General features: G+C 50.3%; 4 protein-coding genes and 1 long non-coding RNA gene across 19 annotated transcripts in view; 2 read left to right on the top strand and 3 right to left on the bottom strand.

Moving 5' to 3' along the window:
* The window catches only part of LOC130598154 (uncharacterized), a 6,145-nt gene extending 3,952 nt beyond the window's left edge, over window positions 1-2,193 (top strand). Inside the window, exon 3 of the long non-coding RNA XR_008971950.1 lies at window positions 1,938-2,193. This is a non-coding gene — a long non-coding RNA (uncharacterized LOC130598154). The remainder of the gene's footprint in view (window positions 1-1,937) is intronic.
* A 69,101-nt stretch (window positions 2,194-71,294) lies between these two features.
* CUNH1orf159 (chromosome unknown C1orf159 homolog) lies at window positions 71,295-89,475 on the bottom strand. Of its 3 annotated transcripts, XM_057407234.1 has the most exons (10): window positions 89,337-89,475; window positions 87,725-87,841; window positions 83,306-83,396; window positions 81,843-81,918; window positions 79,807-79,911; window positions 78,885-78,950; window positions 77,435-77,569; window positions 75,330-75,355; window positions 74,986-75,016; window positions 71,295-73,984 (listed from the first exon to the last, which is right to left on the bottom strand). In XM_057407234.1, exons 3-10 carry the CDS (start codon window positions 83,375-83,377, stop codon window positions 73,887-73,889), a joined length of 609 nt encoding a protein of 202 aa, XP_057263217.1. In that variant the 5' UTR covers window positions 83,378-83,396; window positions 87,725-87,841; window positions 89,337-89,475; the 3' UTR covers window positions 71,295-73,886. The 3 variants fall into 3 exon arrangements, with proteins under 3 accessions (XP_057263217.1, XP_057263215.1, XP_057263216.1); XM_057407232.1 differs by lacking the exons at window positions 87,725-87,841; window positions 89,337-89,475 and adding an exon at window positions 83,549-83,955; XM_057407233.1 differs by lacking the exons at window positions 75,330-75,355; window positions 87,725-87,841; window positions 89,337-89,475 and adding an exon at window positions 83,549-83,960.
* Window positions 89,476-92,629: 3,154 nt separating this feature from the next.
* Window positions 92,630-114,038, top strand: RNF223 (ring finger protein 223). Of its 8 annotated transcripts, none has more exons than XM_057407225.1 (3): window positions 109,843-110,105; window positions 112,620-112,751; window positions 113,096-114,038. In XM_057407225.1, the coding sequence occupies exons 2-3, from the start codon at window positions 112,700-112,702 to the stop codon at window positions 113,941-113,943; spliced, it is 900 nt and encodes a 299-aa protein (XP_057263208.1). In that variant the 5' UTR covers window positions 109,843-110,105; window positions 112,620-112,699; the 3' UTR covers window positions 113,944-114,038. The 8 variants fall into 8 exon arrangements, with proteins under 8 accessions (XP_057263213.1, XP_057263209.1, XP_057263208.1 ...); XM_057407231.1 differs by having other exon boundaries at window positions 109,843-110,340; window positions 113,252-114,038; XM_057407223.1 differs by having other exon boundaries at window positions 109,843-110,340.
* Window positions 114,039-115,931: 1,893 nt separating this feature from the next.
* LOC130598111 (tyrosine-protein phosphatase non-receptor type 11-like) lies at window positions 115,932-156,388 on the bottom strand. Its single transcript, XM_057407222.1, has 16 exons — window positions 156,277-156,388; window positions 133,349-133,471; window positions 126,820-127,014; window positions 123,911-124,103; window positions 123,702-123,821; window positions 123,314-123,427; window positions 122,989-123,085; window positions 122,386-122,465; window positions 121,801-121,956; window positions 120,759-120,890; window positions 120,420-120,574; window positions 120,145-120,212; window positions 119,152-119,303; window positions 118,850-118,950; window positions 117,682-117,800; window positions 115,932-117,331 (listed from the first exon to the last, which is right to left on the bottom strand). Exons 1-15 carry the CDS (start codon window positions 156,288-156,290, stop codon window positions 117,716-117,718), a joined length of 1,785 nt encoding a protein of 594 aa, XP_057263205.1. The 5' UTR covers window positions 156,291-156,388; the 3' UTR covers window positions 115,932-117,331; window positions 117,682-117,715.
* Window positions 156,389-159,846: 3,458 nt separating this feature from the next.
* On the bottom strand, window positions 159,847-265,629 carry AGRN (agrin). Of its 6 annotated transcripts, XM_057407216.1 has the most exons (38): window positions 265,128-265,629; window positions 258,065-258,326; window positions 225,450-225,470; window positions 214,527-214,574; window positions 200,434-200,649; window positions 198,677-198,901; window positions 195,544-195,768; window positions 195,237-195,443; window positions 189,434-189,655; window positions 187,746-187,940; window positions 185,557-185,757; window positions 184,028-184,173; window positions 183,758-183,863; window positions 183,354-183,467; window positions 181,110-181,274; window positions 180,621-180,764; window positions 180,172-180,296; window positions 179,750-179,855; window positions 179,235-179,618; window positions 178,952-179,086; window positions 177,590-177,717; window positions 175,833-175,947; window positions 175,566-175,685; window positions 175,039-175,395; window positions 173,550-173,742; window positions 172,720-172,935; window positions 172,127-172,356; window positions 171,285-171,419; window positions 171,047-171,143; window positions 170,488-170,652; window positions 170,080-170,191; window positions 169,192-169,203; window positions 168,110-168,226; window positions 167,611-167,800; window positions 167,152-167,239; window positions 163,873-164,097; window positions 163,182-163,285; window positions 159,847-162,732 (listed from the first exon to the last, which is right to left on the bottom strand). In XM_057407216.1, the coding sequence occupies exons 1-38, from the start codon at window positions 265,323-265,325 to the stop codon at window positions 162,575-162,577; spliced, it is 6,207 nt and encodes a 2,068-aa protein (XP_057263199.1). In that variant the 5' UTR covers window positions 265,326-265,629; the 3' UTR covers window positions 159,847-162,574. The 6 variants fall into 6 exon arrangements, with proteins under 6 accessions (XP_057263199.1, XP_057263200.1, XP_057263202.1 ...); XM_057407217.1 differs by lacking the exon at window positions 169,192-169,203; XM_057407219.1 differs by lacking the exon at window positions 181,110-181,274.
* Window positions 265,630-286,443: the final 20,814 nt, after the last annotated feature.

Below are 286,443 nucleotides of genomic sequence, written 5' to 3'. Positions count from 1 at the left end.
GTTGTGCCTGTGCCTAGAAGCCATCTGGTATTAGGGACTCTATTGGGAGTTTCTGAAGCCTTTTGAGTGTTGCTGAAGATACAAGTAGCTGGAAGGTTCCTACTTCCCTTGCCCTTGTGATAAGTCCTTTATCAACAGAGCAAGATGTAATTGTGCCGGGAGGAAACAGATTGCTTCAGTCTGCACCTTGTCTGAGCCCAGGCGGTTCCAACAGCAGTACAGCTTTCTGTTTGCTGCTCAGCTCAGATAACCTGCCCACGGTGTCCCCTTGTCAATCAGAGGAACAGTGGGGTTGATCGAGTCAGGTGTTCTTGCTTTCCCACTGCTTTCTTCAGAGGGGGATTTGGCTTAGGGTCTCTCCCCCTTTGTGCAGGTGGGTCTGACTTCCCTAGTTCAAGGATCATAAGAGCGTGATGAAGTCAAAAGTCTCCTTGGCTTAGTCCAGACTACAGATCAGGAGGACAAGTAACATTATATATATATAAATATAACCATATATTTATACATATAGTTATATATGTATCTTGGTAGGCTGAGAGAATTGGGGCTGTTCAGCCTGGAGAAGAGAAGGCTGCCTGGAGACCTCATAGCAGCCTTCCAGTATCTGAAGGGGGCCTATAGGGGTGCTGGGGAGGGACTCTTCATTAGGGACCATAGTGACAGGACAAGGGGGAATGGGTTCAAACTTAAACAGGGAAAGTTTAGATTGGATCTAAGGAGGAAATTCTTTCCTGTTAGGGGGGTGAGGCACTGGAATGGGTTGCCCAGGGAGGTTGTGAATGCTCCATCCCTGGCAGTGTTCAAGACCAGGTTGGATGAAGCCTTGGGTGCCATGGTTTAGTGTGAGCTGTCCCTGCCCATGGCAGGGGGGTTGGAACTGAATGATCTTAAGGTCCTTTCCAACCTGAACTATTCTGTGATTCTATTTATATATACACACATGCCCTCTTATGATCTGTAGTCTTCACAAATACATACATTTGTGAAGGAGCTGTAAGGGACAGTTTGCTTGTGTTCGGTGAGACACATTAGCTCCTGGCTTGTGTCAGCACCATATTATCTGGATAAAGGGGTTTCTCATTGAGGAATTGTCCCCTTTGTTTGGAAATCAAGGCTATTTCAGTGTATAACTTGCTGAAACATTGCTGGGGTGGCTTCAGTCTCATGTGGCTGGGCAGGACTTGGTGAGTGAGGTGAGGAGAAGGCAATGTTTCATCTGCATTGCCTCGAACCCCCGTCCAGCTTCACAGAGCTGTGAGCCCTTTAGCTGGTCACAAATTAGAGGCACACAACTGTATCAGTGCCAGATTGCACCCAAAGCAGTTGAGAACACTCTAAGGAGCCAGCTTGTATCTCATACAGAGCTCTCCTGAGAAGCAGTTACTGCTCTTGGGCAGGAATTATTTGACTGCATTCAAGCATTGGGGAAGGAGTTCTCCTGGATTAAATGCACAGAAATCTGTATTGCTTTGAAAGAAATTCAACTCAGAGCTGGGTTAAGAGCCATAGTTTATTGAATATACAACTAAAATGCCTAAAATGAATAACAGGAGCTCTAAGGCAGTGAAACAGCACATTAAATACCATGTAAGATATAAAAATGTATCTCTACAATATTCAAAGAAACCAGTCTTTATGGATGTGTTTATCCACGGGGGGGGGTTCTAGTGATAAAGGAGGCAGTGACATTAATCAGAACAATTAGAGCAAGCTCCTGGTACCAGGATCTGTGAGCACAGACTTAGGGACCAGAGTCACATCTTCATCCCTGTGCCTTCTCTGAGGGTGTTCTGTGCATACCTACCCTTCAGAACCGACATTACCAATGGACCCAAGAGCACATTGTGGTGAGAGAGGGGGAGTTCTTGTTTTCCCTTCATTTCAAGGTAATTAGGAAAGGGGAGTGCTGCTGAAAGGGTCAAATTTGTTTCATTTAGGAAACACCATAACTCAAACCCAGCCTTGAACGTCATCCTGAGCATCTTTATGAAGACAGGGATAGAAACAGGGAGGCTTCCAGTAAGAGACTGCAGCTTCTGTGAAATCCAGAGGGTAAGTGTTGGACCAAGAAAGGCTTATGGAGGAAAGAAAGCCAAGGAATCCAACAGCTGAAGTTCAGGGATAGCACAGGTAAAAGTATGAATTGTAGAGCACTAATACCTTGGTGAGGCACTGCCGTGGACCAGAAGAGGTAACAGGCTTCCATAAGGTGACTGTGCTATGCAAAGGAATGCCATTTGTACCCTGCAGAGTGAGACTTGCCAGCGTGAGTCACTTTAACCAGGGCATTCACAGCATCTTCATCCTCTGAGCAGGGCCATTTCCTAACAGGGAAATTCCTGGCAGTTCAGTGAGACTCCGTGGAGGGAACTTTGCTGTCTCCATTCTCATGCCTTGAGGCACAGGGTGCTCAGCAGTTGAGGTCAGGGATACATTCTGTGGTGCTACTCCCTCTCATTGCTCTTACACTGCACAAGCAGGGGTGCTGTACTAAGGAATCAATTGGCATAGGCTGTTGCTGCTTCTCCATAGGGGTAGGATAAAAGCTGATAGCCAGGTGGGGGGAATCAGAGCACCTTTCTTATTGTGCAGTTTGACTAATCACATCTCACATAGAAGATCTGCTGAAGTGAGGGCTTTGCAAACCCTTGTATTTTATAAGGTACCTTTAGAAGTACTTTTCTGTCAGTGTGAGAATAAAGCAGACTTTATTTACAGGGTGCAATGAGCTATTGCTGAGTTTTGCTCATTTAGTGCATCATTTCCAAACAGAAGCAGCTATTTAAACTGAGAGCTGAGGTGGCTGTGCCTGCACCCATCACATTTCAGGCCAGTCTGACAATAGATCCAAAGATTGCTCAGAAAACATATCTTGACCTACTCTCTTGACTTTCTTCATGTCTCTTTCTACCTCTGCAGGCGTTACAATCCATGCTTGGGTGTGAACAAGACAGTGCAGTTGAGTAAGCCTTCAGCATAAGCTGAAACTCCAGTGGGAAGGCCCAGACATCAGGCTTCATCCATTCTTGGGACCGAGGCGAGCTTTCCTCTCCATCTCTGGGTCAAGACGAAGCTTTTTGCCGATGCGATTGACGGCATTACCAGACAGTATTAGACACAGATAGCTAGATCTAACTTTGCCTGGTAAGACAGCAATCAGCAGGCACTCACTCTGGCTAAAGGAAAACACCATTAAATCCAGGACTAGAAAGATAGGGCAGGGAAAGGCTGAGGGCCTTTCCCTTAGACAAAGCGATAACCAGTAAATGTTTAACTTGCTTGCTTATGAAGCGGTACCATTATAAAACACAACCAGTTCCAGTTCACTGCTATAGGAGTCGAAAAGAATTGTAGAGAACTTACCGACAGCTCTGGCCACTGCATCCATCTGGCTGTGAAATTGCTCACCATGCCCGTGCCTGGAGCAGCTCCAGCAGCAGCAGCACAGCAGGACTGTGGATGCACATGGGTGTCAGCTGAACAACCTACCCTCACCCATGGTCAAACTCCCCTCAGTGAGACAACTGCTTTAGAATGAATCTGATGCAGCCCAGGCCTCAGGCAGCAATGAAACCATCCCAAGAATCCTGCCTGTGGAATTGCTCTCTTGTGAAACCAATTGAAGGGAGATGAAAATCAGCAGGAGAAGGGGAGGGAAAGATATGGAGGCAGAAGGGGGTTTTTCTGGGTTGCCCCTGGCTCTCATGACTGTCTCTGTCTGAGGCAGGATTGAAGGGACACTTTCCTAAGCATACATCACCACGGGGGCGGGCAGAGGGATTTCCCTGGTCTCTGTGTCTTTGGTTTTAAGGCCACATTCCTGTCCCTGCCCTGGATGCCCCATTAGAGCTGTTTGTTGGTTATACATTTATTTACTCAGCTCCATCCGAGGTTAGGACCCACACTTCGTGCTAAGCAGAGCCAGGAGGTAGGTGTGCGCTCCAATCCATCTTACTGCGAGGCTTGTTAAAAGCCAATCTGCAGAGTCACTCAAATTTCACACCATTTCCTCAATCCCCTGAGAGCCAGTTACTCATTAACACAGAGGCTAATCACCAGAGAGCCTCCTCTGCTGCTTCCTTCTCTCGCCCTGGGAATCACAACCTGCAAGGGCAAGCACAAAACCGAGCTTGTAGCAGTGAGTCAGCCCATGGAGTTAAAGCAAGCACAGTCAGCGCCTTTCAAGCTGTCCACATTGTAGTGGCAGCAGGGTGAAGTTATACACGAATCAGTTCGCTTTTCCCACTCTTCCTGTATTACCTGGTAGTTTTGGGAAGGAAACACCCAGCTTGCTGCAAGGAATTGGGAAAAAAGGGAGAGAGTTCCAGTGGCAAAGGCAGAGAATGCAGAATTTGCTTGGGTACCACTGTGTTTCTATCCCAGTTCTGTTTTGGAGCAAGGAAGGGGATTAACACTCCATTGAGGATGAGGAAGACACAAATCAATACTTGGAATATATTTAAAGAGGAGTTTGTGGTCAGAGTGCATGTGTAACATTGCCTTGTATCTCTCAGAGGAAGGAGCTGAAAACCAATGGGGACAAGACTGAAGCATCAGTACAAGGGCTGTGCCCCATCCCAAGAGTCTTTCAGAAGTGCAGGTAGTATGGAAGCTCCTTGTGTAAGGCTGAATTTCAGCTTGTAAAGTGAACTGCTAATGACTTCTGACACGAATTTGCATCCTCTGCAGGTTGTCTGCAAAGTAAAGAAGTACTGACCTGGATTAATCTGTCAAGGACTAGGGAGGACCTGCAGGGTAAGCAAAAGCTGCCGCTGAACATGTCTGTGTAGATCAGGCAGGAGGCATGAATATGGCACTAGAGGAAGGCAAGACTTTAGTCCCCACATTTGGCCTGCAAATACCTGCTTAGTTTTAGCTATTGAGTGATCCCAGGATCTGCTTGCAGAACAGATCTTCAACACGGCAATGTTAACATTTGCAATGCTTTTTTACTGAAGCAGATGGAGCTGGACTTTCTGGCTCAAACGCAATGTTCTAGGTCACTAAGATAATACTCTTACAGTAAGGAAAGGTCTCCTCAAGCACTTGTTCCTATGGCATGCCAGGAAACTTGTTTAAATCAGACCTCTAGGTCATCTGAGTGTACTTAATCCTTAAGCAGGCCCAGCTTCTCATCCAGACCTCATCCATTCTCACGCTCAGTGCAGTGGTGTACTTCTACCTGAGTTGCTACACAGGCAACTGCAGCAGCTCTTGTTCTCTGCTTGGTAAGCAGAGCAGGGTCAGCACTCAGTTGTTCCTTGCCTGGGTTAAATTCCTTTGTTTCTTAATGGAATGATGGGAGTGATTAACCCACCTGTTCCACTGCCTATGATGGGGTGGGTTACACGGTTGGAAGTTCATAGGCTGTTCAACCATGGAGGTGTAATTGAAGTGTAATTGGGAAGAGTGACCTTTGCAACCAGCATCTTGCCCTAACCACCTTTCACAGCCAGGCATGGCAAGTAAATCCTGCAGCCTCCTGGGCAAGGGCTGTGCCATGTGGCTGCATCACAGCTCTAACCACTGCGAGGGGAGAAGAAAGCGTGCCTGTGCCTCAGAAGATACACCCTTTGTATGGTAGGCATGGCCTGTGTCACCTCCTTCACAGCAACATCAAGGCTCAGCATCCACCAGAGTGGTTTCCAGCAATGTATTCACTACATCTAAAAATACCTGTTAACGTGATAGCCATCATCCTTACCCTCTTGTCCAAGTGTTCCACTTTGGCCTACATTGTGGTACAATGTCTTTGAGTGAGAGCTCCTCCTGATGCATGGTGGTGTTTGGTTCACCCTTTAAACATCGTTACCAGACAGTGTTAGAGTAGATCCAGAAAATCCAGCACTGTCTAGTAAGATGCCCACAGAGGACCACAGTCTGTCCAGCAGCTGGAGAAATGAAGCAGTTATTAATGAGTCCATATTCTTCAGGCTGTCAGTGTTCCATAATAACTAATAGAAATGGGTTGAGGGGGATTGCCTTATACCCTGGGGTGGGGAAATAGGTGGTGGGCAGAAGGAAGACACTTAAAGGACAGGTTCAAAATCATGGTGCATTTCTACAAAGGTAGTAGAAAAAGTTGGTTTAATAAAGATCTAAAATGGAAACAAAAGGTTAAGTTCTCTTTCAACAGGATTTAACACCAGTAAGACTGCTTGGGGTTTGTTTCTTGGCTTCCTCCCTCCCTCCTCCCTTTTGACTCACAACCATGCTAATTCAGGTCTTATTAGTCACTTGAAAAGACATACTGAAGCTGGTCAATAAGGAAAACAGTACTGAGGAGGGCACAGAAAAGGGACAGAGGTGGCCTAGCATTAAACACAGCTGCTTTTGCAACAAATCCTTTATTGTATTGGCTTCAGTTGCAGGGATGCAGACAAATTTGAGTCTTAAATAGAAGTGACAGTGGCAGGAGACTTTGGTGTAGTTATTAGTAATGTAATTAAGCACAGTGAATGCTAATGATAACGATGATAAGCTATCTGTCTGCTTTGGTTTGTGCTTTTCAGAAGAAGGGGAAGTTTGCTGGAGCACCTCATGCAACAGAAGGTAGAAATCATAGCGCAGGCTGCCCACCCTGGAGCGGTTCCCTTGGTAAGAGCTCTGTCTGTTCTAAGTGGGGCTGTTGTTAACTCCAAGGACTGGGGGTTACTGACCTGCTGCATCACCCAGGAAGGAGGCAGCAGCATTTCCTTGGTCTTCCTTCACCCCTTAGTGTGAGTCTTATCTCTCGGGGTAGCAATGGCCTCTCAATTCGTAACAGCTTAAGAGAGCTCTGATCTGAGCTATACCGTGTAGGTAATGCTATACTGCATGTAATATTTAGCATAGCCATAAGGTACTCACAGGCTTTGTGGCTCCAGCACAGCAGATATACAACCTCTCTATCAAAGTAAATGACAAAGGAGTACATTTCATCCACGCTCCACCCCAGTGAATCATTCAGCTGATGCTTCAGAAGAGGGCTCAAGGAAACAACCGACCTTCTCAGTGCAAGTAATTAAAACCCCAGCACCCCATAGATCAGTAAGAGAGCCCAGGGCAAGGGGGGTGACAGGAGAGGATGCTGGTGCCTTTTGCTGCTTCACACCTGCCAGGTACACTGAACCACCTGCCCCTTAAGCTGTGTCAGATAAAACCAGCAATAATCCCCTTTCTCAGTGAGAGCTGTTATAAATCATTCTTTACAGGACCTTTTACATCCGATAACTGGGAAGTACAACTTCCTGTGTTGTTTTAATTCACTGTAAAGAACAAAAAGCCTCCCTAAGCCATATAAAACAGCATTCTCCCCTCCACTAAGTCCCTTTAGACTGGGCTAGTTCTTTCAAGGTCACTTTAAGTAGTACCATTGATGCAGGGCAAGAAATCTCATAGAATAAGAACAAAGCCCATCATAGCTTAAAATGCATCATTAGGCCACTAAAGTAATGAACACAATCCAGGGGAATGGGAGTTAAGTCTCACTCAGGAAGTGACAAATGGATGTAAAAGTGTATCTGTATAACAATAAAGGTGTATGCATTACACGACAGTTCAAAGATCTAATCTGAATGGTTTTGCTGTGAGCATATTGCACTAGAGAGCTCCAGAGGAGCTGCTGTGAAAGGGATAGAGTGAGTTACAGCAGCAAAGCTGAAAGAGCAAACCCCATGTTTGATTCTGGCAGCCAGGTTCCTGAGTTCTCTTTAGCTGACAAAGAACATCTTGAGTTGGAGAGACAACGACGACGAAGGAAACCCGAGCGTTACATTTCAAGACCTGTTTGCTCTCGCTCTCTGCAAAGCCACCATGGTTTGAAAGGAAGGAAAAAGAACGTGTTTGGAGCAGGGTGCCTGCATTCAGCTCACCCCTACAAAGCGTTCTCATCTGAACACACCCTATCACTGCAGCACCAAACCTGTGCCACGTTCTGCAGTTGTCTATTTACAGGCTCACTCTAACAGTAGAATGAGGCCAACGTTTCCTTCTGGTTGGCTTTTACCCTTTATTCTAGAGCCCAAAGCATTTCACATTCCATTTACTTATGCTTGGGGGGACGTTTGCCTGGTTTCTCTCTTGGCCACTGACCTGCTTCCAAACTCGCTGTTGAGCTTTTCCACGTTGTACACGAAACACCATCATCATCATTACCAGGCAGTATTAGAAACACTGAAAACATCCAATGCTGCCCAGTAAGATGGTAATGGCATCTCAGGGTCATGGGCTACAAACAGCAGAGATACCACAAGCTAGAAAGCCTGACTGTGTGGAGTAGGAAAGAAAAGAAGGGGTAGGGGGAGAATCCCACCTGTAGTTTGTGACCGCAGTGATTGCCAAATGCTCTTCATTAGGGAGAGGTGGAAACAAGGATGTCCTCTAGAGTTACCCCAAAATACTTGTACAGGTCAGGTATTCCTGCCTCTTACCACCAGCCTCCCCCTCCCCATAAACCTTCAGAGCTGTCACTTACCCAGGAGTGGTGTTATTCGTATTGCTACCTAGTGAATCACAGGTGTGAACTGGTAAATGCTATTTGAGGCATGGGCAATTACAGCCAACCTTCTGCCCTAGCTGCTGCTGCAGGTTAAAGTGTGGGGAAGTGCAAAACCCAGGAAGTCCTAGGTTTGTGGACTCGGGGAGATAGCTCTTACCTTTCTTCCAGTACCTCCAACCATTTAAGCTTTATCTATATTTTATTAGGCAATTCATATTTGCTGATTCCTTCAGTCATCTTTCAATCAGATTTTTGTTTGGGGCGGCCAGAGATCTTGCTGAGCATGGTTATTACAAAGAAACCATGAATATTCCAATGCTAAGAGCGTTTGAAGCCTCTTAATGTTCACAAGAGTTTTGCATGTGTTTTATATTGACTCATATGCATTAACAAGTACACCTGGTCCTCTAAACAACTGCATGGATTACTACAATTCACTCACTCTGCATTGGCATTTCATACCCTTGGAAAAGACAAGACCTGACAAACATTCCTTCCAGTGCATTCTGAATCTCTGTTTGCAGACACTGCTGAGAGCTAAACCTTCCTCAGCCCCGTGGCTCCAGGATGGTGTTTGTCATTTGCTCCCTCCACCCATCTCCTCCTTTACCTGCCCAGTTCCTGAACCAAACCCAGTTTAATTAGTGATAGGGTACAACAAGAAAGTGCTTCCAACTCGGCAAACACTGAGGGATGCAAAGGGTGCAGCGAAAAGGAAGAGAAGAGCAGTTTTTGTTTGGTTCCAGATAACTCCAGGTCAGAAAGGGCTGAATTCCTGAGGAAAAGGAACTCACTCCTGGTTTAATTTGCTAAAGCAACAAGACTGAAAATCCCCTTCCTGCTTGCATTGGTGGCTTCAGAACTGCACTAAGGAGAAGGCATTCCCAAATGCTCATCAGCACAAGAGCCGTTGGACCAGCAGGTCTGCACTCAGTGTGAAGATGGTTAAAAACAAGGTGAAAAAGAGCTAGAACAAACTGTGGTGCAATGAGAAGTAAATCATTGTTGCAAATAGAACCCCATCCCAGGTTAGGATACCTGCATCGGTCCCATTGTTAGGTACATTAGCGGGTAGTTCACATGGGTTACTGTACTACACATCACTACACTACTACATTACACACCTCCTCAAGAGTCACTTAAGAGAATCCCATTCTGAAGGGAGGAAGTTCTGTTATCTATCCCTTCCATGAGGCTACCCCAGACACCTTCCTAAGTCTTGTAATGCATACAGTGGCATTTGAATGCAAATCCATGCTTGAGTTGCCCGCTCCATCTGCAAAGAGCCAAGTAAACCACTGCAAAAAGAGATCCTGGAGGTGAGCTGCTGTTGGCAAATGTGGGGTTTGCTTCTGTAACAGCTGAACCTCCTCAATCCCACTGAGGCAGCCAGCAAACAGCCATGCTCCACTTGACTGTTCCAACAGAAAGCGTCTCTCCTACATCAATAACATGGAATGAAGTCAGTCAACAAGAAGGAGCATTAAACAATAGCTCTTTGTCTAAAGCACCCTGCATGTTAGATGTGATAGCTGCAGCTGAAACAAAAGGAGGTAGAACAGAGGCTTTCCAAACAATAACCCCCCAGACTGTGTTTAACTGTTCTGATGCAGAGCAACCGGATCTGTTCCCATTTAATATGGGTAATAATAAGTTGCTGGAATGACCACAGCTTACACAAATCCCAGGATGCTCAGTTATAATTAGGGCAAACATACTCAGTTGCACATGACCTGGGGAATACCAGCCAGCTGACTACAACAGCATAGAGAATAAGCTAAGATTCTGGCTAATTTACCCCTTTTTGCCTGCTCTGGTGTCTTGCAAGGGTGGGATTTATAAGCTTGTTAATTTGCTGCTGTATTGATAGAATAGTGAAGCAGAAAGAGCCAAACCTTCCTTATTGTGTGGCTTTAAGTTCGAGTTCAAAAGGGTTTATGGCATTTTTCCCCCTTCCTTTCCTGGCTGTTGTGGCTCTTTGCAAACGGAAATACATATATATAGGAAATACACATATATATATATATATATATGAAATATATATATACACACAGGTGTTTTTTAAGTAAGGCAGGTGCATTAGAATTAGATGTTTGCACAGTTGTATTAGAACCATATCATGCAAAATCTCACTTAATAACCAGAGTTTAGTAGCTGCTATAACAGGACATTCTCTGCTAGGGTCCCTTTGGTACTGACACATCAGTTTTAACTGGCACAAACAATGTCTTTCAGTCCTTGAGGAATGACTCCTTCCTGTTTGGCTACTGGAGGCCAAACAGCTGCATTTTCATTAAATCCTTTGGGAATGGAGCTGGGAACACTTCTGAAGGGGCCTGGATTGTCAGACCTCAGTCTCCTACCAAACCAACCTAGACCCTGGGAAGCAAACTCCATTCCACAGTGCGGAATCACAGGCCTAGAGGAAGGCTTTCAGTGGGGATTCTGGTCTCCTGCCTCTTGGGAGAATTTCCTGGTCCTGTGAAGATAGTTTGGGGGTTCAGAACAGGCATCACTTGGAACCCTCACTGTCCCTTTCACTCTCAAGTGACAAAAAGGCTTTTTGAAGCTCCTTGGCTTGAACATTGACCCAAGAGCTGCCAAACCCAGAGTTACTCCAGCCTGACAAGCAAAGGATGCTGCTCCATGTAAGCCACGTCAGAAACCCATTCATGACCCTTAATCCATTGAATATGTGCTAAAATACAACATATCCCATCACTCTAGAGTGAGCCTGGGCTCATAGAGTTGAGTTTAGCAATCCAGTTCTGTCCTCAGCTACAACGTGCACTTCCCTTTGGTGCAGGTAGAAGCTGCTCTGTGGATACAGTTTGCCAGTGCTCCCTACAGTTGACATCTCAAAGCTTGCCACAAGGCAATCACCACTGAATTTCCAATCTATGGTTCCAAAGGGAGCCAACCCAACAGGAACAGTCGGCAGGATCCTGCTCTTTTCCAATGGTGCAGGAATATTTCAGCCTGATGCAAAGTATTTTCACCTGTGGCCCAGCTGAAGGTGAAACCTGCTTTTATCAGCATGAAACCCCCACTGTCCTAGCAATATAAGGACTATAAGAACTATAAGCTAACAAATCACTGCTCTGAGGCATTCAGCATCAATCCTGCCCCTCCTGGGTCATTCCCGAAGCCAGTTTCCCTGGATGCGTGCTCAAGCCAAACAACCAACTACAGCAATGCCACAAGGTAATGCTTAAAGGGTAGAAAACCCAAATCTAGACAAGAGATTCAATAGGATGCCTCTTTGTGTCCAGAATGCACCAAAGAGAGCACTATTAAACCATCTCTCATAATCCCTCCTGCTCGCCAGAGGTGAACGCCTAACATAGAGAGGTATTGCAAGAGGAAAGGGTTGGGTCTTTCTGCAGGAGGTGTGGGCATAGGGGAAAGTCAAGGAGATGGGGAAGGTTTGAGACCCTTTTCCTTTAAGATCTCTTTCACCCTCCTGACTTTGACACATTTCTTGATAGAGAAAAGCCTTTGAGGTCAAATTAGCACAAAACTGAGCTCTGCCTCTCCCTGGAAGTGCCCTTCCTTCTCCTGGTGCTGCTTTTATTCCACAGGGCAAGGTGAGTACATTTGATGGGGTCACTGCATGGAAACCACAAGGCACATACAGGGGGCAATGGCCATTTCTCATGAGTACAACACGAGTCAATCACAGTCTGTCAGTGACCCCAGCCCCGTGTTGAGGCAGTGCTACCTGGACAGGAACACAGCTGTGCCCCTGAATTTAAAGCTCCTTCATTCCTCACCTTGCCTTTTGCAACTGCAAACAAAAGGCTACCAATGCATCTGCTCTGAAAGAACTGAAACGGGATCAATCACTTCCCTGCACACATGCCAAAAGAGGGGGGGGGGAAAAGAACCAGTCTGGATTCAATTCACTGTGGGAAGGGGAAGAGCCTCAGTCTATTATTCAAGTTCCTGTTTTCCTTAGAGGAATGGGAAAGAAAGGTGGTTTTAATTCAAATCCTTGTCTTAATGCACCATCTCCTCTGCCCAGACGCTGCAGACGGCCGTGAACATGAGGATGGCCCCCTAACAGCGGGCATACAGCACAAACCAGAGCGCTTCACACGCAACGAGTGCGTGAAGAGCTTTGGGCAGCTACCTTCAGGCTCCACTTGCCCCAGCCAGCGCCAGTACCAATGCAGGTCAGTGCAGAGCAGGGCTGTCTGCCAAGAGCAGGACCTGACTCACAGAGTACTGCTGTGAAAAGACAATACTGTAACGTTACGCAACCGGCAGTTAGAGCAGAGCTGCCAAGTCACCCAATGCCTCCTCCATAGCTGCCCTTGGTGGAAGTGGGAGCACTCAAACGATTCCTGTGCATCAAAGCTGCCCCAGGCTGGGCTCCTCAAAGCCCTTCCATTGACTCTGTTCTTTGCCGTGTCCTCCAGATCTGGTCCCAGTGAAAATATGGACTCTGCTGGTGTTCCCTGTATCGACAGGTTAGCACAGCAGAGGTCAAGCTCTGCTTCCAAAGGAGTTAGAACCACATATGGATCAGGTTGTTCAAGGCCAGGTGTCACACAGGGGCTTGGAGCAAGCTGCTCTAGTGGAAGGGGTTGGAACTGGATGAGCTTTAAGGGCCTTCCCAACCCAAACCAGTTTGGGACGCTATGAACTGCACCCGTCCTACACTGACTTCCCATCAGAGCTTCAACAGTCACTTCTTAAGGCCTAGTCCTGTATTGACTTCCATAAGAGCTAAATACATGGAAATTAAGGCAATCAGAGGAACATGCACCTGGAGTTAAAAACCAACCCCAAAACCAGCCCCAGCCTCTGCACTGGTTTCATTTCTAAGCTGGGAAACAGTGCCATGCCACAATAATCACCAACTGAATGCAGTTCTGAACAATCACTGTGCCTGGTTGTTGTGTTAATCATTATTGACCCTGACAATGGCTGCTGACTTTCCTTTTCAACCTTGGTATCACTCGTGGCCTGTCCATCATCCTTGGGCAATGCAAACCATGGCTTTGTGGGAAAACAGAGAAAAAATAACATTATAACAGCCTAAAACCTGGGAAATAGTTCCCAAAAAAGCCCAACTCCTTCATAGGGCTCTTCCTGGAACTCCTTTAGAGCTAATCCATTAAAGTAATACCCATCTGCTTGCTGCGCCTCACTGCTGTCGATAGGAGAGCACAGCACAAGAGAAAGGGCTTTTGTGGCATCTTCTGCACAGTGCTGTACCTATTTCACTTGTTTCCCCATTAGTATAATAGGACAGACATTATATAGATAATGTATATAAAATATACATAAAAGAAGTTGCAGAAGTGAATTATACATAATAAACTTAAGGAAAACTTGCACTACCTACAAAAATAGAGCAATTTTGTGCTGATATCAGCAGGCAAAAGGCAACATGAAGCCTTGATCCGTACTAAGACGTTATACATCTACACAGAAGAGTTTATATAGCTCTTACCATTGCAAAGCTGAGACCTGAAAACTGAGACTCCTCAAAATGGAGAAGCTGCTTCTTTAAAGGTTTAATAGCAACTAACACGAGTCAGGAAAATGATCTTACTAAAAGCAGCTTAAATGGTTAATGTGTGATGCTGTAGGTGAGAAACACGGCTTGAGCTTCACCTGAACCCATGCAACTGCTCCCAGGGTGGAAGGGACTTTAATGGTTCCTTTTTGTGACTACAGGAGCTGCCAAGCCTTTGACAAACTGAGGCACGTTGAGTAACCAGGAAGGTTACCCTGAGCCACAGCCAAACTGCAACCAACACCAGAGCCACCTGCAAGCCAAGGCCACGCTGGAGACAACAAACCCTAAAGCACAGACACCCCCCCCAGAGGCACAGCACTTACACAGGTGAGTTATGGGTCCTATCAACCAGCCCAGCCTGTGTGGGGACAAAGTCAAATGGAAGCACTCGCTGCTGATGCACGTATTTCACAGCTGGATCCTCATTTCACACCCAAAGGTAATGCCAGAGCTCTGGCTTTTCTAGTGCTAAATCCCACAGGTTTGATTCTGTCTCGTTCAGCAAATACAGATGCTTATGTCCCATTGCACTAATACACAATTTCAGCTCATTTATTAAGTCTGCTTTGAGTGTGACTTATTCAATACCTAACAAGCACATGAATTATTAGTATTTAACCCCCCCAGAATCAAGTGCAGACCGTCCAGCTTGTTGCTTATGATACCATCACCAGTGCTATACGCAATTCATGCCCACCAGAGGCCTGAGAATCAGAATTCCTGGTTCCATAGAAGATGCCACTTGCTGTTAGAACACTCCATACGAGTGAGGTGCTAGCACGTAAGTGAAGCAATTAAATGCTTTTAAGTTACTTTGGCAGAAACAGGACAAGTCTAAGTTATATACCATAAAAAATCCAATCTCCAAGCTGATAGCATATAGCTGATAGATTGAGGAATAAATCCTTCCTTTCACCTCCTTTCTCTCTGCTTCCCAAGGCAGCATTTTACAGGTAGGCCAACAAACAGGGGGAAAACACACTTCAGTCATCTACAGAATCATTCCCAAGTCGTAAGCCAGGAAGAGAAGGAATGAAAAGGACAGGAGGAGGAGGGAGACATGGAAGAAGGTGGCGTTGATCTTACCGTTGTGAAACATCAAGGCACACAATGCAAAGTAAAACACCACAGTGCAAAGAATCGCCCCCCCCCCCAAGCCACCAGAACCCCCCCAAAAGCCCCGTCTCACCTCCCCAGCCCTCACTAATGCGCTTGGCTCGGGCTGGTCGGTACCCATGAAATACAAAACCAGCCCAATGGTCGCCCAGGTTACCGACTTCATTTAGTTAATCATCACCATTAGTCCCAGTGCTCAGGCCTTGGGGAAAAAGGGAAAGAGTGACTGAAGAGGGGTGGAAAACAAGGAACTGAAGTGAACCCCACCCCCATTAGCTTTGCACCTTTCTTCCTCCTCCCCTCTTCTACTTCCTTACGTGCCTCCCCCATTCCCTTCTCAAGTACAAAGTTCCAGCAGCCTTAAAACAATGGGGTATCAATTATCCTGCAAGTGGGAACACCGGGATGCCCGTTTGCATCCAGGTAGCTGCAGGGCTGAAGGAGAATGCAGCTCCAGTGAGGGGGGGGAAATAACTTGTTAGTTAACCTGCAGGGCTGAGCCTTAATCAATAGTCAATGGTGATGAAAAGAACAAAGCACGTGAAACTCAAGCCTTTATATCTTGGAGCTCCATCAGCTATAGCTGGAGTTTGAAAGGCCAGGCAGGCTGATCTGAAAGCTTCAAAGCATCAATGCACACACTAAGGTCTGTTCCAGAGCTCAGCTGCTTACTGATCCTGGTTACTTCTGCCACAGCCTGGGATTAGACAAAAGTAGGACCCTAAAACTGACTTCCCAGACTCTAAGGACTGAGCCATTTAAAGAGAACCTCATGTAAGTGAAAGGTGCATCCCAAGTGTAAAAGGGGATTTCCTGGGGCCACTTTCCCCTGGCCAAAATAGGGCGAGAACATCGTCATTAACTTGGTTTGCAAACGAGATGTTTTCACAAGGGGACAGCTGATGGCAGGTATCTGCTATGTCCAGTCTGCACCTTGGTGTTCCAAATCCCATTAGGTGCCTTTATAGTAGGAAAAGAAAGTTATCCCTTGAGCTTCCTCCATGATTTTTAGAGCAAGGACACAGGAAACCCCATTTCCTACACATTTAAACCATCCCAGAATAGGGGAAGCCTCAGAGGACTTTTAAAGCTTTATGAATATCCCATTAAAGCACTTTTCAAACACTGACACAAACTGCTGTGCATTTTAATGTGCCCTTTCACTGATGTAGAGCCGATTAAACTGAAAGCTGTGTTTCAGGGAGGATTTCCCTCATCTTTCTGGCATAAAGTTCTTATATAGCAAAATACAGCAGGAAAACCGTGTCACCGGGTCAGGGGCCTCACACTCCTGAGCTCATTCACGGACAGTGTTAAACTCAGCCCAGCGCTGCCCAGTACAACGAGCAGAAAGAGTAACTCAGCCCCTGATCCTTTCGGAAGACCCACCAGCATCGCTGCATCGGTGCATTTAGCATCCCACACTGGGCACCCCCCTGAGCTCAGGGACTTCTGTAAGACACCAGGTTTTCAAGCCCTGATTCTTATCTCCCCTGCAATGTATGAAACCAGCCAAGGCTGTGTCCATGACTACTACTGCGAGTAAGTTAACTCCTGCGAGGAATGCCTGGGCCTTCATGGCTGTGCAGAAAGGGAAGAGCTTAGCTTCCAAACCCCTGCATTCACAGGATCTCTCCTACACTCCTCTATTCTCCAATTCTATAACACTCTATGAACAAGCCCAAATGCTCGTTCACTAGTAACTGATGATGATGATAATCCAACAGTTACATGCATGAGTTTGGAGAGGGATTTAGACACGCGCAAAGCAAACCCTTGTCATGTAACGCCTCCAGCTCTGGGTAGCACTTCACTCCAGCCACCCGCATCTGCAAGCTGCAACGCAAGTTCAAGTGAAGAAGGGCCATCAAAACCAATCCAAAAGCCCATTCCTGGATTTGCAAAGGCAAAACTCAACGTTTAGTCGTGCCAACGCAAGCTTTTAGTTGGCCTGAGTGTTGCGTTTGCTCGCAGGTAGGACAGCACGCTACTATTGATGTGAATGCTGTTCTATGAGGCTGAAACAAGCATAGGTTAGAGAGGAGTCTGGAATAAAGCAAAACCATGTTTAAATCATAGTATTTTTCAATGAGAAGCTAAATCTGCCGGATTTCAATACTTGCAATTAGAAGAAGAAAGGAACAACGCAGAATTCACCCCACTGAAGTGAAATCAACCACCAGTATTCAAGCATTCCTAACAAACCCCTTCAGTAAAGGGCTATAAACCGCCCCCTTGAACCGAAGCGAACCAAGGAGCGTTTCGATGTCAGAAGCTGGATGCTCTGCACGGATTTTAGCCCAAAGCTGGAATTCTTTGGAGCTTTGTGCCCCGCAGAACCTTCCAGAAGGGAGTTTTACTGAAGGGGTGGAGGGAAGCAGTGAGCAAACACTTTCTGCTGCCTCCCTCAGTGTCTACAAAGCCCAGTGCCTCTTCCTGCATCGGGAATTAGCCAAGCAGGCTGCCTGCTTACAAAACACCTCATCCAACACGATCCCCCCCAACGCTATCGCCTCCCGACCAAACTAGAACAGGCAAGATGGGGCTCTTTAGGTGCCTCGATCTCCCCGCTTGAGAAAGCAGCACAGGGACGGCCTCCAACCCGCCCCTAAACTTCACACTTCAAATACGAAGCAAACCACTTTGTTTTGTCTTCTCTCTGTCTCTTTGGTGCCCAGCTAGCCCAGTGCAAGTAGAGGCTGGTCCCAGCTGGCAAAGGGAAGCTCCCGAACGAGAGCAAACGAACCCCAGAGTGAGGAGAAGCTTTAATTATGCTCACTTTGTCATGCACAAAAGAAAGCCTCGGGTAAGAAAGGAATAAACAAAACGAACCCAAAATGGCTCCTCGGTGCCCTGAGCGGAAACCGAGGGCTGAAACAGAGCAAGAGCTTCCCCTGCGACCGCTCCGCTTGACCAAGTGTGGTCTGCACCGTTCCAGATCTGTTCCCTTCACTTGCAGCAGGGAATTCATTGGGGCCCCAAAGTGATAGAAAAACTAAACCTGGAGGATTTGGTGCTTGCAGCTGCGGGGCAGTGAGTTAAAATGGCAGTTCATTTAAAAACTAACTGGGGAATGGCAATCATTACACAGACATCCAAGGAGCCCAGGGCATGCTCGCATTGAGAAATGCGACTGTTAGTGCTGAAGCTGGAGCCTCGCTGAAACACAAGGATTCTCTTCACAAGGAGCCCTCTTCAGTGTCCCCCCCATTTCGTTTTAGTCACATTCAAGCCTTTCCAAGGAGGTCTCTTTCTCCCAGCTCCCCATGACATCCCGGTGAAACCAGCTTTCCCCCACTGGCTCCCTCCTATTCAACCTCTTGGTTCTGCTTTTACCTGCCCTGACTGGTTTGGCTAGTTGTAAAAGGAACGTTTGAATTCATGCACCCAGCTCCCCTCCCCCCTAACTCTGAGCAGACAAAACCTGATACGTACAACAAAACCCTCTTTAATCTACCTGGGGAAAGGAGGAGGAAGGGGAAAAGGGGACAGAGTCCTATAGAAAGTTAAAGTTGAGAGGAGAATATCGATGAGCAAGATACAAAAGGCATTAAAGAAGTCATTCCTCAGGCTCGTTTTAAACCTGGACACTCTGGCTTACCAGGACCATGACCACACACACACGCAAAGCAACTTCAGTGCAGGGAGCACAACCACCTTCTCCCAAACCAAGACAGCTTCAAAGCGGGTAACAAAAAGGATCGGCAGGTGAGCGCGCACAAGAAGAGTTTTCCCTCTTCCGATCTTCCCGTGTCCTGGAAAAGACGAGCTTGGAGCGAAAGAGCTCTTCGTGGTCAACAAAGGCAGGCAAAAATAGAAGTGGACCTGGAAAAAAAGCAACACGTGCCTGAGATGCGTTAGAGCCCGAAACAAAGAGCTTCAGCCCAAACAGGGAAAAGCAAAGGAGGAAAAGGCGCGTGGTTTTCCCTTCGCAGCCCCAGAGCGCTGTGGCTTGTTGAAGCTGGAATTGAGAAGAGACGGCGGGTGTCTGGGGCTCGTCTTACATGTAGTCCTTCACCCCTCCCTGCGCAGGTGCATTCCTTCCACCCAACCAATCTCCTTCCCTCTAGCTATTAACAGGTGTGTCCTCGGGATTTGGGAGCGGCCGGGGCGAAACCGGCTCCGGCGCAACAAAGGTGGAATTCCTGTTGGATTCAGGTTTGATGTTAGGATTCAACAGTGTAGATATACACTTAAGGTGCGCTGAAGAGTAGAGGCTATGGGCAACCAAGAGTTGATGGTGAAGGGGTGTTCTTCTCTTGCCTTCAAGTCGACCTCCAGGCACTCTTCCATTGCAAAGCACTTCCCATATGCCATCGGGAATGCCGTGCGGCCAAGGTGGTGTTTTTAACCCAACTGATTGTTCAGCCAAGCAGAATGTGGTTCCTGTTGAAACAGAGATTCGGTTATTAATGGGAACTCTTCCAGCCCATCTGACCCGCAACAGGGACATTGATGGGTTGACGATGGCTTTTCCAAAGAAAAATGATAGGATGAGGGGTGATGGGGTCAAAGTGAAACAGGAGGATTTAGGTTAGATATAAGGAAGCTCTTTACTGATGGAACAGGCTGCCCCATCCCTGGCACTGTTCAAGGCCAGCTTGGGCACAGGGGCTTGAAGCAAGCTGCTCTAGTGGAAGGTGTCCCTGTTCATGGCAGGGGGTTGGAAATGGATGAGCTTTGAGCTCCCTTCCAACCAGTCCATGATTCTATGCAATATACAGGGACAATGTAAGGCACAAAGAGAGGCAAGGACCTGCTGAAGGACATCCACACCGTTTTGCTGGTAAATTCACACAAAAACTTAGCAGCAGATTGAATCCCATCCCCATGCAGTGATGACACAGAAAATGTCTCAGAAAGCCGTAAAATCTCCAACCAGAACTCAAGTCTCCCAATACACAGGCTAATAAAAGCAGAGGCTTACAAAGGTCCATTCACAGGCACCAGGACTGAGATCTCAATGATTACAGACCACTTCAGCCCAGATCTTTGTGCTATTTACTCCTGGATTAATCTAGGAGGTAGAAACTCTTCCTTCCTACACAGAATGCTTCTTGGATGTTGGCAGGTGGGATGTCTTCAGTGAGATAACCTACTCTGAAGGGATGTGGAAGAGGGGTTCAGGCAGAACTGATGCTCAGCTCTAAGTGTGCTTAGTAACAGTGTTTAGAATAAACGAAAGCAGGATTAAGGCTGTGGGATTCCAAATCCCGTTTTCATCCCTTTGCAAGGAAGTTTTCCAAACATTCTCCTCAGTGCCCTGAAAAAGAAAAACAAGGAAAATGTTTCCTCCTTGTTGTGGAGGAAAAACACTCACATTTCCCATGGAAGATGCAGCTAATGAAACAACAAATGATCACGTTCGTTAGCCCAGCTGGCAGAAGGAGTCCCCCGAGACCCAACATCCTCAGAGCTAACTCAAGAGAGACCTTGGAAACCTTTAGTTGCAAACCTGGTTTCTCTGCAAGGAGGTCACAGAGTTTGCAGTCTGAGTTTACTGTCACTTGTGCCGGGGTCAGAAACACCCAGGTTTTCAATACACGATTTACAGAGCAAGAGCATTGAGCAGCAGCATTTAATGGGATTCCTATAGCACAGCAGAGGACTAAGCTGTGCAATACCTACTGGTGCCTTTAATGATCTGCTCAGCCGAGTTCCTTTTACAATGCAGCAATAGCAAAGAGCTTTTTCTGCCATTTGCAGAGGTGAGATTCCTTAATCATAATTCCTTAATCATAAATGCTCTTCATGCACCAAGATTTGAGATTTCATTCACATACTGCACTGATGGATTTATGCTCCGAGTGTGGGTTCTGCACTTGATAAAGCTCCCTGAAGTACAGCACAAAAAACATGGTGTATTTTGCACCTTTGAAAAGATGGATGTGTGACTTATTGCACTGAAACGTTCATTTTTGGGGTTATCAAATCAGTTCAGCTCTATCTGGCCCATCAACACTCACCAGCAAGCCAAATCCCTACGTTAATAATCCCTCCTGAGGTTAATGCAGGGAGTTCAAGTGAACAGGAATCTTTCCCAAATGGCAGTTAAGCAAAACCTGCAGGAATTTACTGGAGGAATACAAATATACAACAGGTTGGGGTTAAGAAGATGAGTATTGTTGTCCTGGGATGCTCAGTGAGTGGTACCCAGCGGTGTAGCTAATTCCACTTTCACAATACAATAATGTGGGGACAGACATAGAATATAGAAGTGTTAAAAACTGGGATAATCAACTGTGAACAATGGAGGAATAAAACGAAGACCCAACCAGGTGCAGTTCACGTGTAACTACACCGCAGGATGTCACTGACACCAAAAGGTTGGTAGCAAACAAACGATCAAAAGGAAGCCCTGGATGTGCCCCTGGCTTTGGAGTGGATACAGGAAGAAAGGTTGCAAACTTTGTGACACAGTTCAAATGCAGTGTTTCTTTGCAGTGTTTCTTTGCTGACAAACAGGAGATGTTTGTCAGCAGCTCATTTCACAGCCATTCCTCAACAAACTCCTGTTGAGCAGATCTTCAAACCAGGCTACAAAGCACATTGGCTTTCTGATCCAGCATTACATCTCATTGCTCCTGGAGCAGCTCTGCATTAAGGGGTCACATCAGTGCAGACCCATAAAGGTGGTTATTTCTTTCATCTGAGGGCGATAGCCATTAGTACCACTTCCTGCATCCCCTCAGTCTCTATCATCTCCTTACCTGTACTCAGCAACCCATTGCACAATCCTTACAGTTAAAGGCATGAGATTAAATGTGTGGAATCCTCAGCCCTCATCTCTGTGTGGCAACCCCCTTGCACTCCACAGAGCTCCTTAACCCAGCCCTGAGACAACCACAGAGCACATGGAGAATGACTAAATCCAGTGCACATGGGTGAGTCCACCCAATGGGTGGCTGATATGTGAAACCCAACTGTGTTTGTGAGAGCAAAGTTCAGTACAAGGCACCACCTGCCAGGTCAGGAAGAGGAGTCATAGCAGGAGTAACCTTCCATGTCTTAACAAGTTAAGCAAGCAAAAGGAGGAGGGGAGAAGCATATTGCTCTCTGCAGCCTTTGGAGAGGTACAATAACCCGGAGGGGTGGCTCGCGTTGCAATCACACAGCTCAAACATGTTTAGCCAGTGTTAGTGTGTAAGGTCACAAGTCCATTCCACTGTTTCCTTGCTGCTCTGAAGGTGACACGAGCGGTGAGCAGGTAAGAGAGCCTCATCTGTGCTTATGTGAACACAAAAGAAAGTTTTACAACCGAGCCTTACCTTCTCTTCCCTCCCCTCTCTGCAGGCATCCAAACCTAACCCCAGACATCCCATCTTCCAGGCTGCCGTTGTGTTTCCATAGGGCACAAGCTGGTGAACAAGGGAAAGGTAAGATTACACACACATACACACGAAACCCACACAGAAACATGACATTGAAGAGCCCCAGGAGAGGCCATTGGTGTCCCATTAATCTGTGCACAGCATCCGTGAAGGGGCCTGGTTTGCAGTGTGTGTATCTGCGTTAACAGCTGGAAGAACAGTTTCTGTTCCAATCACAGCAAACAGAGGGGAAAGGAGCCTCATGACAGTGGATGCTAAGTCCAGTTTCTGAATGAAACACAGCTCAGGGTCAGGCAGTGACACTGAGCCCCAAGTGATGCTTGTGTGCCCTTTCTGCTCACCTTTTAAATGGTCTTGGGCACATAAAAGTTGAGAATGCAACTTAAAAGACCTTCCTGGAGACCACTGCTTGCAGAGATGCTGAGAACAGCCCTTGCTGATCAATGAGAGCACCACATTCCCTCTTTCCCATCACCAGAGTTTCTATCCCATATCTGAACTGAAGCCTATACTGTGGTCATCAGTGATTCCCAACCAACCCCATCTTCCTCAGGGGTAAAACTAAAGGGTGCCACTGAGCTCCTAAGCAATGCCCAGGAGGTTTCTACCCTTTCCTGCTGGCTGAGTTGCCTGCCCCTCCTTGCTGCCTGTTGCAGAGGGCAGCAGTTCGGCATCTGGGTTTGCTGAACTCCCTTCTGCCTGCTCCCCATTTGGACACAGCTGAGTGAACAGAAAGAGGGAAAAGGAAGAGGGTTCGGGGGTATGGAACAAAGTCTTTCATCTTCAGAGCAGCGAGGCTTCAGATCTAAAGAACTGGGACTCTCACTGCCTTTAAATGGGGGGTTGTAGCTGCCAACTGCCAAGCTGCAGGTACAGATTAGCTTTCATCCAGCCCTGTGTGGTTGGGGCCATTGCTTTTCTGGCCCTTTGTCTCCTCTCGGATCAGTTCAGTGGAAGCAGGTGTTTTCCTACCCTGCTAATCTCCAGGACATTCAGGCAGGTCCAGCAACGGCTCCTGTGTCCCAGACAGGTAAATGGAGCCAGGCACTTGGCTGCTGTTAAACACAGCAGCCCTGTTAAATGCTTCTACATGCCGTTGATTTCATGCTGTTTCCCTCTTCACAGTTCATCCTTACACAGCCCTTTGTTCTTAACATGAGCATTTCCCAAATGAAGTGATGTGTGAGCTGCTTTGGGAAGCTCTCATAGTTAATCCACGGATCACAGCCAGACAATACCAAAGAAGGCCATGGCGGAACCACTATCTTCTTGCGGTATTCCTAGCCCTAGAGAGCAGCGCTCAGGTATCACACTGCTTCCCCAAATGTGACTGTGCTTGTCTCAGCAGCAGGGATCTGCAGATGCCACCAGCCCCCTAAAAACCCTAAAGGTTTCCCAGACAGACCCCACACAAAGCTCTGCTCTAATCACAACAGCAAACACAGTGGGACACAAGCACTGGCTTTCAAAGCTGTGCAGGCATAGGTAGTGTGCAGCACTGACTCATGCTGGGTGTCGGACTGTAAGGTGTTTTGGTGGCTGATGTGAACCAGTTCCTTGTGCTCAGAGTTGTTAGAACAGGAGTTTAGCATAGCTGATAGTGAAGAGTAGTTGGGCTGGTACAGACCATGGCCTGGTCAAGTTACCCACAGAACTAGAGCAGCCACAAGGCTCTGGTGGATATACCACAGTACCACAGTCTAACTAAAGGCAGCAGCTGAGAATACCACATTATTTTACTGGAATGGACTTTTCCAAACACTACGGCACACATTGAACTGAGATGAGCTCTTAGGCAGAAGTTCTTCCCTGTGAGGGTGCTGAGGTAGGGGATTGGAACTGGATGAGCCTTAAGGTCCTTCCCAACCCAATCTATGATTCTATGGCTTACACGCTGTTTGCCTATCATGCCTTTCAAGAACTAGCAGCAGTGATGCTTTCCCAGCTTCCAAGGAACCTCGGATCATTAATCCAGTTTTCTTCCTGCCCACAAACTCTATCTCTATTAGAACAAACAGTATTCCCTTTCCCCTCAGACCTGCTTAACATGCAATCAGGAACCTCTTGGGCAACAGATCAGCACTGACAACATCTCTGCCTACACAGAGCTGGTTTCAATTCTAACCCACACTGGCAGCAGTCACCTATGGAGCAGATCCTCCCTACTGGCATCGCGTGACAGAGCTAACACAGCCCTGACTTCACCGTCACCCTGTGCCAGGAGTGAGCATGAAAGGGAGAGTCAGCACTCTTTAGTGCTGCTTTCCAACTGGCTGTGCACTGCTCTGAATCACCAGCACACAGCACAACCTCGCCGGGCCGAGCTGCTTCCTTCCCCTCCCATCACACTGCAGTGCGTGTTGTAACACCTTTAATGTCCCTCCTTCTCCCAGTCCTGCACTGAGGAAGCTGATGCATCCACTGGGGGGGGGGAATGACCTCGCTGCAAGATGTCTGGATCCACAGCACGATTCAATGTCTGCTTTGTGAGGTCCTCTCTGAAACTACACATCCAAGAGAGGAAATGGTTAAGGATACAGCTGGCTGCAGCCCAGTTGTAACGTTACTATATTAAGTAAATAAAGCTAACATTAAATTCAGGTCAGGAACTATTTGTTCAGGGTCAGGTGACTCCAGCTCAGCTAATCAGCCAGACACACCTTGCCTTTTGAACAGTCTCCCACGTTAGAGCTGCACTTCAAAACAGGTTTGCTGCAGATCCAGGCAGTGAATTACAGCACAAACACCCACAAACCCGAGAACAATGGGGGCAATTTTCGCTCCTAAAAGCAGGCGAACCCCAGGTTACGGTGAGAGCAGGGACACACCAACCCCAGGGAGCAGGATCTGGTGCAGAGTCGAGTGCGAGTCCCAGGATACATCATAAAAGCACCATAAACCAGGCAGAATGTACCATAAAGGAGCCAATGTTTAGATTAGTGGCAAAAGGAACCCTCCCATCTGAAAGCTCACTCGCCTCAGGTGGCGTTTGCTACGTTACTGCACTCAGACCTGTTCACACTGGGGATGAGCAGGTATTTGATCACCGGCTTCAGGACAGCATGCTTAGGCTCACTGAGTTCATAGAACCATAGAATGCTTGCAAAGGACCTGAAGTCATTACCCAGCTTTGGTACAACTTCCACTGGCCACTTCCTTCCCAGGGAATTCACTTCAAGGCTGTGAGCCACGGCATTGCTCAATCCTTTACGGCACTTTGGAATCCTTCCTGTGAAGTTCAAAGCCCTGCTGAGCCTTCCTCTCCTACATCCCCAGGACCACAAACAGCATCCTGCTCATCCCAGCTTGGAGCAGGGCTGTTCTAAGTGTGCATGAAGTATCCAGGCAGGAAATGGCTTTGATACTTGTATCGCATTGTTTCCTTAGGGATTGTACCGTGGAGCTTTTAAAGCCCTTATAGGAAGAGATGCCATTTGGAGAAACAGAGGCTTGGCTTCAGCCTTTCTCTCCCATCCTCATTTCCACTGACAGTATATCCTAGCCCGCTGTGTAGCACTGACATGCCAACTACCTCCAATCCTTGTGGATAAGCAAACGTTCTCTGTGCAGCTGAACCTTGACTCACACCCACAACACGGACAGCTGCATTTCTTGGTGTATTTCCTACCTGTAACTCTTAAGAGGAGGAAGAAACAACATCTTTCCTCCTTGAGAATCTATTCAAAGCTTTTGGTCTTTGTTGCCAGGTGACAGAGACGTTGGTTGCACCCCATCTTACAAACAGTGGCCATTACATGATGGGAATACACCTTGGTTCTCCTCTTGCAAAAGGGCTAAACACTGTCACTGGTACATTCAAAGCTTTGATCCTACAATGATGAGGCAAAAACCCCAAAGAAATAGCCTTAATTCTGGCTTAAAGCATGAAACCCATCAACTCCGACACATAAATCCATGCTGAGCAAACAGGAGATTGTCTTCCTGGTTGTTTCCTGGTATCTTTTTTCCCAAGTCTGATACAACAGACTTGTTTAAAGCAACAGATTCCTATGGAACAAACCCAGATGTGACACTGATTAACCTCATGCTTTGAACAGCGAGCATCAGCTGCATTTAGCACCGAGTGCTGAGAAACCCTTCAGAACTGGCAAAAACTGTATCTTCCTTGCCTTATTGCATGGGCAGTGCTGTTGCTTTGTTGTGTCCAAGTTATTTCCCTGGGTTGGGCTGAATACACACACAGAGTGTTTGATTTCCCAGTCTCAGGTGAAGAAAGGTGCCTTCATGCTGAGGTATTTCATGTGCTGGTGTCTGTTGGGGGCAGACTCTCCCCTTAGTTAGATTTGAAGAAGCCCTTTGGTCTACAACAGTAATGAGTGGCCTCATTTAAGCTTCCTGTTTGTGGTTGAGCCAAGCTGGAACTGTCCTAGCACCAAGGGCAATGAGTAGATCTTATGGTTTCTGTCCTTGTTTTAGGGCTGGTCCAGAAACCACAATGCTCACCTGCTTTATGGCTCAGACCCAGCATTCCCCAAGACCTTGTCAGTGTATAGAAGATCCACATCCACCTTCTGCACAAGTGCATGGACAAAAAGCCATGGAATAGCCATTGCTTCCAGGCGGAAAGCGATGCACAGAACCTGGCCTATGAAAGAGTCCTCATCACAGAAATGGGATAGTATGTAACAGAAGGGTATATAAAAACCAATTGACTAGTAACACACATAGGAACCAAAGAGAGTCTGTTAAAATTAGATTATGGGATGTGCTTTTCCAATCTCTAAGCATTACTCTGTGAGTATGCAGCACAGAGACAGTTTCTGTTAAGGGTCAGTCATGGGTTACTGTAATCCAGGGTAGCGTTTTGCTCTAAGAAACACACATCTGTTAGAGCTGGCAGCTCTGTGGTATGGAATAGACCGTTCACAGTGTTTGGTCACCTCCTTGTGTGCTCAAAGACTCGGAATTCAGTCGGAATTACTCAAAGGACCCACACAACTTCAGCCCAAAGATGCCAAGTACCTTTGCTATTCCTGTGACACAGGCAGCGGGTTTGAGTTGTGAACACTGAGGAACATCAAACCCAGGTGCTGTTTTGTAACAAGACTTCATGTAAGTTGTCAAGAGTCTGAGTTCGGATCTGAACCTGTCTTTAATGTAGAAACAAAGACTGTGGAAGCCCTATTCCTTCCATAGCAATCCACCTTCCCTTTTGCTTGTGTCCCTTCAGGCTCCTGCAACACTAAACAGGGGCAGTGTCTTTTGTACATGTACCTGAGGGGATGGTGCTCCTGTTCAGCTCCATGAAATGAGGTGTTGTCCGTGTCCCTTCCTGTATTTGAATGTAGGAGTCAGGGTGTGCCAGAGCCACCTGCCCAAAAACAAATGTCAGGAATTACTCATTCAAATCACAAGAGGTGAGGATGTGGGTGATGGCAAACAGGCGATGGCAAAGGAGATGCCAGGCCTGCACAAAGACAGTCACGTTAACCACCTCATGTAGTACCAAATACATGCAAAGGAGAAGACATCAGCATTACCTCATGGCAGCAAATGCTGCACCCCATTAGGTGGCAAAGCTTTGGCCTCTGGGGTTATCTGGGGGGGGGGGGGGGGGCAGTGATAGCAAAGCAGCTATCAGATCCCTGTAGGAGAGAAGGCCCATAGAGCAGGATGCTGACCCTTGGGATGCTGTGTGCAGTCATCCATTCACACTGTGAATCAGTGTGTGGGGTTCTCAGGGAACACTGCAGTGTCTCAGCTTTGCTGCCCTCATAGGCAGGTCTATCCCAGCAGCACCACTCGGGAACGCTGTCCCCAGCACAGACATGCCTCCACAGCAGGAAATCCCTTCTCTGACACAAACCCTGAGCAGAGATGTGCTGCATCGGGGCCGCTGTCAGCTACAAATCATCCCCCTTTGTAGACGTGGTTTGCACAGAGGAGATCATTTCCACAGGGATTGTTCCAGCTCCAACCAGCTGTCCAGCTATTAAATTGAAACCACCTTTTATCTCTGATACTCACATCTGTTTACCTGCTCCTACCCGTGTTGCTGGCAGCTGCATCTGTTTTCTATCTCTAGGAGGCCTGGGTAAGCGAAATCAATTCTGTAATGCTGCAAGACAGTCCCTGCCTGTGAGATGCATCCCCCCTAGGCAGGCAGGGACATGATAGATGTCAAGTAGCCAAGCACATTTCAGTGCCTGCGAGCACTTATCTTGTTTCCAGCGGCAGATGTGAGCTCTTTCAAAGGCTGGTGCCAAGGCCTGAGTAACTGGAAGATTATGTGAGCAAACACAAAAGGAAGGTGGACGTGATGGGGTTTCCTCCCTGTGATACAAATACACTGGTTTCCCCAGACAAGCTCATAGACAGAGAGGGTGAGCAGAAGGGGCTGGAGGATGACATGGTGTTTTGTAGGGGGTTGGAAGGACGAGGTGGCAGCAAGGAGTAGAAAGACCAAACTCACAGCTATAAACGTGCTACACAGCGAGAACAGGATGGCAATGATCATGACCATCTCCTCCTGCTTCCTCCCCAGGTGAAGTGTGGATGAATCCTGTGAAATGAGAGCAGCACTGCAGCTCCATCAGATCTTCCGGACAGGCAACAAGCCAGTGAGTTAAATGACATTTCAAAACCACATCAACTTTGCATGGATAATTCAAATGAGGAGAGTGAGCACTGCTTCACTGGCTGCATGTATTTGAATGCCAAATGGTACAACAGTGAAAACACAACAGACTGACTCGACTGAGCAGATCCTAGGACACTGTAGAGGAAAAATACCACAGATTGTCACCAAAAACTCAGCAGCAGGACACTGCTGCACAGTGACCCTTCCACAGGGCCTTACTTGAGTGTTGAATGGTAAAATTAGGTTAGGAAGAAAAGCTTTTTGGTTAGGAAGAAAAGCACTTCAGGATGGTTTTCCTTCCTGCTTCAAGGTGGGGAATCACAGAACCACAGATTCATAGAGTCATAGAATGGTTTGGGTTGGAAAGGACCTTAAGGCTCAGCCAGTTCCAAACCCCTGCCACAGGCAGGGACACCTTCCACTAGAGCAGGTTGCTCAAAGCCCCATCCAGCCTGGCCTGAATACTATTCCTTATGGAACATACACTTCTACCTCCGCTGGGCTGTCATCCCTTCATTTCTTTGGTTATTTGAACCATTTATAACTTCATTTAACCAGGCAGCAGTGGGGTGCAAGGATTGCTTGGGTCTTCCTGGAAAGCAACTCCAGTGTCCTGGTTATCTTCCTGAAAGAATAATCTGGATTGGAAAAACCAGACCCTTTGTACAAGGAAGTGGCTCTGTGACATTTCAGTCTGTGTACTGCTGGAGCAAAAGGGTCTATTAAAGTAGGAGTAAACGAAAAGGGTTATTTTTAGGTTAATCAGAGCATCAGAGCATCAAAAGATGCATTAAAAGAAGCATCATTAGATGGGAAATGGCACAGCAGCTTTATAAATCCCAAAGATCAACCTGACCCAAAGGCTTGAGCAAAAGCTCACTCTACTTCTTGTCATTACATGGATTTACCATTCTAGAAACCTGGAACATAGCTTAGGTATGTGTATGTATATGTATATGTATATAAATACAAGGAATTGCTTAGACCTGGGTTTGGTTCTAGACTCTTACTGTACTGTGTTGGGAACTGCTGTGAAAGCCACAGTGATCATTTGTCTGCCACATGGAAGGAGCATCTTCAGGGAGATGCTGTGGGTACACTTTCTTAGCACTGGGGCTCTCCAGGGTGTCCAAGTACCACATTTCCCAACACCCCTCACCCCCAAGCAGTAGCTGTGGAGACAGAGAACTGCATCTAAAGCTTCCAAAGACGCAGCTGAAGAACAAACCCTTAAGGAAGTTCTCAGTAGCCCTAATTTAAACCCAACCCCATGAGTCTGCCCAGCCAGAGACTGAACAAAACTAAAACACAGCAAGTTCGTGCTCAACGTCTGCAGTGAACTTTAAGGCTTGAGATGAAAAGTGCCACAGCGCACTGTCGTCTCACACCGAGCTGCATTTGACAGCACCATCAGGGAAAGGAGCAGGGGAAAAAGAAAAGGAGGGGAAAAAAGGCTTTTTACAAAGAAAAAAGGAGGCAAACTGTGCCTTCCTGACAGCTGGCCTCATCAGCGGCATTAAGGACAGACAGGAGGCAGGTATTATTCAAGAGACAGCAGTGGCAGCGCTAGCAGGAGATCAGAAAGTCAGCACAGGAAATGTGTCTTTGAAAAACCTCCTAATTACGGTGCTCCTCTCCCAGCCTGTCCTTGCTGCACTGTAATTACATGAACAAAGCTGAAAGGCCTGTTCTCAAGACAGAAGTTGTGATACAGACACACGAGAGCAAATCCAGAGTGTGTTTACAGCCGGGGGAAGCGATGCTAAGAGAAGAGACAGACAAAACCAGGCAGAAGAAGAAGGATGCTGTGACACCCTTTCTCCATGGTGGCCACTTTTGCTTTATTAGACATTTTCTATGTCTAATATAGACATAGCTTCTTTTTCCCTTCTAAAACAGAGGGGCAGGGGCATGAAAAGAATACGAGCCACACCATCACTGTATAAGCACATCTGGTGCAACAGAAGCCTAATACACCGAGGTGAATGCATTTAGTTAAGCCTATCTTTTATTACCTGTAATTAATTCCAGTGGCTGCCTGGATTCTGACAGGTTTCAGTCTTGGGACAAAGGGAAACTACTTCACTAAGAACTATTTTGCTCTGTTATGTGATCGGGACCTTCGTTAGGGCTGCTGAGCGTCAGCACTGGGTGGCATGGACCATCTTTGGTGCTCCTCCAATACCAGCATTTTCCTTCCATAACATTTGAACTACAAGTACAAGCAGCGTTAATCCAGCTTTGAAAGTGGAAGAGAGCTGCTGACAAAAAAAGCCCTGAGCAATGACAGATGTCTTCCCACATGCTGAGCGCTCAGCAGAAGCCCACTTGTATACAAGGAAGATAAAACCAGATTTGGTGCTAACCTCACCAAGAGTTTCACTGAATCCTCTTTCCACAGCAGAGTTATCTTCCCATAGAAGACTCTGCTTCTGTTGCTTCTCCAAGAGCCAGAGTTGTTTTCCAGTGGATTCTTGTGTACCTGCAGGAGGCATGTGCATCCCACACTGTTAGGGAAGATACCCACCAGCCAGGACACTTGGCCTCAATAGACAGGCACCTGCCATGTAAGTCATGAGCCTAAAAGCCTATAATGGATGTGAAATACTACTACAGGACTTAAAGACCACAAGAATAAAGTATGGAGCAGCTTAGTGTTATACAAATCATTCACAGCATTCCTCTTCCGCACTGTATCAGAACCTGGAGGGTTCTGCACAAGCGCTGCCATCTCAGGGCCCCATCTGGACGTCACCCTTCACATCTGTAAGACATCACATACACGAGACTTGACTGGGGCAGCTACCAAACATGCCATTTTCAATCTGCCCCACGGTTTCCATTCTATAAGGCTTACAAAGGGTCAACCCAGATCTCTGCATCTTGCCGGTCTCAAAGGCTGCATCCAGCCCCAGTCCCCGTTTCCCACTCCTAGCAACGGTGCTTCTGTGCCTGACTTCACCTGCAGTAATTGGTCTCTGAAGGACAAGAAATGGCAGTCACTGTGCTGGGCTGCAAGGTGTGGGAATGGAGGAAATTAACACCAAGGCTTTTTTCCATCCCAGTGAATAATGTGATTACTGGGGAGGGAGAGGAGGAGGGGAGAAGGGCTGAGCCTTACATCAGCTCTGAGATGGGGTTTTAGCTTGGGGTTTTTAGCTCCTTTTAAAGCAAACAGATGGAGGGGCCTTTCAATTGACAGCCTGTACCACACAAGCATATATCACAGCAGCTTTTGCCAGTAAAGGAGTTAATTAATGTGTTACCTAAGCCATCAACACTCTTGTGTAGAAAAACCCCACTACCTCTATAGGGGAAAAGGAAGCAGCAGTGTAACCCCAAGCGATGGCAGCATGTTGAAACAGGGCACTCTGGGCAGTAGCCACACAGTTCAAGCCAATGGCAGAACTGAACTAGCCAGCTATAACACATCCTTTTCTCAGCTATCAAATCATTCCCACTTCCACATCACTGTGGTTTGAGGCTCACCAACTGAGGTGTAAACAACCTTCCATATGCTGCTGCTTACTCCAGACTAGGTGATGCCTACACAGAGGCATCTTTCGTTAGGAGAGCTGCTTGAGAAGACAGGGTCATCAATGTAGCATCTTATTTTCTTGACAGCATGCTACAGCAAGCATCCAACTGCATGGGATCGCTTACAGTACCCTTATCAAGCCTTCAGCATTCAGTACAAGCTAGACCTGTTGTCTTAACTTCTCTTTAGTATCCTGATGCCAGCATTTAGGGTAGTGCAGAGGGCATTTCCATCCTGTAGTTTTTCCTCTAAGACCAACCAAAGCCAACATTAAGATAGCGAGCACTGACTGAAACCTCTCCATCATGGAGTTATGTGGGAGATGCTTCACAGGGACCAAGCTGGAACACAGGGATGCAAAGCCCAATAAACACAAGTGTTTAGATTACTGCTTCCTGAAGGGAAAACAGGGGAAGGGATTCATTTCATGGGCATTCTCTTTCTTGTGAACCACTCACCAAAACTGCTCCCAAACACTCACGGTCCAGTCCTGCCCTTGCTTGCAACGGGGCTTGATTCAAGACCTTTTCTGTTCCTTTCACACATTACACCCAAACCACTGCCAGTGAGCAAACACGTGCAAACATCAGGCTTTGCTTGGAGCTGGTATTGCATAGCCTGGGGGCTTTTACTCCGTGCTTAGAGTTCAGCCCATGCAAGTATCAATTAAACTATTGCAGCACTCTCACTATTCAGGTGCCTTTTTATGTGTACGTGATCTGCTCACAAACGGGAGTGTTTCAGGTTAATGGTGTTGGTCATTTCTTATAAGCATTATTCCATTTCCCAGAACCCAAGTGTGTCTTTGGAGCACATTTTCCCTTCTGCTTTCATTAGATTGGAGCAGGCACATAAGCAAGGATAACAATTGGCTCCAAACCTCATCACTGGTAATGCTGCAACGGTTCTGAAACTCTAGAAATCCTCTAGCCAGGAGAAGAGGGATGGAGAGTAGCACCCATTGCTTTCAGTGCCAGGATAAGATACAGAGCTTGTTTTCATCTGATTCCTCATTAACTTGCCAAGTTACTAAAGCAGATGGTATGAGCAAATTCCACAGTACTATGCTTATAGCAAACCTTGTAAGCATCTGGTCTTGGGCAGGGGGGGAGGATCGAACCCAGGAAAACCTGGGAAAAGACCAAACAATAAAAAATATAAGGGAGAAAAGCCATAAACAACGAATTTAGGAGGGAAGGAGCTTTGTGTCCAGATTACGTTGATTAAAACAACATGGGTAAAGCCAGTATTTAGTGGCTGTAACTTCTAAAACTGCTTCATTTGGTTTGATGAAGCCAACGGTTTCGGGCCAACAGACTCAGGGCCAGTTCAGGCCGGTTTCTGAACAATAAATCTCATCTGATGCTGCATATAAAAATACATTCTACTCTTCATTAATCTGATGAGTCCAACCTTTAAGTTCTTAAAACATCACTCGAGTTTAGTTGAGATGAAGAAGGGTTGCCTTAAAAGTGCTATTTGTCCTGCTGGGAATGGGATTAACGCCTCAGTGCTTTCAAGGAGTTCTTGTGTACTGTGGTGGGATGCCTTAGCAGCTACTGAAACATTCACCTCTCTCATTGCCATGGGTAGAACTTGAACCGTTTCATCCTTCCTCCCATTTTACAGATGGGGATGTGGAGGTGCAGATGAAAGCAGCTTCCCTGAAGTGACTCCTTCAGACAAAAGGCCAGATGCTCTTGCCCTTAAACACTGTAATTTAAGTGTCAGAGACAAGATTTTAGCTTTTGAGTTGAGATTTACCCTATACAAATCCAGACAGACTCTGCTCAAGTACAGTGTGAGTCCAAGGGAGGTGTGAGGGGGGAAAAGCATCCCTTTTCCTTGCCCTTGCCCAGTCAGGATTGTGTTGAGAGTCCACACTGTGCTAATAGTATAAGGAGAGTATATTGCCACTGAACCTGCTGGGAATGCTGATGCTTTGGTGTGATCCAACACAGCTGGTTGGACTCAATGATCTTTTCCAACCTGAATGATTCTATGATTCTGGATTTGGGAGGTTGAGATCAGGAGAAAGTACTGTCCTTAACTCTGAATTTCCTGGTTTACTTTCCAACTCTGAACAAAGCAATCTCTATCTAAAAGGTGCCTCCCTTATGAAAACCCAGCTAGTTAGAACATGTATTTCTCTCTCTTGGCACCTTCTGAGATAGCCCCTATGGAAAGGGCACCATAGCACTCTTCCCAGCAAAGCAGCCACTGAGTCACCCTTCCCACCAGAGCAGTTAGTAGAAAAGGGTGTTGGCCAGCCAGGAAGCTCCCTGGATGAGTCACTATCAAATACAACCATACCTAGATAACCTTGGCATGGCCTCGCTCAGCTTGGTTCATTAGACAAGACAAGCTCCATGCTGCTACTCCTCCCATTGTGCTGCTTTTTGAGAGCTATCTCCTAGTAGCAGGAACTATTGAGCTAAATGAGTGCAGAGACTCTAAAAGTCAAGAGACATTGAGCTGTATTTAAGGAGTGGAGGATTGTTACAATGAAAGTAACTGCAATAAAAAGGATGAAGAGCAGGAGGAGAAGCAAATCTGTGCTGGACAAAATTGGATCCTGGCAGGTTTTGTTGTCAGTGGCATCAAGAAAGGTCTGCTAGGGATGGCTCTTACAGTTCCAGCTGGGGCAGTGGAAGAGGTGACCTCCCAGGGTCCTCCCATCCCTTCCATCATTCATTCCATGGCTTTCTGATCACTTCCCTGTTGCTTTGTAGTAGCTTTATTGCAGCAGTGGACTTAACCCTTTCAAGCAAAGACTGTCACTTGTTGGGCACATTTTAGCTGTTGTATTTTGCTATGTTAGCTAATGGCAATGTATAAATGAGTAATTATGCTGATGATGAATGAATTTGCCAAGAGCAATCACCAAGCCATCTTGCTATTTACCACCCTAGGCTTCTTTGCTGTGAAGCCCCCCAGTCACGGTTTGACACCGCTGTCTCAATGACAAGGTATCTTACACCAATTTAATTCCTTCAGAAAAGTGAAAATTAACTTTTTCTACCCATTTATGCTCCATTTTGTTTTCATGCTGCTGAAAGGGCTAAAACCTGTGATTTATATCAGATAGAAGAGTTCTGATGGGTTCAAAACCTCCTCCTTCTAATGACGAGAACAAAGTAAAGCTTGGAAGTGACAGATGAGCTCATCTACGGGTTGGAGCTGCAGGAGACTCTTTTATTCTATTAATCATTTAGAACACGACTGTTAATGCCTCACCAGGGCTGAAGTCAGATCTGTATTTTAATGGATCAAATATTCAAACTCAAATAGCCAAAACACCCGGGGTCAGCAGCTTCAGTGAAGGCTGATGTCTCTGTCTGTGGCCCCAGGTCTATTCAGCTGACGTCTGCCCATAGGTGATGCTGTTTCTTTCACTCTGGAGAAGCAGCAAAGGAGATGAATGTTTGTTAAAAGCAAAGGCAGATTGGGGCTCTCAGCTGCCCATGGCTTCTGTAAGAGGAGGCAACAGGAAACAAGAAGAGCTCTTCAGATGGAAGGCACAGAGCCAAAGGGAAATGGCTGGAACTGGAGAATGGGCTTTCTACCCTGGGTGCTCCCAGGCAAGGGGAGTTGATGGGAAGTTTCCAGTTTTAGGAAGGCCTGGCCTCCTCCTAAAGGAGTTATTATTATTCCTCTTGGAGTATTCCATGTCCTGACAGCTCTGGGGCTGTTGCTGCCAGTGTAACTCTCCACGGCTTTGCAGAATTGGAGTAGACAAGTAGAGTGAGGGTCCCTCTGCTACCTCTCACAGCCCATGGCAGGCTGTTGTCTGCTTTGCCTGTGATAGGGGACACAGCCCAAGCATTAAGAAGGTGGTTGTGACCGAGTTCACTTGTGCAGCTGCCTGAACCCCTTACAAAAAGCCCTTTACCAAACCTCAGGTAATACAGATAAGCAGTTAAACAGCTTTCCCCAAGAGGAGCTGTGTGCTGAGCCCAACCCAGGCAGTGACTGGAGAGAAGCACAGTGATTTCAGGCTGCTCACACAGCACAGAAGTTGTTGTCAGCAAGTCACACCACATAAAGAGCTCTTGGGCAAAGCAATCATTTGATGCTGTGGGTTTTGGGGAAGTGTTTGAGGCCAGAGGCTGACTTGGGTTGTTGGAGGCCACAGGCTTCAAGCAGAGGAGACAAGCCCATTCAGTTAGCCTGAAATGAGAGCTTAGGGGACAGTATTTCTCCATGTACCCAAAGATGTGAGTCCTTCCTAAACAAGGAAGTTTGCAGGTGGTGTGTGGAAGAGACTGAAGGCAGAGAAAGAGATGTGAAATTACTGCCTGCATTAACATTCATGTATTTTAACTGTGGATTTTGGGACCCTAAAAAAAGTCTCAATTACTGAATTTAGCCCATCATGTTGAAATATGCATCTTGGAACTCCTAGATTCTTGTTCCCCAGCATCCGTGATTTCAGTAGGTGCTGGGAAGCTACATACCTTAGAGGATGCCAGCCCTAAGGCATGAAATCATTATGGCATGTGGTTAGGAACTGAAGTCGCCTTCAAATCAAGGGATGTAAACTCTGAAATGCCTTCAAATCTGGCATATAGGCTTTGATCAGTTCTACAAATAGAACTCCCTGAATCACTTGGACACTTGGAAATCAGACTGAACCTGACCGTGATTGACGGCGATGTTTCCAACTTGCTGATTCAAACAGCTCCTCTCGATGAGAAAAAAACCCATTTCTGCTTGCAGAAAAAGAGGAGGAAAGGGCCATAAACCAAATTAACACTGGGCCTCTGGGCACTGGCTCAAAATACTTCATTCCTTTGAGATGAGGTACCTTCGGGGAAACAGAAGCAGCGAAACAAATGACAAATGGAAGGCAAGGGATGCAAATGAGGAAACAAGAAGAATGCTGTGAAAAAAGAAAAGTTAGACAGCACTCGAGGACTGGATTTATATCTGGAAAATATCCCCCCAAAAGCAGCCTACAGGGGGTTTGAGCGTGAAGAGTTCTGGAAGCATCTCCTTACAAAGACTGACTAATAAATACACTTCTGCAGTAATGCGTTTAGCTACTGCGAGTCTCCTGTGGTTGGTTATGTCATCTCTTACTGCCTCTATGCCTCATTAACTTGCTGCTTATCTCTGCAAGCCTTTCTGTGCCCCTAATGCCAAGCAGTGTGTGCTCCCATAATACTCACTGGGCTGAGCGTGATGTGCCAGGCACGGCTGTGTAACACCCTCCATAGAGGAGTCCCACAGGCCTGAACCCTTCCACCAGCAGCTTCTCTAATTGGTGACCCTGTTGTTATGGACTGGAGCAGAAGATGCTGGGATGGTTTGGATGCTGCAGCACAAACGTGCAAAGGAAGGGTCAACCCAAAGCTGAGAGTGTAAATACGGAACAGACAAAAGCAAACCTGCGTGGCTGAGGGAGCCCTCCCTGTTTGCCACCTACAAACACATTGATTCACTGCTGTGCTTTCAGTCAAAGGTTCATGTCTGCTGTAAACCAGCACTGCTCTCTCGTGTCAGCAGAGCTTCACTGTGGTGCAGCGCTCTGCTCAGTAGATAAGATGGTTCCTAAGCACTTCTTGAAGGGGACTATAGGGATGGTGGGGAGGGACTCTTCATTAGGGACTGGAGTGACAGGACAAGGGGGAACGGGTTCAAACTGAAACAGGGGAAGTTTAGATTGGATCTAAGGAGGAAATTCTTTCCTGTGAGGGTGGTGAGGCACTGGAATGGGTTGCCCAGGGAGGTTGTGAATGCTCCATCCCTGGCAGTGTTCAAGGCCAGGTTGGACAGAGCCTTGGGTGAGATGGTTTAGTGTGAGGTGTCCCTGGCCATGGCAGGGGGTTGGAACTGGATGATCTTAAGGTCCTTTCCAACCCAAACCATTCTGTCATTCTATGATTCTATGAATGCATGGCGCAGCAAAGGATCTGTTTTTAAACGCTTCTCTCTGTAGCACACCTGATAAGTACCAATCCCATCACAAGACAGTTTGTTCAAGAGCTTCCAAAAGCAACTCTGCTGCTGTGACCATCCCTTAACACCCACTCCCAGCTTGGGCAGGGAAGCTGACCCTAAGGGTCCACACATGTCCGGCACCCCCCAACAAGCAGGACTTAGCACATCAGTTCTGCATCCTTGTGGAGAACTGTGCAGCCCTTCCAAAGGACAAGGTCTTTTCCTAGTTCTGAGAGGGGAAGTCTGTAAAGGCAGAGGCTGCCTCTTCACCTTACGTGAATGGTGCAAAATCAGAGGCTTGGTTTCTTTCTGAAGTGGAAGATAAGGAACTGTTGCAACAGGTCACAACTCAGTGGTCGTTCCCCTGCTCTGGAAGGACTGAAAACAACACCAGGACCTGGCTGGAATTTCAGTGAGGAACAGGAACAAGTGTTTCTATCTCAAACAATGCAAGATTTCACTCGACCTTATTGATTTTTAAGGGGGTACGTGGAGGAACAAGGAAAGGGAAAGACAGGTAAGAGGAAGAAATAAGCATGAGCCACAGCTGATACAAGATTGAGCTGCAGAACTCAAGAGGGTTCTTTTAGTCTGGTTTCTTTGGAGGTATTAGAAAGAGAAGCCTTGAAGATTTGTTCCATTACATTCAGACTGTCTTCCAGAGAATATTTTAGTATCAGAACAAATATTGCTGTGCTTATGCCTTCATTTGCAAATGAAATCAGAGCTACCGTAAGCTGTAGAAGGAAGGGAGGAAGCTGTGATTCAAGGCTACACTATTCAAATCAGGTTTTGATTATGAAATGCTGGTCACTGAGCTTAGATCAGTTCTGATGGGAGCTGTTGATATTCTGCTGCCATTTCTCCCCCGTAATGTCTTTGTTTCAGAGGCACCTGCAGGATATTACCGTTGAGTTATGCAAAGCATACCCTTATTTCCAACGTTAATTGTCAGAGCCACTGATTTCTTCAATGACTTCTCAAAGCATGATTAGAGAAAGATATTCATGTGTGGGATTTACATCTTTTCATTCAAAGTAAATCTAATCTCTTTGCCCCTGTTTGTTTAGAGACAGACACAATGTACCAGGAGTTAAATACTGTAGAACTTGGAAGCTGTGGCTGTATTATACCCCCTGGAGACATTTAACTTTGCATTTATGCCCCTGCTACTGAGGGTTTTTGGTTCCCTTTCACTGCAACCACCTGAAGAACAGCCTCTGTTTGCTCTTAGTGATATAGGGTCCAATAGGTGAAGAAGCTAATTCCACCTCAGAGACCGACACTTCAGTGCTTCAACCATCTGGTTGAACACAACATTGCGACTAAAACTGGTCCAAAGATACCAAGTGCTTTATTCAGTTACACAATAAATGTTTCTGAGCATTCCAGGTGCTCTTTATTCAGTTCTAGCAGCAATTCCTTCCAAAACAATTACATACATAAAGGAGCCAAGGGTTAAGTATCCCAGCTGGGCTGATGAAGAGGTGATCGGTAGGGTGATAGGGATTTTAGGGATCTAATTGTTTGAGGGGGTTTATTTTGGATATCCTTCTATATTTTGGATGGACGGATATCCATCTATATTTTGGACATTCTTCAAGTGAAGCAGAAGTGAAATTCACTGAATATGGAGATGATACGTTCTATAAATTTATTAGCAATAGGCAGATCCCAGTCTTTAAATCACTTTTAAATCCTCTCCCCAAAAGACCTGGTGGCTTCCTGATCCAAATATCTGGATCTACATTCAAGTCCTAAGTCCTGACTACAGGTCACAGGTTCAGCTGCCCCTTCCTCACACACCAAAACAGTTTCCGATACCCCATTTCAGTCTTTAAAAGCCTATCATGGTTTGAACGTGGCAGAAATAATCACTCCATGCTCGCTTCTCCTGGGTCCTGGCCCAAATTCCATGGGCATCCTGCTGTTGATGGATTCCAACGGCCTGACACAAGGGTGTTACATGACCAAGAATAACCAAACATCTGGCTCCAAGCTAAGAGTGCACATGGGAAAGTAAACCCAAGTAATCCAGGTGCTGTTAACCCCACCACTATGATAAACTGCAGTGAAAAGGCTGTTTTAATAACCAAAGCAACCAAGATAAGAAAGCTTCAACTCCCATCTAATCCTTTAGTGTCATAGGCAGGAGAGTGCCTGGACCGCAGCACCCTGAAAGGATTGAGAAGCAGTTCCATTCTGCTTTGTGATCTCTCTTTACAGCAGCTCAGGAGTTAAGTGTAGTGGAGGCGCCTGCACCTTTTATTTGCCTTGGATTTGTACCAAGTTTGAGTCATCACATTCAAACAGGAGAGAAAAAAAAGAGAAGGGAAAAGCAGCAAAACCCACCCTCAGCTTCTTATTCGGAAAAGGGCATTCCCATTCCTGGACACTTCTAAGTTCCTCCCAGGAAAGAAGCCTTTCTGAATTAAGGTGGTGCATGCCCGTCCCCTCCTCTGAAGGAAAACCAAGCTCTGTTCAGAGCCCTAAATAATCACAATTTAGGTGTACTGGTGTCTAAATAATAGGCCTTCTACATGCATTGTGTCGTATCTGCCTCTACAGAAAGACTTAGCTCCATTAAACTCAAACTGTAGGTGGGACTAAGGGCTTTTATAGTTGCAGACTGCCAAAGGAATGTAAGGAATGCAGGGTGTAAACAGATTAGATCTTTCCCCCCTCATAGAAAGAGCTCGATTTTTTTCCCTTTCCTCTGAAGCTTTGGACGTTCAGATGAAACACTGAAGCATGCACGTTACTCAAGTGCACCTTGTCCTCAGTACAGGATTCAAAGCCAGCAATTCACAGGTTTTTCCTGTTTCATTAGGGGTTGTACAGGAACTTCACCAGGCTTTGGAACCTGATCCACTGGCAGTTTGGGTTGAACTGGAAAAAAACCACTACTGACCTACAGCACATTAACCCCTCGCTTTGCTATTTTACCCTACAATTAGCAATGATATCCACTGGTCCCGTCTTGACTTACTGGATTTACTATCCTAATGGTACAGGGTTTGCTGTACTGAATATATAACAAGGGCAGGCTTGCATCCAGAGTCAGCCTGGATGGTTCTAGGATGATTCTTTCTCAATAGAAGCTGGATCAGCTGACTTCTTGCCTCAGATATATGAACTATTTCACCCATGATTTAAATAAATCCTTATGGAAGCTAATGCACTAGCAGAAAAGGATAGATGAATCACTAAAGAATGATTTACCCATCCTCTATTTCCCATCTGGACTGGACTCCTCCCATTGCTTGACTGGAGGTTCACATTCAAATGTCCCACTGCCTTCTCCAAATCAGTACTGCCAAAGGTTTGGCCCTTCATATGTGATATGTGGGATTTGCTTTCTCATTTCTGTACTGCAATTCTAAACCCACGTTCACATGTGGAGGCAGCCAGCCTTTTGCCAGGAGGGCTATGTCAGCCAAGGAGAGACCAAGGACTATCAGATAATAAACATGTGCTAAGATCTATACCTCGGATTGAGAGATGCACTGAAGTTCAGCAGGAGGAAACAGAACTTCTTTAGACTGGGAGCACAGTCCTTCCACAGAGCTCAGTTAAGCCACAAAGGAAGGCAACAGATATATTTAATGCAAGAACCAAGGCAGACACCTGTATCTGCAGGTGAGGGTTAAGGGCAGCAGAGGTAATGCTAATCACAATGGAGATGCACTGGGCAAACCTGTAGCTAGATGGAAAACTGGAAGTTAAATTTCTTAGCTAATTGGTGCAAACATCCTTTGTACAAACAAAAAGAGCTGAAATAGGTGGACCGTGAGTGACTAAATCCAATCTGATTAGCTCATCCAAAAGCTTAACCCACTAAGAAAGATCATTAGCACATATATTCAAAGCAAAGCAATTGCCTGGAAAAATCAAATATGTTCCTAATGAGTTCGAGTATGAACAGAAATGCAGGGAATTGTAACAGGAGTAAAATCAAAGGTTCCATCTGAGCAACCTCATTACCATGATTCTGCACTGCATTCCTGTTGCTCTTCTGCACATCCAACAGCACCTGACATTAAGTAGTGAATAAGTATTAATTAACATGCCATCCTCATCAGGGCAAGGTGGTTAAACCTATGCTGTCTTCAGAGCTAATCTTGAAAAGAAAGCTCACAATTGCCTGAAACTCTAAATGAGAAAGATTTCAAGTGTGTACCCTGACAGTAAAGACTGGAAAAAGATAAGGAATAGGGTGAAACCTTCCTTCATTTTCCTTCTTTCTGCGCACAACTGAGGATAAAGTTTAAGTCCACTGAAATATCATTTAACTGGGAGGGACTGAGTCTTCTGTTCTCGTTCCAGGAAGTCTCTCAGCTAAGGATTCCTGAAAGCCTGCATAAACTTCCCTCATGTCCTTGTTTGTACATCCTGCCCACACCTTCATAACAGTTACGCACCATCTCGATTCAACATGAGCACCCCGCTGAAGAGCTAACACGGTTTAGGGCTCCTCAGCATCACTTGCTTTAAGTGAGAATCAGGGTAGAAATTCCTATCAGCACTGCAAACAAGCACCATGAAATCAGCCTCAAAAGTAAACCCCATCCTCTGTCAGATGCTCCATTCTCCCCCATCCTCTTCTCCAGGGAGCAATCCAGTGGAGAGCTCTATAGGGGAAGCTTCTGTGAGCTTGTTGAGCTTTGTTGCTTTCCTGGGAGCTTTGCAGGACATACTTTATCCTGCTACTAAGCTCAGCAAACATTTAGCACCTTCAGAAGCTTAAAGGGCCCATTTCTCAACGGCCAAAGCCTCTTTTGCTTTGGATTAATTGCTTTGGGGTTAAAATCTATAGGGAATTGAAGTTGGAATACTGGGGAGCAAGAGAACAAGATGTTTGAAAATGCCCGTGATCTCTGGAGCCAGTTCTCACACTTCTCAAGCCTTTTTAACCACTTGGCAGAGAGCTTTAGAAGCTGATCAAAGAAAAGAATACCACCTTCCAGATCAGTCTTTCCCCAAGGCCTGTAGAACTTCTCCCCATGGATGGATTAACTGGGAATAAGAAGAAATGGAAAATCCTTATTTTTTTTTTCCCTGTTTCAGCCCTAAAAATAAAGATCTACATCCCCTGCCCAGAGATTGGAGCCTGACTGCTCTGCATGCTGATGAGAACAGGCATGTCAGAGAGAACCCCCACCTCCATCAAGGGCTGCAGGGAATCAGCCAAGTGCTTCAACCAACTTGTTTTCCTGACTTTCTGTTCCTCGCTAACGTGCAGAACATGGTTCAAAGCAGACTCACAGGCAAAGCAATTATTTGGGGGCTATTCAACACCCCTGTAACAAACCTATGGTGTATTTTCATTGGTGAGGTTTCAGTCCTTCTAGCAAAGGCTGCATTAAAAGCAATCCCAAAGGCAGAAGATGTGAAAGGATTAATTATATGATGCAATCTTTGTCTGACTCCTCCTACTAGGTCCAAATCTAGAAACAGGCACTAAGGCAGGGAAAAGATACCCTTAGAACGTTTGTTTGCCCAGTTACATGAATGCAAATACTAAGGTTCATGTGAGTCATTGCAATCCATATAAAAGGCTAATCACACCAGGATAATGCAAGAGCAACCTGAATCCTGTGCCCCAGACTGAAAGTGTGGATCTATACAAGCAGGAAGAAGAAACCAAGGGAGTTAATGGTATGAATCACCAGAGATTCAGATCAGTGGTTACCACAGGCAACCCCTTCTCCTAAAGCAGGCCCAGATTTACACGGTTCACATGAAACAAAGCATCCCCCAATCTACTGAACTGCAGTGGCTCAGTGTAATGAACTATTCTGTTAATACAGCACCACACTCAGGCTGCTTGGATCAATAGATATAAACCAGGGAACTTTAAACCTTTAATGCCATTAAGGCTTCCTGGAAAAATGAAGTTGTGCCCAAATGGCCCATGCAAGGTGTTAATTCCAGAAACCTCTGTGCACACTTAGCTTCACAGCACCCTGTTTGTGAAATAGAACACACAGTATACGTGTTACTTGAATACTGCTGTGTTCCAGCTCTTAGACTGATGGGAAGCCTCCACAAAAGCCCTGCATTTGTGCCTTAATAGGACACCTTTTACCATTGTTGTTTGCAATGCTCCTCATCTGTGAAGAATGGAGCATCCTGGAATCTCCTAAGAGGCTGCTGAGAGCCTGAACAAACAGTTAACACGTATGTAACATATAAATAGTCACACGAGTAGTTCTGATACCATGACATACCCCCAAATAACACGCTGGCAGATAGGTGCTCACAGATAGGGAAGGATGTGGCTTCTATTTGTAATTACAAACTCCATCCTATTATATCTAACTACATCTAAGAAGCAAAAATGTCCTTGTACCTCATTCTTCTTTAGATTACTTGAGCTTGTAAAACCAAAGACCATTTTGGTTTTAATAGGTGCAGATTAGTGTTATTTTTCAATGCTGTTGCAATACTTACTGAAATAGGCATTTCTGAGTTGATAAAACAGCGTTTCATAGTGGAACTTTCACAGCTTCTCTCAAAGCCACTTTCATTTTGATTTCTAGTTACTTTGTTTTATGATTAGATTAATCTTATGGCAAGTTTCCCATTGTTATCTCTCGCAACATGTTGTCTTTCTCCCTTTTCATAGAGCATCTGTCTCTCATGTGTTCTGTGGAAGAGACCCACATCAGCTTAAAACACCACAAATGCTCTTCCCAGCTGTGATTCGTGTGTTCTGAAGCCTTGTTTCTTCCTGCTGGGAAATGCTTCCCAAAAGAAGGGATTAAAATATGATCCAGACATAAGAGGGAATGCACAGAGCTGTTTTGCCTGGGAAAGGTTTTGATGTGTAGCTGTAAGAAGTAATTGAAAGCAGAAGATCTATCAAATACACACATTTACATTGGAATTGAGAGTTCTCAGGTTTCTAAACCTCTAGGACTTGGGCCAAAGAACCACTCAGCTGAGTGCACACCACGTAACTACATTGATTTGCATTGGCCACTACAGTGATTTGCAAATACTCAACCTGCTTTAGGTGCAAAGAGGCAACCCTTGGCATAACAACAAATTAAAAGCTCTACAGCTGAATTTTAATAACATTTGATATTTATATAGCTTTATAGGTTGGAAACATTCACAGAAACACGCAAGTCAGCCATAAGGAAGGAGAAGTCCTGCACACCCTATGTAGGCTAATGTCTGGTTTCACACCAGGGCTGCTGACTCAGGGGAGCCATCCATGTCCCAGGGATTGGCTGGCCATGGGAAACCTGAACTACACCAGTGAGTTATCAACCAGGGTGGAGAAAGGTTTGGCAGACAGCAGGTTAGGGTTTTAAGGCAATTTCCTCACATAGTGCCTTTAACCCCTGAAGGACAGCCTGTTTTTATATCCTGCCACCACAGCATGAGAAAGACTAGATAATATGTTTAACGGGACATCAGATCTCTCTCGTTGCATCTTGGCTGGCCAACAATAGCTGGTAGTGGTTGTACCAGAGGTCATTTCTGACCTGTGGATTGTACTTCAGCTGAGGATCAGAAGAACCTGTCCTTGACATCAAGAGATGGGAAAAGATACGTCCCTGTGTCCCCATGCCCCTAAACCAAGTTGCTCAGCAAGGTCAGAAAGCTCCTGAGTGTGATTATATATTATATATGACTTTATATATAAGATTATATGTAGTATATATATACATTATTGTAGATGATTATATAATATATTTTTATCTATATAAAGTCATATATAATCATATATCTCATACACACATACATATGCATACACATATATAGTGAAGTTTTATCCCTGCAACCAGATCTAGCCCCAGACATTGAAACAAAGACTCCCAGCCTCACGGTGCAGAGGGAATCACTGATGCTGTTTTATTACCACCCCGGTTCAACTGGAGGCCACAGCACTAAAAAGCAAGGTCATGACACCCGAGGGCAGGTTGTGGCACAGCCTGCTAGAAACAGCGTGGAGACACCCAGAAGCAGAGGAGTGTATAGGGAAGAGAGAAGGGAAATTAAGGAAGTCTTGTCATTCCAGTGCAGCACTTGTGTGTGGTCTCATTGTCAAAATGAATACATGTGATTATTAGCAATAAGGAAACACTTCCTTAAAAGTCCTGGCTCCTTTTACACTGATTTTCCTCCATAGCATCCATACCCTGCTCCTGCTGTGGAACAACAGGAACACATTGGGCACAGTTTCCCTGCTAAGAAAAGGCACCACAATAAGAACAGTGCTTATCACTGTCTAATAAAGCCCAGACCCCCTTTTACAGGGATGAACAGATTCCCAAAAGGAGGGGAGAGACATTTGTGATGATTTCCTACTGGAATAAGTGGCAGCTATTCCCACAGTGCTCTCAGGGGCCAAAACCTTAGGGCTTCATTTGGTTTTAAGCTGCCCTGAACGCTTGGCACCACAGTGGTGGGGGCTGCAAATGGTTCTTTGCCATGATTGCATCTCCAGCCCAAACCCACATTTGTCTCCTGCGTTCTGCTCTAGTATTAACCTGAATTTGCAAGTTACAATATTCAGTTTTGCTGGCATTTCAGTACCTTCTTTTAAGAGAAAAAAATACACAATTTCCCTTCCCAGGGATACTAAGCTTTTATAGACATATAAAGTACCCTATAAACCAAGCAAACAGAACTCAGTTAGTAGTGCCTACTTAATTTCATGCAGCAAGCTGGAAATACTCCTACAGCTTAACCTTTGCATGCATTTTACATCTGCTGAAGAGCTGCACCTTTCTACCCAGCCACAGTTGTTATTTAGCTCTCCACTCAGAAAGCACACAGATTTGTATCAGGCCTCCTTGGGTAAATGATTCCCTGTGTATCTACTTCTACAAACCCAACACAGTGATGTAAATCTGCCTTTGCTCCTAACACATGCACAGTAAATCTCAGATCCCTCTGAATAGGAAACGGCTTTTCCAGGCTGATGGATGATTGCAATAAGCCAACAATGAGAGTTCACATCCCCAGGTACACAGCTGAGAGATGGGTACAAACAGATTACAACAGATCCCTGTGCTTAAAACAAGAATAATTAGAAAGTGGATTGTCTTTTTCTTCCAATGGTGATTTCCCTCCTGCTCCTCAAACAAGTGTATCAGTGGCTATACCAGAAGTAACTCACAGGTAACTCTTTCAATGTACAGGTCAGCCGCAAGAATCAACTTGCTGCTGCTCGCTGCCTCTAGGAGTAACCTCACATCAGAGAGCTGTTATCATTCAGCCTGATTTGAGCGTCTCAAAATCGAGCCATTTTTCCCCTTTTGTTCCTAACCCACTCTCAAAACTGCATCCAAACACTGCAGAGCACAATTACAACTGCCCCTCAAGAACATTCTGCGCTTAGAGAAGGCAAAGTCGAGCCACTTACTTGTTCTCTCCAGTCGCTCCTGTCACTTAAACGTGCAGAAAAAGCCAGCAGCAAAACAACGACGAGGAGCTTCATTTGGCCTTGTTTGCATTAAAAAAGGTCAAATATCAACTTTACGTTCACGCAATACCTTATTCAGCAAAGGGAAAACAAAGCGGAAGATGAACACCCCGCTGGAATCTCGGAACCGTAGATTTATTCCACCAAGTGCTTTACAGTGTCTGTTATCTCAGCCTTGGCTAAGCAAGAGAATGCTGGTGAAAATCTTTGCCTGGTACAGTACAGAGCCTCTGCTTCACAGGCCAGGAATTCTACATTGAATAATTTTTAACTTCAGCTCGGGGAGGAAAAACAGGGGCTCAGACACTCTCGCTGCTTGATTAGGGCTTCTCTATGTATCTCATGGAAGGAGACCTCCTAAGTGGGGAAAGGGGGGGAACACAAGCAGGATCCCTTTCCAGCTGCTGCCCTGGGGTGGAGGGCACAAGGGGAAGAGGTTGAAGATGATGAACGTTCTTGGGGAAATGAAGAGATAAGCACATAGCTGAGAGACTGCATCTTTCAGGAGCTGTGATTCCCTGCTTCTTTTTCTTCAATACAAATGATTTTACTGGGGTTAATGCAACCTAATCCACGCAGAACTGCTAAAACAACAGCAGCCAGCAATTCTAATCAACTATGCTGTTATTTGTATTGTGTTACCTCTGTAGAGGACCAGCTGACATCCAGGCCCCACTGTGCTAAAGCACGCTACCAACACAAACTACCTTAAGTCACCAAATTAACATGCACAAAACTCTAGGACAAGAAACAAAGGAAGAAGCCACCTCACAAGTTATATATCAAACGAGTGGGAGAGCTGGGAATGGACCCCATCTCCTGAAGTGTATCCAGACATTTAAAAGAGCAGATTTTCAATGGCTGATGTTCAACTAACTTTGTGTAATGTGAATTATTCAGGGACCCTTCCACCTGGCAACATGAGAGTTATAGCATCATTCAGACAGCACCAGGGAGCCACCGAATCCAAGGGCCATGCTCATTCCACTACTACATGATGTTTCCAAGTGATGTTTTCCTGCTTCCAGGGTGATGAAGTCCTTAGCAAACAATCACAACTTAATGAGTGCCCACACAGAATGCTTCATTCAAGGCTTGAAGAATCCGTTTCACCATCTCTATTTTTCACTTCATTTTACCATCCTTCTGGTAAGAAATGTCCATTCTCACAGCAAAGCCCAGTACAGAAACTGCTTCCTTTCCTGCATGCAGACACATGAAACCACAAACCTGGCAATGCCAACTGAGCCCCGCTGCAAACATCACTCTCCTTTCATACAGCGCTGTGTTATTATTGTGCATGTCATTGTTATACCCAGGTCTGATCGCCTTTCTTCCATCACAGCAGCTGCCCTTTTCCACCCTGAAAGCTGTGGAGTCAGTAATAGAGTTGCTGAGCACCTGCACAATTAAAGCTTCATTAAAACAGGCACTTCAAATTGCTGTCTCTGTTGATTACATGTTGTTAGACCAGAAAAATCAGTTGAGTAAAGCCTCTGCCTTGGTCAGGAGGAAGCAAACAAAATGCCCTGTTTTCTTCCCATCTCGTTTGCTATAGAGAACACACAGGACACGTCTAATTTGGTCGGGTGAAGTGTCTGTCCTCATTAGAGAGCTGGAAATATAACACAGCCACATGCATTTTAGAGAAGAGGGAAACATGCTCTTAAACTGTCAATGCTCTTAACTCAAAGGCACGTTTCTGTGCGCCTATTGTCACCCACAGCATGTATTACACAACACTGTTAAGCAAACACCTGCGTGGATGTCTAAACAGGTATGCATGCAGTTATCACACAGACTGATGGGTTTCATTGTTTAACTGCACCAAAAGCAGAACAGCAAGAACCTGGGACCTTCCAAGTGGATGGTGCAGTGGCTCTGGAAAGGGAATGGTTAGCAATACGTGGATATTGTGTCCAGCTCTGGGGCAACAAGAGGGATGTGGAGCTGTTGAAGCGAGTCCAGAGGAGGGCACAGAGATGCTGCGAGGGCTGGAGCAGCTCTGCTCTGGAGCCAGGCTGAGAGAGCTGGGCTGGGGCAGCCTGGAGAAGAGAAGGCTCCTGAAGGGGAGACCTGAGAGCAGCTCCAGTGCCTGAAGGGGCTGCAGGAAACCTGGAGAGGGGCTTGGGACAAGGGATGTAGGGACAGGCCAAGGGAGATTTACAATGTGCTCTAGTGGAAGATGTCCCTGCCCATGGCAGGGGGTTGGCACTGGATGAGCTTTAAGGTCCTTTCAACCCAAACCGTTCTATTTTAAAGGTTATTTTGGATGAGTATTGAAATGTGACTTCAAAGGCACTCTCACATGCAAGAACAGGCGAATGCTGAGAGCCAGGCTCAGTGAAAAGAGCCGAGCTTCACTGTTTAAACCCGAACGCAATCAGCTTCCCCACGTTCAACTTCCTGATCCCCATTAAAATTGGCATCCACGGAAAAGAAAGACCTGCTGGGGAAGGGCTGAAGGATCCGGCCTGCTTTGCAGGTAGACAAACAGCAGCATGAATAACAACGTCCGCTAGCTGAAAGCGTTGAAACAAAACCCCTGCAAAACATCCGTGACTGACGCTGCTCTCTGTAAACCCTATCACACCCAAGCCTGGACCCAGGAACACGCACGACAGGCGTTCCTCCAACAGATGCTGCCCATAGCAATGGGAAACCATCACTAAGCAACATCCATCAGAGTGAGTTCAAAGTCACAGCTCGCTTCCCCACCCACACAGCCGATGAAGGACAAGCACCTTGTGTTTCTTTTATGGATACAGAAGGCATGGAGGTATTTAAACTCATGCTTGTAAGATTAATCACAGGAATTTAACTTTTCCAACATACACATCCCACAGCAGGGCTGCTCTGTGCAGACAGGAAATCTTCACTCTGGAAAACCCAGCTAAATAACACTTGCAAAAGTCCTTTTCCACCTCTCTGTGGTGGAGTACAGGGCACAGACAGATGGGCTTGGCCTCCAAGGATTCTCAGCCAATTTGTTTGGCACTAAGACTTAAAGCTGCTCAAGGTTAATGTGTGAAACCAATTGGTCCAGCACAGATTACCTTTGCCTGTAGGTTCCTCATGTTGAGCACAGTTCACATCACCACTAGGTTTGTATGGCTTGCACCAGGCAGGCTTTTTTATTACATCCACCTTCTCAGTTACTCCCTTCATCTTAAATGCATTCATGTGCCAACAGAGCAGAACAGAAGCACCTAATGCAATCAGCAGCTCAGGTCTTCTGCAGACTGAAGCACAGGCAGCCTACCTGTATACAGCAAAGGCAGTCCAGTAATTTTCATGTATTCCTGAGAGGGGAAATAGAAAAAGTCCCAATTTTCCTAATTTTAGATTAAATTAGTGATCAAAATTAACATTAACCTGACACAATTCCGTAACGGATTGATGTGGAAGACAACAGGCAACATCCCCCTTTTTCCAATGCATGCAAAAGCCTCCCATCTACCTCAAAGAAAATCCTTTCCCAGCAATCCCCACGTCACAAGAAAACCTCAGCCCTGTATTTGTACAACATTATCCCTTCCAAAGCAAACAGACACCATCAGACTGCATCAGGCGTTTCATATTGAGATGCATCAATAAAATGTGATTTATAGCAATGTCACAGGAACATTTTGTACTTATCAAGCTCCAGATAAGATAGGAAGCATTGAGAAAGGCTCATTAAAGCACAGTCTGGCAGGGAGCACATTAACGAACTTGCTTTTCAAAGCTTATTAGCAAAGAGGCAACCGGTATAAAGAAACAGCTTGCAGGAGTAGGTGTGCGTTGAGAGGGGAGGATTAACCTGCTGCTGATGACTGTATGAAAAGTTTGGTTACAACACAACTCCTGTGTTCAAAGTGTCCACTCCTTTTATGATCCTGAAATAGTCAAAAGCTCCTGTGAGGATGAAGAGCTCACCATGCTCCTCCCATCCGTAGCTATTTCTAGTTCAAAGTTGCAACAGAGCATTTCAGTTTTCTCTTACAGGAGTGCCCTTAAGTAGTACTTATACGTTTTGGGAGCAGAGAAACAGCAGCAAAGTTAACTGCCTGTGTTTAGTCTCCTGTAACCTTCAGAAGAGGCAGCAGTCAGACCAAATCACCACCTAAAAAGGTGGGTGAAGAACTGGCTAATACTTGGAGCTACCACTATTGGGACTGAATGATGCTGAGAGTGGTGTGTCAGAGAAGGGATTCCTTTGGCTGCAGTTCAGGTGGGGTCCTTTGTTTGTTATTGCAACAATAGTTGATGCTGCAAGCCAAAAACTGACCTCTTTGGAAAAAAACCAAGCTTTCAGAAGCAGAAAGGCTTTGCTGGAAAGGGAAGTGCTCCCTGGGCAGGAGCAGGGCACTACGCCTTGCATTCTAACACCCCCAAGTGGCCACACCAACAGGATCTGGATCCATGGATTTCCACTCCCCAAGCACTGGAGAGGGCAGAGATTGTGCTGCGACTGCAAGTGAAAACTAAAGGGGGGAGGAAAGGAGGGAGGATATAGACTTTTCACAGTAGGAAGCCCAAGTGTTTCAGGTAGAGCGGCGATAGCAATTGTGAATGATGGGAGAGGTCTTGATAAGAGAAACCCAAGATTTGTACACTATAGAACAAAGAAGAATTAACTCTTTGGAAAGATACATCCAATGCATGTCTGTCCACTCCAGCAAATTGGTGACCTCCTTTTGTAGCCATTTTAATTGATATATTGCTATGTCTTTTCCCTCTTCAGCTGCATATACTGCTTTCAAGGCTGATAATTTCATGTGCATTACAACTTAGATTCCTTCACCTCCTCAAAGACACATCAGAAATGCTGCTGCCATTGAGGTATGCCACACACACACATAAACTAAGCGTAGTTTGTACGTTACAACATGTAGTTGTGAAGCCTGTAGCTTTACAATCAAAGCATTGCAAAGTGACACCACCACGTTCAGCCAGGTTCTACCTAGAGCTATATAATGAATCACTGTGAACATTCAGTGAAGTTAAATACAGCTCCAGCAGTCCGTTGCTTTAGGTCAGCTTACCCCAGAAGCAGCCTGCTATTCCACATGCATTAAAGTATTAGCAATTAACTGCTATAAGTTTCCCAGGACTGAGGAGGGAGAAGTGAGGAAGGGCTAAGAACAGCTCCCAGCTCCCATGAACTGCCTTGGGAGACCCAATTAGAACAGAACAAACCAAACCCATGCTCTGAATCCTGCAAGGTCCGTTCCTTTTCAGCTGGGGTGCTTTATTTCTCACAGAATCAATGGGTATTGCTGTAGACATCTCTTTAACCACAGAGTTACTGACAGCTATACATATAAATACCTGTCCAGTGTGAAGAATAGCCAAAGAGGGAACCTATGGCTTAAAAACATATTTAATCTCTTCCTGCCCAAGGATAAATGGCTCATCTACTACTTAGGGTATTTAGGGAAACCAGGAGAGCAGCAAGATTGCATACTATCCCAGAGCTCACTAATCAACTACCAGCTAATCAAGTCATAAAACACAGCCTGCGGAAATAACTTGCATATTCACACATCCTTCTACCACATTCTATTTTTGCATCCCCTCTCAAGGCTCATTAATACCCAGTGACATACAAATACCTTTAAAATAGATAACATCCCCCAAGAAGAGAACAGTGTAAGTAAGGTAATGTGTTTTCTGCTCTCTATGATGCTATTACAGCAGAGGAAACCCTAAACTGTATTTTCAGACTTACTTGATCGTGTCAGTCAACTTGCCAAGTCTAAAAAGGGCTTGATATAAAGAGAATATTAACTGTTTTGGGACATGCAGTCTCATACACCACAGAGGAAACAATGACCTAGAGCATCCCACTCCACCTACCCTGCAGCATGCAAACCTTCAGCATCTGAGCCCCCTGTTACACCAGCAGAATGCAGAGTTAAATCTTGAGGCTTGGGATATTCACTTATAAGCTGCTTCACTTTCATCCCTCTGTCCTCTGACTTCTGCCCCTTCAGCCTTCCCCCTCTATTCATGAACCACCCTTATCATTGCCTTCCTATTTTGGAGCATGCATTAAGATAAGGCAAACAGATAAGTGACCTCTCCCACATAGATTTACTCACATAATCTGATCATTTACTCCAATTAGAGCACTAAATGCTTCAGTCTCTCCATCTTGTTCAACCCAATTTGTAAAGTAAATATTTGCCTGGTGGTAGCTCCTATTGCCAAGGGCCCTGGGATGGTACACAAAAGGCATCACTTAAACAGATCATTCTTCATCTTGCTTTAATTTGAAGGTGGCCTGCAAGTCTAAAAGCATTACAGAAGTCACCACAAGAGAAATTAAAGCATGGGAGCAGTTTACCAAAGAACATTGGGGATTCCCCCATTTGAAATCTTTGGAATCAAGGCTGGGTGGCTTCCAGGAAGAACTAATGCAAGTAGAAGGTTAAGTGGGTATCACTAGTTCAGGGTTAGGGCTTGTTGTTTAAAAGAACCAGACTAGCTGACCATTATGTTCTCCTCTGATTTAGACTCTCCAGCAGCGAGAATTGCTGACAGGAGGAAGAGGTTGAACGAGTAAGATGACGGGTCTTAATGAAACTGGGTTTTGTCCTGGTTTTGGTGGGAACTTGGTAAGATAAGATACATGCAAAAAGTATGAACACAGAAACAGGCCTTCAAATGATCCTAGCCATAAACATCCTTGAGCTTTAAGTGATTTGGAGCAGAACCTCTGAACAAACAAAAGACCATCTCTGACAAGATGTGCTGGTGTTATGCTGCCTGTATTTAGCTTGCCCACCCACCTGCAAGTGTCCTTAACACCGAGCCAAAAGGAAGAGAGCTGGGCTTGACATCTGACTTCTCCCCTCTGGTTTTCATATCTGTTTGCACATCTGTTCTCTAAGGCAAAGCACAGACAATAACACTTATTGATTTGCCATCATTGACTTCCTGCTTCTCATACTGGCAACACATGCTTTTTTGAGCATGTTATATCATGTAATATACAGAAGTAGAGGGAACCAGAAAAGCAACGCATGAGGATTCTCACTCCACACAAAGCTGAACTCAATCATGCGAGTTTAAACAAATGCTGCTTTCCAAAAGCAGTCAGTTTGTGTGAAAGACATTAAGACAGCAAACAAATAATGTAACTAAAAGAGCAGAGACTCTTCTTTCCTTTTAAGTGAGGCAGGCTGAGTAGATAAGAAAGCTAAGAGAGTAGGCTTCGTTCTTCTTACACGCTGACTTACACAGTGTGGGAGTTGTGGATTTTCAAAAGCCAGATCTGACACCACAAAGGAGCTGAGGATATTGTGGGGTTAACTTCTGAAGCACCTCACAAACATGCTTTAGACAGCAGCCACTTGGGATAGAGGTAAAAAACACCCTCCTGCGACAGCAAAGACCCCTGTTCAACCGAAGTGTTTAGGGAAAAGAAAGCAACTCCAGACAAAACAGGTTTTGAAGAGGTTTTCAAGTCCATTTTGTGCGTGCTTGCAATTGGGAGGAATAGTTACGAATGAGAAGTGATTAGCAAACATCCATTTCCATTAAGTGTAAAGGCAAAAGGCACACCAAAACAACCATCCAAACTCTGCTGCTTTATATTCTGTTATTTGAGTTAGATAATCATTTGCCCAAACTCAATCTCAGCTCTTCAAATTAGCATATGGTAGGGAAACAGGAGTGAAAAGCAAAATGCTTATGCCCAGCTTTATATGCAGAGGAAGCTTTGTCTGCTCAGAGCAGAGAGCCTGCAAAATGTAAACACAGTAATTAAAGCACTCATACTAATTGCAGGCAGTTAATTGTACTGTATGCTGCCTAAGTGAACCACTCTCCGAGCTACAAGCCCTGTGCTATAACAGCCTCCCAACAGACTGCTGGAGGTTACTTGGGAAGAGGTGTTAATCCCCTCACCTGATCATTAGCTTGACTTTTAGGGATCCCCTCCTTCCACATCAGCTTTTCATTATCATTCAACTCTAACTGCTATCCTCTTCAGCACGAGGATTACTTCCAGAGTGAAAGAACAGGGTCCATGGGGTTAAGGAAACAGATGTGAAATGGGATTTGCAGAAGCATGTTTTGCAGCATCTAAACGAATGGTGCTGTATTTTTCCCTTTTCTGAGCAGTTTTATACATTACATTGCACTAAAATGAAAAATACTTTATGAGAAAGTCCCCCAGCTACTTAAGGCTAGAACTCCATTCCTTCCAAAATCAGTTCTGATACTTCCTGAAAGTGGAAACACAATTCAAAGGACTAACATTGCTGTTTAATAAGAAGATAACAAAGGCTTCCCTGTGCCCGAAGTGCTGGCATTCTATCATAAATGTAACCTACCAGCCCCAGAACTGCCATGGAAACAGAGCATCGGACAGATGGCATCTGCTGCCCTAGAGATGGTCTTCCCAGAGGCAGGAAAATGGGGTGGGGTGGGGGGAAGAAAACAATTTAAAATATCACATTGACTGTGAAAAGACATTTGGTTTCACTATCCTTAAGTCTGAAGGCATGGAGGTGCCGACCCTGTTCCAGTGCAGCCACTGGAATCTCCTCAGTCATCATCTCAGGCACAGTCTGCTCATGGCCTGAGCATCCTCTCATGCCTCAAAGGAGATTTCCCAGCTGTGGCAGGGAAAAACCATAGCTGCAAGAGCTGCTGCTTGGGCACAGACCCAACAAGATGCCTTCCCCAAGCTTTTATCCTTAGGCTGCTACCTGAAGTGTGTTCTGTGTTACTGAATCCTCCAAGTAGCAAATAACCACACTTTCTAACCCATTGCCAAGACTCCATCCTGACAACTGTGGACCAGGTCTGTAGGTCAAAGACTTTCTTATCTGTTTTGCCTTTCAAGATGCAGCTGCATTCTCTCTCTAAGGAAGATGAATTAGCTGCTAAATTCAGGACAAGAGCAGCTCCACAACAGATCTGTCTGTCTTGCTGCAAGGCAGACCAATGAATATCTGCTTCCTGCTCCGCATAAATGCACATACAGTAAAGGGGTGTCCTTACTCTTCCATCTTCACTTAATCCCTCAATCCCCTCTGTGTTCATCAATGCTAAAAAGCGAAGTAGCAGCAGGGACACTCAGGCTCTTAAAATGGGTTTTACCATGCACTATTAAACAGCGATATTAAACATTTACTCCCTTATAAAAGTGTAATTGCCACAACCCCTGTATACAGAGAATCAATTTTAAGGGCAGCAGTACCAAGGAAGAGCTACAGTATGCAGATGACTGAGTTTATGTGTTTTCCTTCACAGTAATCAACTCCTGAATAGCTAGTGCTTGGCTTTGAAAGTCTCAAAGCCTTCCCCTGCCTGAAGCAATCACTTCAGGGCACTCCTTCCATTTCTGTGACAGTTTTTGATGTCCTGGGATCTCAGCATGTAGAACTGGAGTGCTCAATTCCTATTTACACACACAAACTGAATCCTAAACCCTTAGTGGAGGAATTCTGCTTCATTTTGGTGTGGAGCAGGTAGCAGCCATCTATGAAAGCTAAGCAGTGAGCAGCTCTGTGGTTGTAGGCATTTGGGACTGGCAATGCTGACACTATCCTGTATTTGAGGGCATGGGATCCCTTCAGATGGAACATTCATGCTTCAGATTGCCCAGACTGTTCCAATGACCACATCTCCATTAACAAAGTGCTATTTCCATCATCCCATCTCACATATCCCTCTGCAGCAGAGCACTGTCAGGACAACACAGGCTTCATGATGCTCAGACCCAAATCTACTCGCCTTTTGCTTAGAAAAATCCTGTTTTCCACAGAAAAGCACATTCAGGAAAGATACTTTCATCCAAAAGCACTTTTTTTCAGTTTAGACCTGATGCTTTTCACATCACATCTATTGATTTGCTTACATCCCTGTTCTCTGCTGACTAAAAATGCAGTTCAACTCTTCAGTAACTTATATTTACTGTGTTTAAACAACCATCAGTCCTGGTAGGGCTGATATTCACATCATAGAATGGTTTGGGTTGGAAAGGACCTTAAAATCATTCAGTTCCAACCCCCTTGCCATGGGCAGGGACACCTCCCACTAAACCACGCCACCCAAGGCTCTGTCCAACGTGGCCTTGAACACTGCCAGGGATGGAGCATTCACAACTCCCTTGGGCAGCCCATTCCAGTGCCTCAGCACCCTTACAGTAAAGAACTTCCTCCTTATATCCAACCTGAACTTGCCCTGTTTCAGTTTGAACATCACAGAAGACCAACTCATAAACTAAACCCCACATTCACCCAGGGTATGCTTGGTTATCACTGTTACCAACTCCACTTTAAGAGCTCTACCAAGATCTAGAAGCCTTCAAACCAACAGTATTGTTGAGAATTAAAATTTCCCTTAAAAATCAACCCTGGAGATAATGAAGGTGCCATCAGAGAGCAGTTCAGACAGTTTGGCATTAGATAAAGCACTCTCCCTGCTGAATCTGAAGTGAGAATGTGGATAATTCATGAAATTACACACTCGGTTCATCTTAATCACTGTTCAGCTCTGAGTCTCCTGAAGGGATATTTACCTGTAGAGCCAGATTAGCTCTCGCTGTGTTATCTGAGGGCAGCATATGCTTTGAATTAGATTTCCAAATATTATCTCCCCACTTGTTCTCTTTGTTATATTTTTCCAGCTGAGAACGTCTCATGAAGTAGAAGATTTTCTTTATGTATAGGTAGCAAACTAAAATTAAATGCAATGTTAGAGTTTTCCCTTCCCTCATTCAACAGAAAGCCTTTCTCTTATCATCAGGACAGATAATAAGATTCCATTCAGCACTCTCTCTTAATCAGAAATACATTTTCTTACTGAAATTGCTTTGTAGAAGGAGGAAATAATCTGTAATGAAAAATAAAGTAACCCCCATTATTTTCCATCTATGGAATACATAATTATTCACAACCAAGCCAATTAAAATGTCAGGTAATGCTGCTGAGCTGATCCTTGAGCTGTTCTAAAAATGTAATCTGGAGATTGGATTCCTTCTGGTGGTTAATACTTTGTGTCTTGCCATCTCACTGCTCTGATGTGCTACAAGGTGTAAGGAATCAGCTCGGGAGTGGTACCCAGCACATTCCAGAGGCAAAGATGGGATTTGCTTTGCTTAACGGCTCCTGCACTGGCCAGACTCCATCAGCTTCGTCTGCTTTGGCCTTCAGGGAGCAAAGAGGCTGTGGGATTTGGGGATGAATACATCAGGCTGGGGTGTGCTCACTTAGCACAGAGAGCTATGGAACGGCTCGGCCTTCATCCTGCAGATGTGGCGATTATGCCATGTGCCACAAGGTGTCATTCACACACCACTTACTACCCCAGGAAGCTGCTGCAGAATGAGACGTCTCCTCAGAGCATGTCAAAGCTTTGACAAGGAGCAGTGCATCAAGGAAAAGAGGTCCGGAACATGACGCACAGGATCTGTCTTACTCAGTGGTGATGAAAGGTACTCCAGCGCTTTCTGAACTAAGTCTGGCACAAAAACCTTTACAACCATCAGGAGTACTCTGAGCTTTGTCAAACCCCCATCAAAACCCTCTCAAAACAAGACTGGAAGACTTCAGTCTAACTGACCAGCTCCTAATGGTTGAAAAGGATAAAAACAACCTGTAGAAACATAGAAATCTGAGCTTTCAGAAACAGCTTGTGCATATACAACAACTGTTATAAGGTAAATAAACACAAATAAGCATTCAAGGGAAGGGCTATACTGCATTGCTTCCTTCCAGGTAGTCTATGCTGAGAAGATTTGATTTGTTCCCCCAAAGTATGTAGCAGGGTATGTTCATACTGCACAGCTTGCACTAATGGATGAAAACTGGTGGGCCTGCCTGTCAAACACCTCTGATAGCTGGCCTGTGCCAATTACAAGGCAGCTCTGCACCCCCAGGAGTGTACCAAGGAGATACTTTGGGCAATGACACAGGCAGGAAGCTCAGGGAATGGAGCAAAACTCTTACAACTTCATGCATGAATAGCCCTTAAGGCCCCTCGCCTGGTTTTGTCCAGAGCCTCTATCAACTGGGGCAGCATTCCTTTATTGCCTTTGTTCCTTCTGCACAATTGCTTCCTCTTGCATCCTCCTCTCTGCCTTAGTGCTCTTCCAGCCCTCTTTAGGAACACTAGACACCAACTCCACCAGGTAGCAGAGGGCATTAAACTCTGCTTAGAGACTGCCTTCTTCCCCTGGAGACAAAAGGAGCCTCACGTAAGTGGCACTCACTCTGTTCAGCTGCCTGGGGTTTGCGAGCAGGCACTGCCCAAGGGATGTTTAGAGCACGGAGCCTTTGACAAGCCTCTATTTGAGCATGTAGCACAATGCCAGCTTTGTCCAAGGGAACAGGCTTGCCTTTCTTCCTGCGTATAAATATGACCACAGGACTCTGCACCTCCCAGGAAAGGCAGAGGCCTCCAACACAGAACCAGAAAGAAGCCCTGTTAAATGCTGGCACAACAATGGGGAAGGGGTGGAGCGACAGCCATGCGAACATCAAATAGAGAGCAACCTCTCCTCTACAACACGCCCCACCTCCTGCTGCACGGATGCAAGATGCACGGGCTATGGGAGGAAACGCTGCCTCCCAAGTGGAAGTGACACTCCTGAGCCTCCCTAACTCCCTAGAGGAGAGCAGGAGTGAGCCCTGAGGTCTGAGTGCTCAGCAAGGTGCTTCAGCACACAGTCCCCCTTCTGCTGAATAGACACTGGGGTCTAAGCCAGAGTGGATAAAGGGGGTCCTGCTGTGGAAAAGTGGGAATTAGCTCTGTTGAAGGGTACCAGGAGCCTAAGGAACAAACACAATGCGTGAAGCCCTCAATCCCTGACACGCTGCTTGCATGCAGCATGACCTGGACACATCCACAGAAACACAGGCTCGTACTACAATACACATTAGAGACAGAATTGGTATCAGCTACAGCTTTTACTTCAGAGGAAAGAGACACCAAAGATCTATATACATAAATACTAAGAGGTGTAAACTACAATCACTACGCTCAGCTTCTTGCACACATCACTCAGCATCACAGCCCTCTTTATAGCTTTCATGTAACATGAACAGAATGAAAGATCCTTCAGTTACAGCAAACACCATTGGAACTAGAAGCTTATCAGAACCTTGCTCCTTGGGTGGGCATGAACAAGTGAACACACACTCCCTCTGTCCACCCACCCACCCTTTTAGGCGTATTATTCTTCCAGCCCAAGAACTGCAGATCTGGCTGGAACATGACTGTGCTGCAACAGGCCAGGTCCTGTTTCCATGCCAGTCATAACCAGCCTCTTGTTTACTTGCGTAGGTCAGGGGCTATAAAGAAAGCACTTATCTCTTCAAGCCATCATTGGTTGGTAGAGAAAACTCATTGAAGAACTGACGTAGTTACACAGTGCTTAACAGGTAAACAAGAGCAAGTATCTCCAGCCATCTCTGCGCTGGGATTGAGCTGTAAAACTTGTTTTCAGACCGATTTAGCTCTTTTAACAAGAGGAGCATTCTTAGAAACAAGTCATGAGTGAGAGCATCTGTGAGCAGGGCTAGCATTTGCTTTGAGCTATATCTAGTTAGAGATTATGACACCAGAGTCTTACCTCCAGAAGGGACAGAAACTTCCCTACCACAAGCGTTTAGTTCAGCTTCTTCAATCTGCTCCTGCATGAGGACTCTTGAAACTAAGTTTTGTTTCGGAGAGGTAAAAGTCTTATTCACCTCCTTGACTTCAGAAGGTGTATTTTTAGCAAGGCACAGCTATCACAGGGAATGGAAGGCATAAGGGGGATCTTGTAGCTGGCATGAATCATGACTTTCATAAATCAAACTTGAAACAACTTGACATTTGCTCCAAGACGGGTTTGAAGGAAAAGGAAGCCTCCAGGATCAAGTTTTTAAATAGAATCTAACTTTTGGGACATGCAGCTCAAGCGACAGTCACCATCAGGTACCTGATACTTCAGCAGATAGAACACTGTATAGAAAGGAATGGCAGAAGACTTGTTCCTCACTGTTTAACTGCAATAATCAGCAAGAAAAGTCAGTGATTTACTCGTGAAATTCCTTAGGGGAGAGTGAGAGCTTTCCAAAGGTCATGGTCCTGGATTTTGCATGACCCTGCAATAAAGAGCAGTGTGGTGTGCTGTAAACCAGCACATCAGTAATACATACCTTGTCTTCAGACAATATTTACTGGGATACTGGTAAAAGCAGGAATAATCAGACAGGCCTCACAGATAGTGCCTGAGGCAGTGGGAACTGCATTGTACAAGAAAGAGGTAGGGCAGCAATGCACAGAGGATTAAAGAGGCCCTTGTCAGCAGCCAAGCTGACAAGCCAGCATCCTTCTTGGTATACCTGGTCTTTGGGGTGTGTATGGTCACAAACATACAATGTGGTGACAGAGCAGAGGTTCTGTGTAATACATAAAGCTGGCAAAGACATGCAGGAAGGCAAAGACAACAAGGTGCTGGTGCAGAACAGGGCTTTAGGCTCCCACAGATAAAGCCCACCTAAGACTGCACATTTTCAGAGAGACCCTGCTATCAGTATTATCAGGGCTGCAAGGCCATAGATTCAGCACTGAAATGATCTTTCCTCCAATGCATATACTTCAGGAAGATGCATGCGGGAGTCCCAGGTTGTAGCTGGACAATGAACAGAATCCAATTTCACCATTGGGTCTTTGGAATCTGATGTGTGTCATACATTCTGCCTATCATTCTCCAGATCTCTTGCCCATTTTTCAGATTCACCATAGAAACACCCATTCTCCCAAGAGGAATCTCTACAGCAGTCCTCCATAGAGTAATAAGCTACTACAGCTTGTGACCTGGCTCCCTGTGGAGCACCATCTTAACTACTGCTTTCTCTCCCACTCCCCTGACTTCTGTGCTTGGCCCAGCACTGGATTTAGCAAGCTTGATTCACCAGTACTTCAGCATTCCTTTGCAGTTAAAACAGGACGCAGATACGTCAAGGAGGGCATGGACACAGGCTCACAGACAGAGCTATTGTGAGATGACACTCTTGGGCATATGAGAAACTCTTCCCATTTACTCCTCAGTTTTCAAGTGGTGCTTAAGTGCTGTATTCCCTAACAACAGAGAGCTAGAAAGTCCGGATAGCATGTCACACACTTCTGCAGAGCCTGAGCACTTCCCAGCCCTTCAATGTGCTCTCCACCAAGCCTGAAAATAACGCTGCCTTTCTGTTCTCAAGTAACTTAGAATCATAGAATCGTTAGGGTTGGAAAGGACCTTAAGATCATCTAGTCCAACCCCCCTGCTGTGGGCAGGGACACACAACTTGTTCAAGGTCAGTGAGGAAAGCCAAAAGGAAAGACTCTTGCATTGCAGTCACAGAGCTATCCCTCTGCTGACCTTGAATCTGTGCAGAAAAGCAATATGCTCTCATTCAGTCTGGATATTGTTCTGAGCATAACACTGAAACACTGCAGAAGGGATGAATTTCCAGCCCTCACCTGAAGGCAGGAATTGCAACACAAATAATACTTTCAAAACAATATTCATATCAACAGGCATGGAAATGCTCTCCAAATTCATCAGTTCATGAAAGCTGCTGCAAACCTGCATCAATGCTGTGTATGCCAAGTACAGAAAGCCTGACGTAGTCCTCTATTTCCATGTTTCCTGCCCAGCCTAAATCCCTTGCTCCATGCTCCATGCTCCAATGGGCTATTAAAATGATAAACCTACCCCAAATAAGAAGTATTGAGAGCAGATTTAAGCTGATGCCCCTTGAGAGATAACAATTAAAACGTCTCACATTATGAAAGCAGAACGACAATAGTACACTTAGGACACTGGAGTAATTCCAATTGGAATTTCTTTGGGATTTAACTATTTTTTTTTTAAACTTCTTTTAATTTGGCTTTTTGAAACTGATTTTTAAATAAAAAGGAGGGAAAAAAACAACCCCAAAGCTTTTCAGCAGGGAAACAGTCCGTGGTTCAGAGCACCCCTCATCTATCATGCAATTAACTTAGTGAGGATCTTTGCCATTCTCCTTGGAAATTGATGAGAAAGTAATTAACAATGGATGCTCACTTAGAGCTGCTCCAGGCTGCCACAATGACTGACAGCCTGTGAAGAATGGAAGTGATTCTGTGCACTTATGAGCAGAGCCTCCTGCTTTGTAGCACAAAAACTTGTGCCTTCTAGGCAATAAAATCCATCCCCCTTGGTAGCCTGCCTGATCTTTGCCCATGGCTGAGCCCACTGAGAATGGAGCCAGCAAGTTATTCATAGTCCTTGTTTCCAGTGTGCGAATCTGGACCCTGTCTGAGATCCTCAGACTCGATATCTGCAGAGGCATCAAACATTAACACTGCACTGGCCCAGGTTTGGGCTGGAAATCCAAACCACCCAGTACTATCAGTGATTTACTCACTGCTCCTTTCTACGCCATATTCACAGCTCTTTGCAAGGCAAGGACTGTGAACAGCACCTTCATCACTAACTGCAGAGTTAGGCAAGGTAAAGATGTCAACAGTGTCAACTAAGTGCCCAAGACAAAAGAGGACATAACACAGCCTTCAAGTGACACAGCAGGATAGCACTGCCTGGCTATGGGCTAAATCCAGCACACACAAATCAGGTGTCTGGGATTTCATTATTGCTTCTTTTGTAATTAGCATTAACTACTTTAACTAACCACCTCCCCTTCACCTAACTTGAAGAGCTAGAATATTGCTATCCAAAGGATTGACAGTACAACTCCTGGTACTAGAGTTCAGCTATTTTCTGCTTCACCAAAGTGAGATTGGGCAGTGAAAATCAAAAGTAAGCTCTCCTGCTTCACCAGTCGTATACTTGCAACAGGAAGGACTTCTCCATTAAGTCTTCTAACTCTTTTACACCATGTTTTCACTTCAAGATTAAGAATGATAAAGCTAGGCAAAGAATTCCACCATTACATTCTGCGAGTCAGATTTCTACCAGGAGCATAAAAGCCATCATCAGCACTGGGCTGACTGAACTTCCCAGGGAGTTGCTTAAGAAAACATCAGCTTCTTTGATTTTTATATAACCTGTCTTCTTATGTAAAGCATAAAGGAAGTCTAACTGCAAACCAGCAACTCCAAAAGAGTCAGGATTGCCAAAGTAAATACAACAGAAAAGGGTTTGCAGTCAGCAAGACGTGCTTTCCTGGGATTGGGAAAGAGCCATGAGCTGGTTTGCTCAGGAGTAACTGTGCTCCATAAAGCCAGGCCCACGCAAAGCCACCACCCAACAGGAGACAGGCTCAGACCCAAAGGAAAGTCCCAATGAAGCGGAGCATTTGAAGAGTGACATCACCCAGCAGTAACCTCCTGATGCCACCCACCAGGAACACGTTAGGAGCATTCACCAATTGTGTTTCCTCTGCTCTCTCCCCACACTTCCTCACCCTATAAAATGCAATTGTGGCCACAAGAGATTGCAGAGTTAAACGCAAGAAAATGGGGGTTAATTGTGCTGCTGTTTCTTTTAGCAACATGGGTGGGGAAGAAGGACAGCACTCAACCTAAATCCATTTCTGCCTGGGTGGATTTAGGACCAGGTTTATTACAGCAAACTAAAACCAGTGGGCAGCCGTGCTTTACTTCAGTGGGATGAGCAGTACAAACACCTACAGGGAAAGTGAAGCATGCCACAAACTGCTGCCCACCACGCCTGGGGCTCTTAAGGCTGCACAGCCACCCTCAGTTCTGGGAAGAACCAAAGGAAGGCTGCAGGCAGCTCAGCCCAAGGGAATGCACCAGCTGGATCCACATGCCTAAGCCAACGTCACAGATAGAGGCACATAGGTGCTTCCATAGCCCCTGGCAAGTCACCACAATCTCTGCTGGTGTTCTTTGTAGCCTCCCAAGATATCTCCCACTACTCCCCAGCTCTGCAGGTGACTCAGCACCCTCAGACCCACAAGAACAAGGAACCAAGAACCCAGAACAGTTTTACCTGACCTCCTCCATGCTCTGCAAACCAAGTTGTGCTGCCCGAGGAGCTCTCACAGTAACTGGCTACACCTTGAGGGATCTCCCCCCTTCTAAAAGCCACTAATGGGCCCAGCTGGGATCAAACTCACAGCACCAACCTCCAGCAATCAGGCTGCAGGCACCAAAGCAAGCAACAAGCTCCTTCAGATTGAAGTCCCTCACATCCTCAGGACCTACATTTTTACCCATATTGTGGAAACCTTCACGCAGGACACTCCAAACTCTTCAAGTCTCAGATTAGCCTGTGCAAACTCGATAGAAGAGCCAGAGCTATTGTTCTGGTTCATCTTGCTTGGGGATCCAAAAGAGAATGAGCAACCAAACCAAAATCCAGCCCCAAAAAACTGTGCCTTATGCCCTCTCCAAACCCTCAACTACAAGATTGAGAAGTTTGGTGAAGTTAGTGTCATGTAAATCATACCGGTAACCACCTACAGAAAGATCCGTGCTTGGTTGGTGACCCCAGCCACTGGATTTCAGCAACACAAACCACACCAAGAAGTGTGTGCAAGAGCACAGTCAGGATATGAGGTTTAAGCTCACACCAAATTGCTGCGTGTAACACCATATTCCATGTTGATAATTGTCTGTATCACTCCTGCAATAGAAATGTAACTCTCTGGCCTGATTAAAATCTCATCCTCCCCTGCTTTAACTGGCTCTTTAGTTAAGATACACACCATAAATTCTCATCAAATGAGCATCCAGTTCAAGTAATACTTAATCTTCAGTGGTGCTTGTTGCATTTTGTCAGGTATTTGACCACTAGAATTGCAGGTTCAACCTATTCCTTCGAGATGAGGTTTTACCTTATCCAGTTGATGGCACACATACAGAAATTGATTATTTATATCAAGTATTCCATAACTGAGAGCTGTTCCTGAGATTTCCTCTGGTTCATTTATCAGCACAAGCAGCAGAGAAAGCTAAGTCATGTGGATGCTAAAGGCTCAGTGAGAGAGAAGAGTGCTCTAGAGTGTGCTTCTCAGCTGCTTGGATTCAAAGCACAATATTAAACTAATCATACCTGTGGCCTTTTTGACTTCTACTGAATGTGAAAAGGGTTCCCAATGGTTTAATTTCATAGGTCTGTGCAGTATTATGATATGGAAACTCAGGATTAAATCTGCCAGAGGATTAAAGCTGCCAGAGGGGAGACTGAGATGAGCTCTTAGGCAGAAGCTCTTCCCTGTGAGGGTGCTGAGGTGCTGGCACAGGGTGCCCAAAGAAGCTGTGGCTGCCCCATCCCTGGCAGTGTTCAAGGCCAGGTTGGACACAGCTTGGAGCAAGCTGCTCTAGTAGAAGGGGTCCCTGCCCATGGGAGGGGGGTGGAGCTGGATGAGCTTTAAGGTCCCTTCCAACACAAACCACTCTGGGATTCTATGAAGACACAGAGCTCACATTAGTTCAAATCCTGTTGACTTATAACCAGCAAAGCTACTGAAGGACTGCTTGCACCTAACTAGGTAAACTTGCCCTTATCATGCTAGAAATGATTCTGTGGGGTCCCCAAAACTTGAAGAATCATCTGTCTCATCCATCATTTCTGCACTGCCAAGACTGATTTGTGGTTTGCTGCTAATTTTAAAGGTCATGGTCCAGCCAACACCATTGAAATATGACTGAGCCGTTCTAATACACCAGATAATGGTGTATGCTCATTTTTGACACAGAAAGGGGTCGTGGTGATGGGGGATGCAAATCCCACCCTCATTCTTGGATGCAGCAGACATGATGCAGTTCTGCTTGAAGGCAGCAGCAATATGAACTGAATTACCAAGTGTCCCAGTTCTGAGGGCCTGGGACATGGGCAGTTATGTGTTAGGAGGAGAACAGCCAAACTCATTTCACAGCAGTCAGACTGCAGAAACCTGCAGTCAGTAATGATCTGGCCTTGATGTGAATTGGCAGCAGATGCTGATGAAAAGCATTTTCCCCTGTTTGGAACATATCTGATTGCAAGTGCCCTCAGTCAAGTAAGGTCCTGAACTACTTACAGCTCATTTATCCACACATTACAAACCAGCAGTTCATTATGTGGTATATAAAGTGGCATTGCAAACAAGATGCCTCCCTACAGTTAACTTATTCCTAAATCATTATCCTTGGCACAATTATTGCTACAAACATTTCTGTAGCTGATTTAAGCTCTGCCAAAAATAGTTGGAGCAGCATTTAAAATTAGCTTCATTTTGTGTGTATACATCTATATATATTTAAAATGAACTCTTCTTGCAGGTCTCCCTTTTCCTTACCCCCATTGAAAGGCTCAGATTTCATTATGTAAGTCTAGGAATTCTTCATATCCTAAGGAGCACATACATGGTGGTGCCACCTCCTGTCCTTTGTATGTTGTATCTTGGGAGCCTGCACTGTGAACACAATGGAGATAACAGAGAAAAAGTAGGAGAATGAGGTTTTAAGATTGTAGGAAAATGTTGTGCTCTAGGAAAGAACAGTTACACATTGATTTTTATATATACAAGGAGAATAAACAGCCATTGGAATAATCTCCCCAGGGAAGTGGTGAACTTCCCAGTGTTGGACACTGTTAAGTCTGGGCTGGACAGGGTGCTGGGCATCTCGTCTAGATCATACTTTGCTAGAAAGGTTGGATCAGATGATCCTTGAGGTCCCTTCCCACATGGGATTCTATGATTTAAAGGGGAATAACAGCCATCAGAAAACCACTGGAGTTTTTGAGGCACTGACATGAAGTTATAGCAATGAGATGAGCTGCTGGACTGTTCTGCAGCACTAGGGAACAGCCTGAGTGCTTTAGGAAGCGGAGTGCTCTGCTCCAAATGACTGCATTCCTATGGGGATGGGATTGTGAAGCCGAAAAGAACATTACCATTTGATGGAGGTAAAACTGCAGCAAAACAGATGACTTGTTTATAAACAACACTCATTACAATACCACTATGACACGTCTAAAACCTAACCCCTTCCCTATTAGCCCCGTTACAGCAGCTGTAATGGTAAAGACCGAATCATTCGGAGCAAATACCTCAGAGCTGCACCACCTCTTATTGAAGCTATCATTTTAAAGCACTTTTACCACTTTACTGAGGGACATAAATCATCAGGCTCTGAAACAGGAAGTGCAATTATGTGAATACTGTTGCTTCCAATCAGTTAGCAATGAAACTGTGTCAAGGCTATTAAAATGATAAACACTATCCTGGTTCATTTTTTGCCTTCTCACCAGGGAGCATTAAAAATACATGACAAAAATGCAAAGCAGCCTTCAGACACTTCAACAAACCTCACAGCGTTGGTGGCAAGAGCCCCACAAGCACGCTTTAGATCCTGACTGCACCTTCAGTGCACTGTTTCAAACTTAAAATGAACTTGAATTCATTCTGAGGGCAAGCAGGTCCAACTTTGCTTTGTTTATGTGCTCAATCAAAGTTACTATCTCACCGTCATAGGCACCAGCTCGGCGCAGCACCACTACCTCTCCCTGCTAAACTCAGCTATTCCAGCAGACAGCACTTCCTGCAGTCACACCACTGAACCTCTCCACCCAGTTATCTGCAGATCTCAAGTAAATGAGAGCCTCAAGCTTTTGTATCCACTTACGTATTCTTTCCTACTCTTCCATTCTCCTTGTCCATGCAACTTAGATCGCATCCTGTGTAACTGTAGAAGGACAAGAGGAAAAACCTTAGTGTTCCCTTCTCCCCAGTTAGCACCTAAGTTGTACCCCAGCTTCTCTTTCCACTCCCCTCCAATTTCTTCTATAGTTTAACAGCTTTCAGCCTTCAAACCTTACTGTCAGCATGTTAAGACTTGTGCCTGGAATCCCAGGTGTATTTCCAAGCAGTGCTCCCAAGAAGCTTTTGATGGAGGGAAGAGGAAAAACAAAATGTACAAAGAGACAACTTCAGAGCGCAGTTTCTGTGAATTTTGATTAATTCCAAGGGGAAGGCGGGTTGAACCTAAGTCATGATGTTTGCACAAACCTCTATCAGTTAATCTAGCAAGCTTCATGCAGCAAAATACTTCAGTGTCTGTGTGCAGTATCATTTCTGTTTCATTCCTTATGCATATGACACCAGCCTTCTGGAGGGCGTATCACTGGGTAAGAGATTATAGTGAAACACAAGGTTTTAGACTTAGCATTTTAAATACTGGTTGTCACAGTCTCCCATTTACAATGCACTAGCCTTCAGATGTGTCATATGGGTAAGGGAGACAGCTCCTCTCAGGTGTTCAAAACACATTGTCAAATCATCCCCTGTTGTACATCCACTTCCAGCTTCCCCCAGCTCACCCCCTGCTGACTGCACCTCCTGAATTGGGTTGGGTGACTAACAGCAAGGACACTCAGTACTCCCTCTTCCCAACGGCTGTTACATTTTGGTGTACATGGCGGTCAGAGTCCATTTAACTCACAAATCCACTTTCAAGCCTTCCTGTCCCAGTGGGATAATTTTCCAGGTTGGTTTCTCTTTGTCTGTGACAGCATCACCTTGGCTTTGACAACAAAGTTTATTAGACTTGCCACAGTGCATGCACAGGGGGCATTAAAGCATTTGGTTCATCTTTCCTCATCAGCATACTTCACCCAGTGCAGCATCTCTCTCATACATAAGGCTACTTCAGTTAGTTTGTGAGGGAAAAAGAGCACTGCCAAATTTAACTACTAGTATTGCAGACCATATGGCTCAGTATCCCAGTTTCCTCTGGCTCAGCTCTTGTTATTATGGATTGTTTTGGCAACTGGAGTTAAGAACACAAGATAGGTTTGTAAGAGAAATCCAACAAGAGAACCAAATTCCCAGGGAGGGATGGGAAAGGGAAAAAAGAACACACTTTAAATTAAGCAGAGATCAGATGGGGGAAGATAGCCAAACCCCTAAACGCAAGACCATAATCTTCACTTCAACTGATACGAAATTGGCCTGATTATCTCAATTTCTGGTATATTTGGCACTGTTTAACAGCCTCCTCTTTGAAAGCTTTCCTGCTACTCCTGCTGCCTTCTTCAAATGAGATTTAAGTAAACACTCTCTACTATAAAAACTGTCATTTACGAAAGCTATATTCTCTGCTAATGAGTTACTTTCGTGCCACTACACTAAGGCCATTACGGGTGGCTTTTGCCATCCGGTTATAAGGTGTAAAGAATGATCCTGCAGAAGAACAGCCTGGCTCTCCCTCCTCTACAGCAGGACTGGGCAAGATCACACATGAGACCTTTGTCTTTCTCCCTTTAGTTCTGGAGAAGGTAACATACCACATGAGCTGAAACAATGATCTACTTCGGGTGCTCATTTTGCTCCTGTCATTCTGTGTGCTTGAGAAGGAAACACATGAAAGACCTCCAGAGTCCTTAAAATAAAAAAGGTCAAATATGTTTATTTTGGCACAATTTAAAAATATACAAATACATTAAATATCAGGGGTCATTAAAGCCAATTTCTTAAAATATATAGGTAGGGATTATTATTTAGGAGGGAGATGGAAACCAAACCACCACATTATATATCTGACAGTGCAAACGGATGAGAAACTGTTTAGAGCAGGAGTCTACTGTGTCAGACAACAACAAAAGCTGAACAGTTCCTGAAACACAAGAAAAATAGTAGAAATGTTCCATTTAAAAGAGTCTGTTGGCTGGGAAAAGAGCATGGAAGGGGAAGAGAGATGTTATCATTGAAACTTGGCTGCACAGGAGTTCGAGCATTAAACTCAGTTACAATATGCACTTGAGGATAAGAGTTCAGACAGTACAATGACATGAATAATCCTTCAATAATTTATGTGTAGAAAGAATACATTAGCAACTAAGCAATACAAGAATGCACTATCATTGACACACTGGCAAGCAGAAAGTCCCTGCTTTCAAAGGTGTAGTTTCTTGGTATTATTTGCATAGTTACTCCTTTTTCCTTAGTGGTTAAGGAAATACTCAGCAACTAAGTTCAGGAAAAACCTATGACCTCCAGACATCATTTCTACCTGTGGAAAATGGCAGCAGCACAGAGATAAAAAGACATCAAAATGACAGAAACAAAACTGCCACTTCCTGAACTTGGAAGATAGGAACTAGAAAGCACATTTCAGACTGAAAGGGCCTCAAAATGGAATTGTCTGCTGCCTTGGTTTTGTCAAGTAGAATAAAAAATGTACTTATCATTGTGAAAGACAATCTTAAGTTTCTTCATACAGCAATTCAGGCTTTGTTTTTGGCACGGGGGCCTCTTCATGGTTTGTTCTTTATTGCAACTCTTTGCCCTAGCTTGTTCGGATGCTACAAGAGAGCTCATTACCTTGTGAGGGGAGAGATAAAAGTCAGTACAATCACACTGAACCTTACATAAACCCAGGTGTCTTCAATAAGATAAATATATCTCCTCCCATTCCAGTTCTCATCTTTTAGCCACTGAGAAAAGGGAATCTGGATCACAAGGTTTGGACTCTCCATATGGATGTCATGTCAGCTCAAGACAGTTCCGTTCACATTTTCCTGAAAACAAGAACTGACTGTTCCACTTTATGTTCATGCCAATGGGTGCTGATGAAGAGCTTCCAAGCGATTTATTTTAGGAGCACAGCCCCACAAGGGAGTGCCAGCTAAACCAAAACGGGCAACAGCAACACAGGTAGGTGGGAATGCACAAGCTGCATAGTTAGAATTTCACATATGGTGACAGTGACACTCGGACTGATATAGCAAGCTCAGGTTTTTCACTCATTTCCCCTGTCACCCACTCCTATACCCATTCCAGTGTGCCCGTTGCACTGATACAGGTGTCCATGTGGCAGCAGAGTCAACCACATCAGGAAAAGTTGGTCAAAGATAGTCTAACCAAAAAATACTACTTTAATTTCCTGCTGAGGTGACTCCTCAGCCACACCACTGGCATAAGATGGGCAAGGACAAGCATGAAAGTAGGAGCTATTTAGCTGGCACTTCCAACAAGGAAATACTTGTTGAACTCTGTCTTAAGGTGCTGGCCTGCACATCAGGCATGTTAGTGAAGGGCTTGACCAAAGAAACCCCTTATTGCATTGGGAGAAATTCACCTGACCTCTCCAGATCATCTCAACACTCACTGACATGTCTAAAGGATGCACAGCTTCTCTGCAGGAATTTGGGTTTCCCTTCAAGTGCTGTGTTAAGGGAAGGAAGCTAGCAAAGACAGTCTTGGCAGCACACACATACCAGCCTATCAGTTACAAAGCCATAGCAAATGGCTTTTTATCCAAGGAGTGAGCTGAAGTCAGATGGAAAAGCTTCCCAACAAATTCCCACATTTGGGATTGGACCCATACTGACCACGGCCTTCAAAAGCACCAAGAACAAGAGTATCTGGACAGTGTGTCTATATTCACAGTTAAAAACCAGGGTCAGCTATGTCAAAGGCTGAAGAGAATGCTTCAGGAGGCATCAGTTTTTGCTTCAAAAGGATACTGAACGTGAAGTGTTGTTATAGTGTCCTAGAACATTATAGCAGTGGCACTTAGTGTCAGCACGTACAAGTGGGTCCTTCAAACAAGTCCTCATCCTTGAGTGATCCCAGTATTTTCTGTTGGCCAGCAGCATCGAGACATTCAGCTCTGGGGACACAGAACACACCACAACACAGGAAGAAGAACTTGCCAAAACTGAAAGTGTAACAAAGAAAGGCAGATTCTTTATAAAGGTTTCAAACACAGCATCTGTAGGAGACAAATGGAACCACAGAGCTGGGATAGTGCATTTCAAGATCACCAAAGCACTGAACTGGATGTAGCCTGTCATCAGTGTCTTTGCATTAGTTCATTTCTCTGTTAACATTTGGCACAATCCCTTTTGACACAGTAATTTGGCTTCCATTTAGGTCAGCTGCTTGCGATGTTTTCCTGGCACTTCAGTGGATTCAGAAAGAGCTTCTTTCACACTGTGTACACTTATCAAGTCCTCAGTCAAGAAGGAAGGCTAAACATTGCTGACCCTGGTTTCGGAAGAAGAGATCATAGCAGCAGATGCAGATGTCACTAGTGACCGCTCCCGTCTGACATATCGCGGCTTCCGAACTGAAAGGGTGGGCACAGAAAGATCATTAGCACCTGTATTGTCATGCTTTTATCATCCATTCATACCACCACAAGGAAACCAACACTTCCTGAGTGACCAAAGTCACTCTGGATCTTATAAACCCCAAACACCACATACTAAAACCAAACCGCAAAACCCCTACATAGAGCTGATGTGGTAAAAGGCCACAAATACACTTGTTAAGCAAGCTTCTAATGGACTAATAAATCAGGTGCTCATTTCAAACTGGCATCTCTGTTATTTAGAATCATAGAATGGTTAGGGTTGGAAAGGACCTTAAAATCACCTAGTTCCAACCCCCTGCTACGGGCAGGGACACCTCACACTAGACCATGTCGCCCAAGGCTCTGTCCAGCCTGGCCTCAAACACTGCCAAGGATGGAGCATTTACAACTTCTTTGGGCAACCTGTGCCAGGGCCTCAGCACCTTCAGAGTAAAGAACTTCTTCCTTATATCTAACCTGAACTTCCCTGTTTCAGTTTGAACCCATCACCCCTTGTCCTATCACTACATCACTACACCAGCATCCTTGTAGCCCCCTTCAGATACTGGAAACTGCTCTGAGATGACCACACAGCTTCTCTTCTCCAGGGTTTACAGTACATGCAGCTTTCCATTTGCAGCCCTAACAAAAACCTCCACAACTGTACTTTCTTCTTAATTGTAGCACCTTGATTAAAAAAGGCCTATGCACACATGAGAAGCAAGACCAGGAATGTAGCTGAACTCGGAAGGCCATTATTACTTAATATCTTAGAAGACTGGGTCAGTCTCACCTTTAAGTCACCACAAGTTCTGTCACTGTCTGGAAAGTTCAAGCACAGAGACAACGTATTTTACTGTATGGCCCTGGCCAAATAAATCCACTTTCCTAGTCACTCTAAATCTGTACCATTTTCTATCATTTTTTTGCCTGCTTTTCAATATGAGATGAGTGAAAAGGAAGCCAACAACATGCTCTAGAGAACAGTTCCTCACCTGAAGAAGATGGGGGAGGTATCATGGATGCCTGCATAACAGAAGAATGAGCATGTCAGACAAAGCAACTTTTGTCTTCACAGTCTTTCATTACAAAATACAGGAACATTTTAGGGTTCCAGTACTATTTACTGTGTAAATCACTGGAGAAAGTAGCTCAACAGAGTCTGTATGGTCAGTATTTATCTTTCACTTTTTTCCCAGTTTGGACAAAGAACCCCAAAACAGCTTTTATTTTTATTTCTGATTAAGTAGCTCCCTGATGAACTGTCAGAACATGAAGTTATGATGTACTTGATGTTTTATGCTTGCTTGCTCCTATTGGAAGGGCAGAATTTACTTACTGTTTCACTAGGCTGGAGAACAGATGCTAAAAGAGAGAAAGAGAGAGACTAACCATCATTAATCTAGAAGGCTAGAACTGGTAGTGTTCTAAACATACATGCATGCAACAGAGCAGTTCCATTGTTAAAATAATAGTTTTGCAACAAAGACTATCAAACCAGAGCAGAACATTCAGAAAGCCCATTAGTAGAATAGACTTTCTGTAGGAGTCCTTTCAGGATTAGAGATAAAGGATTGCAAAGTTCTCCATGTATGACTTATTGTGCTTGCAAAGAAGGTAGCCACAGCAATAGCTTTTTAATATGAAGCTTCTTCAGTAGGAAAAACAGCACTTGGAGCCAACTGCCAGGCAGTACAAATAGAAAACAACTGAGCAGTGAAAGATCCAATCCTTTTATACAAGAGGTTGCCCACTTTATTTGCCATGTGACAATCATCCTCTAGACAGCATGAAAGCTAACATGATAACAGGCAGAGAAATGTTTCTAGTGCTTTTCCTTCAGAGGACATCAATGCTTTAGCCTGCTGGACCAGAGTGCACTATCAGTACAAAATGCAGCTGTCAGACCAGTACCACTGAAGCCTCAGAAATCTGGTGTCCTGCCAGCTTCAAAATGTCATAGTACAACAGCTCCTGGCCCACTTAAAAACTGCAGGAGAATCTTGTACTAACCGTATTTACCTGAAGACACATGCCAAAGCAACCTAGGGTTGTCAATATGGCAGTTGTGATTAGGATACTAGCAGTTCCTATGGCACTACTGATCAATATAGACCTTCGGTAGCTACTTTGACATGAAACATCACACTCCTCACAGAGACTGGGAATGTGATGATCCATGAAGTTACTATGACTGGATACAACACTCTTAGCCAAACAATTGAATGATACTGCTCTACCCACACCCTTTTCTCTTTTTAAGCTTATTTCTATTATGACAGTCTAGCTTCAACTTGGTCCTGTAAGCTGTGAAAGAAGATAACAGAAGGTGTATTTATTTAGCAGACCTAACCAGTAAACAGCTTGCTTTCAACAGAAGGAGCTCTAACACAGCAAATGCTGTGCCAGAGGTTGTCATGGGAATCATTCAAAGGGAATACAAAACTGTATAGAAAGGGTGAGACAGAGTCATAGATCAAACTCAGTTTCACACAAAATACTGGGCAGAATGGAGACAGCACATCCCACTGTTTGCTCACCATCTCCTAGAAACTGCAGACCAGCAAAACGTGGATGCACAGAACAACTTCAAACTGAAGCATCTGAACAGGCCAGATGTCTACATAGAGCCTTAGTGCCCTATAGCTAAGCACATCCCAGGTGTTCTTTCCCTAGCTTTTCTGCAGTCACTTTGGCATGAAGTCAGCTCACTGCGTTTTAGTTACATGGCTTCATTGCTCAGAAGAGGGATGGCAGAAATCAAGAATAAATTTCATTATAAAAAGAAAAGCTAAGGGGTGTTTGCTTTAAAAATAATGAGGCAGTTGACTCTTCCAAGCCCCAGTAGCTCCTGCATCTAGAGGGCAAACACAGGTGAATGAGGAGTGCAATAATGAGGAACCTCACATTCCATTCCCTTTCTCCTGCTAACACATCCATGGTAAGTACACTGCCCTTTAGCATTACAATTCCCTTCTCTCCAAACCAAGAAAAACAACTGTTTTTTGTAAAGCTTTATAGATATCTGGCATTTTGTGTACTGAAATAAACAAATAGGATTAAGTTCCATAAGAATGCCCTCTGTGCAAAAAGCACTCATGGATTCCTTTCCTCCCTTTCTGAAATCAGGTATCAGTGACAACTAATGTCAAGTACTGTACTCTGGCAAACCTTTGAAAGCCATAGCTGGATTAGTGAGAGATATTGTGTGATATGCACCCAAGCACAGCAAGAAGAGACATCCTAAACACTGCTGTGAAAACATGATACCATAAACACATAGCAGGGGGAAAAAAGTCATTAGTTTGCATTGCTTTGGATGATCAAGAGACAGCAGTAGGTACAGTAGAACACTGCCAGGAAGAAACTGAAAAGGTTTTCAATTCAGAAACTAAGCAAAAGCCAAAACTGGAGAGATTAAATAGACAATTAGAGGTATTTTACCTTTATTTCTTCTGTAGAAAACATTAGGAAGTTTATTGGCACGTTTGAGGTAGAAGAAAGAAGCAACAGAGAGAATCAGGAATACACTGATGAAAAATGTCCCTAAGATGAGAGAGGCTGCCACTTCTGGGCCCCCTGTACAGAGACAAAATATTTAAAGAGAGAGAGAAAGAGAAAACAGACCATTATTCACTAGAAATCTCTTCTAATAGAAGGGTTAAAGATATAAAACAAGTTCCTGATATTCACAGGAGGGGAAATGAAAAATTGGTGGTGTGCTGTTTTTTAATATACAGACAGACCTCAGTGAAACCCTTGCAAAGACCTTTTAATACTCATTTCATTCGATGAACAACTTCCTAGTGCAACCTGCCTAATGTCAGGAAAGCCTCAGTCCCTACTTTTCTGAAGATACCCACAAATTGTTAATCCATCCTTCTGTTTCTTTGATATAACTTTTGCAACCAGTGCTGGGAGGCACTCAACATTAATACTGTTCTTCTTAATGAAGTCTCCTAAAGACAGGACCTGTCAACAGTCAATATACCACTGGTACAATACACCCAATATTATGTTTTCCACAAGTGACTGATACAGAAACCATCCCCATGAGGCAAACACTGGCAAAAGGTGCCCTCCTTCACCTCTATTCTGCTTTCCCTGCTTCAAAAAATGCCCTGTATATTTATTCTGCTTCTTTATTTATTTATGATCCCAAAGAGCAAGCATTTTAAGAAACAAAAGTTGTTTATGATCTTGTCACAGGCAAACTGGGACAACAGATCTGACAAGCTCTGCTTGAGAAGTCTTCATTCTGAAGAGCACTAGATACTTCCAGTCAAGTATAGACTCATGCCAGGACGAATGTTAGAAAGGCATCAGCAGCATCCAAGTCTGAAGCTAAAACAATCGTGATTTAGCTTTCCTTTTTAAGAACACTGACCTAAATCATATCATTTGGCATCTTATCTCTTGCAATGCTGCTACCTAAATAGTCTCAGTTTGTATTATTCTTACCAGTGTCAAACAAGCATTTTTAGGAGATGAATTAACAGAAATGAGTGGTCAGCAGTGATAAAATCAGCCTATAGGAAGGCTAACCAAGATGTAACACTTGGGTAACATATTGCCTCACCCCCCAAACCAAAGCTCTTGCAGCATAAGGTTCAAAACTCAAAGTGATTTATGAAACCCCACAAGAACACTGGGACAAGATGAAAGAACCATTCAGTAATATACAGTTACCTCAAAATTCAGCTCTAAGACTTACAAAAGATTCTGTTCAGAACAAGCCAGAAACAGGAAAAATGGCTTTTACATTTAGAATGAAGCCTATGCTATAGAAAAAAAAACCATTTTACAACTTGTTTCAAATGCAATGTCATGAAGGGGCTGGTATGCAGTGAATAATCCCAAAGCCTGCTCTCAGTAGCTGTTTGCATTTACTCACCTATGTTCTGGATGAAAGGAGTCACGGTGCTTATATTCATTTGGAAATTCATTCCTCTGATCCCAACTGGAATCAAAGAGAAGTTTTCTTTCAGTAAAATCTGACAAACGCTACAGGTTTGTTGGAAATCTCAATAAAAGGCTATTATATTTCTGAGTAATTATTTGATATTGTGTAAGAATCCTGATTTCTCCCATGAAAAAAAAAAAACATACTTTACAGTATTGTTGAGAATTTCAAAAGAAAGAAGCAAACAAACATCATAAAATATCCAAAAAGAAAAGAATTCACTTGCGCATTTCCCACTTAGAAACTTAGATGAAGTTTCTTATCTCTTCCATCAGAAACATTTACAAGGAAGTGAATGGTTCTCACCTCAAAGAACACATACAAAATGAATCCAACTTTCTTAACAGAGATTTTTCAAACAGCTCTAGTACAATCTGAGCTGGTTTGTGCTCTGGAAAAGTCTCCAACAGCAACTGCCTTTTTCTTACAGCAGAGATTAAAGCAGCCACAAAATTCATGTTCACTTTATGTCTGGCACAGGTCATACCCTGCAAGTTGAATCATTTTGATGTTTTTACTTTTTAATGTTGCATTTGGCTTCACAGATTAGGTACTTTTAATACATAGCAAGAGTTGGATTTGTTTTCCCCCTTCTAAACTCTTGGACTGTTTCCATTCTGCACAGTTCCTGCAAATCAAATTTCAAAGTTTCCATAGGTTTTGTTACGTGTTCGAAAGCTCACAGATAAATCAGGACTTTGGGAAAGGTTGAAGTGTTACAAGGGAGAAGGGAAAAAGTTAATCTGAATCATTTGATGCCTTCTTGAACACTCTTTGCAGGACCGCACATGCAAGGAGAGATCGCAGTACCAAAATCCCCCCCTTCAAAAGAAAGGGATGGTAAATGACTCACTATTTCTGCATTCAGTCAGATTGTAAACAGATGAAACAGGAAGGGTTTCATTTTTGCATTTAATGCAGCTGCTACTACCATCCTCATTCCATTGTCTGTAACAACCTGCATAAGAATAAGATGTACAGAGGTGTGAAACAACAAAAGCCATCCTCGAGATCTTTCCTAGTCTTCAGAAAGAGGTAGAGGCAACAAACTCCTTCTGTCTGTCGACCAGTTACAAACATCTCCTGCTTCCTATCATGTTCTACAAGTTAAAAGGTTTCATTCCAAAGTGTTTGTTCCATGACAGGTAGACTCTTTCAAGGGCCTAAAAGGAGGAAGAGTTACAAGCAAACAACTCCCAGAGGGCAATTTCAACATAGCTCCATTCACTGCCTCACATGTTTTAGTTTGAAGAAGTGTCTCACAACCTGTAACTACCCTCAACAGTAAAAAAAAGCAGCAGAATTTTACATTTTCAGAGGTCATCCACTGTCAAAACAAAATTTAATGCCATTTTAATATATTGTATCGAAAATGGAAGTAGGCAGGGACAAAGACGCTAAGAATCAGTGTTGTTGGAGGAAGAAAGATGCTGAGGGACCTGTTGTCAATCACTTGAAGCTATAACCACAAATACTGCCACAATGCAGTCTTTTCCCCATGCCTCAGTCCTCTCAAGTATTATACTATTTGTTTCACTTTAAGGAGAAGCCAAACCCGTTCAAACTATTCCGTGACAGATGGCGAGTGGTTTCTATCAGTCACCCTCTCATGCAGGCTGGAACCTGATTAAACTTTCATCTTGGCCTATGTCTTCAATGTTCAGATCTCTCAATTTATGTTTAAATGCACATATTGCTCTGTCTTTGTTAAGACAAAGTAAAAAAGTTAGGCACATCTTCAATAACAACTTCATCTAATACAATAAAGCTGTGGTGGTTTCACTTGAGGTTTAGACTTGAGACATGAAGATTAGAAGGATATTCCTACTAGATCATATTACAGTCTTCATTTAAAGGGAGAAAAACTTCCTGTGCTGGCTAAAATCCAGTTCTATAGAGCCTTGAGCCAAACTGGTATCAATTATTCCATAAAGCAAACCATTAGTAAGGTGCTGATTTGAAAACAGCTCTGCTGCTACGTTTTCCTTAGAGAGAAGCAGCACATTTGATGCTCACAGTAATAAATCATGTCTGATATTTAATCTAAACACGAACAGATCCAATGTAAAGGAAAGACTTTCTATAGTCATAGGAAGGAAGGATCAAAGCACTCAGCTGACACCAAACGTATTGGTAGATTATCAGTTTACAATAAGATTCAAGAGAACACAATCCCATAACCTGGAGACAGTTGACTACACCATATCTAAGATAATTTAGAAGCAGAAATGAATGCCTTAAATGAAGCAACAGGTAGAGAAGCTAACAAACCAGTGAACATAGGCTTAAAATGCTTTAACAACCACCACAAGGAAATGACTGAACCCAGAAGTGGACCTCAATTTTAAAGCCACTAATTCTTCACTCACTTTTACTCTGTCATTTAAAAGAAAATGGCATTAAAAAAAGAGCCCACCCTTCTGCTACTGCTGGAGAGTGTCAAAAGAAGTTTTCCACTTCATTTAGAAGAAAAACATCTCTACATGTAAGGCTCAAGGAGGAGTGAGGCATTCTGTGCTAACAAAGCAATATTGGAATAATTCTTAATGCTCCCTTCAATAGGCATTACAGCATTTTCTGCTTTTATGCTCATTATAGGAGCTTTTAGGGCTTTTAAGCATTTGCAATAGCTCTTACCACAATCCAACTGCACACTAAATAAAAAAAGATAGAGAATAACCTTATTAATAGTTGTCTATTCTCCTTACATGCAAGGACAACATTTGTGAGTCATAAAGGGCTTCACCTTGTGTATACAAAGGAAGCAAGAATTCAATAGGTACATGCACTAATGATTTTTGTTTTCACTCCCTGGTTAACCAGGTGCTGCATTTTGGTGTTAAATGTCAAAACCCATGTGGAATTTTATTAAGCAATGCCACACCATACCTGGACTGCACTGGTTGGATACTGGACAGGAACTGTTGGAATCCAACATATCCACACAGCATTCCGTTTCTGAAACCTAATGAAGGAAATTACATTTCACACAGTTCTTCAGTCGACTAAAATGCTTCAACAACACCAGTCTACAGAGAAATAAGCTGTAACTGCAGGTAAAACTTGCTGTAACTCTCTTGCTGCAGTAAGAGAGAACAAGCTAGGTATACCATCAACCTGATTTTGACCTGGCTGCTGCTACCCAAACACTTTGAGAACAAATGCACACTCTGCCATTGACACTGGACAAAGCCTCCAAGAACTGCTTTACTTGCTAAATCTTCAGTGAAACACAGTTCAGCACCACACAAATATCCTGAGAGATTTGCTCAGAAATAATATTGCAAAAATCAGTGGAAAACCCTAGTTTTCACTAAATTTCCCATGTTGCAAGTGACAATAACCTCTACATTCAGCAAAGCAATCCAGCAGAACTATAAAAGCTTCTTCCTTCCACATTTAATAGCAAAGAATAACTTCATGTATCCTGAAGGCACGTAGCTTATTTTTATAAAAGCCAGTTTCAAAGCTATTTACAAATTACAACAAGCTGTGATATAAGCTTAGAGGTAAACAGTTGTAAGAAACTCCATGATAGATATTAGAACCATCCTGGGTAGACTTGGGCACAGCCACTCTCTGAATCTCTACAAGCAAAATAAAACACAAAACCCCAAAGCCTTTTAAAGTTGTGCAGGTGCATTCCCCTAAAGAATACAGCAAGTCAAATCAGTCTTTAAAAGGGTGAAGTATTCTTGGTGGAAAGTAACAAGACCTTATCTATATTTACCCATAGAAGTAACTTAAATATACCTAACAGGTAACAGCCGGTGCTACCCTGCTTATCAGCAAAAGCCATCGAATCCAGGAGTGACAAAGATCAAAGCTAGCAGGGGAAATGTCTGGGACTGTCAAAACTGAAATTAGGAGGCTACAGTAAAGAGCCAAAAGATCTATAGATAACGTGCTTAAGACCAGTTTCTTACGGGGTTTTGTTGTTCAAACTCTCCTGCAAGGAGAACTTTATACTCTGTGACTTGAAGCAGTGTTTGCTTCAGAGCTTTTCAGCCATTAAAAAAGTTAACTTTTGGGTAATCCAGGTTTGGGGCTGTTTGTAGTTAAACTGCCAAGCAGCTTGAAAAGTGGGATTTTTTGGATCATGCTTTTTTCCACACAGTGTGAGGTGTTGTCAGTTGCATCCCTGCTTGCCTACACAAGCACATGATGAGGAAAAACTCAATGCTGTAATAGGCAATCAGCCATCACAGCAAATTGACCCATTGCCAAAGTTGCAGTTAATGACTGCTAGCAGTATAGATCATTTCTGTTAAATTAGAAAGCCTTCTATAAGCTGCAATGTCAGAGGAAAATAATCTGCTTTATAGCACAGCAAAAAACCATGAAGTACCTACCAAACTTTCAGTAGATTTGCTGGCAACTTCGGCTACAAGTCTAGTTAAGAGAAGCACATATGGCACCTCCATGCCCAGGAAAGATACAGATCTAAATAAGAAAAGGGAAAGAAATCAGAATGTTTTATTAATGACAGAGAAGTTATGCTTGCCTTTTGTTAAGGAACTTTTGCTAACACATTTATTTGAATGCAGAGGCCTTTAAGCTAAATCTGCTGGAGGGGGCGTGGGGGAATGACTTACCTTAGGTTCAAGATACAAATTTGAAGCATTCAGAGTTTTCCCTCCAGCTGCAGAGGGGCAGGCTTCTGGCTATGCAGACTGTGGTTGCTAAGGAACAAGGAGCCTTATCAGTCTGCTCCAAACTGGGCCATGCAGAGACTACTCCACACCCAGGCTCTAAAAATCAATGTGATTGCAACAGAACGGTTACCGCCTGGCACCGCTGCTGATAAGCCTCCCCACAGCTACAGGCTCCTCTCTGCAGCAGTCAACTGTGATGGATTTGGAGCAGGACAGAGAGCACCCACCACTTTGGAAAGGCAGTACTGCAATCATTTTTGTCCATGACAGCACAGTCATGAAGCATTAATGAAGTCTGTTAATAAGGAGGATTTCTCAAGAGCCCAAGAACAGCCCTCCTCAATGTGGAACAGAACATCACAGCCAGCCTTGCTCTTTTCCCCTTCCACTTTCGCTGTGTAACTCCACACATCACCTAAAGGAAGTCCACATCTTTAATTAAATTGTTTGGATAAACTAAAAAGCAATATTGTTCAGACACTCCCTATGTCAGTATTATAATATCTGCCTATTCTCTAGTCAATGTAATGCTGGAAGCCACATCCAGTTCTCAGAACTACTGTACCTGCAGCCTGGTAGCTTTAGGGAAACATAGTCTTTCATATGATAGATAAAACATAGGGATAGACAAGACTCTCTAACCAGAGCTTAACAAGAGGAAAGCATCTGAAAGAAAGGAGGGGAAAACTCCTTTAGTGACTCATTTCACAAACTGAGATTTGTGACTATTTTTGGTAGCTAAGAATCCAGTGGAGGGGTTTTAAATGACGGCAAAAGACGTACCATGACCCTTGGCAACTTGCTTTTCTGAGGAAGACAATCATTGAGCATTTCCTATGATTAATTTCCTTTCATTTTTTTAAGTCATAGCCTGTTGCCCCACCTTCAAAACAAGCTTGATGGGAAAACTTCATATCATCGTCCACCATCAGCTGAAAGCTCTAATATCGACTGAGATCCTGGAAGCCAAACTCCAGCCTTAGTGCTACAACTAATTTTGACAGTGAGGATTGGAGCAGGGGAGGGAAGGTTTGCACTGTTGTGACACCTTCTGATCTAGACGTAACAATGGATGTTGAGTCTGTCAGCAACCATGATTTCATCAGTTCACATTTACATACCCTAATGACACCTATAGTAAAATGAAAAGCAGGCAATCAATGTAAGTGCACTGTGTGCAGTGTTACCTGATGAAGGTTCAGACAGCACCTGATCAGCCATGCTGTTGGAAAGGTAGATTATAGGAACCAAGGAGTGTAAGTAGCAAGGAGCCTTTGTACACACAGATTGACCAGAGTGAGATATTAAGAACTAGACAGCTTCAGGAATGGCACTACCACCACATCCTGGGTGAAAATTAAGATGGGTAATGGCAGTTTATACAACTGCTGGAAAGTGATGGCACTGCCAAAACCAGCAGGGAATGTTTAGCTTTGGGAACCTTATACATATGGAAAGATACATTTGTAATCTACAGCTAAGCTTACACATTGCTGACTAAAAAGCTTTGATGTAATTTTTCAACAGTACCTGAGGTGACAAGATACCTCAAAAGCAAACACCTCCTTTAACAGAAGAGTGAAATCATCTCAGAAGATAAAAGGAGAGGACCTTTCTAGAATGCAGCTCCTACACCCAAAAGCAGAGGACACCCAGCTGAGAGCTTTGATGGTAACCATTTCTTCTTGAGCACATTTGAACACAACAGAAACTACTTACAACTCAGTAAATGATTGCTGAAGCAGGCATTGCACTTATCTAGTTCGCCAGAGAGCTTTCCACTTGTGTCTAAGTGTACTTATATAAATGCTATGAATAATTCTGGTTTAGATTACATTGGGTATAAATTAATTTACACATTTAACCTCTTAAAAACAGGGGTTTTCTTTTCATGCTTTTCTTGTGAAGTACAAGTTGAATAGCACGACTGTAAGATTCTTCAAGGCAGTCCAGGGGAGTCTAATGTTAAATGGATGTATTTTAAACAAATACACAGAGTTTGCCTTATTACCTATCAGTTTTCTACAATCTATCTTCAGAAATGAGATACTGCTGCTTGGCTGAGAAAGAGTTCCTCTGGTGAAAACAGAGTTGGTAAAGACATTTGCTGATACATTCTTCATTGTTTTGGATGCTAGGCAGGGATTTTTGTCAATACCTGATTATTATAATAGCTGTAAATACTCAGAAAAGGCAGAAGAAAAAGGGATTTGTTTAAACAAGTATATTCTTGTTATGTAGAAAAAGACTTATTTGCAGGAACAACTCATACTAAACAAGAAAACATTTGTAAAACTAACCCCTTCTAAGTGCCTGAACCTCCTCTTTGTGAATGCAAATAGCTGTATAGCAAAAGCTCAATAATGGTTTTATTTCCATCCCTGAAATAAATCAAGATACTAATCAACAGTACTGCTGCATTTATGGGCAGATACTTGTTCACAGCCACTAGTGATTCTAACAAACTAGAACATGTGCCCTGCAGCTGTTCCAAGTAGAAATAGGACACAAGATCTATCTGCCCTCGATTCATCAGCCAATATTTTTTATTTCAGTGAGAGAGAGACAGTATCTAAGCTTACATGTATAAATATCTCTCTCTATATATAAGCTTATGTATATAAACACACACATATATATATGCGTATGTGGTTGTTTGGTTGCTTTTCTATTTGAACCAATTTTAATCACAGGAAAATGAAAGCAGAGATGAACAAACTGCTTTAAAGCTTCCAAACATAGGAGATGTATGTCATATTTCCTCAATTTACATTTTACTCCAGGTCCCAAAGCCACTTCTTCACATCCTGCTGGATTTGCTCTCTGCCAGTAAAAATTAGAAGCCTATTAACATAATATATAATATTAATATGTAATAATATATAAATAGCACTGGCCTGTATGAGACAGAAATTCAAGCTCTTTTTTTAGGCTAATACCCATGAAAGATATCAGACAAACTTAGGCATCCATATTGTTTTTATATGTAACCATCTGGAAAACATACATAGTGTTCCTAAAGTCTGGTTGTGCCACACCTCAGCAAGGTTGAAAAGAGCTTGTAAGTTGTAAGTCAGAGCCTAAATCAAGTGCAGAACTTCCAAGACAGCAACCTTAAGTAGGGATTTGTACTGTTAATGAGCCTCCCTAAACCCATGGAATTAACACAACCCATTTTACTGCTTTTCAGCCCCAAGTCAATCATAGATGTTCTACCGATGATATTTTAGGCCGTAATTTTAACTTCAGAAAGGAAAAAGCCCTAAAGCCTCCAAGACATTCAGTATACACCAATACTAAGTATGCCTCTGAATGAGGTAGCTGAAGCTTTAGTTTTTACATTAACTATGTGAATGTGATCAGGATCAGACACAGCAAAACCCACACAAATTGTTTTGCACACCCACGGCAGAACAATGTATGACCCCTAGAATATGTTTCATGTTTGGCAGCATTTTCTCTTTGGATTCTGGCAAAAAAAAGATAAAGGCATGCACAAACGGGAGCCCAGATTAGAAAGCATTTATGCTCGAGATGCCAACACAGTTTTGGGAACACTGACTTTGTAATTAAAACGAGTATTTCACACCAGAGTTCCACATTTGAAACAAATTTCAAATCACTGTCAACTTGGAGCTCAAGTGCCACCACACACAAGCTAAACAGATCAAGATTCACTAAGGGAATTCTTCCTCTCATTGCTTTTAAAAGGAACTCAATTCATGAACGCTAAGCGCTAGAAGGCATTTTCCTCCCACTCCTGGAAGCAAGTGATCTTTAATTCATCTTTCTACCTACATTTTCCATACTAGAGCTGTGTGTCTATTATTCCTGTTGTATCATCAGTGTCTTTCTTGCTTAAAGTGCTGCTGGAGGACTGCTTGAGTAAAGTAATTTTTTCAGGTAGGTGGAAAAGGAAACACTACCTAAATTTCAGGTGGTTTTATAATTCACTCAACAGACCAAAGAATGAAACTCTATCACACTCATTCCACTGCCAAAGGCTCCTTAATTCTGATGTGACCTTGAATTAGTCACGATGAAACAGCAACACCAGGAAAGTCAAAATGCAGCCTCACAAGCAACAGACTTGTAAAGGCCTGAACTCTCACTCACCAGCTCCTTCAGAGGCATGCACCAGAACACTGCATCTTCCCCGGATAACACCCAACACTTGCGGTATGCGGTTTGCTGCTAATTTCTCATTGACGCTGCAAGTGTTTCACAATAAACCTGCAAGGAAGAAGAACAGATAAGGTTGTGCTTAGAACAATCTTTTATAAATTAGAGCTGAAGAAGGACTTGTTTTTCCAGCTTTCTTAGCATGCACCCATGCAAAGAAAGACTATCCCTCCCCTTACATCAAAACAACTGGGTAACAGGCCAGCAACCAGCAATTAAAACCACACGCACCTTCTGTTTCAGACAATGAAGATATCTACTTTAAGCTGGGGCTTTGCTTCAAAAGCAGTTATATGCTTAGAGCAAACACCAATTAACACCAACAACAAATTCCTTGTTGTTCTGTCAACAATAAATCTGGCAGTAAGGCATTCTGCTGTTACAACAGTAGTGGCAGCCTCTAAAAACCGAGAGCAGAACTGAATACAAGTGCAATCTGGTTGCCAATAGCATAACTATACGCTACAGGGAAAGATGCCTTGGAAGCTGAAGAGATGCATGGCCTGAATAGTGCAATAAAACTCTGTGTTATAGAAGTACATATTTGCTCGTGTATCCAGAAAAATAAAAAGCCAAAACCTCACAACCCTAAAAACCCTCCGATTGACAAAAAACTGGCAAACTGAGTTAGTTTATTAGGAAAAAAGTATCTAATGTTTTATTGGACCAAAAGTTTTATTTAAAAAGTTTTATTATTTATTATAAAGTTTTATTATCTCCTGTGGAGTCAGGCTGAGAGAGCTGGGCTGGTTCAGCCTGGAGATGAGAAGGCTCCTGAAGGGGAGTCCTTAGAGCAGCTCCAGTGCCTAAAGGGGCTACAGGAAACCTGGAGAGGGGCTTTGGACATAGGATATAGGGACAGGTCAAGGGCAATGGCTTCAACCTGCCCGAGGGGAGACTGAGATGAGCTCTTAGGCAGAAGCTCTTCCCTGTGAGGGTGCTGAGGCGCTGGCACAGGGTGCCCAGAGAAGCTGTGGCTGCCCCATCCCTGGCAGTGTTGAAGGCCAGGTTGGACACAGGGGCTTGGAGCAAGCTGCTCCAGTGGAAGGGGTCCCTGCCCATGGCAGGGGTTGGAACTGGGTGAGCTTTAGGGTCCCTTCCAACCCAAACCAGTCTGGGGTTCTATGATACAGAGAGGGTTCGCCACCTCGAGAACGCCGCCCCTCAAGGTGAATCCCATCACGAACAAGCGCCCTTCGTACAGCGGGGCAAGACGGCGGACCGAGGGGCGACTCTTCGCCAGCCTCACCCCTCACAGCAAACCCCCACCGCCGCTCCCTCAGCCCGCCCGGCCCGCAGAGGGGCTCGGGGGCTCTCCCTCCGCCTGCTCCGCTGGGCCCATACCCTTCACCCGCCCCTTGGGACGCCGCTCGGGGGCCGGCCCCAACACCCTCCCCGCACCGCCGCCCCCGCCCCCCGAACAATGGGGCAACGCCCGGGGACCGGACAACACCCGGGGGCTCGCAGCCCTCCTTCCCCGCCGCCGAACCGCGACCGCTGCCGCCACCAGAGAGTCCCCGTCCGCCCGGCCCCGCCGCTCCCTCACCTGAGGAAACAACCTCCGGCAGCACCGGCGGCAGGCTCCCGTTCGTACCCCCCGCCCTCAGGCGGTGCCCTGCCCGCTGCTTCCCACGGTGACCTGGGAGTTGTAGTTCGCTCCTGCCGGACCACAGCCCGTGTTCGCTGGATGGACCGGCGGCTCGGAACTACAAGTCCCAGCAGCCCCAGCGCCACGCCCTACCTGCGCCCCCCTCCGAGCAGGTGAGTGCCCTCCCTGAGCCCTGCCCCGACGAGCGCCGCCAGCCTGCGCGCGAGGGATGCTGGGAAGGGGAGTCCTGCGTCCTCCAGCGGGTGCGGGGATTGGCGGATTCTGCACTACGACTCCCAGCGTGCCTAGCGCGACGGCCGCCATTTTAGGCGTTGCTTGGCAACGCGGACGCGCAGGGAGGGCCTGTCCATCCCTCTCTCGACAAGCGGCGATATTGCGATCAAAGGATTAAATACTTCATTAAAGAATTAAACACTTCATTAAAGAAGTGTCAGGATAGGGGACACGGGGCTACAGGACGTGTGGACTCCTTCCAAGCCTTTGCACATTACACAAGTCCCTCGGTACCGCCTGACGGCAGCCTCCATCGCATCTCACCCCAATGAGCAACTGAAACGCAGTAAAGGGCAGGATCTTGTGGCAAAGCCAAGACTGAAACAGGAGGCATGGTAAAAACAAGTCACCTTCACACCACAGAAGTTTCCTAGCTCTTGAAAAGGAGAACTGGGATTTGTTCCATTAAAATACAGTAAAATACCAAGATTATAGACAATGCCCAGCATCATTTGGGTGAAGATATCGATCCTATTAAATGCTTTTTAGGTGGGAGTGAATAAATTCTTTGACAATTGCTCTCTCCTGGAGCATATTTTCTCCAAGAAAAACTGAGTGTAATAAGGATAAAAATATTGACCAAGAAACCCCAAATTCAGCTTTGCTGAATATTTATAACTCTACAGATAAAAACTAAATGCAGCTTTCCAAGAATTCCTAATCTGGATACCTCAGAGCAAGTGCGATTTAACCCTTTCAAAGTAGGCGCAATGCTTCCAAGCAGAACCTAGGATCCCAAAGAAAGACTGAAGAAACCAGGAGGAGTTGGAAGGCACCAGTCCTAGAGCTGCTCCCAAAGTGTGGAATGATTCAGTTCGTTTTGCTGAAGAGCTGAAAGTGGATGGTTCAATGTGCTGCTTTCTGCTCCCTGGGTGCAGCACCCAGCGATAGACTCACAGAATGGTTTGGGTTGGAAAGCACCTTAAGATCACCCAGTTCCAACCCCTCTGCCATGGGCAGGGACACCTCACACTAAACCATCTCACCCCAAGGCTTTGTCCAACCTGGCCTTGAACACTGCCAGGGATGGAGCATTCACAACCTCCCTGGGCAACCCATTCCAGTGCCTCAGCACCCTCACAGGAAAGAATTTCCTCCTTAGATCCAATCTAAACTTCCCCTGTTTCAGTTTGAACCCATTACCCCTTGTCCCATCACTACAGTCCCTAATGAAGAGTCCCTCCCCAGCATCCCTATAGGCCCCCTTCAGATACTGCAAGGCTGCTATGAGGTCTCCACACAGCCTTCTCTTCTCCAGGCTGAACAGCCCCAACTTCCTCAGCCTGTCTTCATATGGGAGGTGCTCCAGGCCCTTGATCATCCTCGTGGCCTCGCTCCAAGAGTTCCATGTCCTTTTTATGCTGAGGATACCAGAACTGCACACAATGCTCCAGGTGAGGCCTCACGAGAGAAATACACCGAGTGCAGCTGCTGATGAACACATAGAGTTACTATAAAGTGCTGAAACTGCAAGTGAATTGTCATCAGTGGTTTCATTTGTGGTTACGCTGAACTTAGAGATGCATCATCTGCACATTAGCAGAACAGTTAAATCAGTTCATAAATACCTCTGGATCTGGGTATTGACTGCATGTAAAACCACATGGAGTTATACTATAACGAGGTGTTTTGACTATAAAGCAATACTTCCCCACATCAAATTCATCCTTACCAAAGACTGAGCCTTCTGTTCGGTAGCTTACTTCATAGCCAGGAAGAACACTTCTCCCCCCTTCTTTTCATAGCTGTGTATTGGGGATCTTGTTCTGCAGCTTGGTAAGTTTGTGTGAGCCCTTCCTGCTACCAGCATTCCACTAAATAGGACACTTGGCTCAATGCAGAGTGTGACAGGCTGGGAATCTTCTTGCCTCCCAGATTCGATGCATGCAAGAGGCTGTGATTTCAATCCTATGAATAGTTTAGTCGTTGACACCCAAAGTTATTACATTTCTCCATAATCATGCTGTAAAGCTCTTATCTTTCTCTGCAGCATGCCTGTGCAGGACTAGATGTGCTGCTTTCAAGTGTATAGATGGAGGAAGGAAAGGTAGAAACTGTGAGGCTTGAATTTAGAGCCAAATGTCTTAATTTACAAGGCAGAAAACAGTTCTGCACATGGACAAGCATAGATAGGGGCTTTGTTGGTTGTTTTACCCCATAATTCAGAGGACAGTACTTCTATGGCATAAAATGGCTGGAAAAGAGTTGTAGATGCTGGCAAAACAAATTATGATGCTAAATATCTGTCTTTCTGGTCCCACAGCTATTGCCACTGCAGCACAAAAACCGCAGTCCCTCAAAACTAGGTTGCCGCTCCCAAGCACATATTCAAACCAGAACAAAAGAATAAATCAACAGGACATATGGTCCAAGCAACTTTTTGCAGTGACCTTTCCAATCTGAGGGTGGGGGAAAACGGGATATGAAAAGTTGCATTGGAAGCAAAAGTGCAAGCTACTATCATGATTAACCACAGCTATATAGATAGGTTAATAATATGTATATCACAGGGTTTATTAATCGATATAGGTTAGGTTTTATCAATCTATTAGGTTTTATTTATATATTATGGGATTTATTAATCCTTTTCAAAATGTGTCTACTCTACCTCAATAGTGCTTTCAAAATACTTCTTACTGCACTGAAGTTTTCCATCCAGCTCTGTTTAAGGCTTTTCTCACACAACAACATGTCCAGACATCTCTTCAGAGTGATGCTGGCAGATGTAACTCTGCAGTGGTTTTAACTGCTGCACGTTGTTTGGAGTGCTTGGCAGGAAAGGTGTCAAAATTAACATTCCTTTAGGAGGCTGGGAATTACAAATTGCCTCAAAATAAACAGCTTTTATTGTAGGTTACTTGACAGAAAGATCTCATCTATCAACTCTATTGTCAAGCTGTGAGACAGGAGCAAAAATACTCTTAGATCACATTATCTGTTTTCTCTGAAGGGTATTTCCAGTATGTCTGTGCAAATGGAGATGGTAATGCTGGGAAGAAACCACACTGCTTCTGCTGTGTTGAGGAGGTTCTTCATCCTGCAAGTGTAAGTCAAGCCTTGCTTTTGCTGTGGTTATATTAGGTTTCTGTACTCAGGCTCCTGACTCACCTCTTTCTGCACACAGAGGCCACTAAAGCGTTCTGGCATTGTAACTTCCTGACTTGTGGCTTTTAGCAATTGGTTGAGGCAGTTACCAGGATTTCCCCTTAGAGACAAAGCAAAAGCACTCTCACTTTGCATGTTACAGAGCAGCTCTGAAACAAAGCAGGAAGCACAGGGCACAGTTACAGAGGTGATGCTTTTCTTTGGAGAGATTTGTTCTGTGCAACAGCTGCTGTTTCAGGAAGATGCTCTGTGAAGTTGCTAAAGGCACCCTAGCAGGTAACCAGATTCCTTTCATCCACAGCACAGCCAACAGCCAACTGCTTTCTGATACTGCCATCTGAAAGGATGCTCTGATAGTTTTGACAGAGGGGAGACCGAGCTGAGCTCTTAGGCAGGAGCTCTTCCCTGTGAGGGTGCTGAGGCACTGGCACAGGGTGCCCAGAGAAGCTGTGGCTGCCCCATCCCTGGCAGTGTTCAAGGCCAGGTTGGACACAGGGGCTTGGAACAAGCTGCTCTGGTGAAAGGTGCCCCTACCTGTGGAGAACTGGATGAGCTTTAAGGGCCCTTCCAGTCCAAACCAGCCTGGGATTCTATGATTTGAGGAATGGGAATACAGGTTTTTGTAGAAAGCTGGATGCCTCTGAGCGAAGAAATAAGAATTTCTTTGACCAGTGACATTTTTCAGTGAATACCATCTCCTTAAGGAAAAACCTTGGAATATTGCCTCATGTGGAGCATAACACCATCTGCACCAATGCTGACAAGTTGTCCTAGATCTGACCTACTATGCTTCTAGTAAATTAAAGTATTAGTTCTTATATGTCCTCATTCCCATTCAAACTGCTCCAAGTGAGCCATGTTCTTTAATCCTTTACTCTGGAATTCTATCTATTAGGCTGCTTGCCCTGACAGTGCCTTCAAATGGCATCAACTCAAATACATCCAGGGTTTCTCTTCACTACACAAGCACTGATTTCATCCTGACAGTTTCAAAGGCCTGCTTTGGATCAGAGCAGGAAAGCTTAAGCCTGTTTCAAATCAGCTTTAACTGGTAAAAACCTATTAGTAGATTTGCATTAATATTAAGGAAAAGCTCAAAATCTTTGTTTTTAAGAAGAATAGAAAAGGTATTTGTAAAACCTGCAATAGGACTCAAATAATGCATACAGATGGCAGATGATGCTGTCCTTCACATACATTTGCTCATCCCATGGTGTTCCTGGAGGACTACCTGGGTGACACACAGTGAGGCGGTCAAGCAGAAAGTTATTGCTCTTGAGCAGATCTGACCTACATAACACAAGTAAAAACATTGGTTGCCTTGTCAAGAGAAGGCAACTGCTGGTACTGACATGATTTTATGGTCTGCTAATCCAGTGGCAATGTTTCTGTTAACCAGGGAAGCATCTTGATGTAATCCTGACATGCAGAGCAGCCCTTCAGGAGAACTGCATTTCCAGTGTGACTGGGCAGATTGGGGCAGTTTAACAGTTGTCATTCTGAGACTGCTTAACTGTTTGTTGAGAAGCATGCAGAGGATTCTCTGACTTCTCATTGTATTATGTGGGAATTCAAGACCTTGAGGAACACCTTTCAGTCAAGCCAAAGGATATTTCAAATTAAACTAAAACACATGGGTCTATCTACTGCTTGTAGGATGTTCCTATCAAGCAGAAGCCTTTAGCTTGAGATCTCCTGCTCCCTGTACACCCTTTACATCTTTCCTTTGCTAACTTCTTAAGGGAGTAGGCAACTCCAACCCAATTTTCATGGACAGTTTGAAACTTAATATAGTGCCACCAAAGTAACTTACTCTACTGTTATCATTAAGCTGGGATTCTTAATACTACCAAGATGAATATGCACCTCACTTGACTTACCAGCTATGTTTTCCCTTTTTTCCCCTTAAGGCAAAGAAAATGAAATCACAGCTGCTTTTTAATGGTAAATCCTGGAAGTTTGAAAGTAGAAGAGAAATGAAGAGCAGGCACAGACTTGATGCACACAGGGGATATTTCCACACTTCAAAAAGCAAAGAACAGATGCACATAATCTCTGTCTGGGTTACAGTGGGATACGAGATAAACAATTCACAGGCTACGTGGAGTCTGATAATGAACAAAAGGCACTCAAAAAACAACCAGAAGTTATTCTTATACCCCAGGTTGCTTTAATTGACAACAGAAGAAATAAAGTCCTTTTCCCCAAGCTGGAATTACGCTGTATTACTTTCCTACCTCTTAATTTCACAGGGCAAACTTAGAAGTACCTTTCCATTGAAACTATTTTCTGAGGCTGTGTTTAAGGTGTACCAGCTGAAATGCAAGTTTTATACTGAGAAAGAACTAAACTAGAAAGAACTAAAGATAAAAGAGGAGAACAAAAAGCAGTTCAAGAAATTACAATCACATTTTAATGAGAATATTGCATCAAATCTGATCTTGTTCCTGCTTAACCCCTCCCAAAATCTTAAAAACCTCCAAAACAAGTTTAAATATTGTCCCTGTTGATGGTAAACCTTCTTTCTGTTCAAAATATGGAAACCAATGCTCTGTGTTTAGTGTAAAAGCATTGCCACGCTCTCAGTGGTAACCTATTGCTCTGCTGTGGTTTTACTGTCACCAGTGTAAAGCAAGGAGTTGCAAGTGCACTGCTTATCATGCAGCTAAATGGCTTTGCCTGTGTAATCACACTACTCTTATTGTACTGTACAAGAATAGAAGCTTGGAAACCTCTGCTTTTGTGCAGTGCTTTCAAACCTTCTCTTATTTTCTAGTCTCTAATGGAGGTGTAGAGTCCTTTGTGAAGGACTTCCTCTACAGGAGAAAATACCTTTGTTTTTCTTAGCTAAATACTGATACATAAATCCCTTAGAAGTAATCTACACATTCTCAGATATCTGCAAGCCACAGATTAGGTACCACAGGCACAAGTTTATTCTGCAAGGGACTGTCATTATTATGGATTGCTTTTTTTGTGTGGTTTATTTCCCCCCCTCTATTTAATCAGTTGCTGTTTTGCATGTATATAAGGAGGAGCAACTTCCCCAATTCTAGAGCTTTCCTACCGCTTTGCAGCACATACGTATTTAAACTTGGCATTTCTCAGTCAACCATCATTTGCCTCGGGTATTTTGCCATTAGGCAACGGTTGCAGGTTGACGACAGAGTTGTGGCATGCAAATAAAAACCTTTTAGGCTTCATGTGGAAGTTAGGCATGCCAGGAATTGCTCAGCACCTTGATCTTGCCTCTGCCCTATAGCTGCACATGCTAATAAGACCCAAGAGCTTCTGTTTCACATTTTTCACTGCTATTCCATGCCTCGTCCCTCATTCTGAGCGCAACTATCATGCTGTAATGTACTGCTCAGTGTATATGACCTTGGCAACAAGAGCCAGGCTGCATGTTGTTACCTTGTGATCTGGATCATTCATTCCTGCAACCAAATGTCATTTGTTAGCTTTGATCTGCATTTGTGATAGACCCTTGCCATGTAGTCGTAGGAATTTTATGTAAAGCTTTCTCCCATATTGTAATACAATGATCCCATGTGCTTTTTGACCGTATCTTGACATCCTGACACTCTATAAGTGACAAGGGTAAAATGCAGCTTTAAAAGCATAAAACCCCCTTAATAGTTGAAGGTCAAAACGTAACAGGTAACCACTATTGTATTTCCTTTGGTAAGAAACAGTAATTTCTGCTTAGAAATTTAAGACCATAAATATTACCTAGTTTAATCAGTCTAAACACCTATGAGTAACCAAATGACCATCACCCAAGCATATTGTCCCATCCAAAATAGTATATGGATGAAAGTATCGAAAAGAATTACCCAGGTACAGAACTAGCCTATAGAACCAAGCAATTTGTATAGATTAATCTAATACTGATTGAAAAGTCTGTAGGTTTCACTGTATTTAAACAGATTTCCTTCCTCCACCAACTATATGGTGATGTGTAACATGAGGAGAATCTAGGTTTCCATATAAACTCTTTCTATTTGGGCATGGAAAAGACAGCAACTTACGATGTCTGTTACCTACTTTCCTCACACTAGAAGTTATACTCTGCAAATTGCATGACTGTTACTGTATATTTGGGGTTTATCCCCCGCCCCCCCTTTAGGTGTTAATTCTTTGTTAGGAAACAAAACACCATCTTCACATGCAAATATTTGTAAAGCACGCAAGCGTAGGATGTGGGAAACCATAAATATTCATCATTCTTAATGGAACGTTTAGTTCTGCATGTTTAGTCGCAGGTAAATTTATCAAATATGATAATTATATGAATTACAGCTACTAAGGTTTAAGTCTTTCCATGCCTTTGCAAACATCAGCTATACCTCTCACATGGGCTGAAGGGGAGGGTAGGAAATCTCTCTCGAGGCCCTTGCTGTGAGCACAAAGATTATATATATAAGCTTTATAAACACATGCGAAAGTGCATTAAAGTTTTAATGCTGCCAGTAATATATAGCTTTGCTTATGATCCCATTGAAGATTTTCAGTGATATATGGACTTCCATTTAAGTTTTATTAAGGAGTAAATTGCGTTCTGCACGGGGAGGATTTCTCATTTGGCTTGATAAGCACCAAAACTGATGGCAGTGAACGTGGATTTTAGCAGTCTGAAGAAATCAGTGTATTACATAGGTGTCCCAGAATGGAATACATGCCAGCATGTATCCTGTGCTGTAAAATTAACTGGCTTGAGCAGTATCTAGCAGATGCAAGGCAGATAGCAGTGGGTTATACTAAGGTGTGGGCATAATGTTCTCAAGCAATCAGGAATACTTCTACTGCATTTCAAAAGTATAATCATGTAATTTGTGCAGCTCCTGGAGGCTTTCTGGGCTTGGGGGGTTTGTTTTTTCCTTGGTGACTGATTTACTAGGGAACTGCTCCATGAAATAGTGCTGCTTTAAAAGATAAACTGTGGTGGTCTTCAGACAGAAGACCTGCATTTACAATTCACCAGCCATTCTCAGTGAGACATTATGGATGAGCTTTTGGAGCAGACCCTGTAGAAATCTAGGGAAATGACTCATTCCATGGCCATTCCTAAAGGCTGGATTCACTGTGCATTCACAACATGGTAACTTGTGTTTAAATTTAAAGCATCCAAAAGTATTGTTAAATATGATCAGTGCAGGGACCCCTTCCACTGGAGCAGCTTGCTCCAAGCCCCTGTGTCCAACCTGGCCTTGAACACTGCCAGGGATGGGGCAGCCACAGCTTCTCTGGGCACCCTGTGCCAGCGCCTCAGCACCCTCACAGGGAAGAGCTTCTGCCTAAGAGCTCATCTCAGTCTCCCCTTTTCCAGTGAAGGCTATGGTCACATATACAGAATCAACTCATCTTTCCTTCTGCACTCTCAAAGAAAGGAGTTTCGGGCATCCCAGGCACATGCAAGCAATTCCGAGAGCAGCACGACTTCAAAAGCTGAGGAAAACCTGCTCTACTCCCCTGAAGAACTTCTTTATCTGGGCTGATGTGAACTCCCCGCCTGTTGCATTGTCCCAACTCAATGCATTCCTCCTTTATCAGCACCTCTTTCACTTCGGCTCTGTTCACAGAAGCCTCAATTGCTGAGGCACAGAAATACAGCACTCAACAAGTTTCCCAGAGCGAACACAAGGAGCACTAGAGCAGCTCGGAGAGAACAAGCTTGGCTTCAGGGCCCTTAGAGAACAGCCAAGCACAGAATAAATCAAGCCATAGCAAAACCTCCCTTCCTCAGTCCACAGCATTCAAGAGATGGATTGTTTCTGATCAAATTTACAGCATGGGAAGCAACGAGGAAACAGATTTACGCAACAGGATTTCCTGCCGGGAGGCTTCTGTCACAGCCACTGAGACCGGGCAATTTGATGCTTCTCCTCCTTAGGGGAGCACAGAGTAAGAGGTTGCTGCCATTTATTAAGCTGTCCCTGGAGGGGGGTTACCTTTTCCGTTCCTGAGCAAGCTGTTGATGCTTTGTAAATACCTTTCTCATCGCCAGGAAATTCACAGCATACTTCAAAAGGCACGCCCGGAGCTGCACAAGGAGGAAGGAGTCTTGGCACCTTTGTGATTGCTTTTATGAAAAGTAAGTAATTCCCTTAGTTTCTGAGAGCAGCAGCACACAAAGCCCGGCCTCAGATCTATATCTACAGAGTTCTCCACTAAAAATCAGGGCAATTTTCTTTCAGCTGTTCTCACAGCTGAAAGCATAACAGTTTGGCTAGAAAAAGCTATTACCTTGCCCTACAAATCCTCCCTTTTACATTCGCAGACTGCCACAAATACAGCTTTAAGCTGTTGTCTTGAATAATAGGAGAAATCCATCGCTAGCTTGAAAACCTATATTTTGATTTTAATCAGTTCAGCTTATGGCAAGAGAGGCTTATAGAAAATCACCTCTTCACTCGGTTTCGCTACTCAATACACTTACTAGAAAGGAAATCCCCTTTGAAGAGCCAATCATGCCAACCTTGTGTTATCTTCCATAAGGCTTTGCAGTGACACAGCTTCCATAAACCACAACTCACCCCCAGTTCCACCCTGCAGGGACATCAAACTGGACATCAAAACTGCAATTGCAACTCACTTTCTTCAAGCTCATCTTCCAGCACCTCATTAGCACCATCCTGTCTTCAGCCCAGAAACACGAAGGAAAGAAGACAAAACCCTTCCTACCCTTGAGCTTTCCTATTTATACTCCAGCCCTCCCAAATCAACACCTACTCAATGGGCACACCTGCAGCTTGCTGATCAGACCTCTGATCTGAAACCCTTTTAACTCTGTGCTTGCCTTATATTAAGTGAAAGACAAAATGATTTCTCTCTTTTCCTCCCTTTTATTCAACAGCTCTGAAATCTCTCATTCCACAGCTCCACTTTTCTGGCTCCAGAATCAACATGCCATCACCACTTGCAGCAGTATTTAGATACTACTTTGTTCACAGTAAATCCAAGTAAATAAGTAAGATAAACAGAAAAATATGTTCTATGGGTATCTATGTGGATACAGATCCTACGAGGAAATGTAAATAACTAGGACTAGATTTTCCAGGGAAAACCAGACATAAGGATATGGCAAATTGCTATAATGCAGTAAAAAGTTCAGGAATTCATCTGCCAACTCATGTGTTCAACCTGTCAGAGGATGAAGGAAGCCAGGTTGGACACAGGGGCTTGGAACAAGCTGCTCTAGTGGAAGGTGTCCCTGCCCATGGCAGGGGGGTGGAACTGGATGAGCTTTAAGGTCCCTTCAACCCAAACCACTCTGGAATTCCATGATTCTATGAAACCAAATGGTCGCCCTAGTGTAAATTATAACATTTTTGTCTCAAGAAATGGGGTGGGATGAGCAATGGAGAAACCATGTTCTAATCATGGCTCTCACAAGCTCCTCTTTGCCCAAGGTCACAGCTCCACAGGGGCTGCACAGGGTCTGGTGGGCTCTGGCACATTGAGGAGGTTCTGCAAGCTGCTTCTTCCCATCCTGGTGCACCAGTGCAGCCCTCATGATCCTCACAGATCCCTGAACCAGTCTGCTCCTCCTTTCCCACCATGTTATTCCTTCCCCATCACCTGGGGGCACAGGAGAGGTGAGGCAGCTCACGTTCATCCAGGTCTGGAAAGCCAGGAGGTAATTGTGCATCCCTGCAGACACAGGACGTGAGCAGAGGAACCAGCAATTTTCCAGACACCCACTCATGGCTTTAAAATCCACACTGTGCGATAGTGGAACATGGCACTTGTGATCTCCTGCTTGCTGGAGGCTACCATGCTCCAAACAGTATCTTCAGGGCAGTAGAAGTTCAAACTGCCTCAGCACAAGTTCAACAGCTTCCTGTGGGTCTTATAGCTCGCCATCATCACAAACATAAAGACTACCTCACTGTCTCTTGGTTACTAATATAAGAGTAAGTAGGATGTTCCCTAGTTTAAAGAAAAGCCATGGAGATGACCTATCTCTAAATGCTTCACCTGTCTTTTCTGCAGTGACTCTAAGTGGTGCAGCATCATCTATCCCCCTGCTCAGGCAACAAGATCTTATTTTTATGACATTGCAGTTGGTTTCCAGGACTATAATTCTGCCATCAACTCAACGTTGTGATTGCAGTACGTTTGGAACAGGAAAGCGGTAGGTATTGTTGGGTGAGGAAGGCAGCCATATGTCATTCAAACTATCTCAGGAGCATTTAAAGTTGAGTGATGCATGAAATAAAAAGTATATGTATAAAAATGTTACAACATATTTTGCTGTAGAAATCTTGGTTACAGGAAAGAGCAAAAAAAGCAAGAAAGGGGAAGAGAAATCTTCCTTATGGTTGAGAAACTGAAGCCCCAACATTCTCACTTCCCTTTGGAGATGCCAGACCTGCCAGTATTAATCTGTCCTTCTTGAAAGGGAGTGCGATGAGGTTGGTAGTGATAATCATTGATGTATCAGTTTGCATTTGGGTATTGATTTGAAATGGTCAGTTTATGCTAAATTACAGCTAAAAGATGCCATTGAATATTATCCCAGTCATTTGCAGATCAGGGAAGAAAAAGAACAGCAAGTGGTGCTAGTGCTGGGTTAGTTTTTGTGTCTCCTTTTCTGTGTGGTGCATGATGGCCTGCGCAGTGCTAACAGAGCAGTGGTTAACCTGGCCAGTATGTCCATTACTGGACCAGTACAGGAGCCATGAACCAGCCCTGTTTGCAGTGGAGCCACACTTTCAAGAGCTGTTTTACATCAGGACAAAGACACGTTTCTTATGCCACAGGTCTGAAGAAATCCAGATCCAGTGGATTTCAGGGCACCTCACAAATCTGCTGTATTTGGTTTCTTCTCCATTTTGTCACCATTGTCACAACTCACTGCCACTTCCCTTGGCTTTTTCCTCATCTCTGTCTCCCTGATGTCAGTTTTGATCAAAGACCCTTTTATAACACAGAGCCCTGTCCCCTCTTGCCACCTGCATCATTTATTTCCCTAGTGACAACTGCGTAAAGACTAACTTCAGGTCAGGAAGCACAGGAGGTGGAAAAGAAAGGCTCGCAGGAGACCAAGGGCAGCTTGATGCTCTTCAACCAGAATCACTTCATATCATGAATATTGATCATGAGCAAGAACGGCAAGAAGGATTAGAGCAACTTAATTATTTATTCCATGTTGATTGTCCAAACATTTAAGATTGCACTTAGGCAAAGCAAATTGGGACGCAATTAGTTTAGCTGTTTCTATCACACCCATTGCTAAAACACTGGCTGTGTGCATTAGGTACATTAAAAATACATCAGAGTCCCTCCCGAGGAGCTCTCCTTTTGTTTCATGTTCTGATCAGTGAGAACTATTTACTGGAGGACTAACCAATTCCAAGTGTTGACCTTCCAAGGGGATGTCACCTGGGTAATGCTGGGAGAAGGTCCAGACAGTGGGATGGGAAGCTTGGAACATTAATTGTGGGTTTAGCTTATCCCTGGCTTAACTTCAATCAGCCTATCTGCTCTGATATTTCCCTTTCACACAAGGTCCACAGCTAAACAGGAGAGCTTAAATATCATCACTGATGTATTACACAGAGATGAAGTGGTGGTAGGAAGAATCTCTAGTTCATGTAGTATCTCAAGGCATGTACATCCCTATGACATCCTGGAAAACTGAATTCAGAATCAAGTCTTGGGGGGGGGTTGCTACCTCAGATCCACCATCTAGGTCTTACTCTTTCATTCTGCTTACTAGAGGGAGGATTTCTATGGAGAATATGCAGCAATTGCATTTCAGCTTTAAGATTTCATTCACTGAGTTTATTACTCAGAGTGAGTGACAGGGCATGGCTCTGGGTTCGTGAGAGCCAAAGCTCTGTTCCTGGACGCTGCTGAGCATCGTCATTCTGCACTGAACTCACTGTAAGTTGTTATTTAACACAGGATTAGGCTTGAAGGAAGTGAGTGTGGAAAAACCACAACCATTTGCGTTTTGTGTGTAAACTGGAGTTAGGATCCGGATTAACAGGTGGAAAATGTGAACACAAATACCAGGATGTTCCTCAGCCCTCTTCCAAGTTCCTCCTTCTGCTCTGCTGGGACAGACAGCCCATGTCTGTCCAGTAATTGCACTGCAATATCATTGTTACTCTAGAACTGAAAGGTGCCAATGCTCTGTGTGGTGTAAAGCGCTGAGCAAAGGCTACGGAGCACAAAACTGAGAGCATGCGGTGTGGAAAGACTGTGTCAGGATGATGTAACTGGAAGGAGAGCAGCATTTATCTGTGCAACTGTGTGCATGCATGTGTGCATGTGCAGAGAGAAGGCGAGGGACTTGCCACGGGAGACACCAAGGTAGCTCAAGTCTTCTTACTCCTCTGACCCCTGGATCCTCAGCAATCCCCATTGGGGAGCTCAAGAATAGCCCAGTGTAAAACCCACTTGTATCCACTGAGGAGCTGGTGAGTTTTCCCCTTGTTTTGTTCTCTCTAGTCACACACTTAGGAAATACCAGCTTCTGTGACTCTACCAGTCCCCAGAGTGAACAGAAGTGACTTGGAGCCTGGGGCAAGAGCTGCAAAGGGCTCTAGTGGCCTACTTTGCTAAAATAGCATGATAAATATGTATATGGGAAATAGAAATGTATTAAAAGGACATCACTCATGATTGCTCTTTCCCTTTGAATCATTAACTGGAATGATGTCTCTTGCTGGAACGCCGAGCAGGAGAGTGTCTCTCCAGCTCAGATCCAGATGTCAGCGTTTGGGGACAGAACCAGACGCACGGATGAAGTTATAAATTAAGCTTTTATGAAGGCACAAAGAACATCCTTATGTTCTTTTTATATCCCCATATAAGGGTAATGGTGATAAATTATCTGAGGCACTAGAAGGACGTTTTACCCTTGTGCCAACACTGGCTGCTTTTCACTTTGCCTTATCTCACTGGAACTCAGTTTCCATCTCTGCATCTACTATTGTATTTGCACGTTCATATGAGGATATGCTTTCCATTCTTGCCTCACCACATTCTTTAGGATTGAAGTATAAATCGCTCTCTTCAGTATAGACCACTCACTAAGATATCTTTCTTACTGTACTTCTAGCCAGGCTCACATCTGGGATATTATCCTATATGCCTTAAGGAGCTGAATGATTAACTGTGTATACTAATAACACAAACTAATGTCCAGCTGCAGCTATAATTACAAGAACTGAACCTATTATGGCCGTAACTGAAGTGTCACACTTGAGAAAGCATTCGAGCACTGCGTGGAGGAGAGCAGCTCTATCAATACTTCAGAAACTCAAGGAATGCAAAGCAAATATAGACACCATATATAAAAGAGGGATGGAAAGTGATCAGGGTTTTAAAAAGACAAGCTATGATGGCATGTCCTAATGGACGGCACATCCATTATTTCTATATTGAGTAGGTAGAGGGTAAAGAAGGAACAGTTTCTCTCTGGGGCCTTAAAGAAAGAGAGGAAAGAAAGGAAAAGGATAAGAAACACTTGATCGCTGCACAGTTTTAGGACTATGATATGGCTCAGGGATAATTAAGCTTCCAGAATGGGAAAGGGAAGGAGACAGTAGGTGGAGTCCTGTGCTTGCTCAGTGCAGGAGAAACACAGTGCCACTAAGCCCAAAGTGTGCTGGTGTCCTTCCTGCAGCTGGGACTTAAGAGGTTCCCATGTCCACCACTCCGCTTGCGTTGCTGAGCTTTATGGAGATGTGTCTTTACTGGTTTCCCAGTCCCACAGCCCAGATTTCATAGGGGCCATGGGATTCCATCTGTGGGCGTAAGAGAAGGAAGACCGTTCATCCTTGGGGATGGGGAGAACGCGATGAACGCGACAGAGAAGTAGAGAGCTCATGGTCACGCTTGTCCTTCGGGATCACTGAGGTGTGTCAGTCATCTGATCCTTCTCAAGCTGGTGGAGAACTTGGCCAGGAGAGGGCGGGTGGTGGCTTGTTGCATAAGGAAGAGTCTCGGCAGAGGAGATGCAAGATGTGACATCACAGGCTGTTTCCCCAGCTCATCATGTCACCACGGCAGGCCGGGAAGTGAGTAACACTGCCGGAACATGACCTGCGTGGGGCAGTCATGACAGCAATGAGCAATGTGCTGGGGAGAGCTTCTTAGCACTGCCCTTTGCCTTGCTGCTGTTGCCATCTCCTCTAGCCCTGCTGATAGTCTTCCCCATCAGCAACGTGCTATGACTGCAGCTGCCTCTGGAAAACGTCTTCTAGTGCTGGCAGCAAGCTACCTGTGATCCATGGGGAGAACATCCCGTTTGTGTTTCAGGAGAGCAATTACTTTGGTTCCCATGCACTTTGCATGGAACTACATCTCAATTCCGGCTGCACTTGAGCCACCCACAGCATCAAAAGGAGCTGGTGCTGCAGCTCTAATGCCCCTTCGACCAAGCCCATCCCTTTTACAGGCCCCATTGTGGGCATCATCTTGAAGAACTGCCATACTCATAGAATGCTTCCAATGATTTTCTGGTGGGATTTACTCTTCCTTTGAGCTGCTGTTTATGAGTGTTGGTCTCAAACTTTCCTTGCAAGCCACTATAGAAGCACCATAAACATCTGGAAAGCCAACAGTCTCTTAGGCATGGTTTCATGGATCACCAGCGATTTCTAGACCACAGCTCAGCCATTGGTATGAGTCATTCCATCAGAAATAAAGGGCTAGAAAAAGAAACCTGACCTTATGTTGAGGGAATGGATGCTATTCCTGCTATTTGAGAAGCTAGCCGCGAGTGCCTGAATCACACAGCCTCAAGCCACTGAAGAGTAATAGTCACATGAGTGATGGAGTATCAGGAAAATTGCTATGTTGCTGCTGTACTTTGTAATGATTATCTAATCATGGTGCTTTCCTGGTGACTACAGGAAACAAAGAACAGCACCAAGTTAGGTGCCAGGTGGATCTAGTGTTTGAATAAGATTAAACTGCAGAGGCAGATGGTTCCAGAAGTTGGGTTTGGCCTGGTTGGTAAAGACGGGCATCACTTAGAGGATGGGAGATACCTGAGGGCCACAATCTGTGGCTCTATTTAACAGGAACAGTTTTATCTGCACCTATATCAAACTACCTTAGTAGACATTTATGAGCAGTGCACAACCCTGATGGTGTTTCCCACTCCACCTCCTATTTAAAGACTTACTCCACTGCTACAGCAAGGCACTCTGCTGTGCGAAGGGGCACAACTTGTCCCATCACTGCTGCTTGCACAGAGGTCACAGCAGCATTTCTCAATGCTATCTGGCCTTCCCATGCCCCACACAACTTCCCTGGCTGTAAAATGAGATAACGTCCTCAATCAACATAGTTACTGGAAGGCGCAGCTCTCTGTGTCTGGGAAGTGTCTCGAACTTGTCTGCTAGAAACAGTTAGAGAAGGATAAAACATAATTATACCAAAATTACGCCACGGTGAGCTCCCATCTGCCTTATCTGGTGACTCACCAGGCTCTTTCCTGACAGAGCAGAATACATGCATTGGAATTTCAATAGCCAGGTCTAGCCGTAGGTGCAAACTACTGCAAGGCTAATAAGGCTTCACATCCAGCACCCGGTTAGGCAGCTAGCTGCACGTGAAGCCCAGCCAAACAAAAGAGCTCCATGAGTTAGCATGGGAAACATCACTTAATAACCCTGTTTATCACCCCAGAGCATTAATCGTGTAGAGCATCAGGCCTTCTGACTCTCAGGAGCACCGTGGGATCCCAAAGCGATGCTAAGGTTGAGGCCAGAGGATTTTTTGACAGGAAAACTCAGGCAGTGCTTGGATCTCACCACTAATCCTGCATCTGATTAACAGATGATAACAGTGGAAGGTGGCAAGCTCAGCTACTGAGCTGCACCCATGTCAGAAGTCACAGGAGCTGGGGATTTCTTAGTGCATGTGTATTTCAGCTGGGAGCGTGGATGTGAGGGCTAACAGACAACGTAGTCTGAGCAGTATCCTCCTGCTGTAAGCATTTAACCCTACAGACACTTCTGTTCCGTGTTGCACAAGGGTGTTTGCTTTAGACAGGCTTGTTCTCACCCAGTCAAAACCAGCACATCAGTCCTAAGCAATACCCTTATCTTTTTCTTTTGAAAATGCAGCTCCAAGGACCAAGTAGATGTGTCTTTTATAGGCAAGAATAACACTAAAATAGGTTGGAGCTTTGTCCTACAAAGGCTGAGTCCAAAGCAGTGTGACCCTTGACACTTTCATGCTTCTATAGCAACTGCTCCCTTGGGTTTCTCCCAGCACAAAAGCCCTTCCAGGCTTTATACATGGCCTCAGGATGTGTCCCAACAAATCAGAGCTGCAAACAACACCCAAAACATGGTCAAAAAGGTAAGCACTCCCAGATGTGCTAAACAGTACATAGGAATGAGAAACTAGCTAGCCTTGGATGGAGAAAGGGATCAGAGGAAGCTTGATGCTCATTGCTTGGTGTTCTTTCTTTCCACCCACCTTTATTTGGTGACTTTATCTACTGAGATGAAGTACACAGAGAGTGAAAAGGGTTATGCACTTGGGCAGTGGTGGAGGTAAACACAAGCAAAGGAACAGCCTGAAGCTTTAATCAGCAGTCTGTTTGTATTACCCTGCAATATACGTTGCTTCTTGTTACACTCGAAGTTGGTAGTTGCTGTTAGGAAATGATCTTGTTCACTATAAACCTTCCTAAATGCCCCCTGAAAAGAATACATACCCTTGAGGAGACCACATCACTTCTGCAGCAGTCCTGGATGAGATGGCAGTGGTTGCTGAGAGTGGTGAAACAAGGAGAGGGGATGGTGGGAAGGGTTTGACAGTTAAAAGTCAAGGTTTCAATCACAGTTATTCACTGCAGGTGGGATCCTCCATCGGATCTCTGGCTGGAGCCACTGTAACCAGCCCTAAATATTCCAGTTTCCCATTTAAATACACCATCCAGACAAAGACTATGTCCAAAAAGGAAGGTTTATGATTATTTTTTTTTAATTTTCTTTATCAAATTCTTTTTTCTATTTGGGAAATAAGCCACAAAACCCCAGGGAAATGGTTTTGCTCCAGGTCACGGTGCTTATACCAGAGATCTGCATCTCCTACATCTCATCCCAGTGTTCCAGTCACATCCTCTTGGCTCCTGCATGGCTTAGCAAGAATGAATTTAAACAAGTGTTTTCAGCCTGCTGTTTGCATACCCCTGTGCCTGTACCCAGAGAATACCTTTGAGAAGCACCTGAGATGTGTAATGCAAGGAAATTAATGAACTGTTTCTACTTAGTACCACTGTCCCTTTAAGTACAAACAGGAAGGTATGTGCTCCCACAACTGATGGCTCCCAATCCTCTGGATCCACCCAGGACCAGCTGCAGCTCCGACCATGCTCAGTCTATTCTTCCGAGCAGAAGATAAAAATAACAGCAAGCCTCCCACTCACTTTTGGAAGCCAAACCCTCCTCGTCATCCCAGTACGGAGCTGGTCTCGGCACGCTCGGTGCCTTGCACACCCACTGTGTCCTTGCAAAGGGAGGAATGTGCGGGTATGTGTGGGGCGGCCCAGTTTGCCCCAGGCTCTCACCTTCGGGGTTGGACTCAACCCATTCCATGGTGAAGCTGATGGGAAACCCCTCTCTGAAATGCTGAAATAGCAGTGGTCTGCTGACAGCTCCGGTCTTGTCAGTGGGTAAAGGGCTTAAAATGTGCCTATGTCTGTCTTTAGAGCATGACCATAAAGTGAATCACTGTTCTTCACTACCAGGGCAGAGGATCTCAGCTAGACCCAAAACGAGGATTTTTGTTCCTCACTGTGTTACCCAATGTAACGTAGAATCATAGGATAGTCAGGGTTGGAAAAGACCTTAAGATCATCCAGTTCCAACCCCCCCTTGCCATGGATCATAGATTAGCTTGGGCTGGAAAGGACCTTCAAAGGTCATTTAGTCCAACCCCCTGATATGTTACTGAAATGCTGCTAATTTTGAGCTCAGTTTACCCAAGTGCTTATGCAGGTGACTAAGTGAGCAAGCCTTCTAAAACCGATTTACATCCATTCATCAGACATCCTGCTCTGTCAGCTCTAGGCAGTGTTTGCTTCCCAGCCTCACTCATCCTTCAACAGCAACATAAATAGATTGGGAGTACACCGTGCTGGCATTGGGTGCTCCGTCTGGTGTGTGGGTTGTTATTCCTATGCTGTATGTGCACTCTGATGAGGGAACTGTACCGTTGGGATGCAGATCTGGGAAAGTTTGGATTTAACTGGAATTCTCCATTGAGGTGTTTGTCTTCTAGAGTCACCCATGGAGCTCAGTGTGGAGGAGCAATGCTTTAGATCGGGTCCTTCGAGCTGTGGATGGGTCATGGAACTTCACTTTTAACCTTAAAAGTGATTTAAAACTCTGGTGATTTCAACACCCTTAAAAACCTCCTTCTGGCTTTCAGCTCACTAGAACTGAACAGTGGCACCTGAAGCAGAGGAATGGGGGAGCCAAAGTGCCACTAAAGTCCATGGGATTTAGACACTGCTTTGTCCAAAGTCATATTTGCAAATATATGAACTAGGCTAAATTCTGATTGTTCATTATTTCCCCCTCAACACACACACTCTTGTTTCCTTATCTGCACTTGAGTGTGAATCTGTTGGTTCTTTTTCTTGGCTCATGGACTGATGTCCTTTGAACTGCAAAAGATTTACAGGTCAAATAATATTTCTCTATGTCAGTTACTACCAAAAGCTGGAAAGAACGACATTCCTTCCCCTCCATACACCCTATAGGAGCTTGAAGCAGTGTAGACTGTTTCAGCCTCCTGGCTTTCAGATTTATACTGGATTTTATACTGCTCTAGTGGAAGGTGTCCCTGCCTGTGGTAGGGGGTTGGAACTGGATGAGCTTTAAGGTCCCTTCTAACACAAACCATTCTGATCCTATGATTCTGCTGCAACAATATCGTCCTCCTCAACCAAGGACAAGGAATTTGAGTGTCAGAGTCCTGTTAATCTAAGGCACTGTCAGACAGTTTGTCCCTGATGAAGAAACAAGAGAACAACCGTCGCTGCTTTTAGGTGGTCCTGAAACTTGCAGCCCTGTGAAAACGCCTGCCCAAACCAGACCAGATTACAAAGAGCGATTAAGCAACCTCAAAGCTGGTTGAGGAATTGCAAGGATTTGAAAGCAAAAGGCCTTCCCCAACCGGAGAAGATGAAGAAGTAAACATTTCCCACATCTCTTCCTCGCAAGCACTGCCCCTTATCAGGAGCATTCCAGCCTGCCCTGTTTGTCACAGGAACCGGCCGGAGCGGGAGCACGCTCGCAGCCGGTGGAGTGATTCAGTGGTGATGGGGAAAGGCAGGTGGAGCAGGTAAGTCACCTCTGGACAGGAAGGTATAAAAGATACCTGAATTACAGCGGCAGGGCCACTTGTACACAGACCTACCGTGCTGGAAACAAGTCAGGAAGCAACCAGGGAGCTGGGAAACCGGAAAGCAACTTATAACACAAGACACTAAGCCTATCCTCTGGAGAGAAGACTCTTCAGGGGTAGAAATCAAGAGCCTGGAACATGCTTTTCTCCTCCTAAGCAGCACTTTGAACAGGTATTTATAGACTTTAATCTATACACCTCTTAACTCGCTGTGCAGTCGGTGGTTCTGAGTTATAAGATACCATTAGAGAATCATATTACATGGCCACTACCGTAACTGCGTGTTCTCCTCTGTCGGGCTTTATGGGGTGGAAAGAAGTTTCCTAGAAGTTGTGGGGAAGTAAAAAGGAATCATAGAAGTTCATAGAATCATTTAAGAATCACACTTAGTTTTAAATCTGGGTTTATGGCTCTCACCTGGATGGTTTAGTTATTTACTGATGTTCCCAAGGGTTTTGGAAAGCCCAGGGAAAAGCTGGGAAAGCGAGGGGAATAGGTGCAGGGCTAAGGCATTGCAGTGTGAGCAGGGAGGTCTGAGCAACTGAAGATACTATTCTGTATGTAAAAAAATACATAAATAACATGATTTTGTAGTGCAAAAAACCCCAAACCAACAGGAAAACAACCAACCCCCCAAATCCTACCTAATTCTATTGAGATTCCACACTGGATGTCTTCAGTGGTTTAGTTCCTAATAGTAAACACATAATAATGTGGATTTCCCATCCCTGGCAGTGCTCAAGGCTGGTTTGGATGGGGCTTGGAGCAACCTGCTCTAGTGGAAAGGGGTTGGAAGTAAAGGAGCTTTAAGGTCCTTTTCCTACCCAAACCGGTCTGTGCTTGGGTCCCTCCAGCTTTAGCGAGCCTTGGCCCTATACTCTTCATATCTTCCCATTTTAAGTCTCCCTGCATCATCTCTGATCAAAGAGCCCCATGGCACCAAGATAGTGGCAAAATTAAGTCGACTCTAAATTGATTAGACCTAAAAAGCATCTACAGTGTCACGATCACCTTTAACAGGAGGAAACTGTGAACAAAAGCCGGTCTCTTCATTTCAAAGCAAATACTGTGAGTAAACTTCCTCAAGCTTTACTGTCACGATAAGGCTGTTGCTACAGCTGTCAGATTACAAGCCAGTAAACCCCCCAACAGAGCAGCTTTATCAGATAGGCTATGAAATGACAGTTTCATAAGCAAAGGCTCCGTCTGAGGTTACCTTCTGCCACTGGTGGTGCTGCTTATTTTGCACAAGCACTCCAAGCCGAGGCACTGCAAAGGGCTGGGTGTAGGGGATGGAGTTCTGCAAACCGGAAGATTTAGTGGGGGAAAAAACCACCCACAAAACTCAGGGGTTTCCCTTATTTCTGTGCCAACTGGATTTGGAATTCATCAGCATCTGCCAGATAGTGCTAAAACATGCACAGTGATCTTTAGTCAGAGAGAAACTGCATTAAAGAAACATTACCACACGCTAAAGGGTGCATCTGTGAGTGGGAATTTAACTGGAGGCTTCCTAAGAATGGCTGCATTTAGAATAAGAGAAGAAGGAAGGTTCTTAAAGGTGGTTTCAGCTCTGGCAGTGCGAGCTGTGATGGGAGAATACTTCATTCCTAAATAATGGAGACTATTTTTGGGCAATATAAGGAATACCCAGTCTTTCTGATACCTTAAATTAGCCTTTAATGCAGGGATGTGGAGTCTCTAGCCCATACTGGTGAGCCACTGCCAGATAATGGAGCCCTATAATTACAGCAGCCATCGGAACCTTCTTGGCTTGTCATGGCTTAAATCTCCCAACAGGAAGAATCAAGCACAGCCAGTTCAGTGATGCAGCCTACAGGAATGTTCCCCAGGCGCACAGCATCGGGCTGGGAGTTTCCTCCAGCCAAACACTGATCAGGCAGCAGTGCTCAATAGCAGAGAAGTGGCGTATGCGAGCCCCAGAATGCCTGCAGAGCTGCATGTCTAGTTTAGGATGACTTGAACTGCTGTTATCAGCTACCCAGGGCCTCCTGCTTGCGTGCCATGACAGCGCAGAGTGCACCTGGCAGCTCTCAAGGGCTGTGCTGGCACTGCCCAGGGGCTGAGCGCAGGGGAGAGCTGTGCTTCCTGAGGGGAACCCGAGCAACAAGGAAATAGTGGAGAATTCCCCTTATTCCCGCACCAGGGCCATTGCTTTTCTTGCTGCGTCACGGTGACAAGTATCGATGCTCTTTGCGCTGCTTGTGGCCGAGGATGCACTAAACTGTGTCCTCCCTTCCCTTGGGTTCTCCTGTGAGATGAGGGAGCTCAGTCCCGCTCTGGATCCACAAAGCCAAGCAGCATCACAGTGGTGCCTCACCTCCTAGGACCATGCTCCAAGGCACAACCTCTATGAGCACACCAGAGAGAAGAGGCTCGCCCCCCCCGCCTCTCTACCTCCACAACTGAATAGTGTTATCTGTCTCTTAGGCTTTGCCCATGCTGCCACCATAATATCTGAGTGCCTCCCAGCCTAATAGGCTGCCATAACGAGGTCCCTACTTGACCTCATGGAGTCTTCTGCTCTCCTCCCTGCGCAGGTATCGGGGAGCACCAGCCGGGGTAGGTGCTGCTTGTGTTTTTATCTGCCCAGAGGGAGGCATGGATGGGGAAAGACTGCGCCCATCTCTCTTGTGCCATGGTGGTGCTGGTGGAGAGGCTTTGGCTGGATGGTGGAGCTCTGCTGGTTGCTTGCTTCTGTGCAGGATGTGTGACTTCACCTTCGGTATCAGCTTCGACCAGGCTACCTGTGTCGTTCTCACCTCTAGAAGGGATCTATTCCAGGCTCAGGATGCATTGGAAGTCACAAACTTGCTCTTGGTTTCTTTTAAGGGGTTAAACGCAGGTGCGGTGATGGGTGTCTTCCCACTGGTTAAAATGGAGGCTGTGGTTTTCTTCTCTCCTAGAGTCTCCCAGGGCTCTCTTTATTTCCCCGGGCACCATCATGTCCTGCTTCACACACCTATGGCATTCCACCACGGCGGAGTCTCCCACCAGCCCGGTCCCTGCCTCTCCAACTGAAATCCCCATCCCCATCAGCCCCATTGTTGTCACCTCCCCAGGAGATGGCAAGAGGAAGGCGAGATCCCCAACTGACAAACCTGGCTCTCCGAACCCAGCCTCTCCAAAGCCAGCCTCTCCTGTCGAGTGTTCCATTTGCTTCAACACCTACGACAACACCTTCAAGACACCCAAACTGCTCCAATGCTCCCATGTTTTCTGCCTGGAATGCGTGGCCCGTCTGAGCACGGGGCTGCCCCCGAACCAACCAGAGGACCAGCTCCCCTGCCCCTTCTGCAGGCAGTTGACCAGCATCCCTCTGGAAGGTGCCCCAGCATTGGAAACCAGTAAGGAGCTCCTTGCCACGCTGCCTCCCGAGCTCCAGCAGGAGAAGGTGCTGTGGATGGAAGGGACCAAGCTGTGCTGCCGTCAGTCATCCGACGACCCCGAGGATCCAGACTCCTGTATCTCCATCGATGTTGCCATGAGCAAGCCAGAAAGCTCAGAGGCCCCCCCGACAGGGTTAGCTGGGAGGCTGTCCCGCTGTGACATGTGTGATGACTGGAAGCGCATAGTCCTCCTCTCTGCCTTGATCATCATCCTCTTCTGCATCATTCTGTGGCCAGTCCAGTGTGCCCTGAAGACAGGGAACCTCCGGTGCTTCACAAGGACTGTTGCCATGAGCAGACCCGAGTATCTTCCCCCTAAACACACCACGGCAGCCACACCAGTGACACAACTCCCTTTCCAGTAGCAGCAAAGCAGCTCCTCGCTCCCATCTAGCAGCACATCGTGGAGGTGGGAACAGGGCCGCTGCTCCAGCAGCATTCCATGGTCCTGGAAGACCTCATGGCCCACTCCCCACGCTCCTAGCTTGAACGCATGCATTCACCTTCAGGAGCTCTACTGAAGTACATCCCTGCCAAGCTGTCTCCAGCCCAGGAATGCCCCAAGGAGCTGCTGCAGCATCCTGCTGCCAAAATCCCCACGGAAAACAGAGCTCTGAAGGCTTCTGGAACTCTTTGCCCTGTGTGCCATCCTGACTGGGTACCAGCTGCCAGTGGGTGCAATTCCTCTAACTCCCTCAGGGAATAAAGGGCTATTTCTGCAGACTGAAGGATCTACATGATTATTCCTAAGAGGAGCTGGGATTGGGAGGGTAAAGACATGTCAAAGGCATAGAAACAGATGAAAATCACCTTCATGCCACACGCTTGGAACGTTCCCCTTGCGTTATTCCATGTTGGAGGTGTAAATGCTGCCTCCTGCTGACCAAACATGGATGTGCCACCGGTACCCATCACCTCGGTTGTGTTACCACCCCGGTGAGCTTGGGAACGGAACAGAGAGCCCATTCTACTCGCTTTTCCCTTAAGAAGATGCTTAAAAATCCCTCATTCCTACCTGGAAAGGAACTCTGAACATAAGGGGGGAAGTTTTTAGGCACTATACATGGCAGTTAATTCATCAGCAAACTTCATTCATGCTTCTCACAGGCAAACTGCTGCCAAAATGACAGCAGCTTTACCCTCCTAATCATCAAATGTGTCAGTATTAAGACACAGGCCAGTTGCTTACACTCTATTTGTATTTAATGCAGTGATCTGACAGTGATTAAAGTCTTCATGATGAAGGCAACTTCCAATTACGTGTTTTCTATTCCAGCACATGGATGTAAGACAGTATTGTATGCAAGTACCATACATGTATGTATTAAATTATGTTTTATACAATGCAATGTGTCCATTTGTGGCAATTACTCCACATTTCCCTTCTCACTTGCAGTTGGAGATGGGCACGTAGTAGTCCTGAGTCCAGCAGCATTCCCAGATCATGGAGCTACACAGCATGCCTGTGCCAGTGTTGTACAACCCAGCTTTACCCTATAAATTCACACTTACCATCCCCATGGTGTTATCCCAGGTTCCACATCCCTCTGGGCTTACCTGATGCGACCTAGAAGAGGAGAAGCTCAAAGACTGCTCATGTTCTGCTTCCTCCCAGCTGGGGGAAGGATGCTTCCAGTCTCCCTTCCCTGGAAACCTAATTTGGAGCAGAAAAGGCTGAAGCAGCTCAAGTCTGTTGCTATGCAAACCCTCTGTGGGACGCTGGATCTGCACCACCTTTCTTGTTCAGCTCCAGGCTGGTTTGATCTGTGTCTGCAGGAACCACTCCAGGCACCGTCACAGCGTCTGCCAAAGGCATTATTAGCCTTGACAGGGATTCTCACTTTGATCCTGCTGTCCATTGCCACTGGAAGGATGCTTCCCAGCACCAATTTATGCATGTTCTTGGCTCAAGGCTTAAGGCAGAGAAGGCACTTCCAGTTTCCCCAGGTGCATTTGATACCAAACCCAGCCAACAGACACTAAGCTGAAATGCTTTGTCACTGCATCTTTGTACCATTCAACTCCCAGGCAGGGGAGAGGGAAATAACACCTCCAGCCTCCTCAAATCTATTGCTGTGATGGTGAATGGGCCAGAGAGATGTTCTCACAGTACAATGTTCCTAGTACTTTGTCACGGCATCCTTATGGATGCCCCCTTGCACTTCCCCTTCTCCCCATGTACTTGGAAACCAAGGTTGAAGGTTTAGCTCACAGGCAGCTGGAATCTGCCACTCGTGCACAGTCCAAAGGAGGAGTCAACAGCTGTGAAGTGAAAACAGGGCCCTCAACAGTAGCAGAATGCCCCGCTGCCCACACCAACCATCAGTCAAATCCCAGAGAAGAAAAAAGCCTCGAGAATATTCAACATTTATTCAAAGTGCAATAAGAAGAAACAGTTCTCCTGTCCCTGTGACAAGGGAGCAGAAAGACCAGCCAGGAAACACAGCCAAGGTACGTCATTGTGCTTTGCTTCAACACTTGGAGCCGGCACTCCAGGCACTAAACACCCCAACCATGCAGCAAGTCCACCCAGCTCCAGACCGGGAGGACATCAACACCAGCCCCATGCAAGCTCTGGAGGTTCAGGCCCCAGCACTCAGCCCCAAAGCTCCCCACAGGGTCGGACACCGATGAATCCTGCGGGAAGGGGTTCTTTGGCAGGACTATTTGCTGGCCTTTAGGGCTGGAACAGCAGGAAGCACTGGCAGTCGCAAGTCAAGGCTTATCAGCAAGAGCTGGAATACTCCACTCGGTAACACACTCATCTTCATGGCACTGGTCAAGTCACAAACACTCCTACAACACCCCTACTCAGCAGACACAACGCTTGCCTTGTCATATAGCTGAAGGAGGGGGGGGAAGAGGTCATGCAGCAAGGTAACGCAGAGCTGCATCAAGCTTAGAGGGGTCCAGCTCAACAGGTTCAGCTCAGATTAGCACCCTAGGCTGTTACTCCCTAGGGGTGGCTAACAGCACAGCCCGCAGCCAAAGCTGCTTCAGCACCCTTCAGCCAGGTGGGGTTTCACATTCAGACCCCCCTAAGGATGGGGATGCTCACCTCTGCCTCTCAGCTCTGCCATAAAACCCAGGGGCAGAGCAGTTTGTGGGCTCTCAGGCACACACACACGTGCAACTGCTGTGCTAGGACAGCAGCAGGGACTGCCCGGTGTGCTTTGGCAGGGTTGCATAGACATCTACAAGTGGTACAGCCAAAGGGAAGTGTGAGAAGGAGAATCCACAGAGGTGCAAATACCCAGGTCTATGCAGTGCTCTCTGTTTCTCTCCCTTTCTCACAGGCAGCAAAGTTACCCCAGGATTTAGTCTAAGAACACTTCTAAGCTTAGAAATGATTGACCTAATGAAAACATTACAGTGTACTAACGGTTTACTAATGCCCTAAGTGGGCAACCCTGGGGAGGCTCCGAAGCAAACAGCCCTTTCCATTCCTTCGAACAATCTGTGTGTAAAACCCAAGGATCTTAAATTAAAACCCAAGTAATTAAAACTGAGCCTTGATGCCTAATGAATGTCCAGAGGCACTTCCATATAAACCTCAGCCTCCCGCTCCAGGGGAGAACGGGACAAGGTCCTTCTCATGAGTGAGTCAAGTCAAGGCATGTTTGTAGGTGCAGACTCTGCTTGCTTCTTTACTCGGCTTCTTGCTTCCTCGCTGAACCCAAGGTGCTCGGGAAGGCAAAAGAAACCATCTGATGTTGCAGGACTTGGAAAGGGTGGACGTAACCGCTGTAAAACCTGCGCTCCAAAGGAAGGGAGAAGGCTGGGATGGGCTGCAAGTGGGAGAAGAGCGCAGGGACAGGCGACGGAGCCAGGTCTCTCCTGCTAGCACCCTCCTGTTCTGCATGGCCTGACATAACAGCCCAGCAGCAGCTCTCCCCCCTCACTGGTGATGTCAATGTGCTTCCCTGCTGAGATCTCATTACCCCATTCCCCCTGTTCTCCCACCTGGCCACAGCCACATCTTTAGGCTCCATCCAGCTCCGTCCCAGCTCAGCCGCCTTGCTCCGTGCAGGCAGAGCCACGGGGAGCTGCACGATGTGAACAGGCCGTGGTGACACTGGGTTAAGCAGGGCAAGCATTCCCACCTGTACAGCCTCCACGCAGCTCCGGCCGGCTCCTCTATCGCCCCGTGTTGCTCATCCCTGAAACCTTCGGGCTTTTGATGTTCAGGTTCTCATAGACGGAAGCTGACTCATCATCAACCCTGTCAAGAAACAAAGCCTTAACATCAAGAGCCTCCCTGCTCCGAGGCAGGTAAGGGCCCAGCCAAGCTCCCTTTGGCCCTCCCCAACCTTGTGGATAGGATGACATCAAGCCTCCTGCTGTTTTCAATCTCTGTTTTCCTCTCCCTCCAGCTGGGACCCCCCCTTAGGTTCAAATACAGCCTGGGGATGGAGCTTTGCACCTTCCTCTGCATCAGCCTTTTGTGGATGCAGTTTCTGTTGGATCAGTGGATACAGACCCTGGTATTTCCTACTCTTACTTTCTCTACATATCCAGCTTGTCTGGATCTAAGGGAAGGAGAGGGCTGCTTTAAAGGCCAGATCCAAGTGCCTCTAAAGGAGGTTTGATGCCCAAAGCTGGACACATAGGACAGAATACGTGACATCTCTTTTGTCGTCTTCTCAGATGGATCTTTCATTCTGCATGAGCTCAGCAACAGCTTTGCTGCCTCCACTTTAACACCCACCCCTGCTCCTTTCAAAACCAACCCTGCAACTCAAAGTGCCCAAGAGCTCTGATTTTATATAGCTGACACATGTCCCTGCCCACTCTCCTTCATCTTATGACCCCTCTCCATCACTTACTGCTGTCCCATCACTTGGGGCAAGAGGAAAACACATAATCTGGGGTATTTTCTCTCTGCTTATATAAGGAACTCATGCTACTTAGCACATGGGTGCGAACCACCTCCCTCTGCTCTCATCTTCCTTCACATTCTGCTGTAAGAGATGCTCAGTGGCAGTAGCACAGCTTTCAGCTCATTCTCCAGAGCCAAGGATATGGGGCTCTGCTCACTAAAGGCTTGGACCCGTTTCCTCCTCTCCTTTCCCAAAGCATAGCACACAAGGAAGATGCTACCACCACTGTGCTGGGATCATCTGGTTGGTTTAAACCATTCCCATAGGATGCCAGCAAGTGGTTAAGTGTCAGGTATGGGAGAGACAGGCTGGCAAAGGATAAAACACTTCACTCAAGCTGTTCTTTCCACTGATCAAGTTCTTATCCTCGGCAGAGAGACGTTCAGCTTACACAGTGTGGGTCCGTGGGGAAGGGGGCTGTCCCTTGCCTCTGCCCTTGTCCATGGGAGAGTAGCCAATATTCAAGTAGTCCCGCTCTTTCCTTTTATTCCTCTGAAAGAGAAAGCAAAGACCATAGCATCCCATTCCTAGGAGAAAGCCTTACAATATCCCATGTGCCAGCAGGAAGCAGGGCTATGGGCTTATCCCCGTGTCTTTAGGGCAGGATTTGGGCTCCAGAGAGAAGGCAGAAGCGATGCTCGGTGCAAGCCAAGGTCTGCCCTGGCTTTCCCAATCCAGCTGAATGGGACTTACCTGTTCTTCCTCCAACCTCTTCTGCTCAGCCTCGATGTACTGCTGCACAGCCATGTAAACAAACTTGTACTGGGCCTCGGTCTGCACCATCCCCGAGCGCTGCCTCCGCACCATCTGGATGGTTTTGGGGATGTCGATGTCGCAGTCCAGCCCTGCTCGGGAACAAGAAGGGCACATGGAGGGAGTGGGAATTCGGCTGGAAAACTGTTTCCTTAGGGTATCTTGGAAAAGCTTTCCAAACAATCAAAAGGACTTGGTGCATCTCAGGGCCTTGGAGATGCTTTTCAGCCTTGGACTGTGGTGGCTGAGGCATAAGGCAGGGAAGACTTGCTTGGAGCAAGGGGAAGGGAAGGAATTAGGTCTGTTCCACAGCAGCTTCCTACGGATGCAGACTTGGCACCCTTGCCTGGTTTATGAACTAGATACAACCAGTGCTGAAGGTACCATTGCTGAAGAGCATCCACCTGCCTCAAGGCTCCTGGACCATGTACAGAGCTACCACAGAGAGCTCCGTAACATCTCTAGGCTTTCAGGAGAAGGTGACAGCCCTTCTACACAGAAGAGTCCAGGGGCCTCATTTCTAAATGGGCTACTGGAGTTACAGCCTCACTGAACCTCCTTCCCTCTGCCCTCAACAAAGGGGGTGGTTCAAGAGACCCTGAAATTCCCATTGATGCCAATGGGAAGACTCTCCTGTGCGTGTTGCTGAAAGCTACCCTCGCTACAGAGCTCTCCATGGGCACACCCAGTCAGAGAGGGTTGCTGTTTCATTAAGATAGAGCTCCATTTCCTCTCCTATAGAGAAACAGGGAGCTGGGCATCACACAAAAGCCCTTCTCACCCTGCATTCAGGCTAAGCCTATGGCCACTGTCTCCCAGACAAGTCAAACCCCCTGCTTGGAGATCCTGTGTCCACAAGAGCAGGGTTAACCCATGAGCAGCCAGAGCAAGGCAAACAGTGAAAGCCACGAGATAGCCATAAGGAAGACATACCTTGCCTGTGAATAATATCCACCAGAATATCTATCACTATGATGGTGCCTGTGCGTCCTATTCCAGCACTGGAGAGGGAGAAGAATAAAATCAATGGAAGGTATCCCTGCCTTTGGGAGAAGGGTGGAACTGGATGAGTTTAAGGTCCCTTCCAACCCAAACCATTCCATGATTCTATGACAGGCCCAGCAAAAGGCTGACCCTTACAAGAGGAGGCAGGTGTTTATCACCCATCCCCACTGCAGTGCCCCACTGCCAGCCACCCTGCTCCATACCTGCAGTGCACTATGATGGGCCCCGTGTCCGGAATGCTTCGCTGTGCCCGATTCACTTGGTCCAGAAAGCTCAGCACCCCTCCAGGCTCATTGGGCACCCCATGGTCTGGCCAGCTGAAGTACTGATAGTGCTTCACCAGCCTCGGGCGCTCATCCTGCAGGGAACAGGCATCCACCATGTCTATAAACCCTCTTATGACGTCTCTCCATCCCTTCCCTTTATCAAAGCTGGGCAGTGTGGCCCGGCAATGGGACCATTACAAACACCCAGCAAGCAAACAGCAGAGCCCCATCTCCCTCCCCATGGATGCCCGGTGGGCAGGCGGCAGCAGGACTCACCCTGTCGGTCCTGAGGATCTCCAGCTCCCGCAGGTAATAGCCCTGGGCCTCCCTCTCGCTCACGTTCCGCACGCAGATGCACCCATACTCCTTGGTGCAGCCCTTGTCCGGCCAGTAACGGAAGCACTTGTTCTGCATCAGCACCAGGTCACACCATTAGTGGATGGGGAGATGGAGGAGGCAGCCCCAAGCGCCTTGCTCAGGGATGCTGCTGCATTCTGATGGCAGGGAGCCCCAGTGCAGTGGTTTAAGGGAGATCACACATACACTGATTTCCTATGCACCAGAAAGGGCTATTCCTCTAGGAAGAACATGATCCCGAGGGGAATCTCCCTCCTTAGTTAGCCCCAGCCTCAGGTATTGCTTTGGCAAGGGTAAAGACTTAACACACAGCTCTGAGCCGCTGGTCTGGTCATTGCCTAACTCCTGAGCCAAACCTCCATCCCAAGGGGCTGCAGGTCTGCCTATACCCCTCCTGTCCTCCAGCACATCCCTCTTTGCCACGACTCTGCCAAGACAAGAGGTGGTTTGTGAGCGGAGCCATCTCTCATCTCGGCACCGGCCTGCTGCAGTCCCAGCCTCCCTCTCACTCCAAAGCAAAGCCACTAGTGCCAACCATAATGAACTACAGAAGGCAGTGCTTGTAAATGGCTCTGCATGGAATTTCACTGTATTCCTTGGCCTCTGCCAACCCACTCCTGGTGAAATGCATACAGGTGGTACACAGCTTGTATAATCACTTTCATGCTTCACACAGCTTACAGCCCCGCTCCTTGCTCTCCAGCCTGCTGTAACAAGCACGAAGCCTTCTCTCTCTGCAACCTGCAGTTGCTCTGAAGACATAGGAATAAACCCCTACCCACTTGAAGCAAGTCACGAGGGACACCCCATTAGTACTTATGGGGCTGTGGTACATTTCCTTCATGAAGAAGAGCTAAAGCAACATCACAAGAGAGAGGATAAATTAAACGCAAGCTAACCAGAGACAACTCAACACTGTTAGTGCCAGGTAACTTGGTGACAGCACCCTACAAGCGCTCACCCTGCCCCGCTCCACCTCCTTGGTTGTCATTACAATGACGTGACTGTTCTCTTGATACACCATGGTCCAGAAGTCGTTCACTGTTGTCTGCAGGCAGCCCTGGGTGGCTATATAGATCTTGCAGTGCTCCGAGTTCCTTCCGTCTTCAGGGATGCTCTGAGGAGCAAAGGAGAGGAGGCACAATGAAGCCAGTGATGCTGGAGTGAGGAATGAGAACTGCTTTAATGCGCTCCAGGCGGATGCGGCTGGAATAAGGTTTCCCAAAGGTTGGTGGTTAAGTGCCAGAGCAGAGCTGCTGGAAACACAGCTTCAGGCAGCTCTTAGCTTACAGATGACAGTTATAATTTGACCTCAGAGATAATGTTCAATAACAAAGTCTGGGTCAGGACCTCCTTAAGACGTGTAGGAAAGGAGATAAACTCATAGATAGGGGCAAAGAGGACATGACAGAATGATGCGATCCCTTGGGATGCAGTCAAAAACCACAGTCTGGACCCAGTGAAAGCCACTGGTCCTGATGGGCCATCCCCCCAGGACTTAAACCACCAGGACAGCGCCAAATGTTGTCTTCCCTTTCCCAAGTACCTTGATGTAGTTGGCATTGATGTAGTCCGACCCTGGCACACTCTCATCCACGTCTCGGAGCGCCACCCGTGTGGTATCAACTGCAGAGAGGCCCAATGGACACAGGAGGGTCACACACACAGGGCACCCACTGCTGCCCATGCAGCCATGCAGCCACATGGGTAACCACTGCAGCAGAGGGGGTAAGATGCTCTCTGATAACACTTAGTGGCACTTCAACACTGTCTGGCTCCCAGTGCTGCTGCCAATCCAGTCACTTGGGTGGGCATCAATGATCTGCAGTGTTGCAACCAACCTGAGCCCAAGTTTTCCACTGTTGCCTTTAGAAGCTCTGGCTCTGTGACTTCTGGGCTGCTCTCAAGCATGTTTGGGCTCACAGTACAAAGAGAGGAGAGCAACCCACCAGTTTCCCATGCAGAAGGAAAGGACGGGGTTAGAAAAGGGATGGAGAACACTGTGAACTGGACCGCTTCACTAGGACACTGTGCATCTCTTCCCAGCTCAATCAGCAAGCTCTGCAGGGTTAACTAACCCCAAAAAGACCAGGTTTTGCCATTAGAAACTGTGGTAAAACCCCCAAACCACTACTCAGTGCCTCCTTACAGGGAAGGATGTTCTTGTAGCGGTTCTTAGCCTTGTTCTCCGGTCGCTGTCCCTCCTTCCTGGGGTAGAGGAGCTTGCACTCTTGCTGCTGCAGCATCTGTGGGGCAGAACACAACAGAACAAGGTGGTTTTGGGCAGACAAGGGGAGTCAGAGGCAAAGAAAGGGCTCTTTGGATGAGCTGCTTGGCTTCCTAATGCAGAGATGAGCAGAGGGAGTGGTGGCAGGAAGAGGACTCCAGTGCTGGGAAACCATGACGTTCCCATGCAACTGTGATGCTCTTCACCCACAGACACAAAAGGGACAGAGCACAGGAGCATCTGGTACCTCAAACTCCTCCCAGAACCCTTGCTTGGCCTTCTCACTGTGGTCTGCCATCTTGTTCAGCTCCTTCACTCTGTTCTCAATGTTAGCTGCGTTGATGCGCGTGGCGTTGAACGGCTGAAAGAGATGGAGACAGAACAGAAACCACTTTCAGTGACACAAAGACAGGTAAATTCCCCCTTGAATGGACCCAATTCCTGCCAATGCCTCCAAGGATTCCCATAGGCAGGAATTGGGTCCATTCTTGACGCAGGGCCAGGATGTCCCTAGCCGATGTGAGGCTGGACAAGCACAGCAAGCAGCCCATGGGATGCTCTGGGAGCAGGGAGTGCAGATCCCCAGGAGCATGGGCAAGCAAGAACCCACAGGCATGTGCTGGAGCAGCTCTTACCTGCTTCAGATGAACCACAGCTCCTGATTTCTCCACCATGGGGTTCTTCTTGTAGTGCTCCACCAGGTCTGTGAGCGTGTCGAACCTCTCTCCTCCGCCTACATCATACTTCCCATCTGGCTGCAGGAGAGGGGGGTAAAGCCACAGTGAGATGGGAGCACTCAGACCCCATCTGTCTATGGCAGGGACAGGGAGAGCACATTCCCAACCTGGTAGTGGATCATGACATGGGTCACGTGTGGTTTCCGGTCCCCAGTCTCCATCTTATCCTCATTTGTCAGCACTGACAGGACAAAGTCTCCTGGTTTGCTCTGGCTCTCCCGCACCAGGAAGCTCCCTGGCTTCCCCTTCTCCGTCAGGAGCTTCTCTGCCTCCTTGCCAGTGAGGTGCCCATGGTACCACCTATGGAGTGTGATGGAAAGAAAGGTCAGCTCGGAAGCGCACAAATCACTGCCACGGCAAACCCACGTTAGGCTCCCAGTTTGACTGCTCAACCCACTGCCATGAATCCCAGCCTGGGTTGGGTTGAAGGGACCTTAGAGCTCATCCAGTTCCAACCCATTGCCATGAACAGGGACCCCTTCCACTAGAGCAGCTTGCTCCAAGCCCCTGTGTCCAACCTGGCCTTGAACACTGCCAGGGATGGGGCAGCCACAGCTTCTCTGGGCACCCTGTGCCAGCGCCTCAGCACCCTCACAGGGAAGAGCTTCTGCCTTATACCCAAGTCCTTATTGTGGTGCTGGACACGGGACTGGAGGGGAGGTATCCCCAGAGTGAAGCAGAGGAGGAGAACCCCTCCTTCCACCTGCTGGCCATACTCCTGATGGGAGTAGGGATCCTGGGGAGGGACTCTTCATTAGGGACTGTAGTGACAGGACAGGGGGTAACGGGTTCAAACTGAAACAGGGGAAGTTTAGGTTGGATCTAAGGAGGAAATTCTTTCCTGTGAGGGTGGTGAGGCACTGGAATGGGTTGCCCAGGGAGGTTGTGAATGCTCCATCCCTGGCAGTGTTCAGGGCCAGGTTGGACAAAGCCTTGGGGTGAGATGGTTTAGTGTGAGGTGTCCCTGCCCATGGCAGGGGGTTGGAACTGGATGATCTTAAGCTCCTTTCCAACCCAAACCATTCTATGATTCTATAATACATATAGATATAGATGTTGTGCCAGCTCTATGCTCTGGCTGTGGCAGGTGAGCTGCCTTCAGTGCACAGCAGCACATCTCACCTACACAGCAGCCATCCATGGCTCAGGGACCACCATAGACACAAAGAACAGCTTGGAGCGAAGCAGAGCTTCAATCCCCAGCGCTCAGCAGTGGCTCTGGCAGATGCCACAGGTCCCATTCTGAAGGGGCTGGCTCCTGGCCCAGCAGCCAAGCTGCCAGGAATTGAGAGAGGCTCAAAATAACCTTCCCAGGTCCATGTGATGGGATCACGTCACGTCTGGGCAGCCTTGTCCCAGGGGATGAAGCTTATGGAGCAGCAGTCAGTGATGCTTTGATGCCTTCGAGTCCCAACTCAGCATTCTGCATAGGCAGGCGGTACCAAGCTGGCTGGGACGACCTCTAAAGAGCAAGATTCCTTCTTGCAGGCTGGGGAAGGCACTGGGATCATGGTGCTGCATGAGTTGTGCAGTTATACTTCACCTCCGCTGAAGTACATCAGTGCCTGCTTACAGCACTGCTGCCATTCACACCCAGGGCTGGAAAGAGGCCACCCTGACGTGTCCTGCTATATTCCGACACCATCGTCATTCCATATATTTAGAGGACTTGGCCCCTTTCCCTTCCCTTCCTCTTGATGGCACCAGATGTGTGGTGTGGAGCAGGAATCCTTCTGGAGCTTCCATGCCAAGGCAGACTTCCCTTGGCAGGAGAAGAGGGGGAAACCCAGCTAAAGGGGGTTTCCACTTTTCCAGAGGTTCTGTAATGTGCTCCCAGCACCAGGGGCTGGGAATGAGCAAAGAAACCTCCCTTGGGAGCACGGGAGCTGGAGGGACTTCCCATTGCCTCACATGGTGGTGTGGAGGGGAGCACTGAGACCAGCCTGCACCAACAGCTGGGAGCCTGCTTTAGCATCACGAGGGATTCCCCTCTTCAACCGCTGTGTCAGTGCATGGGACACTGGGGGAAATGAGGGGGGGAAGGAAAACAGGGGTCACTGGAGTGTCCCGGAGCAAGGGGACGCTGGTGGGAACATCCCCCATCATCCATTCCCATCCCTGCAAAGCAACAGTGTGGTGCTACGGGATGAACAGTGGCTACAGAGTGAGATGGGATGGGGAAGGCTTAGGGTTAGGGTTAGGGATCTGCAGCAGACAAGTCACTCGCAAGGTCTCTCTTTTAAAACCAAAGCTATCCTGAAGGATACACCGGTAAAACCCCTTCCACACAGGGCTCTGAGCAACCTGATTGAGTTGAAGATGTCCCTGCTCATAGAATCATAGAATGGTTTGGGCTGGAAAGGACCTTAAGATCACCCAGTTCCAACCCCCCTGCCATGAGCAGGGACACCTCACACTAAATCATGGCACCCAAGGCTTCATCCAACCTGGCCTTGAACACTGCCAGGGATGGAGCATTCACAACCTCCCTGGGCAACCCATTCCAGTGCCTCAGCACCCTCACAGGAAAGAATTTCCTCCTTAGATCCAATCTAAACTTCCCCTGTTTCAGTTTGAACCCGTTACCCCTTGTCCTGTCACTACAGTCCCTAATGAAGAGTCCCTCTCCAGCATCCCTATAGGCCCCCTTCAGATACTGGAAGGGGGCTATGAACAGTTAGGGCTGGAGAGGACCTTAAGATCACCTAATAGGGAAGGTTGGACTAGATGAGCTTTGAAGATCATTCTAACGATTCTATGGCTCTACATTCCCATTTGGTTAAGAGCTAGAGAAGGCTCATTGGCACACGGTGATATTAACATGAGCTCCTGGGCCTTGCTGTTATCCAGCCAGCTTCTGGTCGTGCCCGCCATCAGCACAGCTCAGGAACCACATCCCAGCGATGCGCATCTTTTGGGTCGCAAAAGCAGCATCACACCCCCAAGACACCCTTTAGGCTGCTGCCCAAGCCCAAGCCCAAGCCGGGTACGGAGAGGCTGTTAGAAGGTGCTGTACCTCTCCGAGGTGGGGTCCTGGCAGTTGAGGGGGTACCTCAGCTCGATGACGTTGCTGTTCTTCTCCCGCAGCAGCCCGTGCTGCTCCGTGTAGTACTGCACCAGCTCCGCGAGGGTGGCGAACTTCTCCCCTCCGTACAGGTCGTAGTAATCCCCCGTGTTCTGGATCTTGATGTGTGTCACCTCATCGTTCCTCCTGGGGAGGGAAAGGAGGCGAGACTGTAAAGGATGCGGGAATGGAAACGCAGCGCTGGTGCTCGGATGCCGCCTGTCCTTCACTTCCACAGCAGGGAAGGGATGGATGCTGCTTGGCCAAGGACTGACTCTGATCCTCACAAGCACCCAGCTCGCTCTGCTTCCCAGATAACCTCATGCAAAAGAGATGAAGAACTCCACCTTTGCCATCCCTTCCACTTCCTATGTTCCTTACCCTCTACATTGGATGAGGCTCTGACCTCCCTCTGCTTTACAGGGAGCAGTTTTCTATGCAGAAGGGTTCTCCCTATCATGTAATCACTTGAAAAGAGGAAAACCATCACCCAAACCAATATACTGCCTATTTACAAACCCTATGAACTGTTCTGGAAGGGTCAATGCTTTCCCCTCTCCAGTGGTGCCCTCAGGGCTCAAGGGAATCTGGATGCCTTTATTAGCCTGCTCCAAGAGCCTCCTCAACCAAAGCCCCTTCTGCTTCCTCAGAAGGCCACAGTGACCTGTGACAGGCAGATTAACTGCATCTTAACCACACTCAGCAGCAGTTCCTGTGCTGGGTGGATGAGCTTTATCGGAGAGATCTGGAAACCTGGACACATCTCTCATGCTTTAACGCCAGCATCTCTTGGTTTGTTGCCAAAGCAACGGTGACAGTGAGATGCAGGAGACCTGAGGTGCCGTAAGCAGCGCTCCAGGTAAGAAAATTCCTTTCATGGAGCAGGGAATTGGAAATGCTACAGTGGTCTGAGCATGGGGGTAAATGGAAGGAAGAGCTGGACCACACAGGGGGTCTCTGTAGTGTTATTATCCCCCATTCCTGCTGCCTTTCTGCAGCAGGGTACAGCTCCCATAGCAGTGAAAGATGAGGCATCAGGATGGTATTGGGTATCCAGCCCCAGCTCCACAAGACCATAGGATCATGGAATGCTTGGGGTTAGAAGGGATCTTAAAGATTGAGTTCCAATGCTGCTGCTGTGTACTCTAGCACAGCCCATTGACCAGCCAGAGCTGAACCTGCTTGTGCACACGGGCTGGTTCTATGAACAAGATGACTTGGCAACGAGATCTCTGTTTTAAGCCTTGAAGAGCCCCTAGAAACATTAACAGCACTGGGCTAGCAGAGCACTGTGTGCTCCTCCTCCAGACCTACCCTTATTAGCACTGCTTATGATTAGACAGCAACGCTCCCAGCCACAGTCACCTCATGCCATGTGTTCCCCCTAAAACACTGCCCTGATAGATGGCCACATTCCCATCTCCTTCATCCCAGCTGCTAAGGAGGAATTTGTCAATGCAGTTTATGCTCTGTCTGGCATTGAGGTGATTCCCAGTTAGAGCCGAATCAGTGGCAACAACAACAGAGGCAGCATCCACAGCACTGCCATCATCCCGCATTAACAGCAGAACAAAGGCAACAGAAGACCAACAAACAGGCTATAACTGCATCAGGGTCCTGCTACATCCTCACAACGAGGTCTTGGAGGTAGAACCATCCATGTGCATTACGGGGAACCCATGAGCAGCACCCCATGGTATTTAGAGGCTTCAGAGCCTGGCAGTGTTTGCGTCAAGGGTTCGAGCACATCTCACTGGGTAGAAACGAGAACTGGCTGCTCAATTCCCATCCCATTCAATGACAATGCTTCTTACCCCAAAGGAGCTGGCCCGTGGCTTCTGCCTTCCATGCCAGCAGCAGGACCTGAAGGGCCTTTGTGCACCACAGAAGGCAGCAGATGAAGCTGTGGTTTGGCCACTTGGCCCAAGGCTCAAAAGCTCCCTTCTTTCCACAGCTCCATTCCCACACCCCAACCCCATTAGGGACCTACAAAGGCTCAGTTCACAGACCCACCCCCAGCCCAAGGCCTTTGAGGGATGAAAAGCAGAGGGAGAATCAGGGTCATTTATCCCATGAGCCCTCCAGGTCATGCTAAACACAAAGGGCATTGATGAACCCCCATTCCCTTCCCATTTTCTCCTCTCAAAGCTTGCGTCAGCTCTGCAGCTCCAATCTGGGCAGCACAACTGGCGTGCACAGCAGCAGCATCCATTGGAGTGTGTCCCCCCCATGCTGGCTAGTGAAAGAAAGCACAAAGGAGATGCCCAAAGCACTCAGCTGCAGGGCATGGCTACTTCCATCAGACACACGGCTCTCTCATAGGGCTGCAGCACTATTTAATAGCAGAATCAGGCTGTTTTGGCAGGGTCAGCAGTTAGACAAGTGAGGGTTGCTCTATTCCAAGTCAAGCTTCTTTGAGCTATTAGTACAACTAGTAGATACTAGTTATTAGTTATATAGATATTATTATTAGATAACTAATATCTATATCTATTAGATAACTAATTAGATATCTATAGATAACTAATATCTACATATATAATATAGATAATCTATAATATATAGATCTATCTATAATATAGATATATCTATCTATAATATATAGATATTAGTTAAACCCTCCAGATACCCAAGAGGGTTTCTTGATCCCAAGTGTTCCAGCTTGTGAATCTGTGTTCCTATGCATTGACCACCAGCACAGACCAGTCTGCTCTTCTTCTCAAGCACAGCCAGTAAGAAGAGGACTCACAAAACACCCAAACAGACCCTTTTTTGTCACTGAAAGCAACAGAACCCCTTTAAATGGCAGAAATACCTTGGCCTGATGCACCCCCAGAAGCCTTTCTTGGTCGTGTGTGTGTGTGTGTTCCCTGCCTGTGCCTGGAGCCTCACAGATGGGAGCCCATTGACAAGCTGCAAAAAGCAACCCAAAACCACCCCAAAGACTCTCTCTGGATAAACCAAGGTGATTCTCCCGCAGGGTTTAGAAACGTGGCTGTTTGCTTTCAATTACACAGGAGTCTGGGCTCAGAGAAAACTCCCTGTTCAATACAGCACAACAGAGCAGACATTTGCCTGCACTTCCAGAGACACCGATATGGGAATTCTGGAGATAGGTATAGGGTTTGAATTCCTCATTCCCAATCCCTAGGATGAAGCTGCCTTCTGCAGCCCTACTGCTCACTTACAGTGTTAGAAGCTCCACAAGGTGCTTATGGACTGAGGGCATCCAACTACACAGTGATCTCACACTTTGGCACTGCTTCCTTGTGCTTCTTGCATTCCCAAAGGTGCTCCCTGCTCCATAGACACCCAGCCTTTTGCCCTGGGAAGGGATGGGAAGCACAGACCACTTGCCAACCATCTGCCATCAAAAGGATGCTTTCAGACTCCTCCGCTTTGCCAAACACGAGCACAAGCGAGTCAAAGGCGTCTATCCGTTTGCATTACATCTCTCAATGAACTATCTGCTTCCAAACGAATTCAAGCCACTCAGCACGGAAATAAGACATCCCAAGGAGGAGTTTAGAAGAGGAAGGAGCCAGGTTTAGCTCATGACAGCAGTTTGGATGCAGAGCTGAGGTTGGTTGGAAGACCAGGACAAGCATCATCCATTCATTAACCATATCCTATCCCCTCCACGTGGGTTTGCCTCTTAAGAGGGAGAAAACAAAGCCCTATGAAGACTTGTTGCTGTAATGGTAAAGGCTGAGGAGTGCACAGAGGGAAAGAAAGGAATGAAGGGAAAACAGGCTCAGAGTTGCATGGCAACATCATAACTTCCCTGTTATTTCCTTGCCTCTCTTTAGGGACACGTATCTGGATTCACACCAGCACACGGCCACTCGCTGTGTGGTCTGGTCAGCCCGAACCCCATCGCCTGCTTTCTGCCCAGCCCACATCCTCTCTGTAATTAAAAGGAGCTGCATTTCCCCTCACTGCTGTTCAAAGAGCCTAGAAGAAGCTAAAAGGGGGTTGAAAGGAGGAGGAAAAGGTTTTGGTTGTTTTCCTCAAGGTGCTTTCTCCTCCTGACCCCTTTATTTTAGGTACTTTTTCAAAGACATCCGTGATGTTTCCTTTGAAAACCTTTTATTTCTCAGAAAGGGGAAAAATACAGAGACCTGTCCAGTTCAGAGGTAAAAAAAAAGCTCTTTCAGGATATAATCCTAGGTGAGGATAATAACACATTGTTCCATCTATATGTGTAATGTAGCAGGAGAAAGGACATAGGGGAAAGACAGCAGCCCAAGCTTTCACAGCACAGAGCTACTCATTCTCTACTCCGTTAAGCGTTGCAGCTCTAATTCCCAACAGCATTTATGCACATGCTTTTTGCCATCATCAGTGGGAGAAGAGCGTATCACTTAGATAAGGTATAAGCAAAACTGCTCTGCTGGATGGTGGCCATGTCCAGGCAAGTTTTCCATAGCCAAACCTTCCAAACCATGGGATAGAGATGGGATGCGCCAGGAAGGAGCAAGGACTTGCAGGTCAAAGTAGTGAATGGAAGAATTCTTTCCTTGTCTTCAACTCAGGAGGCCTCAAAGCTCAACACGCTGCTCTGGGTCGTGTTTAATGTGCTTTCCTGGAAGCACGGGATGTGTCAGAGCTTTGGGTTACTCACAACTTGGTCAGACTTTCCACTGGGTTACAACCAGCCCAGTGGGTTGTGCTGGGTGTTGTTCAGTACTATGATAGCAAGGCTCTGCTCTTAACTGGCAGCTCAACACTGCAGGGCATCACAGATGCATTCAGGGCATGAATTAGCTTGAGCTTATGGCCAAAAGAATGGAGCTGTTCCGTGGGATGCCCAGTTGGGAATGGACCAGGAAAGGTGGAAGATGACAACAGCAGAAACACACATCGCCTTTGGCTGAGGAACAAGGACAGAGTGAAGGGAAGAACATGGACCACACAGCACAAAGCATCACTGCAGCAATGCAGGGCTGGGATCTGGCTTCTCCATCAAAGCCATTCACCCTGCTATTGCAGGGTCACCGTGCTGCTTTCTGGGTGTCTTTCCACATCAGGGCACTGCTGCAACTGCTTGCACAAGCTGGTGCTGTCAGTGCTTCCCTTTACCATCAAACAACAGCCTGACTCACAAAGCTACACTGAGAGAGACACTGAGCTCACATGAAGATAACCCCCATGTTACACGTATTGCCTTGCTCAAGGCAGCTCTCTGTGAGCTTATTTTCCATCCCAATTAGAAGCACTTCCTGCCTCTCTCATTAACTCACAGCTGTTTCTGATGGCAACATCACTGGGGAGCTGGTGAGGTCAGCCCCAAACGCTCCCACCCAGCCAATGCATGGGAAAAGATGGAGTTTTCCCTTCTGTCGTGTTGCTCCATAGGGTGAGAAGCTGTGGTCAGTCAGAGCCAAAGAGAGGCAAAGGATGCATTCCCCAAGACAAAAAGAAGCATTGAGAGAGATAAGGGAGCTGTAAACCCTTCCTCTTGCTATGACACAACTGTATTATCATACAGTTTATATATATATATATATATATATCAATCATTATATAGTTTGGCCATTATATGGTTAAGGCAACAAGAAGAGGGCAAAACCTCACCAGAGCCAGCTGGCATCCCCACACTGCTCTGGCCAGCAGTGAGAGGTGCATGGGGAGGGCTTGAGGCTCAAACCACGCTGGAATTGCTTATGTCCTGTTAGATTCAATGCCCTGCCAGGAGGAAACGCTGGGTCCACTCCATCCTTTGTACATCCTTTCTCTAAGCACGGCCTTGGTCAAAGGGTTTACAAACTCCCTGGAGTTTCCTCAACAAAATGAGGGTTGTTTAAATTCAGCAGAAGCCACCCCAAAACCAGGGTCTGTGCTACCAGCACCCGGAGAAACCTTTGCTCTTTCCCTGCGTGGAAGGTTCCTGTCGAAGCCACATGGGGTCAATGCAACCTTTTGCCTCTCCAGTTCACCTTCTGAGTGGTTCTACCCCATAGCATCAGAAGGGGCTACAATAACCATGGATAATTTTCCTTTCCACAACCACCCTTGATCCCAAAGGACACAGGAGCACTTTAAAGGCGATGCACATGATGCTGGCTGACACAGCCACCCTGAGGCTGGTCGGCAAGTTCAACCTCTTATGGAGATGCTCCTGAGATCCCTTACAGACACAGCAAACAAGGCAGCTGCATTAAGTTCCTTTGAAATTGGAGTGAGATGATTCATTCCTGCTGGGATTGAACGCATCTCCACAAAGTAGAAGCGGGTTTGCTATCTTCCTCCCTCTGGCAACACATCCATAAGCACAGAACTGACCCTGGCAGCACAGGGATGAAGGAAGCAGGAGGAAGCAGCGCTTGGCTTTTAGCACATCCTCTGCAAGGGGGATTGTTCCAACACCCTTTTACATCGAGTGGTACCACATCGCTGTGCAGCTCCACTCCCACTGCACATCATCCCTCAGAGCAGGCTGTGCTGGAGCACTCGGGACAGCCCCTTCCCCTGTGCTTACCTGACAGAGAGAGTGAAGTCTCCTGGGTTGCTCTTACTAGGTCGAGCCAGAAAGCTGCCATGGACACCCCTGGTCAGGAGCAGCTTCTCGGCCTCAATTCCGCTGATGTTGGGATGAAACCACCTGCAAAGTGCAAATGGGACACGTGAAAGGGGGTTTAGATAGGATCATGGAACGGGTTGGCTTGGAAAGGACATGAAGATCATCCAGTGCCAACCCCCCATGCTCATATCCACTGGCAATTGACCTGAGTCCAAGACCTGCATCCCTGGGGGCACTTAAGGCCTTTCTTTAAGGGTCTGGATGGCACTAAAACCTCCTGTTCTCCCCAGCAAGAACCCAAGGCTCAGGTCTTTGGTCTCTCCCATTTGGTACAACAACCTGCTCTAGTGGAAGGTGGCCCTGCCTGTGGCAGGGGGTGGAGCTGGGTGAGCTTTAAGGTCCCTTCCAACCCAAACCATTCCAGGATTCTCCTCACAGGACCAGCAATGGCCCCAAAGCAAAGGAAACGCTGCTTTGGATGCTGCTGGATGGCGAACGGGACACAGCAGAGAAGGGAAAAAGAGACAGCTCACCCTAAGGGGAAAAGTGTTTCATCACACTGTGCGCTGCTTTAATGCAACCTTTGTATTTTAAGTGCCATTGCTGATGCTATCAGTCTTGATCAAGCTTTTATGATGGAATCACAAGAACTGGTGCTTCCCCAGGCTTTACCGCACACTCAGTGCATACCAGACCAATGATTTCCCATGTGGCACCAGCTTTATGGCTTCATTTTATAGAAGCCACTGAAAACCCCCTTTCTAAAGGCCAGGCTCTTTTGAGTAATCTCCAGTCACCCAAAGTGAGAGTCACTCAGCACTGAAAGCATTGCTCAGTCTTAGATCATGCTCCCGTTGACGCTCCTGCACGGGATGCTGTAATATTTTCCATGAGGAAAGAGGAGAAGAGGAGCCACAACGAACAGAGAATAGGCTGCACACTCAAATGTCCCTTATGAGCAAAGGGCGATGGTGTAGGAGCCCCTGCAATCAACACTGCAGCTTTCCAAGCCAAACAGGCCCTCAAAGAAGCATCTCTGGATGCATTTAGGGACCTGGGGCACTGCTGTCTGTGGATCGGATGAGCAAACCCAATGTCCCCCCAAAGGGGTTGCAAGTTCAATGGCTGCAGAGGAATGCACCACCTCGCATTAGGAAATGCACCCAAAGACAACCCACAAACACAGGCACACACACACACACTCACTACGGTGTTTGTCTCCGAGATACACATAGAAAAGGGCAAGAAATGTCACCATCCCCTCCACAGTTTGGGATTTCCTCCCTCCCACCACAAGCCAAACAGCTTTGACTGAAGAGCCTTGAATTCTGGAGGAGAGGGCTATTAGGGAAGAGCCATGGAAACAGATGGTAAACAGGAATCCCAGCGTTTCCAACCCTTGTATTCCTGACATCACCAGAGTGACACCCTTTCATAAACGCACTCTGCAGGGCCAGCACTCCTCTGTGCTACCAGCATCGGGATGGATGCTCCTAATGGAGCTTAATGGAGCTCAGGGACACCACGAAGCTGCCAAAGGCCACTTGTAATGCTTCCACTGAATGCATCATGGCAATAAAGGCAGCACAATCATCCTAGCCGGCAGCAGTAGGGAACCTAAGGTTATCTCTGGTGTAACAGTGGCATGGGAGCTTCTGCAGCCTGTACCCATAGCTGTGAGCACACATGGGTTCCGAGGATCCCAGACTGGGTTGGGTTGGAAGGGACCTTAAAGCTGATCCAGTTCCAACCCATTGCCATGAACAGGGACCCCTTCCACTGGAGCAGCTTGCTCCAAGCCCCTGTGTCCAACCTGGCCTTGAACACTGCCAGGGATGGGGCAACCACAGCTTCTCTGGGCACCCTGTGCCAGCACCTCAGCACCCTCACAGGGAAGAGCTTCTGCCTAAGAGCTCAGCTCAGTCTCCCCTGTGGCCGATTAAAGCCATTCCCCTTGGCCTGTCCCTACAGGCGCTTGTCCCAAACCCCCTCTCCAGGTTTACCTGCAGCCCCTTTAGGCTTAAACCCCACAAACACCCAAGAGCAGGACAGCTCTGCAGCAAGAGACAGGGAAGGAGCCTATCGGGGGTCAATCTGGGGCTCTGTTCACTTTAAGGCTGCCTTTGGTGTCACCAAAACCCAAATGCTCAATGCCCTTTCCTTTAGGACAGTGCTCCCAGTGCTCGGGCAGGAACCAGACCGCACACGTACATGCAAACAGCTTGGTCTTCAGCTTGCAAGGAGCACAAGCAACGCGCCGAGGAGAAAACCTTCACAAACAGAAGGGGGAGGAAAGGCAATACTGGACTGCAGCAGCAGAAAGAGGAAGCAAGGAAAGCAGGGAAAAGGCCCTCTGCAAGCATAGGCTCCTCTGCCATGTGTTTCCAGAGCAAAGGAAAGCTCCTCTTTGGATGGATGCATATGGACGGGAACGTGTTGCTTGGCACTATCACGCCCAGGCTGCCCTCCTGAGCCAAGGATGCTACAGGTCTGTGGCACAAAAGGGGCGTTTTCAAATGCAAGGTCACATCCACGTGGGAATTCTGGTCCTGGAACTTGCTTTCCAGAGGCTTCTGTACCTGGATTACAAAGGGTTTCACAAACCCCATGAGGTTTTGCAGGGCACATCCTCAAGCCCTTGTGTAGGCTCAAACGCACCTCTCCCGCATTCCCAGCTCCCACCTCCCTCCCCATTCCAATGGGGCAAAAAGACCAACGGCAAAACCAGCCGGAACTGAACTCAGGTTTGATGTTTAATGGTTAATCTTTGATGTGTGATGGTCACCCCATCCCGCTCAGCATTCACCATGAGCCGCCTGCTCTAAAGCTCTCTGCCACTCCATCCTGTGGGTTGAAGGCACAACTGCTGTGACCACTGCATAGCCCAAAGTGCTTTTATCACCCCAGCCCTGCTGTGCTTGCAGAAAGCCTCTCCTAGAGGTGCTCTTCATTATGGTCTTTACTGGAGTGCATTTGTTGGGAAGCAAAACCAACCCACAACAGGGCAGGGAAGCAGAAAGCACCAACCCACACATCTCGCACTAAATGGTGATGCTAAAACCTCCCAACAGCCCCCAACAGCCCCACGGGCTGCATCAGGGGAGCAAGCATCACTTGCTTGCAGGAGCACTGGGTTATTTAGGAAGATCTGCAGTATTCCAAGGAAGAGGAACAGTTCAAGGCCAGGCTGGATGGGGCTTGGAGCAAGCTGCTCTAGTGGAAGGTGTCCCTGCCCATGGTAGGGGTTGGAACTGGATGAGCTTTTAAGGTCTCTTCCAACCCAAACTATTCCATGAGTCTATGAAACTGTATCTCCAGCACAGGGGAAAGACAAGTGCATCATTAATATCACACCAAGCATCGTTGTGCTTGGTCTCTGAGGCAACCACTCAACTGCTGGTGCTCATTGCAGAACTGACTCACACCTAAAGAGCTGCTTTCAATAAGAGTGGGGATCGAACAACTTCTCATCTCTCCAAGTGAATCCACTCCGTGTGCTTCAGGCAACGCAGAGCAACGTGTTTCCCTGCCACCTGAAACCAAACTGAGAGTAAAGAGCCACCTGCAAGTGCCCTACAGGAGCCAAGGCTACACAGAGGAACTGGTTTAAACAGAGAGAGGATGGAGAGACTGGTGCTGCAGTGCTAAGTCCCCAGCTCAGCTAAAGGAGGATAGTGCTGGTAGGGACCTCAGAAGCAGAAAGGTCTGGTAGCCATGAGAGCACCAGAAAGCCCATTGTAAGACACCTGTAACCCATAAAGGAGCCATAGGGATGGCAGTCACCAACGTGGTGAGCCCTCAACAGCCCTTTCCTTGCAGACAGCCCCTCAAAACACCAGCCCCAGCTCTGAAGTCCTCACGCTGCAGCAGCTCATCACCAGCTCTCACACCCCTATGCTCCCCATTGGCACCAAAGCCTCCTGCCCATCAAGGCACAGCCCTATTCAAGCACTCAGGGGCCAGCACAAGCAGATCTGGGCACAGGTCAGGCAAAGGCAAATTGGTTTCTCCATGTAGGATCTACCCACTTACACCAAAGGCAGATGCCATCCATCCTCCGTCCATGCATCTGACTGATGCAATGGCCACAGACCCTTCCCAACCCTGTGGGTATCAAGCAATGGTGGTGGCATAGCTCCCCAAACCCAGGTAAATCACATATAGGGATCTCCAGCTTCAAAACAGGCCCTTGGGTGGGAGCAACATTCCAGCAGGAGCTCTGGAAAAGGAAACCTTTCCCTATGTATCACACTATTCAATAATTTCTCTTTAATTACTAAAGAGTCATCGCTTCCATAGGGGATTACTCATTTCCTCCCGAACAAGAGCAGGAATGCTTTCTTCTGTTGGAATGCATCCTCGTGCACCCTGTCTTGGGATAAAACAGAACAAATAGTTGAGCAACACCCTCAGCAACCTATAAACCAAAGCAGTTTTAAAGCCTAGCTGGGAATCCCTGTATTCCAAACAGCTCCAGCAAACATCCCATGGATAAAAGGCACTGTACCTGAAATGATACTTAAGAAATGATTCGGATGCTAGGGCAATAGGATCCTTCAATCTATAGGTAAAGGGTAAAGCTCCTAAGTGAGGTCCCAATGGGGATGGAAGCAAGTTATTCCACATCACCTTTTCTTTTCCCCTTCTCCCACAGCTCACGGAAGGCACAATGAGCATCCTGCCAAGTGCCCACCCACTGCATCCCCTGGTCCCTGGGTCTGAAGCCCAATTCAGCCCAACCTCAGCAAGAAAACATGGAGTGTTTGCAATGGTAAAACTTGCCTTTGTTAGGCTTGGAGAGGATCAAAGCAAACGTGGCTCAAGAGACACAACGCCTACAGCTGTGTGTGTGGTTTGGTCTGGTGCCACGCAGCTCCAGCCCAGCAAGCTGAGGTGGTTTCCAACTGGAAAAGGAGGAGGAGGGGACCAACAACCCCCAGGCCTCCTTTCTGCTATGCTACAGCCCCACAACACCAGCCAGGAACAAGGGGCAGTGTTAAAGATGCTGTTGGTACAGGGGTGATGGACCCCTGGTTCCCCAATCAGAGTCACGCTGCGTCCCACCACAGTGATGAAGGGCAGGATGTGGGATGCAGCCAAGCAGTAAAGCACTGAGGATTCTTCCAGCACAGAAAGGAGAAGGGTGACTTGTGCGAGCAGGAGTAACCTGGGGCAATGCAGTGCTTGGCAAGGATGAGTTTCCTATTCGGCACATAGAAAGAAACCTTCAGAGCTGCTTAAAGTATCCCAGACCTTCTTATCCCTTTATAAAGATGCATCAATTGGTTGTGTTTGCACTCAGAAACACTCCTTTCAGTGCTATACAGCAAATGAATCCCACTAAGCTCTCCCTACAGAGCTGAAGTGAGGCTGATGCTGTAACACTGGGTTATAGCAGCACAAACCCACAGTAAGGTGCTTGCGCAGCATGGCATGGCATTCCCCACACCTCCTGGGGGGAAAAGAAGGTAAACCAGAGGATGGGCTTTCCTAGAGAGATGGAAATAAGCAATTCCATGTTGGTTGAGGAGAAATCCTTCTTGTCCTGCAACACCTCACTCAGCAAACTGTGCACGTGCCATAGAGCGAGGCTGCGGCTGGCTTCACGATGCTTCCATACTGAACTATTAGAGTTCACATCTTCATTAAAAGCTGTTCTACACAGGCCTGGCTGCATAGAAATCATTTCTCAAGCCCGACACAGCTGCAACAACCTCCTTTGCTGGTTCTGGTCTGGTTCCATTCAAATCCCATCAGAAGGCTCATTAGATCAAGCATAGCCCCAAGGGAGTGCATTAAACAAACACACCCTGCAGATCCATGTGGTTCTACACACAGGTAAATGTTTCCCTTTTCCTAAAGCAATTAGCATCATGACAGCCAACTGTGCCAGTGCACATCATCTAACATCCCCCAAGACTCCTGCAAGCAACCTGAACACAAACAAACCCATTCCTAACTCAGCAGCCCCATTTCCATAGCAGGTACACCAGTCCTCTGGGGTCCAACATTGACAGAAACCAGCTTCTCTCCATTCTATGCTTTACAGAGCATTTTCCTAATGGATCTCACACTCCAATGGGAATGGTTAATAATGTCTCTGAGAAAGTACACATCTGATTTGCACCGAATTCCAGTAGAATCGTGCAACAGTTAGGGTTGGAAAGGACCTTAAGACCATCCAAGGTCAAATCCAGGTGTCTAACGTGCTCATTTGAAGAGTCCAACTATGGCACAACCCAAGTTCCCAGCACCAGCACCAGCAGCCAGCTCAAAGCAAACAAGGTGTTTATGCAGCAATTATGGCCTGTTTCCTCCAATGCTTAAGGGACAGCATAAGAAATGGGGACTATTTTATACCCTCATAGTAGAGAACGTACAGCTATGATTTAGCCAGTCCCGCCGCCCTTCTGCAGGCTGTACCACTACTGCTTCCGCAATACCAGTGTGAAACAGCCTTGGCTGCAATGGAAACTTCAGCCCACACCTCTGCCTATTAGGTGATGACCTCCATGAACAGCAAAGCAGGGCTGCTTTGATCTGCAGAGCAGCACGTACCCAGCGCTCCCCTGTACCACGTTCAGAGAGGGGTTAATTCACCACCCACATCTGGCTCGAAACTCATGCTACATACAGTCACAACGGCTCCACATGCAGCTCTTCGCAAGAGCTTGTCCACAGATGGCACTTGCAAGACAGTGGGTTTGGTGGCTAAGATCAGCTTTATCACTGTCGTTTAACCCCACTTCCATTCCCATCCCTGGAGACCTGGAGGAAGGAGGCTGCGCAGACCCACACATCCTGGGGGAGAGGGTGGCTTTTGCTGCAACGGGATGCTGACAGTACACATAGAAACCCCAGGGACAGCAGTAAAAGCACTCCAGGAGCTCCTTCAGGCAGGCCCTACAATAACAGAGGCAGACAACACCCTGCTGGCAGGCAGCTGGTGCAGCATTTACCGGCTCTGGAGCCTCAGCTGGCATTAACTGTTAATGAAGATCACCTCACATCTGGTCTGTCTCCCTGATGCCAGGTTCCACACTCATTCACTCCCTATGATTCAGGCCCTCGATTCCAGTTACTCCAGTCCATGCTTGCCGTCGGCCCATCTTCCCCTCTTCACGTGTGCCCCACTCATTCACCTTCTCCCCATCTCCCTGCTGAAAGCAGCACCGCATTCATGATCTGTCACAGTCTCTTAGCAAAGGGTTTCCAGGCGGGTGCCTAACGCAATGATTTTGCCTATGAAATCAGGCAGCTTGTTTCTCAGAACAGAGAAACCAGAACAGAAAGAGGGAAACAGGACAAACGCCATGAAAAAGTGCTGTCACAGAGATAGTAAGGCTGCTGCCTGGGATGGATGCACAGGCAAACACATCATCCAGAGGACCCTGCATCTCTCTGTGGTCCCGGGGTCTCTGCTTTGCAAGGGTTCACTCTGCTTTAAGGTAAAACTGCTAAAATCAGCTTTTTGACTGATGCTCTTTCCACTTCAGGAAACAGACCCCAGCCTTTTCTCATCTAATGCTAATACAAAGCAAAGCACACAGCTACAGCACATCCTCCTCCATCTCTGGAGCCAGCGACTGGCCGCTTAACCACGGAGATGCGGCAGCTTCTCTATCCAAGGCAGCACTGCTCCAGCTACGTGCAGGAGCAACATTCTCCTTCACTACCATATAGCCAAGACACAGTCTGCACTGATGAAGGTGTAGCCAAGTCCTCCTCTGAGCTGCCTTCAGGTTCAAAGCCTGCAGAGACAAGTGACCCCTCATTCAAACGTGTTTCTACACCTTAACTCCCTTCATAGCACGGTCACGATGAGGAGCAAAGCCCCACTGTGACAGAGGCTGCAGAAAGCCCTCAAAGAGTGGCCCCTCAATGGGACCTCGCAATGTGAAGTGTGGGGAGAAGAACATGGGAGAGGTCAGGAGGAGCATGGCTTGGCAAAGGGAGACCAGGAATGGGATGGGTGCTCTGTGGATGCTTTTCACTCTGTGTTAAGGAAGAACTTTACAGACAAAAGCTCACGTTCCTACAGAAGGAGAAAGGAATAAGAAGAGCTAAAAGACTCATTCATATATTCCCTTTTGACCCAAACAAGCACTTGCCAAGGAGGAGGCTGCGACACAAAGCACCTCAGCTGAGTACCCACCTATAGACTGTGCTCTGCGGATGCTCTTTGTCCCAGCCACACACAGCAGCCACGGACAAGGACACAGCTGCTGCAGAACAGGCTGTCAGCACGTCTCTCCTGCGTCCACACGCAGCTCCTTGCAGGAAACCCTGCTGACAGCTCAGCAAGGGCCTTTGGCACACAAGCTGCCCCATTCCTGGCACTTGCTTAGGGACACATCTGCTACAATGGCATTTCTGATGGGGTATTTCAGCTCTAGTTCCAGGGAAGAAGAGGAAGAGCAGGTCTGAAGGGGTGGACAGCTCATGGGAGATGCTGATTTCACAGCTTCCAGCAGCCAAGGTTAGTGCAGGCTATACCCAACTGGCTGCAGAGCCTGATCTCCTCCTGCACACCCATTAAGCCAGAGCTCTTCCTATCACATTGACTTCCTCACAGCCCATTCCACACTGCCCCTATGGAAAACCTCTTTCCCCATCATGTCTTGCACCCCACAGATAAAGCCTCTGTAGTGACAAGGAAAGGAAGCCACGGACCAAATTAAGATCCAGGACACAGGCAGACATCATCTGCAGGCAAACAGGAGGGCATGCCCCATGGGACTGGGGCAAACAGCAAGGCACCAGAGCACGAGTGTGTGACCTTCAGCCACAGCGTGAAGATGAGCTGCGTTACATGGGTGCACATAAAGGATGTGAAAGAGACTGGCAGCTGCCTGCTGTCCCCTCCTCATCTCATAGAGCATCCACTGCCCGTGCTGCAGTACCCACCACTTCACCCTGCCACTGCAAGGGGCTTGTGCACGTGTACAAGAGATGAGAGGGATTATGAAGGTCGACCATCACTCACAGCCCATCATTTTGGCCTAGAGCTCTGGTCCTTGGAGCATCAGCTTGTGAAAACTCAAGCACTTTCATTGCTCGAGCTCTCCCCTTGCCAAAAAGACTTCCTGAAACAACATCCTAACACCCAGTGTGCTTCCATTCCAACCACCTGCTTTGTCTTTGGCTCGTGCAGCCAGGAGAGTGTATCCAAAGGGTGCAGAGTGAGCATTAGTGCTGGTACAGGGGGCATTTCCCATACACCATCAGGAAGTCTAACTGACCATTACACTCTGCCACAGATCAGTGCAAAGTGGAGTGTCTATTTGCCTTTATGCTTGGGTATTCTCACACCTACATTGCCTTGTGGCTATCACATGGAGCATGACTTACCGTAGCCACAAAAGGCTATAGGACGCTGTCAAACTCAAGTGGTCCTTTCTAGCCACAGGATGGGATGCTGCAAACTAAGACCTGAAGGCAGGAAGGAAGGAGGAGTTGCCCGAGAGCTTGGCCTCCCACCACAAATGCAAACTTGCATCTTTGCTTCCAAAATAAGACATTACATGCTCTTGGTTGGGTGCGAGAGCTCCTTCTTTAGAGCATCGCAGTTATCGATCATAGAATCAACTGGGCTTCATCATGGCTGAAGTAGATGGGCCATTTCCAGACCAAGTCCAGTCAAATCCCAAAGACACTACTGCAAACCCAGCTGCTACCTCAGCACATGGCTTTTGCACATGCTGCACCAAGGGAGAGGACAGGAAGCACAGCACAAGACCAAAACCAGGGATAAAAAGACACGGGTTTTGCCTCGCAGCTCTCAGTTTCCATGGAATGGGAGAGGCAGAGCTAGCTTTATCAGGCCAATGTGCTTTCAACACCCAGCTCCACTCACCTGCACCAGCAGGAAACAGGGAGCTGGGGCTCTTCCAGGTTGCCCGGAAGGATTTACACCCATGTTCTCTCAATTAAAACAAGGTGTAGCGAAGTCCCTGGGGCTGTTTTGAGCACAGAAGCCACAAAGGAGTGTGAGGGTGTTATTTCCAGCTGCAGTGTTCATATTGACTGATTTATTTCTCCAAATCAAACTTGTATTTGAATCATTCTTTGCTGTCTAAGGGCTATTGCACCATTCGTGCCCCTACAAACACCGAGTTACACTTTAGCCTCACCAAAAGAAGGCCTTACCAAGTAGCTCCAAAAGGTCTAATAGTGGGAGAAATCTCTTCTGGGACTCCCTCCATTCATAAATGATGTTAAGGTCCTTTCCAACCCTAACTATTCTATGATCCTATGGCGGTTCAGTGGCCTAAATGGCACAAATAAAGCAAGTTATATTGCAAACCCACCAGCCAGACAGTTGGAGCGTTACAAATACCTATCACCAGCCAGCACCAAGACCAGCCCAGCTGCTGCCTGACGGACAGGCTTCCTCCTGGAGCAGAACAGGATCTGTTTAGCTGCTTTGCTATGATCCAGTGAAGCAGAACACACCCAAAGAAGAGACCAGAAAGGGAGAAGGCAACACGAGAGAACAGCTTTGCGACGAGGCTTGCGCCAAAGCCTTGGGATGCTCTAGAGATACAAGGGGATGTGAACCACCAACAGGCTGCTGCAGCTTCCACCATCCAAATCCCTGTAGAGAGCTGCAGACCAGCCCACACCCTCTGCACACCCATGGAAGGAAGGAGGGAAGGAAGGAAGGAAAACCCAAGGCATGCTCCACATTACACTCCATGGCAAAGAGCCATAGCCACTTGCACAACGATCCCAACGCATTTAACAACCTCAAACACAGCCTCAGACAGCCCAGTTCCTGCCCTGGATCCATTCCCTGTGTTTCCAGCAGACAGGATTGCTTTCTTCACACATACACTTGCTGTTTTGCCTCCTGGCCTGGTGAACGCATCCCTCCCCTACTCTAACAGACCCTTTCCCATACAGCTCCCTGTACAGTTCATACCCTATATATAACCCTCATTGCTTCGCAAACACTTCTGACTCAATATTGTCGTTTCAGGCAGCGTGTAAGGAGCTACACAAGTCCAACACCTTCAAATTACAGCCCTCCAACACAGGCACAGCTAGTTATCAGCGCAGGGAAGCATGCTCGGCTAGGGACGCGGCAAGGCGAGCGAGGAGATAAGCGAGTGCCCTCGTTAGCAATGCAATGTTAACAGCAACCCCAGATAAAAATCTAATGCCGGCACAAAAATCACACACTGCTCGCAGCAGGGAGAACCTCTCCCAGGCTGCAGTCAGCACCAAAAGCCTCCCCAGTAATCACATTAACAGTAATCATAGTAATCACACAAACGAAACTGCTAACGCACCATTCTGCAGTGCTGAAGCCAGCACAAGGAGAAGGTTACCATCAGCCCTGCGCTGCAGAAGGGTGTTTTCCACTGGAGAATCTTGCTCTTCTGCACAGGATCTGGTTCATGAGCACTATTAATCACTACTCCCACCCCTAACAGCACCCACTGCTCTCCGACCCTTAGGAGCTCCCATCCTCCTATCGCACAAGTGGAAGCTTGCTGTGCCACCTCAGTGACAGAGGTGACATCCAGGCCTTCTCCCCTTTGCCGCGTTCCCACTCTGAAATATCAGCTTTGTTAAAAATAGAAGCTAGACACACAGAGAGCACACATCCTACCTCACCATAACTGGTCAAGGCTCTGGACCCGGTAGAGTAGGTGAAGAGATGCGTTAGTCCACAGAAATCACAGGGCAGCTCAAAAGGCAGCGAGGCCCGTAGGATATGGGAGGTGGGGAAAGCTTGCTCTAGGATGTAGAAGGCAGTTTGCTGCTCGACAGCAACATTCCAGCCTGCAGCAGCCGTCAGGAGGATTGGCCAAGGTGGTGGAGCCTGGGAAGTTTCAAGCGAAGAAGTGACAGCTTTGGGTTATTTACCCCAAAGCAGCTCTAACGTGGAAGGGAGCAGGGGTGGAGAGACGAAGAGGAAGTCCTCTCGCTCTGTTATCAGTGCGAAGCCAGCAGCTGTGAACTGAGTGTTGAGAAGGGGACCAGGGAGGGTAACCACCACCACCACCACCACCGCCACCACCACCACACGCGCATGGTACGTGACGACATCCATCTGGCAGCCCAAGGCTAAAGAGAAAGGAAAGCGAAGGGCTAACGGGCAAAGTGAGGTATTCCATGGGGCTCCTGGTTCTGAACAGTGCTTCCTACACAAGCTTCCTCCTCCGTGCCAAGCAGCAAGAGAGGTTCGTGCTCCAGGCCTGCAATGGAGCAGCCATCAGCGCAGCTATGGGTGGAGAGCATCAGCTCGTAGGTCCCTGTTCTGCTCCTCTTGGCGACAGCACCATCATGGGATGCTTTGGGCCAGGCCCCAAAACATCGCTGCATCCCTGTTGCTTTTTGGGGTTCCCAATTTCAGCTTTAAAAGCAGCCCCTTTGGCTCCGACTCGCTTCCTCTGCCCTCCAAGGCAGCGTTCATACCCCTTCCTTCAGACGTGCACCTTATCTCTGTGTGCTATGAGCTCTTTGGGGAAGCACACTCTGCTCTGCGTGTGAAACAGCACGTACTGGTGAGCCCCACAGCCAACTGTACCTCAAGGAGAAGCGTTTCTACACAGCCCTTTTGATCCCTCTCTCTGGACAGTCGACAGGAGTGCATAAACCACATCGCTATAAGGCACCCAAGTCAGAGTCCAGTCCCCTTCTGCAGGCAGGGAGAGAAACAGTCACTTCCTGAGGGTGATGCAGAACAGAACCCAGCTCTCTCCCCTCGCTAGACAGGGACACTCAGTCACCCACTGCAGGTGCCTGCAGTTAAACAGCCCAAGCACCTCGGCACGTCCAGATTCGGGGTTTAACATACAGTGATAGCAAGGTTACAGGGAGAGAGAACCTCTTCTTACACAGGATGATATAACTGGAGAACACAGACAAGCTTTCAGGCACACAGACCTTGCATCAGGCCACGCCTGGGCAGGAAGAACTTGGGTTCCCAGCCCTGAAAGAAGCCAAAAGCTGCTGTGACAAAGGACAACTCCACTACTGCAAACAGAGCCCAAACCCACCACTGATCTCCCTATCTTGGCTTCGCAAGCAAGGCAGGAGGAATGCTCCTGGCAGTGTTGGAGCAACCTGCTCGAGTGGAAGGTGCCCATGGCAGGGGGTTGGGACTGGATGAGCTTTAAGATCCCTTCCAACCCAAACCATTCCCTGACTCTAAGACCACAGCACCCAGCCCTGATCACGACGTCCCAACCACCCCATGACTGGCCAAATAGCTCACTCCTGCCTCATTCTTTCACATCCTTGCCTCACCAGCTTGATGGAAACAAGAGCTGGGAAGGCTGTCCTCCTGTGGTCTGGCAAACAGCTCGCCATCCATCAATCAAGGTATTAAATAGCTGGGAATGCGGCTGCCTCTGCAATCCTGAGTATTGAGTCCATTATCCCACAGACACTTAGGACAATTACGGTTGCTTTGCGGCTAGCCTTTAATGTGCCAACAGAGCAGCTGAGCCACAGAGGAGATTAGAGATCAGCAACAGGCTCAGCCACAGAGCAGAGCCTGGGCTCACTGCAGGGAGCTCGGGAATGCCGGGAAGGACTGGGACCCGATGGGAACAGAGCTCTGTGTGCTCTTAGGGGCTGTTCCCAGGAGCTAAAGGAGGCAGAAATGCCCTTGCTCTCAAGAAGGATGCTCACTTTTCCAAGCAGGAAAAGCTCACAGCTCCAAAGGGAGACTGGGAGCAACTCAGCGGTGTAATTCCTGCTAATGGAGCCCTCCAGCAGTGCCAAGCTTGCCCTGAGTGCAGCACAGGTTTTCTACTGTGATCACCCTCACGAGGCAAACTCTCCTGAAGACACTCAGCAAAATATCCAAGGAATATAACCGCATCCTATCTGTGTGTGTGTGTGTGTGTCATCATTCCAGGGCTGAAAGCAACACTGGAAAACAAGCCGTGATCCGTCAAGGAAGAGCTGAACTGGCAATCAAGAGCATCAGCGATTTCACAACCAAACCAGGGCTTTCCTTTGTTTACTGCCAGCACTTCCCTGGGCTTTAAAGTACCAGTTTCCTTCTGGATACTCATTTTCCCTCCGCTCATGCAGGCAGACAGCACTACCCGCCAATGGTCAGACACTGGAGATGCCAGAGATAACAGCTGCGATGATACAGCAGAAAGAAGTCGGTTACACCATGTCTTGTCACAACATGTATGGCCTCATGCCTCCAGATACACGGCCCACAGAGCTCTGCTGTCACCGTGGCCTTGGAGATCTGCACTAGAAGCACTCTCAGTCATGTCTAAACTGTGTCAGTCCCATAGACACAGACCAGGCTCTCACTCCCTTGCTTTGTGAATGGGGTATGCAATAGCAAAGCCTGTGTGTTGAAAGCCTGCATCTTCATGAAATGGTTTGGATTGAAGGGACCTTAAGGATAATCCAGCTCCAACCCCTGCCACGGGCAGGGACCCCTTCCACTAGAGCAGCTTGCTCCAAGCCCCTGTGTCCAACCTGGCCTTGAACACTGCCAGGGATGGGGCAGCCACAGCTTCCCTGTGCACCTTCATCCATCCCTTCACGCAGGAAGGTGTTCAGTGCACCAAGGAGCGAGCACAAATAGCTGTGTGCCTTTACATTGGAGTCACCACCCAAACACCCATGCACAAGTGACAAGGACTGGATGCCGCAGTGCCCGCTGACCGCTTGTGGGAGGCTCATCACATACGAGGGACCGTATGCAAAGAGCTTCTGCTTGTTCCAGCATCACAGCTGGCTGCTTTCATCTGAAAAACACAACTAGGGGGAATTCCAGCCCGTTTCTGCTCGTCTGAAGACCCTGAACTCTGTGGCTTATGTCCAGCTTTGCTAACCACCACCGAGAGGAGATGCACCGCATCCCCCTGCTTCAACAGGTCATGAGTAACACCAAACCAGGCAGTTCCAACCCAGACAAACTCTTCAGAACCATGCCCCCTCACTAAACAGCACGCGTTGGAGTACACCAGGTCCTCGTGCTTTGACCACAGAGATGAGAACACCGAAAGTTTCCATTGCTTCAAAGCCACAGCAGAAATAACTACAGACACCCCCAGAGCGGGACTGAAACTGGTCCGAGGCGCAGATGGCAGCAGGCAGTGGGGTTGGTTCAACACAGAGCATTGCTACTGCAGCACATCCCTCCCTTGCATAGGCTGGAATGAGCCCTAAGGATGCACCTGGGAGTGGGAGCTGCAGCCCCTAGGGCAGGTTATGACCAAAGGGCAAGGGACAAGCTTGCAGTGCACGTTGTGTGCCTGATGTCTGGCCAAGGGAAGGCTGGAGAGGAGGAGTTCAGCTCAATGCCAGCCAATGTGCAGGCGCAGCAATGGCCCATAGGGCAGTGGTCACACCTCAGTGCCCCCCAGCAGCCCCTGACCCCAGTGTCACAAAGGGTTGATGTAAGTTCCTTTGTTCCATCTGGTGGTTAGAAAGCTTTGAAAGCTGCATGGAGGACGCATGTGGTGCTCCCATGCTCATCTCTGATGGGCAGGGACACCTTCCACTAGAGCAGCTTGCTCCAAGCCCCATCCAACCTGGCCTTGAGCACTGCCAGGGATGGGGTAGCCACAGCCTCTCCATCCCTGGAAGAATAATGCTTAACCATTCAGAGCTGGTCTATGGCAAAACAAAGGTGCTCCACTCAGCCAGGAGCAGAACAACTCGGCATGAGGATGTGCCAAGGGCAGACAAACCCTGACCCATTCTCGTGGGCACAGAGGAAAACCAAACCCAGCCCCCAGGGTCCTTCCTCATTGCGCAGGTTCCTCTCCAAGTCCCACAGTGAAATCGATCGGGCCATGAGGAAGCAAGGCAAGAGCAGAGCCTGGTGGACAGCACCTCGGCTTCCCTCCCACTTGGCACTAGGGCCAGGAGGAGGAGAGGAGATTCCTTGTGCATCGCCCCTGCCACAGCAGCATCCCGAGCCCACAGCATCACGTGCACCCAGAAACTCTCAGCTTTCAGGATTATCTAACCTGGGGAGCTAAATAAAACCAAGGGGGGCTATTTCGGACCTGGGCAGGGTGACAAGACAAGAATATAGCCCAGAGCAGGCCCATGTCCCCTTTGAAGAGTCGCCAAGGCTATTTTTTACCTAGATACATCACAAAGAATGGGAGAGGGGAAGAAATACCACGGTTATATTTAGGGTTTAACCAGTGGCAGGGCTCGTCGCGCTTCTTCGAGAGGAGACGGGTGGAAATGCTTCAGGAGGGTGGGAGGAAGAAGGGGAACAACGAACCAACCAACCGAGCTACCCCCCAAAACCCAGCCCAAGGACAAACATAGCCCTGGGGGCTCCCTTTCATGGCAGGGATGCTGCTCATGGGAGTGAAGGGGGGGTTTTAGTTGGTCTGAAACGAAATCCTTGTCACCTTCCCACCCTCTGCACATCCCCATGGCCAAAGAACACGTCCCAAGGGATGGGTTCTCCTCTGTCCATGGCAGGTATTCACGGTTACCCCAACCCTGAGCCTGGCCAAGCATCTGGGTCCCTGTGTCATATGTGCCCAGTGTGACAGGGTGAGGAGCTGAGTCCTGGCCTATGAGTAACCTCATGGCTACCCTGGGGGTAGCATCTAGCAATGAGCCCCAGCACAAGGGCTGGTGATAGTGCCAATTGCTCATACCCCTGTCATTGCAACCAGGTCTTTCCCATAGTTTCTCCAATGGGAATCACTCTAAAACGACTTCAAAAGCTCACTGGAAAAGGGGGGGAAGTTGTACATTGCCACCTCCTGTTTGTGTCCCTTTTGAAGGCAGGTTGTTTTGTGAGCTCAGCCACTGCCTTTAAACACCCTTTTGGTGCCCACAGTGCTCCTCAAACCCACCTCCGTGTCAAGGCAGAGAGCCCAAGCTGCTCAACCCTTGGTATCTCGTGCCCTGACAGAAACAAACTGCACCCCAGAAGGTGAGGAAGGAGGAGATGGGAATTGCAACGTGGGATGGGAAGGGGGCCTGGAGGATGAGCCACCCTGGACTGAGCCTGAAATGTAAGTGAGAAATTAAATCATCTCTTTCATAGCACCCACAGGAGATGAGCAGACGGCAAAAAATCATGGTACCATCCAGATACATCTCATGACTGTATCCTGGGAACGGGAGGGATTTCCAGACCTTATTATCCCTAAGGTTCTTGCTCTGATGGGTAGGAAAAAGGGAGGGATGGGGTTGCACAAAAGACCCTTGTGCATCATCAGCACAGATGCCTTCTCCACAGAGACACCAAGGCATGAAGATTGCCTGGACCATAGGGGGAAACTGAGAGCTCAGCCTGCCCCAGCCTGGCAGTGGGGGACGCTGCTGAAGATGCTATAAACCCGCACAGCAGCCCCATCCATCTCCATGCATGAGAAGGGACCACATGGAGGGGGACCCTGAGACTGCAGGTGCCTTTACCCCAGGTCAGCGAGCACACATCCATGCTCATGTTTCCCTTGGGAAGGCCAAGGGACACCAGCCACAGCGAGCACAGGCTGGGAACCACCCCCAGCACAGGACACCTTGCTCACAGGCAGGCTCCTCTCCTGATAACACAATCAGGAGGGCTGCAGCCCAGCTCCCCCACTGCTGCTTTTGACACCAAAGCCCTGCAAGGAGCAAGATAAACTGCATCGCTCCTTGTTGGGAGAGGCTTCCCCAGCCCTGAGCCCTCACAAGGGGCACTGTAGGGAATGCTGTGATTCCCCTGCATATCCCACGGCAGCACCCATGGCATGGGATGTGCGCCCACAGCCACGTCTGGACTGGGTGACCTCCTCTTTAAGGCACTTATTAGGGAACCTGCTCGCTGCCCCTGGTGATGGGGGCAGAGCAGAGCTCATTTGTCTCACAGACAGGGTCCATGGATGCCCCAGAGCACAGCTTGAGGGGACAGAAAGAGCAGAAGGGCTGCGGCTGCAGGATGGAGACACTGACACTTTGAAACGCTCATCATTAACAACCATGAGGCCACTTCAAAGAACAAGGCAGGGGGCTGGAACTGGATGAGCTTTAAGGTCCCTTCCAACCCAAACCAGGCTGGGATTCTGCGGCTCCCAGAACAACTGAGATGCTTTCACTGCAGCTGGATCACAGCAACACCCTTTCCACATGGACCTGCCTGTGACAGCATCTGCTACAGGAGAGCAGCAGCTCAGAAGATGCTGAAGGGCACATCCCCAAGCGTCCCCCTCAATCCCTGCGAGCAGGCAGAGCTCTTTGGAGACCATTACTGACACAAGCAGCAGCAGGAGCTATTTGCAGCAAGCACTGCATATACAGGAAGCACACAGTTCCGGATTTCCAGCTTGGTTTAATGTGAAGAATTTCCTCCTTCCCTTCAGACCCATGCAGGAAGCCTGCAAACAAACCGGCCCCAGCACCTGATTAGACCCCATCCTACGCATGCTTCCTGGACCATGCAATTGGGCTGCGGGAGCTGCTTTCCATCCCTCCCCACCACTCACGTCATGAAGCAGCAAGCGCAGCTCTGCCCAAGCCACTGCTTTAGGTCAAGGCAGGGAAAAGCCATAGAATAAACCCATTCCTACCGCAGGAGAAGGATTAATGCTTGAAGAAGTGAAGCCTTTGGAGTGCTTCTCCCTAACACGCACCCCAGAGGGTATGGGCCTGGGTTTAGCTTGGAAATAGGTGTTAACTTGAGTCATCATTTTGGGATGGAAACCCAAACACCAGCATTTGGGAAGTAAGCTTTTAGGTGCCCTGATTCCCAAATGGCTCACTACAGTGCAATGGTGGGAGGGCAGACACCACAAGGATGCTATGGGGATAGGTAATGAAAGATGGTAGGTGCTAAACCAGCGATCCACTTGGGGAAGAAAAGCTCCCAGCTCTGTTTTCTCCACTCATAGCACCCTTTGAAGAGGGACCTGGTTTGCTCATGGAGTGATGAAGGTGATGGGCACCAGGGATAAAGGAACCCTTTGGCTCGTGAAAGCCAAGGAATAAGCCAAAGCCCCTATTAGAGAAGACAAACTTTCCCTCTAACTGCCTTGAGTGGCCTCAATGAGAGCTCCAGTACAGAGCGGTCAATGTGAAAAGCCTGGAAAAGCCTTGGGAGCATGGGAAAAGCTCCATGAGAGCAGAGGGAAGCTCCAGCGCCCACCTTTTTGCATACCCAGAAGCATCTCCATCCGGATGACACAGAAGCCTGGTTTCCCATGGTGATTCTGTTCCCCTTTCCAAGGAGCAGCGTGGCTCCAGGAACACTTCTGCTGGGACCCCACCACATGCCATAGCCAGGGAGCCATCCCTGGGGATGCAGCTCATGCACTGGGATCCAGCATGTGGAAGGCTGCTCAGCTCCGTGCCGAGCGAGACCCGGATACCTGGGAGCATCCATCCGGATACTGCTGCTTCACTGGCACAGCTCCACTGCAGCACAAAGCCCCAGTTCATCCATCAGGTGCCTCCGAGGAGCATCATCTCCTAGAAACCCAGGGAACTGGAACCCTGCTGGAAGCAGCTCTGGTAGCACCCAGCCACAAAGGAAACTCACCCTGGATATAGCTCCGGAGGAGCGGGGAGGCTGGCTTCCCTTCTGCGTGCTTCCCTTACCCAGACAGGGAGGAATTCTCCTTGGCAGCCCGCAGAAGAGATACAGCTGCATCCCAGAAATGGGTTCCAGGGCTGAGAGTGATTCAGTTGCCTCGGCACTATAATGGGAGCGGCTCACACTGCCTTGGGAAGCCAGAGGATGCTGGAAAATCACTGAGGGCCTCAGCCGAACGCCTCTCCTTAGGCAAGGCAATTTCCCTCTTTGAGCTAGGGCATTAACCATTCTTATTCCCTCACTGAATTTATGGATTCCATGACCTGCAGTAAGGAACAAGCCCTAGCCGGGAATAAACAGTAGGCTGGGGCTTGGAATTGAAGTGTAATTTAAGCTGCTAATGTCCTCATCCTCATTTATCGTAGTAAAGCCTAACGAAGCAGCACCAGGAGCTCATTCCACTGCATTTCCCATCTCTTCGCCCCCCACTTGTCCGTTTGCAAGCATTTGAGCTCTGAATCCCCCACCCTGCTACTAACACAGCCTGTGCCCAAAGGCATCTTCATACAGGTACCAGAGAGAAAAAGCAGGGAGCACCTGAGGTGAGATTCAGGGGCAGCAATGGCAAAGGTTGGAAGCAAAAGGCACCAGCTTCCCTTGCTGGGAAGCTCTCATTCCATGAGCAAATCACTGCAGAGGGCCAGGGTGGGAATCCAAGCTGCTGCTGGGAGCTTATACCTTGGGATCTGTGCTTCAGAGACACAGCAGCCACAGGCTTGGTCCACGATCATCCTGGTCCCAGTCCAAAGCTCTGGCCCTGAGGAATATCCAAGATGCCAAAACACTGACCTGGTTTTGCTTCCTGGACCAGAAATTAGCACCTCCCCGCCGCCACCCAAGCTGCCAAAGCAAGCAGCTACTGCAAACACTCCAGGTTAATATTTACACTGGGATTCAGCACAGGAAGCGTGTGTTTTCCCACTGGGAAAGAGTGGGGAAGGTGTCACTGCAGCTGATGCGCAAGGTGGGACATCAAGCGAGGTTTAAGGATACAGCTGGGTGTATTCGATGCCTTGGATGCACACAATGCAGCCTGCACAAGCATCGTCAAGAAAGCACATGCAGGACTTTGGGCATCCCCAACTTGGAAGTGATGCTGGAGCAGCCACAGGGGTGGGAAGTGGTGGCTGCTCCAGCCCTGCTTATGCTTGTGATTACAACAGACCCACAGCTGCAAAGGGAACCACCCACAATGTGCCATAAACTCGGTGCTGACAAAGTGGCTCAGCTGAGCAGCGAAGGAGATGTTAGAGGGGATGAGCTGAATGCAAGGGGAATGTTGTCAAACCAACCCGCTCAGCTTTGTATGTGGGGTATCACTCAGCAGCTCTTTGTCAGGTCTGCTACACAAGCATCTCACCACAGTATCTTCACCATTATCCTGCTTATTCATTGTCCTGAAAGCTGCAAACTTGGTCTCTGTGCTCCCTTCCTTAGGCAGTTTCACCTTTTCAGTGCTGTAAGAGGCTACCTTGTGTTTCACTCTCCTGGACAGGAGGGATGCAGGGCAGCATCTCTCCAGCCCGCTTTGATGTGGGACCACTGTGACCATACCCCTCAGCACTCAATCCTGCTGAATTCGGAGGCACAACCAGGCTCTGGAAGCTGGAATTTACTCATTTCCTCCACGCTTTCCCTTCCTCCCAACCACAGCATCCCAGGAAACTGCAAAGAACAAACCTGCCCTGCAAAGGGCAATGCACGAGTCAGTGCTGCAGGCACCGTGCAGCTCCTGTCTAGGAAAAGAAACAAGGGGTTTGGGCCTTGCAGGGTCCATCCCTTGTGAGGGATCCCTTGAACCTCCTAACTCTCCATCAGCACAAGTCATGGTCTCAGTAGATCCATCTGAACATGCTTTGAGCCAGAGGGAGAGCAGGCAAAGGAGAAGGATGCCATACAGTAGCATCCTACACGTAGCTAGGCAAGAGAAGAAAGGCTGGAGCCAAGCCAGTCCTGCCCCAACGTGAGGAAAAAGACCTGAGCCACATTAAAGGACCAGGAGCAGCAAATCCAGTGCACAGATGGAAAGGATGGGAGCAATCAGCAACCCTTTGGCTGCCTCCAGCAGGCCCAACAGGGAGCAGTGAGCAGTTAGCAAGGTATGGGCAGCGTGGACAAATATTGACTTGCCTGCAGGCACAGAGAGCAGTGCCAGAGCTGAGAACGGAAGCCATGGGCCCCACATCCCAGCCTTCTGCTTTCTACTCCATCACCCATCAGTGAGTGTTTCGCAATCACAAGGCATCACCGTTGCCTCTTCCTAAACCTCTTCCGCATGCTTCGAGCCAGACAGCCACAAAACACAGCTCGGCTCTCGCACAGGGACACGCAGCCCGTGCTGGAGGGCAAAGAGAGACCCAAACCACCATCAACCGACCATGGCATTGAGGGAATAGGCACGAGGAGAGCACGGAGCGTGTTGAGGAGGTGGCTGTGGGAACAGCGCTCACAACCTGCCCTGTTGGGTGCTGCACCGACACCAAACAAGCCCTCCCAGTGCCGTAAGCGATCCTGTGTCCCTGCTGAAGCGGTTGTCAGCTGGACGGCTGCTCCCAGCCACCACCCTCCTGCGGCTCTTCAGAACACACTTGACACCCAACAGCAACAAAAGCCTTTCCAGGTCACCTTAAGGCACCAAAACACAGACCACAGAACCCCCAAAGCAGCTCTTAGGAAGCCCTTCCGCAGCATGGCACGGGGAGCTGTGCATCCTGAGCAAACAGGGATGGGAAGAACCCATCCACCAGCTATTTACCCCTTTGGAAGCCATCACAGAGAAAGAGGAACCCAGGAAGGACCACGTCCTTTCCAAGCCTCACCACTCTATGTCCCCAAGTCACACATGCTCCTGCCTCTATCGAGGCTGAAGCTTTGTAACCAACAACACACCGCATGTGCTGAAGTGTCCTTTCATCAGCTCGCAGCCCACAAAACGCATTTCAAGCAAGTTTTAAAGCTCGGTCCCGTTCTCACATCCCCTCTTACCATCTTTAACTACTAAGAGAAGCCCAGAGAAGCTGCGGCTGCCCCATCCCTGGCAGTGTTCGAGGCCAGGTTGGACACAGAGGCTTGGAGCGAGCTGCTCTAGCAGGAGATGTCCCTGCCCGGGGCAGGGTCCCTTCCAACCCAAACCCACCTGTGACCCTAAGACCAGATGCTTTAAGGCAGCACCAAGCAGGGACCGGCTCCGGCAGGGAACCGCGGGCACGGGCTCAGCTGCATCCCAAGGCGCTGTGTCACGGAGCCCCGAACCTGCTAGGTCCGGAGCAGGTCGGAGCCGCAGCCGGTACCGGAGGACGCGGTGTGCGGTGGCCGCGGGCCGGGCCCGGCTCTCAGCCCTTACCTGCGGGAGGTCATGGCTCCGAGCTGAGCTGAGCTGAGCTCCGCTCCCGGCCCCGCACCGACTGCCCGCAGCACCGCACCCCGCGGGGCGCTGGGCCCCGGCCGCCGGGGAAACCCCTCCCAGTGACGCGAGGGAATCCCCGCCCTCCGCTCCGCTCCGCCCCGTCGGGACCCGGGCGCGGCCCCGCTGCCCTCCGTGGGGCCGGGTCCTTTCCTCTTCATCCCCCTCCCGCCCTCATCCCGTGCCCCACAGCGCCCCGGGGTGATACCGGTGGTGGTGGCTTCAGGCGGCGCTCGGTACCCAAACGCTATCGAACTGTGGGAGGGCGACAGGAGACGTGGAGAGGGGCTTGGGACAAGGGATGTAGGGACAGGGTAAGGGAACGGCTTTAACCTGCCAGAGGGGAGACTGAGATGAGCTCTTAGGCAGAAGCTCTTCCCTGTGAGGGTGCTGAGGCGCTGGCACAGGGTGCCCAGAGAAGCTGTGGCTGCCCCATCCCTGGCAGTGTTCAAGGCCAGGTTGGACACAGGGGCTTGGAGCAAGCTGCTCTAGTGGAAGGGGTCCCTGCCCGTGGCAGGAACTGGATGAGCTTTAAGGTCCCTTCAACCCAAACCAGTCTGGGATGCTCTGATGATGCTATGAAAGGCTGAGGGAGCTGTTGTCTGTTCAGCCCGGGGAAAAGAAGGCTCAGGGGAGACCTTGTCTCCATGTTCCAGTGTTTAAAGCGTGGCCATAAAGAAGATTGAGACTCCCTTTTTACAAGGACATGGAAAAGGCAAGGCCTGATGGGCACAAGTTACTGCTGGGGAGATTCCAGACACAAGAGGAAGACATTTCCCAATGAGAACAACCATTGGAATCACCTCCTGACGGAAGTGGTGACTCCCCAGCGTTGGGCACTGTTAAACTGGGCTGGACAGGGTGCTGGGACATCTAACCCAAGGTTGGACCAAATGATCCTTGAGGTCCCTTCCAAGTCAGTGTTGGCTTTTAGTGCTGGGTTCACAAGGCCTTGAGGGCCGTGCTGCCAAGAGAATGGAGCAGCCAGCAGACACTGAGCTCCTGAGCCTGGTGAGGCTAAGCCACATTTGCTCTTATCCCTGGATACCCTCAGCTCAGGGCACCCGATGGAGTCGGGAAGGAACAGTGTCCCCAGGGCATTGCTCTCATCCCAGTGTCTATGGCAATACAGGGATCAGGTATGCTATAGGCGTGCTGTACCCTTTATACACCTAGGGCACATTTGCCCACGTGAGGTGTAAATTCAGAGGCCTCCAACAAACTCATGTCAAATCCATGCTGCTTCCCAGAAAAGCCAGAAATTAACCCAAAGAAATGCCCTGAATCTGGCACCTTTCATGAATGCTGGGTGAGAAAACCAAGCCAGCTGTCCAGAGAGAAAACCAGGATGCAGCCAGAGAGCCCCCCCCCGCTCCAGTCTACCCATAGGGGCAAAAATAGCATATATATAACTATAATAAGACTCAGCAAATTCCATGTCTATTCGGGGAATACCCAGCGAGCTGGCAGCAGGAGCCAGCTCAGATCTCTGCATAGCTGTCCTGCGTGCCACCGGATTGCTCACAGGGCAACGAGGACCACAGAGGCCAAATAGCAACCCTGATAACAATGACCCCTGTCCTCTCCTTCCTCTTTTCCCCTGCCACTGAGGCTCCCAGTGTCCTTCTGCACTGAGGCTCCATTGTGAGAGCCCAGACTGGGGTTTCTCTGTGTGCTTGTCTCATTTGGCTGGGGGGGAACAAGACCCTTTCTCAGGGCAGTGGATGCTGTTCAGCCTCATGGTTAAAGACAGGTCAAAAGGAAACCTCTGGAATAGAGCTCCCCACTTCCTGCAAGTTACTGGTTTCGAGGCTGTGCAATGGGTGAAAATGGTCATGGAATGGGTTGTGTTGGAAGGGACCTTAAAGCTCATTTAGTTCCATAGGGGATGGGGCTGCCCAGAGAAGCTGTGGCTGCCCCATCCCTGGCAGTGTTCAAGGCCAGGTTGGACACAGGGGCTTGGAGCAAGCTGCTCTAGTGGAAGGTGTCCCTGTTCATGGTAATGGGTTGGAGCTGGATGAGCTTTAAGGTCCTTTCCAACCCAAACCATTCCATGATCCTATGATCCTCCTGAAGTCTCAGCTCAGTAGAGTGGTTTCAGAACGGAGCTTACCCCCACACTGAAGCTCCTTGGCACGGAGCTGGGGTTCGCTGCTCCCAAAGATAAGGGATAGAGAGCAAGCTGAGGATGCGCAACCATCCAACCCCAACTGCCTTCTCCTTGAAGACACCTCCTCTCTTTGCTCCCAGCAAGCCCAGATGGGACCACCACGCTCGGTGCACACACAGCGTGTTCCTGATGGTGCTGAGCAGAAGAGGGGCCGCTGACAGCATGGCCAGGCTGTTCCCCTGAGTCACACTTGCTGCCTGCCCCAGCGTGCCCTCCGTGTGGCTCCTGCGCTCCTTTCCTTCCTCTTTCCTTTCCCAATGGCTGTTTCAAGCCTGCAGTGAAATCCCCATGCAGCTGCCAGCGCTTTTTCCTCCTGGCCAAGACAACGATGGCTTTTTCTCCCTGCTGCTTTGCAGCAAGCTGGCAAGAGGCACTGGCTTTGCAAGTCCATGCCTGTTGTGGCATAATAAGGTCATTGTCAAGAAGACGCTGCACCAGGAGGCTGATCTGGAGCAAAACATGGCCCTGGTTGTGAGCTGTGCAGCCCCTGTGGCTGCGCAGACACTGGCCTCATTGTTTCCCATTGTGAGTCTCGGGCGTCTCGTTGTCCATGGAAAAGCCGGTTCCTGCTGAGCTGATGCAGACACCAGTTGGCTCTGCATCCTCGCTGGGTATCAGAATGACTGTCTGAATGAGCTGCCTCCCAAACCCACGTTCGTCTCTTGCTTCACATCACTTGGATGAACAGTGAACGAAATTCTCCACCTCCCACCTTTTCTTGCCGAGATGAAGCTGCAGAGATCAGAGATAGGGCTCTGGCCAGCTGGAAAGGCCCCGTTAGGAAGAGCTATTTAAAGCAGGAGCTTAGACGCTGGTACATCTCAAACCACATCCTGCTTGCATGCTTGTGACTGGCTTTTCATGGCTCCTTAGCTTACAGAGGGTAAAACCCAGGGGGAAGCTGCTGCCATCAGTAAGGAGGAGGCCACGGAAGCATCACTTCAGCCTCACTGACATGGTGTCAGTGGGATACAGAGCCTCTTTTGAATATGCTGCCTAAGAAGAGGTGATAAAAGCGTGTATGGCGAAGAAGGTGAAACCATGTAGGATTGAGGCTCGCATTCCTACAGGCTCCCTTTATAAGATCCAGCAAGATACCTGCATGAACCCTGCTTTCTAAGGGAAAAAGAGGGAGATGCTGGTTTGACTTCACACAGTATCTGCCACAGAGGGAGATGCTGGTTTGACTTCACACCATATCTGCCATAGAGGGAGATGGTTCTATATCTGCCATAGCTGGTTTGACTTCAACATATCTGCCATAGGCACACAAATCTGCCATAGAGAATGGTTCTAACCAGGGCACACAAAAGGAATGAACCAGGCCCCTTCCAAACGTATTGAATAGTTCTCAAACTTTATTTCATGGTGATTGACGAAAGACACAAGTTAGTAATGGTTATATCATGCTGCTCCTCTACTGTGCATTGCCCTTCAGAATTCATACAGCAGTTCACAACGGTCATTACGTTACCCTAGAAATGAAGCCACGTGGACGTCTTGTCTTTAAAAAACAAAAGGCAAAAAAAAACCCCAAAACACCCCAAGGAAACCAAACCCAAACCTCAATGTCCTTTGTTTGTTTGGTTTTTTTTGTACATACATGGTATAAATGCTATTAAAAATAAAGCTGAAGTTAAGTGCACAGCCCCTAGGGAGCACTGCAGAATCGGACCTTGGTTCAAGATGCTTGACAACGAGGACGCAAGGTCCTGTTTTAAGGCATTTCCAAGCCCCAGCAAAAGCAGACAGAGATTTTGTTCAGCTGTTGGGGTTGTGGGGTATTTGTTTTTTTGCAGTGACCCTGGCTTCATGTCAGTGGCATTCCAGAAAATGAGCAGCTTCCCCTGTGCATGCCCCTCTCCCTTTGGAGCTGGAGCACCCAGCCCTCAAATCTCAGCCAAGGCATTGCCCAGCTAGAACCTGTGTCCTCAAAAGGGTCTCCCACTCCCCTCCCGTCCCACCCTGCATAGTTAGCCCCCATCTATCTACCCCTCGTGATCAAAGTAAAGCAGCCCATCCCTTGCACGACACAGTCACAATACTTCCCACCAGGAACCACAAGTTATGTACAGAATCCACTTAAAATGTGGTATTGCCACGCACACAAGCACACAAGCACACAGAGAGTGGGGTCTCCATCCCACAGAGGGCACAGCCCCCCGTGAAATACTCAATCACTGCATGTTGAGAGGCACGCCAATGGATTAGGCAGGGATTGGGGTGGTGGTAGATGTCTTCTAGTGATAAAATAGAAGGAAAAAGTGGGTTTTCACTATGTTCTTCCCCTTTGTTACATCTGTGTTCGGAGCTCACCCTGAGGAAAGGAGGTTGACTTTTCATGGCTCAAAATCCAGTGCTAAGAAACAGCACTTTTAGAGGCTGCACTATTGTAAAGGTGCACTAAAAAGGTGTGCTAGTATTTAAGGTGAAACTGCAAAATGATGTTAATAAACCCTTGATACCTGGTGGGATCCTTCAGCTGAATTCCGTACGCTCCAGAAAGGTGGTTTCACCCAAAGCAATGCCATCTCAGGGTGGGAAAGGGACCCAGTTTTGTGACCCAGTGGTGGAAAGGGCCATAGATGCTACACAGCATCAGTAAATTCTTCCCATGGAGAAGGAACCTGAATGGAATGGGATCATTTCAATGCGTTTGTTCTTCTCCTGCTTCCAGGAGATTCCAATGTGCTGGCTGACAGACACTCACAGACACGTTCATTCAGACACACACATACTGGCTTTGTAACTGGCACCACAGTATTTGCTTTTAAGGTCTTTAGAGAGGAAGAAACCCCTTTAAAACCCTCCTCCCAAACGCAACAGCCGACTCGTGCCCCATTCCTGTTTCCATTGAGGCTATTGCTGCTGGGCTGGCAGCACCCCGAGGAGCTTTGATCATGGCATGGAAGACCCTGCATTGCAAAGCCTTGAAGTCAAAGGTAGAACTCCAGTTGCTCTTCATGGGAGAGGCTCTTAAATACCAGCTCTGCACATTCACATGCTGGCCAGCTGGAAGCATCCTCAGGGTAGACACAGGGCAAGTCATGCCCGGAGGCTGGAAAAATGGGCATGGGTGATGGAAGGACACATCCAACAAGTGAAAAGGGACGTGGTGCCCTCGCAGCCTCTTTGACATGGCTGGAAGAGGGAGAGCACTTCCAGCTCTTGAAGATGCTGCAGGTTCTCAGTGGTGCACGGGAGGGCAACGCTCGGTACATAGAAGCCCTTGGGAAGAGCAGCCAGGGCAAGCGGGTGGTTAGGACACGTCTGGATAAACACAAAGCGTGGAAATGAGGTTTCACAGCTGCTTCTGCACGTGTCCAAGAGGAGGAGGAGGAGGAGAGCCAACAAGAGGAATCCACGTTTCCCCCACAGCTCCTCTCAGTCCAGCAAACAGTCATAAAGACAACCAAAGAGCAATGCTTTTCTGCCTGCTCAGAGCAGACCTCGGTCTCTCTTCCAGTGCATGGCATCCCTGATTTTAACAGAGCATAAAGGAGAAAAGCACTTGAGATTCTTACACACATAAATTATAGTGAGAGGAAGGGAGGGAGGAGGGAGATAGGGTGAACATAGGGCCAGGCACCAAAGCAGGGTGGCAAGTCCTGCTTCTCCGATGGGCGCATCCCCGCTCAGCCGGCACTGAGGTGGGAAGGCAGTGAATCCACGAAGGCCACGCGTCGCGCCAGCACCAGCATCCTTTCCCCCACAGGAGTGAACGCCAACCCAAGAACACGAGTGAGGAGGGGAGGGAGGGGGGTAAAAACCACCCGAAAAGAAGCTTCAAGTATGAAGAAGATTTCCAATGCGACGGGGAAGTTCTTCTGTCACTTCTTGGGAGACTTGGTTCAAGGTTTGTTCTTTGTTGCTGCTGTTGTGATTGAGAGTCTGACTGACCTGGGTAGACTGCAACCGAATGGATAACCCAAAAGAAAAGGTGTTTCCTCCCCTCCCTTTCCCCCCTCCCACCCCAAAAAATATAAAAAGCAATAAGTTTACAAAAATAGAAAATAATTACAGCAATAGGCAGGAGGGAGGGAAGGAGAAGGGAAGGTCCCTGGGGGGCTATTTGGCTGAGCAGTGTAATATCCTGGGGTTGTTTAAAGCGTCCTCCACCAGATGCAGTTCTTGGCGGTCCACAAGCACGTCCCTTATGCAGCCAATGAAGCCGGTGCTGTAGGCCTTGGGCAGCTTGTGAGCCAGGCTCAGCTTCTCCATTCCCCCTGCAAGAGACGGTGAGAAGGTTGGTGAGGAGGACAAGGGGGATGAAGGTGAAGCACTGAGCTTGAAGAGGGAGAGGGCGCTCCGTGCCATCGGCATCAGGGCATCCAGAGCCATAGGCCAATGAATGGCTCTTGCCAGGGGACATGGAAAGGGCTGGCATTTGGTAAAGCCAACCCTTTGTCACTCAGCTGTCATCAGCCATAGTAGGCAGAGAACAAGTAGGGGACTTCTTAGGTCAAGGCATTTGGGAGGCACCAGTGTTGCATTGAACAATGGGAGCATCAATGTCCCAGCTCTGAGCTCCTCAAAAAGGGGCACAGAGGAGCTTCTCGCCTACAAGAAGCCTGGAGAAGGACTTTATACAAGGTTTTGTAGGGACAGGACAAGGAGGAATGGCTTTAACCTGCCAGAGGGGAGACTGAGGTGAGCTCTTAGGCAGAAGACTCACCCAGCCATAGGGCCCCGTCTGTGTCCAGCTGTGTTGCACCAAGCGGAGAAGAGCCAGCAATGGGGGCTTCGTTGCCGACTTGAAGGGAGCCTTCTCTCTGCACCCTGCTCCCAGAGGGAAGGAAGAAGAAAGAGAAGTTGATGAGAGATAAAACAAGGAGCCGCTCGCTGCTTTACACCGGGCACCATCAGCCCTTATCAACGTGGAGAGGAGCGGAGCTCTCCCTCAACCCATACAGCCTAGAGTGGTCCTCGGTGCGACATCCCTGTCGGAAGCCAGCACCAAGCGCTTCCTTCCAGCATCCCGTGGGCATCCCGCAGCTTCCCCCCGTGCCCTCTGTACCCAGGAGCAGAAATCCCCGGCATTCCAGGCGCATGATCCGCTCACCACTCCCCAGCACCGGTAAAAATAAAAGGGGACATCTTGAGCTCAACACGAGCAGAATGCCAAACCCTCGGCCGGCTCCGCCAAAGGCACGAAGAACCTTCCGTCCCTCCTTGCCCCCCTGTGACATTTCCAGGCGTGTCGCAACACGCGCCCCTCCGACGCAGCACTGCCCACATGCCTCTCCTCTATTATTATCATCCAAGAACAGGAGTGACCCATAGGGCATGAAGCCACGGCCATGACTCAGGCTCCTCCAGTTCTTATTGCCCATAGACAGCAACCCCCCATCCCGCTGCCTTCACACCTGGACGCCTTGATATGGATCCACTGGTTGGTGTTGACCGGGACTGTGGATCGTAGGATGACTGGTTTGGAGCCCAGGTCGTAGGTCATTTGTACGAAGCCATCCACTATGGCGAGGGCGATGTAGTCTGATCGCTCCAGCCCCTTCCCGCTCCACAGGATCAGTCCCTGGGTGGCCTCTGTCCTGATGCTGAGTTCAAAGTGGTTTGATTGCAAGGCCTTCTCGCTGCACGGGGAGATGGGAGGAGGGGGGGAAGAGAGACAAGAGTTAACATCATGGCTACAGAAGCAACGGGGAGCAGTCAGCTCCTCGGAGCAACCTTCTCTGTCCCCAGCCAAGTAGCTCGCCAGCCAAGGATAACCTTCAACTGACCCATGGCATCAAGTTCACACACATCCATCCCTGCAACAAGTATTGGTATTGTCTCCTCATATGCAGGCACTGAAGGAAGGGGTCTATTAGGTGGGGTGGTGAACAGCAGAAGGGTTTTCCTCTCAGAGCTGCCTTTGGTTCCCAATGGGAACCCAATGCTATAAGACGTGAGCACCATGAAGGTGATGGAGGCTGCCCACCGATGCAGCAAAACCTTCTTTCCCCTAGATGCATTGTCTTTTCCCAAGGGAGGAATGAAGGAAGGACAGGATTTCCCCCACATTGGCATCCCCATCTTTGCTCAGTTCCTTTTGTTACAGGGGAAAGGCTCTTGGCAAAAGGCGAGATGCCATATGGAGTCACCATCCACTCCTGGGACGCTCCGAGACACACTGACACATGTTCACACATAGACCAGACAACATGGGCACAACACAGACAGCTTTTTATTCCCAAGGGACACTGCATCCAAAGGGACAAGGGCTCTGCATGAAGCCGGCTGCCCTGCAAGGTAACTCAACCTCTCCCCTCACACTATTAGCTATGTAGGTCCCCAGGAGCAAAGGGCCAGAGCTGGAGCTGCTGCTCCTATGCTGGAGGGACAGGGCTTCCTTCGTGTTTAATCTCATCACCAGCAGAGCTGTATCCCTTCTAGATAAAAAGCCAAGGATACAGACACACAGGACACAGACAGAGACATGCTGAGGCAGCAACAGCAGAGCACGAGACACAAGAGCTGAAAGCCTGGCACAGACTCACCTGGGCTCCATGGGGTAGTCCAGTGCTTCGGGACTTAGACGCAGGAAGAAAGGGGAGCATGCCATAAGCGCAGGACAGCAGGAGACCCTTCCCTCCCACCCCTGCTCCAACAGGGGACACAGCAACAGCTCTGCACCCTACACAGTGCCCAAGCTGAGAAAACCATCCGGAACAAGCCACTCTCCTTTGGGATGAGTTTCCTCAATCCAGGAAGCCGAGTCTGTGAGTAGCTGCTTAGCCAGGGCGAGCAGAAGAATGCCAACAAGTGAATACCCAGTGATGCTGGGACTCTCATGGGCCAGAACAATCAGTGTTCCTGCTCATGGAACTATCAGTTCCCTTTGCTGTCCTGCTGGGATGTGTATCCCAAGAGAGGACAGAGAGCAGCACTGCTGGGGAAGGGAGCTTGGACCTGCATCAGGAGGACCCTTGCCTAGGCAGACCTGCAGGCAGGTCTCAGGCTGGTGCTTTGGGATGCAGAATGGGATTCCATGGAGCCAAATAGCTGAATTGTCACCTGAGGACTCTCAATCAGCCTTGGGGCACACTTGGGCAGCAGGACACACATGGAGATGAGGAAAACGAGGACTACAGAAAGAGAAGTCCAGAGAAGCTGTGGCTGCCCCATCCCTGGCAGTGTTCAAGGCCAGCTTGGACACAGGGGCTTGGAGCAAGCTGGTCAGTGGAAGCTGTCCCTATAAAAACCTATTAAAACGCATGTTCAGAGCAGAAGTATGGGCATGTCATGGCCAGCAGATCCCAGAGGAGCAACTGGAGTGCCCATCCTGCCCAAACTACTTTTTATGGGCATCCCAATGGGTCCTTCAGCCTTGGCGAGGCTCACGGGTGCTGCGGCCAAACCGCAGCTAAGGGATGCGAGGAGAAGTGCTAAGCTCCCTTGCAGGATGGGGCACGCACAGCCAAAATTGGCTGGCTGGGGCAGGGAGAAGGCTGGGAATGATGACCTTCCCTTCGGGAGCACTGGGAGAGGCAGGACGCAAAGGTAGCGGGTTCATTGCAGGGATGTGTCCGTGTCTATGCAAGGGGACAGCTGGGCACTGCCACGTGGCAGAGCTGCCGTGCAGGTCACTACATGCCCCTCGCTGCTGTAGGGCACTGCCTGGCTTAGGAGGATGCTTGGCTCCTAAATAAACCCTTTCCGAACCACCAGAGCATCTCCCAATGTGAACATGCAGGCGACGGGCTCTATGGGCTCCTGGTATTGGCATGCATGCAGCAACTCAGCCTCCCAAGCCTCTGCCTGACCCCAGATTGTGGAGAATGATGTGAAATGGGGATGGGACAGGCAAGGATCGCTTCAACTGTCCCACAGAGTGTGGGGAATGAAGCTGCGTGAATCAGTGCTGCTCTTCTATCGCTGACAGTCAGCAAGACAGGCAGACAGCAAATAACAGCAGGAGAAGAGGAGGCTCCAGGGAGACCTTAGAGCAGCTCCCAGGGCCTAAAGGGGCTACAAGAAACCTGGAGAGGGGCTTTTGCAGTGAGACCTTAGGGAGAAGTTCTTCCCTGTGAGGTGGTGAGGCTTAAACTAAGCTCAGTGCTCCTCCTCCCAGTGTGCCCTGTGCTCCCCTATGGGTGCTCATGGTGGCAATGGGATACATGGAGGGCAGATGGCTGCAGGGAGGACAGTACTTACGCAGGGATCTCATTGGTGAGGTGGCTTGAAAACAAAGAAACAAGGACATTGAGAAGAGACAGAGACCGACAAACAACAGCTTAACACAGACACACTGAGGATATAGAGGCAGATGGATGGAGCCTAATCCAGTATCCTGTCCCAGTGCTGTGGAGCTGGGAATTAATCACAGGGCCTATAGGAGCATGGTGCTGAGGAAGGATGCTGAGCCAGACCATGATGGACCGAGAGTCTCCTGTAGGAGAAATACCCAGCCCAGAGGACTTCAGTAGCTGTGGACTGGGCTCTGCTTTAATACAGAAGCTACAGAGACCACAGGCTCCAAACACATATCCCTGGCCATGGGGGAAAAGCCAACAAGGCAGCTTTAATGGCTAAGGCTGGAAGTGACTGCTCACAGCTCCTATTTAGCTTGGCCTTCTTTGACTTGGACTTCTCCAACCCAACCTCTTCTTGCCAACAGCCCTTGTTTTGACTTTGATTCAAGTTACCTCTTTGTCACGGCATTGTGGTACTCCATGTACGTCCTACCATCAAAAGCAATGGCTTCTGCATCTCCAGCAGCCTTCTCAATGATCACTGGAGGTGGGAAAAAGAAGAGCTGTCAGGCAATGGAGCATGGCCTGTCCATCCTTGGAGACAAGGAATACCCCCCTTTACACTGAGCATCCATAGCAGGATGAAGGCATGCACAAACATGCCATCCCTTGGGGCACATCAGCACGGTGTCACCCTAAGCAAGCCCCTGGAAAGCTTTATAGTGGATTTAGAGCCTTTGTGCTTGTGGTGTCATTCCCCCCCCCCCCCCCCCCCCAGCAGCCACAAGGAGAAGACCTCAGGCTTGGCAAAAGCCATTCACTGTCCTGCTGCCACCAGCTAGCCATGGAAGCAGCTCCATTGCTGTGTGCAGCTAACGAAGGTCCATGCCCATCCCTACCCTGCCATCTCACCTCTCTCACAGTGAGCCCCAGAGAAGCCCCTCTGGCAGGAGCACTCATAGGTCTCCATCCGAGGGCTGCAGGTGCCCCCATTCTGGCATGGATTGGGTTTTTGGGTGCAGGGGTGGCCTCGGAAGGGGGAGATCTCAATGGCGCTGCGGATGTTCTCCTCCTTCAGCACGGGAACCCCCTTGATGGTGATCTGGCAGGTAGAGGCAAGAGGAAGCACAAGTCAGCCTTCCCCAGCCCATCTCTCTATGGGGCTGGTGGAGGCACAGAGACCAGTATCCTCATAGGGAAGAGGAGCATCAGCCCCAAGCCTGTGTTCTCCTGTGACGTACCCCAAGTGCCACCACTCTTCAACCACTTGTGCTCCCCCCCAGTGCACATGGATCCATATCCCATGGACAGCCCACTCCCACGCTAATCCTTGCTCTCCTCCAGTGATACCAGTGCTGATGGCACCTCTCCCAACAAGACTCCTGCCCAATGCTGCCTGTTATGGCCTTACCTTCTGCACTGCTCCATCGAAGCTGGTGGAGATGGCAGCTGCTCGAGCGAGCTTGCTGAAATCAGGGGCTCCCCCCACATAAAACGGCTCCTTCAGGTTCAGGAAGGTGTGAGGGACCTGGGATGGAGATGGGAGAAGGTGGGATGGAGATGTTATGGGGTTGGGAGCAGGGCAGTGCGGCACAACCACAACCCGCTGTCCTCTGCTCATCCCCATTCCCTGCCTTCCTTCCTTATGGGAGTCCAGTGAAACCCCAGAGTCTTGCCTGCAGCAGGCACACAAGGAGAAGATTCCCCATGGGTTTAAGTTGGCAGAGATGCTGTTCTGATGCTCTCAGCTGCAGAAGCCTCTGGTTTTGTGTGGTACCCAAAACCAAGTGCATAAATATTGCTTCAGCCTCCCCAGGGGTAATGTTTAAACCCAAAAGCATTCCATATTCAGCTTGGGTTCCCTACATCCCAAAGCATTCCATATTCAGCTTGGGTTCCCTACATCCCAAAGCATTCCATATTCAGCTTGGGTTCCCTACATCCCAAAGCATTCCATATTCAGCTTGGGTTCCCTACATCCCAAAGCATTCCATATTCAGCTTGGGTTCCCTACATCCCAAAGCATTCCATATTCAGCTTGGGTCCCCTATAGTAAATAGCTAGAGGAGGTTCTCCTGAATCTCACGTGCGTCTGGAGGAGAAACACTCCTTGCTGTCACCCTGCAGCCCAAACTAGGTGAGTCTTCAGCCCCATGGATCACTGGGCACGTAACAGGAGCAGCATCCCTTCCTGAGCTCCTGGGATGGACCCAGAGGCAGAGCAGCGAGGCAGGGATGCAGTCGGATGAGTGACTAGCTAATGCCTTGTGGAGTTAACACGAGAAACATGACCGGATGGATTGAAATGCTTCCGAAACAAAATGCAAGGACTGGCTGGAAAACTAATGATGGAAAAGAAAAGGAGTGTCTCTAAATCTACAGAGATCCTAAAACTGCTTGGTCAGATGGAACACTGAGGTCTGGATGGAAAACAAGGAACACGTGCCGATGGCAGATGGGATGGAGGTTGCAGTGGGTCATACTTATCTTTACCTTACGGGATTTCTGGGATCCAGACAGCAGGGGAAGGGAAAAATACAGTGAAAATCAAAGGGAGAGAAAGAGAGAAAAGGGACATCAGTGGGTAACATCGTACCATGCAGGGCTGCAAGAGCACCAGTGCCCCGGGGAGATAGGGAAGGGCAAGGGATGCTGCAGAAGGCAACAGGAGGGGTGGCTGACAACCAGGGTAAGCTTGAAGCTTGGAGAGATGAGTTAGGGGAGGAAAAGAGCCCTTCTTCTGCAGGAATGCTGCTTACCCTTGGGGCTGCACTTATAGGTGGATATTAGGGATGAGTTCAGCAGCAATTGGGGTTTTCCTTGCATTACCAGCTTCCCCATTGAAAAACTAGATGAAAGAAAGGCAAATAGCCCTGCTATGGGACCCCAGGAACTGCTCTTTGTGCAGAGACAAAGTGAATAGGGAGAAGTCAGAGGTAAGCTGCCAGCTTGGGAACAGAGGAGAGAAGGCACTAATGGATTCAGCAGCAACACTGCAATGGGCTTTTACTGAGCCCAGCATCACGGGCACAGCCTGGACCAAAAAGGGTCCAAAGGAACAAGCAAGGACCTGCAACAAAGGGCAGGGGTGTCCATGTGGGTAGGGGGGCTCAGTCCAACACAGCCCTGCAACCAAAGCCCCCAGATGAGGCTTTGTGTGATGGGGACAAGGAGAAAGGAAGAGCTGGTCCTACAGCACCAGGGCCAGGCTGCAGAGTAGCTATGAGGGAGGTAAGCTCTGCCCCACAGCATCCTTTGCCTCCCAAGGTCTTCCCCACTCTTCCTCCACCCCTAAAGCCATGTAAAAGCACCGGGGACTTCTCAGGTCATCTCACACATGGGAGGAACAAGGCTGGAAGCTCTCCCTGGCCCATCACTCACCGGGGACTCCCCCATCACCCTCTCGCCGTTGTTGATCCTCATGACCCCTTTGCGCCCATTCCTCTCCAACAAGACGTTCATCCAAGTGTTGAGGGGAACGGGCTCTTTGCTCCTGGTGGTGGGAAGGGAGGAGAAGACACATGGGTGTAAAGCTCCCTTGACCAGCTTGCGGGGGCACACAGAGCCCAGCTTTAGGTGGGGAAAGAGGGACAAAGCAGGGGTGGAACCAGCTCTGCCTTGTCCCACAAAGGGACATCCAACCAAGCAGCCAAGCATGAAGCCTGCTTCCCCCCATTCCTTATGGTTTGCATGGAGGGGAGCTCCAAGCCAGTGCTGGATGCCACAGCCACCGTGTCCCTCATGCCCCTGCCATCACCATCACCCTGAGGAGCAGGTCCCAAGCCCTACCTGAGCACAGCTGCCCCTTTGCCCAGGTCGTATCGGTACTCCAGGTAACCATTGTGTAGAGCCAGAGACACAAAGTCCCCTTTGCCATCAGTCTTCTGGCCGTTGTAGAAGATCATACCACTGGGGTTCTTGGCCAGGAACACAACTTCCATGGACATTTTGTCCCTGAGGAGAGAAGTATGATGGATACCCTCCCATCCAACATCCCAAGCCCTTGGAATACCTCTGCCTGCCTGGTACAGCAGAGATGCCAGCCCTGTAAGGCACCTTTGCTAGGTAAAAGATGGATGTGCCATGCTCAGGATGCTGCTCCGTGCTGCCTATTTACCCCGCCTGCTGCAACACCAAGCACCCAGGGCACGGGGCTCCCTGCAGGGATTCTGGCAATGCCATTCATAGAATCAACGGGGTTGGAAAAGACCTTTAGGACCAAACCCAACCATTCCCTCTGGACTAAACCTGCAGCAGGCAAAGGGAAGACCTCTAGGGAGAAGCAGGCACAAGCTCTGTCTCCACATCACTGCACTCGCCTGCCCCTCTCGCATTCCCAGGTACTTACTGCAGGTCAGGAACGAAGCTCTGCAGCCCATTCAGCTCCAGGTAGGAGAAGCCATTGAACTCCGGGAGGAAAGGCATGCTGTGGTCCTGCTCTGTCACTGGGCACAGACAGGGGAAGGGTGAGGAAGAGGAGGCAAAGCAGCTCCGCACGGTGCCCCACAGCCTTCTGGTCACCCCCCCAGGCTGGGCCAATGAGCACCTTCAGTTCCACCCCGTTCCCAAACCCGCTCCCATCCCACCTCGCTCGCAGAAGTCTCCTTCCCGGCCCATGGGGCAGGCACACAGGGCACCTCCCTCCGGCAGCACCAGGCAGGTGGCAGAGACGTGGCAGGGGGTAGGGTCACAGGGGTTCCTCTCGTCGGCACAGGTTGGACCTGCAGCAGAAGGGGAAGCTTTGTCACACCAGCATCCCAAGCCGACAGGGGATGGACACGTCTCTGATGTCTCCTGATGCACTGCCGGCCTTTTAATCCCATCTCAGATTGGGCTCCCATGATGCAGAAGCACCCCACAGCGAGCCCCACAAATGGCAAACGATACCTGCGCAAAATTACACGCCTAAAATGCATGAGGAAACTTTTTTTGTGCATGAGAACAAACAGATCCAGACCCTTGTGTTATCCTAGAATAGTCAGGCTTGGAAAGGACCAACCTCCTGCCATGGGCAGAGAGTATTATGTGAATATCAACAGGATTCTACATTTATTGACTTCAATGGATGTGATTTCATCCCACTCTTCTCCCTCTAGCCCACTGCTGATGCTCCACACCACATCCATTTCTGCTGTAGCCCATAACACCATGGAATGGTTTGGGTTGGAAAGGACCTTGAAGCTCATCCAGTCCGACCCCCTGCAATGAGCAGGGTTATCTCCAACTAGATCAGGTTGCCCATAGCCACATCCAGCCTTGAACATCTCCAGGGACAAGGTCTCACAGCTTTTGGCTTAAAACCCCCACCTTTTTAGTGCTATAACCCATCTGACCCCCATCCAAACCCATCTCCTTTATCAGCTCGCCTCTGGGATCCCTCAGGACCCGGCAGTGGGATGAGGACCCCCCCAGCACAATCCGCACGTACCAGTGTAGGTGTGGAGACACTCGCAGTGGAACATCTCAGCCTCCTTGACGTGGCAGATGCCGCTGTGGTGGCAGGGGTTGGGGTGGCAGGGGTCGTTGCCACACTCGCCCACCCCGCTGCCATACAGCACATCACTGCCTTTCTCCCGCAGGTCGTACATCTGGTTGTTCACATCCAGCAGGCGGATGCAGCCCTTCAGGCCGGTGGTGGCCGTGGTCCGATCTGCCACCCTGAGGGCACAAGAGGACACAGTCAGTGGGGGGTTGTCCCCAAGGACAAAACTGCAGGGGAATCCCAAGCAACAGGGTCAGGCTGCGGTACCCAGTGATGCTCCGTTGCACAAACACCCTCCAACCACCACCCGGAGACTGGATACGGAGGGCTCAGCCCCTAGGGATGCTCTGCCTGCAGCAGCAGAGGATGGTTTGGGTTGGAAAGGACCTTAAAGCTCATCCAGCTCCAATACATTGCCATTAACAGGGACACTTTCCAGTGGACCAGGTTGCTCCAAGCCCCGTCCAACCTGGCCTTGAGCACTGCCAGGGATGGGGCTATGCCCAGGGCAGTGATCCAGCACCCACACCCTCACTCACACAGCCATTTGGTCCTCGGGTGCTCCCCCGATGAAGAGGTCCGTGTCGAGGTTGAGCCCATCGGTGCCTGTGGGGCTCTCGCCACTGACGTGGGGCTCCCCATCCACTGAGAGCATCCCACTGCGCCGGTTCCGGTTCACCACCAACTGGTGCCACTTGCCGGGCTCCACACGGACCTTGCTGGTGATGATGCCCGTGCCGGAGCCAGTGTTAAACCTGGAGCAGAAGAGGAGGAGGCCTGGGGCTGTGCCACCCTGCAGACAAGGGGCATCTGTGCCATGGCACGGGGGCTGCTGTGTCCCCCTTCCACAGGCTGGGTTGGGTTGGAAGGGACCTTAAAGCTCATCCAGTTCCCCACGGGCAGGGACCCCTTCCACTGGAGCAGCTTTCCTGCAGGTTTCCTGCAGCCCCTTTAGGCACTGGAGCTGCTCTAAGGACTCCCCTTTAGAAGCCTTCTCTTCACCAAAAGGTGGAGTCTGCACCTTTGGCTTTTAGGATGGGAAAAGTAACTTCATGCTCACACTTACGGGGCCTTTCTTCCTTTCTTTCTCCCCCTGCATTTCTTTTTCCAGTACAAAAACAGCACCAAAACCAGACCTTTCCCTTGCTCAAAAAAAAACAACCTCCCACAGCTTTGCAAACTTCAACCTGAAATAAGGGAATTGAGTCCCATTTGCATTCCTATTACATTGGGAAAACCACTCTTCTTGTCCATCGATGCTGCTGTTTCCTAGCTTCCACGTTCAAGCCCAGCATCCTCCTGATGCTCTGCAAGGACCATTCACAGCTTCCCTGCTTCCTCCTCACCACACAAGGCTGAGGGCACCCACCTGAGCTCCACGAAGCCGCCGACCAACGCCAGGGAGATGAAGTCTTTGCCACGGTTCTGGCCATTGTAGAGCAGGAGCCCGCTGAGCTCCACGGTCCTGAACTCCATGGCGATGCGCACGGTGTGGTACGCCTTCATCATCTTGAAGGCCAGGTAGGACTTGCCACCGAAGCTGGGGATGAAGTACCTGATAGCTGCAAGAGCCAGGGTGGGTAGGGAAAGGAAGGGGGGATGAAGCAGAGGAAGGGACACAGAAGGATGGAGAGGAAATAAATGCGTTACATGAGCCTGTGAACTCTTTCCTACCTGCACAGAGAGAGCTCTTATGAAGTAGCACAAAGAAGCTCACACTCTCCTCTGGACCCATGCTTCTATGTAGTTATCCCCTCCCAGACACTCATATTGGCTATGAACCAACTCCTCTCATGATGGCATGACCCTAAGTATTGCTCCCAGGCTTTAGAGATCTGTGGTATTGCTCCCTTAGCACTCAGCTTCAGTGATGCCCCAACCACCTCCTCCCAGTTAAGGACCGATGCTGCTGGTCCTCTCCATGCTCAGCTATCACATCCCCTGCTGCACACACAGTTAGTTCCTCGTAACTCAACTCCCCTGCTCCTCAGATAGATTTTATCAGGAGATAAAACCCCTGGGATATATATCCCAGAATCCCACATGACAGATTTACATTCATCACTTCAGGCTTCTATTTAGTGCAGCTGAGATTTTCCAAGGGATCTGGAAGACCAAACCCTATTAACCCTATTAACCAAACCCTATTGCTGGATACCCACATCCAGCAGCAGCTCTGAATGCTCCAGCTTAGAGCTTTAGGGACAAAGCTGGTCAGGAATAAGCACTGAGAAGCCCCTAGTGTGACTGTGGGAGCTCACAGTCACCAACAGCAGCTCTGGTTAAACGTGCTGTCAGGATGGAGCTGTTTGCTTAGCAGCTACTATCAGCACATATCTAGTGCAGGAGAGGACAGTTACTACCTGCCTCTGGCACGTTCACAACCAGTCAATAGCTTCAGGAGAGCAACAATGCCATGAGCTGAGATTAAAAGGAGAAGCTCAATCTCTGGGGCATTGATGTAGCACAAGTGAAGCCAGGAAGAAATTGCTCCAGGCACCTTCTCAGCATCTTAGAATGGTTTGGGTTGGAAAGGACCTTAAGATCACCCAGTTCCAAGCCAATGCCATGGGCAGGGACACCTTATCCTAGACCATGTCACCCAAGACTCCATCCAACCCGGCCTTGAACACTGCCAGGGATGGAGCATCCACAACTTCCTTGGGCAACCCATTCTTCCCCTGCAGCCTTGCTGTGCTTGCCTTTTAACACGCACAGTGTTCTGGCTGATTTAACAATGCCAGTTGAATTGACCCCTGCCTGGTGATGTTATGGGGCTGGGTCTGTTCCCAGCATCTCTCCATCACCACCGTCAAGTCCATTGTATGTATGGACCAACACGGGTCAGAAGCACGTACCTTTCTCACACACAGCTCCCCCTTTGCCAGCTGGGCAGCTACAGGTGAACTCCTTCCCATCATCCTCACATGTGCCACCATGCAAGCAGGGATGAGAGTCACAGGGACGTGAGGGCTTCTTCGTGGTAGGGGGCTGGCGCGTGGGCTTCCGACGCGTGGTGGCCGGGAGGGTGGATGCAGGTCTCCTGGTGCTCAGAGCTCCTGACATCTTGGTGCTGGGTCTGCCCATGGTGTCCTGGCGCAGGAAATGGACTGTGGTGGCAGGGGCGGCCGTGGTGTACCTGCGGGTGGTGGCGGGCGCCATGGTGGTGGCCGTGGTGGTGGTGACGGTGGTGGTGAAGAGCCGGGGGATCCAGTCTGAAACAGGATAATGCAGATTGATGCTGGTGCTTTGGAACCCTTTGCATAGAGTCATAGAATGGTTTGGGTTGGAAGGGACCTTAAGGTCATGCACTGAGTTGCCTGCGCTGAGCCCTTCTATTCCTCCCACCCTACCATGAAGTAGCCACAGATAGAGGGGGGCTCACCAAAGTCCATGAATTTGATATGTTCCTGTTGGGGTTTCTTCACCAGGATGGTTGTCTTCTTGGAAGCTTTGATCTGCTTCAGCAAGGCCCCTTGGACATCCGCTGCCGTGTAGGAAGTGGCTGACCATAACCAGGAGGAGAAAGGGAAGAGTGAAGATGCGTGTCTACCTGGTAGCTTCCCTCTCATGACCTCTCACAATGGATCTGAATCATTCCTATCCCCAGGGAACGCTTCTGCCTGCATTCCACGATGAAATCAGCACTTACCTGGGTCAAAGTGGGCCTCCACAATGACACGGACAGCGCTGCTCTGCCCCAGGTCTCGGACACGGATGCTCTTGAAGTCCTTCTTAACATCAGAATTGCGGAAAAGCTCATCCAGCTTTTGGTCAGAAGTGAAGGGGAGAAGAGAAACCAACTGGTTAATGGGGAGAGCCAAGGAGATGGGGCCTTTCAGTAGGAGAGCTTGAATCCCAGCCAGTCTCCTTGGTTTCACATCCAAACCTTTGCGAGCATCCAAGTGACACAAGCAGAGAACAAGCCCCATTGCCTATGATGATAACTTCATCTGGTCCCTACTCTTTACGGCCTGCAGTCAGAGGTAAGAACAGGCTCCAGAAATAGAGCAGGGAAGTGAGCTATTCCCATGGTGAAGAAGAGCAGAACAGAGGCAGACTAGAGACACCTTGCAGTTCATACAGGGATTTTCTACTCTGTAGCATCTAAGTCTTTCTGATCTCTTCTAAAGCTGTGTAAACCTTAGGAAAATCCCATAAGGGGCCATTCTGCATCTTTAAGTACCTGATTGCCTTTTAATACTTGGTTCTCAGACACTGCAGGATTTGTCTGAAGTCAGAGGAAGGAGACAGTGGCAGTCCAAGGCTTACAGTCAGGCTTTAATACCCCTGCAGGCTACCTATCCAACCTCATGGAGCCCCAGAAGTCATCACAGCCAGAGGCCACCATGTCCTTCCCTCAAGGAAAACACAGAAGAAAGTAATAACTGGTTAATGGTCCCATGGAATAGCGTTATAGTTGGGAATAGTGATCTCAGAGGGATGAAGGAGCACATCACATCCATGGGCGTTTGAATGTGACTTGCACAGAGACAACAGACTCTGCAGCACTGGGCCATGGCAGGAACATTGACAGGGGTCCTGTGCCATGCCTTCCTATCCTCCAGCCTGGGAAAACAGCCTTCCTGGGGGGAAGAATGGATGATCCATGGATGAAGCTTTTGTGTGCCTGTTTGCATCCTCAGATAGAAGCCGCTGTTGTATTGGGAAACACTGCTATTGTGATACGGAACTGCACGAACCATATGGTCCATATGACAGGCACAAATCTGCTTATATGACTGTACTGAGGGCTTGCCAACTTCTAAGTGCAGTTTGGAACCAGCTCTAAATACATGAATCTCCTCGCAAAGATGCTCTGTGTTTGCTATGCCACACTATAATGTTGCTCCCAAACCTGGATGTACACAGTGCCATGCAAAGTCCACTACTCCTAGAACAGCCCCACCACCAAAATGAAGCTGAAAAAGGCTGGTTTTTGACACATCACATAGCAGAGGATGGACCCAACTGACACACCAAGTGGTAGAGGCTAATAACACGCTACAAAGAGATCACACAATTCAAACAGGGTATCTCTTAGAACTGCCCCATCATCGCTTTACACTCCCAAGTGCCCATAACACTTAGTGATAAGTTGTGTCCCCCCCAGCTTCTGTAGGTTGAGCCCATCTCAAATAAACCCCAAAACCAACAACACAGAGCAATGCTCCTTCAAGATGCTCAACACGTTTTGCAGCGAGGTCGCTGTGCTCCCATTGACAGGCAGCAACGAGAGACCTCACCAGAAGCCATCACAAACAAGGAGGGAGGCAAAGCAGGAGACCCACAGTTTAGTTGTCTGACCACCATAGCGCAGATAGAGGTGGGCAGGGTCTTGTCTTCTTCTGCCAAAGCCCTATCCATGCCAAAGCCCTGTGCATCCACGATCAAGTGCAAAGGACTCACCGCGCTCTCAATGCTCCTTGCTGTCTCCCCAAAGAGCTCTGATTTGGGATCAGCCATCTCGGGTGTGTAGAACAGCTCCTGGCCTTCCACCTCTTCCAAGATGAGGACTCCTTGGAAGACTTTGGTAGCTATGGAATGGAAGGGCAGACAAGACAAACGCCTTTAGTCAGCTTGTGGGCAAGGGGACAGGCGTCTGGCTGACAGCATTCGAGTCCCTGGGGGGGAAAGGGTGATGGCAGTGTGCGGGTAGTGCCAGTGTTGGGGTTAGTCTGGATGGGTCTGCACCATGGAGGATTAGTATCAAGGGGTGCTGGAGCAGATGGCAAAGACCAGGCTGGAGATGGCAGCTTTTACCATACGGGTTCCTCTGAGCTCCGGCCCGGGTAGCAGCCCCCCTGCACCGGCTGAGTAACAAGAGAAAGACATTAGCCAGAGCAGTATATAGTCAACACGGCAGGATCACACATGGGCATGCAAACAGGGGCAGAGAGGAGGGCGAAAAGTGGGCTCTGGACAAGCAGAAGACCTGTGCTGGGAGAGGGAAGTGACCAGCTAACAGGCTGTGGTCAGCCTTGGAAACCAGCCTCAAAGTGCAAGAGGAACCCAAAGGATGGTTCCCTTCCCACTGGTGCTGTGGGAGTGCAGAGGCACCTAGAGAAGATCCCCGCTGCAGGTAACCACAAGGGAGGTTCCCTGAAGTCGTGCTTTTGTGGGTTCAAATGTGGTGTCCATAGGAAAAGGGGATGTTCTGCTGGCAGAGGGACAGCTGAGAAGGACCACAGTGAGGAAGCATCTGAGAGATGGCCCCAGAGGAACAAGCTTTAGGGTAACAAGGATGTATATTCAGGACAGCCTATACTGTGACCCAGCATGGGTAGCCCTGTGTTTCCTCAATGTGAACACTGTGAAAGGACAAGATAGATCCCACCTAGGCCATGGGATTCAGGAGTCAAGAAGCTCCCCAGGATGCCCAGCAGAGACACTGGGGCTCGGCTGCTCTCCCATGGGGCTAAACTGGTCCTGGTCAGCCCAGCTGCCTTTATAGATATCAACATAGATAATGGGAATCCAAGGAATTGCCTCATCGTCCCTAGTGCCAGTCAGGAGCTCTGCAGAAGCCTGGGTAGAGCACTGGGCAAGTTGTTAAGGAAGAAAGTGGTCACCTATGGGAAGGAAGAGAGTTCCCTGGCTCTCAGTTCAGCAGCAGGGTGGCTGCTGGCTGCTATGGGCACAACATCCATGGCTCAGCATCTCCTCCTGAGCATCCTCTTGCATCAATCCCTTCCCGCACCCTACAAGAGCTCAGTCTGACCCCTGATCACTGAATGGGACCCCAGAGCCCATCCCTAGGGACAAACTCACCCGGGCAGTTGCTGCCTTCAGCATCCGCAGCCGCAGTCTTGCCATCCGAGCAGCATCCCAGCGGGGTGTTGTAGCACGTCGCCCTCTCGATGGCTGGGGTGGAAGTTACTTGGCTTTCCTCCACCTCCTCTTCCCCTGCAGGGCATCAAGAGGAGCATTCACCAGCAGGAGGTAAGACCTCACCTCCGTGTCAGAGCTTCGCAGCTTCACGTTGTCAGTGGCACAGGGTATGGTTTAGCCCACAACCAACCTGCCAAGCCAAGCCTAAGCAGAGCACACTCACCGGCAGAGCCTGCCCCACTCGATTCCTGGTCTCCACTGATACCCATCTCCTGGTCTCCACTGCCTTCTGCACTGCCTGATTCAACATAGGCAGGCTGCGTGGTGGCCAGGACCACTGGTGCAGTGGAAAGAGGGCGGACAGTGGTCTTATACACCCCATGGGTCATCCATGGGGTGGTGGCGGGTCTGGCAGTGGTGATGCGCCTCGTTGTAGGGTGACCTCTTTCAGTAGGCTTGGCTTCCAACAACAGGGAGCTGGTGGGCAGCTCGGTGGGCTCCGGAGCCTGGGTGGTGAGCCGCAGTGGTGGAGGGAGCATCAACTTGTCCAAGGGCACTGTTGGCAGTGGTGTTGGTGGTGGGATGTGGCTGGTGTGAGTGATGGACTCTGAAAGGAGAAGGAGGACAGGGCGGGTAAGGACGCATCTTCCCTGCCATGAAGAGTCATGGCACAGCAAGGAACCACAGCCAAGCCCACGTCCAGTGTGTGGCACAGGACTGAGAGCAGTGGACACTCACCATGGCACTGCCCCATGTGTTTCACTGTGATGACTTGTCCCTGCCGGCAGGCGATGGTCTTCAGCTGGCACTGGTCCCCATAGGTGACACCATCAGAGCCACACACCTGGGATGCAGAGGGGAAATGTGAGCTGTGCCTCTGTCCTCCTCCAAGCACGGGGCAAAATGAACCCATCTCTAAGTGCTGGAAGCTTTGCAGGGTCCTTTAGAAGCAAAGAGGTGAGCACAGAGGGACCACTGCAGAAGCCCAGGAGCAATGATGCTCAGAGCATCCACTTCTGCTGGGGGACATCTACAACTCTTCAAAGAGTGACCAAACATCCCCTCCTGCTTCTTGGGGTGGAAAAGAGCCATCACAGTCATGCTGCCCACACTATCCCAATGGGCCACCCGTCCCCAGCATGCTGTTCAGGCCCACAAACCTTGGTCATGTTGGCCTCCAAGCAGAGCGGGGACGGGCACTCGCAATGGGCAAAGCCATTGACTTCCACACAAGAGGCCCCAAACTCACAGTTCATCTCCTCACAGGATTTGGGGGCTGATGGGTCTGGGGGAGGGAGAGAAGGGGGAAGAGATGGGAAGAGATGATCAACAAAGCACATACCAAGCATGAAGAAAAACAGGCTATATAATGAAATCCCTCTCTCCTCCCAGTAGGTCTTGGCTCTTCCAGTTCAGACTGATGGACAAGACAGTCTTTCCCCAAAAAGACAGAGTCCCTTATGCACAGATAACAGGAAGCCAGCCAGGAATGGAGGCCCCTTCATCCCAAAGCACAAGCATCCAGGGTGGAAGGGATGCTTTTCTTCCAGGATCAGCATTATCCAAGCACCCTCTCTTGGTGCCCCACACAATCCCTCTGGCACCTCACCTTTCTCACAGCCAGTCATGCCCATCTTGCTGCCATTGGGACACTGGTTGCACTTCATGCCAGTGATACCAGTCTTGCAGGAGCACAGACCAGTCATCTGCTCGCAGTCATCACGCACTGAACCCACCGGGTCGCAGTTACAGGCTGGGCAAGAAAGGGGAAAGAAGACACTCGTTTGCTGGTGATCCAAGCAGATCCAAAGACCTTAAGACCATCCTTGAACGCTGCCAGGGATGGGGCAGCCACAGCTTCTCTGGGCACCCTGTGCCAGCGCCTCAGCACCCTCACAGGGAAGAACCTCCTTACATCCAACCTGAACTTCCCGTTTCACTTTGAACCCATCACCCCTTGTCCTATCGCTACAGTCCCTGATGAAGAGCCCCTCAATGAGATCCCATTCTCTTTAGACAGAACACGCTCCCGCAGCCTCTCCTCGTAGGAGGGATGCTCTGGAGCACCCCTATGGGATGGGGTGGTGGCCACACTCACGGGTGCAGCCGCTCTTGCTGTCGGTGACGATGCCACGGAAGTTCCAGAAGCCGGGCTCGCAGCGGTCGCACTTGAGGCCCCCCACACCGGGCTTGCAGGAGCACTGCCCCGTGGTGGGGTCACAGGCTCCTCCATAGGAGCCATAGGGGTTGCACTGACAGGTACCTGTGAGCAAACAGAGAATCATGGAATGGTTTGGGTTGGAAAGGACCTTAGGATCATCTAGATCCAACCCCCTGCCATGGCATCTGCATCGTGGTGGAGGAACCACTGAGATGCTCAGCCAGGGCTGGACCACGGTGGGCAAAAGGAGGTTTCACCATCTGCTCTCAACACTTCTCCTCTGCTCCATCTACAAGGGGGGAACTAAACCTCCAGGGATGAACCTGCCTGCTTTGCTGTCATCAAGAACTCCTCTCTCATTAACATCAAAGGGGAAGGAAGCTATTAGAAGTTTATTATTAATTCATTAATTAGGAACTTGATGGAGGGAAGTGATCCAAAGATAGACAGAGAGACGCTGCCTTAATCCCCAGGGAGCAGTGGGAAGGGGACATGGGGCAGAGATGGAGAGAAAGGGAGAAAGCAGGAGCAGCAAGGTGGGTGCATGTGCACAACCCCAGCCTTCCAGAGGCAGGGAAATGGCATGTCCAGAACAGGCAGCAAGGGGCTACAAGCTAAGTGGTAATTACATCCTGATGCATGGAGGATGGGGGCAGCGGTTGGGACTTCATACAGATGGTTGGACGCAGGCCTTGGGAGAGATAAAAATAAAGAAGAGAAAAGGAACTAGGAGAAAGAACAAGGAACTGGCTCTGCACAAGAATGGAACGTGTAGACGCTGCGTGTGCAATGATGTGATTATAAGATGCTGCGTTAGCAATAGTGTGGTCATAAGATGAACATAGATAAGGCTGTGCAAAGGAATAGCAATAATGTCATAATCTTGTGATTAATACTCTATATAGAAATAAGGCAACTGAAAACTGCAGTGTAACACCCTGTGGGGCCGGGGCTATAAAACTTGAGCTGTATCTCAATAAAGGGTCTTCTCTTCACCTCATGAGAGGAGCCTGTGCCATCTGGCGTCGCACTGATGTATGCTTGCTGCCAACATAGGTGGGACAGAAACTGGTGGGATGATGAATCCCAGTCGGTTGGGAAGCTGTGTCCATGGATTGGAGGGTGGGGGACAGGAGTTCCATCAGAGACACAGGAATATTGGTACCATTGGCAGGGTGATGCTGGAAGCAGAATGCTTGTGTCCTCCCTTACATCCCCCTGGCCATCTCCTCATGGCTCTGCTCCCTGCTCTTCCAGCATCCATCCAGCCCATTCCATGCACCTCCTGCCAGGACATCCCTGGACCCTCTCTGAACACTGCTTGTTAAATGATACAGCACACTAAAGAGCACTACAGCCTCATCAGGAGGGCATCAGCCAGGCCCAAGCATGGTGTGAACCATGTCTCCACAGAGTAATGGGTTTCCCTAATGGGCGGTCACAGCCCCAGCTGGTAAGAGCTTGCTAATGCCTTTCAAAGTGCTGCTCCTGCTTAAGTGCTGGCTCTGATAATCATTTAATAAATATTAATGAAGCATTTGCCAGCTCAGCTTCCTCACAGTGCAGTCACCAGCCATGGGTGGCCCGCAGAAGGTGAACATGAAAGCTCTCTTCCACCTCAGCCTGCACTGCAAGGATATGAGCAATACTTGTGTCACTCAGACCAGTGAAAAGCCTTCAGCCTCTAGCAATGGGTTGAAGGCACATTCTGGCCCTAAGGCACCTTCTGGAGCATCCAGCATGGATGCAGCTGAATCACAGGATGGCTTGGGTCAGAAGGGACCTTAAAGGTCATCCAGTTCCAACCCATTGCCATGAACAGGGACACCTTCCACTAGAGCCCCATCCAACCTGGCCTTGAGCACTGCCAGGAATGCCACCATCCTGTCCTCCTGCATTGGAGAAGGATTTAGACCTGGCAGTTGACTTGGGGCTGTTGCAAGGGCAAGAGCATCACTAGTAGATACAGAAGGTGAAGCACGTGTGCACATCTCCATGTGTGCACGCTGGGAGCCTGGAGATGGGGGTAAACGGAGCCTGAGAGTCACCAGTTAGCAGAAGAATGGGATGTTTCCCATGGGATGGGACCCCAAATCCCTGCTCCACCCACTCTCTCCTGCCTTCCAGCCATCCCTGAAGGTCCTTCATGCCCACCAAGATAGGAACACAATATTCACTCACTGGGGCACCCAGCAGCACCCACTCCAAGCGCCAAGGTCATGTTGTCTGGGCAGCATCCGTAGACTGTCTGGCTGCAGTGCACAACCAGGAGAGGTGGTGGGGTTGTGGCAGTGGCTGCAGAGGAAGGCAGAGAGGCAGAGGTTATCCTCGGCACAGGGCAGCATTCCCAATGAACCATCCCTCAAAACCACATGGTCCTTGCAGAGATGCTGGGAACAAGCGATGAGATGAGGTCCTACCCTTGGTAAGGGAAAGCAAAGGGCGTGAAACAGGAATGATGCAGCAGGGATCAGCTAAACCAACACAGACATTGCTGTATCCTTAGCGAGCACTTCCTTGCTTAGCCCCAGGGACAGGGGACAGGTCCCTGTAGGACACCAGGCTGGCTGCCTTTGGGCACTCACCACGACAGGCTCCTTGGCTAGTGACATAGAGATCCTGGCGCTTCTCGCACCGTGTCTTCTTCAGCTCACACTCGTTGGTGTAGGTCACACCATCAGAGCCACAAACCTGCCAGGACATGGATGGAAGCCGCTGAGGGCAGCCCCTGGCACAGGAAGGCAGGTTCCTTATCCACGGGATGCTCTCTCCTGCGCAGGAAGCATGCGGGAAAGGCACCAGGGAGAAGAGAGGAGGGGAGCAGCGTGCAGCCCGGAGGTGCTGAGCGTGCTTACCGGGTTGCGTGGCACTGCCAGGCAGGTGAAGTCACACACACAGCGGTCATCCTCTGCATCCTCATCCCACCAGCCCCCATACTGCCGGCACCGGTCCTGGTCACACTCAGACCCATCGCCGGAGCCCGAGCCCCCCGAGCCACACTCTGCAGTGAAGGAGGATGATGGTGAGAAAGGGGAGAGCAGAGGGGATGGGGCCAAAGCCCTGACATGAGGCTGTGCCCTTGCAGGCCACAGACCCATCCAAGTCACAGCAGATCGAACCTCTGCAACCTCAGGATCCTGGGCCCATATATATTAGGATGCTTACGCTGGACCTCAAATCTGTGGACCTCAATCTGTGTCCTCCCTTGGAGAACACAGATTCTCCCATTGCTGTCACAACAGTGCTAAACCTACGTGATGAAAACTGCAAACTGATTCCTTAGCACTTGGCCTGAGATCTCCCTCTCCACAGCATCACTGCAGCACCTAACACAAGGATCCTGCAGCTACCAGCACCCTGTAGCCTACCTGGAGATCAGATATCTAATAGCCACACACAGGAGGAAGGGATGTCACTTGACTTAGTGACAGTTTAACTCCATGCTTTGATCTGATTCCTTCCCATTCTGCCCTCCCAGATACATAGTGCAGCAGGGAGATTGCTGCCGATAATACAGACATAGGAAGCAGATGGGGATGGGGTTGGGGTTAATGTGAAGTTCAGTTATGCAGATATTCATAACAACATATAAACCTTGTCCCTAGCCTGGCTGCCTCCCCATTAGATGCTCAGAGCTCCAGCAGCAAGAGAGAGGTGTTCCTGATTTCAAAGGCTCCTTAAAGGGGAAGAGGGGAGGAGAAAGGAAAACCTGGCCCTTTTTATTGAGTGATCAAAGGCTGGGATCTGGCATTACACAGGGAATTATTTAAGATCTTTTCCCAGAGGGACATCAGCCTGAAATCCCCCAAGGAGGGCTGTGATCAAACACCATGTTACGTCTTCTCCTCTGCCTAAGCTCTGCCATGGCACTGAAGTCCTTTCCAGCGAAGACTACATGTGCAATGAGCCAGAGAATATCAGCTCAACAGGTCAGCACCCTATAACTTGGACTCAGCCGTTGTTAACCCAGAGCTATTCCCCTGCAGTGGAAGACAGCAGGTTCTTAGCTCTTAGCCTGACCAAGCATGGTCCAGCCAGCCCCAGGACCTCGGTGCTCAGTGCTGAGTCAATGCTGGCCATGGGAGCAGCTCTGGGGCAGAGGGAAGCCAAGCAGCAGCCAAGCTCCCTATTGCAGGAACACCTCTGTTTCCTGTGACCTGCTGAAGTGTGAAATTCAAGCAGCTATCAGCTCCTTGCCCTGCTCATTAGGAGGTGTCACCTCTCATTACCGCTGGATACAGGAAGACAAGGGGAAAGGGATGCAGCGCGCAGGGTGCCGGGAGGGAAGGAGAGCATCACTGGGACCCGATGGGGATGTCAGGGTGTCACAGGGCAGCGCACTGTGCCCATCCTCACCCTTTCCCTCCCCATTATTCCCACCTACCGTCCTCACACGGCCCCATGCGGGCGACCTCGATGCTCTTCTTGTGCTGGCAGGAGGCCACGCGCAGCTCGCACTGGTTGGGGTAGGTGACGCCGTCGGTGCCGCACACGGGGGCGAGGGGCTGCCTCTCGCAGCGCGGGCACACGCACTGCCCACCCACACAGCGGCTGCCGAAGGAGCACACCGAGCTGCCGCAGGACTCTGGGACAGAGGGAGGAACCATGGTCACGCACTGAGGGGGTCTTTGTGGTCAGCTACCCCATGTCAGAGAGATGGCGACCACGGAGAACGCGCCCTCCAAAGCAAGTTCTCCTTGGCCAGGGCGGGTTGGTATTGGTTGGTTGAAGCATGCAAAGAGACTGCAATGGAAAGGTGTTATGGAATCATGGAATCAATGGGATTGGAAAAGAGCTTTAAGATGATCAAGTCCAACCATTCCCCAGCACTGCCAAGGCCACCATTAACCCATGGCACTGAGGGCTTGGTCTATACGGTGTGTGAATACTTCCATGGACGGTGCCTGCAGCCCTGCCCTGGCAGCCTGTTCCAATGCCTGAGCACCCTTTGGGGAAGGAATTGTTCCTCAGCTCCATCTAAACCTGCCCTGAGGCTGTTTCCTCTTCTATCCCTTGCCACTTTGGAAAAGAGACCAGCCCCTTCCTCTCTCCATCCTCCTTGTGTCAGTCCTGAGCATTCCTGATTCCCATCAACACCCATAGCTGTTGTGTCCAACACCGTTTCTAGGGCACCAGTAATAGATCCCATTTACTCTCATGGTGTATCCTGGTTTCAGCCTCTTCCTGCTCTCAGTACCAAGAGTGATCTATCACACTCAGTTGTTCTCTCCCAAATGTAGAGAGCATCTCCATGCACAGTTCATCCCTGGAACACCAGCCCCAGCTGGACAGGTTTTATGAGGCTCAGGGCATTGCTTTAACCAAAGGAGCATTTACCCTAATGAAGAACCTAGGCAGGGCTTTTAATTCATTAAGAAATTAGCACAGACAGTTCCCTGTGCTGGGGAGCGGGGAGGAAGCACATGAGCAAAGAGGAATTAACCCCAGGGGATGGAGGGAAGGGAAAGCTACTGAGACACACTGTGTGATCAAACAGACCCCCGATGCTTTCAGTCCTGATGGTAGCTGTTAACATGGCTTTAACCTGATTTGTTTGGCTCAGTGGCTATTAACCCGGTTTCTTTGCTTGGCTCAGAGGGCAGATACCATCTATGACGGGAAAAGCATAACTGCTGGGGTTAAAAAGGAGAAACTGCTGGAAAGACCCAAAATGCCCAATTCTTGTGAAGACAAAAGGGAAAAATCCCACCAGACAAGGTGAAAAGCCTCAGGGAGGGTGTCCAAGTGGCCAGCTCAGGGCCAGGCTCTTGGGTATCCCTGTATCCCTGCTTCTCCTGGAATCTCCCTGTTATCCTGGAGCTGATCCTGCTGGGAAGTCCTCAAAGCAACCATTAAAGGCATCAGGAGGAACACTAGGGAGACCCTCTCCACATCCCAATCCTGGGGTTAAGGTTAGGGTTAGGCAAACCCACGGGCTACAGGATGGGCACAGTCAAGCATCTCAGCAGGGCTGGGTGGCCAGTGGGGCAGAGCATCCTCTCTGACATGCTATTGGAATGAGATGAGGGAATAAGGGGAGCCTTGGATAGGCTCATCCAAGCATCTCAGCAGGGCTGGGTGCCCAATTGGGCAGAGCATCCTCTCTAATATGCCATGGTAATGAGAGGAGGGAAGAAGGGGAGCCTTGGATGGGGACATCCAAGCATCTCGGCAGGGCTGGGTGCCCAATGGGGCAGAGCATCCGCTCTCTATAATGCCATGGGAATGAGAGGAGGGAAGAAGTGGAGCCTTGGATGGGCACATCCAAGCATCTCAGCAGAACCCAGGTGGCCAGTGGGGCAGAGCATCCTCTCTAACATGCTATTGGAATGAGAGGAGGGAAGAAGGGGAGCCTTGGATGGGCACATCCAAGCATCTCAGCAGGGCTGGGTGGCCAGTGGGGCAGAGCATCCTCTCTAACATGCTATTGGAATGAGATGAGGGAAGAAGTGGAGCCTTGGATGGGCTCATCCAAGCACCTCAGCAGGACACAGGTGGCCAACGGGGCAGAGCATCCTCTGTGCCCCACCACTGGAACGAGAGGAGGGAAGGAGGGGACGGTGCCGGACTCACTGCAGTCTCCCTGTGCCGCCACCAGGATGTTGGTCTGCTGGGTGCAGGCGCGCACGTGGAGCTCACACTCGCTGCCGTACGTGTTGCCGTCGGTGCCGCAGACGGGCTGCGAGGAGGGCACGCACTCGGTGGGGCACACGCAGCGCCCCGTCTCCGCCTCGCAGATGGCTCCAAACTGGCACTTGCCGCAGCGCTCTGTGCACACAAGGGACAAGAGCAGGAGGTTAGGGCAGCACACGGCATCAGTGTGGGATGGCGAGGAGCTGTCGGTATGGGCATGTAGTGCTAGGACAAGGGGGAATGGCTTTAAGCTGACAAACGGGGAGTTAGGTGTGATATTAGGAAGAAATCCTTTACTATGAGGGTGCTGAGGCGCTGGCACAGGGTGCCCAGAGAAGCTGTGGCTGCCCCATCCCTGGCAGTGCTCAAGGCCAGGTTGGACACAGGGGCTTGGAGCGAGCTGCTCCAGTGGAAGGGGTCCCTGTGGGTTGGAACTGGCTGAGCTTCAAGCTCCCGTCAACCCAAACCATTCCACTGTTCTATGAAATAAAGCCCCACTGCAACCTCCTCCTCCTCAGGCTGCAGATGCCGTTGGAGGCAGCCTTGTTGGAAGCAGTGCAAGGGAAGGAGCAGAGGTGAGGGCTGCAGGAGGAGGAAGAGTCAGGCTCCGAGGCAGTAACTACTCATAAAAGCCATCAGGACCAGGACTAACAGTGATGAAGTGTCACCAGCGCTGGTGCAGCTAAATAGGAGGTGGGAGAGAGCACGGAGTGGAGGGTGAATATGAAGAGTGATAAATCAGTCCCAGCCCTGGGAGGAGGGAGCAGCATCCCAGCAGCCTGTGTCCAAGGGGAGAGAGGCAGCGGGATTCACAACTAGGGTGGGATGCAATCAGTTGGGAAGGTGGGTACTGTCTTCCATCGGTTCATCAGGGTGCAGCAGTGCTGGGCACATGGATAACACAGCAGCATTCACATCACTGATGCATCCCATAGAGGGACTCTCACATGCCTGCTGCAAACACACGCATCATGTGCAGTCTGGGTCAGGGAAGACGTTTATCTTCCTAATAACTCAATGAGCCATCACCCATCGCAGGAGGGACCAGACTCCAGCCAGCGCATCCCCTGGCTCCTGGGTATTTATTGATTCACGGCTTCATTTTCCTCTTCAAACACCCTCTTCCCTCCCTGCCATTCAGTGCCCAAGGAATTTGGCTCCAAGATGGGGTTTCTTATTTCTCTTTCACACAGCAGCTGCTGCCTTTGCACGGGGGAGGGAAGATGCTACAGCCCCCTGCTTGGGCTGTGCAGACTGTTGGACAGGAGGTTTCTATCTACAGCACAAAGTCTGCAGCAGTGCAGGTTGGGAGTGGGGCTGCTTAAAGCAGCCTTCCAGTGCCTAAAAGGGCTACAAGAAACCTGGAGAGGGGCTTTGAACAAGGGATGTGGGGACAGGACAAGGGGAACGGCTTTAACCTGACAAAGGGGAGAGTTAGATGTGATATTAGGGAGAAATCCTTTACCATGAGGGTGCTGAGGTGCTGGCACAGGGTGCCGAGAGAAGCTGTGGCTGCCCCATCCCTGGCAGTGCTCAAGGCCAGGTTGGACACAGGGGCTTGGAGCACCCTGCTCTAGTGGAAGGGGTCCCTGTCCACGGCAATGGGTTCCAACGGGCTCAGCTCTTACCGCAGGGCCCCTTGTGCTTCACTTTGATCTCCCTCTTGAGCACACAGGCCATGGAGTCGAGCTCGCAGGGGTTGCCGTAGGTGCGGTTGTCGGTGCCGCACACGGGGTCGTAGCGGCCCTGGCACACTTGTTGGCACTCGCACACAGCCTCCTGGTTCTTCACCACGCACGTGGCCCCGAAGGTGCACTCCACGCTCAGGCACGGGCTCGGCGTGCCCAGGTCTGCAGAGGGGCACAGAGAGAAAGGCCCTGGTTTGAACCCGCGGCTCCCCACAGCATCGCGGCAGCGAGGCATGCCAGCGTCCCCAGCATCGTGCCTGCCTCCCCCAAGCCGTGGCAAATGCACATTGGTCCTGGCCGTGGCACCCTGCACCCTCCATGCCACCCTCAGCATCGTCCCCATGCGTGGCAGAGGTTAGGGATGGGAAGCAGGCACAAGGTCTTCTCCCTGCACGCTGTGATGGGGATTCCTGACTCCATCCCATTCCCATCCCTGCTACGCTCTGCCTTAAAGGGCTGGCTAAAAGTGGGATCAGCTTTGGGCTTCTGCACCAAACCCCATTGTCTGGGTGTCCCCAGCAGCTCACATCATGTGTTGAGGGAGGGCAACGCAGACTGATGCTCCTCATTGCTGGCGCTTTGGAAGCAGCAGTGGTGCCACAACCCTGTAAAGTCAGACCTGAATGACCAGCTCTATAGCAGAGAGCAGGGCAAGAGGCAGCAGAAAGCCCTTCTCAGTGTGGTTCTTGGTGCTCCAGGACCCTCAGCACATCCTCACATTGTACCTGGCACCAGGAGCCACAAAGCTCACAGAGGGCTCATCCCCTTCACTGAGGTCCACATCCTCCTGAACAGCTCATTTAATACCCTCTGTGGCAATTCCCAGGAAGACCTGGCTGGAGAGGACATTGGAATTCACCACAAGGCCTGTTTCTCCTCTCCCCATGTCAGCTCCCATGCCCTCCTCTTGGAAGCTAATGCTGGAAAGGCCATGGAGCTGCTGGGCAGCGGGAGGAAGAGAGCTGGTGTCCTTGCTTCAGCCCAGTCCTTGGGCATCGAGCTCCCTAGGGATGGGTGATGCCCCATAGCATGTATTGCAGGCTGAGAGGCAGCAGCAGTCCCCTCTGCTCACACACTGAAGCTGCTTTATCTAAGTCAGCCAAGCTCATGGCACCTTCCCTTCAGGATGCCCACCACCAGTGATGGTGATAGCAAAGAGAAGAGGCTGCCTCCAACTCCCTATGGACCTCTACCTATGGTTCCCCCCCACTTCCCAGCCTGCTTGCACGTCCCATCAGGAGTGCTCTCTACCATCCAGAAGCACTGACCATGCTGCTGGGGGGAACCCCAGCACTGCCAACAACCCTTTCTTGTGCCTCAAGACAAGAGCCCTGAGGACGTGGGGCAAGGAAAGGACACAGATTTAATCCGTGTGGAACAGCGACAAGGACACAGGACAAAACACATGTGGGGAACAGACAATGCAGCCAAGAGGAGATGGATGTAACGGGCAGACACAGCCCCACCAACAGCAAAGAGCGAGGTGGGCACAGAGCGTGGTGGGAAAGGCAAAGCCCTCCAGAGCCTGATGGCACAGGGCATCAGGTCTGTTTTCCTCCCATGCTAGGACCAAGAGCAAGGCTCGAGCCCTCAGGAGCCTGGCTGCATGCTCTCAACCAGTCAGAAATGGCCCATGGGCACAGCCAATGGGATCTGGCTCTTTGGGAAGGACCTACCAAGCCAAAACTTAGAGCCAAAGGTGTGCATAGGAACAGGGAAGAGGGAGACAGCTCAGGCACATGGGCACTACTTCATCCCAGCCCTTTCAACTGCACCCCAGCTATCCTGCAGAGGAATTGCCTGTGAGCAGTTCCCAAGGACCAGCTCCCTGCTGTGCTGAGCCCTGTGATGCTGCTCCCATCTCCTGCTTGTGTTTCCCCTTTCTGAAGCAACATCTATACCATAACGATGCCCCTCAAACACAGAGACACATGGGGAAAGCTCCTCTGCTGGACGCAGGCAGTAAGGATGCAATGAGCTAAGCATGAAGCAAACTCATTTGAAGTCCAAATTCACTCTACTGGGGGGCAAGGGAGCAAGGGTGAGAGTGCAGGGAGGTGCCAGATGGAGAGCACTGCCCTGACATCCCTTGCTCTTATGGAGCAAGCAAACCTGCAGAGATGGGGCACGTGAAGCTGCTTCACAGCCTGAATCTCAGCCTGTGAATTATCACACGCCGCCTTGGGTACCAGCAGATGTCAACGGAGGTTCTGGCACCAGGTTTGATGTGAGTGGGTATAATGAGGGCCTACTGAGCAAGGACCTCAAGCTGTGCTATAATCAAGACCTGCTTTGATTCCTGGCCCTTCTGTAGGCAGGGAAACTGAGGCACGGAGCAAGGAAAATGCTCACCCTACACCCTAATGGGTTCAAAGGCACGATCCCCACCTGCTACCAAGCTTTGCCAAGGGCCAAGCAAGCCCTGGGGACACTGAGGTCTCCTACAAGCCCTGCTTGATGGTGGCTATGGAGAAGAGGCTCTGAAGCTGCTTTGTAACCCATCACACCCCATCAATCTGTGCCCGTGACACCCAGCGGGCTCCATCACCAGCTCCACAGGGAGCATCCCTAGGGAAGAACCACATCTCCAGCCCAGTTCCTCAGTGTTTCCAAAAGGCACGTGGTGCTCTGCTGGGAACTGGGGGATCTGCAATCCCTGTGGGTCCCCTTCCCGCTGGACTTGCACAGCCAAGCGTGACACACACTATGGAGAGCAGAGGGACAAGCAGCATGGACCCAGGCAGGCAGAAGTCTCTGGGAAGGAGGAGGTGGGGAAGAAAGGAGGGTTAGTTGGGGGCACAAGGAGAGGTAAGATCAACCAGGAGCAGTCCAGACTGATGGACCAGCCAAAGAGGGGCTTGCTAAGGAGCAGGGAGCTCACAGCACCCACCTCTGCTCCCACTCTCATGTGCCTCGGAGGGTCAAGCCACAGCAAGCACCGGACAAGACCCCACGGCACTGCGAGGCACTTCCATTCCAGCAGGAAGGGTTTGGGATGAGGGATGGGAGCAAACCCAGGGCAATGTCTCCATCCCTGGGGCTCTCAAGCAAAACTAGAGAGGTGGGGAGCAGTGAGAAGAGGCCAGGAGTGTCCCTGGCTATGGAGAAGGGGAGAGAGCCGACCTCCTAGCAGAGATGTCCGGGTAGGGAGCAGGAGGGTGCTGCGAGGACACAATTCCTTCCTCCAAACAGGCAACACTGTAAAACACAAGACACAGACGAGAAAGGAAAGAGAGAGAAAGCAGAGGGAGAAAGACAGGAAAGGAAGAGCAGAGAGAGGCAGGGAGGAGAAGAAAGATGCAACTACAGACACCTTCCCTCCACCTCCTGTCCGCATCGGTCTCATCCCATCCCTTCGTTCTCAGCTGCACCATCACGGTCTCAGAGGAGAGAAGGATTAAAACAAGGCCTGGACTGTTTTGTTTGGCTTTGCATCCTTTGCCTTGCTGCAGGAAAAGAGCAGCAGAGCTTAGAGCTCCTTAGACATGTATATGTGAGAGATGATAATGCTGTGACCAGACTAATGGCCCATCCTTCCTCTTTCCTTTCCTTTCCTTTCCTTTCCTTTCCTTTCCTTTCCTTTCCTTTCCTTTCCTTTCCTTTCCTTTCCTTTCTCCTTTCCTTTCCTTTCCTTCCCTTTCCCTTTCCCTTTCCCTATTATTTTTCCTTTACCTTTTCTTTTTCCTTTTCCCTTTCCCTTTCCTTTCTTTTAGCTTTTGTCTTTTTCCTTTTCCTTTTCCTTTCTTTCTCCCTTTCCTTCCCCAGCTCCATGAATCTCCTGCATCCTCACGGCACATGGATGAAGTCCCCATGCTCCCCTCTATGAGTGCTGGATGCAAACAGAGCCTGTGGCTCCCTCATCCCCTGAGTGTCCCGTGAGGACTGTACCCTGCATCCATCAGAAGCATCCATCCAGGAGAGAAGCTGGTACCACCAGCAGCGATCAGTGTTATCACACCAGCTGGAAGGCAGCATCACCACCCCAAATCTCCATTTCTAAACCCATTTCCCATCTCACATTGAGAACTGGTGCCACGGGGAAGGACGTGCTCTCTTTCCAACAGGCTCAGACAGAACATGCTTTCCTAAGCTGATGGGGAGACCAAAGGCTTGCCCACACCTCATGGTGGTTTGCTACAGGGCTGCCTGGAGCCGTCGTCTGGAGGTGAAAGCCTCAGCTTTGATCTGCTCCCCTGGATTCCAGGCTCTGTTTGCTCCCACCCCATAAGGATGCAGCTCCAGAAAGCAGATGTGCGCATCTGCTGCCCTCGCCTGCAGGAAGAGAGGCTAAAATGAAAGAGATGTATAGGGCCAGATTCCACTGCCCACTGGCCTCACTGCACTGAATGGGCTGGGAATGATGTGTGTGTGCCGTGAGCCCTCTGCTTACCCTAGGAATTTGGGAAGCCTCAGCAAGGTCCTGATGCTAAAGGAGATACAGGAAGGGTTTGTAGAGAGCCCAAGGCACCAGCACCTAAAGACCCAGCTGCAAACACCATCTCCTGGCCCCAGTGCATCTCAGGAGCTACAGGCACCTTGCTTCATCCCCTGCACCAAGGCAGCCTGCCTTGCCATGAGCAGCCCCATGCCAGCCCCAGTGGCCATTCACACCTCCACAGTGGCACAACAGGGCAGGAAAATGAGTTCCAGGCTTTGGCAAGGCTCCTGGTTGCCATCCAGCACCAAGCTCCCTGCAGCAGAGAGGACTGGAAGGTGCCTGTGTTGATCCCCGTATAGGGAGAACGTGGGGAAGCGATTCCTCATCATTCACTCATCAGAAACCCAGTGAAAGGGATGATTAAAACTCACAGCTTGTGGTTGTATTGAGCATGGTTTTGGGAGCCTGACAAAAGGGGTTTCAAGCAGCTGGGGCTGGGCAGCATTCAAAACCCACCGCAGGAGCACAAAGCCAACAAAACAGGTCCACAACATGGGGCCTCAATCCTGAGTGTTTCAGAAGGTTTGGTACAGCTGATACCTTGTGAAACAGCAGCTTAGAGTAATAGGACACACTTCCAGATGTAGCAAAACCCAATTTGAGCTGAAATGAAACAGTCCAACTCATACAAATCAACCCAGTGGCTGTGTTCCACTTCCTTCAGTCTCTGTGCAATGATGTTAAAATTGGACATTCCCAACATCCTAAGGACACCAAGGCCCATCCTATCGCATCCTCCTGATAAAGCATCCATTGGAAAAGGTCAAAAGCTGCTCCCAGAGACGAGACAAAGACACGGTGAGACGTCCAAAGAGTCTTTAGAGTTCCTTATGGAGATACCTGGAGCTGAGAGAAGCCGGCAGGCATGGAGGGGGAAGCATGGAACTGGCACTGGCACTACCCTGGGAGGAGAAATGAATGGCATGGGCTGCACAGGAGCTGCATGGTGGTGAATGAGAGGATCCAGCTGGACATCACAGACACTTGGTGCTGTTTAAACACAAATGACTCTTCCCATTGAGCACACCAGAGACAAGACCAAGGAGGAACACGCACACACAGACTGTGAGAGGAAAACCAACAGGGAGCAATGGATATTCAGGGCTTGTTGGCCGCAACACTGAAGAAAACCTGTGCCTTGCTTAGGATGAGCACCCACTCACAACTTACCTGCAGCTTCCCAGCATCACCCGCATGGAAGCGACTGACACAGGCTGGGCTTAAAGCGGCTGCCGGGGCTGGGAAGTGATGGGGGGGGGTACCAGTGCTCCTGTGGGTGACCAGCCTGGTGGCACCAGTGCTTACCACAGGGTCCACTGTGCTTTACTGGGATGGCAGCCTTCTGATGGCACTCTGCCTTGCGGCGCTCGCAGTCGTTGCTATAGGTGCGGCTGTCGCGGGCGCACACGGGCCGGTAGGTACCATCGCAGGTGATGCGGTCGCAGGAGCAGCGAGCGGTGCCGCGGCGGTTCAAGCACACGGCGTTGAACTTGCACTCATCCTTGCATTTGTCTGTGGGGAGAAGGGACAGCACTGCTCAATCCCACCGCGGGGACAGGGAGCGGGAACCCGAACGCTCCCATCACTCCCAAGGATGCAGGGATGTACTTACCCTGATGCTGGCACTGCCCTGAACGCACCTTCTGGATCTCCAGGCCCCGGATGGCCCCCGAGCGCCCCATCACGCACTCGTTGTCGTAAGTCACCCCGTCGTCACCGCACACAAGCTCCTTCTTCGGGGGACAGGTCTCCGGGCGGGAGAGCAGCTCGACCCGCCGGGTGCGGGGGTTCACCCGGCACACGCGGTTCATGTCGTTGAGGACGCCTTTACATGGGTCTGTTGCACAGAGGCAGGGCACGCAGTCAGGTACCATCACATCCTGACCACAGCGGTGCTTGCTCCTCCGCCCTCCTTCCCTTTGGTCGGCAGCAAGAGGCTCCAATCCCTCCCCAGTGGGACTCAGTCCTCCTCGTCCCCATATCCGCACACAGGAGGACTCTGCACACACTCCCCCATTCCAAAGCGATGGCTGGATGGGATGAGCTCTGCCTCTTTTCCCATCCTGAGCTGCATTCAGTCCTCTCTAAGGATACCCTGATCCAGGTGAACCTCCCAGGTCCAAATGCGTTACAAGATGCTCGGTACTCCCATCCCACTCTCCCCTCCTTGTCTTTCCATAAGGCAGCCAGGGCCACACGCTGCCTTGCCCCACTGCTCTAAGCTGAGCTCACATTAGCATACCAAAGACAAGGGTAAACCAGGTGCTGGCTGCTCACTAATCCCTACTCCAGGTTTTCCTCTTCCTTGCCAAGCAGGGAACCTGCAGAGTGCTGATTCATTGTCTGCAATTGCAGAAACACGATCGAATCTCTCCCCCCTTTTCATCCTACTTGTCTGAAATCCCTGCATCCACCAGTCCCAGGCTGACAAGGGGGGAAAACAACGCAATAACCCATTCCCCCAGCCTCTCACAAGCTGGAAAGGGGCTTCCCATCTACCCTACATCCCTTGGAGAAGGCTGGCCTAGGACAGGGTCACAGCTGAAGTCTTTTGCTTTAACCACTTTAGCATATGCAGTGATCATGGAAACGAAGCAGACGGAGGAGCTCCCACAGGACCTGCCCAATCCATCTCTTATTCCCCCTCTGGCAAGAGCTGCCTGTGCTTGCTACTGCCCCACCAGCAGACAGCCGGGGATGTGTTACCCCCTTGGAGGCTTCTGCAACCCCAATAAAGCAAGAACATCTTGTGTGGACTCAAGGGGCTGTGGGTAGATGAGGCTGCTGCAGTGGGGCAGGGATGCAGAACAGATGAGGAGGTGGGGACCGACCACATTAGAGGGGTTGGGGATGAGGCGGATGCAGAGATTTATCTCAGGGACTAGGATGGGGACTCTATGTGTGACTGTATGTGTGACTGTATGTGTGATTATGCGTGACTGTATGTGTGACTATGTGTGACTATGTGTGACTGTATGTGTGATTATGCATGACTGTATGTGTGACTATATGTGACTGTATGTGTGACTGTATGCGTGACTGTATGTGTGACTATGTGTGACTGTATGTGTGACTATGTGTGACTGTATGTGTGACTATGTGTGACTGTATGTGTGACTATATGTGACTGTATGTGTGACTGTATGCGTGACTGTATGTGTGACTATGCGTGACTGTGCGACTGTATGTGTGACTGTGTGACTATGTCTGACTGTATGTGTGACTGTATGTGTGACTGTATGTGTGACTATGTGTGACTGTGTGACTATGTGTGACTGTATGTGTGACTGTATGTGTGACTGTATGTGTGACTATGTGTGACTGTATGTGTGACTATGTGTGACTGTATGTGTGACTGTATGTGTGACTGTATGCGTGACTATGTGTGACTGTATGTGTGACTGTATGCGTGACTGTATGCGTGACTATGTGTGACTGTATGTGTGACTGTATGTGTGACTATGTGCGACTGTATGTGTGACTGTATGTGTGACTGTATGCATGACTGTACGTGTGACTGTATGTGTGACTATGCATGACTGTATGTGTGACTGTATGCGTGACTATGCGTGACTATGCGTGACTATGCGTGACTGTATGTGTGACTATGTGTGACTGTATGTGTGACTGTATGTGTGACTGTATGTGTGACTGTTCATCCCTGCTTCCTCCTCTGCCTTGCAGCACATCCTCAAGCCTTACACTGACACCAACAGAGTGCAAAGACCTTCAGCTACTTTCAGGTTCTATAACCCCTCTGCCGAGCTCCTGCTGATGCCCAGCTAAAACCAGGAGGACCTCAAAGGAGTGGCGAGGCTCAAAAGCCTCTTCTCTGCCCTAGAAACCTGGGGTGACAGCACCCCTTCTGCACCTCCCATCTCACCCTACCTGGGAGCAAGCAGGGAAAACCCCATTGAAGCTCCTCAGGGTTTGCAGCCTTCCCAAACACACTCCCACAGGCCTTCCCCTGGGCACGTGTCCTGCCTGATCTCATGGTTTCCCTAATGACCCCAGTGCCTTTTAATTACCAGGATCCACAACCATGGAGGATCTGAGCCCTATTGGGCTCCTTTAACTAGAGGGAGCTGCTTGCCCCTGAGCCCTGGGATGTCACCTCCAAAAGGACTCCTTGCCAAAGCCAGCAGCCAGGGCATCCCAGCCCAGGGAAACAGCAGAAGGAAAAGGAGGGAGCACAGATGTTCCCACTGCTTTGTAGGTCAGTGGGTCCCAAGGAGAAACAACCACAGCCAAACGCTGCAGGGGAAGCGCTGCTTTGGTCTGAGTTTCAGAAGCCATCACCCACAAAGTGACCTTCCTCTGCCCAGCTTGGGTTTGAGCTGATGAAGACATACACAGACAGCGGCTGCGTGAAGACCCCAGTACCTAAAGGGGGCTACAAGGGTGCTGGACAGGGACTCTTCATCAAGGACTGCAGTGACAGGACAAGGGGTGATGGGTTTAAGCTTAAACAGGGGAAGTTCAGGTTAGATATAAGGAAGCTCTTTACTGTGAGGGTGCTGAGGAGTGGAACACGTTGCCCAAAGAAGCGGTAGCCACTCCATCCCTGGCAGGTTGGATGGGGCTTGGAGCAAGCTGCTCTAGTGGAAGGTATCCCTGCCCATGGCAAGGGGTTGGAAGCCCATGAGCTTTAAGCTCCCTTCCAACCCACCCCATTCCATGGCTTTGCCGTTCCCTGCTGCTCTCGATCCAAAGGGAAAGGCTCTTGAGGCAAGGAGAGGACTCACCGCAGGCGCCGTCGAACCTCTTGAAGACGTTCTCCTGCTTGTCGCAGGCGTGCTTGTTGAGCTGGCACTCGCTGCGGTAGTCCCGGCCGTCGCTGCCGCACACGGGGCTCTCGGGCACGCCGCTGCAGGACGACGGGCACACGCACTTGGCTGCCTGGCCGTCGGTGGAGCGCACACACGTGCTGCCGAAGCTGCAGGTCACCTCTGCGCAGGGGTCCTTGGAGCCTGTAAGAGGGAACAGGAGAGCGTGGCACAGGGGTGAGCTGCTCCCATGGGGTAAATGAGCCGGACACACGGTGCTAGCTAACAGGGGAAGGGCAGGTTGGGTATAAGGAAGAAGTTCTTCCCTGTGAGGGTGCTGAGGTGCTGGCACAGGGTGCTCGAAGAAGTGGTGAATGCTCCATCCCTGGCGGTGTTCAAGGCCAGGTTGGACAGAGCTTTGGGCAACATGGTCTAGTAGGAGGTGTCCCTGCCCATGGCAGGGGGTTGGAACTGGGGGAGCTTCAGGTCCTTTCCAACCCAAACCATTCTATGATCCCCAGTCCCTCTGAGTACCCAGAATCATACATGATGACAAGGGATGTTCTTCCATCAGCTTCAGCGGATGCTGGACCCATGTACCTTAGGACAAGAGGAACCGGCCTCAAGCTGCACCAGAGCAGGTTTAGATGGAGCTGAGGAGAAATTCCTGCCCCAAAGGGTGCTCAGGCATTGGAACAGGCTGCCCAGGGCAGGGCTGCAGGCACCGTCCATGGAAGCGTTCACACACCGTATAGACCAAGCCCTCAGTGCCATGGGTTAACAGTGACCTCGGCAACGCTGGGAATGGTTGGATTGGATCATCTTAATGCTCCTTTCCAACCTCATTGAGTCCATGGTTCTATGTGGTCCTGAGCAACCAGGATGTCCACAGAGGCAGGCAGGACGATGGGGCTGTGGGATCAATCCCAAACCCATGGCACACGGGGAAAGGAGCTCACTCCTCACTCCCTTCCTTTCCAACCCCTTCAGCCTTCCTGCAAGCTCCCTTCCCTGCACGAGCTCTCCATCAGATGAGCAGAAAAGGGCCTTTAGAGCACCTCCTGCAAACCACACTTAGAGGCAGAGCTCAAGGAACAATTCCCTCACTTGGCAAGGAAGGGCCAAACCGTATTTGCCAGTTCTATTTTTTGGCCTTTTCCCCCTCTTTTTTTTGTCACTTCTTTCTGATTCTGATGTGGAATAAATCACTTGGCGCTCCCCCCCCCTGCCAAGAGCTCAGCGGGAGCGCTGGGTGCAGATTTACTGCACGGCAGAGCGCCGCAGGAGAGAAAGGTCAAGTTAATTTACTCTGAGATGAGGAGACTGGGGTCTCATTTACACAGCTCCTTGCTCACAGCTGGGAGACGCCAGCCTGCCTTTCATCAGCCCACCCAGCCTGCTTATAGGATGGTCTCTCCAGCTTCTGGCTGTGGTAAATGGGACCCATACTGGGGAGGTATTGTGGTCACCGGGTTGCTCTACACCTCTTGAATGGCTTTGGCCATCATTGCGCCTCTTGTTACACTCCTACGATCAACAAGGAGCTGCTGGTGATCCCCTCACTGTCCCCATCATAGAACGGTTTGGGTTGGAAAGGACCTTCAGATGATCCAGTTCCAATGATCCACGGGCAGGGATGCCTCGCACTAGACCAGATGCATCCCCATCCACCAGTGCATCGCAGTGGTGCCATGAGCTCAGGACATCACGGTCACCTCCCGAGAGCTCGCACTCACCACACGGTCCCTTGCTGATGACTTTGATCCTCCTCTGTTGGTTGCACTGGGCCTTCTCCAGCTCACACTCGTTGCTGTAGGTGGAATAGTCGGAGCCGCAGACGGGAGCCACCACCACGGGACAAGCAGTCTTCTTGCACACACAGGAGGCTTGAGAGGGGTCGGTGGGGCTCCTCTCGCACACCGCCCCGAACCCGCACAGCATCCCTCGGCACGCTGCGGGCACACACACACAGATGGATGAGCCCTCTGAACATGAGGATGCAGCCAGGGCTTCAAGGATGCGTGGCAGTAAGAGGATGCTCAAGGCACAGCAAGGTCCTTTCCTGGCTTAAGGCAGGGATGTCGGCATCCCAACACATCCAGGAGCCACATAAAGGTTAAGCTTTGTCCTTCAGGGACACCAAGGATGCATTTGAGCCGCTCATCCCATGCCTGAGGACAAGGGTCTGCCCTGCCAGGGCTGATGTATCCTAAGGCTCCATCTCTTGCCTGTACCCGGAGCACGGGGTACAGAGATAACCTGCTCCATTGTGCTGGTACCACGCAGAGCACACAGCATGGGGAAGGGCAGCGTGGACAGTGGGGCAAGTAAAGGCTGTGACACAGAGAAAGCTGCCTCTGAAGGGAGGTTGTCCTGGAAGCAGCACTCGCTTTGCCTTCAGGCACCACACAACCACATTGGCTCCATCACAGCTTCTCCTGAGTGACCGAGCCCTGCTGCCCTTTGAGAGTGGCCAGGTAAGGCAGGATATGTGCTAAGCACCTTCACCCCACGCAAGGATAAGAAGGGGAAAGGCTGGGGTACATGGTCCAAAATGGGCTACCAAACCCTTGGTCTTGCCTCTTCAGTGTCCCTTCTCGCTCCAGACTGCCTGCTGTATCATTGCCAGTGTGAACTGGAGGTCTGTCACCAGCTCTGCACCACAGCAAGGAGGCCAAGAACCAGCTTGTGAGCAGGGAGATGCCTCCAAACCTCTCCAGACATGGAGGAGCATCTCTAGGGCTCCAGAAAGCACTTGCTCTCCCTACAACCCCTCTGCTCAAGCCTTTCTGAGTGCTCCCCAGGCAGCAAGAGAAAGGAAAGGCAAGGAACGGAGAAGAAAACCTCCTCACCTATCCCACTGTGGGACAGATTTGCCCCCCACACACACTGCTTTATGCATCACTGTTTATGCAAAGCAGCCAAACCACGTGGCTGGTGTCTCTCTGAAGGAGATGCACAACATCTTCTTATCACATGCACTAATCAGAGCAGCCGGCGTGGACCAGTTCAGCATCTGAATTGCTAATGTGGGGGGAAAGAGCATTCTTCAGCCGGGAGGAGGAAGGGAGAGGACAGGGGTCTCCAGGCACAGTGAGGGCAAGAGATGCCAGAGTGGTTTCTACCTAGTGGTTACTGCCATGGCCACAGCCCTGCACTCCCAACACACACATGCATATGCAGGCAGGCACTGCACACCCCCTGTACCACCCTGCATGCACATCACCCCCTGCATCACCCTGCCTGCGCATCACCCTATAAGCACATCACCCCCTGCATCACCCTGCCTGTGCATCACCCTATAGGCACATCACCGCCTGCATCATCCTACTTGCACATCACCCCCTGCGTTACTCTGCATGTGTATCACTCCCTGCATCACCCTGCATGCACATCACCCACTGCCTGCACATCACCCTGCATATAGATCACCCTGCCTCACCCTGCCTGCACATCACCCGTCATATACATCACCCTGCATCACCCTGCCTGCACATCACCCTATAAGCACATCACCCCCTGCATCAACCTGCCTGCACATCACCCTATAAGCACATCACCCCCTGCATCAACCTGCCTGCACATCACCCTGCCTGCACATCACCCTGCATATACATCACCCTGCATCACCCCCTGCATCACCCTGCCTGCACATCACCCTATATGCACATCACCCCCTGCATCACACTGCCTGCACATCACCCTATAAGCACATCACCCCCTGCATCAACCTGCCTGCACATCACCCTGCATATACATCACCCTGCATCACCCTGCCTGCGCATCACCCTATAGCCACATCACTCTGCCTATACATCACCCTGCATCACCCTGCCTGCACATCACCCTATAGGCATATCACCCCCTGCATCACCCTGCCTACACATCATCCTATAGCCACATCACTGCCTATACATCACCCTCCATCACCCTGCCTGTGCATCACCCTATAGGCACATCACCCCCTGCATCACCCTGCCTGCACACCACCCTGCCTGCCCACCCACTACACCAAGCCCAGCCCCAGCACCCGCTGCACCCCCAGGCAGCAGCAGCTCCTCCACCCCTGCAGACTGACCCACATAAGGAGAGAACAAGAGCTCATAACAGGCAGAATAAACCGCTCGACAGCGGCTCATTTACACTTCAATTCCCGGGCATTTGCCTTTGACTGCCTGAAGATTTTGAGCTCATATGAACAGCAACAAGGCACCACTAAGAGACTAATATCATCAAATGAAAGAACTCTCTCCCTCTCCTACCCAATATCTAAAGGCAATCCATCATCTTTATGAAGCGCTTGGATAGTCTCTCCTGCTCTTCCCGTTGCTGCTCCTTCTCTTTCCACCCCCTCTTAATGCAGATGAACGCGTTGAGCTCTGATATTCGAGGGGAGGTGTGCAAGTGAGGGATGCACCGGGCAGGACAGGCAGGGATTCATCCCGTCGTCCCCCAGCCCTGAGGCACAGGCCTGTGGGGCGTTAGTGGAACTGTGCAGTGCCTTATCCCCTGCCAGTTGTAGGGCAGGCAGGATGGAGCTGTCAGATCAGAGCCAGCCATGGGAAGGGGACTGGTGAGCACAGCGGATGCTGGATGCAGACCCAGCTTGGAGGGGAGCTCAGTCAGGTGCCTGCTTGAAGGCAAGGGGGAAGAGGTGCGTGTGTGAAGGCACTTGTCTGCAGGACACACCAGCCCAGGTTCAGAGATAGGGAAACCAGGGTGGGAAGCATATCCAGGGTGTCAGACAAGGATGTCTCCTTTCTTGAGCCCTTGTGCTCCTGTCTTTTGCCTCCTAGAGCATGGGAAAGGAGCCTCACATATCCAAGGGGAGAGCTTCAGCCCACTTCCAGGGTACTCAGCACCAACCAAGCCTTCACATCCCATTTCCGTTCAGAGCCACCCCAGACAGATGTGGGCAGAAGCAGCAGTAAGTGAGGCACAAATTGCCCTTGTCCTGATGCTTGTATGGGGCAGCCCCAATAAACCCCGGGCAGCAAAGTGTTTAGAAGCACAAAGACCTCTTAAATTTGACTCCCACCAGAGCTAGTGAAGACCCTGCTACCCAAAACACCCCACAAGGAAACCATCTACCTGCCTACCCAACTGGAACAAGCACCAGGGATGCACAGAGGGACCAGGGCTCTGCCTCCTGGCCCTCTAGGGACACATGTACAGCATCACCAGGATAGCGGCCATACATTTCCCTACTAGGGTGGCTCCTACATTACCCTACAAACATACACTGGTTGAAAGCAAACCCAAAGCCTGCCTTCCCCACAGCAACACTGCAGCTACGATGGGCACACTCTGGAAGGCAGCGAGCTTGCAACAGAGCCCCTGCTTGGGATGCTGGAGGTCGCAGCCTACTGTGCCTGGTCCTGGGTGCAGAAGGGATCTCTCAGTGCTCGCTCAAGACTGGGTCTAAACTGCTTACAAAGCACAGGGCAACGCTGTGCAGTGAGCTCAGGGAGCAGGCTGGGTCTGGTTGAGCCATCCTAGAGCCGCACGGATAAGGCCCAGCGAGGCATTTGGCACGCGGTGAGAGCAGCGCTTGTCTGGAGCAGCAAAAAGCTACGGCAAGGAGCTGACCTTTCCCAAACCTCCTGAGCTGCCGAAGAGGAGGGAGAGAAACAGCTCAAGTGAGGTATTTATACAACACTCAGCAAGCTGCACGGAACAAAAGGGAGGGCTCGGGCTTATTGTAAGCACGCTGAATAGCGGCCAAGCCTCGCTGTGTCTCTTAGCAGCACTGGAGCAGAAACAGGCTAATAAATAACAATTATTTCTAACAGCAGCAATAATAACAGTGAAGAAGTGCTCTGCCTGGAGAGGAGGGGAGAGGAGAAGGGGTTGCTATCGACGCTTCACACCTGAGTCAGCATCGGGGGGACACAGCAGCCTCCTCTCCCTCAGCAGCCCCAGGCTGAGCCTGCAAAAGCAAGGAAGGCTTTTAGAAGAGATCAAGGCTAGGGAAAGGGCTGGCTGTGTTCAGAGCCTTGGCTCCAGCTCACATAAGCTGTGCTCTGGAGCTCTGCCTTGTGGCCTGCAGTGACTCCTGGTCAGGGCAGAGGGATGCTAAGGAGGGTTTCTTGCCCTCTGGCTAATTGGGGAAGGTGAGTGGTGCACAAAAGTGCTCCGACCTCTCCTCCCAACAGTCCAGAGCGGAGCACAGGCCATTCTCCAACAGGCAAAGAGAACATGCTGGGCAGTATCCACCCCACAACAGCTGGAGCCACAGCTGTGTGCCTGCGGCCAGCCAGGGATGAGCAGACGGGGAGGGAGCTCGGGGTTATGGTGATGGTGAATGGACCATGGTATCCATTTACCACACAGCCATCTGCAGGGTAGACCCTGCCTGGCCCTGGGGGGCTGCAGTGTGGGGTGGTCATAGGAAACACTGGGAGAGAGGGGATGGATACTCCAAAAGGCAGAGGCATCAGACAGGGACAGCAACCAAGTGATGGAAGCTGCCTATAGAAATGCCTTTCCCAGCCTGGACTGACACAGAGTGGGATGCCTGCATTGAAAACCATGAGCAAAGAAAAGGGGTAAGGAAGAGAGGAGCCTTTGGGATCCTATCTATGCTGACAGCTCAGACTGGGGTGTGAAGAGTGAGAGTCAGGGTAGCAGAGTGCTTCTTACTGTGGTCCAGGCCAAGAGCTGCTGGCATTGCTCCGAGCCAAGCTGCTCCTGCACACAGAGAACCTACCCACTGCACCAAGGGCAACGACACCGGTTCAGCTCTGAGCATCCCACCCCATCCATGACACTTCCTCGAGCAGCCCCTACTGAGCAGCAGGGATGGAGCAGGATGGGATGCCCCTGCCAAGGTTCAGTCCGCATCTCCCCGAGCGGGTTGTGCGGGCACAGATGGCACCAGCTCCACCTCCTCATGTCCAACAGTGCCTGCAGATGCCCAAAGTGGCTGGAAGGACAGAGGAGAGCAGAACAGCTCGAATGGCTGCGAGCCACACATGGAGCCTGCGGACAGCAGGGAGAAGGATGCTTGCTCCCTGCAAGCATGATGGAGGATGGTGAAAGGAAGACTGAGCTGGGGCAAAATGAACCATGGAATCAATGAGGTTGGAAAAGAGCTTTAAGATGATCAAATCCAACCATTCCCAGCACTGCCAAGGCCACCACTGACCCATGGCACTGAGGCTGTGTGAACACTTGCAGGGACGGTGCCTGCAGCCCTGCCCTGGGCAGCCTGTTCCAATGCCTGAGCACCCTTTGGGGGAGGAATTGTTCCTCAGCCCCATCTAAACCTGCCCTGGTGCAGCTTGAGGCTGTTTCTTCCGAGCCTCCTGGACCAGAGCAAGGACAAGCAGGAGGGAGATGGCAGCTGGATGCAGGCAGGGAGGATGGATGGAGAGCAGCTTCCGCTGCCAGCTTCTCCCCATCCATTTCTGCACCTTGGCTCTCCCATTTACAAAACATGCAAATAACAATAATCACCAACCCTCCAGTGTCAGCAGGTAAGCAGCTCAATAGAACTAGTAGGGATTAATAACAAGCTGCCTTCATCGAGTGCTTTGAGATCTTGAGGTGAAGAGCTCTGTCTAATAAGCCCCGAGCATTCACATTAAAATGTTGCTCTGGCTTAATAACAATAATCACAAATGTAATGTCAAAATTGCTCTTTTCCACTGCACTGGAAAGAAGAAAGTGTGATAGGAGCAGCTTGCTGACTGCTTATTGCATCCTGCCTGCATGGCCTGGCCCAAGAGCCTGGCTAAAAGGGGCTCTGGTGGCTTCCTTCCGTCTGGACCAAAGCTTTCCCTTCCCTAGGAATCTTGCCAAGGGAGGAGGGCTTTCAATGTGGGAAATGCACAGGCGATTCCTGGCAGCTCCCTGCTCCCAGCCAGACCTGCCTGCTGAAGGCAGAGCTGGCGTTTGCCGGCCTGGACCTGCTCCAGATCTCAGGGGAGCGCATCCCTTCTCCGAACGGGCTGAGAAAAGCAATCAGAGAAGCACAGCATGAGACTTGATTACAGCTCACGGGTGAGACGGGAGGGTGGGATGGAGCAGTGATGGGGAAGGGGTAGGAAAGGAAAGGCTAACAACACAAGGCAACCATAGCCCTGAATCCCTGCAGCAAGGGATGTCCTAAGGATGGGGACATCACTCATGGGCCACGCTAGGATATGTATAGGATATAGGCCACACAGGGTGTGTGTACATATATATATATATATATATAATCATGGAATTGTTTTTGTTGGAAGGGACCTTAAAGCTTATCCAGCTCCAACCCCTGCCATAAACAGGGACCCCTTCCACTAGAGCAGCTTGCTCCAAGCCCCTGTGTCCAACCTGGCCTTGAACACTGCCAGGGATGGGGCAGCCACAGCTTCTCTGGGCACCCTGTGCCACAAGGCAAAGGACACGAGCAAAGAGCAGGGCTGAGCTGCTGCAGGGGCTTCCCTGCTCCCGAAAGGGTAAAGGGAATGGCAAGGCCCCAGGGATGGAGCCGGGTCAGGCCGGCCAAGGCCCGCATTAATTCTGCATGAGGTACCCGTTGCCATGGAGACCAGGGAGGCTGCTCCAGCCCCATCTCCTCTGTGCACGTCTACTCCTGTGTGTACATCTACTCCTGTCCCCGGGACCTGCCTCCCACCATCAATAGTAATTACATCAGGCAGGGCTTACTGGGTGAGAGACAAGGATGTGTCAGCCCCACAGCCCCGCGCATCCCAGGCCATGCCGACACCGGCACAGAGCTGTCAGTTCATGGAATCATGGAATATCGCATCCAAAGGGAACTCAAGGATCATCTGATCCAACCGTTCTAGCAAAGCATGACCCGGACTCGATGTCCCAACACCCTCCTCAGCGCAGTCCTAACAGTGCCCAGCACTGGGGAGTCACCACTTCCCTGCAGAGATGATTCCAATGGCTGTTCCCATCGTGATACACCTTCTTGTGCCAAGTTGTATCTCCCCAGGAGTAACTTGTGCCCATCACCCCTCATAAGGACATCGCTCCTTGTGAAAAGGGAGTATCCATCTCTTTCATAGCCACCCTTTAAATACTGGCATATGGTGATAAAGTCACATCTCTTCACTACTAAAACCCACCACCACTTCACTGCTAAAAGCCTGCCCCCACTTGGGAAAGGGCAGCCCAGCACCTCACAGAGCTGGCACTGGTGATGCCAGCAGCATGAGCCACAGCAGGCAGAGGAGCAGGATGAGAACACGACCACAGAGTCTATAACTATGGGTCAGGAGGGGTGGGCAGCAAGGGAAAAAGCTGGACCATTGGAAGGTCTAAAAGCAAACTCCAGCGCTGGAGGCAGAGGGATGGTAGCGAGCAAGATGAAGGTGATGCCAGAGGCAGGCAGGGCAGGGTGGAGTTGGAAGCATCGTGTTCTTGGGTCTCAAACATCAAAGCATCCCTCTTGCAGATCAAACACCATCGTAAATGACTTTCATTAATCTGCCACAAGCCCCCTGTGAGAGCGGCTCTGTCACAGCTCCTCATGATGGGAAGAATTCCTCAGCCTCCATCAAATGGAGTTTGGAAACTGCATGCACCAGGGGTGCGAGCAAGGAGCTCAGTGTGCACCCAGGTGGATGGCAGCCTGTACACAAGGGATTGTTTTAACCTGCTTCCACAGAGGGAAGCAAACCAGCTTTCAAACCAGGGATGTTCAAGGGAAGGGAAGGAGGCCGAGCAGCCCCTGGATGCCAGCTCCTGCCAAAGCCAGCACACTGCCCTTTGCCAACCCTTCTCAGCCCCTTGGGCACGCTACCAGGTCTTTGTGTTCACGCTGCTCATGCTCTTTGCAAGGAGCTTGCTCATACCCTGCAGGTCCCAGCCAGCTTCACACCTCCTGCTGGTCTTTCCTCTCCATCTGCACTTCACATGAAGCATTAAACAGCAACCGCATCCCTAAGCCACTGAACCACGTAACTGCAGCCTCTCTTGTTGTCAGCAAACACCTACCACTGAACCTTGTGTCCCTGTGACCTCGGGCATGTTCCTACAAAGCCAATGTCCACTTGGCAAGACATCCTCTGCCACAGCACAGCGCCAGGCAGTATCTTCACTGGGCTAATACTAGAGCTGGTAGCGATGCTCTAGGTACCACACACTGACTTCAGCATGGCACGGCCAAGGGAAGAAGAGGGAAGAAGACAAGGCAAGACAAGGGCTGCTTCTTTATCACAACACTCTGAGACTAAAAGCCAGACGTCAGGGAATGAGGCAAGCCTGGGAAGCCACAGCCTTAGCAAGGATACAGGGAAAACCAGGAACACCCCTGGCAGTTCCCCCCATCCACTCCTCCTCTAACGCTTAAGCCACGTATCATGAAAGTGCACAGATTGATCCCCAAGAGAAGGCTCAAACCTCGCTGTAAATGGAGAAGAAAATGCTCTCCAGAGATCAAAAGTGGTGCCTAATAACTGCTACTACCTTATCTACTGCGCGACTTCTGAAGAGCTATGTTTAGCATCTCTCCTCCCTCCAGAGCAGCCCTGAGCTGGTTGAGCTGAAACACACTTTGCTGCTGCTCAGGGTGCAAAACCCAGCCAGGGGAACAGTCACTCCTACTGCAGCAATAGGCAGGATAAGCCAGGCTGGGGTAGGGGGATGAGGATCCACAGGTAGACCCGAGAGGTTGCCTCACTGCCATAGCAGTAAAAAAGGATGGAGAAGACACTGATACAACCAGGGTGATCTGGGGACCCCCATGGCTGGTTAGGAGGTGGATGGCTTCACCCTGAAGGCCAGGATGCTGGGGTAAACAGAAGGGCATCCCAGGTCACCCTCTACCCGAGGCAGTGGGGAGTGAGCATCACATCAACAGTGCAGGAGGTCAGCGCTTCAGTGCGTGCTGCAGCAAACTCTGACGAGGAGGAGTAGGCAGTGTGTAATTAAAACTGAGCTCATCAGCCTGGTACAGGAATTCACCTGGCGCAGAGAGAGAGATTTCTCTCCTGTTCCATGGTGTGTGACAAGACTTCCCACCACGCTCCCATGCTCCAAGTCCCTCCTCGGGGGCTGGAACAGTGCAGAAACACCAGCGCTGCTCACACTGCCTGGGGAGAGGGTACCCCGGTGCCGTGCAGCAGGGATGAGGCATTCAGGGGGTGCAAAGCTCTCCCTGCTCCCTACAGGAAAGGAATCATTCCTCAGTGTAACAGAGCTTGTGAGGGGAATACTGACAGCACAAGCGAGCAGGAGAGCATCTCCATTCGAGCCACTGGGACCCGGGGAGGAAGCCATGGAGCATCCCTTCTTGGCACACAGAGGAGAGGTCACAGCATCTGACTGTGGGTCTGCAGAGAGCATCCTCAAGGCTTGACATCATCCCTGCTGCCTGAGTTTGTCAGGTAGGGAGCTGGCACACGTGGATGCCATGGCTCCAAGGCTGTAAAGAGATGGATTGCTCCTAGAAAGATGCACTTTCTCCACTCCTGCTGATACAACTCAGCTCCATTTCAAGCCACGCACGTAGGGAAGGACTGGGAAATGAATCAGTATGAAAGGAGAGAGTGGGATGGTCAGGAAAGATCAGGGGCTCCCCCATGCATCTATGGGCAGACAAAACCACCCAGGTCTGCAGCACCTTCCTGAGACAAGCACCCTCACGAAGCCTGCAGAAGGAATTCATTTTGAAGCATCCAAGTCTTAAATTGGCTTTTGTCAAAAGAGGAGCAGGCTGGGATTAGCAGCCAAAGCCAGCAGGGTGTTCCTGTACCACAGAGGCAACAGCATTGAAGAGCTTGTGGGTTAAGTCACATTTTCATGGCTCTCTTTCCAGGGCAGCCAAATACCCCCTTGGGCAAGCACAGAGCTGCCCAGAGAGCCACGATGCAGAGCAGGCAAGGGGAGGCAAGCACCATGCACGATTTCTAACCCCAAGGCAATGGGTTACTGACCAAAGGAAGCTCATCAGAACTAGGGGATGTTGATTAAAAAAGACCAGGTAAAAGAAAGGAACATCTTTTTCTGATGAAGCATCATGGAATGGTTTGGGTTGAAGGGAGCTTAAAGCTCATCCAGGTCCAACCCCCTGCCATGGGCAGGGACACCTTCCGCTAGAGCAGCTTGCTGGCAGCATCAGAAAGGAGGAGGACCACACTCACTAGTCTCATCATACACAAGTGGGGAGCATTCCCTAACAGCCCCCTGGCACAGAGCTGATGCTCCATAACACACAGCACCATTTAAACCCCATGAAGGCAAAGATGGCCACAAGCAGGGACAGGAGCAACCAGTGCTCACACTGCTGCACACGGCTGCCCCCTGCTTCATGGACACCAGATGGACTGGGAGCCACTGGAGGAGAAACGGAGCTGGATCTGGCAAGGCAAAGCCATAACAGGGTGCCAAAGAGAGCATCCAATAACCAGGAGAAACCCAACCTCCAGGACTGAGAGCGCTGTAGGATTAATCCACTGATTTCCTATGCACACTTCAAGAGCCACCTGCACCAGCTATTTCTCTGCCTAACCCCAGTGCTGTAAACCCTGTATTTATGGGGCTGCCGGGCACAAGAAAGCATTTTCCCAATGTTTAATTTCTCAGATGTCCTCATCCCACATGCCACTGCTGCTTTTATGCATCCATAAATAGGTGCTTAGTGCTGCTCCCTCGGCCCAGGGCGACGGGTCAGGCCAGCATCGCTCTATCCATGCTCGCCAAATGGAAATGGGTGTCCAGCCCCCTCGGCCTCCTCGGGTGGTTCCAAACCCAGCAGAGACTGGTTGGTGCCATTAACACATCTGCAAAGGTGGATGCTAGCAAAAGGGCTGGTGAGCATCCGTCAGGGATGCTGGCTTGCGAGGGTACCCCTGCAGAGCACCAAGGGAGGCAGGTGGAAGGGAAAGAGGGATGATGGGGAGCTAATGCTGAGAAACCAGTGCTTTATCCTATTGATTCACCTAAGCAACCTGGCTTCAGGGCTCTGAGAGGGTTCATTGTTCTCCCTGCCCTCCACAGAGCAAACAGCAAAAGCAATTTTGCCTCCCGCACACAACTCCACCAAGGGATGCTGAAAACAAACAGGAACCAAGCCTCTCCTCACAGATGCTGCAAGAACAAGCAGAGGGGAGGAGGTACCCTCCCACCACTTATTGCACCCCAGGGGATGCAGGAAGGCACAGCCCAGCCTGCCTACCCCCTGCACCACACCTGCAATCCTGCCCTAGGGGGATGCACCTGAGCCAACATCCGCCCTCAACCCAGCTCCCTATGCAGACGCTCCCCTACTGAGGAGGAGAATTAACCCGCTTGGATGCCCCAGGCCAGTCCTTCAGTTGGAGAGAAGGCAACAGCCTTCACAGAGCACTGCATTTAAGGCAACCAGGCCTTAAGACTCTATAAAGCTTAACAATCCCCTTCCCAGCTGCGGGAATGCCAGCGGCGTGGGAGAAAGCAGTGAGTTAACAGCATTAACGGCCTTGATTCGGGATGCAACGGGGACCACTCTATAAATCAGTGTGTGGCTGGAGAGCTTTCTAGGGTAGAAATGGGTATGAGGAAGAAAAGGAAGAGATAAATAGCACACAAGTGTTAATTACAGACCCCTCCCTGCAGTGTCTTTCACCTCCAGCATCACCAAGCACCACGGAGCAGCCGTGGCTGCAGCACCTTTTATGTGTGCAAGACAGGGTCATTGCAGAAGAGATGATGCCCAAGGTGCATGAAGCCACTTCCTTCATAGGGAAAACTGAGATCTGACAATGCCTGGGCTGACAATGATTCCTGCCCTGTTCTGCACCAGTTTGGAAGGGGAAAGGACCACTACAAACCTCCCAGCAGCAGGGTCCCCACATGGAAATCCCAAGGTGCGCACCCTCAGTGGGTGCCGATGGGCAGAGATCCATTGGCTCACAGCACAACACTCACAACACTGCTCACCATAGCGCTTGGAGAAGGGCAGGATCGGCCCCAGGAGATGAAGAGGTGATGAACCTCGAGGAGCTCAATGGAGAAGCAGCAACTGAGGGCCCGTGCTGTGCCTAATGCTGCCACTATCACACTGTTGTGCTGGGACACAGCCCCCGCAGTTGCAAGTACAAGCACAGCCCTGCCTAAATCACACAATCCCAGCCTGTTTTGGGTTGGAAGGGACCTGAAAGCTCATCCAGTTCCAACCCCCTGCCATGGGCAGGGACACCTTCCACTAGAGCAGGTTGGAACTATGAAGCCTGCCAAAGGAGGGGCCTCATTCGGCAACCCACCCCCATGGGTAGTAGCTTTCCATCTCTTGTGGGGACCAGAGATCTTTTGGAGTATGTCATCTGGATGGGCTGGGCTGCTAATATTTTGGAGCCCTAAGCTAAGGAGCTACACCTACGTCTGCTTTTATTTTTGCCTTAGATGTCTCCTCTGGTCCAATTATAGACTAATCACATTTTATCTAGCATCCGTTTCTCCCCCGCCTCCTTTCCCACCTCCAGAAGAGAAAGCAAGAAGGGAAGAAACAAACATGCTATTAATTGACTGCTGTTTTCTCCTGGCTCCTTCTCTGGGCGTGTGGGACATGGGGAAGGGGACTGGAGATCCTGCCAGCAAAAAAGCAGCGTGCTCAAATGATGCTCAGTGAAAACAAAGCTCCTGCAATGACATTATCTGAGCGTGTGCCTGCCTGCATCCAACAGCTTTTAAAGCATCGACTGGTAACAGCATGGCCTCCAAAAGCAAAGTCCCTGCAGGTCTGAGAGACCAGAAGGCTTTAGGAAGCTCAGAGGAAAGGTGCGAGGTGCTCATCAGACACCAGGGAACCCATAGGTGAAAGACAATCCATAAGTGGTCCAGGGAAAGTGCAAGTCCATTGGAAACAAAGGCGCTGTCCTTGCCTGTGAAGGACACACAGATGATGGGAGATGGAGAGGGAATTGCTAAGCGAGCCCAGAAGCAGAAGCCTGTGGGACCTAAGCAACCTAAGCTGAACACCAGCTTCCATTTGGCTCTGGGTGCTGGTAGAGCTGAAACCTTTTGCCAGCTGGAACAGGAGCCCAACAGATTTGGTGGTAGCGTTTAGGCAGTGTTAGGAGCTGACTGATCCAAGGCTGGATGGGCCGGGATGCGATGATTCAACTTTGGCTGTGCAGCAGAAGCAGTGATTTAATGAATGGGCAACAGCATCTCAGCAACCTCTGGTAGCCTCAAAACCCCTGCTTATTCCACATCCCACACACTTGGGCTGCAGAGATTCCTCCTTTCTTCATGCCCATTTAACCTCCTCCTGCCGTGGGCCAGCACAACCCACTCCAGTCCTTTGCCAGCGAGACCAAGACCTGCTAAAGCAGGAGATGCTGTGTCCACATCACTCCCTGTGCTCCCCTCTGACACCACACCGAAACCACAGAGGAACCAAGGGAGGCAGAACACCGTTTCTGGCTATTTCATCATGCTAACAACAGTCCATCACCTTCTCACAGCCTTTCCCTCCCATCACATACCGCGGCCATAGATGCCATTTGCTTCTTCAACCTTGGTTTTGCTCCCTTCTGCTTCCCCCTTCCTTTTGCCAACATCCAGGAAGACCCACAAGGAATAAACACAGAATAGCCATGGAATTAAGTCTAAGGTCCCTTATACTTTTTTGCACAGCCCCATGAACCAGTAAAGCTCTGCAAACCACTGGATGATCCCATCTCCCTTTCCAACCCCTTCCCGTTTCCACCCAGGAAAACCTTCTGCAGGGAAAAGGAGCCAGGAGGAGCAGTTGCTCTGCCCAGCATCCAACTCCTGCATCCCCAGGGCAGGGACGAGGACATGCAGCACAGGGAAATAGATCACTGGGTCAGGAGGAGCACGAGAGGCTCAAGCGCATCCTGAGCATAGGAGCAGAGCAATGGGTACTTACCATCGCGCGGCGTTGGCGGCGTCTGAGTAAAGTAACTATTGGGCTTGTCTGCAAAGAAACACAAAACAAGGGGCTGTCAGCACTCCCCTTTGGTACACGTTCTCCTCTGCGGCCCCCATACCCCTGCCCACCGCTCCCCAGCAGCTGCTGGACCAGCATTTCCCTCCTTCAGCACACAAGCAGGCACTGATCCCCAGGGAATGCACGGGAGCAAGAAGGGAACAGGAGCTCCAGCTCTCCCATTTGCATGAGGGGAGCATCTCTGGGTTGGGATCTGGCAGCCTGGCAGGATCAGGTGCATCTCACCAGGGCTGTGATGTAAATCACGCTGTGCATCACCTCTCACACGTGTACCTGGGTACCAACTCACCAAGTCACCTGGGTTGAGCAGGACAGCAGTAGGGATGCTGCACCTCCAACCAAAGGTGGGAGAATGGGGTAACCTGGGGCAGCAGAAGGTGAAAGCTCCCATAGACAGGACCACAGATCCCAGGGCAAAGTGGGACCTTGCCCTGCCACTGCCAGCCCTTACATCTGGATATCCCCTGATTAGCCAAGGAGGTGAGCCCAAAGCCAGGCTGAAGGCTTTGCCTGCCCTCTAAAGGCTTTCCTCACAGCAGGCGTTGGGCACTTGCCAGCATCAAGGAGGTAAAAGACACCTCTCATGATGGAGTCTTCCTCACAGGCTCTGGGGTGGGGAGCACCCATGCAAGGATGTGTGAACAGAGCACAGTGCCTACAGCAGCCGGCAGTTCATGGATGTACCCGCATCCGCTTGGAACCAACTGTGTGATCTACTCAGTCACACCAGGGCAGCCTGACCTCAAGGAGAACTCTGTCTTGCCCCGACCTGCTGATTCTTCAGAGCAAGAGAATGTATAGAGAGCAGGAAGCAGCCTAGAAGATATCTCACATCCGTCACATATAGTCACAGGTTGAGTTTCCTTATCACAAGGGAGCAGCAAAAGCCCTTGGCCAGGGCAGGACTCACATCGTTTGCCCCTCACCTCCCACAGAGCCCTGCTGAGATCCCCACCTCACAAACAGACCAATGCATCCCCCTCCGGAGCATCACCCACACTCAGACCTCCAGCAGCAGATCAGGACACGGAGTATTTTGGGGACACGGGACACAGAGGGTGCTGGTGCAGCCAAAAGCATGAGCACACAGTAGGGAGCTGGAGCTGGCTCACACACACCCACATTCACAGCATCATCTAAGGGAAAAGGAGGGTAGAGCTACATAGCGAGCTGTCACCTCCCCAGACAGCAGCAGACAAGCGATGGCAGCACTGGGATGCTGCTCCCACACTGACCTGACCCCTGCTTTTCCCTCCCCTGCTCTTCCCACACGCCCAGAGACACCTACAGTTGTTGAGGAAGAGCAGAACGGCAAATCCCAGCGTGGAGGTGGCCAGGAGGATGAGGCAGATGTTGCATGGGATCATGAAGTACCGCACCACCAAGGAGACCTTGTGCTGGTACAGCCGGTCCCGCTCCAAAGCCCCCGGCGCCATGGGGTACTGGCAAGCTGTCATGCTGCAGGCCAAAGCTCGACCCACCGACGACCCATCCAAGGCAGAGCAGCCACAAAGCTCACATGAATCCCTCTTTTCCCCCTCCCTGGTTGTGTTCAGCAGCAGCAAGACCTAAGTTTTCCCAGAGGTTCCCATTCTCTGCTCACAGCAGGGCAAGGTGGCACCTCCAGGAGCACGAGTTTGTCCCCACAGCTGCCATCTCAAAGCAGGGTTTTGCCTAAGGGGCAGGTCCGAGCTCGCTCTGAAAGGACACACACAGTCCTGTGCTCAGCAATCCCTCTTCCAGCCCGGCAGGTGTCATGGAACAACAGAATCCGTGTCAATCCGCACCTTGCAAACTAAACAACCCCAGGCAAAAGTGCTGAGAGCTCAAGTTCTGCAGCCAAGACCACCGGGATGGGGACAAGCTGCTACTGGTGTGGGAATGATGGAGGCTGCCACAGCCCCGATGCACGCTGCCTCCCAAGAGCAGGGCTGGGACAGAGGTGATGCGAGGGGGACCAGCATGGGACCCTTCTTGGGCTCACAGCCTCGGAAACATCCGTATTCCCTCAGTATCCTCTTGGTGGGGATGGGAGGTGAAATCTCACCACCCCGGCGGTGTGCAGCAGCCTCTCGCTCCAGGAACACCGAGCTTCCTCCGCTCTCTGTGTCTCCTTCAGCTGCGGATGCTCCGGAGCAGGTATCCCACGCTCCCAGCTTCCGAACCTCCAGGAATATCCTCGCACCGGAGGATGCTTCAGCAGCCGCGCAGCGCGGCTCCGCTCACATCCACCGCTCCTCCACCCCGCAGCCTCGCGTCGCTTCCCCCGCCGCTTCCTCAGCCTCCGGTGAACAAACCGGTTCCGCCGCCCCGGTCCTCCCGTCGGGCTCGCTGCCGCCCCGCGCACCTCGGCGGCGGAGAGCAAGCGGGGCAGAGCGGCACCGCTTCCTCACGCAAGGACATGCCAGTCCTTCCCGGAGCGATCCCGGCTGCCCGCCGAGCCCGGCATGGGGGAAGCGGCACGGGCGGGACAGGGGGACAGAGCGGCGCTGCCGGAGCCCCGCTCCCCAATCCCCGCTCCCTAATCCCGGGATTCACGCGTGGAAGGGCCGCGCAGCATCAGACAACGGAGCACCCGCCCGCCCCACGCCCTGAAGTTTCCCCGCCCGCTCCGCTGCCCCCGGCGCCCGCCGTGTCCCCCCCTTCCTTCTATCCCCGTTCCCCTCCTTCCTTCCCCGCCCGCCGTGGGTCCAGCCCCGGTGAGCGCAGGGAGCGAGACCCCCCCCAATAGACAACAAAGGAGCGGGCGCGGCGCAGACAAAGAGCGGGGAGCGCTGCCCCGTTCCCCCGGGGCCAGCCCGGCCGGGACCCATCGCCCCGCCCGCCCGATCGCCCACGTTGGGGCGGAGCGGCCGGGAGCAGCATCGGACCCTCCCCAGCGTTAGGGACGAGACCCCCGGGGGCAGCGGAGCCCCGCAAGGAGCGGCCCCGCCGTGACCATTGTCTGGGTGTTGGTGCTAAAGGGAGGGCTCAGTCTGGAGAGGAGAAGGCTCACGGGGGGCCTCATCGCTCCCCCATGGGACAAGAGGAACCGGCCTCAAGCTGCCCCAGGGCAGGTTTAGATGGAGCTGAGGAACAATTCCTGCCCCAAAGGGCGCTCAGGCACCGGAACAGGCTGCCCAGGGCAGGGCTGCAGGCACCGTCCATGGAAGCATCCACACGCTGTGGAGACGAGGCCTCAGTGCCATGGGGCAGTGGTGGCCTTGGCAGTGCTGGGAACGGTTGGACTGGATGAGCTGGAAGCTCTTTTCCAACCCACAGCAGCCCCACACGAACACCCGGAGGGAGCAGGCGCAGAGTGGGTGCTCTTGGGTCCATGCACCACCAGCACACCAGCTGGGTGGGGGAACAGAGAGTATGGGGAGAGAAAAGATTCCTCTAGTGAAGGTCTCGGAACAGGCTGAGCTTTTTCCTACCATGGAGGAACAAAGCAGCTCTGGAGGCTCACAACAAAACCCTGCAAGAGGAGGGCTCTCTGGTTACAGAAGCACCTGAATACACACAGCCCTGCGCTTCCAGGGGCTGGTTCATCACCCAAGCCATGGGACACGAGGGCTTCTGCACGTCCCTTGTCCCGCAGCGCTGCGAGGGGCTGCCCTTGCTGTACCACATCCTCAAACCCCCCTCCTATTCTCCTCAGGGAAGATGAGCACTGTGGGGATGTGGCAGCGGGGAACCCCGCTGTGGGCAAACTGGGAAGCTCATTGCAGAGAAGCTGCTCTAAGTTCCTCCCATCGCCCCATGCTCGGCCCCCAGCAGGCAGCCAGGACGGGAAGCACAGCCTGGGGAGATGCTCACTGCATGGAAATTCCCATTCCAACAGACACCACCAACCTGAGGTGGGAGAACAACCCTGCGGGCAGCATGCATCCCTCCCAACCCCAGCCTCGCTCCTCCCTCACCTTGGCAATTAGCCTGGAGCCTGAGGGACACAAACACTGGAGCTGAATCCACCTCCTCTCCTCTCCCCTCCGGTGGGGAGATGTGGAGGAGGTTGGGTGGTCCCTTAGCAGGGCACTGCAGGCATCAGGAGTCAGCAAGGCTCTGGGATCTCCTTGGGATGGGATTGGCGTAAGGTACACCACAGAGCTGCTCGTCTCTGATGGAGATGTGGGCTGGGAGCATCCTGAGTGTCCCAGCACTGTGGGTACAACGTGCCAAGTGCAGGGAAGGAGGAAAGAATTCCAATTACGTCCCAGGTATTGCTCCCCTTTAAACCTGCATCACTCCCTGGGGACTCACAGAATATGATCCCAGCTTGCTGCGAGGCATGGGCTGCATCCTAACCAGGGGAGCCCACACAAGCAGGGTGCCTGAGCACAGAATCAGCTGGGTTGGAAAAGACCTTTAAGATCATCAAGCCCAACCTTTACCCACCACAAAACCATGTCACGTCCAAGCAGGCAGGAAGATTGATGTGCACCCCAGGAGCTGTTCTCCTCCAAACAGAGCCCCTGAGAGCCCAACTGCTTCCTGAATCCATCTCTCCCAAGCATATCCCTACTAAAAACCCATCTCAGGATCCCCCTCACAAGCAAAGCCCTTTGCCAGATGGGGAAGTGCTCCTCATCCCTCTCCAGAGGCCACAGGACATGGCACAACACCCCTCCAGCACCAGGGATGAGGAAGGAGCACTCACTGAGCAAGTCGAAGCACACAGCAACTGGATGGAGACTCCAAATCTCACCACACACAGAGCCCCCCACAACCTCTCCAACCCAGTGTTTCCCCCCCCACAAAGGTTAAGCTCAAGTCCCTGCTGCATTTATAGAACCCTTCCCAGTGATTGCAGCCCCTGGGAATCTCTGGAGCATCACACAAGAAGCCAAGACCTTCCCATAAAGCAAAGTGCCCTGGTCCTCTCCTCTGCTTGGTCACCGCATGGTCCTGCATCCTTCTGCTCTGCCCTGGGATACTGCCCAATGCCTTCCCCATGCTGACGCTGACCCAGCAGCATCCCTCTTCCCTCCTGTACTCCACACACCTCTCCCTGAGCTATGCTCAGAGCCATGCTTCCCCAGCAATCCCAGCACACGCAGGCTAAGGCCAAAGGCTTCCAGTAAAGAAAGGAACAAATCCCAAAGGGAATCCAGGCCATTTGCATCCTCCTGCCTGCGTGTTTTCACATGCAAATCACCGCTGCACAGTCCTCCCTTTCTTCCCAGGTCTGTGAGGACTCTGTCCCCCCCAGCCCTTTAGGGGCCGCTTTTAGGGGCAGGAGTGCCTCATGTATGAACAACTGTGTGTGCTGGAGGAGGCAGGTTCAAATGCAGCACGGGCAGGTCAGACACTTACATTTGCCTCATGCAAGTCTCTCAGATGAGACTTGGTTATCAGAGGAGCCACGTGCACTGGGGAGACGTTGCCTGGTCCATCCATGTGGGTTATGGCTGTTATCACCTCCCCAGAGCTGGATGCTGCACAGCTACATCTCATGCCTGCATCCTTCTGCATCAGCTACAGCACACAGGGACAGCCAGTCTCCCATACGATCCCTTTGCCAACCTTGCCCACCACACTCATCCCTTTACACTACACCAAGACATGAAGGACCAGGTAAGAAAGCACAGCAAGACCCCAGCAAGGTGAAGGAGCACGTAAAAGCCACCTTTGGCTCAGAAGTGAGCAGCCTGGAAGATGGAAGAGGTGACCAGTGGGCCATGCAATGGCTGTGCACAAGCCAAAGGCACCTGAGACATCAGGACAAGTTGGACCACCCTGATACCTTTACATATGGCTCAATTGCAATGGGAAATCCCAGTCCCACCAGCCAGGCTCCAGAGCATCCACTGCTCATCATCCATGCAGCATTCCTCCCTTTCCTCCTCCTTGGAACTGGAAGCATCCTGGCTATAGCTGCAGGCTTTCAGAAGGGGACCAGCCTCAGCAAAGGGCAAGAGGCAGAAAGTCACCGTATCTACCAGGGAAGAAGAGGGAGGGACAGGGATAGCCCCCATTATAACACCTTCAGACACAGCTATTCTTCTCCTACAACAAAACATAATCCTTGAGCTCACCCATATTGCCCAGGCCAGTTTCTAAACCAGTGTTCCCTGCATTAAGGCCTCCATGTGGTCACCAGCCAGCTAAAAGCCTGGTGCCATTAATGGGGTTATCTGTGGCCTTTCACAGGGAGGATGTCGGAGCAGCAGCACAGGCAGCGTGGCAGGATGCTGGGGTTATCCTCTTGCTGCGGGAGCACAGACACGCATTGTGGCCCATTTACTTGGGAAGAGATAACACCAGGTTCATTTCCTTCGCCTTCATTTCTGCCTCTTCCAGGCACCAGCCTGCGACATCAGACCCCAGTGCTGCTTTAGGAAGTGGCTGGTAGCTGTCAGTCTCTCCCACTGAGCTACAGACCTCACAGGAGCCCCCAGCTCCTGCTGTTTCCAAGCTGATTCCCCACCTGGCTCCATTCTCCCTAATCCTGTTTGGCAGGGAGCTAATTGGGATTTATCTGTCAGCACCCAATGCCTGGAGAGCCATTTTGTGCTTCCTCCAGGGAGGGTGAAGAGGAGGAGGGAGCCTGCAGAAGGCATTTGCACATCCTTCCCTTCCCCATCCCCTCCTGCAGCTCCATAGGCTCATTACCAACATTGCAGAGGAGGGGGAGAAAGTGGGGGCTTTAATTATTTCATTTAACACTTGGCAGGACCCAGCTTGACTCCTGCTGAGCAGCGCTTGGGAGGGAAGAGCTCTGATTCCCTATCAACGGGAGACAGGGATGCGGGTGCGCGGGGAGCGGAAAAGGGGTTCCATCCGCACCATTCCCAATGAAGAGCTACGCCAGGCAGTGCTGGACAAGAGGTGCCTCTTAATTTCCCTCTTAGTGACTTTGTCCTGAAGCAAACCCTTCTTACCATGCACGGGGACCGTGCAGCTGTTTTCCAGATGTGCTGTAGGATGGAGTGGTCCACGCTCATGTGCCACAGGGGATACAGGTCACCCTCTCTCATGCATCACTGTCTGCACATCACAGCCTGTGCTGCACTGGAAGTGCCAGACAGCCCCAGATGTTCCTCACACTCGCAGCACAAAGCCCATAGCAGTTCCACCCAACCACCCAAGAGTGAGTGGGTTTGTGATGTCTCTGCCTCCCCGATTTAAACAGGGAAAGGTAAAACAAGGTGTGCCCACGGAACTTGGTGTCCACGTCTAAAATGCTCCCCAGATACAGCACAGATCAAAAGCAGGCACAGAGCGAAGCGAAAGCAACCCGAGGGAAGGGGATGATGCAGCCCAGGGCTAGGACACACAGCTCCAGACAAGCACTGTCACCCTCTGCCTTCACAAGGATTCCCAGGAGAACCACGCTCCTGTGTTCAGGGATCATGGAATACAGTTGGGTTGGGAAAGAGCTTTAACCTCATCAAATCCAACCATTCCCCAGCACTGCCAAGGCCACCACTGACCCATGGCACTAAGGACCTGTCCCGCTGCCTTCTCCCGGTGTTCCAAGGGTATCCCGAGCGGGATGCACGCACTTCACAGCCCCAACCCTGCGGCTGCTCGGGCTGGAGCTGCGGCGCTGCAGCCCTGGCTCCTCTCTGGCAGGCTCACACTGCCCTCTGCTGCTCCGCACAGCACGGATCGTGCTGCAGGAGGCTCCAGCCGAGAGCAGGCTGCCCCCAGCATCCCCATGCATAGGGGGGATGATGGTGGAGCAACAGGAGGGTGATGAGGATGGGAAGCTGCTCCTTGCCGGGGGACAACAGACCTGTCAAATGCTTCACAGGCCAGTCTGCCCTGAACTGTGGCTGCCCCATCCCTGGCAGTGCTCAAGGCCAGGTTGGACACAGGGGATTGGAGCAAGCTGCTCCAGTGGAAGGGGTCCCTGTTCATGGCAATGGGTTGGAACTGGAGGAGCTTTAAGGTCCCTTCCAGCCCAAACCATTCCACGATTCTATGACAATTCCTATCCATCAGCCCTCAAGGAGCTCAGAAGCAGCAGTGGGGGATGCAGGAGTGGCCAGCACATATCCCGAGCAGAGGTGCCACATCCCAACAGGAGAAGCATCACCTGCCATGGAAGCTGTACAAAGTGCTGCAGGCGGAGGGAATACTGGCAGCAGTATTCAGGAAGGACCGGCCACCTTGAGCCAGGGCTGCTCTGGGGTGCAGAACCTGAACCCCATGCACAGGGCAGCCCCATAGCCCTCTGCCATCTCATCCCAGGCAGGGCTCTGCACGAGAGCAATGGGTTTGCCCTTGGTTGCCCCACTCAGGACAGCCATAAGAGAGCCCATAATCATCGAGTCACAGAATGGTTTGGGTTGGAAAGGGCCTTAAGATCATCCAGTTCCGACCCCCTGCCATGGGCAGGGATGTGCACCCTCGAGTGATGCAGCTCTGTATCAGTCACCATCCCCTGTCACCAAGCTCCCTCGGAGCAGCTCCTTGGTTGTGGCAATGCTCAGCACCCACCATAGACAAAGCACGAGCTCCACGCTGTGGTCCAGGCTCTCTGGTGCAGCAGAGCTTTGTTAACTGCTTCCCATCAAGCAAACAAAGCGCAGGGGCCATGGAGTGGTGCAAGATTGGGCTCCTGGGAATGCACAGAGCCAGGCTGAGCAGCAGGATGAGACGAGGCAGCATTGCCCTCTCCTATAGAGTAGGGGAGGACACACACAGCCTATTGCCCATCACCCAGCCCCACAGCGATGGTGCTCAAACCCAGGCTGCATCCATAGGGTGAGCAAACCCCCCTCAGGGAGGTGAGGAGGGCTGGAGCCCATCACTAGAAAGGAGAAAGGAAGCACAGCCAGCAACCATGTGCTTGGACATGCCTGCAGGGGAGGATGCAGCCGCTCCAATTGGATTGGGAAGGCAGGGAGAGCCACAAGAGCCTATGGGCAGGGACATCCTCTGTAACCAACTGTGGTCCTGCTTGGAGCTTCCTCATAGGCACAGCAGCGGGGCTTGCAGGTTGGATAGCAAAGGGAGGAGGTAAAAACCAGCCACCACGCTGCCAACCACACACAGCTCAGAGTAAAGCACTTTGTGCCAGCGAACAGCCCCCACCAGGAGCAGAGCAGGATGCTCTCCTGCTTGGAAATGCAAGGGACTCAGTTTATGCATCTCAGGGCTGATGTACAGGGATATTCAGCCAGCAGAGGATGCTGTCGGCTTGGACAGCTTCTCTCCATCCTCCTCCTGCGCTCGGAGAGGTCCATAAACCTCTATGTCCCTCTGTCCAGCAAGGGCACATTTCCAAGCAGACCCTTAGCCTTCCCCTCCCGTTCTGCACAGCAGTCTCTATACCGTACATAAAGGCACAGACCAGGCAGGAAATACAGCAGCAATAGCTCTAAACAGCTCAGCAGCCACAGCTGGCCCGGTGCTGGTGGACATGCCCGGACCAAGGCCAGCTGAGCTGCCACAGCTCCGTCCCACCCCGTGTCACACCAAGGAGCCAGCTGCTTATCCATCTCTATGTATGTGTATGTACATAGTGTGCCCTTGTGCTAGAGGCAACACTTCGTACGTAAGGGGCACTAGAGGGACGTGGAGCTGTTGGAGCGAGGCCAGAGGAGGCCATGGAGATGCTGCGAGGGCTGGAGCAGCTCGAGAAGAGAAGGCTCCTGAAGGGGAGACCTGAGAGCAGCTCCAGTGCCTAAAGGGGCTGCAGGAAACCTGGAGAGGGGCTTGGGACAAGGGATGTAGGGACAGGCCAAGGGGAATGGCTTTAACCTGCCCGAGGGGAGACTGAGATGAGCTCTTAGGCAGAAGCTCTTCCCTGTGAGGGTGCTGAGGCGCTGGCACAGGGTGCCCAGAGAAGCTGTGGCTGCCCCATCCCTGGCAGTGTTCAAGGCCAGGTTGGACACAGGCTTGGAGCAAGCTGCTCCAGTGGCTCTGCTCTGCCCCATTCTCCATCCCGAGTGGATGAGCACAAAGGTTTGTGCACGCAAGGGGAAGGGTGTGAGATGAGCATCCAGCCCAAGCACGTGCCAAACGCCTTCCCTACACACACCCCGCATCCGCAGCCACCAAACAAAGGAGCTGGCCACGAGGCTCCAGGGATGCCGGGATTCCCAGCACCGGGGATCACGGGGAAGTGGGCACCCAGCCAGGCTGCAGCCATGGATATCACACGCGCTGCCCTCGCCTGCTAAGGGCTGCTCTCACCACGCACAGCACACACACGGCTTGCTTTAATGACTGGGATTCACTGTTTAATACAATCCCAGACTGCTTTGGGTTGAAAGGGACCTTAAAGCTCATCCAGTTCCAACCCCCTGCCATGGGCAAGGACACCTTCCACTAGAGCAGCTTGCTCCAAGCCAGTTCTGCCTCTTTCATGAGCTACATCAGGTACAACACATGCCACAGACCCCCCAAGGACAGGTTTAACCCATCACTTTTAGCTCCATTATGAGCTGGAAAGATGCTATTCCCCCCCCCCTCCCTCTCCCCAGGAAACTAGTGAAGGTGAAGGCTAAGGATGGAGTTGGAGATGAGACACACACTAGGTGAGAGGCGTCCTTAGATCACAGTTTCATGCCCACAGCACTCCAGAACCTTGGTGCTGCAGCACCAGCACTCGCTTTGTGCGAGGTCAGGAGCAATCCAATGGAGCCCAGGTACCAAAGTCAGGCTGGGCGAGGTGGAGGCAGAGGGGAAAGCAGCTCTTCAAACTGTGATCTAAGAGCAATAGCTCCCTTTGAGGTGAGGGCACGCTCTGCAGCCAAGAAGCCACGGGGATGGATGTGCCTGTAGCCACCTCCAGAAGGTTTCTATTGCTCCAGCACATCCTAGATGGAAGAATGACAGGGACTACCCAACGAACCTGATGGTGGATGGAATAAATGGTATTGCTTTGCATGACACACCACCACTTACCAGCAAGAAGCTTCCTATGTTCTTTAGAAAGCAGGGGAGGAGAAAAAGGAGAGAACAAAACAGTTAGAAACAAGGAAACAGGCAGCTAACCCAAAGCTTTCCTACCCTCCCAAGCCCCCCTCTCCAATGCTCTGCCATCAGCACCACATGGGGCAGCTTCCATCCATCTCTTCCAGCCCTTTCCATTGGGCACCAGCTCCCAAATCACCCCAGGAGGTGATGGTTGGGTTGCCAGTATTCCTTATCCTTGGTCCAGCAATCCTACATCTCACACTGAGGAGGCAGGAGGACAGCAGCTCATGTGCAGCACCAAGCTGTGCCTCTGGACACCCACATGTGGTCCAGGGCTGGACAAAGGGGACAGCACAACTGGCACCTTCACTTGCAACACAGCAACATGCTATTGGTACCCCCAGCATTTACCCTCATTTCAGAAGCATCACTTGTCCCCTTTGGGTTTGTCTCCATGCCCATTGATTTAAACATGTTTTCATGACACAACAGGCCCCCGAATCTACAGATAGGCAGAAAACATCAGGATCCTGACGCAGTGCAACAGCCTAAACCCTGAACAGCAGCACAAGGGATAGACAGAGAGCCCCAGGACCAGAAATACGTGCAAATAACAGCACAAACCCCATCCAGAACATCCCAGCAGTGGCTGCTATCAGCCACACAACACAAGCACGCTGGAGCAGATACCGCAGTGATTTGATCCATGGAGAAGCATGCCCTCTTTCCTTACAAGGAGAGCTAAAGGAAGTCCTGGAGAGCATAAGAAGTGCAGCCAAAGGCTCAGAAGAGAACGTGTATTAACTGCTAAACTTCGCCTTGTCAATAGGTGACTTCTTGAAAGCAAACTCACTGTCTGTAACAGCCTGGAGCTACCCATAGCCACGCCAGCTTCCCAATACAGGCTCCCAAGGATCATATGTTTCCCATTCAGCCCAAAGGGACCCATCCTTTGTCATCGCAGCTTGATACCTCCTACCTAAATGCATCACCTGGGCCGGAGCTACTTTCGAAGCCTAGGAAACCAGAGCAGAGGATGAAAGAACCCAACACCCATGCTGAAAGAGGAGGTTCACAGTTAAACAGCTGAGCATTTTAATAGCTGTTCTTCAGCACAGCTTATTTATCTCCAAAGTCCTCTATGGCAGCATGGAAGCCCTGTAACCGTTAGAGCATTCATCATAGAAGCCTATGGAAATAGGAGCTCAGGTCCTTGTCCCACACCACCAGGACAAGGGTAGGTGAAATGCAACTCAACCTGTTCTGTTCCACCCAGACTGCTCTGCCTCCTCACAGAGCCACACAATTTGCTGCTACATAGTTGAGAGCAGGATGGAGCTTGGAGTACGTGGTGATGCTCACGTGCTTTCCTCACGCTGGGCTCGGGACATGGAGCCCCAGGGGAAGCCTGGTGGGATGCAAGGGGTGGAGGTGGGTGACTTCCCAAGGAAAAGGATCATGCTGGGCCAAAGAGCAAGAGGAAGCAGGAGGAGGAAGGCGAGGATGCAGCTGGAACAGAGCACTGCGCGCTCATCGGTACCCAGGCTGAGGGATGCTGAGGCCTCCCCTGTGCTCTGCGTGCCACAGCAGCAGCAGCTCCCACAATGGGACATGGCTAATGTGACACTGTGAAGAGGCCTGACAGCTCACCGAGACTGTGAGGGATACAAAACAAAGTGAGCATTGAGGGCTGGAGACGGCCCCATGCCAAGGAAGTGACGTGCAGCCTCCTCCGCTGGCAACAGGGAGCCCCTCTCTGCTGTAACCTGTTGGGAAATGGAGGGAAGAAAGGAAGATGGGATAAAAACAGCTTGAAAACATCCCAGAGCAGCGTGCTTATTTGGGGATTTTCATTTATAAAAAGAGGCAGAAAACCAGAAATGAAAGCCAAGACCCCATGGCCAGCTTTGGTGCAGATGATGTATGAGTGTCTGGCTGCAGCACTGCAGCCCTCCTTCCATTTGCTCTGATGCCTCCAGATTCAGGTGATGCGGATTGTGCCATCTCCATCACATCCTTTTGTCACCTGTCAGAAGAGAAGGCTCTTCCTCCACTCCTCTTCCTCTGCTACTGCTGGGGAGCAGCAGGGGAAGCCCCTTATGCCAAGGCAGCACCTCTGAAGAGCCTCTTGCCAAGGTGAAAGGAAGGCGCAAGAGCAGCAGCAACACATTTGAAGCAGCAGAATAGACTTGATAGGACAAGGGCTGATGGGTTTAAACTTAAACAGGGGAGATTTAGATTAGATATAAGCTGTGGCTGCCCTATCCCTGGCAGTGTTCAAGGCCAGGTTGGACACAGGGGCTTGGAGCAACCTGCTCTAGTGGAAGGGGTCCCTGCCCATGGCAGGGGGTTGGAGCTGGATGAGCTTTAAGGTCCATTCCAACCCAAACCAGTCTGGGATGCTATGATACAGTTGAGATCAGTAGATCAAGATCAACATCAATACTCCATCAATAGAACAGCATAGAGCCAGTGTGCAGGCCTGGGGACTAATATACTTGGTTGGGGTTTCTACAAACCTGTTGGCCACTGTTCTTTCAGGGCTTCACCTGGATCCCTATCCCTTGCCAAGTGAAAGGATGCGAATGCCAGCATGGAGACGTGCCCGTTGCCACCGAGTGACAAACAGCAGCAGAGGCACCCAGCACACGCAGCAAAGGGATAAAGAGCTCATCCCCCATGTGCCACAGCACGGCATTCCCAAAGCAGCACCTTTAAGGAACCCCACCGGGGCGTCCAGTGGAGACGGTAACGAAGTGTCACCCACCGCCTGCTCACATCAAGCAGAGCTTCCATGTGCACACAGCAAAACCCGCTGTTCATTGGGTCTGTAACAGCCAGGGAACACCGGGAGATGGCAACAGAGAGAAGATGAAGTTGCCAAGACCCCCCCCCCAAAGCTGCTGTCATCAGTGCTGCAGCCCCCAAGAGTGGGAATTGCAGCACCAGGATGAGATGTGAGCGTTGCTCCAAAATCCCATCTGGGATGCAGAGCACTAGGGATGAGGGTTGGATGGAGAACAGGGTCTGTGTTCCCTGTGAGGCTTCAGATTATGGATGAAGAAGAGCATCCCAGAAGGGTTAAAGGACTCCAGACACCCACTCAGGCTGGTGTAGCCACAGCAAGACTCAACACTTGACTCTGTGGAGCCAGAAGTCACTTGTGACTCATGGACATCACAGAGCCAAAAGCAGCCTGGACCACTCCTCTGCTTAGCAACAACCACCCCGCATCAGTGCTGGATGGGGTCCTGGTCCAGCACCTTCCCACCCCGCAGCTCCTTCTTCCCAAAGCCTGGCGGGATGCACGTGTTCTCCTTCTCATTTTGAGAACAAAAGTGCAATTGAGATGAGTAACCCCAGAGCCTGACCTGCCTTTCAACCCCAGCAGGCTTTGATTTTCCCTTCCTCATGCTGCGGCGTAACCGAAGCAGCTGTTAACAGCGAGGACGGCAAAAGCAGTTTATTTTACTCTAAATTAAATACAACAGAAGAGAAAGGCGAGCGGGAGGTTCCGTTCCAAGGTCAGGCACTTGACTATGGAACGTTTCCCTGGATAGAAACCTACTCGGAGCAAGGGAATACACCCGAGCTCTGCAGAGAAGCAAAGCAGAGCAGGAAGCTGGAGCTCATGCGATGCCTGGGGAGCACAGGCCAGGCATGGAGCCGTGGTTGGGACACAACATACAGACCCATTGGAGCACCCAGGATGTGCCTTTGGCTTCCTTTCCTGTGTCAGGAAAAGTGGAGCTTATGAGAAACCACATGGGGCTTGAAGAAGTGAGATGCTCGACCAACATGGAGCATGGGATGGTTTGGGTTAAAGGGATCTTAAAGCTCATCCAGTTCCACAGGCAGGGACCCCTTCCACTAGAGCAGCTTGCTCCAAGGCCCTGTGTCCAACCTGGCCTTGAACAATGCCAGGGATGGGGCAGCCACAGCTGCTCTGGGCACCCTGTGCCAGCGCCTCAGCATCCTCACAGTAAAGAACCTCTTCCTTATCTCCAGCCTAAATCTCCCCTCTTTCCCAGAGCATTTCCCTGCTCCTGGGGTCAGAAGAGCTCTCCAAGGCAAGTTATCCTCTGGGAAAACCCTGCTTGGAGATCCCAATCTGAAGAGGAGACCCTGGAAGTTGGCTTTGCGGAAGGACCAAACACAGGCTCAACCCTTGGGGTCCAGGCAGGGCTGGGGGTTCCTCTGTAAATCTACCTTCAAAGCCTTTTGTCCTGGGATCAGCCCTTTAATGCAAGTTAAAATCACTCCATGGGTATAACTACTAGCAGGGATGGGGCTGGATAAGGGAAGCACGGAGTCCCTGCCAGATCCCCTAATCAGGATTGGCTTGCAGGGATGCATGCCAGTGAAGGGACAAGGAGTGGGGACTGCTCACCTGCACCCTGCCAGTCAGAGCTCATGCACCAAGGGACGAAGCCAGGTCCTGATGGATCCCAGGACCCCGACAGCGCCGTGTTTTCTTTGCCCTCACACCAGTGCCCCCGATAAGCCTGGCAGCGCGATCCGGGTTGTGCTGCCTCCTTCCCAAGGAAACAAGCCAAGGGTTCCCACGCCACCTTCCCGCTGCTTGGGGCACAAAGGCAACACAGACTTCCTGAAATCCCTCTCTCCGTGACTCTCCCTACTGCTTCCCTGCATCCTGCTCCAAGGCCACCCTCCGTACTGAGATAACAAGGCACTTGCTGCCAAAACCAGCAGCCAGAGGGGCTCGGGATCCACACAAATCCGCATTCAAACAAAGACCTCGTCTCAATGGTCCCAAACTGGAGATGAGCCCTGTGGCTAGTGCTTACCTAATGCAGTGTGGGGTTGTCTGGAAGAGCTCAGGGCCTGGGTACCAAGGTGCTGTTGAAAGCCAGAGGCATCCAGGCACCCGCTTCCCATCCACAGTGGGATGCAGTCCCCAAAGTGGCAGTGAAGAAGGGCAGGAGAAGGTCTGGGATAGCCGGATTCCATCAATTTAATACTGAATCCATACAGAAAACGAGCAAACACACACTAAATAAAGAAAATCTCTATTTCCCTTGCAGTTGGCATCTGATTCAGAGATTTGCTTCAGTCTGGGGCATCCACACATCCCTCGCCTTGTAAATCACACACTCATTAAACACATTACACTCGCTCTCAACCCCATATCAATCGGCGTGCCATCAGCATCCAATAATTGCTGCTGCTGCAATTCCACCTCCCGGGGGAGGTGTGATTCCATGTGTTAATTGTTTAGGCTTGGCAAGAGATGGGAGCTCGGGAGCAGCCACCTTGGGGAGGAGGGTGATGCTGAAGAGGTTTTCTCACCTTCCTCCCCTCCCCAGCTCTGCAGCGCAGGGCTCCAAACACAGCCCCGATTGAAACCAGATGTGTCGGAAGTGTCTCATTAGCTGTAATTGCCTTGCGAGGATTTGAGGTTTCCCCTCTGTGCCACCACCAAACACCCTTTTAAGCTGCTGCTGCGGGTTGGGTACCAGGATGCGCTGGCGGAGGGGAGGAAGGAACCCACAGGGCAGAGCCTCCGCTACAGTAAGGCTTTGATTGAAGCCAGGGCGCGTTCATTCAGAGCAGGCTGGCTGCAGGCATCAGCCTGCTGAGTGGCAGAGGATCATCACCGCAGCAGATTAAGCTGAGAAAACTCAGCATCTCGACCCCTCTGCCTTGAGCGCGGCTCATCAGGGCCAAATGAGTCGTGAAACGGCCTCAGGAGCAGCTCCCTTCCTTTCCCAAAGGGGGAAAACAGGCACAAGACACTCCAGGAGCTCCTTCCCCACAACTCCAGGCTGATTAGGGCTGCTGGCAGGGAGTCCGGGCTTCCTTACCCAGCCATCCCTGCTTGTCACTTTACCTGTGGAGTGATTTCCCTTTGGATGACAGGGCTGAACCCAGACCAAATCAAAGCCAGACGCAAACAAGAACAGGTCAAGCAGGTCCTAGCAAAGAACTGCAGCGCTGTTTTTGTTGCCCTCAATAGGGAGACCTAAAACAAGGCAGGAGAGGCACGAGCCACCTCAGGGACTGGATGAGACCCTTTCTGCCCCTATGAGCCACTATATTCATGCTGAGCAAGTTCCCCACATATGATAACAGCTTCCCACCCATTCATTTTACTACCTCATCCCTTTGTTCTTGTGCTGAATTTCAACATCTTCAAGTAAAAGCACAGGCAGAATCTCCAATGCAGAGCATGTTATCATCATAGTTCTGCCACACACCACAGGCTGTGACTGCACCCCACTTGTGGTTTATTATCCAAGGCAGAAACCCCTGGTAAGCAGCACCCTGTGCTCTAAGCCCCCACCCTGCATCCCTAAGTGGTGGGAACAAGCCATAAGGATAAAGCTGAATGGGAGAATGTGTTGTGCCACGCACAACAGGATGCTCACCGGGTACTTTGTCACCTTGCTATAGATGGGCATCCATCCCTTAAGCAATTTGCCTATCCTGAGTACCACTACAACCAGGGTAGCGCATCCCACTGGGATACAGTCCTATAAGATGCCCTTACTGCAGGACCACTCTTCCCCCATTTCCTTCTCCATCCCTACAAGACAAAAGCCCCAGTCTTTTGCTAGACACAAACTACTGTAACAGCCACCCCAGGGACAGGGTGGAAGAGCGATTCGAGTGTCAAAGGAGGAGTGGGCACCCGCATTGCTTTTGGTGAGACAAGCACAATGGAGAGCCTGCAAATCTCCCCTCTTCCTTAGGCTCCTTTCTCAAGTCCCTTTAGCATGCGGCATCCCCTTCTCTCCCCCCCTCCTCAATACCAGCAGAGCTCAGATCACAGTCTCCAGGGCTAAGACAATAGCTGCTTATGTTCTAAACTAGCACTGCTTTCTGGGAAGAGAGCCAGGGCTGGCAGCTCTCAGCAGCAGGGAATAAAGGATGTGTTTGTGCTACGGAGCCCCTCTGCACCAGTGGGGCACCCTCAAAGGGAGGCAAGGCATCAGCCTGCTGGGGATGCGGAACAGAGATGCAGACAGATGCCCCGGGCTTGGTGAGAGGGGAGTGAGAAAGGCCACAGGACTGAGAAGAAGCAAGTGCCTTGTTCATTGAGGCAACCAGCAGCGAGCCAGGCTCTTGGGCACAGGCAGACATACAGCATCCCCTATCTGAGAGAGCTAAGTGAGCCAAGGCTGCAGCGCATCAGGCTGGTGGGATCTGAGGATGCTCCGAGGATGCTCTGAGCACTGGAATCACTTGAAACAGGGGCAGGGGCACGGTCACAGTCATAGAATCAATTAGGGTGGAAAAGCCCTTTAAGCTCATCCAGTCCAACCATTCCCAGCACTGCCAAGGCCACCACTGACCCATGGCACTGAGGCTGTGTGAACACTTGCAGGGACGGTGCCTGCAGCCCTGCCCTGGGCAGCCTGTTCCGATGCCTGAGCACCCTCTGGGGCAGGAATTGTTCCTCAGCTCCATCTAAACCTGCTCTGGTGCAGCTTGAGGCCGTTTCCTCTTGTCCCATCCCTTGTTCCTTGGGAGCAGAGCCCAGCCCCTCCTCGCTCCATCCTCCTCTCAGGCAGTTGTAGGCAGCGATCAGGTGCCCCCTGAGCCTCCAGGCTAAACCCTCCCAGGTCCTTCAGCCCTTCCCCATCACACTTGTGCTCCAGGCCCTGCATCAGCTCCATTGCCCTTCTCTGGCCCCACTCCAGCACCTCAGCATCTCCCTTACAGCAATGTATTGGAGCATAGTCCCACCAAGAGCAAGCTGCACACCAGCAGTGTCTGTCTAAGCATGAACCACAGGGATCCCCACTGCAGCGGAGCGGGCTCAGAGCCCTGTGTCTTGCCAGACCTCAGAGCAGCCTTCCAGGATCTGAAGGGGGCCTATAGGGATGCTGGGGAGGGACTCTTCATTAGGGACTGGAGTGACAGGACAAGGGGGAACGGGTTCAAACTGAAACAGGGGAAGTTTAGGTTGGATCTAAGGAGGAAATTCTTTCCTGTGAGGGTGGTGAGGCACTGGAATGGGTTGCCCAGGGAGGTTGTGAATGCTCCATCCCTGGCAGTGTTCAAGGCCAGGTTGGACAAAGCCTTGGGGTGAGATGGTTTAGTGTGAGGTGTCCCTGCCCATGGCAGGGGGTTGGAACTGGGTGACCTTAAGGTCCTTTCCAACCCAAACTATTCTATGATTCTATGACCTGCTGCCTAGCCTGAGCACATAGTCCCAGGGCATCAGCTCCTCCACATCACAGCACTGAATGCCTGCAACATGGGCTGGATAACAAGAGGTACCCTTGGCTCCCTATGGAGGAAGGTACTTATATGGGTTAAGCAGCAAGCGTAGCATCGTCTCATAGAACTGCTTGTGTTGGAAGGGACCTTAAAGCTCATTTAGTTCCACACTAGGATCCCTTCCACTAAAGCAGCTTGCTCCAAGCCCCTGTGTCCAACCTGGCCTTGAACACTGCCAGGGATGGGGCAGCCCTTCTTCCCTGGGCATCCCTGTCCCTTCGTTTGAGATCTGAGCCCTCCTGCAGCGGAACAAAATGTAAATCAATTGCTCTAATGAAATCAAGCCAAATCAAACTGGTCCCTTCTTTCCCTTTCTTTTTACAGAGCTTTAAAGCTGATTTTTGCCTGCCCTGAATAATTGACGTTAACATGAAAATTTAAAGACTTTCAAGATTTCATTAAAATTCATTCTCTTTCCCTTTGGAGAATTGTCATTGCCAGAATCCCGGGTAGGGCAGCCAGCACAAGCAGCTGCCTCCCTTCCCAGCATCCAACTCCATTCTCTCTACCTAAAGAACATTCCCTTTTAATTGTTTAATAGAGACCCTGGAATAACACCCTTCACTGCTCCCCATCACCAGCCTAATCCCACTCCCACCTGATTCCTGCTTCTACCCTACCTCCCTCAACCCATTTAAGCTCCATGCATCCCCACCATGGTCGCTTCAGGATGCTGGTGGCCATCCATGGTCTTTTTCAATGCACTGTGCTCCAAGCCATGGCTCCGGTGGGAATACATGGCACTACGGGAGCACAGGAGCAATGTCAGATGCAGAGCAGCAGTAAGGGGACAAGAGGATTTGTGGGGCATTACAAAGGGGGTTCTGTACCCACAAGCACCCCCTTCCCAGAGCAGGGTATGGCTGCTAACACCAGCTCCTTCCTAACAATCCAATTCAGTTTCTCATGAAGACGCAGCCCTAGACCAGGAAACTTGAGACAGGTGGCACTGATTTTTATAGAAATTCATGTTTTTAAATGGCAGCACTCCCCAGTTGTCCCTAAAAGGCCAAAATGGGCTTCCCTGGAACATCTGCAATGCTTGGGCCATCAGATTACCTGATGCCCACAAGGAAAACAGCAGAGACCAGGCAAAATAGAGCTAGGGTTAGTGCTCTTCAAATGATGCCCAGCTATCCAGCCCTATTGGGCTTATTCTGTTTACCAGCACCCTCAGCAGCTGAAGTTCCCAGGCCCCTGCTCTAATAACACAGAGAGGGTCAGGTTCCCCATTAAATCACAGCACCAGACTCGAGGCACTGTTACCAATTAAGCGTTATAACCTTTGGCAAAGCTCTCCCAATTTGCCCCACTTGACCAACTGACCCTGGAGAGCCTCTATAAATCCTATTGATCTTTAACCACGTCAGACCCATGTGGGTTTTGTTTCCAGAAGGGAAGTTATCAAGGAGCGGGAATGCTGCACTTTCACTGACCATTAACCTCATACTTTGCTTGTAAGTAGGCACTGACCCTTCCCTTAAAGGAGTAAGCTGGCACTTCAGAGCAGATGCACACCCCACTAAGCTCCCAGCACCAATATGAGCACAGAGGGTTCATTTCTCCACACACTTCTTCTTGGGTAACCCCTATAGGGAACATCGGTGCCTCTCCAGCTGCAAAGAGGCAGGGCTGTCTTTGCTCCCAGCGCTCTCTCGTAGCACCAGGGCTGGTACATTCCCTCTTCCAAAGGGAGGTAACAAGGAACAAACTACAAGCATTGTGCCCAGCAGTTAGAACCAAGGACTACAGCATCAGGAGACCAGGCAAGAGGCGGAACACAAGGCAAAGACACTGAGGGTGATGAGGCACAGGGTGCCCAGAGAAGCTGTGGCTGCCCCATCCCTGGCAGTGTTCAAGGCCAGGTTGGACACAGGGGCTTGGAGCAAGCTGGTCCAGTGGAAGGGGTCCCTGTTTATGGCAATGGGTTGGAGCTGGATGAGCTTTAAGGTCCCTTCAACCCAAACCAGGCTGTGGCTCTATGACAGGATGCAGCATTCCCTCTCTGATCCACCAATACAGGTCAGGGCCAGCACGCAAGCAGCTGAGAGGAGAACACCAGCAGGACATCTCTCTACTGCCACAACATCTTCTGGACCAGCAGTGGCAAGGCATGAGAGATTTACAGCCCTCTCCAGGTACATCATGTACTTGAGGGTACGGTACAATCCAAGAGAGAGATGCCAGGATGCAGAGCAAAACACTGCAAGCAAACAGGGCAATTATAAAGGGTCATTAGCTCAAAAGGAAACAGGCTGGGATACAGCATGGCACTAAAGCTCACAGCCAGGTAAAGCAGGATTGGAGAGGCAGCAGCCAGTCACTCCAAGCAAACCAGTTTTGGGCCAGCAGAGCTGGCAGCGAGGTCCCTAAAGGACTTGTTGCTGCCTGCTCCAGAGCCATCGGGGTAAACCAAGATAAACCCGAAATAAACCTCATTCAAAACTGCCTCCTGCCCTACTTCTCTCAGCCAACATAGCTGGTGGTACAAAGCAAAAGCCTGACACTATCCAAATGCATCAGCTCCCCTCTGCTGCGGAGTCCTGCATCTCTTGGCCTTTCCTCCTGCCTGCCCCTAAGATGCTCTTCTGAAGAAGTGGAAAGGCTCTGCAGCATTCCTGCCTGCAGGAGGGCCAAGGAGACAAACTGGGGGCTTTTCTATGGTAACACAGAATTAATGGAGGCTGGGAAAGCCAGGATTGACATTTTCACTTATAACAGCAGATTTAAAACCAAATGAAGATTCAATTCATCGACAAGGATGGCTGGTGTGGGTCCCGGTCATGCAGTGGGAGCATCAAGGGAAGCCAACTCTGCCACCTTTCCTGGGATGGAGAGCATCACTATCCACTCTGGCTGGTGGTACAGACACAGCAGAAAGACAGCCCCAGTTTAAAGCATTCCAGGTATCCTTATTTCCATCCTCGTGATCCCTCCCCAGCCACTGATGCATCGATCAAGCATGCGATGCTCCCTGATGAAGCAACTGATGCTCAGGCACAGCCCATCCCACTTCTGCAACATGGGAGTTCTATCCAGGCAATACACAACACGCTCTGCTCCCTGGAAGCTGCAAAGTTCCCATCACGAGGTATCCTTGTGTGTCAATTCCAAACGCATCCCAGCCTCCCCTTGTCCCACTTTCCAGCCGAGAAAGCAGATAAATGCTGTTCTTACCTAGTAATGAATAATCCAGAAGCCACGGGGGAGAGAGGACAGCACATGCAAAGAAAACAGAGCAAAACCACTTGGTTAGACCACAGTAACGTCACACTTGCCATGCAGCTCCGCTCCACTCCTCCATGGGCAGCACAGGCTGGGTCTGCTGTCCATAGGGAAAAGCTTCCTGGGGCAGGGACAAGGGATGCTTTACTGTGCTTGGCCACCCTGGATCCGGCTCCTCACCCCCTACACAAGGGGGTCCCCATCCCTCTTGGTCACCCCAATGGATACGCAGAGCATCATCCCGCACCCAGCCTGACTCCAAGCCCTTGAAATAGTGCGGATCAAAGCCCCAGGAAGAACAGCCTGGATCAAAGCAAGGGAGCAACCAAAGCAAGAGGCTCCAGCAGAAGGCAGATAAGCCTTATCAGTGGCACAGGGGACAGTGGAGTCCCTGGTTCCTGTCACTCTGTTGACAAGTAGCTTAGGGAATGGGTCTGACCCTGCTGACTCGGGCAGCATCCTCAGTCCTGGGGTAGCCCACATCTCTTCTGCGTGCTACAGCAAAACCCAACCCAATACAGAGGAAAGCATCACATTGCACGGCAGAAGAGGGCTTGCCTTTCCCCACAAAGGGGAGATGCCCAAGCAGTGCTGGAGCCACCCAGACAAGGAGAAAGATGCCCACTAAAACCCAGGTCCATCTATTTCGTGCCACCACAGGCACGTAGCTCATACAGCAAAGGCTAGCAGCACCTCCAAAAGGCTGTTGCTGGCAGTTTCGTTGTGACCTCTTCCAATACAGCATCCCTACAATGTCTGTTCTATACAACACAGCCCCCTTTTCTCCTCTAGCACAAAGGATATACGTGGAATGCTCCATGGGGGGAACACACAACTATTACATCTCCTGTTCTGCAGTCCCTTCCCTTAACCTGGCATTAGTTGGACAAACCTCAGGAGGATTGAGGGAGCCAGTGAACCACATTCAGCTGGAGAAGCTGAAAGCAAGGACCAACTGCTGGCCCACACTGCACCAGCATCATCTCCTAACAGCAGGTTTTAATCTGCTAATTGAGCTGCAGTGATGCTCCCAGCACAGGGACTGCCTTATGTAGCTGAGATCACCTGAATGGCTCAAAGCTGGGCCAAAAGCCAGGGCTGGAAAAGCCCCAGCCCCTCCACCAGCACTGCGGACAACCCAAACCTCCCCTGCAGATAGAGAGGTATTGCTCTGCTTAAACCCCATGGAGAAACCATGGGAAAAAAGGGGTTCACCTGAGGGGATCTAAGGATGTAAATGGTAGGCATGAGAAAGGTTTGCTCCTGAGTGAAGAGAGCAGCCTGTTGACCATGGAATGGTTTGGGTTGGAAGGGACCTTAAAGCTCATCCAGCTCCAACCCATTGCCATGAACAGGGACCCCTTCCACTAGAGCAGCTTGCTCCAAGCCCCTGTGTCCAACCTGGCCTTGAGCACTGCCAGGGATGGGGCAGCCACAGCTCCTCTGGGCACCCTGTGCCAGCGCCTCAGCACCCTCACAGGGAAGGACTTCCCGATATCCAATCTCAATGCAGCCTCTCAGTTTAAAGCTGTTCCTCCTTATCTTGTCACTACAACTAAACAATTCCCCCCTCCCCACCCAGTGCTGGCACACAAAGGGACAGGAACAAACACAGCTCTTGTGTGCAGAGGAGTGACAATGGAGGAGGACCTGCACTTACTGATCCTGCCCCAGCCCTGATAACACAGTTATGAGCCCTGATAAGGCCCCTTGCTAGCCCGCTTCCAGGAAGCTCATCCTCCCCTCATCCAGGAGCAGAACGTGAAGGAACCGTCCTCTGGAGAAGGGCAAGAACTGGGAATAAGCCAAGAAGCAAGAATCATGGAATGGTTTGGATTGGAAGGGACCTTAAAGCTCATCCATTTCCAGCCCCCTGCCCCAGGCAGGGACCCCTTCCACTAGAGCAGCTTGCTCCAAGCCCCTATGTCCAACCTGGCCTTGAGCACAAGACACCAGTAGGTGCTCCCTTATGAGCCCTTGGGTACCATCCCAGCCACCCATCACCCAGCCGGGCCCTCTGGGCCATGGTGTGGCATGAAGATGCCCTAGATGAGGAGCAGAATGCCATCCTGGCATGCCTGTGGGTCGATCTATGTTACCATAAGGTTCTAAGGTGATGGTGTCACTCTCGCAGCTTCCCTCCTCAGCTAACAAGGAGATACCCTCCAAGACGAAACACGAGTTAGGGGTGCTCCAAAACCCCCTTCAGATCTGCGTGGTGGGCAGTAGAGAGAGCAGGTAGAAACACCACCAACACGAAGGGGTTTGGGAGCAAGCAGGCCAAGGGAAAGCAGCCGCATACCCACAGCACATACCCTGGCTCCGCAGCGAGGGAGCGGGCATCTCTCCCAAAGCAGGAATGCCAAAAGGGCACCGCGGAGCAGCAGCAGCAAACAGCTGCTGCCAAGGCTCTAGCAGCGAGGGTTGCCAAGGCTGCTGGGCTCTGTATATGCAGCAACAACCTTTGAAGTCAGGGCAGAGGAATGTGCCCCGCTGCTCCCCCAGGCAGACCATGAGCGGCTGCTCTGCCCAGCGTGGGACCGTCCCCACCATAGGCAGGAGCAGGGTCTACGCCGTGCCTTAGGGCAGGGAGATGCAGCAGGAGCAGCCATAGAGCATCTTGTCCTGTTGGGAGCCGGAGACGGGGCCAGGTCACCCTGCTTGCCCCATAGCACCAGGGGACACATCTCCCTTCCCAGCCGCGTGATAGACAAGGGGGAATGGCTTTAAACTGACACGGGGAGATTTAGGTTGGATTTAAGGGAGAAGTTCTTCCTATGAGGGTGCTGAGGCGCTGGCACAGGGTGCCCAGAGGAGCTGCCTGTGGATCTAAATGAGCTTTAAGGTCCCTTCCAACCCAACCCATCCCATGATTCCATGATTCTCCCCTCTCCAGGCCTCTCTGCCAGCCCCTCTCCCCCTTGAGCTGCACAAACCCTGTATTGACCGCGGACATGCGCTCCTCCTGAACAAATTCCACCCCGTTTTGGGTGTTGATTCCCACGTAGGCAGTTTTCCGCCTGTAAACAATTATTCCTGTATTTTGACACCCCCATAGCACAGCCAAGACCATCTGTCTGAACGGGGAGGCTGTTAACTGGTGCTCAACTGCAGATGCCACTAGGCTTAGTTGGAAACAACCACCAGCCCCTCCGTGCGCACATAACAACTTAAGATGCGGTTAAAATCGATCAGCAGAGCCAGTTATCTGTCCTCTATGGGTATTAAGCTCAGACCCCACAGCCCGAGCTGTGATTTTGCCCATTGCACTGACCAAGACACCCACATAGCAAAGCCAAAGGGTTCCCAGCCCATCGGGAGCAGCATCCAGCAGGACACCCGGATCTCCCACGTCGTGGTTCCTGTAACAGGTCAGTGTTACAGTGGCCGGTTTCCAGCCCTGCTCCAGGGCAAAGAACACAACCCATTAAGATGTAAGACATGCAAGGTTTGCTGTGAAAGGAAAGCCTTTAATCTGAGGCAGGCTTCAAGCAAGTGCCAGCTCCTTTCAACCCTGTCCTCACGTACACACTGCCACGCTGGTGGAGGAGCGGCTATCCGTCAGGAGCAATGGGACACAGTAGCACAGATTCCCAGCCCCACTAACTGCAATGGGGCTGCAAAGCGTCAAGCTGGAGCCAGAAAGGTACAAGTATATATATGCTAAGAGCTCATCTCAGTCTCCCCTCGGGCAGGTTAAAGCCATTCCCCTTGCCCTGGCCCTATATCCCTCATCCAAAACCCCTCTCCAGGTTTCCTGCAGCCCCTTTAGGCACTGGAGCTGCTCTAAGGTCTCCCCTTCAGGAGCCTTCTCTTCTCCAGGCTCAGCAAGCCCAATCATGAAGTCCCATTATGCCCCATATAACGTGGCACAGAAGCCACAGGGAAGAGAAACCCCTCCTGACAAGCCAACATCCCCTATGCAGGGTTCTGACCATGCTGGGTAGCATCCAAGGCCCTTTTGCAGGATGTCCTCATGCACCCCTCCTGTTCAGGCAGAAACAACACAGGTCCCACTAATGCTCTGTACATCCCAGTGCCCTTCTATTGCTGCTCCAGCATCCTTCCTCTTCTCCCAGCAGCAAGCTCCCAAACCCCTCCATCCCTGTGACATTTGCCACTGCCTCACCAGGCAGAGGTGGCCGGATCCGCACCCCTGGAGCCTAGGAAAAGTGATGGGAAGCAGAGCTCTGTATCCAAGCCTTTACAAAGCTGCGTGCACAGGGTCAGGACACAGACCTCTGTGCTGGGGAGGAAGAGCCCCGGATGGAAAGCAGAGCAAAAGGCATGGAATATGTGTGGAGGAGCCAGCCAGCCACTGGAGTTAAGGAAACACAAGCCCTGGAGCGTTGTGTGCTGTTATCATGAGAGATGCAATGACCAGAGGGTCCCTAGGGGCTCACTGGCTGGGTTCCCAGGGGCTCCAACCCACACTGCTGCTTCCCTTCTCCCTGCAGCAGAAAGACACCAACCAGCTCCAAGGGGCTGACATCCGGGGCAGGGCTTCACCAACGGGTTCCCACACTTTGGCTGGGAGGTCCAGCATCCTCCTTTGGGGAAGGAGAAAGCACTTATCACACTCCTCTTCCTGCAGAGGAGATAGAGCACGGCACGCACAGTGCCTGCAGGCAGCTGCCTTTGGGTACACGGGAGCCCAATGCATCCTTGCCAAGTGTGATGCTCCCAGAAGGCAGGATGAGGAGTGAGAGAACATCAAGGTGACACCCACCGTGGCCATTGCCCCTCTGGGTGGGAGGATAAGCAGCACAGCCATAAACAGGCAGGCAGGATGGGGATATAGACAGTGCTCCAGTTGCGATCTTAGAGCATCTCTTTCATTTCCTTCACTCTTCTGGTTGCTCTCCTGTTGTAAAAGGGTTGTAAAAGCCCAGCCTGAAGCAACGCCCCGTGGAAAACAAGTATACGGAGAACACAGGCTAAATCCAATGGACCTGTAGCTCCTGCATTAGGCTGTGCATGACAGTAGCACAAGGATGGGCATTAAGTTGAGTTCAGAGCTACACTTAATGCAGAAAGCAACACTGCACACCCTACAGTACCACTAGCAAGGCTGTTCCCAGACCCGTATCCCTGAGCAGAGGATGCTTCCAGCTTTTGGAAGGCTGTCTGTCCATCACCATCCATGCACAGCCAGCTTCTTCCCCCAGTCCTGCCCTGCTCCCTTCTGGCTCCTTGGCATTTCAATGCAGATGCCACAAGCAGAGCATCGCTCGCAGCCCTAACGGAGGCAAGGCTGCACTTCCACAGGGAGTCAAGGGAAGACTCCCTTGGGCAAAGAGAGTGCAAGTCCAGCTGGGGAGGGGTGGAACTGAGCTGTCTGGGAGAAATTACCAGCCTAGGAAAACAATTCCAGGCTGGGTTTCTTTAGATTCCCCTCCTGCTTCAGTGCCTGGGAACTGGGTCCCAGCCAGCGGCTCTGAGCTCAGCAGGCAAGGGTTCTCATGAGCCAGAAGAGCATGAAGGGAATCAGCTGGTGTCAGTAGGAAGCCTGGGATGAAGGCAGGGTTTAGGACAGCCCCCCCTGCTCCAAGCTTGAATCCAAAGCAGAGATTTCTCCCAGGCAACCAAAGTTTCACCCACTAACACACCCCGGAGCTATTTCTAACCATCACCAGCTTCACTTTCACCCGCAAAGGGAAGGGTCATGTTGTGTCCAAACCAGTTTGCTGATGCTGCTATGAAACCCTGCTGGCAACAGGCAGGCTCCTGGTGCCTGACTCCAAAGAGCGCTCGAGGTCTGCACATCCACTGTTCTATAGTGAGCACAGCAGCACAACCAAGCCCCAAGGAAGCTGCTGTTTCTTTGCCCTTAGCAAACAAGGTGTTACCTTGGGGAGGCAGAGCAGGTACCTGGGCCTGTCTGCAGCGCACTTTGAGTGGCGATGAGACTGGCAAAGGGAATGGGAGCTTTAAAACAACAGCTTAGCTCAAGACGTGCAGTGATTCCCTTCATCCCACTGGGGCAGCTCAGAGATCCCTCTTGTAGTTTGTTAGCAAAGAAAGGCTGGAATTGCCCTGCCAAAGGAGAGCAGCACACTGCAAACCAGAGAGCTGTGAAAGCCCCAGTGAGAGCAGAACTGGAGGCAGGATGCTGCAGGGAAGGAGGAGGAAGCAAGTGCTTTCCCATGGGATGAGAACCAGGCGTACTTGAGGAGAGAAAGAAAAGCAAAGTTCATCTGGAAAGAAAACCCAGGGCTGGGTAATACATGCACCACATCAGACAGCTCCTATAGAGCATCCTGTGAGCAAGCCAGGAGTAGCGGAGTGGTTGGGTTTTAACTGGAGGTGAAGGCTCATAACCAGGGCAGTATCAGTCAGAAAGGCTTGTGGTTTGCTGCCCACTTCTGATGCAGGACAGCCCCTGGAAACCAAGCTGCCACCTAAGGCCAGGTTGGATGGGGCTTGGAGCAAGCTGCTCTAGTGGAAGGTGGCCCTGCCTGTGGCAGGGGTTGGAACTGGAGGAGCTTTAAGGTCCCTTCCAACCCAAACCATTCCATGATTCTTGCTTCTTGGCTGGTCCCAGCTCTTGCCTTTCTCCAGAGGACAGTTAATCCAAGGTAAATAGTGGACTTAATGAGCTTAAAGGGCTTTTCCAACCCCATTGATCCTATCGATGGTTCTACCACCAAGCAGCACTGCCCCTGGGCTCAGCCAGCCGTGTACTTCCCCAAGAAGCTGGGTGGGAAAACCCAGCCTTTGATGTTCCCTAGCACGGCTCCAAAACAACGATGGACTATGGGAGATAAAGCACACCAAACAAACTGCACACCAGGATACATCCGGCAGATAAAGTGGGAAAGAATTCCATCTCCATGGAAGGCAGGCAGCACGTGGTCCGTGTTTTCCACTCCCAGCACCCGCTGCTTGCTACAGGCATCATGGAATCACAGCATCACACCGGCAGAGCGCTGGGTGGTAGAGATTGCTCCAAGCCTATGCTGGAGCATAGGAAAAGCTATCCCAACAGAGCCACTCCCTGCACGCACGCTCAGCAGGTAGCTCTGGGCAAGGCAGCAGCTTCCCACAGCCTTATCTCAGCCTGCACAGGGAGCAAGAGCCTTTCCCAGGTACCTGCAACTGGATGGATTCCAGCTTCTCATTCCCATGGCCACCCGACACAAGCAAGCGGGATGGAAGCACCATGTGGGTAACAGAATCAATCCATTGCTATGGATTTTGGTCCTGGGAATCAGAATAGCACAAACCAAGTGAGACTGTGGCTGCCCATCCTAGAGAATGGAATCTGAGAGGAGAGCTGAGCAACTGCTTGGAGTACATAAGCAGCGAAGCAAGCAGACTGGCCTCTGCATCAGGGTTAAGATGCTCTGTACAAGAGCACCGATTCATTGATGCTACCATTGACTCAGACCAGCCCAGAACACAAGTCCCCATCATATCCCTGAAGCTGTTTCCTCACCTTTAATGCTCTTTGTAGCCATTAAAAAGCTTTACAGGTTTGGCTCCATCTTCCAGCAGCCCAGTCCATGGCACCCCTTAAGCAGCACAGCGAAGGGGAAGGTGCCCTGCATCAACACTATGCTCCAGCCAAGCTCTTTCTGGGTTGATGGAGCAGCCTCACAAAGCTGCTTTTTCTTCCCAAGCTCCATCAGGCCCACAGCCACCCCCTCCCGCTTCCTCTCCCCATCCTCTGCCCCCTGAAAAGAGCCCCAGAGCTCAATAGTGACACAGATGAGCCCAGCACATGGGGCTTTGCTGCTGCAAAGCCCAGCTCAGGGCAGCAGGAGAATGGAATCATGAGTGACAAGGCTCATTTGCAGCCTGGCAGAGCCACCTCCACTATCTAAGCTGTAAGCAGAGCTCTTGGCCACCACAGCTATGCAATAAACACCTAAAACTGGCAGAAAAGGAGGTTTTTACCAAGCTGAATGAGGAGCTGGCATATGGGGAGGCTCCACAGAGGAGCTGTGGGCCTTGCCATGGTGGGCTGAAACAAGAGAGGCACCACAGCACATCACTATGAGCATCAGGGCTTGCCCATCCCTTCATCCCATGTGTGTGCTGGTCACTGCTCTAGGTCACCTGTAAAGAGAAGGCTGCACACAGCCTGGATGTCAGTGTTACACACCCCTGATCCAAGGAGCACCATGTCCCCTGGTATGGCACCATGGTAGGTGCACCACGTCTCAGCATCGCAGCGCCTGCTCAGCACAAGGAAGGGGGTCCTATGTTCTCTCCCTGCTAGCAGAAGGAGGAGCAGGACCTCCATTGGAACCACCTAACCCAGAGGAACTGGTCCAAGCAGTGGAGCTCAGCCCCAGCCAGTGAGCAGGCATCACCAAGCGGAGCAGAATTCAGCTTTCCATAAGGCATCCTCCAAGGAACCTACCTCCAGCCACGCTGCCTCATTGTGAACTCATTTGTCACTATGAGGGTGACAGAGAAGCCGTGGCTGCCCCATCCCTGGCAGTGTTCAAGGCCAGGCTGGACACAGGGGCTTGGAGCAAGCTGCTCCAGTGGAAGGGGTCCTAGTGTGGAACTAAATGAGCTTTAAGGTCCCTTCCAACCCAACCCATTCCATGGTTCTATGATACTATTCCAAGAGCTAAATATAAGCCTGAGTCCCTCGGGCTTCCTGACAAATCCAGGCAATGCAGGAACCCTGATAACAACATGGGATTTACCCAGCCCTCTAAGAATAACTGCACTGCCTAGGAGAGCATCACAGGAATGAGCTCCCTCCTGCTCACAGCACCCATGGTACCACACAGGAGCCAGGAACCCGCAGCTCTGGGGCAGGACATGGGATTTACAGCCCGGTTCTGCATTGCCTCAAATGGAAAACTGCTCCTTTTTTCCTATGGGATTAGAAGTTTCAGGCTCAGCTTCCTGCAGGGAACAGAGCAGCGCTGTGCCTGGCGCGGTCCCGCCTGGGTGGCGGTGGAAAATAACCAGCAGTTCTTGCCATAAAGAGATTAAACCCCTTTTTCACATGAACAACAAGTGCTGAGGGAGGGAAGGGGGATGCTGTGGGATGCGCGTGCACACGGGACATCGCGCTCCTACTCTTTAAGCACGAGCTGCTAAGCCCTCGCAAGGCAGAGCCCAGCTCTTCCCCAGTGGGACTGCCCTGATTTTTCCCAGCCTTTCCTAGCTGGAGCTCCACAGGCACTCTGCAGCTCCAGCTCCCCATCCCACATGCTCCACGGAGGCAGAGGAATAGCTCTAAGAGCTGGAATAGCTCCCAGCACTGGGCAAGTTCATACAAGAAGCCCCCAGCGAGGCAGGGATCCAACTGCGTTTCCAATCACCAGACCCAGCTTTGCACCAGGGCAAAAGCACATTTGGGCACATTCCCCAGCGTTCCCATTGCATCCTTGGACAAGCTCTGGCATTGCTCTCCAAGAGGCACTGATCCTACAGGAAAGCTATTGGAAGCGTTAGAAGGGATGCCTGCCTCTGCATCCAGGGGCGCTCAGGGGATGCATAGCTGGCATTCCAGGCTGGCAGAGCTTCTCCACACATAATCCACCTGACCAGGGCACATGCCAGAACAGGTTATGCAAACAGAGCACACACATGCTGAAGGAGAGCTGTTGCGGGCAGGGAAAGGGGGAAAAGAGTGGAGAAGGAGCTGTATCATCCCTACATTTAAGGGTCCTCAAGCCAAACCCTTCCAGCAGAGCGCATTGACCATTCCAGCTCATCATCAGCAAGCCAGGATGAAACAGATCTCCCCTTTCTGTGCACAACAGAGGGAGAAAGAAGAGATCCAACCCCATCTCATTGCCTTGCCCCACTCCCCCCATGAGCAGCAATGGAGCAGGGTTTCCCTGCCAACATTGCCACATTGCAAGCTAGGACACAGGGTCAAATGCATGTGCACACAGGACATCACGCTCCTACTCTTTGAGCACGAGCTGCTTAGCCCTTGCAAAGCAGAGCCCAACTCATCCCCAATGGGATTGCCCTGATTTTTCCCAGCCTTTCCTAGCTGGAGCCCCCCAGGCACTCTGCAGCTCCAGCTCCCCACCCCACATGTTCCATGGAGGGAGAGGAACAGCTCTAAGAGCTTAGATCTAGAGCTCTTAGAGCAGCATCCCATTGCTGCATCCCCTTCCTTCCTCCCAAGGGAAGGTACACTGAGGATGGAGCGCTGCCCATGGGGCAATCATTCACCCCCAAATCCACACCCTTCTGGACCAGTAACACGAGGGGACAGGCAGAACCAGAGGGAAACCAGGCCAGGAGGGGACTGGAGACGGAGGCAGCGTCTCAGGCAAGTCTCTGCAGCACAAGGACCTGCCCAAGGAAGCCACACGCCCGCCCTGCAAACAGAGCACCCAAACATGCACACACAGGCTGCTCCGCACAGGCTGGGGCACCCAGGAGGGACCACGGCAGGACTGAAGCCTTGGCAGCTCCCATGGGAGAGCCTGGCCTTTGCATCCCCTTCCCTGTGCCTGCGGATGGGACACGCTACCCCACTGCTGGCTTCATAGAGCCATGGAAGGGGTTGGAAGGGAGCTTAAAGCTCATCCAGCTCCAACCACTTCCCATGGGCAAGGGGCACCTTCCCCTAGAGCAGCTTGCTCCAAGCCCCATTTCCTAAGCTTGTGGGGATGCAGGAAGATGGGGATTTAACTGCAGGGACAAAGGGCAGCCCATGGAGAAGGGTCCATCCCTCCCCAGGGTTAGTCACCAGTCACACACAGGGAATTGCATCCCGGCACCATTGTTTGCAGGCAACCTCACTGCCCAGGAATGCAGCAGCCATGGGGGCAGGGAGACACCACGGGGGTGGGAAATGCTTCCTGCACACAAGGGCTGGCTCCTCAGCGCCTCCATTCAACAGAGCCACAAGCAACCTGGCTCCTTATGTGAGGGAACCCCACAACAGCGGCTCCAGGAGCCCACAGTCACAGCACTGGGTCATGTAGAGCATGCACGGATGCAGGAGCCACATCTGCACACAGCCTGGGCCTGAAGCTCCCCATGCCTTAACCCACCTTTTATCCAATCCACTTGGTTGTAGACTCCCAAAGACTACGCTGATGCTCTGCTTTCTACAGAGATGGGTCTATAAGAACTGCCTGAGCTTTATGGCTTCCTGCTAAGGAAAGCAGCCCCCAGGCTTTCCTGATCCATTAAAACTGAAGAGCAGGTTGTTCCCTGCGGAGGAGCAGGGTAAGGGAAAGGGTAAGGGAAGCTCTAGGGGTACAGACCACTTGAGATGCAGTCACTGCACCCCCAGGCCAAGGCATGGACCCATGCATCCATCAGCATCCATCAGCGCCTCTGCTGCGCTCATATCCCAACCACAAGACAAAAGCAGTGAGAAATAGGGGATTTCAGCAAGTTTTGGTGTCTGTGCTTCATCCGGGACAAGTTAAAGACAACAACTGTGCCAAAAGAAGTCGAAGAGCTCAGCTAACAGAGCTCAGATGGCTCCTCGAGACAGCGTTTCCCCATGCTCTGCCAGGAGTTTCCACTGATCCCGGTTTATCTCTTAGATAAACAGCATCAGTTAAAGCAATTTGCTCAGGGATTTGATCACTACATAAACAGGCAGCCCACTGTAACCAGGAAAGCTGGGAGAGAAACTGGCTGCAAGCAGGACATGGACAAATAAAGCTGACAAAGAACCTGTATACTCAACGGCTGGCTGCCCATGAGCACAGCTATGGCAAATGAAGCTGCAGCCTAGCCCAAGCCAAGCTCTCGCCAGTCCCAAGGCACACAGATGGCTCCTGCATCCCAGTTAAAAGGGGCTGTAGGGACAGGACGAGGGGGAATGCTTTAAACTGACAAAGGGGAGACTGAGATGAGCTCTTAGGCAGAAGCTCTTCCCTGGGAGGGTGCTGAGGCGCTGGCACAGGGTGCCCAGAGGAGCTGTGGCTGCCCCATCCCTGGCAGTGTTCAAGGCCAGGTTGGAGCAAGCTGCTCCAGTGGAAGGGGTCCCTGTTTATGGCAATGGGTTGGAACTGGATTATCCCTAAGGTCCCTTCAACCCAAACCATTCCATGACCCTGTAACAGCCAAGAGAAACACGACTGGTCCATATACAGTCACAAGGACACAGAGGGGATACAGCCATCAGCAAGATGCCACCCATGCCAGAGAATGATGCCACCCTGCGTGCTCACCCTATGGCCGCTATGGGCCATCACACCCTGCACCCCACAGCACCCCTTTCCCTTGGGCTGTGCCTCCCACACCTCGCTCCATGGATCCCGCTGGAGCCGAGCCTCTCCTGCCAGCCTACCTGGCTGAGCTATGACTGGAATGCCGCCCTTGGCTGCCCGCCCGGCCGCTGCCCGTTAGCACAGGAGGGGATTAAGGTTTATCAGCAGAGAGGTGCAAGGCAGAGGGGGGGGCCTGTGTTGTATTGAGGCATCGCCCAGCCCAGCACAAGGAAGCTCCTTTCTACAGGGATCCCTGCATGGAGACACAGGGAACGGCCTCCAGCACAGAGAAACCCAAGGAAGGGGTCCCCAAACCATCAGGGTGCGAGACACAGACCTCACACCTTACACAGGCACTTTGCTCACTCCCAAGTGCTTTCCCATTCAGTTTCTGATAGTAAACATTGCCTAAGGGACACATTGCCCAAGGTGAGCCCCATCCTGCCCTGGTCCTCAGGAAGCTGTTGCAGACCCCAAGCAGAGCCCTGGGGGTCTTGGCACTGCTGAAAAGGCACCAGAGGAACCCACAGTGCTGATAAAGGGAGCTCCAGGTACCACGCACAGCACCCAGAAGATGCTCTAACCTCTTCTCCATGCCTTTCTTCCCAAGTTCCATTGATTTCTGCCTTGCACAAGAACCAGGCATCCCACCACATTAACACAGAACACACAGCTCCAACCGGCCAATTCGGTTTTCCATGTCCATGCCCATCACTGCCATCTGCTTCCCATACCAGGCAAACCAGGAAAGCTGTGGTTGCTCTGTCTGAGGTGGGAAGCATTCCTTATGCAATCAGAGGATTCATTCAGATCACTTCAGCACCCTCCCCATCACTTCTTTGAGGCTGATACTTCCTTGTGTTCCTTGATTTTACAGTACTGGAAGGCCTGAACCAACCTAAAGCCCTGGAGCGTTGTTTTCTTCCCCCAGAATCAGAGATAGGGCGCTTCTTGGACAAGGAGAACAGCTTCAGAGCCAAGACAATCACAGTTTGGCAGCTGAATTCGGGCTGGCAAGCGAGGTATTGGTTGATTCCACCACCACCACCACCCTCAAGTGACTTCTCTCCTGCAGTTTGGGGGTTCAGAAGCACTGCAAGTGCCACAACTCGCTCAACCCTTTGGTTACCAAAGCTGAGCATGCAGCAGTTTCTGTTTCGGTAGGAACTAACCTGCACCCAATCAGCCTAAAGGCTTTGGTTACAACCCTCGTCCTGCAACAGGCACTGACACAGCACAAGAGGCTGGGGAGAAGGTTAAAGACTAGTTGGGAGAACATGAATGTAGCCTCTGAGGAGGGCTTTAGTTCAACACGCAACAGTGGCAAGTGGATGCGCATAAACCCTGAGCATCCCTGTGCTCCTTGTTGCTGTAGATGGGGTCAGGAACAGGCTGATAAGGCCTTAAGGAAAAGCTGGCAGGAAGAAACTCATAATACATGGACATTGCCAGTGCATCCAGGGGAGTCCCAAGGAATCCACTAATCATGGAATGGGTTGGGTTGCAAGGGGCCTTAAGGCTCATCCAGTTCCAACCCCCTGCCATGGTACTCTGTCTGCAGCATCAAGTGATGCTGGTCCACATCCATTCAGAGTCAAGATCACAGTTATCCCAAGCTTTTCCTTTCTATTGGCATGAGCAGCTTGCAGTTAGGACTCCTGGGTCCCATTCCCTGCTTCATTACAGACTCGCTCTGCAAATTGGGACCATACTGCTGCTTTACTTACCATACCCAGGGGAAATAGATGGCTTGTTAACGCAGGCAAATGGCTTTAAAGCCCTTAAAGGAATGAGAACTGCTTCATACTGTTCTCCAACCAATTCTGAAGGTCTGCACTTCCCTCTCTTCCCAGTTTGGATGAGACCAGTTCCAACCCCAAAGCACTCCTGTGTATCTGAAGGCACAGCCAGTCCTCCAGCTCACTTAAGCTACTTAGCATCCCTGCAAGACAGAGCGTGCACAGTGGTCTAATATTAGACAGAAGATGCACTTACAGCCCATCAAGATGACACAACATCCTCTGGGAGCCTGCAGCTCTTTTCCAACAGCCACTACTATGCAGGGAAAGAAATAGGATAAGAGGCAGCAGTCAGAGGTGCCAGTCCTGAAGCACTTACCCAGGGATACGGGTCAGCTCGAGGCTCGGATGTAAGAGCGATGGAGATCGTTCATAAAGCAACCAGGCAAGAAAAGGAAGTGGCCAAGACCAGCAATTCACACTGCTCAGCTTGCCATGGTTTGGCAGGAAGATGAACAGGGATCAACATGGACACAGGGAGAGCCGGAGGAGTCAGCATGGGAAGCAAACAAGCAAGAGTGGTTTGAAAGCTCACACTTTCTCATTCGCTTTGTAGCCTGCACTGCAGCCAGACTGGAATTAGCCAAATTGGGTATGAATTATTGAAAGCACTAGAGTCCCATTTCCTTTGCTAATCAAAGGATTCCAGGGAGCTGAGAAAGGCAGGAAGAGCGGCAGCTTTGCAAGGAAAGAAAGAACAAGGCACAGCTAGAATGGCTTTTGTAAGGAGGGGGCAGCTTGCAGAGCATCATTCACCTCCTCCAACCCGCAGCCCAACACAGAGGAGGAGATCTGTCCTCCCCTTGGCCACACAGCACATCAAAGCACTCTCTTCCTGCTCCTGGAAGTCATCCCAAAGGAATGCAGGCTCTTTGCAGAGTGTTTCATAAGATAAACAGACCGAGGTCCCACTCCTGGGTAAGGATTAGAATGGAGCAAGCCTGAGCAACTCCTGATGGATAAAGGCTGGACTGGAGCTGCCCACTGCCCCACCACGGGCAGCCTGAAGCTCGGACAGGTCAGCTCTGTCCTCTCCATCAGCAGAACCCAGCTCCCAGGCTTCATTTGGAAACCAGATGAGCCATTTCCCTCGCATCCCTTCTGCAAGCACAGCTTCTATGGATACCTGGGATGAGCTGCGCATCCTGTACCCCAGCTCTTGGCCAGAGAGAGTCCAAAGGAAGCAGCACCAAAGGCACAGCTTTGCCCACCTCAAGCATCAGGAGCCAGCAATCGGTACCAGAGAGAAACAGAACTGAGTTCTCCCCGTGCCAGAAGGGTGCTATTGGTAGCTGCAAATGGGTTGCAGCATTTAGATTCATGCATGTGAGTGTCTGGTGCATTCTGCAAGCAGCCACGCCTGCACGCTTCATTTATACCTGTGGTAGATGCGGTGTGACAGGGCTGACTGCTCCCACGTGTGTCTGACCCTGTGCAAAGGAGCTAGGGAGCAGGCAGGAGATTTGGATAGAAGCAGTTATAGCGTGGCAACACCTTTAAAGCGACACATTCTGACACCATGACCAAAATCCTGCGTGTTAAATGCTCACACACACAGGCTGTCTGCAAAGCATCAGTAGGGCTGACCCCTAGCACATGTGTTAAAGCAGCGTGGGTCTCATCCAGCTGGAGAAGGGAGGGATGCAGCTCCCCGTTTCACACAGTGGCTGCAGGATAGGGACAAGGAGGTGTCAAGGAGAGGCAATGAGACAAGAAAAGCTGCACCTGAGCCCTGCCCTGGTTATCAAGGAGCCCAAGTTCTGCAAAGCAGGGGGTGCAAAGAGGATGAAGGCGATGCCAGAGTCCAAAACGCTCAGGCAGGCAGCATGGGGGATGCTCAGAGGGAGAGATTCGGAGCCAGCCTTGTGATGCTGCCAGTTGGAAGCGTTCCTCCACTCGCACCCACTCCCGGCCATCCCATGGGATCAGCCACCCTCGCAGAGGGATTTCTTCTCCTACACAAAGCCACCACCGTCACCAAAGGCTTCACGTGCCCATGGAGAGCTCCCCGTCTCTTGACAAGTCCCCTGAGCAAGGCTGATGCTGTGCAAGCATCCTGCAGTGGGAAGCAGCAAAAGGAGGCTGCGGGGATTAAGGGTGGCAAGTGGGAATGTTCTAGACAGGTCACCTATGGGAACTCGTAGAACCTTCCCCACTCCACATCCCTTCCCTTCTCTTCTATCCCATGTCTTTACAAAAAGGATGGAAAAGGGAAGATGCTGCTTCCTTGCGCATTCCCACCGTCAGGATGTGAGGTACCAGCCCCAGCCAGCACTCAGCAGTTCAATAGCATCACACACATGACAGAAGGATGCACAGAGCCTCTGTAGCACACAGTGTGTGTGTCCCCAAGTTATTAGGGGAGCAAACAGAGGGAAAACAGACCCAAGAGCACATGGTCAGGGCTGCTAGAGCCAAGGGATACGCTGTATGTGCTGCAGACCACGAAGCTGATCCCACACAGAAATGCAGCAGGATGTGCCAGAGCGGGAAGCGAGGCCAAAGGAGCCTTCCCAGACCAGTAGCCTCCCACATCAGATTAAAATTCCATCGGAATTTGCTAAACAAATCGACTCTCAGCTACTGCCATAAACCCGTGGGATGTTTTGTGTTACTACCATGCAACGGAGGGAAGGAAACAGACCCTTCAGCCTGGAGCATGCACAGAGCCTCCCATGATAACATCGAGAACATCCCTTGGGTGCACAGGGCCAGGGCTGTGCATGGGGCAGGCTTCTGCAGCATCAGAATGGGATGGGGTCTGGTTAGGGTTAGGGATGGGATCTGGCTCCATCCATCCATCCATCCATAAGCAGTCCCTGCTCTCCCCAGTGCCACTCGGATACAGCGGCAGAGGAACCCTGGTCCAGCCACCGCTGCATCCCAAGCTGCCTGCTGCGGATGGGGAAGCAGGAAGGGCCCCAGGAGTGTTCAGTGCTGGATTCTCTCCTCTCACTACATTTCGCAGCTGCTGGCTAACTCAGCCACCCTCCCGAGGTGTTGATGCTGTTCTCATTATCTCCAGTGCAAAACAGAGCCAAGAAGAGGAGGGAAGGGAAGAAAAAAACCTCCTTTAAGAAGAAACCCACACACTAACCCTCTTCCAGCCCCCTCCCTCGCCTGTTCCGAAGCACAATGATGGATTCAAAAGGGATAGTTGCAGGGGTGGAGAAGGGCTACAAAGAGACCAGAGCATGGGAAGTGACCACAGCCCGAATCACCTAATACAGCCCCATGCCAGCCATTTCCTTGCTGAGAGGAGCCTACTGTGCGTGCCTTAGTGCCTGTGTAAGGAGCCTGAAAGGATGATTTTGCATGGGCTGGTTTACAAGAACAAAACGCCTCAGTTCTGTGGAGGCACAGACCTAAAAGAGAAAGAGAGGACAGAATAGAAGCGAACGGGGAATAGACAAAACAGGATGGATGGTGTAACTTAAAGGGAGATGCTTGCAAAGCAGCCCTGCTCTCAAGTAGTCACAAGCAGAACTGAGGCTGTAGGACTGGATGCAGCTCTTCCCTGGGTGTAATTAATAGTGTTGCCACAGAGATAAAGAGTCGGAGGAGAGTTCTGGACTGGCTGAATGAGAATTCCAATGGGAGCCAAGTGACATTTGAAACATATGGAGCATCTGCAGCGCGCTGCATGCTGAACACCAGCCACAGCAGCTCGCTTTATCATGGGCATCGATATGGGAAGGAGTTCCAAAGGCTCTATCCTCACAGCAGCACCCCTTTTGTCCCCTCTATATCCTAGGCTGGGTGATGCAGCACCCAACGTGCCCCCACTTTGCTGCCCACGCAGAGGGGAGCAGCCCCAAAGCTGGAGGAGGCAGCAGCAGAGAAGCCATTGAATGCCATAGAAGCACAAACACCAGGCACCAAACACACCTCCAAAGCCAGCCAAGCTGCCTCAAGCAGGGCAGTCGCCCCGGTGTTAACACAAATCATGCCACAAGCAAGGTGCTATTAAAGAGGAGCCCGGGGTTCTCATTAACCAAGGCTCTAACACAGGTTTAATGCGCACTTCCTTCCACCCAGCCAGCTCAGCGCAAAGCCAACGCCGCCCCTCCCGCACCGCACACAAAAAGCCCTCGTTTTCCTCAAGCGCAGCTGGGATCAAAGGGAAATGTGAGCCCCACACACCCAGGGGATTAGTCAGCTGTTGGGCTCCACAGGAGCGTGCTTGATGGCTCTGTCAGGGCAGAGCAAGGCGAGGAGAGCGCTGCACCTACCATGGAGCCCGCTCCTGCTGCGCCTTGGGATGCTCTTAGACCTGCACGGCGAGCCCAGCTCTCTTCTTCACGCAGGGATCACCATTCAAGGCACAAATAGAGCAAGCCCTGCACTTATCATGGGATCATGGGTTGGAAAGGACCTTAAGCTCATCCAGTTCCAACCCCTTGCTATGGACAGGGACACATCACACTAGAGCAGCTTGCTCCAAGCCCCGTCCAACCTGGCCTTGATCCCTGCCATTAATGGGGCATTTACCGCTTCTCTGGGCACCCTGTGCCAGTGCCTCACCACCCTTGCAGTAAAGAGCTTCCTCCTTATATCCAACCTGACCTTCCCTGTTTCTTTCCCTGGAAGCCTCATCCAGATATCCCAAACAAGAGGAAATCCACTCCTGATGCTACACATCACTGCGTGCTGCTTGGGACCATCTCCCTTTCCGTGCCTTCCCCCATGGAGCCACCAGAACATCCTCCTTCATCCATGGACCCAGTCCAAGCACGTGTCCCACCCAGCATCCCACACCCATCCCCGTGTTGCTCAGCACCAAAACCTTCCCTCCAGGCGCCCTCAGTGCTACAGGCAGTTGCAGAGCTTAGCTGAAGCATTTGGACTACAGCTGCTCGAAACATTATGACCACAACTAAGTGTAACCCAAACGCACCGGTTCCACTCTAACCTGAGCTGTTTCACAGGGATGCCCTCATCTGAACTCTCCTCTTAGGCAAGATTGTGATGGCTGGGGTTTTTCCAAGCGACAGGAGGTGAAGACACTCAAAACATCCATGTTTTTCCACTCAGCTGCCACCATTCTTCCCATTCTTTCTGCAGAAGCACTCCAAAGTTTGTTTTCCAGCTCAAAACACAGCACGGAGCAACGCTCTGGGCAGCTTTGCTTTGAAGAGCTGCTGGGAAACAAGTCCTGGAGCTAAATTCTCACACTCAAGAGCTCAGAAATGGTTCCTAGGGTGGCAGGAGCAGGTTCTCAGGCCCAGTTTTGCATGGGTTTCCATGGTTTGCATGGGTGAACCGAAAGGGACTTCTGCAGAGACCTCAGGAGAGGCCTGAACCTTAAGTAGAGCTTGAGGGAAACCATGGTTTTGGTGGTCAGTTTGTTCCATGCTCTATAGCAAACCTGTTAGCACATAGAAAGCCCATGGTGCTGAGCCACCGGCCAGGCTGGTGCCCAGAGAAGCTGTGGCTGCCCCATCCCTGGCAGTGTTCAAGGCCAGGTTGGACACAGGGGCTTGGAGCAACCTTGCCCAGTGGAGGATGTCCCTGCCCGTGGCAGGAATGGGTCCCATTCTACAAGGAATCCATTCTACCAGGAGGGAAACTATATCCCTCCTTATATCCCAGGGGCCTTAAGGGACAACGTCCTTCACCACAAACAGGACCCAACTGGCTCAGCCACTCCAGCTCACCTCCAGTGAGTGCAAAAGGAGCGTGACAAAGAACACGGCAAAGCAGTGAAGCCAGAATTCTTCCAAGTGTTTGCTCAGGGTTAACAAATCCACGCTCTTCTTTCCCTTCCATCCCTCTCTAGTAGGTGCAAGGATGGAGCAGAACTGATACCTTTCAATACATGGAATATATCTACATATATCTGTATCTATCTCATATCCCTCCCACTTGCAACCACCATTCAAGACAGTGCCTCTTGAGAGCCACTTTGCTGAACCAGCCCTTTCCCAGCCTCCCAGGCCATGAGTTCGGTCATTTACCTCTGTCAGCATTCCCAGCTGGAAAAAAGGGGTTATGGCCTCTCCTTTGCACATCCAAGGGGAAGAGGGAGCCAATCTGCATGTTTATTTGTTGTCTGTGCAAAATTCCTGCGTTCCTTCCCTTATTTACTTATCTGCTCCCAGGACATGCTCAGACCCTAGCAAAGGGCTTTGGGGACACCACATTCCCCCATGAGCTTGGAGCTCTTGCTAGAACACATAAAGGGGGAAGAGAGAAGCCGGGTGAATGGGTTATGGGATGAATGGGAGTATATTATATTATATATATTATATTGTAATACAATATTATGAATGGGAGTATGGTTAAGGTGGTTGGGCATCCAGATCTGCTCTCCATAGAGGCACATCTCCACACCTGAATGTCTAAGGCACTATTAAAGAGCACATATGGGCTGTCTCCCCCTCAGCTCTTCCCAACAGCTATGCTGTTACACCCACAGCAGCACTAGTAACTCAGCCACCCTCACGTCAACATGATGCACATGTACTCCATGAGCAGCACACAACATTCCAACCTGCCTCATCAGAGAGCTTTTGGGAGCAAAGGATCCAGAGATTAATGTGTAAGGGGTAAAGGGCTTCACCACAACACAGAAGCACACCTTTACCCATAAGCAGAACTTAGTTGCTTTACCCATAAGCAGAACTTAGCTGGCTTCTTGGATCCCTGCAGGAGTCCACAGGGCTGACTTGGAAAGCAAGGAGTAACCACCATGAAGGACAAGCCTTCACCACAAGATGAACCCATTGACTTCTTATCTCTAAACCTATAGGAAAACCTAACTCAGGTGCGAGGAACCTAAATCCCCTTCTAAGTGCCTGCAACACACTTGTGTTAGGACTTGCAGTGGGGATGCTCCCAATCACACAGGGGTCACTGCAGAGAGAACCTACACCAAATCTGGGGTAAAAACAACATAAAGCAACCTTGTTTGGCTGTGCCTTGGTTGCAATCACTGCCTCTAACAAGAAGGTCAATGCCTGTGACAGCAGAGTACATAGAGCAGCATGACCCTGGTCACACACAGAACTGCTCCATCTCATCCACAGCGAGACCATTCGCCAACCACAGACCGGTTTGGGTTGGAAAGGACCTTAGGATCGCCCAATTCCAACCCCCTGCCGCAGCATTTACCAACCAAGAGCACAGGATTCCCCATGGAACCGCTGCAGCCGCCTTCCAGCCTCACCTTCCACACAGTGCTCCACCTCCTCCAGGTTGCGCAGGGTGATGCGCATGAGGCTGGAGTTGAGCATCAGCTCGTTGCGGTGCGCCGGCCACATGTACTGCGGGGCAGGGTTGACGAAGAATATCCTCGTGTCGCCAGTCGAGACCTGGTTGTCGCAGATCAAAGGGTCCCCAAAGCCACCGATAACCACCTTGTTCCCGCCATCCAAGAGGATCTCGTGGGTGACGATGTCTTTGCCTTTCAGGTAGCGCCACACTCTCACCTGGAAGGAGAGGGAGAAGGAGCACGTGAGACCGTTCCACGCACGGTTAGCACCCGCTGGCCCTGGTTCATTCCTACCACGCTGTCACAGGGGGCATAGGGGTGGTTTGGGCTTCATGGAAATCCCTCTAAAAGCACAACACATGGCCAACAAAGGCTAAGGCTTTTCTGCCAAAGCTGTGCCCAATGCTCTGCCTATCACTAATAAAGAATCCAAATGGATAGTAGGAGATCCACTCTTGGATTAAAAGTGAGATCCAACTCGCCTACCCGACCCTTTCCATGTAAAGATGCTGTGATCCGTCATTCACAGAGCACAGGGACATGGTTCAAGCCCTACCAAGGGCAGGATGCTGGTGTCGGCAGCATCATTGGAGGTGACAGTCTCCAGCCTGTACAGTTCACCCCGATTCACACCAAAATCTCAGTGGTGATATATATCGAGGGAGAAAAACACACTCCTGCATAAGAAAACAGCTTTGATAGGAACATTCAATGGCTGGAAGCTCCCAACCAGGGAACACTACAGAGCATCCACGGGGGAGGCTTTGAGCCTTAAAACAGGGGCAGGAGGAAGCAGATGGGGTGGGTGAATGAATGAAAGGAAGGGTCTTCTGGCTCTGACAAGGGAGACAAAAGGCAGAGCAGATAACATGCCATGTAGAAATGTCAAAAGCAACTTATGCTCAAGTTTCTTGTTCAACTTACAAACAAGGAAAGAAAACCTTTGCCTTAGCAGGCTGGATCTGCTAAAACAGAGAGGATTTGGCAGAAGGAGCCTGTTCTCTTTACTCATCCAAACTTCAGGAACTAAAATAAGTCCTGGCCACTGGAGCTGCCAGCAGCTCTAGAACAGTCTCCTTGGACTGCATCACTGGCTCATCCCCCTGCCCAAAACAGCAAGATCTGGACACGACAGCAAAGCAGCTTCCCTGTGGCAAACTAAAATGGATCTTTAGTGCATGTGGGACACCCGAGGCACGTCCCCATCCACACCAGAGAGGTCAGAAACCCTCCTGTTGCAGCTCTATAGCAGGGACAACACAAAGCTGAGTCGGTGAGTTGCACGTAATAGCATCTCATCAGAGAGCAGCCCGAGGTTTCAGCTTGGAGCAAGGGTGGCTGCTGCAGTGCATGGGTATGACTGTGACCACAGGCATCCCTGGCCCTGCTTATCACACTCCCTGCCTGCATCTCCCCTCCCAGAACAGCCCGAGAGCCCATTCACCTGCATTCTCTGGCTGTCTACACAGCCCAAAGAGCACTTGAGCACTCTGTGCCAAGCACCGAGGCAGCCAAGGAGGTGGCAGCTCAGAGACAAGGGGCTCTTGATTCCCTCTCTGAAGCAGGCACACACGTACTTGAGGAGTGCAGTTCCAAGGGGAATGAGAGGGGTAGAGAAAGGATGCTCGTGTTGAGGCTGAGCTGGAAAAGGCTCCAGGGAGACCTTAGAGCAGCTCCCAGTGTCTAAAGGGGCTGACCAGAAGCCTGGAGAAGGGCTTTTGACAGGGGCAGGTAGCAACAGGACAACTTCCATGCTTGGTATTGGGGTTTAGGTGAGGAGACTTGTTACACAGGTGAGGAGGAGAGCACAGAGCAGAGCAAGCCATGTTTAGTTATGTGTAAGTGCAATTCACTGTCAGCTGCCCTGCACATCCCTTCAAGCGCATTGTGTGGGCTTGAGACTGTTCAGACAGACTCTTACTCTGTACCTAACACCTCCATCCCATTACTCAGTGACTACACAAGACACACACAGTGACCTGATGTGCAGAGTTCAAGTAAGAGGCTAAAACCATGCAGCTCTCATGGCCTTTAACTGATCTTGCCCTCGTTTGAAGCCCTAAATACAGGACTTCAGGGGTGCAAGCTGAGTATTAATGGTCAAGATCCATTGCTTCAAGGTCCACAATGCTCTTGAGCCCAACTCCAATGCATTGTCCCTGACTCAACAAGGAGCAGGCAGCTATAGGTGCTGGGGCAAGCAAACAGGGCTATTCCCCTAGGAGCAAGCAGGCTGGGGTGAGAGCATCCTGCTCAGCACAAGGTCCTTCTGTCAAGCATAAAAAGGGAACAAATTGAGTGTTGCTTGTGCTCTTTGGGTGCATCTGAAGGTTGAGAACAAAGCTTAAGAGTGTATTTTATCCTCCCATCCTCCTGCTTCTCCCACCTCCTCCTTAAGGGGTGATATTTGCCCACCTTGCAAAAGGAATCTGGGCTTGATGGGTCTCAGTTCCCACCCAGCCCAGCAGGCCCTGTGTGTACCAATGGTGCGAGCCTTGTTCTGCATACCAGAGAGCAAAACCCATCCCAGGTATCAACACCCCTGTGACAGCCCCTGTGTGGAAGCTGTGCATGCCATAGCTGCTCCCAGGTTAGCTGGAGACACCGTACCCATGTGCTTCCACATTCAGCTGGCTTCCAGCAGGGACTCAGCTCCCCTTGGGCCAGGGCTAAGCGATGCCCCAGCAACCAGAGGGCAAGCAGTAACTCACGTGCAGGGTACCAGCCCTCCCAAGCTGCTGGGCAGGGGAGAAAAGAGGGGCTGAAGCAATGCTTTTTGTACAGCTGCTTTCAGCCCCCAAAGCCCTCTTGAGGAGCTGCTGGGTGGTACCCAGCCCTGTCAGCGTGAGCTCTCTTCTTGAGAGCGATGGCAATCAACCAGCAAGCAGAGGGAGCTTCAGATGGCAAGGCAGGGTAGCTGTGACAGGCAGCTTCCCTCCCTTCTGATCACCCAAGGAATCCCAGCATCCACACAGCCATCTGCTCCACCACATGCAGGCGATGCCACGGGAGGCAGCCCCCTTCAAAGAGCCACACCAGCGAGCGCAGCACCTCCGACGGTGTCTAAGGAGCACAGCTTCAGCGCTAGCACCGTCCTCCTGCTTCCCCATCGGCAGCGCAGCGCCCTGCGGTCGTGCTCTGCCCACAGTCAAGTCCAGGCACCTTCCTGCAGCCCCACCAGCTCCACCTCCTCTTCCTCCAGCAGCAGCAGCAGGAGCCGCAGCCGCAGGGCAGGCGCTGGCTGCGAGCACTGAGGTGCACAAAGCAACCGGGGCAAGAACCCAGCAACACAAAGGAGACAAAAGGGAGAAGGGTGGAGGGGGGGGGATACACACAGAGAGCGCAGCCTGAGGCTCCTGATGGGAGGCAGCGGCAGCGGGGCATTTCACAGGTAGGGCTAAGGAAGGGGAATGCCTCCCCCTCGCTCTGGAGCAGATGGTGATGCGATTTAATTGGCATGGCTCTTGTAGGCATGCACCTCAGAGCCAGGCCACAGCAACTGCAGAGTCCACCAGCTTTCTCCCCACCCTTATTCGCCTTATAATGAATGGATGGGAAGGCACCAAAGACCGAGCAATTACCTGTAGGGCATCCCATTCATCATCACAGGCAATTAAGACGCTGTCAGGGGTGACTCACCGGCTACATCGAGGATGGGGGAAGAAAAGGCAGAGAGAAAGAATTGGGCTGGAACCTAGTTCCAAGAGGTGCCTTCCCTAGAGCAGACTAACTCACTCCTTGCCAGCGAGCACATAAAACACTGAATTAAGGCTGGTTTACAAGGCTCCTGGCAGCGACAGGGAGGCAGAGTGAGAACTTTATTTAAGCAGAGCCTTGCAAGAGTGTATTTCAAGGGCTGCACAAACCCAGCGAGCCAAAGGGCTTTCCAATGTCATGTGGGTCCCATTCCATAGGGGAGAATGGGACCACCTGTACAGGCACGTGTAGGGCTAAAGGATTCCTGCCAGGAAGATGCTTGTAAAGAAAGGTGAGGAGTTGGAGCATAGTCTCATAGAAAGAGAGCTGTCACTCTGAGCAGAGGTAGGGTCATCACTACTATTAGCATCAGTTCATTAGTATCAGCATCACTTACAGCTTCACACTCAGCTCTGTCAAACCCTCCCTTTGTCATCCCTCTCCCCTTGCTTGTCCCTCTCCTGTGCCTTTCCCTGTCAGAATCCAGCAGCCCTTCCCTTAGGAGCAAGGGGAAATCAAACCCACCTCCCCCAGCAACTTCCACATCCAACCCTCGCTGGAGACAGCCACTGCTACCCCCCAAAATACGGGCTCTATTGTTTGGAACAGGATCCACATCCTTGGCAACACTTCCTATAGAACCTGTATTTGTCCTATAAATAGGAGCTCCCTTCATAAATACCAGGTCAGAGCAGAATAAGGCCCCTCAGAGGGCTCAAAGCAGGGGCAATGCTAGCACATAGGCTGCAAATGGGATGAGCAGCAGAACCAAAAGCTTGGGGAGAGCAAGGCAGGAGCCAGCACAGAGCCCAGGTCCCCACGTCACATCCCTCAGTGAGACATAAGCCATGTGAAGAGATCTATCAGCCTCTTCTTCCTTATTATCCATCTCCTCTAACAGCAAAGGAATGGCTGGTGGCTCTTTACAGGCATTCATCTAACATGAACTTCACATTGCTTCTCAGCTGCAATGTGCTTATCTGCACCTATCAAAGGCTACAGCTGGGAGGGCTTAGGGCTTAACTGGGGCCAAGAAGACAGCAGTGCTCCCTCCCAGACCACCCAATAACACTGTTTTGGGTGTAGGCTCTAGGGAACTCCCACCACACACTTGGCCCTTGCCTTTGCCCTTCAGATAAAGAGCTGACAAGAGATAACTGTGGTATTTGGAGGCAACCCCAGGGGCTAAGAGCAGTTAGGACAGTGAGGAAGCGGACGTGTAGCTTCCCACCAGCAACATCCTTTCTGCACCTGGGTTTATTCCAGCTCCACAGAGCACCAGGGGGCAGGTTTAATGGCCAACCCGCCCTTTTGGGATGGAAGTGTTTGGTAAAACACACCCGAACCAACCCAAAACGCAGGCAGGTCCATCCCTGCACCAGCAGAATTACAGCAGTAGCAATACTTCGAGGTAGAATCATACAATCATAGAACAGCTGGGGCTAGAAGGGGACCTTCAAAGGTGAGATCTTGGGGTGACACAAGCCATTAGCACTGTGACTTACACTCTAAATCACAGTGAGGAGAGATTTATCTGCTCCCAGGTCCTAAAAACACCCCCAAGCCCCATTTCAAAACCTTTTCCCTGCGAAGACCCTAGGAATATACCATTAAGAACCACACAGAAAGGACTCGATGTGGAGGCGAAGCACTGAAAAGCCACTGGGCTAAGAAACTGAGTGTCACAGCACAAGCAGGAGAGTCAGCAGCACTGCCACAGTGAGATGGGACAGGCACTTCCATCCAAGGTGGAAGCTTTTCCTCCCTTCACAGGACCACAAAGGTATCTTGGGAGCGTGTTCTGGCCTTCCAGTGTAGTTATGGCAGCAGTTGCTAACTCTGGAGTCCTGTGTCTGTTGCATCTTGTCTCTTTGTGTCCCTGCCCATGGCAGGGGGTTAGGACTGGATGATCTTAAGGTCCTTTCCAACCCAAATCATTCCATGATCCTTGGAGTCAGTAGCACAAACCTTCTCCACCTCATTCCTTGGGAATGGCTCAGGGAGCAGTGGGCAAAAGACTCTGTTCCCAACCTGAGCGATACAAACTGTGTTTCAAATCAAGCCAGGTTCCTCCCCATTGCTCTTAGACTTGATTGCACCCTTCCTAACGCAGAGCTGCTGAGCAAGCAGGCTCTCCATCACAAGGAAACCGCTTTTCCTGACCTAAAGCCTTGCTCTGATGCAGCAAGATGAAGCCAGGCACCACGCTGCTTGCCCGCAGTGGGAGGAAAGAGCCCTATTTCTTAGCTAAGCCTTTCTAACCCATCACTAACCTCGCTGGACCACCTCCTGCATGGCAACCCCTGCCCTGGCATCAGGTGGCCCGCATCCATGCGGCCATATGCGCCCCAAGCTGCTGCAGGACACCGGCTGCTCGCAGCAGCTTATTAGTTTTCCACATAGCACCCAGGATGTGCCAGACACTTTGCAAACATACGGTCCCTGCTCTAGCCTGGAGGGTCTGGGATCTCGTTGACAAGGGGACAGATTGTGCCGTGTTGTATCACGACAGGAAGAGCAATGGGAGCAAAGCGTGAAGCAGCGGGCACCAGCTGGACAGGCAGAAGCTGTTCAACTACTTTACTAAGGCGAGATGCTCCAGAGCAAGAGGGTAAAGCCGTGGTATAAAGTTAATCCACCTCTGCACCACTGCTGTGCATCACCCCCAGGCCCTGCTTAGCACTAACCACAGGCAGGAACCGCAGCACTTTTTAGGGATGAGCAGAAAAGGGGATTGGGAGGGGGGGGAGAAGAAGAAGAGCGAAAGGCAATGGAGCAGCAAGTCCTCACAAGTGAGATTCCTGCCCCGGGAAGGGTTAAGCCATAGAGCACGTTTTCTGACAACCAGGCGGATGGTATTTCAGGTTGCTCAGTACTTTAAGAGACTTTCGGCTTAGAGGAGGAGGTGGGGGGGGGGGGGGGGGGGGGGGGAGAAAAAAACATCGCCAGAGGCCAGATTCGTAGTTAAACAATAGCTCGAGCTGGAGGAACTCAAGATGCTGCTAAAGTCAACAGGGACAGAGCCAGGAGCGGCTCCCACCGCCCCGCCGGGGGAGAAAAGTTGGGATCCCGCTCCTCATCCCGGGCACGGAGGGGGAAAATGCCCATAAAAAGCAACCTTGAGAGATTCCCCTGGGCACAGCGGCGGGAGCCCCGGCGGGGAAGAGCCTCCGCCGGCTAAAAATACCTAATTACACACCAAAGCGTACAATAAGAACCACATGCGGCCGCCCGAGCAAGCGCCTGCCCGGGGCCGAAAGTTTCCCTGCAGCCCCCCCCCCCCCTACCCACCCACCCAGCATTCCCATTCCCAAATGGTTACCTTGCAGGAATAGGTGTGATGGACGGGATCCACGTTCATGATCTCCTCCACCGTACCCGTCAACACCACGTTGGCTTCTTCCTCCCGCCGCTCCAGCTCCCGTTCGGGGCACGTCGCCCAGCCGCCGCCACCCAGCAGCACCAGGAGCACCGGGAATACCGGGAGCAGCCGGGAAGCCGCCGCTGCCCGCCCCGCCATGGCCCGCGGGGCCCCGCTCCCGGCCCCCCGACGGAGCGGGGAGACAAAGCGAAGCCGCTCGCAAGCGGGGCTGGAGCGGAGAGAAGGGCTACTTTTGTTCGGGGAGGTGAAAAGGAGGAAAGAAAGAGAGGGAGGGAAGGAGGGGAGGGGAGAGCAGGGGAGGGGAGAAGGAAGAAAATCCCAAGAGGAGGAGGAGGAGGAGGAGATATCGCTCCCCTGAAGCCGCGGCCAAGCGCTGGGTCCTCCGCTTTGCCCCTGTAAGAAAGCGCGCAGATTTGCATGCAATCTGAATTGCTGATAAGGAAGGAGAGGGGGAGAGGGCGGAGGGGGGAATGGAGGGAGGGAGAAAGGGAAGCAGCCGGCCCTGCTACCGGCTCCTCTTGCGGCGCTGCCGCGGACGCCACCCCCAGGAAAGGGAGCTCGCATCAGGTTAATGGATAATCAGCGCCGCAACGTGAGGAGACTTTTAAAGGTGTAGGAGCGGCTGCTGGCTCCGCCACCCCCGGCACCCGCTGCGGATCTCCCCCCGTCTCGGCTCTGCAAAGGGGTCCCCTTGGGCACCGCACCCAGCGGACGGGGGGGGGTGATGATCCTATCATGTGTGACCCCCATCATGTGTGACCCCATCATGTGTGACCCCCATCATGTGTGACCCCCATCATGTGTGACCCCATCATGTGTGACCCCACCATGTGTGACCCCACCATGTGTGACCCCCATCATGTGTGACCCCACCATGTGTGATCCCATCATGTGTGACCCCATCATGTGTGACCCCACCATGTGTGATCCCCATCATGTGTGACCCCACCATGTGTGATCCCCATCATGTGTGACCCCATCATGTGTGACCCCCATCATGTGTGACCCCACCATGTGTGATCCCCATCATGTGTGACCCCATCATGTGTGACCCCCATCATGTGTGACCCCACCATGTGTGACCCCCATCATGTGTGACCCCATCATGTGTGACCCCACCATGTGTGACCCCATCATGTGTGATCCCCATTATGTGTGACCCCATCATGTGTGACCCCCATCATGTGTGACCCCATCATGTGTGACCCCACCATGTGTGACCCCACCATGTGTGATCCCCATCATGTGTGACCCCATCATGTGTGACCCCATCATGTGTGACCCCACCATGTGTGACCCCCATCATGTGTGACCCCCATCATGTGTGACCCCATCATGTGTGACCCCACCATGTGTGACCCCCATCATGTGTGACCCCCATCATGTGTGACCCCATCATGTGTGACCCCACCATGTGTGACCCCCATCATGTGTGACCCCATCATGTGTGACCCCACCATGTGTGACCCCATCATGTGTGATCCCCATTATGTGTGACCCCATCATATGTGATCCCCATTAAGTGTCAACCCATCATGTGTGATCCCCATTATGTGTCACCCCAGCATATGTGATCCCGTCATGTGTGACCCCCATCATATGTGATCCCATCATATGTGACCCATCATGTGTGATCCCCATTATGTGTCACCCCAGCATATGTGATCCCATCATGTGTGACCCCCAACACATGCAACCCCATCATATGTGATCCCATCATGTGTGACCCCATCATATGTGACCCTGTCATGTGTGACCCCCACCATATGCAACCCCATCATGTGTAACACCATCATGTGTCAACCCATCATATGTGGTCCCATCATGTGTGACCCCACTCATGTGTAACCCCCATCATGTGCGACCCCATCATCTATGACCCCCTCCCAGGACCTCCCTCCCTCCCCACCACCCCTAGCACCCCTTCCACATCCCCAAACAGACCAGGTCACCCACACGCCCATCACCGTGTCCTGTTACCACAGGGTGAGAAGGCACCCAGGGCTCCCTGTGCCTTGCCTGATCCACAGCAGCACCACTGCCTGCCCCTGGAGCACTGTGACCTCCTGCCCTGGCTTCCCACAGGGGCTGGACCACACTGTTTCCAGATGTCACGTGCAATTACTGCAGATATAAAGCTAAAAGTTAAGTGGCACCAGGGGAGGGATAGTGTTTCTGCCCTCCATAAATTAACCACCCTCCCAGAGGCATTTTACAAGCCTGTTTTACTTGATGGCCTCAAACATTCGTGTTGGTGACCCAAGGTGAAGTTTAACCACCCCATTGATGTGCCCCCACTCCTGCTCTGTTTCCATACACAGCATCCTCCTGCACCATAAGGCTCAGCAGATGCCCATCCACCCTGTCCATCCCTGGAGTTTTGAGCTGTTTGGGCTGCTTGCCCCTGTGATAGCGTACTTGTCAATCACTTCTCTCCCCCCACTGGAACATAAACAGGAATTAAGTGCCAGAATAGGAATAAATGAACCTTACTGAGTGTTCAAAATGCTGCCCATCTCTGGGATCTCATCCTCTTCACATGGCCTAAATCTGCCTGGAGACAGCACAACTGCCACGGGTTTTACAGGGAAGGCATATCGTACACACACTGGTTTATACCATGTGCTTGGCATCTCCACAGAGACTTTGGTCTCAACACTGGGGCTGTTTGTGTAACCCAGCATCGTCTCATAGGCCCCCTTCCACTTCTATCCCATAAAACTCAGTTCCCAGTTCAATCCCAAAGGAAGGCTGTTACTCAAAACCATGGCGTATTTAATCACCTCTGTGAGGTCTTCAGAGATAGGGTTTTCAGCAGGAAGTGGCCCACAGCATACACAGGAAACCTGCATCCATCTGATAGGGCTTAACTCTTCAAACCCTGCTCTGGACCACTCACATGAAAACCCCAGGGAGGGATGCGGGGATGCTGAAATGGTGCCATAGGGCGAAGGAATGGCAATGCCTGCTTTCCTCCCTGTGCTAACCCAACCCCATCACTGAAACATGTGTTTTCTGCTTGAGGGGCAGTGGGAAGACTCCATCCCAAGCCAAGAGCACGGCAGAGTCCAGGCTCTGAAGTCATCGCTGTTACACAGAGGAGGTTTAGCACAAAGGGCTCCATTATTACACTGCTGCTATTAGAAACTCCAGCAACCAGCTAAAAATATTGCAGTGCCTGGCACATTGCTTTTGCTGTTTTCATTAATTCTTATTGCCACCCTCGAGCTCTGCTCCGCTCTAAAGCCCAGAAACAACCTGGGCTCAAGGTGGAAGGAACCAGCTGTGTCATTGTGCTCCCAACACTGCTGCAAAGAGGAGAGGGGAGGAATGATTGATGCTGGGGTTGCGTTATTTGTTAGTTCTCTCCTCCTGGCCCCACCCCACCATCTGCTTTCAAAGCTGTGAAGAGAGAAAATGGGTTTCACAGGCTTTTCTGATGGGTTTGCCCCTGTTTGGTCAGTTCTTCACGTGAATTTACTTGGCCTTGTAGGCTTTCTGCCTACACAAACGCCTGGGTCCTCCTCTCCATGTTCAGCTTCTAATAAAGACCATAATAAAGCTAATAGAGAATCATAGAGTCATGGAATGCTTTGGGTTGGAAGGGACCTTAAAGCTCACCCAGCTCCAACCCCTGCCATAAACAGGGACCCCTTCCACTACAGCAGCTTGCTCCAAGCCCCTGTGTCCAACCTGGCCTTGAACACTGCCAGGGATGGGGCAGCCACAGCTTCTCTGGGCACCCTGTGCCAGCGCCTCAGCACCCTCACAGGGAAGAGCTTCTGCCTCAGAGCTCATCTCAGTCTCCCCTCGGGCAGGTTAAAGCCATTCCCCTTGGCCTGTCCCTACATCCCTTGTCCCAAGCCCCTCTCCAGCTTTCCTGCAGCGCCTTTAGGCACTGGAGCTGCTCTCAGGTCTCCCCTTCAGGAGCCTTCTCTTGTCCAAGCTGCCCCAGCCCAGTTCTCAGCCTGGCTCCAGAGCAGAGCTGCTCCAGCCCTCACAGCATCTCCATGGCCTCCTCTGGCCTCACTCCAACAGCTCCACATCCTTCTGGTGCTGTTGCCCCAGAGCTGGATGCAGGATGCAGGATGCAGGGGGGGTCTCAGCACAGGGGTTCTGTGCTCAAGCGCACACTGAAGCCAGGTCATGGGGAGCTCCTCACTGACCAGCACCAGCTGCACCATCCATTCTCTGCCCAGCCTGTATCTCTGCTTGGTCCCACAGGCAGGACCCTGTTGAACTCCACCATGCAGATGGCTTCTCCAAAGGACAGCACCCAAAGAAGGAGCGCAGTCACCGCAAGCACCCTTTTAGGGATAAGACGCATTGGGCAGCATCACGGAGCAGCACATTCCCGCTCTGCTCCATGCTAAAGCCCCACGCTGACAAGAGGAGAAAGCAGCCAAGAAACTGATGGTGGGAAAAGTGAAACAAACTATTTGGCAAATCAGTGCAGATGACAAATAAGCGGTGTTAACTGCCCCAAACACATCAATCACTGGGACTGGGCCAGGCTCTCCACAAGACAGCCATTGTAAACCTGGGGCTAAGCTGACAATGGAGCAGCTCAGTCAGGCTCTGAAAAATCAAGAGGTCTTGGAAATGTGACAAGGACTGATTTGGGGGTTGCTTCCTGACACCTCTGCGCACCTTCGGATGGCATTCCCGGGATGTGCTTGTTGGAGGGGCCTGAAATGTTGAGGAGGAAAGGAGAGGAGAGGGGAGAGAAAAGAGAAAAAAGAGGGAAGAGGGAAGGGAAGGGAGAGGAAGAGAAGAGAAGAGAAGAGAAGAGAAGAGAAGAGAAGAGAAGAGAAGAGAAGAGAAGAGAAGAGAAGAGAAGAGGAGATTGCACTATTCCCAATGAGGTTGTCACAGTGCCATGGGCCTGCTGACCCCTCGGTGCTGTGGTGCCATTGCTGCATGGCTGAGCTGACCTTAAGGCACCCAGCCCTCTGCAAGCTTCAGCAATACCTGTGTCATCCCTTCCACACCTGAAGCCAAGTGCCTGGGCAAGCTTTGCCTGATGCGGTCTCTTCCCTCCAGCAGTAGCTGCTGCGGTGTTTTGGACGGGACCATAATTCTTCCTACATCCTTTGAAGGCTCCTTTTCCAGCTGTAAGAGCTCATGACACAGGCAAATGAGCCTCTTTTAGGCTGGGCTGAGTAACCCTGCAAAGGTCTCTCATTTATTGCGCGTTATTGCTCCTCGGAATGACTGTACAGGCACTCCTGCAGCACTCAGCACTTTCGTGCCAGCATCTCTCTGCTGCTTGACCCCAAAGCACTTCCCGTTCAAGATATCCATTATCGGAGCTCTTAGCTGAGGCTATCACAAGGGTCAGACCTTCATTCTCCAGCTTGGCGGGGCCCTGGTGCCTGCAGGCTCAGTGCTTGCTCTGAGCAGATCCTTTAAGGTGTGTGAGGTTTGGTATCTGAAAGCAACCGCAGGACCAGTGACCGCAGGGTAAATCCTCACCCTGAGCGCGGCGAGGGGCCGAGGGCAGAGCCCTTCCCATTGCTGTGGCACCCACGTCATAGCAGGAAACAAGATTTTAGGCCAAGCCTTCAAAGCAAATAGAAGACGCGGGTGAAAACCAGAACAGCCCCAACATTAACCAGGGGGGGAGAAACAGCATCCCCATTGCTTGGGCTGGCCCCCAAGCCAGGGTATTGGTTCCCTCTACACCCCATTGCCTGCTTTTCTCTGCTCTGAGGCTCTCTGATGAGCTCCAAGATCATGTCTTAATGGGGGTTATTCCCCCCCCTCCCTCCTTTCCTCCTTTAAGTTAATCCCTCTCGGTGGTTCCTGACATTGTCAAATGGCTTTTGTGTACTGTCAGAGAACCTCTTGATGTAGCTACAGAGCAGCTGCTAACAAGTTGCCCCTGGGATCCTGCATCTCTGAGGCTGTCTGCCTCTATAATGGCTTTCAAATAGGTAAATTTATTAATGAGATCTCAGTGGGAGAAGGGCTGAGGGCTGGGGAGCAGCTCCCTGCCAATGGACACACACGAGAGGGGCTTCGTGCCCCACTGGCCTCAATGGGCGCTGCGGCATCACAAGGGGAGTCACAGAGATGCTGTCTCTGTGTGATAATGGGGGACACGAGACACTCATAGAGTAGTTTGGGTTGAAGGGTTAAAGCCATTCCCCATGTCCTCTCCCTACAGGCCCTTGTCCAAAGCCCCCTGTAGGTGCTCAGTACAAGGGGCAGCCTTCAATCTCAGTTTAGCACTTCAAGAGGCAGCAGCACAGAGCACTCGTGCACATACAGGTGCCATCTCCCTGTGTTTTCAATGGCCATGAACCTCCAGCATGGTTTTAGATTTAACCTAGCAACCCCTCAGCTTGGAGGCAAAAGCATCCAGTGAACCACAATGACTCTTTTAATCAAAAAGGGGGAAAAAAGGAAGAAAAGAGAAAGAAAATTCAGCGTGAACTTGAGGGCAAATGACCCTCCATTATCAAATCCCATCTTAAAAAGTGCACGGGGCTAATTGAATTACACTTGCTGGATTTCTATGTAGGCACGAAGTCTTCTTAATGTGGATTGATAGCATAAATCTGCTCCCCATCGAGGGAAAAGCCAACGCTGGCCCCTGACATCTATCTTTCTATCCAGAAACCCCATCTAACCGGCCGTCTCCTTAGGCCACTTCCAAGAGAAGGATGTCTCTCTCCATTACCCCTGACACGCAGCAGCAGAAGGAAGTGAGGTCCGTTCACATCTAATTACTCCCACTCCTGGATTTATTACAATCATGCCAGGATTAATTGGGAAAGTAAAAATGCTTCGTCGGGTGATCAATCTTCCCCAAGTTCCTTACCTTGTCACTCGCTAATAACTGGGAAAGAAAAGTGCCCCTCTCTGCTGTAGCTCACCAAATGGATTTCTCTAATACATTGCTAGGGATCTTTAAAAGGCATTTGGAAAGCAGTAAGGAGACAAATTGGATTAGCTGGCGAGAAAGTGCAACCAAAGCATTTCTTTAGCATTATCATAAAGCAGATTTCAGCTCGCCAACGCTCAGGTGGGGATGAAGAGGCAGCACCCCGTCCCGTGGATGCTGGTTACCCCATAGCATCAGCGTGATGCTCTGCTGGAGCTATGGGGCAGGCTTTGACCTGGGGGCCACAGATACAGCAGTGAGGGGCTGAAGAATCATAGAATCACAGAATGGTTTGGGTTGGAGAGGACCTGAAGATCATCCAGTTCCAACCCCCTGCCATAGGCAGGGACACCTCACACTAAACCATGGCACCCAAGGCTCTGTCCAACCTGGCCTTGGACACTGCCAGGGATGGAGCATTTACCACTTCTTTTGGCAACCTGTTCCAGTGCCTCAGCACCCTCACTTCCTCCTTATATCCTGCCTGAGCTTCCCCTGTTTCAGCCTGAACCCATCACCTCTTGTCCTACCACTGAAGTCCCTGGCCTTTACAGAAGGGATGCTACAGTTCTCATCCAGCTGAAAGTGGATGCACCCATTCACTGCTCTCATCTTGCCCACTTCCTACCACAGCTTCCATGGATTCCCCCAGTGTGTCCTAGGGTCTGGGACAGCTCTTTCAGTTTAGCTCTCCTAGCTAGCAAGGCCTGGTTTCCTACACATAACCACCCTATGCCAAGGCAACTCAAAGGGTGTTACTGTCTTTGAGATCAAAACCCTCCTCATATCAAATGTGGCTCAACCTTGATTGCAAGAACCACACACAATGCACAATGCTAATAACCCAGCTCCATTCTTTCACTTGTCCAAGAGACATATCCCATTTTCCTCCTGCAACAAGCTCTTTAAAACAATAAGAATCCCAGCACTCCCACTGCACAGTCCCAGTTCCTACGGATCACATCCCCTGGCCTGTGCAAGATGCTGCTCCTGGGTGCAGGAGGATCACCCTTGGTGCTGAGGGCTGCAGTAGCAGCCATCCTGCAGTCTCCAGCCAGCATCCCCAGCACTGGAGCTGGCAAGACACCACAAAGACAGTCAGCTTTAATGGGAAACGTCGATGGTGCTGGGAAGCAGGGCTCGAGCTGAAAGAGAAGAGATTAAGATTCAGGGCATGCAGGGATCCGGCTTTTTCCTTTGCCCCCTCTTTTTTGAGGAGCCAAGGTTTTAGCACTTGCTTAGAAGGCCCTTGGCAACCCCTGCAAAGCTGCTGGAGATGCTGCCCAGCTCCTCTTCACTGCGCTGTGACAAAGGGTCTGCGTGGTACCCAGCGATGCTACAGGGCTGGGATGCCCACGGGCCGGCAGGGAGGGGACAAGCCCTCACAGCTTGTGTTTCCACATTCCCCTAAAGCCATTGCAGAGTTAAAGGCAGGATTGATTGAGGCAGACTCTCAGGGAGATGGAGGCTTTTGTGTTGAGTTTTATCCAAAACAGTTAATGCAGCTGCTGCTGCTGCCATTAGCATGGGAAAAGGGGGGGGGGGGGGAAAGACATTGAAACTATTAGCACTTAAAAGACTTCTTCTTCTATGTGAAAATCAGTTTCTCAGTGCCCACACATAGGATGGCCAGGAAATATTTCATCCCCTCGGTGCCAAGCTGCGAGAAGCCAGCACCGGGGCGATGCTGCCTCTCATTGCATCTCCCAAATGCTCTCCTCTGCGTTCATCATTCTGTGCACACACGAGGAGCAGGGACTGAGGCTGAGTTAACCTCTTACTGCCTGCTCTTCACTGCGAAGTGAAGGGATGCTGCTGAGACAGAGCACAGCCACTCTGAGCTAACATTGGGCAAATCACTGCCTGTCTCTGCCTTACTTTACCTGCTGTGAACTGATAACATGAGGACCCGAAACCAGTGAGGATGAAGATGAAGATGAGGTGAACAGGGCAGGCGGAGCAGCCAAGCAGCCCCTCACATCACTGCAGCAGGGGTATCCTGCTTCACCCTGAGGCTTTCAAACCCAGCAGGATCCACCACGTCACTTGACATCCTTCTCCACTGAGTACTATTTGTGTCTGCAGGTGATGTGCTGAGCGTGCTGGGGCAGGCCCTGTGCTATGGGAAGCCGTGCCCAGCTTAAACACCTCCTGACTGAATTCAGGTCATGCAGGGAGAGGACAGGAGACTGGAAGCTGAGGCTGCTCACTGCCTCCTGGCCAGGGCATGAGCAGGATGTTGGTAGGGGCAGCCCAGGCTTGGAGACCTCAGGCTGCATCTTCAGTGCATCACCAAGCAACTGCCAGTCGAAGGTCCTGCTGTACCCAGCAATGCAGGGAAAGAGGATGGAGGAAGGCAGCCTGCTTCCAAGTGCCCTGCCAGCTCCGAATGGGCTCCAGAGAATCCTCCTGCCTGCTGCATGCGCTGCAGAGTGCTGAGTCCAAAGAAAAGGCCTGGTGTCATCAAAAGTGCCAAGAGAGGGAGAGAGAAATGAGGCACACGTCTGAGCAAAAGGGGAGAGTCAGCATCATAGAATTATAGACTGGTTTGGGGTGAAGGGACCTTACAGCTCATCCAGTTCCACGGGCAGGGACCCCTTCCACTGGGGCAGGGTGCTCCAAGCCCCTGTGTCCAACCTGGCCTTGAGCACTGCCAGGGATGGGGCAGCCACAGCTCTTCTGGGCACCCTGTGCCAGCGCCTCAGCACCCTCACATCATGAGATGTAGCAGGTTGGAGGAGTGAGAGATGGGCACACACTGCCTGCAGAGATTGCTCCTCTCCCAGCCCCTATAATGACCGAGCACCCTGCACACCTTGCTGGCTGGGCTTTGGCAGACCCCTGCATTCCAGCCTGACCATAGCAACTGCTGCTCCCGTAGTACTGCAGTATATAGGAGCTGAAATCCCCTTAACACCTTTCTCTTCACAACTGCCCCATGAAGCAACTTCTGCACTCTCAAGCATGCTCTGGTCAGTCTAGCACGCACTGACAACACTCAGTGACTGACCCAAGGTGATGGAGAGGCACAGCATCACCCAGAAAGACGTTTCTCCTCCATCCTCCTTTGCTAATCCAACCGCACAGCCCCCTGCACACCCCATAAGCTCCCATCATCCACGCAGAGGCTGCTCAGCCATGGGGTGACTGCAGCAGAAGCCACCGAGCACCGCACTGAGCTTGCTGCAGGGAGCAGGAGGCGAGCCAAGGAGCTGAACGCAGCAGCGTTGGGGCCTGAGCCTCCATATATTGTGTCATCTACTTAGAGCCTGTCAGGGGAACCACATCGTGACTCCCTTTGGCAGAGCCTTTCAATTAGACAAAGTGCTCCGGCGGATTGCAGCCTCATCCATTAGGCTCATCTGAGTCAGGCTCCCGCTGAACGCTCCCCGTGGCACTTCATTTGGGAAATTAGATCCCTTAAAGAGAGCTTATTCCTAAGGAAGGAGAAGGAAAGGATGAAGCCTGTGCAAGGGGAAAGGTGTGACACCCCCCTCCATGACAAACCAAAGCAGCCCCAGCGGGATGGGCTTAACAGCTCTTGGGACATGGGTGCGATGTTCCAGTCAACGGGAAAGCCTTTCGGTCAATAAGGAAGCAATGCACACATGCATGGTGTATTCACAGATATGGGGCCGTCTCTGTGGGCAATGTCATCTCCTGGGTGTGGGGTGGTGCGACAGGTCCTGGTCACTTGCGAGTGACGGCATCAGTGGGCTGGGGAGGGTTTGTTCCTTGTCCACGCTGCTCTTACGGCTCGTACAGAGAAACCACGTCCTGTTCTTTTCCTGTAGGCACACAAGCTGTCTTTGTTAGGCAATCGCTGGAAAGCAGCTGCTGCGGAGCTGCGGGCTTGTTCAGACACAGCATCCTCACCGAGGAGCCAGGCCACTCACAGGGCGAGCTGGGATCGGGGCACTGAGCTCCATCAATGCGCCCGTGTAGCGCTGCCAAGCTGGAGGCACTGGGCACAGGGTGGGCATTCACAGCTGCTGGTTCCCTGGTGGGGATATGGGTGCTGGGGGCACTCCTGAGCCGGCACCATGGGGAAGCCAGATGTGTCTGGGGGATGGGGTCATGCTGGGAGATGGGGTCCCCAATACAAGAGCTGTTGGAGTGAGTCCAGAGGAGGCCATGGAGATGCTGCGAGGGCTGGAGCAGCTCTGGAGAAGAGAAGGTTCCTTAAGGGGAGGCCTTAGAGCAGCTCCAGCGCCTGCTTGTTTTAATCAGGACCTTCCACTCCATTCCCCTGCTGCCCGGGGAGCCGGTTCCACTGGTGCTCTCACAAGCGCTGTCCCTGAGTCAGCCGATGCCATATTCATTCCCTTCCTTCCTTCCAAAACCTGGAAGAAACCCAAGGCTGAATTTGCAGAAGTGAGGCAGGAAAAGAATGTTCAATTAAAAACACGATATGAGCAGGGCTGACCCAGGAGAATTATTAATACAGCTAAAGTAAAAGGTTGGCTTGAGGCTTTGGCAGCAGGAGAGCTGCTATGAGATGAAACGCCATAAACCTTTACCAAGTGGGGGAACGAGAACAGTGCCAAGATGCAGTGCTTAGATCTTACTCACACTGATTGAGTTATTGACTGCCTATTGCCATGCAGCCTCGGTGGCTGGAACGAGGGAAATCAGCTCCTAAGTTATTAACAGGGGGGAATTCAGGAGAGGAGAAGGGAAGGGCCAAGAGGGGAGCTGCTCTCTATCACAGTGTGAGCACCAGCACAACCTCCTTCTGCTCTAAAGCAGGGGGAAAACACGCACACAGACAAATACATCCCAAACCAAAGCCTATGGCAAGCACGAGCGGCTCAGAGCACTGAGGGCAGGGGCTCCCAGGCACACAAAGGCAGCTTCGACATCCTTATCCTGGTCTTGCTTTGGGGTGAGGAGATCCAGATGCTACCGTGACCCTTCTGTCTCTACACAGCTCCTCACACAGCACCAGTCCCTGCTGCCTTCCCGCAGACAGGAGGTGGCTCTTCCAGCTCTGGTGCCCTGTGCTGGGTGAGCCCTTCTGGGCTGCCATCCAGCTGCATGAGACAGAGCAGAGCATCCCTTTGTGAGCGAGCTGGAGCTCACAGGGCCCCGGGCCATTTGCCTTTCCTATTAACCTGCCTGTCTCCATGCCAAGAGCTGACCCTGCAGCCTGCCAGGCAGCCGATGGCCATGGGTGGCCCTGAGGCTTTGATGTGTGCCCATTCGAACCTTTGGTTGTAGCATCCCAGAGTGGTTTGGGTTGGAAGGGACCTGAAAGCTCACCCAGCTCCAACCCCTGCCATAAACAGGGACCCCTTCCACTACAGCAGCTTGCTCCAAGCCCCTGTGTCCAACCTGGCCTTGAACACTGCCAGGGATGGGGCAGCCACAGCTTCTCTGGGCACCCTGTGCCAGCGCCTCAGCACCCTCACAGGGAAGAGCTTCTGCCTAAGAGCTCATCTCAGTCTCCCCTCTGGCAGGTTAAAGCCATTCCCCTTGGCCTGTCCCTACAGGCCCTTGTCCCAAGCCCCTCTCCAGCTTTCCTGCAGCCCCTTCAGGCACTGGAGCTGCTCTCAGGTCTCCCCTTCAGGAGCCCTCTCTTCTCCAGGCTTCCCCAGCCCAGCTCTCCCAGCCTGGCTCCAGAGCATCTCCTTGGAGCATCTCTGTGGCCTCACTCCAACAGCTCCCCATCCTCCTTATGCTGGGGATGCAGCCCCTAGGCTGGTCTGCAGGCACCCTGCAAGGCCAGAGGTGTTTCCCACACAAGCCAGACAGGAGGTACAGCCCCAACAACCCCCCCTCCGTGCAGTGTCTTCCCAATTGCTCAGTGGAGAAAAGCTGGCAAGGAGCTGGACTGGGGCAGAAAAGCACAGCCAGGCACATACTGGAGGAGAACCCAGCCCTACGTCCTCTGCTCGCTCTCCCGACTAAACGCACATCCCTCCTGCCGGCAATTCCCGGCCTGCAGCAGCAAACGCTAGGGGAAAGTGGCCTCTCGTGGATGGAAACTGCGGTGCAGGGCGGGCCGGGAGCGATGCGCATCCCCAGTCTCTGCCCCCCCACTCAGGGCCCTGCGCGGGCTCCTGCCCTGCAATGGGACAGACCTGCCACGGGGATAGGATGGGAAGCAGCAGGAGAGGAGAAAGGGAAGAGCCAGGCTCGGGCTGAGGAGGGTTCCCGGCGGCAGGAGGTCGGTGTGAACCCATCACCGCTGATGATGCTGATGGAGGGGCGCAGACGGGTCCCGCTCCGCCGGGCCGGGGGTACCGGTGCGAGCGCAGCCCCTCACCGCAGCCTCGGGCCGCTGCTGCTCCCCCCCCCAGCACCGGCTCCCTTGTTGCCGCCAGCACCGGGAAGGGGCCGGCAGAGGGCACGAGCGGCCCGTCGGAGCGCCCGGGGCGGGACCGGACAGACAGGAGCCGGGAGGAGCCATGGAGGGACCGAGAGGGATGCAGAGAAGCTGTGGCTGCCCCATCCCTGGCAGTGTTCAAGGCCAGGTTGGACACAGGGGCTTGGAACAAGCTGCTCCAGTGGAACTGGAGGAGCTTCAAGGTCCCTTCCAACACAAACCAGTCTGATCTGTGCTGGGTCTGGCTCTTCACTGGGCTTGCTATGAACTACTGGGGGCATCCTGGGGGCTTGCCTGTTGTACACTGCTGGGATTTACACTCCTCCCTCAAGCTGAGCAACAGCAGCTCTAAACTAAACTTTACCACCTTTAGCATACGTGAAGCTCCAGCGTCGTCTCACCCTCCATATTAAAAGGACAATCAGCAGGAGGCAAACTGGTGGAGTCAATGAGCCTTACCCATATCGGAGCAGCTCTGGGTGAGCATCCCTCCTGCACACCCTGACTTGCTTGCTGCACTGTGGAGGGAGGAGGTTTACTTTATCCAGGCTGGAGCAGGAGAACACAGCCAAGCTCTGCGTTCAGAATGGTTCTGTTCTGACCAGGAGGACAATCCTCTGGGATGAAGGCTCCTGCTGGTGCAGTCACACGGCATCTTCAGCAAGTGATCCAGGCTGCAGCAGCCATCAGTGGGGATACAGGGTACACCGCAGCATCCTCCTGTCCTAAAGAGCACCCAGCACCCTGAGTGCTAGAGGGTGGCCAAAGCACAGGGCAGGTCCTGCCCATCCAGAGTGAGCCAACAGCTCACAGGACATCACCACAGCAAGGGCCTGCTCCTTGCCAGGGTGCATGGTGCCTAAAGAAAACACATGGGCTTGCAAACCACAATCATCTGGCACGGAGCAGCACTTCCCTGCGGGCTCCAGACCACGGTGACATTCCAGCCTGAAAGCCCTTGTGTTTGCATCTCTAAGCAAGCACCACAACTCCTTACCCTGGCACAGCCTGCTGCCAACTAGGGCAAGGGACTGGGATCCCTTAAGGGGGGTGATGTGATGGAGAGAGCCGAGCACTGCTGCATTGCCATGCTGGCCCAAAATCAGACCTCAGTACCCAACCCGGATCCCACACCCTGCACAATGCGGGCTGGCCCTGCTATTATCCATGGGAGGCAGAAGGGGTTCATGGCAAACATTATTCCCCTGGCTGAGATTCATCAAGTCAGTGGCTCGCCCATGGGCATAGAGTCATCAAAGCATCCTTCAGAGCTAACCGGCACCGACAGCGGCACAGCGGGAGCAGTGGGGCCATAACACTTATTAATCATATCCCTCCCCATTGAACCCGGCCCATCCATCAGTCGCCTTGGTCTCGTACTTGGAATTCCCTTGGCAGCCGATCCCATGGCTCTCCCAGCGGGAGAGGGACACGCCGTTGCTGGGACAACGCTCGTCAATGTTTCCTGTTTCCCCAGATGTCAGCCATGTGTTCCCATCACAACTGGGATTGTCCCAAAGCAGACGGAGCCACGGGGTGCTTTCACGGGCACTGTGCAGCCCCGTCGCACACAGATGTTGTCCCGCATCCCCTTATCCTGCCTGTATCCCTGTATCCCGGTGGCTGTTCTCACTGGGTTGTGCGGAAGCACAGGAGGAACGAGCTTCCAAACTGCAGTGCTTTCCCATAGTGGCTCAGGGGCTGTCTCTCCTGTGGATTTCCAGCTGAGGGTGCCCCAGAGCACGGGGATGGGGATGATGAAAAGTCTCCAACATCCTTCTCCACAAGTCCCTTTGGAGTCTGGATATCCATCCTATAAAGCCTCTTTCCTTTCTAAGCTGGATAGCTCAAAGCTTCGCCCCATCTGCATCCCAGAGGCCAGGATTAGGCTGAAGACGTGTGGAAGTATGAGGTCTGATTAAAGCTTTCTCCATGCATTCATTTATTCTCTTTCCCTTTTATTTCCTGGACCCTTGGCTTTAGAACCCTTCCCTCCGTGTGCTTGAGACACATGCAGAGTACATTGCATGGGGAAACTGCACATGCTTCCCATATGGGTGGCTCCAGAGATCCCCAGGGAGCAGAGGGCAGGCTACAAACAGTGGGAGAGCACTGCCAGTGCTACTGTTTGACCTATTGAACAGCGCTGTGGCCTCTTGCTCTCCACATCCCTGTGCTCAGCATTGGAGGCTGTGGGGAATCCACACAAGGGAACTGCCCATTTCCCACCTTCCTTCGTGCTTTGTCCTTTGGGATGCCAAGGCTCTGTTCAGAAGATGCCTGAAAGGCTTTGGAGATGTCCTTGCTGGAATGCGTAACCAGTCTGCAAGCTTCTCTTTCATTCTAGACCAAGGATTTGGCCCACTGAGGGGATCTCACCCTCCACCTCCATTGAAACCCCCTAGGCAGAACTCTGTGCACGTGAATATTGTCCCTTCTGTCTGCCTAAAGCCACACCACAACACAGGGTCCAAAGCTCAGGACACGCTCCTCCTGCTTCCCTAAGCCGTGCTTTAGCTGTGCCTCACGTTGGGATTATCCCACAAAAAGGGGTCCCAGAGTCCATGATGATGAACCCCATCCTATCACACAGACTGCCTGGTGCTGAGCTATGCCTGCTGCAAACCACAACCTGGAAGAGCCTGGCTTCAGGTGGTGCTTAATCTGTGCTGCTAGGTACAAAGGAAGCTCATTTGTAGCCCCGAACAGTGCAAGAGGTGGGTGTAGAACTGAGGAGCAGGATTTAGCACCCAGCCACTGCAGGGATGAGTGTGATGAAGGGGCCTGTAAATCCTGGGTGGAAACAGATGCTGAACTCATCTGGCTTTTCTTCCTTGAGACGACCCTCACCTCTTCCATAGCCCACATCCCATTCCCAAAAGGAGCCCCCTTCCCTTGATGCTCAAACAGGCTGTTCCCGGGTTAACTGGCCTTTGTGTGCCTGTGGACCAGAGGGAGCAAGAGGCCATGGAAGCGGAGCCGCCGCTGCTGCCCATCTCTTGGGATTAGGGATGAGAATGGGGGCTAATTCCCCCCGGCACAATGCTACATGGCGACCCAGGCAGTGCTGCTGCTGACCCACGGGCCACAGGAACATGTTAACAAGTTCCAGGTCAGTGGAGGGAAGGAATGGCAATTCCTTCTGCTCCAGAGGATAACGGGATATGGCTTTCACAGCCCACAGAAGGCAGATCCAAGGCACAGAAATGTTATCCCTGCCTTCATCACCCACAGCAGAACCAGAGCCCTCCATATCCACAAGCACAAGCCCTATACGCTGATCCCAGGCTGGGGAAGGACCCATGTTCCCTGTACACCGGTGGTCAGAGATGCTCCTATTTACATGGGATAGGACAAGGGGGAACGGCTTTAACCTGAAAGAGGGGAGATGGAGATGGGATATGGAGCAGGAGTTCTTCCCTGTGAGGGGGTTGAGGTGCTGGCACAGAGAAGCTGTGGCTGCCCCATCCCTGGCAGTGTTCAAGGCCAGGTTGGATGCGGCTTGGAGCAACCTACCTGGAAAGCAGGGGGATGCTTCGTAGCTCCATTGAGTCCTGTGGCAGAAAGAGGAGCTCGAAGAAGCCCAAGCAGCAGCTCCCCCTCCATGCACCACATTCCCACACTCCTTTCCCTCTCCCTTTTTTTCCCCTTAATGAGATTAAGTGAGAATAAATTATGCAGAGCCCACCCCTCTCTTCTCCCTGCATGGTTTCTAATTAGCATCGTTAATAGGGGTGGGGGCAGCCCTGCTGCCACAGGCCTTTAACAATCAGAGCTGTCACTTCAAGCATCCCAGAGCTTTCGTCCCCAGGGCACAAGGGAGCCCCCAGCTTAAACCATTTTCCCTTTGTGCTGGGAAAGGGGGAGCGGGAGGCTCAGCTTTCCCTATGGTTGTCCTTGGGACCACCAGGAGAGAGGTGGCATCGCAGTGGCGATGGTGCCACCGAAACCACCTCTCTTAGGGTTTCCCAAGCAGGCATAGGAAAGGGATGGTGAGCAGCATTGCCTGTTCCCACCTCTTTTCCTTATGGGATTTCAAGCTTGGCTTGGCCTCCCCAAAGGCTGAATACAAGCAGGTGGCCATTGCCCGGTTGTCCCTCCCCATCCCATTCTAGGGGTGGCACATAGCCCCTAATGAGCAGCAGAAGGGGCACGTCGGGAGCGGATGTGTTAACAGTTTCTGGTTCAATGGAGGGAAAAATCCCTACAAAGGAAGGTGTACAAATATTGTGGGAAATCTATTGGCCCCTTAATATTTGCTGAAGGCCGGGGCCATTGAGCCGGGGTGAATTCCACAGCAAGGTCTCATTCAGGCAGCATCAATGGGAAACTTTTAATTGAGAGGCACTTCATTCAGGGCCCGTGGGTCATTCAGTACGAGGGGCTTTCAGGGAGAACAGAGAGCCATGTCTTTTCCAAGTTGCACCAGAAGAAAAGCCACTGTTTCCTGCTCTGGGAGGATGAATGCTGAGGGCTTTAATCCCCCCAAAGGGAAAAGTGATTCCAGGTTTTAAAATTCATTTCTCAACTAACAAAAAGGAAGGGAAGGACAAAAAGGGAGGATGGGGAGAAGCGCCCTGCAGGGTGGTTCCATGGCTGGGAATAAGGCTGGACAGCCCTGGATGCCATTCCTTAGGGAGCAAGCCCTCTCCATGCGTAGAGGGGATGGTTGCTGCCTGCCTGCACCCACCCGGCCCAGCCCTGACCTGCAGGAGGGAGGGCAGCCAGCACTTCACAGCCATAAGGAGGCCATGGGGCTGTTGGAGTGAGTCCAGAGGAGGCCATGAGGATGCTCAGGGGCTGGAGCACCTCCTGTGTGGAGACAGGATGAGAACACTGGGGCTGTTCAGCCTGGAGAAGAGAAGCTGCGTGGAGACCTCAGAGCAGCTTCCAGTGTCTGAAGGGGGCTACAAGGATGCTGGACAGGGACTCTTCATCAGGGACTGTAGCGATAGGACAAGGGGTGATGGGTTTAAGCTTAAACAGGGGAAGTTCAGGTTAGATATAAGGAAGCTCTTCACTGTGAGGGTGCTGAGGAGTGGAACACGTTGCCCAAAGAAGTGGTAACCACTCCATCCCTGGCAGGTTGGAATGGGCTTGGAACACCCTGCTCTAGTGGAAGGTGTCCCTGCCCATGGCAGGGGTTGGGGCTGGATGAGCTTTAAGGTCCTTTCCAACCCAAACCACTCTGTGACTCTATGAGCACCAAGAGCACAGGGATAACACACCTGTGGATGGGATGGAGCTTCTTCAGGGTGCCTGCACCCACCTGCTTCTGCACAGGGTGGCCACCCAGGGTGCATCTATGGGCTGCAGGGTCAATGCCTCTAGAACATGAAACCAGTCACTGAGCTCACCCCCTGTGGGCACAGCAGCAGTGATGACAAGGGGACCCTGACTCCGTGGGGCCGTTACCCCTCCTCCCCATCAGTCGCCTGCATTTGAATCTGCCTTTGAACTGTAAGAACCCACAGGCTTTTAGGCAGCAGGAAGGAATCTGCCTGCCTCAGCGCTCTACCCCTGGCATCCCTTCGCATGCTCCATCATTTCACAACCACGCTTGTGGGAAGAGCCCAACAAGAAGGAGGTGGGAGCCAACATCTATCCGCCCCCCCCCTTCAGATCATCCTGAGGACACTCAGCATCCTTTCCATGACCTCCTTTCTCATCCCTCCCCCTCCACTCCCAAGCTATCCCAAGGCACCGCAATAACTTATAGCGGCAGCTGGGTTAAAAACCTGCCTGCTTCCTAAGGGTAGGTGCCATAAAGTCACAATGGGCTGTGCTGGGGGGGGGACACCCGGCCCCTCCGCCCTGCTCTTCACTCCCCCAGCTGTAAAGGCAGATGAAGAAGGAATTAAAGAGCTGTTGGAGGGGAGGGACCCTCCTCATTATGTCTCCTACGCTGCGGTTTCCAGGGAGACATCTCCCGGTGCTGCATCCCTCTCCCATCCTGCTGTGGCCCTTTGCAACTTACAGTAGTGGCGGCTGCTGTTTTCCCTCTGTTCCCAGCTGTCTGCCAGGCGTTCTCCCAGGGTCCCTGGCCCAAGGTGGGCTTGACACCATATGGAAGAGAAAAGAGACCCCCAGTATATATATGACCTGCTTGGAGGGGGAAGGAAAGGGAGGTCGGGTTCATGCACTGACAGCGCTGCATACAGATAAACCGGGCCCTTGCAGAGGAGCCCTGGAGTATTCCCAGAAACAGGACTGTGATGGGGACGACTCAGAGCAGCTCCAGTGCCTAAAGAGGCTAAAGGAAACCTGGAGAGGGGCTTTGGACAAGGGCCTGTAGGGACAGGACAAGGGGAATGGCTTTAACCTGACAGCTTCCCTGGGTACCCTGTACGAGCGCCTCAAAGGGAAGAGCTTCCTCCTAATATCTAACCCAAATCTCCACTCTTTCAGCTTAAAGCCATGTAGTTGTGTGGCCACAGTGGTTTCAAAGGCAATATACATAGAAGCAATACCTAAACTCACAGCTGAGATTTGACTTCTCCATCACACATGGGAAAGAACCACAACTCCCAGCACGCCCAGCAGGGCTCCCAGCCCAATTCCTTACACATGAGCACCCAATCAGGCCACGCATGAGAGCCCAGCGTGCCCATGCATGAGCACCCAGCTCATTTATGCATGAGGGCCCAATTAGTACACACAGCACCCAAATAGTTTCATGCAAGAACACCCCATCCATTTGTGTTTGGTTGCTCAATTCCATTGCCCACGAGCACTAAGCCCATATATGAGCTGTTTGCTCCTGCCTGAGCTAGCAGTTACAACACATACGAGTGCACATCTGCATCACACCTGAGCACCCAATTCGTTCATGCATGAGCACCCAGTAGCATCATGCCTGGGCACCCAATTACACCGTGCATGAGCACCCAATCAGCTCTTGCATGAGTACCTGCATGGCTGACCTTCAGACCTGCATGCTCCATTAGCACACACAGGATCACACGTGCACAAGCGTAGTGTTGGACACACATTGCCTTGGTTTAGACCAGTTTGCCCAGTATGATATTAGCTGTATGCACAGAGCAGGCACTGCTCCCATCGCTCCAAACACATGGGTGCTGGGGCAGGAAAGCACAAGGATCATCAGGACAAAGGCTTCTTGCCCCTCAGTTTTGGCTGCCATGGAAGCAGGTAATGCATCCTCTGCAAAGGGACAGGGAGAAGAGGCCTGAGCAAGCCAAAAACCAACTGGTGATAGCCATAAAGGGGTAAATGGAAGGAGGACAATGAATGGAAGGCTATTGAAGGGAAAAGGTGCCGGGGAAATAGATGTGAAAAGCATAACAGAGGAAAATAGGGTATAGAAACAGTAAAAACCAGGGAACAGGAGAGGATGGAGGACGGAAAGCCAGGCAAGCAGAGGGAGGGATAAAGAGCTGTGCCAAGCAGTCCCCCTCCTGTCCTTTAAGCCTTAAGCTGATCCAGCCCAGGCAGGTATTTACAGGACGGGCTCAGCTTTCCCAGCTTGTTCCCAGTCTTGGCACAAAGGCCAAGAAGAAGGAGGACAGAGAATGGCAACAGGGCCCATGAAAGCCTTCGCCAAACCCCATTGACGTGGGGGTCCTGTTCCCATCTGTCAGCAGCCCCTCACTGAAAGGGTGTGAAGGGGAGGGGGGCCGGGGTGTGACTCAGGGGCTGACACAAAGAGGAAGAGACTGATTATGCTGCTATTCCTCCACTTTCAAACCCCATTAGGGGACATGCCGGGCTTTTCTCAGGGTCTTTGGGATGCTTAAGCTGCCCATTTAGCAGCAGGAACGCTCCAATTAAAGGAAAGACAAAGGAGGAGCCCGGCCTGTCTTAATTGAAATGGGTTTCAGGCTAATGAGGATTAGGTTCAAGAACAGACCTAAGGGAGCAATCCAATACCCATTGCCCTCCTGGACTGTACCGCTGGCTGTGCTTCCAGCCTTTTAACCAGCGCTAGACTAACAACAGCCTGGTGGGATGGGAATGAGAGCAGCCCCTTCCCAGCCACCCGTCTTCACGCTTGCCCTGCTATATGGAGCTGAGCATCC

This window comes from Pezoporus wallicus, unplaced genomic scaffold, assembly GCF_028554395.1.
Source record: "Pezoporus wallicus isolate ANWC-B61680 ecotype Strahan unplaced genomic scaffold, APGP_CSIRO_Pwel_v1 contig_14689, whole genome shotgun sequence".
In the NCBI taxonomy this organism is placed as follows: Eukaryota; Metazoa; Chordata; class Aves; order Psittaciformes; family Psittacidae; genus Pezoporus; species Pezoporus wallicus.
The sequence above is the reverse complement of the archived record's forward strand: the minus strand, read 5'-3'. Positions and strand labels throughout refer to the sequence as shown.

What these genes read in the sequence shown, in the direction of transcription:
- CUNH1orf159 (XM_057407232.1), bottom strand. Translation starts at nt 83,577, where the DNA reads ATGCTTCAAATTTGTATCTTGAACCTAAG. An exon ending in GCAAATCTACTGAAAGTTTG is followed by an intron (nt 81,919 to 83,305) that starts GTAGGTACTTCA and finishes TTCCTTCATTAG; the next exon opens with GTTTCAGAAACGGAATGCTG. An exon ending in TCTGACTGAATGCAGAAATA is followed by an intron (nt 78,951 to 79,806) that starts GTGAGTCATTTA and finishes CTTTGATTCCAG; the next exon opens with TTGGGATCAGAGGAATGAAT.
- RNF223 (XM_057407225.1), top strand. Translation starts at nt 112,700, where the DNA reads ATGGAGTCTTCTGCTCTCCTCCCTGCGCAGGTATCGGGGAGCACCAGC. An exon ending in ATCGGGGAGCACCAGCCGGG is followed by an intron (nt 112,752 to 113,095) that starts GTAGGTGCTGCT and finishes CTTCTCTCCTAG; the next exon opens with AGTCTCCCAGGGCTCTCTTT.
- LOC130598111 (XM_057407222.1), bottom strand. An exon ending in CAGGACCCCACCTCGGAGAG is followed by an intron (nt 124,104 to 126,819) that starts GTACAGCACCTT and finishes CACACTCCATAG; the next exon opens with GTGGTACCATGGGCACCTCA. An exon ending in CTACAAGAACATCCTTCCCT is followed by an intron (nt 122,466 to 122,988) that starts GTAAGGAGGCAC and finishes GCCTCTCTGCAG; the next exon opens with TTGATACCACACGGGTGGCG.
- AGRN (XM_057407216.1), bottom strand. Translation starts at nt 265,325, where the DNA reads ATGGCGGGGCGGGCAGCGGCGGCTTCCCGGCTGCTCCCGGTATTCCCG. An exon ending in GGGTGCTGCTGGGTGCCCCA is followed by an intron (nt 181,275 to 183,353) that starts GTGAGTGAATAT and finishes GTTTGCTCACAG; the next exon opens with GTACCTGTCAGTGCAACCCC. An exon ending in AAAGGGGCAGCTGTGCTCAG is followed by an intron (nt 170,192 to 170,487) that starts GTAGGGCTTGGG and finishes TCCCACCACCAG; the next exon opens with GAGCAAAGAGCCCGTTCCCC.